The 288358-nt window shown below is 33.4% G+C and overlaps 20 protein-coding genes across 27 annotated transcripts; 9 read left to right on the top strand and 11 right to left on the bottom strand.

Annotated features, from left to right (window-relative positions):
* Positions 1–12661: 12661 nt before the first annotated feature.
* LOC125077338 (SOX domain-containing protein dichaete-like) lies at positions 12662–14337 on the bottom strand. The gene has a single exon (XM_047689259.1). It carries the CDS (start codon positions 14220–14222, stop codon positions 13491–13493), a length of 732 nt encoding a protein of 243 aa, XP_047545215.1. The 5' UTR covers positions 14223–14337; the 3' UTR covers positions 12662–13490.
* A 31777-nt stretch (positions 14338–46114) lies between these two features.
* LOC125076992 (transcription factor sox-2-like) lies at positions 46115–47003 on the bottom strand. Its single transcript, XM_047688760.1, has one exon. The coding sequence runs from the start codon at positions 46809–46811 to the stop codon at positions 46143–46145; it is 669 nt and encodes a 222-aa protein (XP_047544716.1). The 5' UTR covers positions 46812–47003; the 3' UTR covers positions 46115–46142.
* Positions 47004–62614: 15611 nt separating this feature from the next.
* On the top strand, positions 62615–77876 carry LOC125077007 (transcription factor Sox-14-like). The gene is made up of 3 exons (XM_047688778.1): positions 62615–62817; positions 76517–76817; positions 77123–77876. The coding sequence occupies exons 1-3, from the start codon at positions 62615–62617 to the stop codon at positions 77285–77287; spliced, it is 669 nt and encodes a 222-aa protein (XP_047544734.1). The 3' UTR covers positions 77288–77876.
* A 29001-nt stretch (positions 77877–106877) lies between these two features.
* Positions 106878–116417, bottom strand: LOC125077347 (peroxisome biogenesis factor 1). The gene is made up of 13 exons (XM_047689269.1): positions 116172–116417; positions 115788–116006; positions 114507–115614; positions 113370–113610; positions 112885–113038; positions 112151–112319; positions 111787–111932; positions 111012–111199; positions 110589–110648; positions 110207–110393; positions 109831–109989; positions 109516–109634; positions 106878–108867 (listed from the first exon to the last, which is right to left on the bottom strand). Exons 1-13 carry the CDS (start codon positions 116262–116264, stop codon positions 108780–108782), a joined length of 2931 nt encoding a protein of 976 aa, XP_047545225.1. The 5' UTR covers positions 116265–116417; the 3' UTR covers positions 106878–108779.
* A 432-nt stretch (positions 116418–116849) lies between these two features.
* Positions 116850–125114, top strand: LOC125077145 (G2/mitotic-specific cyclin-B3). Of its 2 annotated transcripts, none has more exons than XM_047688971.1 (7): positions 116850–117513; positions 117874–118154; positions 120558–120693; positions 121935–122189; positions 122421–122576; positions 122847–123021; positions 123189–125114. In XM_047688971.1, the coding sequence occupies exons 1-7, from the start codon at positions 117214–117216 to the stop codon at positions 123350–123352; spliced, it is 1467 nt and encodes a 488-aa protein (XP_047544927.1). In that variant the 5' UTR covers positions 116850–117213; the 3' UTR covers positions 123353–125114. The 2 variants fall into 2 exon arrangements, with proteins under 2 accessions (XP_047544927.1, XP_047544926.1); XM_047688970.1 differs by having other exon boundaries at positions 120474–120693.
* A 43-nt stretch (positions 125115–125157) lies between these two features.
* LOC125077146 (P2R1A-PPP2R2A-interacting phosphatase regulator 1) lies at positions 125158–131470 on the bottom strand. Its single transcript, XM_047688972.1, has 4 exons — positions 131119–131470; positions 128276–128387; positions 127794–127978; positions 125158–127388 (listed from the first exon to the last, which is right to left on the bottom strand). Exons 1-4 carry the CDS (start codon positions 131223–131225, stop codon positions 127118–127120), a joined length of 675 nt encoding a protein of 224 aa, XP_047544928.1. The 5' UTR covers positions 131226–131470; the 3' UTR covers positions 125158–127117.
* Positions 131471–131862: 392 nt separating this feature from the next.
* Positions 131863–135734, top strand: LOC125077257. Its single transcript, XM_047689144.1, has 6 exons — positions 131863–131993; positions 132070–132282; positions 132439–132601; positions 132951–133193; positions 133654–133879; positions 134649–135734. The coding sequence occupies exons 1-6, from the start codon at positions 131977–131979 to the stop codon at positions 134831–134833; spliced, it is 1047 nt and encodes a 348-aa protein (XP_047545100.1). The 5' UTR covers positions 131863–131976; the 3' UTR covers positions 134834–135734.
* LOC125077256 (GPI-anchored wall transfer protein 1-like) lies at positions 135458–137498 on the bottom strand. Its single transcript, XM_047689143.1, has one exon. It carries the CDS (start codon positions 137335–137337, stop codon positions 136018–136020), a length of 1320 nt encoding a protein of 439 aa, XP_047545099.1. The 5' UTR covers positions 137338–137498; the 3' UTR covers positions 135458–136017.
* A 621-nt stretch (positions 137499–138119) lies between these two features.
* LOC125077254 lies at positions 138120–145518 on the top strand. The gene is made up of 11 exons (XM_047689142.1): positions 138120–138449; positions 138839–138968; positions 139724–139882; positions 140440–140515; positions 140924–141008; positions 142009–142180; positions 142702–142837; positions 143494–143559; positions 144326–144387; positions 145064–145088; positions 145166–145518. The coding sequence occupies exons 1-11, from the start codon at positions 138252–138254 to the stop codon at positions 145500–145502; spliced, it is 1446 nt and encodes a 481-aa protein (XP_047545098.1). The 5' UTR covers positions 138120–138251; the 3' UTR covers positions 145503–145518.
* Positions 145519–148074: 2556 nt separating this feature from the next.
* LOC125076870 (golgin subfamily A member 6-like protein 22) lies at positions 148075–153765 on the top strand. Its single transcript, XM_047688594.1, has 5 exons — positions 148075–149868; positions 150319–150445; positions 150850–150996; positions 153026–153135; positions 153709–153765. The coding sequence occupies exons 1-5, from the start codon at positions 148075–148077 to the stop codon at positions 153763–153765; spliced, it is 2235 nt and encodes a 744-aa protein (XP_047544550.1).
* A 3000-nt stretch (positions 153766–156765) lies between these two features.
* LOC125077211 (putative uncharacterized protein DDB_G0268364) lies at positions 156766–174256 on the bottom strand. The gene is made up of 6 exons (XM_047689071.1): positions 174141–174256; positions 161868–161982; positions 158170–158385; positions 157809–158036; positions 157500–157703; positions 156766–157099 (listed from the first exon to the last, which is right to left on the bottom strand). Exons 1-6 carry the CDS (start codon positions 174149–174151, stop codon positions 156950–156952), a joined length of 924 nt encoding a protein of 307 aa, XP_047545027.1. The 5' UTR covers positions 174152–174256; the 3' UTR covers positions 156766–156949.
* A 4630-nt stretch (positions 174257–178886) lies between these two features.
* On the bottom strand, positions 178887–179718 carry LOC125077263. Its single transcript, XM_047689150.1, has one exon. The coding sequence runs from the start codon at positions 179697–179699 to the stop codon at positions 178986–178988; it is 714 nt and encodes a 237-aa protein (XP_047545106.1). The 5' UTR covers positions 179700–179718; the 3' UTR covers positions 178887–178985.
* Positions 179719–180891: 1173 nt separating this feature from the next.
* Positions 180892–189923, top strand: LOC125076152 (TBC1 domain family member 20). The gene is made up of 9 exons (XM_047688140.1): positions 180892–181101; positions 181258–181386; positions 181520–181626; positions 181866–182003; positions 183341–183543; positions 183866–184082; positions 184163–184272; positions 184562–184750; positions 189326–189923. Exons 1-9 carry the CDS (start codon positions 180951–180953, stop codon positions 189345–189347), a joined length of 1266 nt encoding a protein of 421 aa, XP_047544096.1. The 5' UTR covers positions 180892–180950; the 3' UTR covers positions 189348–189923.
* A 1216-nt stretch (positions 189924–191139) lies between these two features.
* On the bottom strand, positions 191140–195849 carry LOC125076161 (phospholipase A2 group XV-like). Its single transcript, XM_047688153.1, has 6 exons — positions 195388–195849; positions 194313–194687; positions 193990–194217; positions 192655–192826; positions 191930–192052; positions 191140–191362 (listed from the first exon to the last, which is right to left on the bottom strand). The coding sequence occupies exons 1-6, from the start codon at positions 195470–195472 to the stop codon at positions 191140–191142; spliced, it is 1206 nt and encodes a 401-aa protein (XP_047544109.1). The 5' UTR covers positions 195473–195849.
* Positions 195850–195862: 13 nt separating this feature from the next.
* Positions 195863–199056, top strand: LOC125076169. Of its 2 annotated transcripts, none has more exons than XM_047688175.1 (6): positions 195863–195953; positions 196963–197077; positions 197151–197236; positions 197321–197471; positions 198230–198354; positions 198876–199056. In XM_047688175.1, the coding sequence occupies exons 2-6, from the start codon at positions 197053–197055 to the stop codon at positions 199005–199007; spliced, it is 519 nt and encodes a 172-aa protein (XP_047544131.1). In that variant the 5' UTR covers positions 195863–195953; positions 196963–197052; the 3' UTR covers positions 199008–199056. The 2 variants fall into 2 exon arrangements, with proteins under 2 accessions (XP_047544131.1, XP_047544122.1); XM_047688166.1 differs by lacking the exon at positions 195863–195953 and adding an exon at positions 196717–196892.
* Positions 199057–201501: 2445 nt separating this feature from the next.
* On the bottom strand, positions 201502–210296 carry LOC125076869 (cilia- and flagella-associated protein 43). Its single transcript, XM_047688593.1, has 31 exons — positions 210232–210296; positions 209933–210096; positions 209749–209847; positions 209505–209667; positions 208892–209102; positions 208698–208826; positions 208133–208320; positions 207946–208048; positions 207620–207871; positions 207407–207542; positions 207169–207332; positions 206857–207010; positions 206535–206756; positions 206220–206431; positions 206000–206146; positions 205698–205855; positions 205371–205590; positions 205160–205280; positions 204962–205080; positions 204636–204803; positions 204267–204440; positions 204073–204200; positions 203780–203974; positions 203531–203656; positions 203345–203450; positions 203111–203269; positions 202842–202955; positions 202614–202757; positions 202396–202548; positions 202185–202321; positions 201502–202115 (listed from the first exon to the last, which is right to left on the bottom strand). The coding sequence occupies exons 1-31, from the start codon at positions 210294–210296 to the stop codon at positions 201974–201976; spliced, it is 4773 nt and encodes a 1590-aa protein (XP_047544549.1). The 3' UTR covers positions 201502–201973.
* A 1258-nt stretch (positions 210297–211554) lies between these two features.
* On the top strand, positions 211555–238604 carry LOC125076974 (transmembrane protein KIAA1109 homolog). Of its 3 annotated transcripts, none has more exons than XM_047688736.1 (55): positions 211555–211698; positions 211788–212011; positions 212945–213088; positions 213396–218531; positions 218603–218748; positions 218827–219326; positions 219404–219584; positions 219660–219821; positions 219902–220027; positions 220109–220214; positions 220692–220748; positions 222493–222585; positions 223066–223208; positions 223303–223480; positions 223556–223714; positions 223801–224012; positions 224205–224328; positions 224487–224696; positions 225309–225471; positions 225546–225674; positions 225756–225923; positions 226035–226212; positions 226295–226468; positions 226693–226839; positions 227022–227151; positions 227261–227391; positions 227505–227627; positions 227697–227840; positions 228005–228104; positions 228175–228392; positions 228549–228653; positions 229063–229327; positions 229397–229513; positions 229602–229681; positions 229777–230000; positions 230139–230279; positions 230360–230523; positions 230590–230737; positions 230807–230971; positions 231042–231183; positions 231346–231580; positions 231660–231861; positions 232293–232552; positions 232629–232773; positions 232961–233043; positions 233129–233234; positions 233311–233622; positions 233701–233909; positions 235326–235508; positions 235589–235741; positions 235810–236007; positions 236306–236491; positions 236653–236783; positions 236862–236953; positions 237027–238604. In XM_047688736.1, coding segments are annotated over exons 1-55 (13947 nt in total). In that variant the 5' UTR covers positions 211555–211696; the 3' UTR covers positions 237220–238604. The 3 variants fall into 3 exon arrangements, with proteins under 3 accessions (XP_047544692.1, XP_047544690.1, XP_047544691.1); XM_047688734.1 differs by adding an exon at positions 222684–222710 and having other exon boundaries at positions 225264–225471; positions 236653–236953; XM_047688735.1 differs by having other exon boundaries at positions 236653–236953.
* Positions 238605–240570: 1966 nt separating this feature from the next.
* Positions 240571–244551, bottom strand: LOC125077413 (ubiquitin-like-conjugating enzyme ATG3). Its single transcript, XM_047689350.1, has 7 exons — positions 244351–244551; positions 243812–244000; positions 243415–243528; positions 242612–242761; positions 242041–242190; positions 241422–241549; positions 240571–241173 (listed from the first exon to the last, which is right to left on the bottom strand). Exons 1-7 carry the CDS (start codon positions 244420–244422, stop codon positions 241020–241022), a joined length of 957 nt encoding a protein of 318 aa, XP_047545306.1. The 5' UTR covers positions 244423–244551; the 3' UTR covers positions 240571–241019.
* A 383-nt stretch (positions 244552–244934) lies between these two features.
* On the top strand, positions 244935–247902 carry LOC125077415 (mitochondrial fission 1 protein). Its single transcript, XM_047689351.1, has 5 exons — positions 244935–245130; positions 245208–245321; positions 245509–245679; positions 246994–247130; positions 247657–247902. The coding sequence occupies exons 1-4, from the start codon at positions 245086–245088 to the stop codon at positions 247114–247116; spliced, it is 453 nt and encodes a 150-aa protein (XP_047545307.1). The 5' UTR covers positions 244935–245085; the 3' UTR covers positions 247117–247130; positions 247657–247902.
* Positions 247903–248513: 611 nt separating this feature from the next.
* On the bottom strand, positions 248514–264638 carry LOC125077412 (protein abrupt). Of its 4 annotated transcripts, none has more exons than XM_047689346.1 (14): positions 264484–264638; positions 263431–263658; positions 260389–260546; positions 259658–259773; positions 259429–259570; positions 258906–259078; positions 257570–257708; positions 256969–257128; positions 256851–256895; positions 252888–253029; positions 252636–252773; positions 252333–252526; positions 252048–252233; positions 248514–251966 (listed from the first exon to the last, which is right to left on the bottom strand). In XM_047689346.1, exons 2-14 carry the CDS (start codon positions 263444–263446, stop codon positions 251554–251556), a joined length of 2022 nt encoding a protein of 673 aa, XP_047545302.1. In that variant the 5' UTR covers positions 263447–263658; positions 264484–264638; the 3' UTR covers positions 248514–251553. The 4 variants fall into 4 exon arrangements, with proteins under 4 accessions (XP_047545302.1, XP_047545303.1, XP_047545304.1 ...); XM_047689347.1 differs by having other exon boundaries at positions 257570–257702; XM_047689348.1 differs by having other exon boundaries at positions 248515–251966; positions 260389–260531.
* Positions 264639–288358: the final 23720 nt, after the last annotated feature.

Below are 288358 nucleotides of genomic sequence, written 5' to 3'. Positions count from 1 at the left end.
ATGGTGAGTTCGAACATATCCAATATCTAATTGATCCTGTATTAAACTTATTTATTAATTACGGATTATGGTGACTTAATAAAATGTCAATCATACGATTACAAACATACATTTCAATCGATTTAATAAATAATAATGCATTAAGATCATACAGCGCTACTCAAACAGTATTTAAATCGACATTCAAAACAAACCATAATGAAAGCCATTGTAACCAATACGCTAAACTCATAAAGAAATCACTCGACCAACAAAAAATCTAATACACGAACATTTCTCTCGTACAAATGAAATAATACCGATACTCGAAACACATTTACTTTCGGAGTGTTGAAAAGAAAAACAAAATTAATGGTTGCGAGTAATTCGCAATAAAAATGCCACATGCGAGCAAATATGAGACGGGGGGACAATTATAACAAATTAATAACGCACACTACCCTTAAAACTCGAGTGGAGATTTGCATTCAATGGTATTCTCGCCTTTGTTGGTTATTCATTGCCAGGTCAAGACAAAACCAACCTTATTATGACAGCGCAAATATCAAATCGCCTTATCAATCCATACACCGTGTAATTCATTACACTTCTGAATAGAACATTAAGGGTCATCTGATTGAAACAAAACGTTGTGAACTCTAATGTCTACCCGTAAAGTTCACATTGGCATACCATTTGAATCGAAATCACTTGAATATTAAAAGTCTTGGTAATTATTCAGGAATCCATCCATCATTAATCACCGAGGGTGGATGCAGGGAAACGCTGTAAAAATGATTGTTGAAAAGATAAATTACAAGACGCGACGTGTGACGTGTATTCGCGGTCTGCCCCGCACGTGGTTTTTTTGTGTCGTCAACAAAACACACATATTGTTGGTGAAATTTATTGCGGACATAATCCCGTCATTACGAATAATACTTTCGAATAATTATTATTGCATGCAGAACAGTTCAAGTATCTATTGTAATGGCTTTTGTAACGCGTATAATAGTTACTATTGTATTGAATTAAAGCATTAATCCGAGTTATGCTCATAATGAATCGCTTGAACAAATCGCTAGAACTATTAAACGTATTTTTTTTTTTTAGACAAATTATTCATTAGCAATTTAAGTAATTAAATATTCGACAACATCACATACATTACTCTGATCCCAATGTAAGTAGCTAAAGCACATGTGTTATGGAAAATCAGAAGTAACGACGGTACCATATACACCCAGACCCAAGACAACATAGAAAACTAATGAACTTTTTCTACATCGAATCGACCGGGAATCGAACCCGGGACCTTGGAGTGGCGTACCCATGAAAACCGGCGTACACACTACTCGACCAAGAAGGTCGTCATCCATTACATACTTACTGACAAAGCGAATTATCTACAATTGTAAATTGAAAATCTATAGTGTGCGGCTATACTAACCCTGTCAAAACTGTGCAGTATGTAGCATTACAGTACATTATCACAAACAGTAAATATCCGTTGAACAACCTCAAAACCATTACTGGATGTAGCCATCAGACCTAAGCTTACAATTAAAGCACTCTAATAATAGAAACTAAAACACAATGTTCGCCACTACAAATTAATATATTCATACTTTGTTCGGAGGTCAGCACCCGAAAATTGTTGAAATTACAAACTAAAATCGACTTTATTGTCCTTACAATAACGTTGAACGCACGATCTGTACTATTACTGTGGTAACTTTACAAGAAATATATAAATGTCAACTCTATTGCAGTGTCATAGAGATCACTTTAGAATGTGTTCGTTGTTTTTATAATGCGTTACAATTATTCGAAATGTAATTTTTATAGCTTTGAGCATTACCGAAGATAAAACGATTCGCAACACGCTAATCGCATACAATTCGTTTCTTTGTACGTTTGCATGCAGTAAATTATGTCTTTTTGTGGTGATTTAATTGATATTTTAGGTATACACAATACCCATATTACATATATTAAATAACGCTCTTTTGGAATAGTAGCTAACTTATAATGCTTTTCTAAGATCTCGAGGTCCTGGAATACATCCTCGAGTTGGGTCAAAATTCGCTAAAAAGTGATGAGTTTTTCTGTCAAGACTCAATAGTAGCCGGGATTCAAATTGCCAGTTAAACTCCCGTACTTCAGGCAGCACGTAAAGTCTGAACTCTTTCCTGTCGGATTTGCCATCACATCGGAATATCAGAGTGAGGGAATAAAGAGTACCTACACTTTTGTTTGCGTGCTTATGTATATGCCGTACAGCTAGCTAGTCCTCTCTTGAGAACGGCCGTGGCAGCTGAAATAAGCTGCAAGGATATTATCATAATATATTAAAACTGAACTCTCTGTGTCCTGGTAATCGAAGATTTTCTTTAGAAATAACAATACAGAGCTTATCACTATTCTATACTATACGAGTAAGCATTGTCAATGGCGAAGGTACCAACTTACCATCGGGTGACATAGTTGATTGACTACCTCTGCAAATAAATAAAATAATACAATGTATTCCGCGGTAACGTCTCGGCAAATAATACTGCATTTTCATATTAAATTTCCACCGGGAAAAATGAGGGCCGACTTTAGTTGATACCTGTTATACAGATGTCGAAACTCAAAATAATAAATCTTTGTCCGTCATTTATTCTTTTGTTATTAAAAAACCAAAACTACCATCAATACAAATCACATAATCAATGAAGTATTGTATTATTTAATACATAATAACTAACTATATACTTAAGCGATTTACCACTGACTCATCACGAGATCTCCGAAACTACATATGTCCGATTGACTTGAAATGCGTAGGGAGTTTTGGTAACTTCATTATAAATGTTAACTTTGTATGTATTTTACTAATAGGTACGGGAAACGCGACAAGTACGTCAATATAAGCGGTAGTTAGAACTATTGTACTTATGAGTTCAAACCCAGTACTACTCACTACATGCATTTCTGAAATTCTATCTTCTTTGTTTACGTTTATTATTCGTAAAGTATTGTATTAAAATCGTATATCGATACTACACACGACTACACGACTACACGTATATCGATCAACACGGATTAGAGCAGCGTGGTGTAATGAACTCCAGACGCTATCTTCCTAAAGAGGCCAAAACCTCGTGAGAAAGCATCGCCAAACTGCTTAAAAGGAAAGAACTCCTTTATATGTAAATATGGACTAAGATAGTACCTCAGATCTTACGAGTCATTCTAGTATATAATTTATATCAGGACATATTATAAAAGAAAGCACTCCTTGCATGTCTGTCTGTCTGACTAATTGCGATGAAATCAAAAACTACCGAACGGATTCATTAGGAAGGTGTATAATTCCGTTGATATTGTGTAAATTAGCTGTAATATTACAAATATTATTTAAATTGTAGAATGCGAAAGTAACTCCGTCTGTCTGTTGCTCTTACACGGCCAAACCACTGAACCGTAATTAATGGAATTCGGTTTGAAACCAAGAAAATACATAGATTTATACGCCTAGCACTCGACGACCGATCCCAAAAACGCCACGCGAAACCACAGGCGACAACTAGTTTCTAACATGACACCCCACAAAAACCTAAACGAAACACATATTGTAAACATTTTCTGCTTGAAAATAAACGAGTCCTTAGCGATATAAGCACATACTTATTCTATCAATCAAATACCAAACAACTTACTTATTCGTAACGTGTATTACGCAAGCGAACACACGTAGCATTGAAACGGTGTTACGAAAATCGATGGTATTAAATTCAAAGCACAAGTCGAATCGAAATAAGGGCTTGAATAAGAGAAAATATAAGAGAAAATACACAATATACGTATATTATTTGTGTATGCTTACTGAATAGCTCTTTTTTCGTTTCTTAGTATGCGTGGGGGAGTAATCCATCCGTAGGTCTTCATGTCGAGATTTATTGTTAAATATGAGGATATTAAATATTACGGATTGTTAATATTTCGTTATATTTCAATTTTTTGATATTATAATACGTTTCTGTATGTCTAGTTGCTTTGTAGTACGAGACGGGTTCAGAATTTTATCATTAAACTTGAACTGTTATCAGAATACTGATTTTTATTATTAAACTTTAAGCTTGATAGGTTCAAAGTGAATCGTTATTGAATATGGAAACATGATACTTGTTTACTGATCCTCAATAATCTTTAATACATAAAGCGATCGATGTATAGTAATGGATATATTCATTAATTATACTTTGGCTTTTAACGCGGATATTCTAAATTTTAATGTCTACAGAACATTTTGTAATTACTTGATTTGAAAATAGAATATAAAATATTTTATGTCGCGTTTCTTTTTTCTATATTACTTTAACGTCAAATGTAATGAAATTCGAGAAACGTCGATCTCCGTGATGGTTCATTGGTTAGAACACGTGAAAATTATCCGATTGTTACGAGTTCAAATCCCACTGATTTTTGATGTGCTTTATTTATATTTATTGTTTATTTCATATTCTGAAGTATCTATGAAAACGTTCTAAAAAAACCAACATGTGTTGACATAATTCTATTCACCAAACTAGATCGCAACAGAATTAAATTCCAACCCTTGTCCCAGCAAAAAAGCGTTTGCCCAGCAGTTGAACACTTACAACAGCAGTTAACACTGGTTGATACTTAAATATTGTCTAAATAATTGAAAACCTGTCAATAAAATAACAAAACATAAATATCAAAAATCTTATTCTATTGAATCGACCACCTTCCAAACCACCGCGTCATCTCACTCCGTAGATTCACTTTTTCCTCATTATAACAGATTTTAACAGTCATGGAATCAACAATTTCGTAACACAATACAACCGAACCACGAGACCGCATAAAGCTATCAAAGAAACTTACTATGCAACAGAGCCTTTTGATACAACATAAAGAGCTACTCGTTCTTGCCTAACTAACTATTTAGACAACACTCTGACTTTAATTAATCTTGACAACGGCTTTATATGGGAATATCATTCATCATTTTCAAAACTTCAACCATTGGAGAAATGCCGTTGGACAGAATCTGGTCACTTCCTCGCCCTTTAAAATGAAAGGTCACGATCTTTTAGGTCGATTAAAGATATATTTCTTCTCGCGTTCTCCTTTGATGGTTATTATTAATATTAAATACAAATCAGTGTGTTCAAATCAGTTCCGACGAATGCAGACTTTAGTCCAGCAGTGAGATATTACAGGTTAAGTAAAAAGAAATAGCTTTAAAAATCAAGTCTCTCAACTTAACAAGCCTCTTACACATAATTATAATCTTTAAGATATTTTAAATAGCACGCTTCGTGCAATTATATAGGAATATTTCTTTGCTCGTAGCTTCAACAGGTTTTTTAGACCTCAAACTGTGGCTTCGTGATTTCGTGACTTCTTGATGACGTCATACAGCAATTAAAGCGAGTAATTAATCTTTATTAAGGCTATATTATCAAATGTATAGAAGCATAATACACCGAATGAATGGATGATAATGAAGGTTTACGTTTACGTATAAAAACATGTTATTTTATAGAAGAAAGGAATCTTCGTGTATTGGTTGCTTATTATACTTATAAGTGTGAATCAATAACCGTATATTTTATAATCAAATTGACTTTTAGAAGCACTTCACTACTACTGGTGGTAGGGCTTTGTGCAAGTACGTCTGGGTATGTACCACCCACTCATCAGATTTTCTACTGCCACACAACAGTACCCAGTATTGTTGTGTTTCGGTTTCAAGGTTGAGTGTGCCAGTGTACCTACAGACACAAGGGACATAACATCTTAATTCACAAGGTTGGTAGCGCATTGGCGATGGACGGCGGTGAACACTTACCATCAGATGGCCCATTGGCTCGTCCGGAAACCTATAACATAAAAAAGGCTTTTGAATCATCATGTGTTAGGATTCAATTCTATGTAATACTATGAAGGTTAAGTTAAGACTATGTTTGGAATTTTAATTCTATTCTATTTGAGTTATATTCGAAAATAACTAACGACAAATTCATTAGTTACTACTTTTTTTAATTGAAATAATTATGATAGGTAGGTATATGATTAAATTCATACGTCCCGTGTGAAATCAACGAATACTAATTTCACGCTTTCGTCGTCTATATTATCATTTATATAGTAATATGTGGTTTAGTGTACATTTAGCTGAATACTGATTCAATGCTTGTCGACCTCCGTGGTCGAGTAGTGTGTACACCGGTTTTCATGGGTACGCCTACTCCGAGGTCCCGGGTTCGATTCCCGGCCGAGTCGATGTAGAAAAAGTTCATTAGCTTTCTATGTTGTCTTGGGTCTGGGTGTTTGTGGTACCGTCGTTACTTCTGATATCCATAACACAAGTGCTTTAGCTACTTACATTGGGATCAGAGTAATGTATGTGATGTTGTCCAATATTTATTTATTTATTTATTTAATGCTTTATAAATATAATTAACTATCTAACATTCTCGAATTCATACGTGTAGATTAAATACGCACGCTATTGAAGCTCCCAGTCGGTATCATCTTTCCGACATCATCAACAATCTTCAACAATCATCGTAAAATTTCACCGTCAATTAACACGAAATGGATTAGGCACCATTGATTAAAACTACACGAAAATCCATACGGGAGTCTTTGAGTTTTTTTTTTTTTTCAGACAGACAAATCGACGCGACGGTAGGACTTTTTTTAATAATACGTAAAATATTAAATAGAGTTGATTGTCGAGTCATTTAATCTTAACTAGTTGTCGGCCGCGATTTCGCTCGCTTTTTAGAACTTCGAATTATTTGAGAATTATTATCTATGCATAAAAAAGTACCATATGTGCTTCCTTTGGGTCCAATCTTGCTCCATATCAAATTTCATCAAATTCGCTTCAGTGTAACCGTGAAATAGTAACAAACAAACAGATTAAAGTATAAATTAAAAATAAATATAAACTCAATAAAAGTGAACCATATATTAAAACAACTTACTATCTACAAAAAAAAAAACAATCAATAACATTTACAATAATAAATAATCCGGTGGTTTCGAATGATTCGACGAAATGTTCCCAATAGCGCGATTACCTCGTCTGGCCGAGCCGGAGTCGAACACAAAACGCAATATGTACATCTAAATAAATAACACGGCCTTCGTATTGTAGCCGACTCCATATAGGACATGTTCTTGCTACAATACGCTCGCAGCGGAGATACGTAGTGAGTATCGGGAACGCCTTATTTGTTACCGTTGTATCAAAAACTATATATTTCTTTGTAGAATTGTGAATGTTTCTGTGTTATAAAGATTTTGTTGTAGAGAAAATATTGTAGAAATAGTCCATCAGGGTAACGTTGTAACAGGCTGCCTACCTATTTTAAATTATAATAATATGTATGCTGAGTTTCTTTCGCCGGTTCTTCTCAGGTCAGGGTGTTTTCTTTTTCCGAACCGGTAGTGTTTAATTTGACCATCAATAAGAAAGTGTAATACTTCTATATTGAATAAAGGAATTTGAGTTTGAGTTTGAATAAAATATCGAGTAAGCCAGTATAATTATTAAAAAGTATTGCAGTCATGTATATATGTGTATTGTACTTACTATTATAGAATTTGAATGTGTGGGAGCCAGTAAGTATACATCAATACACTAGCTGCCCGTCTCGACTTCTGCCGTATCAAATAATATTGTTATTTTTTGAAAGCTCTTTTCAAGACAAATACAATACAAACTTATCAAATAAAAAATACTAAGTTACATACAATTATATACAAGATTTATGTAAATATAAAACTCATAAAATGCACAAATGCATATACCTACTATATACACATATTTTATTTCAAGAACCAGGAAAATTTTCTTGTCATACAGGTGAAAATAGTTTTTGCTAATGGAAAGTATACAGGCTGTTTATATTTAGGTTATAGCTAACATGAAGGTTATATTCTAGTATAGTTGCTATCATTAGACGTTACCGATTAAAACTTGAACAAACACTATCTACCGCAAACAATGAAATGAAGTATTTTATACAAATTAAAGGAATTTATTCAATTGTGAACAGACAAACACACTTAACTCAATAAGAACTCAGTTGCTTTGAACGAACTCAGAACAATGACCTGTCGAACTAATGATTAATTCAAAAGTTTCTAAAATCCTTTCAAAGTTGAGCCACGAAATAAGCGATAGTGAACTATGCTTAATTAATGTCATTAAAATTGTTAAAACCTGCTTAAAGAAATTACTGTGTACAGTTTTGTTCCTCTATCCACGTATCTCTTTTATTTCCACACATTCTAATCTTTTGAACTCAATTTTAAAATGTCATATATTAATCCAGCCTACATACCAGTAGGTATAATCTTAACGACATTCATTTAAATCTTTTGATTCCTTATCTAAGCTACTTACTTACGTAATGTTAAACGAGAAACATGTACCAAAATCATATAGCTGACAATTAATTTGTGATCAACATCTATATGTAGAATAGTACATATATTTGTGATAATTTAATAAAGGATAAATTAATATTTTAATCAAAATAATATTAGAAATGTCAGAAATGTAGAAATTAAGATTATAATTTGTAGCTTATTGCGACTAGCTTATACGGAAAATCTTGATGGCCTGAGTCTATTTCAACTCGATCCAATAAAATAGGTATTTCCGCTAAGAAATTCCTTGTAGCAACTTGAAAACTCAGTAGCAGCCTAGCCAGAAACTAACAGACACTTCCATGACTTTGAAGCGGTTGGTTCTGCGGCTAAACTCGCTTCGATTGTATCGGACTGTCACATTAGTACACTATATTATATCCTGCACATTATTTAGTCACCGTTCAGAATGGCCGCCTCCAAAATTAGTCAAGAGGATATTATTGTAAGAGGTGTACTTACCGAAGTTCTAACATATACTTACAAAATCCTCTCCTTCTTTTTCTTTTTTTAACATACTATAAAACTTTAATAACATTAGTATTATTTTTAATAATAATAATAAAACTAACGGCACATATTAAAAATTTTACGAAAACTAACTAACTGGAGAACCAAATAAGTCATTAGAAAGTATGTTTAATACCTTCTATCCTCAGCATTACATCAAAACGTACTAAAAAAGTCTCGTGTAAATTTGTCGCTCGTATTAATTGAAACAAACATTGTGCATGTGTGTCAATATATGGGATAGATTCCAAACACTTTATGAATAAAAAGCGCTTCACTTAAGCGTTACATATTTTGACGTTGCACTCAAATTCGACTTTCAAATTGTTTTTTTTTTACTTCAATGTTCAACATGTACATATATATTAAACATCTAAGTCAATTAACGTAAAAAACGAAAAAACTCTCAATTTTCTTATAAACATATCCAACGCTGTTTTAATGGCTCGATGAAAAGCTAAGAATAGAACGTAATAAAACAATTGATTCGAAAAACCCCCGGAAAAGGGGCGTAATTATTAAATTGAAAACCATGTTCGACGCACAATCCTTGAGGGTGGCGATGGCCGCCAGCAACTCCTCATTCGCTACTAATCGACAACTCCACTCACTTTATACAGTTTTAATAAATGACATTATAACTTTTTACAACCATATTTATGTATGAAAGTCCATCTTGGGGTATCCGTATCAAGGTATCCGTTTCTATACTAAAATTCCGCAGATATTTTTAACTTTGCCGATTCATAAATTCAAATAATTTGTAAAAAAACATTGGTAAAGAAGACATATTATTCAATACAAGATTATATATATTATAAAAAAGCGTAGAGCTAATACTTGTAGTCAACAAGGTAGGCTGTTTTATATACATAGGTAAATAATTGTTTTTAGCTAACATGACCTTGCAATTTTTAATGTTGGAAAAGAGTAACTACTGAGTTTGCCGGTTCTTCTCGGTAGAATCTATATTCCGAACAGGTGCCAGTAGTAGCTTCACTTAATATAGTTTGTTAAATGACGATTCAAAAGTGCTTGGAAAAGACTACTTGAATAAAGTACATTATGATTTTAATTTTGGTTTTATTCTACAAATACAAACAAACGATTAAATAAACTGTTACGATTGTCTACACGATTTTATTTCCACCGTGTTGTTACGTTAAGCCTAACTCTTCGTAGTATTAACCTTAAATAATAGTATGTTTGTGTATTCTTCCTTATTTATATTAGACAGGTAGACTGGCAAATACTACCTTAATATAAGTGATCACCTTATTTCCTGTTCCTTGTGTGATACTTTAACATTACTCAAGTTGATTAAAATATAACTCTCCTTTTATTACGTACAAATAAATCAAGATAGAATGCTTTATTTTATTGTAAATTCAATCTTTTTTTGGCCAGCTCATGGTAAGTGGTCATCACGGCCGATGTTCCAAAAACCTTCGGAACTAAGATCTTATGTCCCTTGTGCTTGTAGTTACTCTGAATCACTCACACTGCAAACCTTAACACAACAATACTAAGTAAGTAGTTGTAGCTGCTGTTTGGCCGTACAATATCTAATCGTAACCGATGATTGCCGGTTCAAGCCCAGGCAAGCACCACTGAATTACCATGTACTTAATTTGTCTTTACAATACAAATCATGCTTGCGGTGCAGGTAAACATCATGAGGAAACCTGTATTTGTTTAATCTCTTTGAAATTATACCACACGTTTTTCCACCAACTTGCATTGGAGCAACGTGACAAAATTTTTTCTCTGCCCAGAAATGGGACATTTTACAGGCTTACTTATGTCCTTTTTACTAAAGATAGTCTTGTCTATATTAACAGTTACTTAAATGTTCATATAAATAATCGGCGACACTTATTTCAAAAAGGATACCCAAGCTCATCTTTTATCAATACAAAATCTGTCCTATTTAATTCACTGTATGACGTCACTACTATTCATTTACTAAAACTTATTTGACCTAATTGAATATTATGCAAAAGGGAACATAAAACTATCCGTCGGCTTAACGTGTTGAAAACAAATGGAACCCTAAAGTAACACGAAGGATACGATATAAAGTGGAAAAACGCTACCCTAAATAAATAATAAAGATCTCTAGGTATATACGTATTGTATCATAATGATCGGCACGTAAATCATATCGATTACATAAATTCAAAATATACAAAAATATTTGCATATCGACAAATTCGTTTTCACGTCTTTCTAAGCAACAATATATAAAGAACCATTATCGAAACTCAAATAAACTTCAGCTTCACATAACACGATATAACTTAACGATTAAACATTGAATACGTTACGTTTTTCTTGCGTAGATACTACATATTCCGCAGTAGATGTAAGTTACGTGTTTTAGTCAATTGATGTCATAAACCACTAGTGGCGCCATCTCTTATTGAAGAGTTTCAATAACTCTTGAAAACGTTCTTTAATTTTTATCTATGAATACTATTTAAATATACGCTTTGTCGTTTTAAAGATGTTGTAACAATTGAAATGCTTAAAAAAGCTTTCATTACTTTTTTAGCCTCAATGAAAATTTCTTCGACTTAATATTATATACCAATTCAACGTTGTATGACACTTGAGCTAGTAGCTGTGTTTATGGTATTTTTTTATCAATTTTAGTATTTGAAAATAGTTAAATAAATAATTTATATTTATTTATGATTTATAATGACTGACCCCAAAGTAGTTAAATGACTAACTAATAAAAGCAACTACTAAAACTATTTCGAAATTAAGTAAGTATTACGAAGCTAAATTTCTTTACGAAAAATAAAAGATGAAGATAAAAAATAACATATTTTATTTAGACTAATCTAAGAACAATATCTACATGAAAATATTCATTAAATTAATATTGTTGTTATCTATTCTTACAAGGTGCATATTGATAAAAAAAATTTATGCGACGATTGACCAAAGCCGTCGGACGCGTCTCAATTCCGACAAAATGTTTAACAACGTGTGATTCTATTTATTTCGTAATACATAGATTAATTATCTGTATAACTTCAAGTATCCGTTTCTTATATTTAATCTGTAACGACTTTTTTGACTAATAATGTATTTTTACACCAATTTTAAAAGAATATACCTATGTGGTACTTACTTTATTTTGTAATTGTGAACGTCTTAAAATGTTACATTTTACACTGTACATTGTTTAACCGTAAATATTATTCAAAAAAATTATAGCTCTTGGTAATTAAGAATATGTAATTGATTTATTTTTATATAAGTAAATTAATACCTAATAAAATCAATTGTGATTAAAGAACAATGTATAAATTAATTGTCATATGTACTTTTAAATAAATATACGTTGGTTATTTTGTTTGAATAAATATGTCTTTTCTTTCAAAACAAGGATAGAAAAATATTCGATATTAATTCTTTAAGCGTTTTCAATAACATTAAATTTCTTTAACGATTTATTGTACTAATTTCAAAGAACTGTTAAATTGAACGAATTATATCGAATGAATGAGTGAGTAATAAGTATTACTTGCTTATTATATGAACTTTATATAAAAGACCATTTCAAATTAACTTAACACATTAATTGAATGTCAAATAAAATATTCAATTTAATTCACTGAGGATCGAAATAAACGCAAAAGGAAACAAAATGCTAAAATAAAAACAATTCATTTATTCATATGGCGTTAACAAATTTCACTTTTTTTTTTTTCAATCTATAATACATCGTTGGTAATGACATCGATTTTGAATTACGAACTAATATTTACAATTGGTATGCACTAGCCGCTTACAATTTAGTCAACTAATTTACAATTACACCGTTAAAACTACACTGGCAATAAATAAATTACAATAACCGAAGAAGAGATTCCTGTGACTAACGATTCACAAACTTAACAGACACTAATACTGGAGAGAAATCAAATAATCTGTATCCCCATCAAGCCTTAACTACAGCTAATTGTGTACATGTAGATACATGCTATAATCTCTTTTTGGTACCGATCTCACTTCACATAACTGACGAAACGAAACAGCGTTACTAAACTTATATATCTGAAGGCGCGTCGAAAACAAAAATCACAGTTCAATAAACTTAAAACCGATACCCAACTAACGGGTCTACGATTACAATACGCGCAGTCTAAGTTGGCTGGTCTGAAGTCAGGCTTTGCGAGAATTCGCGCATGTAAAACAGTAAAAAATAACGATAATCGACTTTTTATGTAATTGTTACGCAATATGCTTGTCAACTTCAGCCTGCTTGAAAACGATTTCTGCTCAACAAATCGTGACTAACTTCAGACCGGCCAACTCAGTTCGCTCGTATTACTTTCAACATATTTACAAGCCACTTGATATGAAACACACTCGATTTACAATTTTCAACTAAGCGTAAATCTAGACAACAATAAATAAGGTCTTTGTAATTTAATCGTCCGTGCTCGAAACACTGAGACCGTTGTCACTGATGCCATACCCTAAAAGATTTGAGTCCTTCAAGGAAGGCAAGTTGGCCTTCAATATATAACGGAAACAGGCCGTCTTAGCTGGTCGTCGTGTGGGCTGTGCTGTGTTGGAGTCTGCGGTGACACTGGTGAGGAAGGTGCTGCCCCGTATTGATGAAACAGCGGTGATGAGAACGGTTTCGGCGGTGCAGGCTGCGTGTACAGAGATGAGTAGAACGATGACACAACAGCAGCAGCCGACGATGCCGTCGGTAACTTTTCAGTCGGCGCCATTAATTTTGAAAACTGTAAATGGTCCAATTGATGCGGGAAGTACGGAGGTACTGCAGGATATGACAGAGCATCCAAATGGCCAACTGACGGTGCTGGGCCAGCAAAGTAAGGAAGTGGGAAGCTTGGGAAAGCGCCAGCACCTGGGGCAGAGCCTGGTGTGGGCGGCTTTGGCTTCCTGCGTGGTCTGTACTTGTAGTCCGGATGTTCCTTCATATGCAATGCACGAAGCCTCTTAGCTTCGTCGATAAACGGTCTCTTCTGCATTTCAGTCAAGAGCTTCCATTCGGCTCCAAGACGTTTTGATATCTCCGAATTATGCATCTTGGGGTTGTCTTTCGCAATCTGACGACGCTGAAGTCTTGACCAAACCATGAATGCGTTCATCGGCCGCTTGATGTGTCCTTCCGATTGAGGCGAGGATGCCGGCAGCGGCTGCGGCGCGCTCGGGTACTCCGGCAGCATGCCAGGGTGCATGGAAAACGCGTACGGGTGATGACTGAGAGTAGACATTTCGTTATAGAATTTGTAAATCAACACAAAGTTCTATTAGAACATTAGCTAAATGTATGGCACAATGGTGAATGGGCACAGACGAGGAGGCGATTGTGTCGCGTCGAAGTCGGGCGGTAGACTGACGGCTCGTCGTGATGCTCGTGTGGGTATCGTAGAGCGCGGGGCGCGGTCTGGGCGGCGTGGCCCGTACCAATGGGGGCAGCGCGAACACAGCCTGCGCCCCTCCTCGCCCGATAGCGTCGTCTCTATTATTTTCTCTACATTTAATGTATGCGTCTCGCTCGCAACAATACCCCATGGCACGCTGCGGAATAGCGTACAGCTGTTTAGAGGCATATCGTGAGCTCTACACGACTTTATGCATGATATAACCGCCGTAATGGAACTCGATCTTACATTTACATTTATGCTTAAGTTTGCTTTCTTTGACAAAAATAATTTACATTGTTTTAAACATAAGTACGTATTGCCTTCAAGGCCTATGTATTTAAAAATTACTATGGAAAGATTTACGTAACTTCTCGGTTTAACTATATTGGTATAAATTAAGTACTTTTAATGTGTAGCTTTTGTAGAATATTATGCCCGTGTTTAAAGTTAATGGGAAGCAGTTGTTACAGATAAATGTAAAAATTATTTGTAGCTCTACTTACATGTATATACAACTCATATTACAAATTATAATTACAAGACAATATCGAAAGAATTAAATATTTATTTAAACAGAAACATAAATAAAAAACTAGGCAACTACTATGACTGATAAATTAAATTAAATCTCTCTAAAAAACGATGTGATGAAATAAATAAAAATGCAGTTTTTTTAAACCGATCAATGAAGACACACTATACAATATGGATTTTATGGCTAAAGACTTGGCACACGAGCGAGGAATACACCGGAGACATAAAATCCTAAGAAACAATGGAGCTAAGACAGTTAAAAGAAGGTTTTATACGAATGAAAATAATTCGAAAAGGTTTTAAAGCGGAACATTAAAATATACTAACAACTTCTATTATTATTGTACTGTTCGCTAAGTTTTATGTCTTTCATTATTAAATACAATAATACTTTTATCAAGATAGCAATATATTTTCAAATAAATATTTTAGTATCTTTGAAGATAACTATAACCATTAAAAATAGCAACAAAGATAATAAAGTTTAAAAAGACAAATAGATTATTAATATAGAAAAGGATCCAATCTTTTGTCGGAGGCGACGAACACGCTTCTTATTGTCTTTTAGACGAGTACAAAAGGCAATAACCACCATAAAAATATTAGAAACTATAATAAAATAATAACCTTCCAAGCTTATAGAATAATCACCAATAATGCTACAAAAATAGAGTACAAAATCCGTTAAATATTTTATAGTACATGTAGTGGAGCGGTTCCTTGAATTTGCTTTATACAGATAATAAAATAATTAGTTAGGTATATCCTAAGAATGGTTCTCTCGTTATATTTTAGTGATCGTTACCAAGAGGGTATTGTAAGACAATTTATTGTGGATAGTATTTTTCTTTAAGCTCACGCCCAATAAACAAAAGCGAAGGATTTATTATTTTTTACAACAATTATTTAATTGGCCTCGGTAAGAATATATAAAATGAAAATTGTGTTATAAATCGATATAAAAAGATTTTATAGTTTTTAAATAGATGATGATTAAATAAATTGATTCGAAATTCGAAATTGAATTAATATTCAGTTGGTGTGTTCGAATTTGAAATATTGTTATATTTAATCTACTTTAGCGATTATTGATTTTTATCTGTGTAATAAAAGTTTTTTTTAGATAAAGTACTTGAGTATCGAATAATAGTAAATACTCTGCCCAGAAAAAAACATTTTGCTTTAACAAAATGCGACATACATAAACATAATTGTCTTATACTCTGTTAACCACATGTTATAATGTTTTTTAACCCGTTAACTACATTATATTATTCACAACAAACAATCTGTAATAATATTGAAGTATTTATTTAAATACTACTAAGAGTATAATTATTATCACTACATAGGTAATTAATTCAAAGTTTTTAGCGTTGACGTTTGTTTATTGTAACTGTTATGTTTATTTCATTTTAAATACTAGTAGCGCCATCTATTATTTCGTACACGAAAAGTAGACCAAGTAGAGATGAACGTACTTAAAAAAAATACCTTCTTTTAAAACAATAGTACAAGCTAAAATTGAATTTATTTTTAATCGTTCCGATTTTAAACGGAAATGCGTCACATACAAATAGACTAAACAAAAAAAAAATATTAAATTTCACTTCTACCGTGTGTGTGAATTGGTCACACAATTTTTTTTATAATATTTAATAAATTTTTTTTATTAAATTTTAAATTTTTATGGGTTGGATACAAAGAATCAATGATCTTATTAATATCCTTTAACCGATAATTTCAATATTTATTCTTTATTCTGCTCAGAAGATTCTATATATTTATACGTCAATTTGTAAAATACGAATCAAGTGTGCTTAAGAACCGAATTGAATCAGGATTTTTTTATACAAAATAGACTGTATAAGTATTATTGGTGCCGATAATTATTGTTTATAATACAGTTCGTTTTAAACTATTCTAAACAAAAGTACAAATTTCAGCTTGAGAACCGTCTCAAGAGATCACAGTACAGTCAATCTCGTTTGAAAATCATGACACGTAGCGCCATCTAGAAATGTCCATTGAAATTAAAAATCGATAGAATTTCAAATTCATTCCATTTAAAAAGCATACTTTTGTTTTAACCGTTTTCTGTTATTTATAATACTGCTATCGCTATTTTAATAAATAACACAATTAAACTCTCATTTTCGATAACGCTATTTATCCATAGATATTTGCCATTAGTGAAACATGTACTTATGTGAATTTTTACCAAAACTATTAACAGGCCGAATGTTATAAGTAAATATGTAATTTAACAGAAATAAATTCTTAGTAGGTATTAGTACAGAACAGATCTATAGGCAACTAGGTAGTTTACCTGCTACAGGAACCTACAATTCTCTCCGAGGCGCGAGTCTGTCAACTGCCGTCTTCCCGATTACGGACTGCCTATGCTTATTCTTAATTAATCCTAGACCAACATTTTTTTATTTTATTTTTATATAAAAATAGATAATACTTATGTTAATCTTATACTAAAACATGTTTAGCTATAGTGTAAAATTTAATATATCTGCGAGTATACTAAGCTATCATAATATATCTTTATACTACTATTATAAATGCGAAAGTAACTCTGAGTGTCTGTTGCTTTTTCACGGCCAGAACACTGTACCAAATTTTATGAGATTAATATGAAGCTTGTACTCTTAGGCAGGTCATGGGCTACTATTTATGACGATCAACCATTAAATCGAGTAAAGTCGCGAGCGAAAACTAGTCTATCATAAAATTTTTAAGGATACCGTTTCCTGTTACTATTTTGATTTTCATCTTAGTATTTGTATCTATCTCTAAGTTTAGCAATAAAATGTATAAGTCGTTTTTAATATAATATACCTTCTATATACTAAAAATCAGCCCTAGAGATCTTAATGCAACGCAATATAATAACATTATAGTATATAAATGAATCTCGCACCTAATTACTTACTCCGCGACCGTCACAATGGAGTCAGGCGTCTCTCGGAGTCACAATAATCCACCATACCACCATCTCTATCGCCACAATAGGGTGTGAGGGAGATGTAAAATAAAAAGCTAGTTAGTTTTTCACTCAGTTCGCATTGAACACAATGACGGGTCGCAACCTTATTCGCCCTATCTTCCTATTTTAATTTACTAAAATTTCCCTTGACACCTCGCTCGACATAACATTGAATATTTTTTTTACGTGCCCGGTTTCAATGGATTTTTTTTTAAACATCCGTTTCAGAACGCGTGTTAGAAAATCTAGGCTTATTAAAATGTTATTATTAACTAGTTTGAGCTTGTTACGTCATTTCAGCTGTCTTAGGATCTGGGACATAGAGATGATTGTGAAAATATAAAATCTAAAAAGTTGCTTAATTAAAACAGTTAGCTTCATTGATTATATTACTTATTTTATTAAACAAATCAATTTATATTGCCTTGCTACGTAGACATTCGATCATTTTTCGAGTTGTCATACACTTAACTATTATTATATTACAAAGATATTCATTTTAATCGATACGTTTATGTGAATACACTGTTCACTTTTGATCTTTACTTTTAAATTAATATAGGAATAAGTTCTTGATTAGCCTGACTAATAGGAAGAATTGTCTACTAGTCTACTTCAGAAATAATTTAATACATCGATAAAGTGACAAAAGAATAAATAACAATAAATTGAATGCCTTGAATTTAATTAAATTAGGAAGGAACGAAATATCACAGAATATAAAAAATATACTTTATACAATGCGCTTAAGTTGTTGTCTTTAAAAAAAAACGAATACGACTATTTTTAGAGACATGTACGATGTGCAATTAATTTTCTTTTTCTTTTGATCAAGTACTTATTTTTAAAGTAAAATCAGGTTTAAATGTTCTAAACTAAACACAAATTGTAAGTATAACAAATGTATTTATTTTTCGCTTTACAGAATAACAAGAAATTTAAATTTAATGTGTTTCTTGTTCGCTCACAACATTCGAAAATTATTTAATTATAATTAACGACCTTATATAATTCAACAACCTTTCCTAATGGTTTACTTTATTTTTTTTTTAAATAATTATATTATGTAATTAAATTCTGTTTAATTGAACTGGATACTTGGTTATAATTTTTATCCGTGTAAAATTTAGAATTAAAAAAAAAAACATGCAAAGGGCGTAAAACAGTATTGCACATCTTAAGTCCAATATATTTGTGTGTGGAAAATTATTTTAAAATAAATAAGTAAAAATAAAATATCATATCACTTGTACACAGATAATAAACCAGAAATGATTAAATAAACGTAAGCCAGGCGGTGTCACCGAGCCTCGCTGCACGGAGGGATCTATTATTTTTCAGCAGAATGCACACAGTTAATGGCCGCCAATGATAATACGTATTGTGGTATCGTCTCGCGGGCAATCAGAATAATGTAGGGTATGCATTGTACACGAAGAGTTATATTTTTAATATTATCCAATTAAGGTAATGCTTGATGGCACGGCAGACTTAAGTTTTTACATCTGAGTGGATGATTGGTATATTATAATTAAATAATTTGTAACTACGTGATAATTAATCACTTTTAAATGTAAAAAGATGGTTAACTCCATCTAAAATACAGTCCATTTATATATACGATAATTGTACAGGTGAAATAACTTATAAATATTAGATCTAGCTATTGGATTCTATGCATTGAAAAAGTGCGCTAGGGTAAATAACCTTCCTTCTCTAGTTATCGAATAATTGATCTACAAATTCCATTATTTTTTTTAAATTAAATTAATGGACGCGAAACGAACAATTAGGCCACCTGGTGTTAAGTGATCGTCTACTCCATTTGACTCTTGCTTTGCATAAAGTAAGATTTACTCCGTACACCGTTAACGATCTCCAACCGTGAAAAGACTAGCTGAGTCTTCTAGCTATTCCATTAATATAAACTCGAAAATTACTTTAAAACACGAACGTGATATGACAGAAAATTGTAACTACCTACAATTATTATACCATTTAAACCCGGTCCCCGGTATCCCTCGTGGTATCACATTTTTAGAATATAGTAAGTTAAATGTCGCTGCTATAAACCTACATAGGACCTATACTACCTATATAACTGTGTTTTTGTGTTTTTTCTGACGCACATAAATAATGAACATCCTAAGATAGATAAACTTAATTGTAATTTATTAAAAGAAATTTCTTATAAGCACGCCGCATGACACATCTCTATCTCTTGTTCCCCTTCTCTTTAATTAAGCGTTTTATAAAAAATGTGTAATAATAATAATAAAGATGTTTTTTTCACCATGCATTAAAACAGTATAAAAAAACACTTGTGAAAAGTGTCTAATAACTGATTTCCAATCAGTACCTATCCAATGCTGCCAACACAACGTATAATTTGCGTTCTTAAACCAAAATATAGATACCAACACATCTCAGAATGTTGCTAAAATCTGAAACGCTACAAAACTTCCTATTTTAAAAACAATAATTATCTATTGCACAATCTCAAAACATGTGACAACATTTAACATAACTGTCAAATTAAATAATTTCACTTTTTTTTTAACTTCTTCCAAATACTGCTATTAGGCAAACAATTGAGACAATAAGTATATTACTGCACTTTAGAAAGGAACAATGAACAACACAAAATATCTATAAAGACACAAAAAAACGTAAATTGTAAATAATTAAACAATAACGTCCTTATAACCGCAATAAATATTTAAAAATAACGGTTTTGCGGGAAGAAAAATACGAAAATGTTCGTTATTTGTAGGCAATTATGTTTCAAATTCGTTAAACAGAAATGACTTTTCTCCTTATTATTGCCGTTATGGAATTGTTTCGTTTCCATACCGACAAAGCATAGTTAGTTTTCTTAGTAATGAAATATAAAAAATGATCCATTTTTAAAAATGAGCCGTCATTTAATCCCTATGCTACCTACAACAAATTCAATGACAAAATTGGTATTATCAGCAGCGACATAAATGTGTGTACCGTTATATCACTGTTCGCGTCCTTACACATACAAAAATGAAATTATGATCTTTAATAAGTGCTTGTTTACATCAACTTATGATATTGCTTAGACCTGGACCGCCTTAATACAGAGTAAAGAGGTTACAAATAATAATGGTCAAGTCTTGAACAACAGGTGAGACGCTCCAGGTGTCTTAAAAATCTTGTGTTTTATGCCAGAACATTGCTTGCATTCGAGCGCTTATTTTGCTTAAGACGGGGACCTAGTTCATGCTTATATTTTTAGACAAAACAACACCTCTATAGATATTCTACCAAATAACAGTATTGCTTTAGCGTCTGTATTTAAGAATTAGAAATATTTAGAAATATCGATGATGAGAATCTTCAACCATTAATAAACTGATGTAAGATTTTAGGTAGGTATAAATATATAAACCGCGATCTTGCTGTCTCCGGTAATATTCTCACACATACATAAGAGGGACTTTCACCAACATAAATTTAAGTGTAAATTTGAGATGTAATAAAGCCTGCGCTCTAAACCATCTCCATAAAAGATGTTGAATTGGACGAGCGATTTGGCATTCATAATCATAGCTGTTGCTGCTATTTTGCAAATCAAATCAAATCAAATCAAATTTTGCCATTCAACATCATTAAATTTAAAGCTAAAGCTTGTGTGAATTCTACCGTGAAGAACTGACATGAAACTCAATAGTTACTATTCTCGGACAACCAATAACATCAATTACTAAATATAACAATTGATTTAATACTTTTCTCGCATGGATATAAACGAGTTATGTCAGAAATACGTTTTAAAATCTAAGAAACATTGGTAAAAGAAATAAATTAAACATGCGCCGACATTTATACAAATAACTTGGAATTTCATGACTGTGACTAATGTCTCAAATCATTTTTGCACCTCGGTCTCAAACCAATTCAGTCTTCTTTTAAGAAAAAAAAGAAACAATCTGTAAAAAGTAAGTTATATTTCTGACAGTACCCAGACACTTATCATGAAGGGGTTAATTTACTCCTCTGCCTATATAAAATAAAATTAAAAAATCGACGCTTAAAGACGATATCCAAGTAAGGGATATTCATTTTCTCTAAAATAAACATTAAAATCAAAGATGCGACAGTACCGGAACCTCGTTAAAGGAAAGCCTTTATTCCCGTCGCGTGATATGTTATAAACTGTTCAGACAATATAATTACCCAGCCAAAGCAGCAATTCTTACCAACTTCACTGGGATTTTTGTCCGAACTTTCTAATTAACCCGCGAGCACAATGAGTGTGAGCCACACATAAACAACACCGAGGGTGACAAGAAGTGTTACTAGTACTTCCTTTAATTATATAAAACTATTTCTTGTCGAGCTATACTAACTCCTATTCCCATCGCATAGAAACCAAACAGTGTTTTCGAAAAATATTCCACGCAGAACTGACGAAACTCCACATATTTTCAAAATGAACTCTAGTCAATGTGTTTTAAGGTTGATATTTCAATATGAGTAGTTTCAAAGTTGCATAGGGTTGTCACAAACAAGTTCATTATGCACTTAGACAATTAGTGTACGCCCGAGGCCGATTCGTCATTGTAGACCCTGGGCCCTTCCGTTGTACCTTCCTAGACCCTACCACCTATTTGATTATGCTCATTAGGGGATGAGAAGCCCTGGGTATGAAAGACGCGTCAGAAATAGGAAGTCTATAGATAGGGCGTGACGCGGCCTTTTTAATTTTAATGTAAGAAAAATAATAACACAAGAGTTTATGGAATTTTTCATGTGAAGAAATAATGTAACTATTTAGTATTGAATGAAAGATCATACAAATATGTTTATATTTTTCTGTAGTTACATATTATATAACAAAGTTTTATATTATTTTATATTATTAAAGTTTAAAATGCATTCAATGCAAAAATTGCATATTTTAGCTTAGCAAATGATTCAAAATTTTTCAACTTTTGAAATTCAAATAAATTATGTAGATTTCTTAGAAAACGTTTGATTCAAGTATTTCAAATGTACTAAATTTTCATTTTAAAGGCAGCTGTAACCAAAATATAGATGCTTAAAATCTAGTGTCAACATTTCCAACAGCGTATCACAAGTTCCAATTTTCTAACCCGTATTAAAATGCACGCTCGGTGCACATCCGTCCTCCGTCGTATCTATCCATGCAAAATCCGGATATAACCGGCCCCGGATCCACCCGAAACCGGTTACAACCGGACAAATCCGGTTAACGGATCAATGCAAATAGCTTCGGACAGGCTGATGTATGCGGTCGTGTCGCAACGTGGAGATGCTGTATATTTCTAACTTAAACTGTTATATTTAACGATAAAACGTACGTGTCAACATTTAGTTCAATTTTTTCTATATATTCTCATACATATTTCTTTATAACGGTATTGTTTTTTAAATACCTACCACTAAATTGTACGATTATTACAAATTATTTTACCTTTATTCGTACAATCGCCTTAGAAACTTAGTATCTTTCTTAAACTGAAATCAAAATTTCGAAAAGAAAAGACCGTTGACTTAAACGCAATCAAAGCATATTCAAACATAAGTAAAACCATACATTACATGGTCTCAGTATATAAATTATATTCCAACATCAAAAAATAAGTAATGAAGCAACAGAACAATTCAAAGTTTTTCATTCAACGTCAAGCGGTCACAAACAAAAGGTTAATAACAGTGTTTAGACCTACGATCTCATCTGGCGTTTCCCACCACCCAAACCCGCCCCCGTGCTAATCACAGTGTAATATGTGACGTATTTATGGCAACAAATCGAACTGCTGTTGACACAATACAGCGTGTTCGCGACAAAATTGCCTGTTTTCACACGCGACACCTCGGATTATGAGGTGACGCGTTTACATTGTTATAAGATACGATAAAACTTGTAATCGACATTGAGAAGTAATGCTACCAATTGTGTCGGGTCATTAGTCTAAATTTATTTGCAAAGACAATTAAAATTAAACTTGCGTACATAGCAAATTGTTAAATATTATATCATACTTAAAACTAGAGTCATTATTTTTTTTTAATATTTTTAGGACGAAGGCAAAAAAATAACGGCCACAAAAACAATCACACTGAGTATACTTATTTATAAATTATATTTATTATATTCAATCATGTACAGTTTTATCAGCACTCTTAAATCAGCCGTTTACAAATGTTTATTGTTTATTAAACCACTGCTTATAATATTCGGATTCACACAATGGACGCGTGTTTAACAAATCGCTATGAAACAAATTGGTGTACATGTGATCGCAGTATTACGAATCATGATTAGCTAATTTATAGTCAACTTCATATGCCTCAGTTACTCTTGCACCTTATCTTTATGATATAACAGATCCTTATTCTAAACTGAAATTACAGATCATTATTTAAAATCCACCAAAAAACCGATACATTTTATGAATTCGGCAAACAAAGTCAATTTGAAATTAAAACATTCGAATGTATGAACAATATGATAAATTCATATTTATTGTATTTAATATATTGTTGTGTTCTCGATAAATAACCTAGTAGCCAAAGATATGTACGAGAAACATATCGGCCTGCGAAGGAACGTATTGGACCGGTTCGGAACAAAACAGTAGCGAACTAATCCCTTATCAACGGCATCTCGGATTAAATACAAAGTTTACAAACAGAGCAGAACAAAAACGAGTCTGTTATCAGATCGCCTTGTTAATAGGAATTGTTAACAAAGGGTTTGAAAAACAATAGCCAAGTCGAGTACAGTTCTCATACCGATGTTAGGGGAAGCCACTCGACTCGAGTGCTCATACTGCCTGTGTAATCGATATTTATTATAATCGATACCTCTAATGATATTAGCGTTACCGATACATTAACATTCCATGTGGGATAAATTGATTGGATTGAATTTTGTCTTAGAATATTGAAAAAATATGGGAAAAAATCTAGATTCATAATAATGTATGTAGCGTAAAATATCTTCGATCTCATATTGTATTATTAAAAAAAATCGATTTCAATTTACATTTTATTGATGAAAATGTTAATAACATTGTTCAATCAAAATCTTAGTGCTATTATTATAAAATGAGTAGAAAATGTATTTAAGTTAGTCAAGATTACTCAATCAACAAAACACATAATTAACAGAAGGTAACAAGTACATACAGAAAAAAATTGAATGACCACGGCAGGTACCAATTCATAATTTCAAATTGTTCGTTTAATAATTAAAGCATTAGTTCAACACAAGGTTATATAATGTCTAAACAAGACGTGAAATAAGCGTGAAGCTAATACTTGTTGACTTTCAGACAGGAAGTCGGTATTATATTATTTAATTATATTTGATTGACATAACTTAAGATTTCAAATGTTGGAAAAGAGTAACTACTGAGTTTCTTGCTATTAAATGAGAAAGTATAATTGTTTAGATTTTAATTGATTTTATTTCACTATGCCTATGTTCATAACGTATCCAACTGTACGTAGTGAAGGAATGTTCCAGAATTAGCTCGAATTTTACAGTTGTAGACATTTTACAGACTGATTCGTTGTATAAAATTATATTAATAAGAACAGCTTCAAGTTACAGCTGGTTTTAAAATTATTCATATTGAATGATCAAATCTTCAACGATTGTCAAAGAGAGACAAACGGCAAAGTTTGAACCAATATTTGATCAAATTTTTTTAGCCTTCTCCAAAAAAGTGCCATGTAATTTCAAAGGACTAATATTGATGGCTGATGATTTTTATATTTAGGTATAGGTATATCAAACTTAAGAAAGAACTTGGACATTGTAAATGAAATAATTTTAAACAAAATGAACATTTAAAAGAACGCATCGGAAGCGACGTGACAGAGAAAATGAAACGTAGGTAATACGAAAACCGGACAGTTTGACATTACGTCCAGATAACAACTCGCCAATTGTATATCCAGTGGCTGAACTGTTGGATGAAAGTCCTTATCTACTCTTTTAATGAAATGTATACTTTTACATCTATAGTATTTTATTATTCTATAGTTTTATTATACATCGAGATGTCATACTGACAGTAGCCACGTCCTTTCATTACTGTCACTCTATGATACCGTTATCTCCTTTCGTTTCCAGTTTCAATTTGCTATACCAATTTTTTGTTAACACCAAAAGCTGCTATCTACCTTCAAGCTTAACTAAATTTATACACTATTAATGAGCAATTATATAGATATTTTCAACCACGAAGGTGCGTTCATTTTACGTTAAATTATTTAACTAGCGTGCATTAGTGTGCGTACAAGATGTCTCAGTGTGTGTGTGTGACAACTAAGAGTACAGACAGCAAAGAAATGCAAATTGGAAGTATGTAGGTATATATAAATTACTGGTACCAGACCGAACCAATGCCACCAAATAAAATGTAAGTCTTGTTTTAATCGATCTAATATTGAAGATGTTATTTTTATTTATTTCTAATTATATTTATATTGATTTCACCGCTACGTCTTGTATGCAAGCAAAATCAGCAAATATGCAAGCCATTTTCTTACCCATTGCCCTGTTTAACCGATAAATTACCGAGAAGACAAATTTTTATAAAATTTATATTGTCATACATATATTAAAATTCTACTAGAAATAGAATGGCCAGAACAAGACTTTCAGGCTAGATACTCTAAGGATGCTATGAGCCAGTATAATAACAATCACAAGACGCGTAACTTTAATCCTTTTTTTCAAAATTTTAGCACAAAATGGACCTTACTCTTATAACCCATATATTTACCGACAATACTTTATTTATATATGTAAATAGATATCTATCTCCCTAACATTGTAATTGGAAACTGATTACCTTCTTGAAAATAAAACAGCAATAAACTCATCACGGTCAACTGACTAAAGGATCGTCACACAGGGTGCAAATCGAATCATCTCGCTTAATTGAGCGCTAATTCGTACTCGGAAAGCCGTCGAAACCGTGGGAGCCAGAAATCGTGGGGGCCAAATTTTCTCTAGAACAAGGACAAATTATTCGACGTCTAAAGAAGTCGCTAATACATGTAGTATTTGATAGACATCTTGCAAGTAAGAATAAATGCATCATATTTTAAATGTATTTCTAAAACGAGACCGCTTTTTACTAAAACTAAAGCTTAAATGAATTGTGATAATTGTAAAATAAATAAATAAATCCAAATATACTTTATTCAAGTAGGCTTTTGCGAGCGTTTTTGAATCATTTTAAATGATTAAATTAAATCTACAGGTTCCAAATGCATATTATACCGAGGAGTGGCAAGAAACTCAGTAGTTACTCTTTTTCGACAATTATTTATTTAATACAAAGAGTGCATGATTACTTACCGTTTTTTATCATCTATATAATCCTTTATCGAGATATATGCCATAATCAAAGTTTTCTTAACATGTGATTGTTATTTATTAATTGGAAAAAATTTAATAACAAATATAAAAGAGAATTATTACATAATTAAATGTATATTTATTATTATTTCGCCTTAGCAAGAATGTGAAATTGTCTTACCTTACCCAAATACATACACACCCCAGTCCAAACGGCTCCCTCTAGCGATTTTACCAAAACATCACCCCATGAGAAACCGCGGGCACTACTCGGTACTTGAAGATGTAATCGCGCCTTTTTTGTTTTCTCTTTTTGAATTTCGATTCCAATTGTTTTTCTATGCAATACCGGCCAGTATTTGTAAAGTTTTTTCTAAAAGGGTCCTCAAGTGATTTTCAAGTGTCGAGGATATTCAACCTCTTTGCTATTAATATTTTTACTTTTGCGGTACAAAACGTAATTACCGATTGTATTAACGAAAGCGTTCTTTAATTTGAAATGTAATGGATTCCATTAATATTTTGAATGGCTTTCTTGAGAACCAAGAGAAAATGAAGTCAGAACTCGAATATAAAATAATAAATGATTGTTAATAAAAATATAAGTATAACATTACATTTATTATTTATATTTTTGTTCACTCATACCAACGCTTGAATTTGAAAATTACAACATGGCGTATTGTTGAGTAATTCTAAAGATTTATTTTTATATATAAGTATGCGTAATTATACCTTAACTCTTTTTGGGTAGCGACAATTTACTGATACCATCAGATAGCCAGTTCGCTTATCTATATTCGTATAAAAAAACAGCTAAATATGAGTAAATATCGAACCGATTTTTTATTCACTTGGTGGTAGGGCTTTGTGCAAGCCCGTCTAGGTACGTATCACTCCTCAGATATATGTCTCAATGCATATGGGCGATGGCGACCACTTACCATAAGATGGCCGATTTGCCCGTACACCTGCATAATTCATTAAAAAAAAATTATGTTGGAGATAAGTTCTATCAAAACCAGGGCCAGGGTATCAACATTATCAGTTAAATTGTATTCTTATTAATATCTTCAATAATTTTCAAAAAACACAAGCTTATATATCACATTTATTACTTTAAAAACTTCATCTTAAACATTTATAATGTATCATCATAATTTAATTTTTCCTCAGTAATGAGATGTTTAATGGTTTTAACATTATATAAACTAACGCCTGTTAAAAATTATAAAGCAATAAGTTGTATAAAATCGCTAAGCTATTATGAATTATACTATTATTTTCTACTCTGAGAATCAATTATGGATAACGAATATTTTAAGGTGCATTAGTGTAATAGAAAACATATGTATTTTATTAAATAAAAAGAGAATGAGATAGGAAATTAGGAATTTAGTAGAGTTATATATAAAGTTCATATATTTTCTAATTATAATATTACAATTGTTTCTTTTCATTATTTAGATACTTAATGCCCGATTTTTTATGCTATATGTAATAATTGTTATAAGTATTGGTACAGCAAGTAAAGAACCAGCCTCTTAATGTCCCACTGTTGTTCCGGGGTCCTCTCCCTTTTGAGGAAAAGGTTTGGTGCTTACTCCAACGCGCTGTTCTAAAGCGGGTTGGTAGTTGACACAGATGGTTTCCTTAAAATGTTTCCTTTATCGTCAAGCACGAGATAAATTATAAACACTAATTAAACACATTAATTCAGTGCTTGAAGTGAATCCTTGCCCGGGTTTTAACTCAGAATCATTGGTTGAGATTCATGTTTTGTAACCACTGGGTCATCACGGCTCTTTTTATATTAGTATCTTCCTAAGTATGATTATGTAACACATAATAAAATTACTAGGCATGTATTAGGTACAAATCTATTATTATTGCAAATAAAAATCAAAAAATAAAACAATGAATCTATTGAACCTAAACAGACTAACCTACACTACACACACAAACCTACACGGGCGTTATACGAATATAACTAATTATTTTGTTGAAGTTGAAGTTATATGTTACCTGTTTAAACGATTCTTAATTTGTATAATAATGTTATTTTTCCTTGTTTTTACCTTGATGTACTTGTTTCCGTTTGTGGAAGAGCGGGGACTCCTAACACAAGTTAATTCCATTACTTAAAAGGAGCTCCCTAGCTGTATCTGTTGTATCTAGGTATAAGTTAAAGAAATAAACAATTTTTAATTTTAATTTTAAAGACTTATTATAGAAACACTGATTCCGATTCTGATTTATGTGATGTCCTCTCGACCGACTTCAGACACGTCAACTCATGAGAGAACAGCCAACAAATCAGGACATTTTATAGTTTACAAGTGTGTTGTACAACACAGTGTGAGGGAAATGAGAAAAATGCAATCACTTTTCATCTTCAGGCTTAAATAAAGAAAAACTAAAAATATGTCGAACAAATAAATAAAGATTTCCTGTAAGAATTTTATAAGAAAAAAAAATATTATTTTTACTCAGTCTTCTGACATCTTTGGTATTTTAATATTTTTTTTATTCATCAAATCTTAAGTTTTTATTTAGACATAACTAGATTATTTGTAATATACGTTTCACTTTTATTCGTTTTAAGGTGATTAATGCTTTTACCAATTACATTGGGTAAAAAAAAACTGTTGCTTTTATTTATCTAATAAAATCATCATCCGGTGATAGAAAACATTTCTAATTTAGTTTTTTTTCATTATTGATTAAAACTATTTTACTTGTTTTTGATATTTATAACAGAAGACGGCTGCCAATGGTTTCATTATAGTAAAATTTGTTTTATTTTTAATTTAGTATTGTAGTGAACTATGTGTATAGCTTCCAACGAGTTATACACAAATTCCTTTGTGCAATTGCATCTGGGTACCTCCCACTCATCATATATTTTACTTCTGAAAAAAAATAATAAGAATTATGAGTTCCAGATTAAAAAGTTGGTGAGCCAGTGTAACTATTGGCATAAAGTACATAACATCTTCATTCCCAAGGTCAGTAGAACATCGGCGTTGTAGGGTTGGTTATTTTTTTACATTGCTAATGTCTATCCGCGGTGGTAGCCACTTGCTATCCTATTTATATATTTCTCTGACTGAAAAACTAAGATAAGCATGTTTTAGTTCAAGGATATTTTTTATTTATTTCCATAATATGATGTTTATGCGAAAGTAAATCAATACGTGCTACCTCATGACTCATTATAGCCTCGGTCTTAAGTTCACTCCAATAAAATATCATTGAGTATATCGGTGCAGACAATAAGATCTACCGAAATCGGTCACTACGAGAAGATTACCTTGAGACTCATATATAAAACGCAACAGGCTCAAGACAACTAAGTAAATGACAAAGAATTTAAAGTTAATGTTGATTAGAATGTAGCAACTAATTCCGTAAATGTTTTTTAAAGGGGTTTTAAAAAAATAAAAATAGAGATAAATATTGACAATGGCGAGGCGCTCCCGGATTTATTTTTCAACAAAACTCAAAAAGACGCTTTATATTCATTCATCCATTATGACATACAAACGTATTAAAATGTTTGATGCGAAATTGAACTTTATAGCGTTTGTATTAAGGTGATGTTGTTTAGGAAACGCGGCAATGTCAACAATGACCGCTTTCAGTGGGCGGATGCAGGTTTTTTGACAAATGACCAGCTACGATTTGTCTCGCGTAGGGCAGATTTGACAAAGATTATAAAACAGACATATATAATATATAATAATATCCAGTAATTAAAACAGTAATATCACCAAAAATACACATTAACCATAAGATGCTTTTTTAGAAAATATATATTTTAAACAAAATATTTCCTACGTTTCAAATAAATATACATAGTCCTTGTTTTGCAGTCGGCTTAAAACCAGGTGCTCCCCACGTCTCCGCCAGATGTTAGCACAGGTGGATAAAAAATAGTTATTTAAAGTAAAGAAAAGTGACCGCCAGTTATCGCAAGGCTGGTCAGAGGATTTTTTCACTTAAAGAGCACTTTTTCTTGTTGATCCCACCACATTTACTGTAGGCATTAGAATATGAATACATATATTATAATGTTATCTTGTACAAACTAATATCTTGCTTCTTTTTATTTGCTTGCTTTTTCTTGTTGTAAAACTTAAATCCCTTGAACAATGTTTGCCCTTGCTAACTTGGTGTCACAATAACATAAACAACAGAAGCATCACTTATTATCACATATTATATATCATTTATGAAAAAAAAATCCCTTTTTTTAAAGTATCACTCCACTCATCAGACATTGTACCGCCAAATAACAGTACTTGTTGTGTTCCGGTTAGAAGGATGAGTGAGCCAGTGTAATCACAGGCACAAGGGATATAACATCTTAGTTCCCAAGGTTGGTGGCGCATGGGTGATGTAAGGAATGGTTAATATTTCTTACAGCGCCTTTGTCTATAGGCTGTTGTGACCACTTACCATCAGGCCCATATGCTCGTCCGCCAACCAATGCCATAAAAAAAATAACTAACTGTACATTAATGGAAAATGAAGCCCTAAATATGCAATCAGACATTTGGCCCTTTTAATTTTTTCTGACTGAACACATCTGAATCACCAATCTTTGCCAAGGGCGGGCCGGTCATAAAGTATGTTATGATATTATATCACTTTCCTGACAAAGCTACGTGTGCGCCACCATTTCCGCCGCCTAATGCTTCCCCAGCATTAATATAATGCTTTGCGGGGATTATTTTCATTTCTGCCCTTTTCGTAGCCCTTTTATGCTTGTATTAAATGTTGAGAAGTTATTTCGGTCTTTTTTTTCGGATATTGTTTTGGATATTAGTCAGTTTTATGAAATGAAATGTGCACGAACATTGGTACACTTTGTTACTTCATTCTCGGATAGAACAACACAATAACACAGAGATCAGGACCAAGAACGTTTTAACGTACTCTTGGAAGCACATAAATGTGCACCAGTATCACTTTAACAACTTCCTCACTTTGGACTATATACATACATCATACCTAGTATTCTTAAAAATGTACTTAAATTAACAATGTAATATAATTTACTATCTGAATAAATTACAATTAATTAAAAATCGACAATATTACTCTTTCCTACAATAGAAGGCACTCAAGAAAAACGTAATAAATTTTCAATACACTAAGTAAAACTTTATAACCCGACAATGAGCCATTTAGCCGCTAACTATGGAATAAAACCTTCATTAATGTGAAACGCTTTAGAACCAATTCCATTCATTCGGTCTCGATCACTTAGCGTTGGTGCGAGTGAATGGAACGAGACAAAGTCGCTAACTTAATCGCGGTAACTCTCCTAAGGACATTGCTGCATTTACTTGATAATAATTTTATTGATGCTTAAAAATATGATTTAATTAGCGAATATTTTTAAATAATAGCTTATTATAAGCTTCAACTTATTACTTACCAATGAAAATAATTGCAAATAGACTAACGACTGAGTCTTTTGCTGGTTCTTCTTAGTGAACTGAGAAGAACCAGCAAAAGTATATTTCGAACCGGTAATAATTCAAAATTAATTAATATCCTAAAATGAAGACCAAAAGTAAGCTAGTGAGAGTATATATTTGATTTTGTTTAATAAAAAAGGAAGAATAATCTTGTCAAGTAACCAAAAACTCGATTAGTACAAATTAGTTTTACTTTGATTTACAGTAAATCTATTTATCCTAATTAGGTGCGGAGTGGGTTCATTTATGAATTATTTTAACGACATTCTTTAATACTGCGTATTGCTCTGTAGATAAATTCTATAATAAGAAACTATAAACTCAACCGGAAAAAGAGCTTGAACTGTCTGAATGTGATATTTAACATTGACTATGATAATGATAATATTTGAAGAATACTCGCATCAAAATCGTGTATCATCGTAATATGGTTGTTAACATTTCACGACTGTGTTATGAAGTAATTTCCTACAAACTTACTTAAGATAAGTAGATTTATAGATACAAGTGGTCAACATCTTGGACCCCGTAGTTGTAGTTATACTGAATATTTGATCTATAGGCAAAACATAGGCCACATGCAATGCAATGGGCTGCTATTTATTAAATCTTAAATGGGATACTATTCTCAAGTAATAAACATACACGACGCAAGGTTTCGTATAAATTAAATATCAAAATGATTATTACCAATGATCAAGACTATTCAATCCTCGCTACAGTTCTTACTAGCAGCTTAAATCCTCGTTTAACGTCTCTATAAATTGACCAAGGAAGGAGCCGGGGAGGATTTGCATTTTCACAAGCGATCTAGTGTTATTTAATACCCTTTGTGCGGACGTTGTTAACTTACAAAGTATGTATATTCTTTTGTAAGATATTATAAGAGTCCGTCAAGTTTTACGAATAAGGTTTAATGCAAATGGGACCGTTATGCTAGCGACCTCATAGCTGACCTTTGCTCTTCATTAAAGTCCGGTTAATATATTGAAAAATAGATCTACGAATAGCAGAAGTGTCCAATTGACGTTTACATTTCTATATTATAAAAATAAAAAATAATAATAAAGCTTTATTTAATTCCACATTCCACATTCTGATAAATAAACTAGTATAAGAAAAATTCTTTTTAACTAATTTCAATTGCATTATGTTCAGATTAAATTAATTAATTTTGGTTATTATTTTGTCATGCCTTATATGATCCTCTTCGGTTAAAAGCCTTCTCATAGACCTTGCTTTATATTACAAAAAAAAAAAAAACTTATTCGTAGCTTTTCCTAAAAGTTTATGAATAACGCCTCGTAGACAATCTTACCAACCGAAACAAAACCAATCGTTTCTTGAAAATGGAAAGCATAAGTTGTTAAACCCAGTAACCTATACCTAAATTTACTTTTATCGAAATTAGTGAACAAAACATATTGGAAATTCGGTTTGAATAAGAACAATAAAATCCAACTGAAGTGAATATTTTATAATGAATCGCTTATTTAGTGACAGTAACCAGATGGCGTATAAGACATAGCTATTTAAAACGAAGACAGTATTTCTAATGAATTTTTCACGGGGAATGTTCCGAGAATTTCACCTTCAGACATCTCGTCGAAATTCCAAGTTTCATCCCCACGACCTAGATGTTCTACCAGCTATCGCCGGTTTTTCCGAACCGATACGACTTGGGAACCTTCAAGAAAAGAGCGCACTCCTACCACACCTCGTTTGCCACCTATCACATAAATACATATATATCTAAATGTGGACTGCAGTGCATCTTATAGAATAGTAAGATCTCATTTCATATAATTGGATACGATATTATGATCCGTGTAACTATTAAATATTATATTACCTTCTAAATTGAAAAACTGCTACGAATCGATGGTATAAACAATGAAGTTTCAAATAGATCATCACTATAACGAAACTGCCTAAGAATGTCAATAAAATATATTTAGCAAATAACATTTAAGAAGTACCATTACCGACAAACATATAAAAGCACTCAGCATTTTAGCAAACATAATAAGATCACTTGCATTTACATAAAACAACCATCAAAGACAATTTGTCACTAATATACGAAATAAAGTTAACATAAATGCGTAAAGAATATTTCCCCTACACAAAAGACACAAAAGGATAAATATCCCACACAAGAAACATACGATAGAGATGAACGAAATTAATTGTGTACGGAAATATATTACCGGCGTGAAATGATTCGGAACTTATGTTCAAGGCGAGTGTCCATATTTGCCTTTGTTTATATTAGTGGAACCAACGATATCGTTTTCCTAGGACATGTACTATGTTCATTTTACATTTTCTATATCAAAGTGAAAGTCAAAAATCTTTCTTCAATATAGAAGTGTTACACTTGCTTATTGATACTCAAAAATCTACCACCGGTTCGGAAATTAACACTTTGGACCTGAGAAAAACTGGCGAAAGTTTCTCAGCGGTATTTTTTTTAATATCATTTTTTACAATTATTGTTATATAACTATAGATATATTTCCGTTATTTGAACTAGCCTGGAGGCAATCATTTCATTCCCAAGGTGTGCAATCAACTAAGAAGTCTTTAGTGTTGTAATATCCTTTGGCAAACAAACCCTCTTTAACGATTCTTTATATTTTGGAAGTCCTGGTTTAATTAAACAAAGAAAAGTGAAACCTGTTTACATCCTTCTTATCTATGAAACGTTTAATTTTTTAACGTCACATAAGACGTTTTATTCGAATTCGATTTAATAATTTACATCAAAATGTATTATTTTGTGTAAATAACATTCTAGCTTAGATATAATTAGGTAATAATTAATAAATAATTAAATTGTGTGAGCCATACAAATGCTTATAATTTAAAATCTTGGACGTGCAAATGGGCCACCTGATGGTAAATAATAATCATTCCTTACATTATACTGGGTCACCCATCCTTTAAACCGGAACACGACAATAATGACGTTAATATATTACACAAATACACATTAAGAAAAGTTATATATATAAATATACATAAATACCACCTAAAACATATTATTATGTATACCATGAATCAGTATTTATTATCCAAAATTAATAAATATTTGCGTATTTCCTCTTAATTTTTATAAAAAAATCTAATAAATCGTTTTCAATCCCCCCCCGGTCTTGATTTTCGACACCAGTTCATGGCAACCCCAATTGAAATGAAGTGCGTGTAACAGAAGTTATGTTTATTATAACCCAGAGGGTCTTGATCACTTAAGTCCACTTTGTTGACCAGATTTATGCGTGTTTATCCTCTAAATGTACTAGATTGACTTTAATTTGATGAGCAGTTTCCGGCATTTCTAGTGATGTGTTCACTTTGACTCATATTTTTCATTATATAGATAAAAACATGTGATCGTTTGTCCCACATTTGTTGCTATACTATTCATCCGATTTAGTTAAAATTTTATACGGTTGTTGTTACCGCTAGTGTAAAGATTATAGCTATCTATTTTTAATACCTACCCTATATTTTATATAAAATAAAATTTTACTCAATTTTGCCCAATTACGCGATGTAATGATATATAAATTAACAGCTTGTTACTGTTCCACTGCTCCGACTTTTCATCGGACAAATTCAAATTTCCTCACAATCTTTTATACTACATCCGAAAAAGAACTAAACACCTACATTAATATATCTTTAAATAAATATATATTCTTAAATATGTCTTTACTTTACTTTAAATTAATATTTATAATTATTTATATAAACTTCGACTCAGCGATATTTACGTCCTTTATGGTCCGCATTCCCATCAATAGAACATTTAAGTTCATGTTATTTTTTATATTAAAAACATAGGCTCACGAGCAAATGGTCGTCCTGATGTAAAGTCATGACCGCTAGTAGACACTTTTGCTATAAAAAATATTAACTGTTCCTTATATCGCCAATGCGTTACCAACCTTCTACTATGATGTTATGTCTCTTGTAGCTAAACTGACTCACTCAACACTCACACGACAATACTAAGTATAGATGTTTGCCAATATCTGATGATACCTACCCATTTGGTTATACCTACCTAATTGGGCTTATGCAAAACTGACACCAAGTAGTTGATACCAGTTAATATAAATAATATATATAATCTTTTATATATGTATATCTATCAATAAATCAAAACAATTCACTTAGTAAAAAAAAAAAAAAGATTTGATTTTTAACACCCCAAATCTTTATCGCGCCAACAAACAAACAATCAAATTAAACCGGCCGACTGGCAGATGTTCAAATATAACGAACTAAGTCAATACTTGAATCGATCAGAGCTCCATTAACAAATGTATTCAATTAGCCCTTTGTTATTCGACGCCGTTTTATTCATTACTCTATGGGAAACACCATAAATGAATGCATTTCATTTCATTAGTATTGTGTAAAACTTTTCGTTTTATTTAATTGTAAGATGAGCAAATGATATCCAGGTGGAAACTTATTTGTACAGCTCATTCAACAATAATACTTTTAGGCTGTAAAACACACTAAACAATTTAAAAAAAAGGCGTCTATCAATAGGACATTACGACGTGATAAAATATTTTGCTAAGACTATAGCTCTAAGAAAAAAAGTCAAGCCGAGGTGGCCCAGTGGTTAGAACGCGTGCATCTTAACTGATGATTTCGGGTTCAAACCCAGGCAGGCACCACTGAATTTTCATGTGCTTAATTTGTGTTTATAATTCATCTCGTGCTCGGCGGTGAAGGAAAACATCGTGAACAAACCTGCATGTGTCTAATTTCAACGAAATTCTGCCACATGTGTATTCCGCCAACCCGCATTGGAGCAGCGTGGTGGAATATGCTCCAAACCTTCTCCTCAAAGGGAGAGGAGGCCTTTAGCCCAGCAGCGGGAAAATTACAGGCTGCAAATGCTAATAATAGCTCTAAGAACTTGAGTTTATTCTAAGTTTAAAGAAGAAAAAAAAACTAAACAAAAATTTCAAAAGACAAATAAGGCCTAAATTAAAAAGAAAAATTACATATGTTTATTCAATTTGGTTTAGAATAGATATCAAGTTTATTTGGATAGTTAATAATTAATGCAATTCTCAGTTTAATATATTTTATTTTATGAAGGCACAGATTATTTCGCCAACGTCACGAAGGATGGAGAAGACACGAAGGAGAATTATTAATAATATTAATCGTCAACCGAGAAAATGTGACGCTTGAAGGATATATTAATTCGATTATGAGCGATATATAATTCCTCGTTAAATTGATATTCCTTACACGAGTTGGTTCTTAAATTTATAAAAAAATATATATATAAAACTACCATTGAGAAACACAGACGTTAGTCTATTTTTTAAGTGTACGTGTGGTATACTTTTAGATATTTTTAATACTCTATGATTGTATTAGATTTTATATTTTCTGGTAGTTATATAGAGACGAGATGGTATAACACGTTGACGTCAATCAGAGTTCTTGGGTCCAGTACAGGACGAGAGTCATAGATTTTTCCTGTGATTAAAATTAAGGATAAAAATCACAGAATCCCTTCCTATAAATAAATAAATAAAATAAAAAAGCACTTTATTTCCTACTCATACATTATTTCAAGTTATATGTTAACTATTTTAATACACTTAGCTATATCTTTAAATAAATTATAATATTTATTTAATATTTGATTAATGATTATTATCAATATTGGACAAGATGAAAAACAAGTAAGGTAACGGTAAATGTAGGTAACGGTAGCTTTTTCACATCCAGGTCTGGTCTGTTTACATAGAAATGGTGGTACAATTTACTCGGTGGTAGGGCTTTGTGCAAGCCGGTCTGGTTTACCACCCACTAGTCAGTTATTTTGTCGCCAAACAGTAAACATGAACAGAAAAATGTCTACTGGGTTTAAGTAGATGAAGTCATTATTAACAAGTTCAACGACTCCTTGTTTAGAATTTACTTTCGATCGAAAAGTTTCCAATTATAACACTACACAAAAATGCTTTTTGTAAGCCTATTGAAGTTTTTATCTGTTACTTTTTATATAACTAGTTCACAAATGAGTTTTATTTCAAGCCTGACGCCACGGTCTTAAATAGAACTAAAAAAAATACAAGCGTTCTTTACTTAAACAATAAAAAAAATCATTTTATAATCGAATCGCGTTAAATCGAAAGAAAGACGCCTGTTTTAGTACTTTAAATAAATTGAAGAAAATGGAATAATTTCTTATGTCCATCTAAATATAGTACAAAATTATATATATTGAATATATATCAACTAACATAATAATATAGACACATACACAAAATAATGATGTGCTGCGTCAAGTTGATATTTACGTCATTCACATAGTTCATACTTTTAGTGAATTTCATGTACAAGTCGAGTTACCGAGTATATCATTAAGAAAAGAAAACAAACTCATTCAAAAACAAACTACCATCATATGCGTATACAGCTGTTTGGTTTCATCCGCATGGATTATATAATTGTATCTGTTTCATTAAATTTGCCATATTAGATTATGTTTATGGTAAGTAACAGTTACTCAATTTAATTCAACTTGAAATTATCTCCATTTTTATAACTTAAATACATCTTCAACTATTGGGGTTTTATAGAAATGGTAGGCCACTACTCGTAGACGTCTACAATACACCAAGAATGGGATCTGAGATGCTATGTCCCTTATGCCTATACACTGGCATACTCACCCTACACACCGGAACACGATAATACTAAGTATTGCTGTTTGGCGGTAGAATATCTCATCAGTGGATGATAACTACTAAGACATGCTTGCACAAAGCCCTGACGATTGATGATTGATGATTCGAACATTTTATTAATATTTTATTTAGACATGTACACTTCTTTTCTTAATATAAAGTTCTAATATATAATATATTTTAATTATTGAGATATCTAAAGTACTTCAGTATTAGCATTAGCAGCCCGTAAATGTACCACTGCTGGGATAAAGGCCTCCTCTCCCTTTGAGGAGAAGGCTTGGAGCATATTCCACCACGCTGCTCCAATGCGGGTTGGTGGAATACACATGTGGCAGAATTTCGTTGAAATTAGACACATGCAGGTTTCCTCACGATGTTTTCCTTCACCGCCGAGCACGAGATGAATTATAAACACAAATTAAGTACATGAAATTTTAGTGGTGCCTGCCTGGGTTTGAACCCGAAATCATCGGTTAAGATGCACGCGTTCTAGCCACTGGGCCATCTCGGCTCATCTTATTAAGTGTTAAGTGTTTGATAATATGACAGTAAAACTATTGGCAATAATTTGAATAGAAATTGTTATCGCGGCAAAATCCCAACAGTCTTTGCTGAGGTGCTTAAATTATAAGTTTGCATATAGGTCATTTATTAATCAAACTTGTTCTAAATTGAATTTTTATTTAGAACATTCTATGTACAAACAGGTCACTACGGTTTTACTATTTCTCATGACACTCATAAAACACAAATACTACGTATTTATCTATTGTATATTTAAATCTTCTCTATTTCATTTTTATTTTATGCTTATGAAAAATACACGCGTGATTTAAAATTTCAAAGTATTTCCACTTGAGTTAAACGTACTATCGTAGAGAATATTTTCATTCTAGACCATTAAAAGTGTTTTTTTTTATCCACGAAACATTTATAAAACTGTCAACAAAGGCCTCCTCGAATAGAACCGTATACGTTTTTCAGCCTTTAAAACGATACGGAGGTAAGTCGTTAAGTCTACAAATGCACAAATATGGCGTGTAACAGGCGAAGTTAGATCTACTCGTGTCCAAATGCCGTGACGTGACGCTTAGGTTTTAACCTAGGTTTTACGCAACTAGATAAGCGATAAGAAATATAAATAATCCAAATAATACAAAAACATCTATTCATAGTCTTTTAAATAAAAAGCTATAAGCTAGACCAGATTGACATATTGGTCAATAGTTGTTTTGTCTTTACAGAAAGTGTTTACAGTTAATGATTTTTACAAATAAAAACGAAGTATTGTTACTAAGCTGTAAGTTACTGGACATTATTCAAACATATTTTTTTGTAATATCTAGATTGTATTTTATACTGTATCAGCTAGTATAAACCAGAAGATTATCCTTGAAACCAGAAGACAATAAAATATTTTTCCAGATATTCGTACGTTTACATTAAGACGCATATTATTTTTTACGTCAGGCATACAAGAGAAATTTCGTGCCCAAGCGAAGATCTTTGAAAACAAATCACTTGAGGTTTTTGGTGGATATACCTGAGTGAGATCATAGAGCTTCAGATCGAGGTCAATCTTCGTCAAGCCCGTTCATCACCGTGATGTTATAAATGCAAAATATAGTATCGAGACAAATTATGCTTCACCTACGTTAATTGAAACAATATTAAAGTAATTTTAATACATGAGTAAACCGTTTTTGCTCAAGTCTTGTTACATTATAAAAAGAAAACAAAATAAATCTTTGAAATGTTCTTGTCTTACTTTTTCATTGGACATTTATATTTCAGAATCTTTCGACGGTAAAAATAAAAAAACTCAAAAGCACTAAACTAAGCACTACAATACTTCCAGTTTATCTTCTATACATCTTCGCACGTCCCATTTTCCGCATACAACTTTCGGCCCATTTGCAACTTGCTTGAACGTACACAGATATCAGGAAGACAACTTTAACATTTACACCGAGAACCCGAAAATCATCGTATCCCTTTGCGATAAGGCTTAAAATCGTCTAAATTAAATATCAGGAGTGAAATCATCATTTGGTTCCACCATACGCAGGAAAAAGCTGGATTCTCTATGCGATTCATCCATCATTCATTCTTCGTGTTCGGTGTGAAAGACGCCGTGACGATTATGACGTTCGCTTAGGTGTGACAACTATTGCTTGCCAACGAGGTCGCTCTTATGCGATTGTGATAAACACTATTTTAGTATGCACAACGGAGTCACTTGATTTGTAGTACTTTAGACACTTTTGTGTGTACACGGAACTGGAAACATAACTTCTAGGGTGCTGTTTTTGTAGAATCGTCTTTTGTTGTTTGTTTTAAGGGTCAAAATCGGATGCATTTTAGTGTAGTAAGGCTATTTTGTAATTCGAAATAAGATGTAACTAAGCCTTGATAATACTCCAGTTATTCGACGGAATTGTATTTGGATGTTCACGCGTTCGCGATATGGCTTAGGTAACTGTTAATACGGTTGATTATCGCTGAGCAGCGCTTTTCAAGGGATGTAGGGTAAACGTAGACAGTTGTGTAGTCTTTGTTCCCCTCGGTGATGATTCAGTACCAGCAATACGTGATAGTGACGCGCTAGAGAACCTGGGATGTGTTTTGACAGCTTTATCTTATAAATCAAAATGAGCAAACCATAATTATGAATCACAAGTTTATTTGTATCATTTATGATCAATATTTAGGGCACTACGATTTGTTAGGATATAATTTGTTTGATTCCTGTTTAAGACAATTTCTGTACAATTTTGTAAGTTTATATAACGTACGTTTAATATCTTGATATTGCTTTAAATCTCAAAGTATGCACTGAAAATATTTTAAAATAAATATTTTCTTCGCAATTAAAATTGTATTATTAATACATAATATAATTTTATATACGTATGTATAAATAGACTTAGGTGGCTGGAATAGTTCATTTTCCCCAGTTTATCAACCATTTTCTTTATTTTTGTGTTGCTTTTATATCAATTAAAAAAAAAGAGTAAAAATGATTTAGGAACATACAAATTCATATAATATGGTTTTCTCAAACTTAAAATAATAGTTATGATCGATTTTCTACTACTGAGTTAACACTGTAATTATACGAAATATATATCTATGTTATTGTTATGTTTAAGTGTAAAAGGTATACGTATACGCAAACACATGAATCAAAACTATTAAATTAATTTCAATTATTGCTTTATGATTGTCAAATACAATACTTATACAAGCACAGGTGTCCATTTAACAAGGAAGTTAAAATGCTTCTCTCATCCCCCTACCCTTATCCCAATTTTACTTGGGATCGGCGCAGCATGTCTTCTTCTTCCATACTTCTCCGTCGGACGTCATCTCACAAGTAACATTATTTCTAACCATATCGTCTTTCACACAATCCATCCATCGTTTCTTTGGTCGTCCCCTCCCTCTATATCCATCCACATCCATTCTCAAAACCTTTCTCACAACTTGGTCCTCATTCCTCAAAATGCTTCTCTATTATTATTATTATAGTATTAATAACTCCCAGAAGTTTTTACTTCATATACTTATAAAACATATTGAATAAAATTTGTCCACTTTTCACTTTGAAATAAACTTTAAATTAACAAAGCAAAGAAAACAAATATTATAGACGGGTTAACTGTTGCTCTAAATGTTTTAATTATTTCTACTGGAGTATGGTTTCATTAATTTATTTAAGATCTCGATACAATACTGGTGGCGAATATAGTGTTGCTATTACCACCTTCAAGCCTTAAATAAACGGACGATATATTATGACGTGCAGCAATATGGTTTTTTAATGAGTTCTTATTTGATATTGTTTTCTTTAAATATCTACTTAATACAAGGCTTTATTACAGGCTTCCTTCAATGCTGAGGATTTCCTTATGAAAAATAGGTTAGCACTAAGATAGGGGATTAAATGGAAAATAAGTAGGTATAATGTTTTTATGGAAATTCGTTATTTTTGATATTTGAAATATAATTTGATAAATCGGTATTAAAGCTTCTGTTAATGAGATCATCACACCTACCTTAGATGTCACAGCGCTTTATAAAATTCTTCCCTTACGAGTGTAAAATTAGTCGACTTGTATCACCAATAAATTCTAATACTTAAGTATTTTATTTCGGTTTCTGAAAATTTTTTCCGACGGGATGTCTCATCGGGTGTATTGCTTGTATATTGATAATATTATATCATTAATTAGATTATATTTCATGTTGTGCTATTCAAAGAATTTGCTATTTGTAACATAAAATAACAACATGAAAGTAATGTCATTTTGGCATAAACCAAACAAATCAGTAGGTATTTCTTTTTCTTACTTACGTAACATTAAGAACATACTATTTTATGACGTAAGATGTAAGAAGGCTTAGTGCATAGAACACGAATTATAAGCGACGACGACAAATTTAAATACTTATTTGATAATTCATACGGTGCTCTGAGAAAATTGCCAAATTTATATCCGCAGTGTGTTGTAATATGCTCCATAACCGAGCAGCAGTAGGTATGGACTGTTATCATATGCTATATTAAATAATATTGTAATGCCAATTATAGGTTAACTAAGTATATAATGATTTAAAAAGAAAAATTGTTATGCAATTTACCAATCGAAATTATATCGAACTTATCTCAACAAACTTATCACTTTGCCTGTTCTTTTGTATATAAATGTAGTGATATAAGTGTAAAAGGTCGTATGTGAATATGAAGTCCTAATTTCTAACTGAAAAGAAAAAACCAATTTCATTTTTCCTTTCAAGTACTCAATACATACGACCTTTTACGACAGAAGCGATGTAGCGTCGGTTTCAATGTAGACATACATTTAACTGGCTTCATTTAATCCATGTTAAATGTTCTTGTTTTACCCATAGTTTCCTGTGCCAAAGCGTAATACAAGGCTATTAAAATCAGAAGCAATTTTTCAAATTTGACAGGTAGATTCAAAAAAACAAACACAAAAGAACGTAGAGTCGTAGTAACAACTCTATGTATAATATCCAAAGACTTAACGATAAGACGGTCTATTAGAAAAACAATTTCGGTTTTCATAAAGAGCTGTAGGTCGAAGGGAAGCGTGACAATTTAATTAAACCCCATTTCTCGCTCACGAATTCGCAAACACGTTTGTGTGAAATCCAATCTTGGTAATTAAAGATTTTCATTCACGTGTCGATTCGTTTGTCGCCTATCGTTATTTATTAACTTGGCAATTAATTATTATTTAATAACAATAATATACGAACTGATTTATTATTCGATATATAATTTTATATTATATATTTAATGATCACGTGTGGATGAATAAAATAGAATAAAATACATATTTTCTGATACGGTATATAAAAGAAAAAATCTTATAATTGACATATATAATAACCACAAATTTATTTCACCAAAATTGGGTCTAATAACGGTTATTTTAAAAATAACAATTTGAAGAATAAGTAATATAATCAAGTGATGTGAAGCCGATAGGAATTACAATAAAATCTCGAATTATAATTATTTCAAATTATAAAGAAAGAGATTGCATTGTTTTATTGCACGTCTTCATTGAAAATAATACCTAAGGTAAGTATAATTGCGTTATATAACATTTTAAAATAAAAATTTAAGCAATCCGCTCCACCGGATCGCAAATATCAAATCGTTGTAGGACATAATTTATTTTGCAATGCTTTTTAATAATTTCAATTATAATAATAGCGTTGTTCATGACAAATAATTAACCATAGAAATGATTATGGAACAGACAAACGTTACTTAAAACAAACAGAACATTAATTATCGTACGAAATCGCATTCTAAAACGATGATCCGATCACAATAACCTTTGAAATCTAAATCCCTAACAGACACCCTTTCTGTAAACATTCAATCAATTACAGTTCTCCATCAATCCCTGTGAAAACGTCCCGTCATCTCGCGCACATTATTCCTACAGCTTCCGACGTGACGTTCTGCCAAATCATTGGTGAGCGATCTTTCTCTGATCTATTGAGGAAGTGACGGAATCCGAGTGGAAAATATTTTGGTCCCCCGAGATTGTTATGCAGCTTGATATATGTATAAGTAGATGATTACTGTAATTATATGTGCACAGTTTTATAAGCCAGTGATAAGACAGCAATCTCCTTCCTCAAATTAAAAGATATATATGTAGTTAATCGATCTGTGTTAAAATCGCATTTAAATTGTAATAGCTATCTCTTTCAGATCGAGATTAAAACTAAGGCCTCTATGGATATATATTTGAAGTTAAAAAAAAGATTTAAGTTATATAATAATAATAAAACGAATAATATTGATTACTTTAATTTATTAATATGTATATTTAGTTTAATTATGGCATCTACAATAGTTTAGTTAAATACTGCTAAGTTTTTATATAGTCTAAACCGTTATGAGCGGTTGATACATTTAAAGAAATAACGATCAATAATTTTTACAACATTTACAATATTTTCTTTCGCAATTTAATAGTACATTAAAGTTTTTTATCAATATATACTTAAGAATGGTTAAATTATTTTAATTGATTAAAGAGCTTCTAAAAAGGTTTTATGGTAACCGAAAAAATATCTAATCTATTGAACACTAAAAGGGTAATGATATGATAATCTTGCAACGTCTTCGGGTACGTAGTGTAAATTTGGGTATGCCTTCACCATCATCTGCTGGTTGACAACCGCAAAGGGCCTGGGTGAAATACTCTCAATTGACGGCAATGGCCTCAAATCTAGACTCGGCAAATTCTCCTCTTTAGGCCTCATTGGTGACATGAAGGAGCCTTGAGATATCGGCACTGTGTAACTAATGACGTTGTTATACATGTACTGAGGATCTGAGTAGTTTACTGGCAACTGGTAATTACTGTCAACTCGAGGCTCAATCTCAACGAAGGTCTCTCGAGTGGAATATAAAGCTGGATTTCCATACGCGGAAGTATCGAGTCGGTTCTTTCGACGTGGTCTGTATTTGTAATCCGGATAATCATTCATGTGTTTCAACCTTAATCTCTTCGCCTCGTCTATGAAAGGCCTCTTCTCGGTTTCATCCAAGCTTTTCCATTCTAAGCCAAGTCGCTTGGATATCTCAGAGTTATGCAGCTTCGGATTCATCATGGATATCTTCTTTCTTTGCAATCTCGACCAGACCATGAATGCGTTCATTGGACGTTTGATGTGATAAGGGTTCGAATTTCTCGACAATTTAGGCAGTGATTTTCCTGGCGAAGTTTCTATCGGATACGCCATTAGTTTAACGTTACGTGTTGTCTATCTAGTGAACATTATTCATTATCATAGTGACAAGTTTAAGACACGAAGATTATGCACGCCACTAGTGACCAAAGGCCTATGTTAACACAACTTTTGTTACAAGCTCACGATAAATGGTTTGATTTCTCCAACAATTGGGATCGCGTAAAGGCTATCAAGTCCGCGACCGGGCCCGCACTGATGACCGGTTCCGAAGCCGACTAAATCTGAACGCTGTCATTAGACCAACAATGGTCACCGCACAATAGGAATGACAATTTTCCATGTATTATTTGCCGTTGAATAAAGAGCGGCGACAATGCATTGATTGCTCACAAATTGTCAAATGATACTGGTGTATGTTTTGTGCGAGGCGCGCCTGCGAGTGATCTATTAAACAATCTCTCTTGTATTCTTGAACGTCCGACTGAATCTTCATTTTGCATTTACCCAAATAGCTATGTTTTCTTCGCGATTTACTACTGATTATAGTGACATTTTCTCAATAAGAATGGTGCTTAACTTTGGATTGAAATAAGCAGCTACAAAAATTTAATAATATTGGTTATATTCAACATACTTATTGACAGTCAAATTTAAAAACTACTCACCCGAGAAGAAGCGGATAAACAAACTCAACCGTTTCGATGACAATTGTTGGAGCTAATTTTTAATTTGAATTTTCATTCCATTAATATATCATAAACGGAAACTACGATATGTCTGGTGACTTTCATTCGAAACAATTGGTTAATTATTGGGAATCAATGGTTAAATTCAAATTAAAAGTATAAAAATGTATTTATTTTCCCCCGATTTCTCTTATATAACAACCATACCTGTATAGGTAGGTGATGGGGTGTATACCCCATCACACAGCTAAATTTAGACTCCCTAACGTAATAGATATACATATAACATTATTAAATCACACAAGTAAGGCATAATAATAACTGTTTCCAATATAATTTCCATATTAACCAGAAAGTCATAAATAACACTACTATAAATGTATTGGTGTTTGTGCAATTCAATAGTAGATTAGTTGAGCATTCAATTACTTGTAGTAGAGCTGAGGTGTGGCTTAATCTTTGCTCATAATGCACTATTGATGCCATGATACGCCATAGATCAGTGATTGTTACGACCTAGGCTTGGCTGTTACGAATAGCTCAGTACCTGACCGCTTTATGCAATGTTGTATCCCATAGCATTTGTACCTGGAAATCGTGTCGAAATTAAACAATAATCGAGTCTATTTACATTGAAAATAACTGATATAGATTTTTTCGTTAAATTCTTAATAATGACTATTTTTTAATGTCAATATAACTTTTAATTTTGTGATGATAATTAAGTAGAATAGAATATGCTTTATTGTACACACCCAAAGAATAAAAGATTTATAAATAATTGTCGTTGAATTAAACAATTATTCATTTTTTTATACGAACTCAGTTAAATTTCTACATTAATAAAACTACCATAATAACTTGTGACCAATAAATATAATTACTTTTTATATGATATTATAATAATAAATTCTAAGTACAAATAAACTTGTCATATAATATTCGAAAGTACACTAGTACTGCCATCTTTATTTTATTTGTATAAATTGCTCCAAGTTGAGACCCGGCGACATAAAAATTTGTAAGTAACGCCATCTATTAAATTCTTTAACAACTACGACGTCCGTGTAGCTTAACCCTCAGTTTAATGTCACTAAATTTTTAGCGCGTGCAACGACATCTATTGCATGAAATGTGACCGAATTCTTGCTAGGCTTTAAAATAGATGGCACTAGTGAAGTAAAAGTTCCTCAAGACCATTTACCAAAGTATTTGATATTGTTCTGTTGGATGTTTTTAATACAAGTTTTTTTAGCCCTCTTAATGATTGGCAAATTTATTCAACGCAGCAGAAATTATGATAACCGAGAAAGAAACAATAACAATAATACGAATTTCCGGCCCGTCATGTCTATACCTTTTTTCCGTTACCTAGCTTTGGAATCAATTTAAGCTAGATTGCATCATTGCATTTAAGATATGGCTCATTTCTTTCTTTATAATATTTTTATGCAAAGCGAATGGTCTTCCTTAAATCTCTAAGACTGAGACAGACGATGAACTATTTAAACGCTTACCTATGTTTTCAATAAGTTACCATTGTTATGATTTAAAAGCGGCTCTACCTTATCTTCGCATAGATAATAATATACATTGCAAATCTAAATAGATTTCCTTACACGACAGAACACATCGTACTCTCTCTTTACTAAAAGTAATCGTTTCAAAATAAATAACAGAAAATATTCCTCTAGAAGGATATCGCTGTCATACTTTTGTTTTCAACTCCTTGTATACGTTCAAGACAAATAATGAATCTATCGAATAACACAAAAAAAACCTACTTAGTTCAAGCTGACAAAGAGTACCTACACATTAAAATTTAAGCCTAAGTAAAAACACTTTTCAATTTATCACAGAACTCGTAAAGTTGTCGCGAATGTAACACGGACCTCTTTGTAAATCACGGCCGACATAAAGGGGGTATTTAAGCCGCCATATTTATGAAAATAAGATCCTATAAAGCTGTAATGTGAAATACAAAACGCGACCGCCCCGAATGTCGTCGGAGGGAAGAAGTCGTACTTACAATTTACGACACGATAATAACTTTTTTAAATCATCAATCGATAGAAATGCTTTCTGAGATAATATTACGAATCTTTTCCCGTTGTTGTGCAAAGGACAAGGAGTCCTATTAAGGAAGAGTTGAACATAATATTTTTCTAATATATCGTTTCTAAAATGCAGTAAATGAATATTACGTTCATTTAATAATTAATATTTATTTTTTAGATTTTTATTCAATAATTAAAAGAAGAAGGAAACGATCATGTTTTTTAATTGCTATACTTCAATTAAATAAAGATATATATATATAAATTGATAATCATATACACAAAAATATAAGGCTTACTTAATGTATTTAAATGTAGTTATCAGGTTGTCTGCCAGAAAAATAGCTTATCTATGTTTTTATGCCGCGTGATATGAAAAATAAAGATGGCGGCGGACATAAAAACTACTGAATATGTACAACATAAATCATTAGGGTTTTATTTACTTAGATGTAGCCCATCAACTTTCAGCAGCTGTTGAGATTTACTAGACACAAAAAAATAGAAATATTTTTTTATTGACTACCTCCGAGTCTTCAGACTTATAATTACTATGAGGCAGATATATTACAGGTAATAAAGTTTAGATGCAAAATCGGAGTGTATAAAGAAGATATAAGCCGTAACTTATTGTTATTGCGGGTTTTAAGCCTCAGTTTTATGTTTTCAAACGGTCCGCCGTGAGTCTCTGCATCTATTTACGTTTATTGAGATTTATTACAGCAATAGGTGCCAAGAAAATTGAGTTCAAATCATTCGTATGTAAAGAAGTAAATAGAGAAGTGAATTTTATCTCAATAATCTTATTTTATAAACACATGTTTAACATTTTCTTGCGAGGCGAGCAGTTGCTAGCCCCTTTGTGTTATGAGAATCACAAATATATTATTCTTATATATACTGGATTGAAAAGGACGGGGCCAAATTTAAAAAAAATGTTAAGGAACGCTTGTTTGCGAAAGGTTACTATCCAGTTAGTGAGCGTGTTTGATAGCACACCTTGGGAATTAAACGATCGCCTCCTGGCTGTTTCTATTCATATACAATTATGTATCTAATTAATTTGACAAAAAAAAAGACCCGCTGAGTTTCTTTCGCTGGTTCTTCTCAGGTCAAGGTGTTCCTTTTTCCGAACCGGTGGTAGTGTTTAATTTGACCATCAATAAGTAAGTGTAATGCTTCTGTGTTGAATAAAGGAATTTTGAGTTAGAGCTTGAGTTTTGGCGCACATAAAGAACAGAAGAGGCGCCGCTGTCAAAAGCATAAGTTTAGCGGAAAATTTAATTTATAAGCCCTTAGCCAATGGCATAGCTATTATTGGGCAAGGCGGTGCAGTGCACTACCAAAGGCAACATTTTGAAAATTAAACAATGACTTATTAATTAAACTAGTTTATACGGCCACGCTTGTTGTATTTATTCAAAGTAATACCAGAAAAAGTGCAAAGTATTTCAAATTTGCAGAGAAACATTTATTTTTTAAATGTATGGATTTACAAATAGCATGTTAATAAATGGGGATATCCAATATTTTCTTAATACACATACGAGGTTTTGCTTCCCTTACTATAAATAACTAATTCTAAAAATGTATTTAAACGATTGCATTTCTTGAAATAAGTGAATTATAATTATATATATTAAACATCGAATTTAGACGGGACTTTTTTGTATTTATACTAAAAACTTATGTTTGTTATAGATCGTGATACGAAGAAACTTATATTTCTACCACACGCGATATGTAACAATTATTATTTCCATTTATATCTTGGATAGGATGACTATACGAGCAATAATTTTAATATTTATTTTCTTGGTAATATTTCTACCGATTTTAACATTATTTAATATATGAGAAATTTTGAGCTATGGATTGATCCAGATTGGTGTTATCTCGTGGAAAATTCGCCACGAACTAAGCTAATTACAATCCGGACGTATTTCGACCGTCCTGTCTACCTAACATCATAGAAGAGTTATCGTAAAAGACGCTGCTTTTTAACACATACTGCTGGGTTAAGACCAACTCTTTTCTAGAGAAGTTTTTTAGCTGATTTAAACACACAGTTCCAATGTGGATTGGGGCATACAAGTGTGGTAGATTTTTACCAAATACATACTGATCTCTTCAATATGATTTCCTTCACCGTCGATTGATTCAAAAGATGTTGTTTCGAAAAAAAAACCTTGAAATACTTACATTTGGATTTATTTCTCCATACTAATATTATACAGAGGTATTCTTTGTTTCTTTGTATGTAGGGGTAATCTCCCGAACTAATAATTGAATTCTAATTTTTTTCAACTTTACTTTATTTTAGTGCTATACGATATACATTATATGTATATCTTATCATTATCTTTGTTAACAAATTGCGCCCGTGCGAAGTCGCGGCGGGCCGCTAGTCTTCTAATATAATTACACTTGTAGTATGATTACTCAAAAATATATATTTTTGATGTAATATTATTTGCTAACTAATATTTATAAATAAAAGACACATAAGATATTTCACAGTATTAAGAAAAAAACACAAATACGATACAGAATAGAGTGAAATGTCGCCCTCGATACGAATAATAAAACGTTCACACAATGCGACACACGAGTCAATCTATCCAAGGATAAATCTCGAGATTTTTAAAAATATTAAAGGAAACGATATAGTATTGGATTTTAAACCAATTAGAGCCGACGTAGCTCAGTGGTTAGTAGACGATCTTAACACATGTCGCGCTTAATATTATTTTCGAGTGCTTAATTTGGGCATATAAACAATTAGTCTCGTGCTTGGTTAAATAATAAACAGAAAATGATGTATCGTAAATTTACAAAATGTACGTGTATATCTACTTCTAAGCCACACAGAGAGTATTTTCCAATTTGTTTGAAATCTGTAGCAGAGTATTACATGAGTGAGCGAAAAGAACTAAGCAATACGATGCAAAACCAGTAATTTGTCGGACATTGTTAAAACAACATCTGACTCTACATGCCCAAAATAGAATCTTAGATTGTTACATTACAAGCAAATGCTCGTAACAAATATAATCGTGAATATAAGATAACAATTAACCTTTATTTATTTTAATTCTAAGTAACAGGTGAAATAATAATTAAATAATCTAAATAGACCTAGACCCTTGTGAAGACTCATCAAACAAGTTTCACAAAAAAATATTGTCAAAATTGTCAGCGAACTAATTAATTTTTTTATATTTGTATGTTATTATTTTACTATTATTGTTAATTCTTGTCATTTTTAACCTTGATTTACTAACAATTAATTATTTGTAAGTTTGTCATCTCCAACTTTATCTTTGCAAGTGGTATTCACCTTAATAGGTAATGCATTTAGTTTTAAGTTTTATTAAAATTGTATACCTTTGTACGTGTTGATGTATTTACCACTGGTGAATCTTAAATAAATAAATAAATAAATATCTCGCGGGATTGAGCTTCAGTCCTAACATTACGTGTGTAGCGATGGCCGCGAGACTTCTTTATGTCGCTATTGATACGATATTTTTATTTCCTTCGTTCAATACAGAAGGCGCTCGCCTCGCTTTGTGCTCCTCGCTTTCTTGTTAACTTTTATATGTATTTAGATATATCATTTTATATTTGTACTTATATCAAAAGAGCTCTGCACGCGTCTTCATTTGAACTTGAATTTTTCTAATAATTACAGCTGTAGTTACGACACTTACTAATATTATATTATATTATATAATAACTATTGGGTTGGTACCACCCACTCGTCAGATAGTCTACCACGAAACAGGAGTACTCAGTATTGTTGTGTTTCGGATTGAAGTGTGAGTGAGCCAGTATAACTACATTTTATATATTATTTTAATTTGAAAAAAAAAATTAAGTGTGGGCCACGTCTTTCAAGAAGACGACAAGCTCGAAGTCCAGCGAAGATCAGCTGATGTACAGCAAAAATATAAAATAACGCCATAATTTATAAAAATAAAATGTGAATAAAGGCACGGGCAACTGTGAGCCCGTGGATGTTGTAAATTAAATTTAAAAAAAAAACTACAGGCACAAGGGACATAACATCTTAGCTCCCAAGGTTTGTGGCGCACTGGTGTGTTGTAAGGAATGGTTATTATTTCTTAAAGTGTCCATGTCTATCGGGCGGTGATGATTACCAATGATCATTGAAGCCGCATAATGCTTGGGTTACCAGTACTTAACATTTGGTTTTACTAAGACACTAACTAGAAGCTATAGAAACAGTTAGAGGCAAGTATGAGCTTAGACAATAATATGATAATTAATATTAGCGTGAAGAGTTGGAGATAAAGAACAGATAACAGATTTACAGAAGAATCCTTGGTCAGGCTCCACTTTCTTCGAGTATTTACTCAGATAATTGTGTTGAGAAATCTTATTTGTAGTAAATAAATTTATTTATACTTAATTGTATACCAAATGATAATAGATATTAGATTTTTTTTTGTTTCTATTATTTTTTACAGTTAATAATAATAATGTTAAATGATGTTTCAAAGGAAATATTTATTTCCAGACAAAGGAGAGAATTACAATAGAATCTGTATAATCATATATGTATGCCAAATAATAATATATAATAAAAAAAAAACATATTGAACTTACTTTTGTTTATCCTCGATGCGTCTCTAAGTAGTTTGTGATGAAAATTAAGTGTAATTAAGGGCGGCTCCTAGTTCAAAGGAATCAAGTTTTTTTCTTCATATGTTTGTCATTCAATATAAACGTTTGATTCTTCCGGACCGAAGACGGACGTGTAGTTAGTGTAAAATAAATATATGTCGTTCATCCGAAAGTGGCTCATTATTCCCAGATTTTGATTTAAGGAAAATATATTTTTATATAAAAAGGGTGTTTTATATAATTTTGAGAGACTTGCAGTACGTGTAGTCTCTAGCTATCGGATGGGAATCATCTTTACCCAAATTCAAGAACAGCAAGAAGTACCGACCAACGCCGTACACGTCATAGACAGTACATACTTGCTACACCGTTTGCCTGTAATCACACTGACCTCAAGGCTGTATAAAAAACCCGCATTCACTGTACGGCGTAACTTTAAGGCTACGGCGTAGCGCTGTGCTACGTTCATGGTAGATATAACTTTATAATGTACTTTTTTATCTAAACTATACAATGTTGTATAACAGCTTTCTATTTTTTTTTGTATAATATTTTATATTGCTTTAGGTCCAGTTTATTAGCTTATAGTGTTTATTTTTTTTTTTTTTAAAACATCAACTTCAATCGATTCCAAATTTTTTCCTCAAATTTAAAATAGAAAAACTGAAAGTACGAGCAAAAATTTTTTTTTTCCTAATCAATGCTAATATAAAATGTCAAATTCTATTGAATTCTGGTGAAAATTACTCTGTCTGTGAATTTGATGATATTTGATATAAAGCAAGCTTGATATATCCTTCCATATAGGCTACTTCTTATGCCTGATGACCAACCCCTAAAACGCTTGTAATAAAATTTTACAACAATTATGTGATCTATCTTCCACCATATACATATATTATTAATCAAATCTTATACTGAAAAGATTTATAGCTAACTATCCTGTAACAATACAAGCTCCCTTTAAGTAGCAAGATAAGAAGAAGAAGTACATATACGTAATCTAATAAAAACAATCATGAACTGTAATGTAATGTAACCATGTTATGAACAGACTATATGAAATAATAATATAAGTACTTAACTTAGAAGTAGTCACTTCGGCGGCAAGACCAATCAGACCCCAGAGACAAGTCACCATTATTTTATATCTCGGTTGACACAATATAGGACTTACTTAAAATAATTTTACACCCACCCTCAATGATAGATTAATACACAACACTTGTAATAAAGGAGTAAATATTCTTCACAAACATGATTCAATGGCCATTAAAATCATAATAATCTATAACGTGCGTAGCCGCGTGTGACCACTAGTCGGTTCATAAATGCTTATGAACCAAAATCAAAATATACTTTTTGACGTTCGTATCGCCTCCAGGCTGTTTCAAACAACTAAAATATACTTATCATTGTACCTACATGGAAAATGGTTAAAAAAAATAAAAAAAATATATCCCGCTGAGTTTCTTTCGCCGGTTCTTCTCAGGTCCGAGGTGCTAAATTCCGAACCGGTGGTAAATTTTTGACAATCAATAAGCAAGTGCAAACACTTCTATATTGAATAAAGATTTTTGACTTTGACTTTGACTTTGACGACCTTCGTGGTCGAGTAGTGTGTACACCGGTTTTCATGGGTACACTACTCCGAAGTCCCGGGTCCGATTCCCGGCCGAGTCGATGTAGAAAAAGTTCATTAGTTTTCTATGTGTCTTGGGTCTGGGTGTTTGTGGTACCGTCGTTACTTCTGATTTTTCATAGCACAAGTGCTTTAGCTACTTAAATTTATATCAGATCTGATCAAATTAGGATCAGAGTAATATGTGATGTTGTCCAATATTTATTTATTTATTCAAGTAGCTTCTACAAGCACTTTTGATTCGTCATTTTTCAAACTAAGTATATTAAGCCACCGGTTCGAAATGAACAATCTACCGAGAAGAACCGACAAGTCGGTAATTACTCTTTTTCAACATTTAAAATACAAAATTATGTTAGTTAAATACAATTATATATGTATATAATATATCCTGCCTGGAAGTCAACAAGTATTATATCCAACTAGTTGTCTATTGTGGAGTACTCAAGTAGCAACTTTAACAAAGAAAACTACAATCGAATTTCTAACCTTCTGTTTAGTCTAAGAATAGTAAGACTCAATAAGTAAAGAAATACTCCTGTACGTATAAAACATTATTTACATCTGTTGTATATATTTCAAACTACCAAATTATGTTTTACTATGGAATTTTAATCGTTATATCAAGAAAGGATGAATTTTAAAAGGTTCTCATATTTCCAGCGCTATCGAAACACGACCTATAACAAGGTTAGCCTCGCTGCGGCCGTCACACGGCGAAATCATCTTTCACACTATCAACATCAACTATCACCTTTTAAACACTCATATATGGTGATATACTAAAAGTAATATATGTATGACGTATGTATAATAAAATACTTTACGTGAAATAAATTACAGATTTGTATTAAACAGCTTCTTTTCCCAGCACACGTATCCATTTTTTTAATCTTTCCAAAGTATTTTGGATACAAATGTATGAGCCTTCATGCCTTTCTAGGCAAAATACATATTAAAATAATCTGCTTAAAGACAAACACAATTTTTGTAATTCTTATTATATCTTATACATTCTACTTCTGTATACAACTCCTACCGATCCATGGATCCATGAGGAAGAGGGATTTATGCTGCGCGGGAATCTACAGTACATATGACTTAAAGTTCATGACCCTGACCGACTACAAGAGCTGCATTCTCACCGCCACTGGTCCATCGCCACCAATTTTGCTTCGGCTCTCAAGGATGTCTCTTGAATAGTTTCTATTATTAATTACGTAATACAACTCGCACGTCATTTGTCCTATATCAGAAAATTTCGTAGGTAATAGAAAAAATGTATATGAGTAGGTACATTACAAGACTTACCGAGTAATAGGCCATTACTTCACAATACTATATAAATACATATTCAATACGTCTACATAATAGACGATGAACTAATCGTCACCTCAAAACGTCAAAACATACATGAAACATCACTGAAAAATAGACTTAATATGAACGGATTAAAACGGGTTTTTCATTGAAAGGGTTTTGTAGTAAAGTGTAATATGAGTTTAAAACGATAGAAGCGCTTGCGGCGAGGCAGCGAAGCGGCAAAACGGTGCATAACACGATATTGTGGCGCTGTACGCTGGAACGAACACGACGGATTGTTTTATGTACAGAAAATATAAGTCACAATATGCTTACTAAACATTTCACTAGCATTTTATTTATATGTAATAAAAATACCTCATTTTTTGTATTGGTAAGTTTTTATTAATTGGAAGTAACTTCATTGATTTTCACCATGCCTAACATCGCCAATGAGCCACAAACCTCGGTAACTAAGATGTCCCTTGTACTTGCAGTTACACTAGTTGACTAACCGGAACACTAGGTATTGCTGTTTGGCGGTAGATTATAAGATGTGTGGGTGGTGCCTACAAATACAATGTTGACAAAGCCAATAATCAAGTAACCAAATATTTTGAAATAAATACGCCTATGTTCACTGATAGAATGAAATCTTGTACGGCAGTTGTTATTATGATTCTACTTACAAATATGACGAATTCATAACTTAACTTTGCCTATTAATGTATTTAAATCGTATCATGTATAATAATATATTAAAAGGCGCGAAGTTCATATGTTATGTGGTTGAATATGAATTTCATTTGAGGAAAGACTTTCTTACCGATCTCAAGCGTCAAAAACGCAACGGTCTACTAGATACCGAGAGGAAAGGCAAAGGTTATATTTTGACTTAGCCTATGGCCGTACTCTTACCACAAGTGTTACGCTTAAGTAAAATTGAGTATTAGTATTTTCTTTAAAAAAAATCGACGTTTCTGAATTAAAATATAAAAAAGACACTGTGAAATGGACTACAATTTCCATATATTTGACTTAATTTTAGTTCATGTGTCGCACAGGTCTAATGCTTCTGAAAAAAACAACATATTAATTTAAATCGTTTTCTGTAAATAATACCGTTAACATTTTGCAATTTAGACCGGTACTTTCGGAGATATTACAAGATAATTAAATTTTTAAACGCTAAGGAAAAACTGCAGGGGCGAGCGGTGAGATGTAGCGCAGAACGGGCGAAGAGATCGCTCGGCTCGACACTGATTGTATCATGACATTGGTTTGTTTTTTTTTTTTTATTGCTAAAAATTGCTTAATATCTGAATCATCATTTACAGCCATCAAACTTATATGTACTTTGACCGGTTTTTAATGCTGTATATAATGTATTCGATTAATAATGCTAATATACAAAAAATACTCATTCGTTACGTTTACGTAATTCTTCGATACGTGTGTATGTTACTGAGCTTCGATTGGATAGATTTACATTTTCGCTTTTGTATATTTTAGTTTATGGATGGATGATTTAGATTGGACTCAGTAGGTGTTTGGTGATTGGGAAGTAAACAAATTTCTTATTTCAACAAGTATTTAATACGGGATATGTACCATGTTTTTTTATTTTTATTAGATAGAGCTCGATATTTCGACATTATGTCTTGTGCACAAGAAAAAATTCAGAAAAGTCTTATTTCACCCAGATGAAGTCGGGACTCTTCCCGGCTCGTTTAATAATAAATATCAACCAGGATCATGGTCCAGCTCAAGCAGTTTCTTACTAAAAACAAGATAACATTATTTCATATATACCTAATAAGCAAATTTCATTTGATTTTTTAATGTAAAAATAATTAATTTAAAAAATATATATTGAACTATTTTTTAATCAATCTTATAGAATAATATAAATAAGAGATGTATTTATTTGTATTAAATCGGAAATTATGAAAATAAGGATTTTTTTTTGTAACACGTGCAAATACAGATGACCGGCTGTGACCACGCTTTTTTACTAACAATCATAGTTGTTTAGTATATCAATATAAATATAAAGTAACAAAGGTGAGTGAACCAGTGTAACAGGAACAACGGATATCTTAGTTCCCAAGGTTGGTGGCGCATTAGCGACGTTAGGTTTAGTTAGTATTGCTTACATTGAGCGTGGTAAACTTACTTACCAAATGGTCGATTAGCAAGTGTACCAACCTAACAAAAAAAATGCATTTTTTCAGTAATGCGACCAGTAACACTTAATTAAATTTACCTCCTTCCGTAACATTTAAACGTAATTACTCTGTTCCCGTATAAAACATGTGTCATATTGACAAATACGTTTATACATAAAGCTAGAACTATAACGTCAAGTCCATTCAGCCCCTTGTACTGAATGTAGTTCCATTAGGGCGCATTGTGAGCTGATTGTTTGTGCCGCAGCCTTTAGTCCTCATGTAAATTCATATTTCAAGAAACCACATACCCAATATAGTATAACAACCACTATAACTATGACATAATAACCCCTCTACGTCAAATCAATTAGGTATTGTGTAAACAACATATATAAACTATTCGGACTATATTTTTTAAATTAAATTATACAGAATGTCTTTTGCCGATCATATTTTATTTTCATTAGGACAACCAACAGTAGATACAATATCACATACAAAATAAAGAAATTACATTTCAAAATTATCAAGGCAAAAGTTCTACTACTTACAGGTAGTCTCACCCTGCATTATCATATTACACAATGTAATTATTGAAAATATGAATTAAACATAAGCATAATAATTAAAAATAAGAAATACAATACATTTTTTAAACTATTATTAATAAATAATAATTAATAAGATAAACCATATGATTAGAATTGAGTACAAATTAAATTCTTTATTTTTGTATTGAATTGAGGTCGACTATCGTGACATATGACTAAATCTTTTACTTTAATACTGATGGTGATGTATAACAATGATAATCTATAAACATATCCGCTATCATAATCATATTAGACAATCAAAAACGAATAAATTACACAAGTATGTTTTGCCCAATTTTAAAAAAGGTTGTATATCATTTTCATGTTTGTAATCACAGAACATCTTTATTCATAAGCCGATTTTCTTTTGTTTGGATGTGTGTCCTTTGGTCCCATTTCAATTTGTAGCAAAACTGTAGACGGTTTTGCTATTTTTTTTGTTTATAATAATAATATTGTTACTTTGAATTTATTTTTTACTTTTTAGTTATGACTGTCTAGGTTTCTGAGTCTATTCATACATCGAGCCCTATCATTTGATTCTGCCATCTCGGATGTTCCATCATATTGGACTTATAATGAAGTCAAGCAGCTTATCGTGTATTGTCATCCAAACATTATATGTATACAAAATTTCAGCCAAATCGGTTAAAGATATCTGCTTCAAAATTGATAAGCAAGATTCCTCCCGCACATACATTTATACATACATTGCAAGTTAAATAAAAGCTTTTAATAAAAACATTACATCTATAATAAATAAGGCTTAGTTTCTAAATATATTTTTTTTAATGACTCGAACCTTGGGTCAGTCTAGTAAACAGTTATTGCATTTTTTATTAGTAGTCCAAAGGTTTATGAACGGAATTTCGGAAAGCATTTATAAAGATTTCAGTATAGAGAGTACGTTACTGCGTAGAGAACTATGGAAGAATTGTCTTCGTTGTCGAAATCGATAAAGAAGAGTACTTACTTAGTGATAGAGCTGTATGCAGGCCTGTCTGGGTATTAACACATTTTACCGTCAAATGTAAATAGTTAATATTGTTGTGGTCCGGTTTAAATGGCGAGTACGCCTGTGTAGTAAAATGAAATTATTTTAGTTATACAAGGGATATCTTAGTTCCCAAGTTTGGTGATTGGCAATGTAAGGAATGGTTAATATTTCTTACAGCGCCATTGTCTACGGGTGATGGTGACCATTTACCAACAGGGCCCCATTTGCCTGGTAGGTACTATAGGTTGGTACTAAATGAGATAAATGTATATAACTTTCATCCGCTTATATGAGAACTTGATAATTATTGGTAAAATTTTGATAAAACTAACCTTAGTTTATTTTCTTGAAAAACTAGACCTTATTTATTATAGATGTAATGTTTTTTTTAAATTTCAGTATGTTAAACGGACACGCTTGGCACGGGAATAATAATGGTATTATGGTAAATATAATGGTTTTATTTACTAATATTCCAGACTCAAACGTCGCATACAGAAACCGTGCAAGTGTGTCAATGTGACAATGACCTGTGTATGTTTTAATTATATAAAAATATAAAAAAATGAATTGAATTTGAGTAGAAAAAAAATCGAATTTCATCTTAGAATTATGATGACAATTACTGATAAATGTATATAACATCATATATTTAAAAAAAAATCACTGTCTAACTGTGGTCATACAAAGAATAGAACGTACATGACAAGAACATTGTCATGTACGTGAATTGTATTTTTCAAGATTATTATTAATCTCAGTTTTTAGAAACATCAACTTAAGAAACTTCTAGAAATACAATACAGTAAGTTACAAAAATATTATTGTAATATGTAAAAATATTGTAGTTATTTATTGAAAACAAGCAAAACAGCTGGCAGACGTCTGCCATGCACATGCACTAAAGTCTTATCGGAAACGCTAAGTTTTATGTACATATATAAATTGTTTTAGCAGTTTTTTCAGTTAAGCAACCCAAAAAAATGTGTCCTTTTTTAGATCCAGACTAATAGATTTGTTTTTTTTATTATTTTTATTTTCACTGCTTGTAAAAAAAAATATCAAAACACAAATAAAAACTAAAAACATACGATAATTAATATTGTTACTATTTTTCAACTTTTTTTATTACTATCATTTTCAGACATTTTAATAATGTGTACTCGCCTTTACTAACTACAATCTCCACACGTGTGCAGTATACTTTATAAGACAGTTTTCCAATTCGCACACACCTCGCATTACAAATCGAATCCATCCAATTACCGGAGCACGCTTCTTTTTCAAACCAAGGTTGCGGTTTAAAAAAGGAATTTAATCTCGCTAATAAACATGCTAACAAGAACACACGATCACCTGTTGCGGCCCGCGAGACGTACAGCGCCTCAGCCAATCTGAAACCAGCGGCCGCCCACGGCGCGCTCTGATTGGCTGCCGTTTCTGAGGGGGGGAATCGCTGAGGGGGAAACCGGTCAGGTCTAAGCGTTAAACATGACACTGTCAAGAAAAGCGCCGCATTGAGCTTTCGGGAGCTTTTCACGGGCGCGCGGGAATTAAACACGATTTCAATCGTCTAAGAATTTCACTCGTATTTAATAGCTAAGTAAAATAAAAAATAATAAAAATCTTTAGTGTTGTTAAATTGTAGAAGTAAAAATTATTTTAATAAAAACCTATTATAAAAATGCTAAGTGACATTGCGGACTAAATTTTAATTGTAAATTGCATTTCAAATTTAAATTTACCAAAAATAAAAATGTCACTCGGAAAGCAACCGTCAGACCACATAAAGAGGCCAATGAACGCGTTCATGGTATGGTCGAGAGGTCAGAGGCGAAAAATGGCACAAGATAATCCTAAAATGCACAATTCAGAAATTTCAAAAAGGCTCGGTGCGGAGTGGAAGCTCCTTACTGAGATGGAGAAGAGGCCGTTCATTGATGAAGCAAAGAGGTTACGGTAAGTTCTTACTTATTTAAAAAGTTAATAATAACAAAAAACATGAAGTATTTTTTATATTAGGTAACTGCTTTTTCTCTGTAAAGTAAGTATTAAAATTATATCTGCAAATTAGGGTAAAGTAAATTAATATCTTTTGTAAATAAAACATAATTATTTAACGATATATCGAATTTAACTAAAACCTAAAGAAACTTAAAAAAAAAACTAAAGATTAAGTAATATGAGTAATTACTTCGATTTAAATTCTTTTATTCGTGTGTGATTCATTATTATTAAGATACAATGAAATAAAAAAATGATTTTGTGTGCAGTGACATTAAATATGGTAAATTCTTATATGAATATGTCTAACTAATATTATTAGTACTAGTCACGTGGTGTTTAAAATACATATTTAAAAGAATATATATTACTAGAACTATTACCAGAAAAGATTACTCAGAGTAAATATAAAAATATATTCATCACATCATCACACACACATGTGTGTAGAAATATATTAATTAATTTAATAACACGACAATTTAAGCCGATCTTGTTGCAAAATGGTGTTTAATTATTTTCACTTCTTTATTAACATCGTATTCTATGCTTTCTTAAAACAGTTTGTATTTATTTTTTTGATGTTGGTAACTTTAAAAATAACCAATAGCACCGTCTTATTGTTGATGATCTTATGAGAAAATGAATGCTTATCGAAATAAAATAGTGCTTGATGAAATTAAATATTTTAAGATGTTAAATGATGAGATAACGCTGATCTTATCTGAAGGTCCTGCTTCAATTCCGTATAAGAATCTAGTGTGAAAATATTTGTATATTTCGCAACGAAACTTCAATAATAACATTTTTTTTTTATGGTGGCGACATTATATATTGTTGAGTTTATTTTTATTTTTACATAAATTATTGATGATTCTTCACAAAAAGGGAACATAACATTTGTTAATGAAATGAAATACTTTCATAATTCATAACTATTGATTTTTGTAACAGATTGCGTTCTTTTCTTTTTGTATCGTCCGTTCCGTTGGGCGTAACTTTTTAAATATTTGGATTTTCTTTATTATTAACGTGACCGCCTGTTTTTATTTACAAGCAGCAACACTAACAATAGCTTGTGTTGTGAAGTAATTTATTCTTTTACTTTTGGTTTTTAATTGTGATAGACGTTACGGACTTAGGAATATAATACTACATAAAGTTAAAGAAATATAAACCATTTGAGTTGAAAAAATGTTTCAGTTTATGGTTATAAATTATTTTCGATAATAATATTTAAAAAAATCTATAGAATTATCCATTTGTATATGTATGTATGTAAAAATAACCTATAGCGTGTATCGTATTGACATACGAGATTCAGGTAACCACGGCTAATTTCTATAAAATTATCGAATTTAAAATAGTAATGGTATTATAACAGTAATAATGTATACAAATAATGATATATAAAATGTTTCTGATATAAAAACACATCCGAATATGATGAAATTAAACAATAATCTTAATAAACCCCAATCTGAAGACCTTAGTCAAAAACTTATCGAGTAAATATTTTCATTATGATTTTCTTATTATTAGAACACTTTCGGCCTCGGAGACCATTGTCCAGGAAAACTGGGCAATGACGTAGAACATGATAGTGCAAATCTGCACGAAAATACAAGTGTTCTATACGTCCGGTACATACTTGGTGGTAGGGCTTTGTGCGAGCCCGTCTGGGTAGGTACCACCCACTCATCAGATATTCTACCGCCAAATAACAGTACTCTGTATTGTTGTGTTGCGGTTGGAAGGATGAGTGAGCCAGTGTAATCACAGGCACAAGGGACATTACATCTTAGGTCCCAAGGTTGGTGGCGCATAGGTGATGTAAGGAATGGTTAATATTTCTTACGGCGCCTTTGTCTATGGGCGGTGGTGACCACTTACCATCAGGTGGCCCATATGCTCGTCCGCCAACCAATGCCATAAAAAAAAAACTATACTGTTTGACACAGGAGTGTGACAAAAGCAAATAAAATATACATATTATAAAGACTGATAATTATTTCCTTGCTCCGAGCTGCTACTGAAATTTTCTTGAGAGATAAACTCGATAATTTTTAATTGTTCAGACCTAGAGTAATAGCCTAGAACCAATAAAGTATAAATACACATTTTTTATTGATAAACAGATTATTGTCACATAAGACACAATTATCTCGTGTTTTATTGAAACGCACACACGGACCGTTAAAATAATTTAATATTCTTTGCATATTACATATTATATAAATAAGTAATATCTGTGTCTATTGTATTGTTATATTAAAATAAAGATTTATATAATGAAAAGGATCAAGATTATTTTTTGTAATATATCTTTTAATTTTTCCAAATCAATATTTACTAAAAACAAAATACACTTAGCATTATGCTATAAAGGGGACTTCACATTAAGTGTAGATACTATGTTTCAATCGATTGAGTTAATAGTTGCGCAAAGGTTTGATATATCGAGATATTTTATCTCCAATTCCTCGAGAATTACAATCTCAAAATGTTTCTGCAACTAAAGAAGCATTTTTATAAACCATAAGAAGATTTTTTTCTACAATAACATACTCAAAACTCGTCGCAGTTTTCGTCTTCATGATCACGAAGTATTACAAGATGATATCGCAAATAATAATAACATTTAAAGGTTACACGTATCGAAACAGCGTGCCACTGTTAACCTTTCATGTTAACAGTGACACACTAGGAGATACGAGGGGAGTTACCAAAACGTTACCAAATTTTACACCATTCAGATAAAGGATAAAACGCAAATGAATTCAATTGAGATGAGAATATTTAGTTAGATGTATGGAGTGTTGAGAATGAATAATAAATACATACAAGTTTTAGAGTAGGATAAGAACAGATTGTAATAATATCAACATTTGAAGCGAGGTTCTCGAAAACATCAATAAATCTGTAATATTAGACGTGAATGAAAGAAATATGATTGGACGATGCAAAAAAGAACATTTTCAAAAAGGTTGTATCGACCAACGATAGATATCGGCAATTGCAACCTCCATACTCTGCAAGAGCACGGCCCGTTTATTAAAACACGAGCTCTTTGCATATCCAAAAACCAATATTTTTACCATGATCGTCAAAATTGTTCAACGGGAGATCTTCTGGTACATGTCACGCGTATTTGGAGTAAGCCTATTGAAAAAAAACAAAACCCTATTCGGTTTTTTTCAAGACATCAAATGTATTTGATAGGGTTGAGTTAAGAATGACAATTACAAGAAGAGTTATCTCCATCTCAAGAATCATGTTTTTTCCATCGTTGAAATCAACGATATCCTGCTGGACCATCAATACGGTTTACGTAAAAACCGTTTAATAAGAAATCTCCTGGATCTCCTGTGTATACTACGAATTTTTGTTACGACTGTATTAAAGAACACGTAGAAAACTTGCCTTCTCTGAGTGAAGGAGATAAACTCGCTGGTCGGACCACAAACGAATGTGAAAAGGGCAAGCGTTCTTATGAAATTAGTAATGTTTAAAAATCGAACGCTCGAAAAGCTAAGGGAAAAAAACTAGCCTAACAGAACCTAACATCGTATTATACAAAATATTATAAACTGGTTGAATCCTTGATTATCACATCTTTAATAATGTCATATGCGTGCAAACAAAACATAGAATTTTAAATTTCAAGCTCAATGACTCCGTCGATAATGCTAATATTTTGGTGCCTCTGTTTAATTAAATATAACCTTCACACGAAAATAAATACCTATTGTTTATCCAGAGTCTCCTTGAAACAACAAAAATGAAACACATCTAATTTTATAATTAAACAATCCACGTAGGTCTCTAAGCAAACTATTTTATCGTGTTATTTTATAAACATTTTTAATTTCTTATCACAAAGTCGACAATACGAGCACCTGCTAGATATCAGCGTGAGACAAAAACTGTTTGAATGTTTTGATATTTGGGATGCTGGAAGAATAAGACGGATTAAATAAACAGGCAAATACAAGGACGGATGTTAACACACTTATCTCTAACTTGTTTTTGTCTGTACGTATAAAAGAAGAAGCTAACTATATGATTGGCCGAACAATATATAGATATATTTATAAGAACATACACATGTATCTGTTGAATTAAAATAAATTATATTCAGGTGCCTTGCAAAAAAGGCATCAGTAACGAGATGAACTCGCAATAGCACCTAGAACATTGTACAAGTCTTGTCAGAAATATTAAATAATCTTGATGTGGAATAATGAAAAGGGAAACAAGAGACATGTTGATATTTTGTTTACAATATCTGAAAAAAATCTGAAAATTCATCAAAAAAAGGGTGGAATTGGAGATGAAAGTTTGTATGAAAGTGCCTCATTAGAAACATGGAATTCCGAGAGGTTCAAATATATAAAACTACACACATATATCTACTCGATAGGTGTACCATAAAAAACTATACCGGAAAAACCGTCTAAAACTAGTACATGATTCTGTCCGTAAATAAAATACGGAATTAGCATTGTGACTCGCCATTTATATATCGTGTCGAAATATTTTCAATTCAATTTTATGCAACTTTATTGTATCAAGTTTTTTATCCATCTTGTTTCCGATTTATAAACATTCAACAAACTTAAATTTTCTCAATGAAATCCTGTTACATGTACTTATTATTTATTCTTAGAATATTACTTTTAAAACTTTATATTATAATTATATAACGATATAAATTTTATTATGACTTTCTATCAATACTATCAAAAACTATTAGACAAGCAAAGGATTTCCTTTAATCAAATTATGTAATGTAATTATGGACAAATAAGAAAATACTAAACAATCTAAATCCAAATATTATCTCATTCAAACAAGCTCATACAAATAATTTTAAGTAAGCATTTATAAAATTAAAATCATTGTAAGGCAATCACCGGGTTGTAATATAAACTCTAGCGAGAAGAACCGGCAAGAATTTCAGTAGCTATTACCCAAATACGAAATACATCTTTAATCAAGCGTAATATTTATACTAGACGTTCGGGTGAAAATATTCTTAAACACATCACATCGCGTAAACTATTGAGAAACTAAATATGATAGCAATAAGCGTAAAGTACTCTTCTGTAAAATCAATTTATTTCTTTCATATTAAAATTAAGTGACTTTATTTTAAGTTGGAAATAATCTATACACACTATTTGCTTATCAATTAATCTAACTATACCAAATGTGCAAACAGTTACTCGAAAAAAAAAATATTATTAAACAAAACGTTGCTTACGTATATATTGTCACCGTCAAATGTTCATTGTATTTTTTCTCGTCTTATATACAAGCCCAACGGCTGATCTAGCGAAAAATAAAGTAACCGACATTATTGTTAAGATATACTTTATTACACTATAGGTAGTTTTACCATATCATTAAAATTTTTATATTTGTATATACAATCCATTTTCCGAGATTCCATTTCAATAAATAAAGTAACTACAGATATTTCCTCAGAATAAAAACGAAAAAACAAAGTAAATACAACCTATATGTTATTAAGTTTGTTTTTAAATTGGGAATTCGATTTTATGTATTGTCAGGGGGTTCACAGGAATATGGACAAGAGCGCAAGTATTGTATAGAAATGTACACTTTAATAACGCATTTCCGTAGTTTCTGCTCCCTTAAAAAATATTACTACTATTTGTAATTACTTTGACCACCGATAGAGAAGCGACCATCTACTTTATTCACTCTATGAATAGGTAATGTTGGTGATAAAGGGATGTACAAATTCATGAAGCATTTTCTACACAAATTGATTTCCACGTGCGCGAAGCCGCTTTTCCGCTATTATTCTATAATACAATCATTTTTTCCTTACTTCGGCTTAAATTTATGTTTAAAATTAATATCCGTTAAAGAAATATTTATAGAGAAACATTAAATTATTTTTATTTACTTTTATACAATTACGTTAGTTTTAAATGTGGGACTGTCGTTTCACAACTGAAGAAGATACATTCATCTGTGGATTAAAAAATGCAATTTTAGCGGATATAAAATTAATTTTAGTTGACAATGTAGCAGACTTTATTTAATCTTTATAAAAAAACATTATTGTTCCTTATTTTTAATATGAAGTTTCTTTAAAAATAATTACGTATTTATATTGATTTCAGTAATATAAGTATAAACAACAGTTGTCATTATGATTAATATTGATAAATAAATGAATTAGTCAAACGTTGTAATAAATATTGAAATAAATAATACTTAAAGCGTAGGTAAACTTCCAAGTGGACGGTCACAAAATAATGTTATCTAGTATGTCGCCAATGGAAATTATACTAAAATTATACTAAGTGTCGTGTAGCAATTATAGTGTCAGTAAATATTTGTATATGCAAATAATAGTATGATTTCATCCTAAACGATTTATGCCAAGGCGGCAAATCTTAAGGCCGACTCTATTTCCTCATTCTTATAATCCGATGGGACGCCAAATCCGACCAGACTAGGTAGAGTTAACCAAATAACTAAACAATAAGAAAGAAATAAGACAGACCAACGGCTTTACGTGCTTTCTGAGGCACGTGAGCGTACACTACTTCCAACTTCCATACTCCGGCTTGTTACTGAGAATTTTTTTTTTCCTGGGTATGAATCTAAGAGCTGTGGCCTTATATTCAGTAAATGAAGTTTAAAGAAAAACCTTGAATCGCTTTAGTGTTTCTTCCTATCCACTAATGATATGATATGTTCTCCTGACCAATTTCGATCGCGGCGGCTTTTCTTAAGATAAACTAATATAGCCAAGCGTACAAGGAAATATTATATAGTTCAGGCGTATGTGCGAAAACGCAGGTGCAGTCAGTCTTTACCACCAGTTTTACATACTTTCCGAGGCAACGAACTGTAAACATTGCCATCTAACCAACTTCAAGTTGCACTTGAAAAATGGTCATGTATAGTATTGATTTAAATGTTCGGAACTTCGGAAAATAGATTTAACCGGAAACATTCTTTAGCATTTTAATTAAAGAGTTCATATGTCAATCGATTAAAAATATATATAATACATTTTATCCTGCCTTGTTGTGAGAGACCAAATACTAAGTCGCTGTTTTATCATTCATATAATCGCGTGTTGAGTAACATGCCTTGTAAATGTTTTTTTTAGAAATAAGATTTTAATATATTGATAGGCTAGGCCAAGTAATTTAAACCATTTAAAGCCAGGTCCTTAGGATCTACAGTATTGACAGGTCCAACCTGTCTGACGAGTAGTCTATAGGGACAAACACTGTTTGTATTAAAACAAAAATATATTTACGCACAACGTTTGATATTACGGTTACGCACAAATAAGTACTACGATATTTTATTGTACTAGCGTGACTGGGTTCGCACGTTTGAATTTTATAAATAAAGAAAAAGAATACATATAAATGCAATTTATTTTATAATATATACCATATAGTGTTCAGGAATAATGTACCAGCGACTTTTTTTTTAATTTGAAACAATTTTAACCTCTTTATGATATTAATATAGATTTCCTTTTAGAACTGCAAACACCTATATTTATATATAACTAATAGTTTCTATTACATTTGTTTTAAGTCGAAAATCAACAAAAATGTTATGTCATAAATTTGTCTTAATGAACATTTAAATGTTTGTATGTATATTCTTTACGGAACTATTATAGCTACTTTTAATGGTTAAAAATATTTAAATACATTTATAAATTTTTTAATATGTTAATTTTACTAGTTATTACAGTAACAGTATAATTATTTTAATATAATAATGAGGCAAGTTTTCTCAAATATGAAAGGGATACTACACTAAGGGATGGACAATGGCTATATAGTATGTTAATACGCTAGATACTTTTTGAGATATAATTTAATATGCTAATATTAAATTATATCTCAAAAAGTATTCAGTTATACAACTGAATTCAAACATAACAGATAAAAAAAAAATTACAAAAAAGGTTTAATTAGATAACCCAACGACAGCATATACATACCTTTTACAGATAACAAATAATAAACTATGATATATTTAAAAAAGCTTTCATATTTTTATTCATATTATATCATATTATAATTCTTATCACAATAAATAACATATTCTTTTTAATTTTTATGTAATATCAATACATATGAAATAGTTATACTTTTTTTTCCAAATAATCATAATTATATCCAAATGGTGTTATATAGTATATGATAATTGATAACCTTTGGTGACTTTTCCCACCACATGTTATGATATGCCTTCATGTTTTTATTTCTAGGCAAGAATACAAACTGTTCAATTTTAAAGCTACGACATCAACTTCTTCATCGATTACTTATAAACACTTTTAGATTAAAAAAATATTTCATGAATTATTTTATCACACTATATCACATACTTATAAAGACATACTTTCAGTCGAACACATTATACAAGTAATAACAATTATACACAACGATGTGTAAATAATTGTGTCTAATTGCACCCAAACTAAATCCTCTATGATAACAAATCAATTCAAAAAGACCCGAAGACAATTATCTGGTCTTATTGTAATAATATCTTGCATTGTTGGGGTGAAGCGTTATCGGGGCGCGCCAGAGCTATAAAAACAAGCTTATGCCTTCAGTCTAGCTCTTTGTAAAAGATACGTATAACGGATATACGCGGTCGGATGCCGTTTGTTTTGACCTTAGAATACGTTGAAATGGTTTAAGTGGTTCTGGTGCTATTGCAACTGTCATTTGTTTTTACGTTAAAGCGACATATTTTACTTTAAAATACATTATTTAATAAATATATGTAGAAAGATGTATTATAAAAAAAATAATACTTGATTTAGTGTTTTGTGTTATTTCAGTTACAATTATTTCATAGTACACCTATATACCTTATGTAACCGATTGATATATATTACATAATCTTATTGATGACATATGTTTTTGAAATTTAGAAATAATTTATAAATAGAATAATTCATTAATTTAATTTGTTAATCTTATAATCTATACATAATACTATATCTATACATAATATTATAAATGGGAAAGTAACTCTGTCTGTCGCTCTTTAAGTACCAAACCAATGAACCGAATTTGACAAAATTTTGTATGAAGCAAACTTGAACTCCAATGAAGGACATAGGCTACTTTATATATATATAAATATCATACGAATTAATTGAACTGATTGCGATTGCAGTAATGTTATAAAAATAGTCTCATATATTATCTTGCAGTAAAGCTACTGTAACATGACGATACAAAGGTGCTTTTATGAGCCTTCTTTAATAAGGAATAAATTGAATTTCATTTTTTAAAATATGTTATCAAAGATAATGCACGTAGTATTGTTTATTATTTTCCTTAGAAAATATCAATAGGTATCAAATACTACCTATTTGATCGTCAGTTTTACAATTTGAGAAGTGTTGTTTAGACATAACCAATGTGTACATGTAAAATGTTATCAAAGCGTCTGCAATTGAATTTAAATTCGGAAAATGTTATAAAATATACATGTATATTGGTAAAAAAAAGTACATAGAAACTGATCCATTTATATCGGATATGGCAACTATATATGTTTAGTTGAAAAAATATATATTGCATAGCTATATCGGTATTGAATACCTTGCCTAATTTCAACGTGCGGTTCGGATTTTTTTTTTAAATAATCTAAAGAATAATGATAATGAAATCAAAACTGAAAATCGATATTATTACTTATTACGTATTTATTTCCAATCGATTTTTGTGGTTAGTTGTAACTTATATTTAAAACAAAATAGTTTTTTAAACATTATAAACTCATACCTAAACATACGTCCCAAAATATGAAAAAAATGTAGGTACTCCATAAATTGAATAGGATGAAAATGATTTATACGCAAGTTGCGGGAAAGTGTAGTGAAAAAATAATAGGTATATTCCGAGTGAGACATTTTCTCGAGTGACACTCGTGTGTATGTACGTGTCACTGGTCTACCCACATAGTAGCTGGGGGCGTCCAGAACTTAATTTCGACCGCACTGTTTGTCCTCCGCTATCGGTCAATACTCATACAATACGCTAAGGCGCGTCCGTATTTACATTTATACTTATTTTTTATCATTTATTTGATCGTTCGATAAAATACCATCACAAACAACGGTCTTCGTTTTATCTACGAAATTTGTGACCGAACAAATGACTAAATGTAATCTTTTGTAACGTTCTCAGGCGAGCATTTGAATGTTTTGATATGAATATTTGTTATTCCAAAATAACTGAACTTTATTTAGGTTATTTCATAACATTTATTGTTTGGTTTTTCATCGTAGTTTTATTTTAGCGTAATAAGAATAAATAAAAAACCAAAAACATGCGTTTTTAGTATACAAAAAGCTTGACTAACCTGAGATTTTTGTATACCATCAGTATTTAGTGCCTCAACATTCGAAATGGCGACGAGAATCGAACCAGCAAGGGCATTGTCCATGAATGTAAGAGGCGTCAGTCAACAGCCTGTTATAAAAATTTTCTCTTTAAATCCAAAACTACGCTGGTAACAAATAAACGAATGATGACGTAATCACGCATAATTGTTAGAACAATATTCATCAGAGACGGGGTTATATTCGTGTGCAGTATTATTCCTCCGGTGTTGTCAAATGTCATAAAAAAGTATATTTATAGAAAACAACAACATTTATATTTAACAAATACCAAAAACTTTTATTTCTATTTTATACATTTCTGGTACAGTCCACGTGTGACGCGGATCACGCTGGAATTAATTTAATGAAAAATTATAGGATTATGATAGCTTATTGTTTAAATTAATACCTGGTGTAGTGTGACCTTTCTTTATAATTTTTGTGAATAATTTGCTTTTTTGCATAAAAAATATGTATACGGATAAAACAAAACCCTACATAAATACTGTGTGAGCCCAAACCTTAGAGCCATTTATAGAGATAGAAATGTTCATTTTATATTATAAAATAATATATTTTAAGTTTAAAAATAGAAAAAAAGTGGTATCTGTATAGAATTTCGACAATATAATTCGAATAAAGAACAAGAACATTCAAAATATATAAAAAAATACTACGTCTTTTATAAAATGATAAAACAGACCGGATACATTGAACACAATACTAACACATAGTCCATTCGCCTTTAAACAGTAACCAAACATTATTCACCTCAAAATCCGACCTCTAATAAAAACCAATATGTAAAGACACTCAATATCAAAAAAATAATACAAATATAAAGCGTCTTTTCATATCGAGAATCGTATCGATGTATCGATGTTTACCGAAGTCGATTAAGTCAGTCGAATATACGCCAAAAAAACGTCCGATAACAAGATAGTTTTTTTTTCTTGTGATATTCTGTTTTCGTTATCGTGTTTATTTAGTAAACAGTAATGAAGGAATTGATAGTGGACGGTCGACGACCCCGACTTTTTTTGTTATTTTCTAAAACGTTTTTTTTTGTGATTATTGATATACTTATGGGATTTTGTGAATGAATATAATAATGATAATATTTTCAGTAGCGATCATTCCTTATGAATAAATAAACACTGGAAACCGCATAATAATTGTTATGTACCTACATATTTTATATAAGTAGTTTGTGTGGACGTTTATATTGTTTAATATATGCGTAAATCTTACACACTAAGAGATTACTGGTGGCGTGTTTATTTAATATGAAGAAATTGTAAAGATAAAATCTAGTTAATTTACGAATAAGAATAACTAGAAAAATAAATACTTTCAAACTTGGAAACTTCAAATTCTCGACTTTTCTCAACTATATTGTACGTGTATTATACATATAACTCTTAAATCAATCTGTTTATTGATGAAAACCGAATGAATGAATGTAAAAAATAACATTGTAGGTAAATCTGTTCATTTGTAAAGAGCAACTATGCGAGTTTCTTGCCGTTTCTTCTCGCTGGAGGCTGCTTTCCGATACGGTAGTATTTAAATATTGACGATTCAAAAACGCTTCATTGTGAATTTTGAATAAAATTGATTTGATTTGATTTAAAATAAATTGTGTAGTTTAAAAGATCTAAGCGTGGAGACGACTGGCGGCGACTTTGTTTTACACTATGTATGATGCGCTGCCAACCTCAGGCTTATGTATTATATGTACTTGAGTCTCATTGCACTGGCTCACTAATTATCTCGAAATACATCAACGCAAATATTTCATTTCAAAAGACATTGTTATATCAAAGCCAATTCATTCTCCTTGAGACAGAGGTTTGCATGTAAAAATACAGTTATGTAAGTTATGTGTTATAAAAAAACATGAAGATCGGTTTCATTGGATTCTAAACAAGATATATAAAGGTATTTGTATATAATATAGTTGACATTGGAAATAAAGTAACTACCGAGTCTCAACGTCGGTTGAATACATTAACGATTGCAAAGTACTAATAAGATAGTTAAATAAAGTATATTTAGATTTGTTTCGAGTTCACGCTAACTTATCCTATAGATATATATATATTTATTTTAATTATTTATAGATATAGTTGCTAGATTATCAGATGTTTCATGTTTAACGGTGCTCGCACCGACGTGATAATCGTCTCCTCACAGTCCAGCAATTTTGTTACAAACAAAACAATTCGTTTTCCAGAATATTTTTTTAATATCTATCAAAAAAAGTTATGATGTATTAAGTATAAGTTACAAGGGTGGTTGACTTTAATTGTTGCTCAATTTATTTTTTATTAATATTTTTAAATAATATTACATAATTATTATACGATTGATCGATTAGAATCTTAAAATATATAAAAGTACATATAAAATAAGGATATTGCAGGAAATAAGATGACACAGAACATTAAATACATAACATACTTATACAATAATGTAGACAAATACGCTTCAATCAAAATCACAACAGTTTCTGATAAGAAATCCGTTTCTTAGTCATCGTGTACAGTTAAAACTTCGCACCAATTTTTTATTCAATAGTAACTTTATAATCGCATTCAAAGCTATAAGTTTAGCAACAAAACGCCACAATGAAACTCCACTGGGCAGAATAACATTATTATTTATGCAATAAAGCGTACAATTGTCGCGAACGCCCGCCACCCTTAAAACAACAATGTCAATTCAACAATACGTGGATTATTGCATTGTCCCCGTCACAATCGACTGTTATTCCATACCCATTACTATGTCGAATAGCAACACGAGCGATATTGAACTCTATATTTTTGTATTAAAGTTTAAATTTCGTCGTAATGATGGCACGTTGCGACGTTTAGTTACGCGAAACAGTCGACACAGCGTCCGATTATGCGAGCTTTGTGATAGAATCGCGATTGTCAGCGAGTCGATTGTAATTATTCGAATGGACCAAGGGCGGATGATAGTTCGTATGCTGAGGTTTTTGAACGCTGTTTGCTGAATATCAGGCTTTCATATCGCTATAGATTTATGTTATATCTAAAATTAAAAATAATTAAAAAATATAATGTAAAAAAAAGTAAACCACGTTTTGATCCATTAACCACTAGATCTAATTTATTATATTAATAAAAAAAAAAAATATAACTCTATTAGTATTATATAATGGTATCGATATTTATATTGACAATTTTTTTTTTTCATCAGAGCCCTGCATATGAAAGAGCACCCTGACTATAAATACAGACCGAGGCGAAAACCAAAGGCACTCGTTAAAAAGGAACCAAAATTCGGCTTCAATATCTCCGGTCTCATGGCACCGGTTCCTCGGCTGGTGGCGCCTTCGATGCCGCAGCCGATGCCGCAGTTGTCATTACCGCACCATCTGCTACCGGACAAGTCGGACCTGGGACGAGCACTTTTTCCCCCAATACCGTACCCGTTCTATCCGTTCGCGAAGATCCCCTCCGACGATGGGAAGCTGGCTGCTGAACTTGCACACTTACAGGTATGTTTCGAACTTCCCCTAAAAAAATATACGTACCTAACACCAAAAAGGTTTTCAAATATTTAGAGAAAGATTATAACGAAAAATTAGAAGCTTGTAAATGAAATGAAAAGGATTTTACGGATTGTGGTTTCAATTACAGTACAAACAATAGCGATTCGATGATTAGATATATATTTTGTAACATACAATGTTATCTTAATGACGAATATAAAATCATAAAAAATCTTGGCAGTATATACAAATATACTTAATAGTTTATCGTAATTGGATAATAAATTTAAAGAACAATTTTGTATTCGCAGGCCCTATACGGAGGTGCTTTATACAGTTCAGCGCTATACAGCAGCGCACTCTCTCCCTGCGGGTGTCCACCACGACGTTCCCCCTCCCCTCCGCCAGACGTCAAACGCCCTGTCGCCTACGTCCTCATGAAGAGCGACGAAGAACCGCCCCAGCACGTTATATGAAGGCCGGTGGCGCTCCCGGCGCGGCCCTACCCGCTATGGGAGCAGCCTTCAACGTCCACTGAAAGAGACAGTACACCTGACAGCATATAAAAATATAGTGCTGGTGATTTCAAAGTGTTTTGTCAGTGATTTCAATGTTACAGACTCTTCAACAATTATGTCATTTTTTAAATTGAATCGGACTCGGTCTAAATGTTTATAATAAGTGCATCATTGTTAAGTGGAATCTTTTTAAACTTAGTATTCATGTGTTAAATTAAACCGTAAATTTAAAAATCGAATCTTGTGACAAAGATCCTGATACGTGCAGCCGACCGACGCGTCGCCTGTAAAAGGAACAATTTAAATGGTGAATTATTTTTCAATATTGTGTACAAGTGCAATACCGTTTTTAAATGATTTTAGGTTATATAAACAGGTACTTGAAGGTGCTGTGATTTATGATGTGAAATACGGATAATCGCGACATTCGGATTTTTTTTAAATGTCATACATCATTATAAGATTCAATTTATAATGTCGTTCGACATAATGAGGCCTAATGGTTAAAATCGAGGACTGAATGGGTCTTGAAAAATTTTAAGGCTGAGAAGCGAAGATCTAGTTTTGGGATATTACTCAAAAATAAGTACAAAAAAAATGTACTTATAGTTTATACAAATCATATTGAAAATATCAATTTTATAACCTAATCATTTTATAATGTAAATAATAACAGATACTATAAGTCTTTAAGAAATTAAAAAAAAAAAAAAGATTTTTGTAAATTAATATCTTAGAATACTTTACGTTCTTAGGAAAAAATACTAAGTATAATTTTATTCACACCTATAGCTCGTCTTCCTTTATGAAATAATAAGTTATGTTTTTGTAAAGGTAAACTTATTTTTCGGGTTATTTTTATAGTTTTTTCTGAACCTTGTACATACAGTACCGTGCAATCCCATTAAATAGTGCAATGTAAATTCATATAACTCGAATAGATAACATATCATAGTTTTATCAAAATGTAATTAGTAAAACCTAGGATTAGTTAGGTGAAAACGTTGTTATGTCAATTTGTAAAAATATTAAAGATCCAACCGTTTTATTTTAATTATAATTTATTTTATTATGACTTTTAATAATTTGTATATATATATATTTTATTTAAGTTTAAAATTCTTTTTGTTAAGTATAACACTTATGGTTTTTAAATATTGTTACGAGAGCAATAATATGACAAATCAAATTGCAAGCGTATTCGTATCATGTTATATTATGTAATACATAAAACATAGAAAGAATTATATTAAATAAATACTTATAATTAAACCAGTACCTTAATTACCGTTGTCGCACATCGTATTTCATTTCATCGATTTATTTATCTCGTCCAACCGCTAATCCCTAAACGCTCAGTATTATAATACTCGTAACTCGTGACTGTCGTAACTCTGGTCTTGACCAGAATTGGATTACATTATTTTTTTAAGTATATATTGTACGAGTTGTCCGTCTCGGCTTCGTGCGGAAAATATCATACTAAGTTCCTATTTCCCCCAACCTCGATGTTTAATTTTTTCAACGAGATTTTTGACAAATTTCATGTAAGTCGTACTTATAGTTTCGGAGATTTCGTGATGACCATGTCAGTGGTATTCCGCTATAAATGACAGTTTACAGTCAATAAAACATCAGGTATTGATTAAAAAAAAAGCCTTACAATAAATGTACAATGTGCGGCTACAATTTATTATAAATTTGTTAGTCGCTAATTTTTTGCTTGTATTCTGTTTCAATATAGTTTAAGATATGTTTTGTTATAATAATAATTATTGTTAATGCATTTTGTTGTTATTTTTAACGTTTTATATTATTATGTAATATTATCTCGTTTTCATATAATGTAATAATTGATGAATTATTTTTAATTTTCTACTTTTTTGTACCAAAGGTTTCAGTTACAATTAAAATAATACACCAATAAATTGACTTTGTTATTTTAATGGAATATCATAATATTTGTTTATATCTTGTTTTTTTAAAAGGTCGTAAGTATATGCCCCATTCCTAGAGGAATATCGTTCCTGTCGAATATTATACGTGTGTCAGAATTTGGAACACATAATTAATTATTGGTGCTTGCACGGATTATAAACCTTTACACGTGAAAGGCATGCGTCCCTGGGCCATGTTGGCTTATTTCAATTAAAATTACACTTATTTTGTATTTATTTCATATTTATACAAACTTTCATTAAACTTCACGCTTAAGAAAAGAAAAAGCAACTTATAACAGGTTTACTTCCCATATTATTTAGGGTCGACATCTAGCCACTGAATTTTATGCAAGTCCTACACAACTGATTAAGTCATTGCAAATTTACCAGACGAATCAAATAAAAAGATGTTCATTCTTAAAGAACTTATTTTCAATAAGTATATTAGCCTACCAGCAATCAATATTCAAACAAATTTAAACGTACTTCATGTTATAATAAACTCTACGTATCCCGTTCACAAGCCCATCCTATTCACGATGAATTAAAAGTGTAACAGAAAACGACATGTGCACTGTAGCTCTACAAGAGATCCTCGAAGCCCTTAAGAGGCCCTCAAGAAGTCAGTCACGCGGACGTCAAACAACGGGGGTCTAATCCGGTAGCACTCGATTATTTCGAATAAACATCGAATAATAGATCCAGATGTTTAGTTTTGGCCAATGAGGAGAGCCGAATGAAATTCAGACTATGATAATCTAATATTAGTGTCACAAAAATAATTCTATGCTGCACAGTTAATAAATGATTATCAAATGCAAATCAATAAATGTTCATTAAATTTGAACTTGCTAATTTGTTATGTGATATATGTTTTTTGAATATAAAAAAAGGTAAGCCGTATGGCGTTAAGAAATAGCTACTTATATCATTTTTTGTTTGTATAATTAGTATAAAATGTTAGGCAAATATAAAAATCTAATAATATATCGCAATATAATATGTATTTAAGAAGGCTTTTTATTAGCTTTTATTGCCGGTTAATCACACATACCGACAAATTCTTGTGGGAAACGCGTTTCAGCAGCGGGGAAAAGTAGGTTCTATTGAAAATAAGATGCCAGTTATTCAGTAGTTACCTTTTGCATCATTCATATATGAACTTGTAATAATCATTAACAAATATATTAATACATCCTTCATGATATACTATATTTATATAGAATTTAAAATACAATAAATATTAACTAGCTAGCTCAAATAACACTAAAGTATATGTATGTCTGTGTTCAATTGTTGAATATAAATATATTTTTATTCTATTTTGTTTGGTACATTTAAAAATATCTACAGGATAAAACACTTATTAATTTATATACCTATTTAATTTATACTTAAATTATATATTAAAATCAAGTATAAAAATTTAATATGATAATATATTCATGGTACAAAATCCCCAGTCTTGCTCTCTAATTCTGAATGGCGATCAATTTTTTTATTGTAGCCGATAAAAAAACAATAATGGCAGTTTATGTCGCTTCGTTTCGGTCCCGTTTAGCGCGATTAGAGGTGATGACGGATGGGGAGCGCCCGCGGGCGTAGCGTCCCCTGAAGGGTGACCATTAGACATACAAATTCAAAACATACAGTAGTTATTTGTAATTTTATCGTTTAGGATGGTAGATTCGCTAAAAATAAATTGTTATGTTAATTCGTCTGTTTATATATAAAAACAATGATTTAAAATGTATAGTTATTCATTTAATTTTAATATATATTTTCTGTCTGATACAGATTGCAATATAATAAATTATCCAATTTTAATATAGTGAATGTATATAATTATTAAAATTTATTTTATTTAATGTTAATAATTAATTTAATTTAATTCAAATATTATTATTGAATTGGCGAGAAATAAAAGACTTCTTTGTTTTATTTTATATCTATTAATTATTATTTTTGTTATTGTAGGTATATTATAATTTTTTGCGTCAAGGATACATCTATTTGTTATAAAAAATATATATTTAATTCGTTGACAAAAACAAATAAGACCGTGCAAAAATCCGAAAGTCCACTAATATCATCAGAAGCAAGATTGTTGAAAAATTTTAGTTCAAACACTTAATTGTACACAACAAGTAAATTGGTTAAAAAGATTTAGGAAATTCGATTCACACATGTAAAGATTAATTCTATACAAACTTGTAAAAACAAATGATTCTAAAAAACACTTTAACGTAGTGTAGACTAATCCTGATCAATCACGATTTCATGGAGTTAGTACCTTACTCCCTTTAAACAAACACCCTTTGGCGACTAATTGTAGAGGTGGCAATAGGTTTCATTATTGTAGACTCTTCGGAGCGTACAAATCATTTATATAAGAGGTGCATCAGATAACAAATAAGTATTTCTAAAGGATAATGAGAATGTGGAGTTACGACGATGGATACTCGTGAGTTCAGAGGTTCACTACAGGTTTTTTATACACCTCTCTTTACATATTCAATTAGGGAGTCAAAAGTGAGGAAACTGCATATGTTGTAATACATCCAAAGGTAGGTAAATCAACTGCCCAGACAAAGGATTACTGTTAAGCTTACTTATTTTTAAGATAACCGATCTTCTTCTTCTAAAAACTCCTACACATTACATTTACTTACCCTCTAGACACAAAGAAATGATTAAAATAAACTTTTTTTTCTTATATTCTTTCACTTTTGAATCGTCGTTTTTCAAACTATATTAAGTGAAGCTACCACCTAGATTAGATTCTACCGAGAAGAACCGAAAAGTAGTTACTATTTTACAACATTTAAAATACAAAGTTATGTTAGTTAAATACATAAATGTATCTATATATAAAATATTCTGCCTGAACAAGTACAATTGCCTGGAAGTCAACAAGTACAATATGTAAGTACATACTTATCTCAGTATAGTAAGTATGTAAAAAGGTTATTGTCCATATAACAGCACGCCATACATAACTAGCAATGATGTTATATAATAAGACAGGTAATCCTTTCTCAACAAATAGGACATCTAATCTTAAAAAAATCGGTAGATCGTTATGAGCATTAACGCAAACAATATCATAACCTTTATCTAGTATGAGCCGAGATGGCCCAGTGGTTAGAACGCGTGCATCTTAACCGATGATTTCAGGTTCAAACCCAGGCAGGCACCACTGAATTTTCATGTGCTTAATTTGTGTTTATAATTCATCTCGTGCTCGGCGGTGAAGTAAAACATCGTGAGGAAACCTGCATGTGTCTAATTTCAACGAAATTCTGCCACATGTGTATTCCACCAACCAGCATTGGAGCAGCATGGTGGAATATGCTCCAAACCTTCTCCTCAAAGGAAGAGGAGGCCTTTAGCCCAGCAGTGGGAAATTTACAGGCTGCTAATGCTAATAATGCTATCTAGTATAGCGAAATTACTGAGAAAATAATTGCAGTACTAACTACTAGTAGGTACACCTTCAAAGGATTCATTGCCATTGACATAAAAAAAAAAAAATTATGTCAAAGGTTCGTGAATTTCAAATAAACTTTCAAAGCAAAATAAACTTTATTCAATAAGATATAACAGCACTTTTTAATCGTCATAAAATAAGATTAATTAAACTTAAAGCTACAATAATTTCGGAATGTATTTTCTATCGAGATCTTTTTTATGTAGGATTATTGTTAATACTGTTTGTATTTTATATTGCGTGCATATATTCATTCATTAATTACAATTTAACTATTTGTATCCTGTATTAAAATCAAGGAATGCTAATTCCATTTCTTGTCTTGGCATGGTTAAACTCATTTTATGACACAATTATTATATTCACTTGGTGGTAGGGCTTTGTGCAAGCCCGTCTGGGTAGGTACCACCCACTCACCAGATATTCTACCGCCAAACAGCAGTACTCAGTATTGTTGTGTTCCGGTTTGAAGGGTGAGTGAGCCAGTGTAACTACAGGCACAAGGGACGTAACATTTTAGTTCCCAAGGTTGGTGGCGCATTGGTGATGTAACCATTCGGTTAATATTTCTTACAATGCCATTGTCTATGGGCGGTGGTGACCACTTACCATCAGGTGGCCCATTTGCTAGTCCGCCTACCGATATCATAAAAAAATAATAATAAATAAATTGACTATCATAAATAATAAAGAAAAAAAAATTAAAGAGTAAGTTTCTTTTTTTTTATTTTCGAATTTATCATTAAGGCAATGTTATATTTTTCAGCATAAAACGCATTGTAGTATAAGGTTTGTTGATATGTAATTATTAAAAAAATATTATGGAGTAAAATCATAATTGTGTCTATCTACAGTGTATAGTATAGTAGAATTTATATTACTCTTTAATCGCACACGATAATACCTCTCCTACGACAGCCCTTTCCATTAGCCTGCGTAATATTTTTTTTGCTAAAGGGAGTCTAGATTGTTCTATGGAATACATGGGTCGTAACCGAATTTAAATCCGGGCAACACTGAATGTTCATATATATCTTGTGTTCAACGACGAAGGAACACTCGGTGAGGAATCTGCTTGAGCAGCGCCTCGGAATAAGCTCCTGGACTACGACTAAACAACAGAAGTGTAACTATAGTATTTTAGTTTTATTTTGAAAATCGAATTTCAACTGCAACAAATAAAAATCTAGATATTGTGCATATTCCACCATTAAAAATAACTGAGCTGAAATTAAAAAAATAAAACAGCAAAAATTGAGTAAATCCGTTAACTCTAATTGAAATGGCCCGCGGTCACAGACGGACAAATTGAAATTTAAACTGTAACAACGTTAATCTATGTTTATAATAATATTTCAGACGTGATATTTCATCGGTCAATTAAGGTAATAATGCTTTGAATGTTCGGACTATTTATTCGACATTACCATTTTAATACATAAACTTTTTTTGTATAAATCAGTGTGGTTTTGCGTGCACATTACACATACAAAAACTAACTAAAAATTTTGTAAATACATAAATATCATTTTGTAAATGAATAATTATGTCTTTTTATATTTTATATTAAATTGTAAGTTTCTAAAAAGATATTGATGTTATTAAAATTAATTTGATATGAAAGCCTAGTGGTTTATACACATGAATCTTAATCGAAAGTAGAGCTTGGTAAGCACTACTGATTATTTTTGTGTTAATTCAGCCCGTGCTCGGAGTTGCAGTAAAACAATACCTATTAAAAGCCTATGCCGAAGCATCTGCTGCTGATGCATCGGGTTAAGAGGACTAATGAATCAGTAACCAGCTTTATTAACATATGCAGACTACTTTTCTTTTGTTTGTAATAGTTTAATAAATTCGACGGTTTTATGTCTTCGTTGTTATATTTATTAACACACGCAAAAAAGTCTGAAGAAATATTAAAATAAATTAATTTGTAAATTAGAAAACAAATAATATCAAAATGATATCGATTATCAACACCACCTGCAAATTGATGGACGTAACCAAAATGAAAGCTGTCTCAATTGAATTAATATCATAAATTCAGTCAAGTTACATTCGCACAGTGCCGTGTACAATCAGTGAAACAATTTCATGTAAATCTAGCCAAGATATACGCGGACAATGACTGTGATTCAGTCCGATCTCAGTAATTTGAGCCGCTTACCTGACCATCGGACATTCGGCGCATATGTATTTAACAGTATGCACGTTTAAACCTGAAAGATTTATTTACAAATGGCGGAATGTTTCGCTGAATCTACGATCTGTGTTTGTTACACATATATGTTGTAATGTAATTGTTGTTATAGAGAGGTATGGAGAAGAGAAACATTTCTATCGTTTCATCTTCTGGATGTGATAAAAATTCAAGGTATGACGAGTATGAAATAAATAGTATACATGTACCTACTTACTCTCCCGGTATGACGTTTTTATTTCAGTTCCTGAGCGAGCGAGCTTTGACCGGCTCTAATATTTTTTTTTTTCAGGACAACGTATTTCTATTTACTCGGACTTTGTGCTAGCCCGTGGGGGTAAGTAGTGTATCATTGGGTGCCACTCACTTACCATCAGGGGCTACCTGAGTTACACTTCCACTACATGCTATGAAAATAATGTCGATAAACTTAAAAAGCATAACATTATCAAAAGACGAAATTTACAAATAAAATAAATTTATGAATGAACTATTATAATATGTAAAATTTAAAAATTAAATATTTCTGAAGGTAAAGAAGCGTAGGTTTCACTTAACTACATTCACTTTTTTAAATAAAAAAAATTATGTTTGGTTGATAGAATTCAATCATAATAAATATTATTGATGATCGTTATATCTACATGATTAATGAAAAAGCGTTATTATCTCATGTTAAAATAAATACATTAACGTGTATCCAAGTAATTACCACACAATAAAAAATCACAAATATAATAATAGTAAAAAGCGTGGTGTAAGTATTGGGTGATTTTGATGAGAGATATAATGTTATTGTATTTAATTAACAGACCTGTGTAATTTAATTTAGCAAGTGGCATTTTAATGATATTTACAATGGATTTTTATAGAGGACTGTCACGAATTACGTTGTGCGCGAATTTTTTTTTTCATAAAATGATTTTATTATTCTAAATTTAAGTTTTAGAACATAAAGGTTGCCTTTGAATTTTAGATCTATATTGATTAGCTTATACGTTCATTCTCAGTCAGTCGCAGAACATTTTGATGTATAACGTCATAACGAAAATCTATTGAATGTCCTCAAATGGTAAGAGAAGGATCAAAATAGTTTCATATAATTCAGATTCCTACTCCATCGCCGTCCGCTTGGGGCACGGGCCGCACAAACAAATAACTCTACAAAGTAACTTCAGAAATCGCTATGATTGAAGGCCGGGTCTTATTACATGACTTGATAGACGATAGATGTAGAAAATCTATCAAACATGTATATATAATTAGGTACATTTTTCTTGGAAAAATATGCAAATTATAAATAATTATTATCAGATTTTGACTATGGCCGAGTAGAGATGAAAATCAGTTTTTTTTCATCTTAACATCCTTTTTAATTTAGCACATTTAGTTGAAGTTGATTATTAATTAAAATAACATCGTAACTATTAATTATATATAATGGACAGATAATTAATTATGAATATTAAACATAGACAAAAATTCGATATTTTTGGCAAACCATTCAGTGGTCGTTCTTTTTTTAAAATAAATGTTTTAATCGTTAATTTATTAAAAAACATCCCTTTTTTATAATACATAAAATCTTATTTAATTATTATGATATAAAAAAAACGAATATAAAAACGTGTTTACAGTGTAATCATTCGTAATCAGAGCCGGCTATCGAATGCCAGTCACGCGCGTCTGTAGCGAGGCACAAAGGACACAAATTTGCACGTCGCGGCCCGTTTACGCGACATCTCGCATTCATAGCATTCAACGCGCTGTATGCGAAAAATTGCCATTATGGCGTCGCCCCGGGCGGCCATGACACCCGCTTTGTTGGAACCGAGTTTTTGTTGTCTATTGTAGAGTGTTTGCGGACTGAGAGTCTTAAATGAAAATGATTGGCAGTTATAACAAATGGTTTTATTATTTAAATCATTAAACGTTTAATAAATTACGTTAATACTGAGTTGGGTGTATTGAGAATATTGTATTTAGGCAAGAATTGTTTGCTTACTTTGTAGTGAAGAACTATGCGTTAACAATTGTATACTACGGTAAGATATAATGAAGCATATGAGCCAATGCTCAACTTAGCAGCTCCAAATATTAATCCTACCTTGGAGAGAATGTACCTACGTATGTTTACCTGTAGAACATTAGTTCACTTTACATAAACTCTTTATGTGATGAACGATTTAAATGATGGAAATCAAAGTGAAAATCTTAGGTTTTCATTTATAAACGTCAATATTTACATAAAGAATAAACAAAATATTGTAAAAACTTTTAATCTTTAAAGCAAGTAATTACAGGGAATTCAGATCATAAATAAAGTCTTAAGAATTAAGATAAACTAAGAAATACATTTATGTATGTAAACATGCGATGCAAACGAAACATGTTATTTAATAAACAAAAATGCTGTACATACAGGTACAATATATTATTATTGAATGTTGTTTTATTGCGAAAGATATTATTAACTAGAAATAACAAAAGTCTGAGGTAACGATAACTTTTATTTGCTCTGACGTCTACAATAATCTTTGGAAAGGAAGCGGTTGACGATCCGATACGATAGTGTCACAAAGAAGCTTATTTCCGCTCCAACTCTGGATATAAAAGACCACATTACATTTTCTATCACAAAAGAAAATTTGACGCGAATATCAACCTTACGGCTTAGGGAATACGATGGTAAATAATGCGAAACTGAAGCACTGTTTGTCTAGGTGTCGTAGTAAAAATAAAAACTGAACAAATATACCGATAACGTTTTTGTAAGGGCGCGAGGTCGAGTCAATAACGAATGTAAGTTGATCTTATAAAATTATTTACATTAAGCATTTTAATGCCTAACATATTGTTGCCTCGATGAGGATCCGAATACAAATAATATATAACTTATCTTAACAATTTCACTATAATTATTATAGTACTTATAATTAGTGATATAATTGTCATTAATAGCTTCAATTAAACTAAACACTTATAAGTTAAATTAATTAAAAAAAGTATATTCAAACTTTGTCAAATATTTCTAGAGAGATAAGACACAAATAAAAAAATTAAACTGAATTAAATTTTGAGAGGCTAATTCGATGGAGGTAATAGGTTAGGTAATGTACTCTTTTTATTTCCAAATAAATATACGTAATCCAAACCAAGACTGGCAATGCTAATTATAATATATAAGTGAATATTCATGCCGAATAACACATCTGTATTACAAATCATTGCAAAACGGAAGAGTGCCAGCAAAAACCGACGTAGGGCGATAACAGCAGACAATGTCAGCTAGTGTACTTGACAATGCTTCGTTTGTGACGATTCTTCGCATAATAGCGGGGTGCAAAACGCTGTAATTTGATAAAGGATCCTTTATTATGAATTGTGGGCGTGTGATTGAGTTACTGCCTATGATTGTTTTGTATGTTCTATTACTTGTTTGCTCTTTGCGTTTGTTGATTCAAATTAGCTTATTGTGGTTTTTGATTTCAATGGAAGTCGTGGACGTTGTATTCGAATAAACCTACTTATAACTTGACGGTTACGAACTAAATTATATAATTCGTTCAATAATATTTAGGTGAATTAGTAAACATAACAACGTCAGCTAAAGTACATTAATTAGTTGTCACCCGCCGCTTCGCTAGCGTTGTATTGGTCGTCAGGAGTTAGGCCTAAAAAAGTTCGCCTATGTCCTACAAGCTTGCTTAATACCAAATTTCATCAGTTTCGGCTCAGTGTTTTGGCCGTGAAAAAACAGCAGACAGACGTAGATGTATATAGATCTTGTAATTTTTTTTCCTAGCTTAAATTTCCATTAAGCAACATAATCAAAAACACCTTTTTTAAATATTATATTGGAATTTTATACTTTACCATATTCATTATATTTTTAGAATCAATTTCCTTTGAAATAATTTAGTTTTGAAGGACACTTTCATAAATTATGTATATTTAAAAAAAATATAATACATTTTGATTGTAATCAGTAAGTAGGTTGAGATCTGTTTTAATCACATATTTACCATAAACGTACCGTTTATTTAACTTAGTGTTTTTTTAACTACAAAACACCAACTCTCCGAATTCTGTAGGGCTTTGTTCAACAAGACTGAGTTGGTATCAACCACAAATTAAAAACGACATCAACTAAGCTATGTACATATATATTTTGAAACCTTTCATAATCAATGAATGTATCAATTTGCAATAGCGTCCGAATATATGGAAGACGAATTGTTTACACAATTATTACTGTAAATCTATAACTTGTTATTATATGTACGATATATTTAGATATTACATTCTATTTAAATACGTGTTACATCAATAAAATAATACAATACGTTGATACAAATGTGTTATTGAAAAAATTTGACATTCTCTTTGAAGGCGGACGGTTCCGCGTGGCTGGGCGCGCCGCGATCAACAAAGCCTACAAAGCTTATAAGCATAGCATCCTAATCGGATGAGCGTATAAAAGTCTCACGTCCATACTCAGTACTTTGTATCTGGTAACTGATACAAAGATATATGAATACATTTTTATTCATATTTATTTAAATGTTTTATTAGAATCGTTGGTAGTAAGAAAATAGATAAACGATCCCGTCTTCGCTTGAATAATGTTAGGTATAACAGTCCAATAAAAAAATTGAAAAGAAAATTATGAAAATTTCAATCGATTTTGGACTGTAAGGATAGTAAATATTTTTCAACGTAATAAAAAGCTCTTTATACACACATAGAGTAATATTTATATACAAATATTGAGAGTATTTTTCTCTTATAAAAGCTTATAATAAAAATAAGTTTTTATTGTAATGTTAATACTTGAGATTTTGTAAATGCTTCAGTTTAAAAATTAACTTAATCTACAATGCTGCGACGTCTTCGTCACGTCACAATTCTTTTAAGCTGTGCAGTACGTGACACTTGTTTTTTTTTTTATTTAGTTGACATATGACGCAAGTAAAACATATTATGGTAAGTTATGGCTTTCCATTGAAATTGGAAGAAATATCTACCATTTCTTTAATCCGACACCTTGGAAGGGTTATGGGGATATAACTACATTACTAAGTGAGCCGTTGAGTTCAACACCCACATCGTCATAGTTTCACCACAGTTGTTGGTTAAATATAATGGAAATATATAATTACACTAGGTTACTTGTCTTCAAGTCCGAACACAGCCATACTTACTGCCAGTTTACTTGTATTTTTACCTCTTGAATTGCAAACACTCCATTGTGCTCGAAAAATTTTGCCCTAAATTAATTTGATACTCAGCTATAATGTATCCAAATAATATACATCCATCATAAAATAAAACAAAAAACATATAATAATTTATTCAACGCAATTTCCAGTATTTCTATTTCCCTGAATCACGCTGAATGGTTCCGTATAAAGTGACCGACACGGTTTGGTGGTTGTGAAAGAGTCCATATCTGAATATAATACCATCTCCCCCAGATTGAAACTCCACTTGGCTTTGAAGTACTACGTGTGGTGAATTTAATAATAGTTAATACAAACATAGAAACAAATTAATATATGAAGAAACATTAGCAAAGATCTGGTAATGTTCAATAATATAAAACGCCAAATTGTATTAAAGTAGAATGTACAAAAATTCACCGGCAAAAGAATAATACCAACCTATTACTGAAATAACAAAAAATACATAGAGGCCGATGAAAGGCACGCAGCATTAAAGTAAAGTAATTATAGCGAATACAAAATCAAAAGGATTTTACGATTTATGGTTCGGTACAACGACGGGTCTTTTTGGCTATAGTTTTATAACATTCATTCTTAATTATTAGCATATTAACTAATGGTTAACCCCTACACTAAGTTAAAGTTCCGTGCGCTCCAAGTGGAGCCAACATATTATGTATTAATGACGTCATATGTAGGTATTCAGGAAATCAAATCATAATCTTATGACTAAAAACTTAAAATTAACAACTACAAATAATCTCGAGAATCAGAAAATCATAAATAAATATATCATATAATAATAAATCTGTCTTAAAAAGTGTGCAAACCAACAGGAAGCAAATTATTATTATGATTATACAATAAAACTTTAAGTAGTTATTATTTATTATAACGTTCATTTATTTATTAGCTTGGGAATGAAATGATCGCCTCCAGGCTGTTTCAAATAACTGAATTATAATTATCATTGTACATGGAAAATGGTTAAAATATATATATATCCCGCTGAGTCTCTTTCGGCGGTTCTTCTCAAGTCCGAGGTGCTAAATTCCGAACCGGTGGAAGTTTTTTTACAATCAATAAGCAAGTGTAAACACTTCTATAATAAAGATATATTCTTGAATAAAGATTTTTGACTTTGACTTTGACTATAAGCATGTCATAAATGAAATATATATATAATAATTTAATTGTGAAACAAAGATCAAAATGTGCCTCGGCTTGTAGAATCAATTTTGGATATGCTTACTGCTGAAGTCAAAATGTTATTGTAATATAGTAGCGTTCACTACTAAAATTATATAATTATACAAACCTTCCTTGTTTATCGCGTTTTCTACTTGTGAAAACCGGATCAAAATCCGTTGAGTGGTTTAGAAGAAGAAGGAGGAGGAAATACATACAAAAACACAAAGCGAATCTGTTTTATATGATTCATGGACGATTCCGAATTCGTAAAAAATATTAAAGGCGTATAAATACATTTATTTTCATACAAGTAAAAAAGCCAAATCTATCTTTGTTATTATGATCAATTATTACGAGTGGATTAATTACCTACTCGTATTACTTGATTACTATTTATTAAATACCAAATTCAAAGTCCCCGAAGCTTTATTTTCTGAATTGTATGAATTTCAAATTGAAGTCTAAACTTCATATATTGAGATGTAAAGATATTAATTGTGATGAGTAAGTTATTATATGTATTTACAGTTTTACAGTTATTAAGGATCATTTTGATTGCATATAATAAGAAAAACAAAAGTTGATGATACATGTGTATTATATGCTTGTGCCAGGAAATCATAAGCTCATTGTTGACAGTGGAAGAGTTCCTTCGTCTAGAGCCTATCCTAAGTGTAAAATTAGATGATGCATATTTTTTTCTTATAATATAGTTAGACGAACTATCAAATAGTACACCTGGTTTGAAGTGATCACCAATTCCCATAGACATAGGCGCTGTAGAGACATTAATCATTCCTTCCATCGCCAATGCGTTTCGAACCTAAGGAATTAACTTGTTATGTATCTTGCGCCTGTGGAAACATTACCTTACTCCAATAATAAAATTTATAATTTGAGCATTTTATTTTTATTTATTTAATTTGCCAATTAAATAAATAAAAATAAAATGCTCAAAGGTAATATTTTATTCAATTGCTCTAAAAAATCTTTGACGTAATAAAACACATCATTTTGTTATACTTATTAATACTAAAGATAAAAAGGTACAACAAAAAATATATATTTTTTATATATATAAACATATAATTAGTAAGAACAAATATATCACAGATATATTTATAAAAAAATAAATGTGCATACCAGATTTTGTTAAAAAGGTCCGCTATTAATATAAAGTCTTACAAAGCGAACAGTGGCCGAAATATTGAAGGTCTGCTTCCCAACGAAGTATGCGAAACATAAATAAAAGCAGTAAATAAGAATAAAATATTGAAAACTGTCATGGCGAGCAGAAAGGCGCGAAACCGAATATCCTCAGGTTTCCGGTCGCCCGCGCGCCAAAATGGCAGAACGGATATTCGTGTACCGCCGGCATAGTGCAACGCACCAACATAGACAATATTACCAAAATAAAACTTGTATTTATATATAAATTTATTCTTATAAATATCATGGCTTATAAAAGAAGTAACAAACACATTTCCTGTGATTTGTATCTAATTTGTATTATGTTCTGTGTACTGCAATATAAGTTAAACTTAGTTACATTTTTTTAATAATAAAACGGGCTTGACACTTTATGTTACACACTTCGATGGCGTTTCAGTGGTTTGTCATAAGGTTTTAGGTATAAAAATACTAAGTATATCCATCGTTGGAATTCAAACTTGCTTCATATCAAATTCGTTTCAGTAGTTTGGTCATGAAAGCGCAACAGACAGACAGACAGACAGACACTTACTGCGTCTGTCTGTGGCACTTATAATATTAGCACAGATAGTAGGTAAATCATCTTTTTTCACAGTCATTCTGTCTAATAAAAGACTCAATATCATATGACATATATACTTTAATAAATATCTACGTAACCTCAACTATTTAAATTTTCTTATCTGATATATTTACCAATGTAATAAGACTTACCTTTACACTGGCAGCTAGATGTAGTGTTTCACCCCTATCAGTTGCGGTCGTATCGATTTCGTTCCCTTTCTTTTTCTGACCGCAGCAAGCAAAACAGCTTTTTATTCTTATTTGTACTCTATTCAAAGCCCGCGGTCTATCCAAATTTCATTCGGACGAAAATCCCATGTGAGGGAGCTTATGCGGTAAGGTTTGATGAGAACGACGAAAATTTAATTAAAAACGCTCTCTAAAAACTTATGAGGAAATCTTGAAATATTATAAATGCTATAAACATAAGTCAAAGCCTATTTTTTAAACATACATTTATTTGTAATAAAAACAAAACCGTATTAGTTATGGCCCGTTGTAGGTGGCCGGAGCGAGGGGAGCGCGGAGATTCGAAATTGGAACCAAATAGGCGTTAAATGGCGGCGTGCGCTGTCATAACGTCATTTGGCGTTCATCAACGGGCGAAACAGCATCGCCGTTTGGTGCACGTTTTATTAGCGTAAGGAATAGCGGGGCACAGTGACTCGGAAATTCGGATTTGCATCAGCGAATATACCGGGCGGTGATTGCATTTTCTTTGCAACTACAGCGTCATTTAATTTGCCTTGAAGGCTGAGACTGCAGCGCTTGGTCTAGCTAAATTGTGCCTTGACTGTCGGCTACGTGGCGAACTATAAATTAAATGGCCTGCCTCATATTGAATTATAAACCTTGTCGAGTTTATATGCATGTTATACATATGCACGTTGCTTTGAAACAAGACGATCTCCATTAAATCATCTAAGGCTTCACAGATACGTTAAATCAGATAAATTATTTAGTACTTACTAATACGTGGAATTATATCTCTCATTTATTTTAAAACGTTCTTTAACTTATATTAATACCGATAGTACCGTATAAATAAAAAAGTTATAAAAAAATAAATTGTCAGATTATCTCTTCACTAAAAGAAAAATATTGGAGATAATAATGTAGAGTATACTTTAAAGATTTTTAAGTATTTATTTTAATAACTTTTTAGTGTTAAAATGTTTTGGATTGCTTTTTATACTATTGACTTAAAACTATTTTTATATTAAAACTTTATTAACGTCTCAAATCGAGTGTTTACATGTAAATATATAAAATGGAGGCGATATTGGGATCATAAAGCAGTTGCGAGCGATCCATCAGCCGGGTCGTTACTCTCGATATTTCCACACATAAACCCCGAGATGACGTTTTCTTCTAAATTTCATTTCGTTTCAATCGTTTCTTTGCTTTCAATCCCCTGTAAATCAACCTTTCGTGAAACGATGCTTTCTTCAATTTAAAATTGTTATCTGAATGGTGGAAATAAATATACATATTTTTTTTAAGGTTTCTAATCATATTTATCACAATATATTCACAGAAATTTAAATACGTACATTTACTTACATTACTTTTTTTCAAATGATTGCTATTAGATTTTAAAGAAAAGCCTAAAACTATAAAAAATCATTTTATTTAACAATGATTTATCTAAATAATTCCGCGGCCAGTATTAAACATCTGTAACAATTAGTACCGACTTCATTTTCCTCGAAAATATTTGACTTTCAAAGTCAAATTAATATCAAATCTTGTCGTTTTCTTCATTATTGAAGGTGTCGCCTCTTTGAAAGTCGTGCTATTGCAAGTCCAATGAAAGCTATTAAATGATCATACCTACGGCTATAACATACAATACAAGATTTCTCATAACGATTTTAATTACAATTCTATTTGTAATTCTTTGAACGAAAAACGACAGAAATATTATCATATTAAATAACACAAATCGACACGTTTCAAGATAATCAAGATAACATTTTAAATTTTAGCAGGAGCGGTTATATAGTAAAAGATATTTCATTTTTAATAAATTAAATTTTCACCAATCTTCCTCCTCGGCAGGAGCCTTCGAGTTAAGAGTTCACTTCATTTCTTCTCATATAATATAGAAGATAGAAGCCGTCGTGTTATTTATTTTTTTATAGTTCATATTAATGGCAATATTTTAAAAGCAATACGGACAAATCTTTTGGGGCTTGTCAATGTTCCACTGGTTGACTTGGGAAATAGTTTACTACGCTACCTAACATAGTATTACACGTAGCAGATTTTTTTACGAAACAGGTTTTCTTACTTTAATTTCCATCATCAAATACGAAGTGAAATATAAACACAAATCATTTAAAGGACTCAAAAACAAGAGCAACCCTGCGATACTGAACCGAATTTTGACTCAGCATTACAGTTTTGTAGAATTTTAAATTTAGTTTATATATAAACGGAAAAATATATATTAATCGTCGGTTAATAATTACACGTTCAATTCTACTTCGCTATAATTAAAAAAAAAATAGTAATGTGTTATAATTTTTAACTTATTTATTAATATTAATCCAGTAAAATGCTTGTATACAATTAATACGTAACAGTGACATCGTAAATTTGTTATAAAAATGATCGGAAATATTTAATGACTTTGTACATAAAACACATTTACAACGATCTAGTTAAAATATTCGCAAGTCTATATTATTTTCTAATAAAAAAAACGTCAATGTTTATATAGCTATCGTAAAGATGTTTTTACGATAAATATTGAATTAGTAATCAAAGCGGTTTTATTAAAGTTAAACGTAGAATTTGAAGATGTAAATACCGATAGAATCGAGATTAATCGAATTAAAAAGTTGATTATCGAATAAATTGAACACAATCTCGACGCTGGCCCTTGGAAGTGTCAACAGGCTCAAAATAAAATAAGAACTCGAATTTGAGTGCTCAGTGAGTCTCATTTAACAGAATGCCCAATGAATTTATTTTTACGCTAAAGACTCGACCATAATTATAAATTAAAAATGAAGATACTAAATCTTTTTATAACACAATGGGTCCAATTTTTTTTGATTCCGAGAGTAACTACTTGGTCTTGGAACTTTAAATTAATTTAGACTTTTTTTAAAGTAGATTTCAGTTATCATAACTATTTATTACTTTTACCGTTATAACATTTCTTTCTAAACGCTTAAACGCGATTGTTTAACTAACATTCAAACAGACCATTTCACCCAATTTTGTATAGCCCTTAAAAGCGAATTAATAACGAAAAATTATGCTATTAATGACCGATGAGTTTAATGACCTTAAATAAATATTTAAAAAATAAATTATTTTCTTTTAACTTTTCATTGTACGAATAAAACATTATTTCGATAAACTTAATTCCTCCAAACCCTAAGTGTTTACAAGAAAATTGTATCAACTCCACCATTAACAACATTCGCTTAACATTAACAACCCCAACGATTATCTCTCCCGCCAAACAAACACGTCACCATCACAGTCAACCCTAACAAAGCGTATAATTTTACGTCTGTTTGTCCGTTGATCTCAGATTAAGTGCGATAAATAAATACTTAACGTTTTAATCCATTTGCGGGATCTAATCTTTTGCTGTAAGGAATTTGTAGAGTATCTTATGTCAGATCATTTTCGATTAACTCATGCCTTTGATATAATATATTTTCTTTAAAAAAGTCACATTAAATGTAATATTTTACCATCATCGTCTTTTTATTTATTCCAATAAAAAAATTGAAATTATTTAAAAAATCTGTAAAGAAATCAAGTGGCGTACAGAGACATTTATTTAGTCACTCAAAATTAAATGTTTTTTATGATAATCCCCAATTCGAATGATATATTTAATTATTTAAAAAAATATATAATTATTTAAAAAAATAGTTGACTATATTTACGAAAATTGTTTTTCAGGAGAAAGGCATTGTCTCAGCATAAATTAATCACGGACACTATTTGTGAGTTAATAATAAGTAAACCAAAAGCAATACATAATCTACAAATGCTATCCAAACTACATTTTCAGTATAAAATGTACGTAACCGCTCTCAAGAATAAGAAGTAATAAGCAGTTTTCTTTCGCGCCAAAATTGTCTTCCATAATAGCTACGGAGGCAAGATACCGCTCCCGCCATAAAAAGAGATAAACGACCGTTCTCTCTATTATTTTTGCTCTTTAACAAAAGCAATGTGTGCATGTACATTTGTCCTTTTCTAACTTGCCAAGCAAACGACTCGCTCTCTCGACCACGAGAGAAAAACAAAAATTTGTCGCGCGCCCCCACCCCTAGCCACTAATGTTCGGGGTGAGGTGAAGGGAAGCGGGCCACCTCCTTTGTAATTTAGTTGAAAAACCTAATATGTGTCAATTAAAATTTTATTAAAATCTCAATTTGATACAGTCGAGTGTATATTAACAGTTTAACATTATTAATATTTTAATAAATCGCTCGTAGTTTATTATGAGGTACTTTAACATGATTTAATTTTGTACAAATGAATAAATAATATACTTAAGATAAGTAATTTTAATAACGCCGTCTGCCAGACAGTGAGGATGGGTATGATGGGAAAGTGTGAACATATAGTATAAAGAATTTATTACTGCTTAGTGTGGAAGCGCCATTGTGTGGGCAGAATGCCTTTGTGCTCTAGTATTCTCTGTCACAAAGGCGCGATGTTTTGGCGGGAGAAAAAGGCGGGCGCGTTATCAGCGGGCGCCATTATGGTGGCTTATCAGAGAGCACTTCCGCGAGACTTCGCCCCTTTTTCTTTAACGGTCACGTCTGGGCGGCTCAGGTGAAGATAGCGGAATACGTGTTTTGTTTCTTCTCGCCAATTCCTCGCCGTAATGTCTTCGTTTGCAAGATTACAAAGAGATTTTTTATCTATAATAATCTCCGTCGGATAAATTGGTAAAGTGCGTTCACTAACTTTTTTTATATGAGTACTTTTATATTTTATTCCACAATATTTCCATCGTTAAATAAGAAGCTGTTGAAAAAAAACAGTGTTTGCATTAAAACAGAGCTCTATCAGAAATGGTTATTTAATAAACCATTGAAGCTATGAAAATGAAATATAAAAGTGCCTTCAATAAACAAGACCGTAGGGTGAGCCTGGGGGCGGGGGCGATGAATGAGCTAATTAAGGCGCCAAGCGAAAGAAAACGCGAAGAAAGCGGAGAAAACTCGGGAAAACAAGAATACTTCATGTGTCGCAGGGTCGTACTCGACAAAATAACAGCCATCTGTCAATTAAAACTTTAAATAATTTCTGCATGTTTTTTATTTTTCCTTATTTATTTTAATTTGAAATAAATTATTTTATATATGAATATCATTTAGAATTCGAATATCTTGTTTTGTAGTAGTAATACTAGTAAACTACATCCCCTGCGATTTTTTTTAAATATTAGATATTTATATTATGAATATATCTGATGAGTAAACGTCATCCATTAGTAACTTAAAAATGCACCGAATAAGGTTATTACGTTTTCCACATTTCGGTTGCAATGCGTTTTTGATGAATTAAATGTTTATTAAAGGTACCTTTAATATTACCAAATCGCATCCGCCCAAGGACATTTCACCTTAAGATAAAAGATAAAAATGAAAATGTGTTAGTAAATCCGCCCCTGCTCGAAGACGTCCGTGTCCTCGTGAATGGTCCGCTAACAAACTCTTTTACAAAAATACAATAATTACTTTAAGTCGAATAAAAACCGCTTTCTTCGTCCGCGCTCCGGACAAGTCGCCTAATTTCACCTTCGCACCCACTCGGGTTTCCCTTTACTTAACAGACAATCTACGTTTTGTTTGAGATAATATATTAAAAGCTAAAAATTGTTCTTAAGTATTTATATATTATTTATGAATATTTCCCAGTTCTTATAACTCGTTTGTTTGTATATTTATAGGTTGCTAGCCATAAGTATAAACCTTGGAGCTTCAGTTTTGGACCTTAAAACTCGACACAACACAAGGTTGAAGTTCCAGGTTAGTCTGATAAATAGTTTTTTTTCGCAAAATCTCAGTAACAGACATAAGTTTGGAAATTGGTTGTGCTTTCACATCCGCGTCGCGAAACTGTACGGTCATTAACATTTACTGTCTACTTAAAAGGAAGGGAAGCCTTAGCCCAGCAGTGGGATACTTACTTAAATAAAAATGAATTTCAAATATAATAAAAGACATGAGAAAAATCCAAAAACAGCCATCTTTAATACAACTCATTTTATACAATCTTTAAATTACAATATTCCCAATAAAATCTTATCAAACAATATAAAAATTGAAGACTTAATAAAAATGTTGTCACCTATCGGTTGAACGCCGCCATTTTGGCTTTCTATTGCTATTTAAAAGTTAAATATAAAATTCAAACGAGGCTTTCAATGCGCTTCATTTAGAGGAAATTTTCATAGCCAAGTAGTCGTTGAAGTTACGCTTGTCATTATAATGTCCAAAGTTTCGTAGCCTTTGCTTTCTGGAAACATTAAAATATATTTACAAATATATATATTTTCACCATTTTAATTTATGCTATTCAGTCCTTTGCTTTAGTTTAACTTCAAGATATTTTTATATTTGACATGCAACTACAATACTTATTATATATTATTATTGTGTACCTTAATGGTGAGACGTCTACAATAGGCTAGTTGACAAAATTTGGAAATTAGTTTAAAACTATAGCTTAGCATCTATTTCACCCCAAAAATATACTATTTTAAGAAAAAAAGGGTTTTTATGTTAGTATTTTGAGTTTTTAGAAATGAACTTGAAATTGACCGCGAAAAAGGCCAAAACTGTCATGGCGTCTTGAATGACGTCACACCTCGCGAAACAGCCGTGTTTGTGTATGACAGTCAATTGTGTTTTTTAATAAATAATGAATTCCTCGTATTATAAATACTGTATGGTGCCCTAATGTGAAAGTACAACGATAAAAACGCCAGACAAATTATTCATATACGTACCAAACAATAAATAAATACGAATTAAGTGGTTAAAAATGGCATGGAGGCAAGATGCTCTTATTTTGTCAACTACTAATTCCACAATTTATTTCTGTGAAGATCATTTCGATGTAAGTATTAAATACAACTTGATATATCTATTTATAAATGTATAGTAAAAGAAATGAATTTAGCAAATATAATATATCACACATAACCTATAAAATGTTAGGACTAGAATAGGATTTTATGATTTGTTTGAGTTAAAATATTATTTTCGTTTTATAAAATGTAATAATTCAAACTCTTCTTATTTTTTTAGTTGCCAAATGATATGACTAATTAAACAGAGTATCATATTATGGGTAAAGACACAGGTGCGCATGAAACCAGGTTGTATACCAACGAAGTTCGAATGCCAAGAAGATATATGTTGAAAAAACAAAGTTTGTCAATAATCGCAGAGTGTTTGAAAGATCCAGAACCAAGTAGTACCCCCAGTTTATCTGCCATAATGATAATTGATAGCAACAACGTAGCGTTCCGCGCTTGTTTCGCGAGGTGTGACGTCACGCAACTCTGATTGGTGTTTAATGTCACGTGATTAAATGCCTCATTTTGTCGATTTTATTTTCCAAAAATATAATTAATCTTTTATTATTTTTGTAGAAAAGTTGTTTTTTTATTTACTAATTATCATGGTTAATCATTAGAAACTCAAAGCCATCCGATTTATTATTAGTGGAAACAAGCCTATTAGGATAGAAATAATTTAAATATTATTCAACTATCATAAAATATAATCAGAAAGTCATACGATCTTTGCTTCCTCTCAATGTTTTTTTTACTTACCATATTTCTTAGTATATATTGTTAGGAAAAAAATGTAATAAAATTCGTTTATAATACAAAGGTTTCATTTATTTAAAGTACGTTGATAAAATTGAGTTTTAAATTTAAAAACGCTAATTATAATTAGATAATTATTAGATCAATTTTAAAATCAAAAATATTGGCACACTAAAACATTGCCTGTTCCTAGGGATTGCAATCCAGCAAATTGGGATTCCGCAATCTGTAGGGATAATTTGATTCCCTGCGGGATTCCGCAAATGGCGTGAGCTTTGTTTGTGGAATCGCGACGCGTATCCGCAAGTTAAATACTTTTCGTATTTCAATTTGTTGCACGACTTATTATTAATTATCCAACTAACAAGTGTTAAGGGAGGACGAACTCTTTCGGCGACTGGCTACATCGGCAACAAAGATATAATTTTTTTTTTTATCTTATTAAATCTGCAAACCGGAATATAACTGTACTACGTATTGCTCTTTGGCGGTAGAATTTGTAATAATTGGGGCCCTACCCAAACGAACTTGCACAAAACCCTACCACCAAGCATATATTCAACTGATGCATCACAACGGCGTGTAAATCGAATATAAATCGTTCGAATTAACATATCGACTTCGTAATTTCTCACACGGAATAGATTAACGTAACTATAAATAATACCATGTAATTTCAATACACATAACACAAGTCGATCGTCTATAACAGTCACTAAAAGCGATCAGTGAGATGATATCGCATTCAATCTCCTGTGAACTCAGACATCAGATAATAATTGGCGGTGTAAGACGATGCGTTACCGGCTTAGTGGTTAAGTTTGCCCATCAACCGTTCAGCGTAATTACTATCGCTCTGTCTACGAAATTAGTTCAATATGTTAACTTTTAATTATATTTCTAATTCAAATAAAGTATTAAGAAAGTATATTTATCTTATAAATTTTAATCAATAAATAGCATTACTTTTGGATTTAACATATACATATATACGTACTTCAACAATCGTTAACAAAGCATTACTTTAAACTATCGTATTAAGATTATCTATATTATATTGTACACAATAATAGAAATTTAATTTGATATTAACTTTAATACACACTTACATGAGTTACTAATATTCCTATTTTTCTATCCAAATAAGCGTAAAGCTTATGCTCGTGGAGCTGGCACAATGAATTCTTGTTGTTGTTTTAGCTACATTTTCTGTTATTTTTTAAAATAAATTAACTACAGTTACTTGAAATTTTTCACGCTGCTTAGAAGAATACCAGTTTCATGAAAAGTTGTTACAAATATATATCTATCACTTATAAGGTACACTAGGTATGTTTTAAATAGGAAAAAATAAACGATAACTTTATACCAGTATTAAAAATTAATTATTAATCTTTAACAATTTAAACCTTATTTAACATAATTATTTTAATTGTTTTATGTAAAGATAAATTAATATGAACACAAAGCAATTTGGAATACCGTATCTCTGTTAGTATAGTGTTATAACCATTGATATACAAAAGGGTTTTTATATATCAATGACCATCACTATCCAATACTTGATGTTTGTGAGGCGAGAAGGCCCAGTGGTTAGAACGCGGGCATCTTAACCGATGATTTCGGGTTCAAACCCAGGCAAGCACCACTCAATATTCATGTGCTTAATTTGTGTTTATAATTCATCTCGTGCTCGGCGCTGAAGTAAAACATCGTGAGGAAACCTGCATGTGTCTAATTTCAACGAAATTCTGCCACATGTGTATTCCACCAACCCGCATTGGAGCAGCGTGGTGGAATATGCTAAATCTTCTCCTCAAAGGACCTTAGCCCAGCAGTGGGAAATTTACAGGCTGCTAATGTTATACAATATTTGAAGAAGGATATTTAAAAGAAAAATGTCCGGGTAAAGTAAGATATATTTTAAGCAAATTACAGACTGATAGATAACATGGAATATCGAGCATCATTGTATAAATTTTGAGACTCTGAAACATATCCTTAACCCTAGAACACTAACCTAATTATACAACGCTTATTACTAACCTTCGTCGTTTCGACTATGCCGTATAAAAGAGAGGCTTCTAAGGGTTTAGGGCAAAAATAATTATATGTATTTTACTTATTTATTACAATAATATTTTGTTAACGTGTTTATAAGTTTTTTATTTACTAAAATCACATTTAAATTACCATGACAGTCTTTTAATTGAGACCAGAGTTTTTATTTTAAGACTCTGAAACATATTCTTAAAGCAACTTAAAGTTTAAATTTTAACGCGTCTCGTGTCATGATATAAATTAAATTTAATAACCGTTTAGTTATTTCTTCGAGATAAACATGTTTTATTGAAAAACTTTGCCCGCGGATGGCTGATTAGGTTAGTTCCCAACTTGTACAATAATTTAGATTGAGCTATGATTCTCGTACGCCGCGTCTTGCTTCGCCGTTGATCGCGTTACAGGGAAAACTTGTTACGAAAATTTATTTGCTGGATATGACAATTAATTTATAAAAAAAAAATAAGATTATCATTATCGCTAACCATATAAAGTTAGATATACTTAAGTTTAGTAATATTAAGTAAATATTAAACTGGATCATTTATAAGTTTTTTTTAAATATCATAGCAACATTTGGTCACAGCTTACATTAATATATAAAATAATTACGTAATTTAATTATTATATTAAACCTATATACTAGGCACATTTAACTTTGTGTATATTGTAGTATAATAAATATTATACTTTATTATAATCAAATACTCTCCATTACAATTCTTAATATACAAATATACCACTGTTTTAAATAAGAACGCACGACACTTTTAAGTGTATAAAAAATTACAACGTTTCGCGTTGAGTTGAAAATATAATAATTTTTTTATTAATGGTAACACATCCAGTGTTCATGATCATTGAAATAAACATCTTGTGAAGTTTGAGCGGGTTAATAGCTTAATACGCGCTTGTAATGAGTTGCTAATGAATTAAGCTGAATTTACTCGCGCTGATTATTTCACCACTCGCACTGAGACGCCCAGATAAGTGAGGAAATTAAATTATAATTTATACATAATATTTAGCGACGCGTCGCGGTTTCACTCGCGATACGACGCAACCTTTTATATTGTGAATAGGTACGAGTATAGCGTCACCTATCGGATCCTACGATAGCTATAAATTATCGTCATATTATTTTTTGCGTTTTAGAGGTTGGTAGTCAGGTGTTAGACATGAATAAAATATAATATATTACTAGCGACCCGCCATATCGCACGGCTGCAATGTCTTACAACGTTCACAGTTTTTCAGTCATTAGGCAATACAAACCACTACGTCCCTGCGTTTTAAATCTGTAATATCTTCGAAAATATTCATATAAATTAAATACTCTAAGTGGCCATATGGATCTATATTAAATTCACAATGTATTCAAGGTATTTAACTGGATAAGGATTAATGCTGTATTGCTTAAAATCGCTTCGAAAATAAGGCATTAGTTCTCGTAAAAAGTAAAGGATATAAAATGAATATTGTGGGCTATCCCTAAGAGATAGACATGTACCATCACGATCTTTTTTTAACACCTTTTTAAGGTGTACAATACTGTATTACATTAATTTGGTCTATTTCGTAGGGTTCAGCCAGCGTTTGCAATAACATAAAAACATAAGCAGCCCGTAAATGTCCCACTGCTGGGATAAAGGCCTCCTCTCCCTTTGAGGAGAAGGTTTGGAGCATATTCCACCACGCTGCTCCAATGCGGGTTGGCGGAATACACATGTGGCTGAATTTCGTTGAAATTAGACACATGCAGGTTTCCTCACGATGTTTTCCTTCACCGCCGAGCACGAGATGAATTATAAACACAAATTAAGCACATGAAATTTCAGTGGTGCCTGCCTGGGTTTGAACCCGAAATCATCGGTTAAGATGCACGCCTTCTAACCACTGGGCCATCTCGGCTCATATTTGGCGTTTGCAATGTAAGCGCAAAAATATGTAATGATTCAACTTGCTTCATACCAAATTTCCGTTCAGTGGTTTGGCCGTGAAAAAACAAAAGATAGACACATTACTTTTGAATTTATATTGTTGGTGTATAATTAAAAAATAACAAATTAATACATTGTTAATTTTACGATTGGGACCTCACTAAAGCCAAAAGGGTAGGACCAAAAAGGATTCGTGCAAAAATAGCGTTTGTAATTTTTGAATTTCAGCGTAGTTGATAGGAATTGAGAACTAAAATTAAAGAGAGTATAATATTTAAATGGAATTGTGTTGTCTAAATGTATTTAATTTAATGAAAATAGTAAATCTCGTAAAACAGTAAATAAAATATTGCTTGATTTTATTAGGAATTCAATAAATTAAATTCAAATAATATTATAGTCTTTAACTTATATTAATGTAACCAAGTTTAAGTTTAATAATAAATTAATTTAATTATAACAATAATTATTTTCTGATAAATATTATAGAAAAGGAAGCGAAATAGTTTTTATTATTATTAAATTATTAATATTATTTTTTATTCGTTTATTTTGCGATAGTTATATTATAAAATATAATGGTATCAATAAACGTAAAAAACTGATAGATTTAAAATAATCATCAATTAGTTTAGGTATGAAACGTTTTATCTCATGTCTCGTAACTTTAACAATTGACTGTCTCGTTTTTCAAAGTCCAGGACTGAGACTTCTAAATAATCATTTTTTAGGTGAAGTGTACGAAACAAACGTTTAAGTAGTGGACAAAATATTACTGAATATTCAAAAAAAAAAAACATTGCGAAGGGTAAAGATCCGGTGACCAATAATTGTTATATATGCCTAAATTATACGTTCCCAATTCTACTACTATCCAACTTCGACTATTACTCAGAAAAATTAATCTCATCTTAATCGTAGCTGGGGACCAATTCTAATTACTTATATTACGATACGATCTCGATTATATTTCGATGCAACTGAACGGGATCAGTTCGTATGTAGAATAGGAAAACGGCTGAACGGCAACGATTATGCATTCGATTAGATTGCGATAAACTATCAACTTGTTAGTAAATTAATTCCCATTTGAAAAACCACTGCTTTATCAGGCTCACATTTGCCACATAAAGTTATACGTGAAAATTTGAATCACTATTTTAGTTTATTGCAATAAAAAATAATCTTCATTTAAAATGAATTGTATATTTTATCGTGTAAATTGTAAATATGTTTTTAAATGAATTAAAGGAGTCAATAAAACAGAAAAATAAATTGAATCCCTTTTTATTAAAACATCATTAAAAAATAGCAACAAAATATACAAATACAGTCAATAACATATAAAAGGAAAGGTAGAATCTTAAATAAAGCAATGATATTAAAATATACTAATAAAAAAAGTTATTATTCAAATACTATGGAAAAAATATATTTACAACCAAAACAATTCACAACAAACATTGCTTACAAATCGAAGGTCATTCTTGTTACGACAGTAATTGCATTTCTTGGGTAGCTTTGAAATAGGTTAATGGATACTGAAGATGAAGAGCCGAGATGGCCCAGTGGTTAGAACGCGTGCATCTTAACCGATGATTTCAGGTTCAAACCCAGGCAGGCACCACTGAATTTCATGTGCTTAATTTGTATTTATAATTCATCTCGTGCTCGGCGGTGAAGGAAAACATCGTGAGGAAACCTGCATGTGGCTAATTTCAACGAAATTCTGCTACATGTGTATTCCACCAAACCGCATTGGAGCAGCGTGGTGGAATATGCTCCTAACCTTCTCCTCAAAGGGAGAGGAGGCCTTAGCTCAGCAGTGGGAAATTTACAGGCTGCTAATGTAAAAATGTAATGGATACTTGTAAATTTTTAGATGCATTTTTTTTTAAATGCAAAAAAAAACGTTTTTAATAATATCTACATATGTATACCTCAGTAGGCAAAGGCAAAACAGTTCAGTACCCGATTGTTAACCATTTTTATTTTCTAAATTTTTACGAGTATTAATATAATCAATAAAAAAATACGAATATTATGTTCTTCCCAAATTATCAATAATGATTATCATTACATATTTCAACACACTACTTAGACTAATAAGGCAATAATGCAAATGGTATCAATCAGTGGTTGTAAATGGTCACCATTTAAATTCTGCTAACTATAGGATACGAATAGTCCATGATACCTACAAAGACAAGCCTGCCTAGCCCTGCCACCATTACAATAGTAAAGCTACTATTATACTTACATATGACACAAATAATAAAATAATAATTATTTTTGGTACAAATTTGCTTACAACTATATATTGGCGAACATATATAGTACATATAGTTATAGTATATATAGTTCAACAGCACCAATATTTATAACTTACCTTCACAATCATATAAATATTACAGAATAAGCTTTGGTTCTAAACTATCGTTCATTGCATTAAAATCTGTACAAAATATTAAAAAAAAAAAATCTTTATTTAATTTGACCTTTTATTTAAATCATATAAATATTTAATTTCAAATGTCAATTTGGAATGTAAGCTTCTATTATATTCATTTTGCTAACAAAATTGAAGCTTATAAGTTTTTTTTTTTTTACTTTAGGAAGATAGGAGATCAAAGCGGCCTTTCTATCACTACAGTAGAAACCACTTCTGATATTGTCAGTAGACCATGACGGGTTCTAAGGTGCGGTACACATCTAACGCGTGTTCCTTATATCTGCAATAAGGAACCTTCACATCGGTATACTGCGGTTTAAAAGATAATTCCATTAGATCAAAGAAAAAAAATGTATTTCTTCTAGATCATAATTTAGACATTGTACAGATTCTAACGGAATTGTTTCTACATACTATATACAAACGATAATTTGTTTATATATTTAATTTGATGTTAAAATTTTTAAACCAACTTTTAATATTTAGAAGATAGCATTCCTGCTAGAAGTAAAGCGGATTCCTTCTAGATGAATGGTGTCTAACAATTTTATAGGCAAATCCAAAATCATTTTGAGAAAATTAATACATATAAATACATTTATTTAACTAAATACAATATATATGACTTTTTCGATACAATTTTATATATGTACAAAGAAAATTTAATTAAAATATATGTATGTTCAAACATCTTATTTAAGCTTATTTTTATATAATTAATATAAATATAACAATACGTAAGTACATAATATGTATGAGGTAAATTATATAATTATTGTTTAAGTTCATTAAGTGCTAATAAAATAAAGGTTTTGATATGAATACGTTTCTGACTCAGTTTATCTTCCGGCAAATATTTTGAGTTTTTCAGTCATTTATTTATTACATCTTTAGAATAACACAATATTAAAACTTTTAAGAAACAAAAATTCAACATTAATTTCATTTTGATCGACCAACATTTCCTTATTATATTTTATCATGTTTGTTCTATTAAGTCATAAGGAATGTTACAAATATATACATATATTTTATTTTCCATATATCTCTATACAATTTCTAACACGCATGTCGTGGAGAGCCATATAAATTGAACAATATTACACTCAAAACAAAACTGTATGAGCCATACATTACTTTGAAAATATTTATATTATATACTAACAACCACAATCACCAAGTATAATAAAACACGCGTCAAATTTAAAGTGATGCAAGAGTTTTTAGTATCTATAGGCAAAGTTGAAACTAGAGAAAAAGTTTAAGTCGTACAGCTAAAGGCATCTGTGTGGGTGTTTTGGCTTGTGTGCGTATCAAGAAACGTGCACGTGTGCATTACGCACGTTACGCTAAAGTAACTCTCTGTTTCTGCATCATCTGTGATATTAACTTCTGTTCCGGCGATAGAGTCTCCCCTCGAAATCTCTTATAGCTGAAATAGTCATAAGAATTTTATACGTACAAACATTATTGAATCTAAAATTTAATAATAATTTGTAAAAATGTTGTGTTACATAGTCGACTAACTTATATTTTTGATATTTAAAATACTGACTTACGGTATATTATCTTTTGGCAAAAGCTTAAGTAAATACTAATTACCGAAAGTTATTAACAAAAAATTGTACTCAAATGTTGAGAACAGCGATACGCGTTTCACTTTATTTTAATTTGGTAATTTTCTAGAGAATTCCAAAGACAAAATAAATGGAAATTATTACATTAACTGCATTATGAAAAATGGAGGAAATAAATGACCAACTTATAATGTAATGTTGTCTTAGATTTTCGCGATTATTACACATTGAAATAAAACTAGTTTTTAACGGATTTAATCGCGTATATTAATTATTTTTAACATCCCGACGTTTCGAGCACTTTGCAGTGTTCGTGTCTGCCCGTGACCACGTCGGGATGTTAAAATAATTAATATACGCGATTAAATCCGTTAAAAACTAGTTTTATTTCAACTTATAATGTTTTGGTGGCAAAAGAATTGCTATTCAAACCCTGACGTTCGAAATCTTTCGAATATAGGCAACTAACTCAATAAAATATAAGTGAACTCGGGGCGACTTACATCGTATCGTAGAACAGACGTTGTTCACTTGAAAGGGAGGGTTTTGTTTCCTCTAACGCACTTTTGATGTCCTCCTTGCACACTGTCACTTCATCAAGGTTTCTGTTCTCACTATTTACCTAAATAACGAAATTAAATTACCTTTACATACTATTATTATATATATATATATATATATATAATTTTACATAAAGATATATATGTTATATACCATTTGTTTTTTATAATACAGCAGATAATAATTCGAAGTTAAAAAAATATAATCTTTTTTATACATGAAATTCTTAAACATTGAATTAATTCAACATTTCTTACCAACTGTCTCTCCAGTCTTCCCAACTGCGCAGTGACGAGCAAAGACTTGAGATCGGCCGGCGAGTACCCCTCGGTCTTCTGCGCCAGGTCTTGAAGATCCACCTCATCGTCAATCGATACACCCTTTGTCAGCGTCTTCAGTATTTCCAAACGATCCGACTACAGAGAGGGTACAGTCAGTAAAGTAGCTACTGCGTTATACAATTAAGTTCAATAGAAATTTTACTGGTATCTTATGTCTGGTGTGTACTAATGTCAATATTTGAATTATCATTACTATTAGTCGTTTTGACACTGTTTGGCAATTCAACTTGTCACTCTATATCATCAAGCAGTACATAAGAGGGGAGGCAGCGAGGGGCAGCGAGGGGCTCACCGGCGCGGGCATGGCGCAGTGGACGTGCCTGGCGAGGCGGCCGGCGCGCAGCAGCGCGGCGTCCACGAGGTCGGGGCGCGCCGTGGCGGCCAGCACGGGCCCGCGCGCGCCGCCCTCCGCGCCGTCCAGCCGCGCCAGCAGCTGGTTCACCACGCGGTCCGTCACGCCCGTCGAGTCGTGCCCGCGCCTGCGCATTCGCTCCCGTCATCCGTCTGTCTGTAGGCGCTCGATATATGAGTTGAATACTATTGTGCTATTGCTATTTGTCTTGCTAGATCGCAGGCTGTCAGTGAGAATTTATCACTTTTTTTAAGTAAACGAGACGATATACAATCGACGTGTTAGGTTAGAAACGTAAGCCCACTTACAATACGGCACTTACTTGGGCGCGAGGCTGTCAAACTCGTCGAAGAACAGGATACATGGACGTTGCATGTCTGCTCTGAAAATAATAATATCAATTTATTTACGTATTGCCCTTAAACACAACACACACACAACAACACTAGCACACTAGGCGATTTTTTTTCTTGGTTTCTCATTTTAACTGTACAGTAATAACATTTGTACTGAATTTTAATAATTCATGTTGTGTACTCTACTAGGCACATACGTGCGCCAGCGCATCATAGAGCCGGCTCTGTCAAAAAACTTTTACTGTATGTAATCTTCGAGGTACAGTCAGAAAAACATAACAAACATTTATACAAAAACAAATTGAAACGATAATCTCAATGTTATCGCTATTGACATAATTAAGAGACAGTCGTTTTTTTACATAATATTAATAATAACTTCCACTTACTTGTCAAATATATCCCTGACAGCCTTCTCACTCTGTCCGATGTACTTGGACAGTAATTCCGGTCCCTTGACTGATATAAGTCGCATATTCGTGAGACGCGCCAGACACGAGCCGATGTGAGACTTGCCAGTGCCAGGCGGGCCGTACAGCAGGATGCCACAGGACTGGCTCGGGAACAGCGCTGGATACTGGACAGAATAAAATAAAATTACACATTCTAACGCCAAAACAGCATGCTTAATATTGTTGTGTTAATGATTTGAGGATGAGTGAGCCAGTGTAACTACAAGCACAAGAGCCGTAATATTTTAATTTTCAAGGTTGGTAGCGTGCTGGCGATGTAAGTGATGGTTGAAATTTTACAGCGATATATGCAGTATTGCGTGGTGATTTGTAGGTGCAACGGTTTCAGTCGATTAACAGCGACAACTCTCGCCGGAATTAAGCAAATGATAATAATATTCTAATTGTTTTTCTCGAAATTCTGTACACTTTTCGTGTACGTGTATCGTTTGTAACCAGGTCCCGCATATTAAGATCTGGTTTTCGGGATATATGTGTTGGCAACCCTAGTCTTGTCACTAAGACAGTGATCTGTTCCAGGTAATCTTAAGGTAGAGGAAAGAAAAAAAAAAAGAAGGGTAGAGGTGTACGACGTATGGCACATACATAAACATATATTAATCCACTGGCTTTCCGAAGCACAGTGTATATAAACTTCTAAACTAGTACTAGGATTTTTTTCAGTTAAAGCCCAGGATAGATACGCGCTTACCATGATGGGCCAGAAGATGCTCTCAGTGAGCTGCTGCTTGACGTCGTGCAGGCCGCCGACGGAGCCCCAGATATCGAAGGCCTGCGTCTGCTCGCTGTCCTGTCTCACGTCACACACCAGTCGCGGCCGATCCGTCGCCTGGGCGTCTGCGCAGACAATAGGAACATATTTGATTAACATGGCGAGCACAAACTCAATCACAATAAAATTAAAATTAATATATCTTAATAAAACTGCTTGGTACGCAAGGTATTACAGGCGCGATTATGCAGTAGATGGTATTGTGTGTTAATATGAGTATAGAATATGACGGCTATAAGGGAAGAAGGTATTATATTTGCAAATATATATTGTAATGACATACTTTTCTTTTTGACAGCCTTGAATATCTTCTTATTGAAGTAATCAACAATCTCTCTAACATTACATCCTCCCGTGTCCATTGCTAATCTTATGACGTCATCGTCTTCGACCAAAAACGACTCGCGAATTTTATCGTTGACCAAATGCTTGAAAAGTTCCATTCGTTCATCCTGAAAAAATATATAAATTAAATTAATAAATGTTATTACTAACTATATATATATATATATATATATATACATATATATACATATATACATACATATATATATATATATATATACATACATACATATATATATATATATATACATATATATATATATATATATATATGTATGTATATTGAAAAAAACTAATAAAAGACTTTTCGTTCGCCATATTTAAATAAAAAGAACTGTCAATATAATATCAAATATTATAAGTTTGCCTCTGAAGTTGCAACAAGATTTATTGCAATATTTGTTTTATATAAACTGGTAAAAAGATACGGAAAATATATATAAGCCAATACAATAAGCATTTGTTCCACATATTGCTGTAATGCTAACTCAAGCTTCTAGATATATTTTTCTATCTTGATATTTAGATATCTATATATTTTTTGTTAAAAAAATGAGATAACATTTAATTTAATTTAATATCTTAATAGACAATTATAATATAAATATCTTCTTATAATTTAAATATCTTAATATATATAATACATCACATAGCAAGTCGATCTCCACTAACTTGATTTAGCTCTGGTATATCAAAGTGCGCAGTGAACAGCGGTTTTCCATTAAACTGTCTCAACGTAGGATGCAAAGACTGCATGTTCACGGCGGTCATAAGGACACACACGCCGGGACACGTTTGTAGCATTTGCTTGATAACTACAGCGAGCCTACGAATAAATACATACTCTATTTTACTATTAGCAGTGAACCGCCTCCCAGCTTCAGACAATTGAAGTGCAAATATCGAGTGCATTTTATTAATAAAAAATAAACAGAAATTTATTTAGCAAGTAAATATTAAGTATGTTACATATTTATTTTTTAAACGTTTTGTTATTGAAAATTGTTATTAAAAATTGTTGTGGAAATTTTATCATGAAAAAGTTCAGAATTTCTAGTGACTTAATTTTACACCCATACAACTGCTCATTTCTCAGTAGTTAATTAATCATACAAAGAAAAATAATTTTAATATAGATACTATATAAATAGACTTACCTTTGATAATATGCAATATCCTGTGGTGAGCCCCCTTCCATATTCGGAGGCACCAACGCGTCCACGTCATCACAGATCAACACAGCCGGGCTGTGCTCTTGACACATAAGAATAGCTTTACTGAGCACCTCAGTGATATCCTTTCGACCCTTAAGAGACCGACAGTGCAAGATATGTGACCATAATGTCAACTCTTTTTGGACTATGTGACATAACGCCGATTTTCCCGCACCATTTTGTCCTAGAATGTAGCATAAAAATAATAAATACATTTTTTATGTCCTTTATTAAAAATAAATTATAAACATTATTACATTTCCCTATAAACTCAAACTCAAATTCCTTTATTCAATATAGAAGCATTATACTTACTTATTGATAGTCAAATTAAACACTACCACCGGTTCGGAAAGGAGTCTTAGCGGTCTTTTTTTTTGTCAATCTAATTAAGTACATATATTGAATATGATTAGAAATAGCTATAGAAAAGAGCCGAGATGGCCCAGTGGTTAGAACGCGTGCATCTTAACCGATGATTTCGGGTTCAAACCCAGGCAGGCACCATTGAATTTTCATGAGCTTAATTTGTGTTTATAATTCATCTCGTGCTCGGCGGTGAAGGAAAACATCGTGAGGAAACCTGCATGTGTCTAATTTAAACGAAATTCTGCCACATGTGTATTCCGCCAACCCGCATTGGAGCAGCGTGGTGGAATATGCTCCAAACCTTCTCTTCAAAGGGGAGGAGGCCTTTAGCCCAGCAGTGGGAAAATTTACAGGCTGCTAATGCTAATGCTAGATAAAATAAATGGATTTTTATTGAGGCTACATGTCCTACATACATAAGGTAAAAACACCATTATAGCATTAGTAAAAATGGTACCAAATACGTAAACCAAATTTAACTGGCCTACATTAAAAAAAATATGTTCAATTTCAAAATAACCACACTTTAGAAATGCCATGGTCTCATTGTAATCACAGAGAATATTCTTTTATATATAAAAAATTCAGTAAATATACAATACATCAAAGACATTCAAATACAGATTCAAGTCCTAATTTACAGAATTCATTTGTTTTATAGTACTTATAACATAAAATGTGTTAAAAGTATAACCTTTTTTTCCAACTCACCAGTTATTAATATGTTGCTCTTTATTTCAGACACACATTTAAAACTTGCCTCTCTTTGTATTTCAAAATTGATGTGAGATATTATCTTCTTGACTAAGTCTTGTGATGATTTTATTGTCCTGCAATAGTGTTTGTAATCATATTCCAGTTTAGACAAAGCTAACTTGGGCATAACTAGATCCGTATCATTCAAGCATTTTGCTGAGACTGTACAATTCCTGAATGATTCCGAATTTAACAATGTATATTTTAAGCTATCAGGCTTCAGTTTAAATCTTAAGAAACCGTTACTTATATGTACATTCTGCTTAACCATTCCATCATTGATCAGAAACTTTTTACCTGAATGTGTGCTTTCAATGACACAATTCTTAAATTTTTCAATCACATCTATTTCAGTCTGAACTTTATCTGAATAAGTAACAATATCAATGTGATCCGGTTGATCAACCTTATCTCCTATCACATTAAAAATTAATTTCATACCATTTTCTATGTTTATTATGATATTGAGCGATCTAGGTATTAGTACTGTGGGTATGTTTCTATTATAAACTTCCCTAGAAAGGCTTCGGAATATGACATTGTCTATAGGCACAATTTCAACACATAGACTATCAATTTGATTATTATTTTCTACTTCATCTTCAGACCCTTCCTTTATCATAGAGGGAATATTATTCACCGTAGCCAGTATTACCATCAAGTCTTTTAATTTACGATCAAGTAAATCTTCATGTATAAAAACAGTGTAAGGATGTATTAAATTCTTCTTGCCATCACTATCAATTGGTAAAGCTCGTAATACTAGCCTCTGTGGTATATTAAGATATGGACCAAGGAGGCCACTGTTTAGTATTCCAATATTATTGAATTTAGTATCAGTTTCCTTTGGAGTATTTGCATATGAATTAGTGAGGCCGCCATGATAGCTATTGAAGGCATCCATTTTAACAATAATTCTACTATGATTAACTAATAAACCAGTCTGTTTTGGTGTGAATACTACTGGCATAGACGTTGATATCCACACAATAGCCTTTTGATTTGCAACCACTAGTCTAAGCTGATCTAAAATTCTTAATTGCAATATTTCTACATTATGTTCCTGAAAAATACAGCATATTATAAATCAATAAATTAATCACTACTTTTATCTTGATAAAATTTATAATAAATGCAAAAATGGTGATAAGATTAAAGTTTAACAAGTAATTATATTCAGATACATGGCTGATCTCTTTATGCATTGTTGAAATTAGTTATATTTTATTCCCATACCAATATTTCTTGATCATCTGGACTATCAGTATCAATGAAAATTTCATCCAATATCTTGACATCAGTATAAGGGGCCAGAAATACCTCCATCCCTTCTTCTAAGCCCAACATTTTACTGTAAATGGGATTACAGGAAATATAGCCCTCTGGTACACTGCTATTGAAAACTGCCCATAATAATATTTGTTTTTCTCTTGATATAACTTGTACACATAAAGACTGAAAAATATTAATAATTTATTTATACGATTATTATTTTATTCACAGTTTCATTGCACTACACAAATTTAAAAAATATTGTGATAATCCAATATCAACAAAGTCATAACCTCAAAAAAGATTTCGGAAAGGAATAATTTAGTTACATATATTTCTTTTGTTTACCTGTTCATTATTTGAGCTATACTTTGGACTAATGTATCCAAAACATGATCTTTCATGTGTAAAAGATACTTTGAGCCTTACACCACCAAACATTGCTATAATAATATGAGCTAAAGAAAATGTATTAATATTGAAACTGTTAAATCTCTCTAAGCTGCTATTTGTTGTATTACTTTGTAAATATCAATTATATAAACTCAATATTAAAGAAGCTAAATCACAAATGTTTTGAGGAAAACTAATATTTTGAGGATAATGACACTAATATTTTGAGGGTTGTTGACTTTTGACAATAATAAATGTCAATTGATAATAACGTTCCTTTCCCTTTTTTTTTTAAATTATGATTATTAATCTTAGAAACATTACCATTTCTAATTAAGTAATAATATAGTTATTATTAGATATTAAATAATTTAAAAAAAGGTATATTGTACAATAGTTTTGATTACTGAATTTCTTTATTTAGGGCTTACTTTAAAAAAAGAATTCACTAAAATATTTATTAAAGTTTTTCCGTTTAAGTATAATATTTTAAGAAAATTAAAAAATTAAAAAAACCTATATGTTATCCATATTAGCGATCGAGGATATCAGTCAATACTTACATGAAATGGAACGAATTTGAAGAGTCTTCGTGATTGGCTAATCTGTTTGCCAATAGAAATTTAAAGCAATATGCAACGGTTTTTGTAGACAACTCTGTTCGGTTGCGAGTTGAAATAACGTTCAATTCAGGCTTAAAGAAACTTTTGAGTATCTAAAATAGATAGTGTGACTTCCAAAATAATTTATGAAACCTCCAAAGCGGCTGCTGCCGTCTGCCGTTGTGAGTACTGTTATATTTGTGCAAAATATTTGTATGACGCTGCTTACATCAGACGTTCAGTTGTTTTGCCTCCATTTTTGATCGTTGAGCATGAGAATTTAAACCGATTGTTTACTTCCTAATTTACTTACAATATTTGACAACGTAATTACTTCTCAACGAATTGATCACGCTATTAGTTAAGTACACGTGACGGAGGCCAAATCCTACATAATGGCGCCAACAAGGTTGGCATCAAAGCCCATCGGCGTCAATGAGAACTTGAACGGCATCATGAGCCATGGGATTACAACGAGGAGTAAGCAATTAGCTACTCTGAAAAGTTACAAAGACAGTTTGAAAGCGCCAAACAAAAGGAAAGCAGACAGCCCTTTGAAAGACATGACTGCAAAAAGAGCGGCGTTTGGAGATATTACCAATGCCTTTAATAAATCCACCGCAAATAATGATAAAGACAAGGTCATGGGGATGAAAAAGGTCACAGTGGAAAGCAAATTGCTCCCAATCTTAAAGGTGAGACTTTTCGAAACTATTTTATAATGTGTTATAGAGGGTAATTGGTTATTTATGACCTTACATTAGTGCAAGAGCATATCATCAAACGCTTATGTAAATTAGCAATTTAACAGACATTAAAATCCAATGTTTTGATAGAATTACCATAGGTCAATGAACTTTCCCTCCAAAATTATATTTTATAAAAATAGTTCAGTTTTTTTTATACATAATATTCACTCGACGAAATTATTAAGATTTCGAAACTCTAAATACATTAAAATATAATACTCAAACTCAACTTTTGTTTATATCAAAATAAAATCATGCTTCAGCATATTAAGTTTTTTTTTAACTGATGTATTGTAATCCTTTTAGAGTGTCAAGCCACAGACAGCAGCAGTGAATGGTAAGGCCTCTAAAACAAAGCAATTGCAGAAAGCAGCAACCAATGCTATAGAATCCGTGCAAAAGCATTTTGCCAAAGACCCACCTAAACTCGTAGCAACCAGGGCACAGAATGGTATTCTCAAAAACATTGATAAGAAGGAAAAATCATTGATTAAGGAAAATCAGAACCAAAGTCAGAGTTCAGCTAAATCGGCTCGAAGTGATGCATCCGGTGAACCATCATTGTACATGACAGCTTTAGAAAATATGTTCGTATACCTTTAAATATTTACAAAATTATTTAAATCATAACCTATTCCAATATTTAAATGGGCTGTATAGCTTTACTCGTGTTTTAGGGGTTGTTCAACAGGTGATAGGTATAAAGTCTTTCCATGGGGTTCAAGCTTGCTTCATACCGAATATCATCACATTTGGTTCAGTGGTTTGGTTGTGAAAGTGAAACAGACAGACATGTTACTTTCCCATTTATAATTTTAGTATAGCCAATATTTTATTAATAAACAGAAATGAAAATATAACCTCATGATAATATTTATTAACTACAACAGTTCAATCAATATATTATCCATGCTAGCAATAGTAGGTGGATTGTTGCTAATCTAAGAATGATTCTGTTATTTTTTTTCATGTTTTTGATTATATTGTCTAGTTTTGTTAATACTTGTGTATTTAAAATAGAGAGATTACTATGGCAGGACATGACAGAATAAACTTGCTTAATACTTAATAATAATTTTGACAAACAAACAGATCTTTTATAGATTATATTGTTCTAGTTATTATTATAACATTGCCAGTTGTTTGATGTGGACAGTAGTGCTATGTGGGTCAATGATTTAAAGTATATCACTTATAATTTATTTATCTGGTCCATGGTCATTATTTATAACAGATCTTTTTTTCATTTTACTGTTTAAAACAACTATAAAATATTATTAGTAATTGACTGATAATATTTTAAAGTTAAAAATGAAACTAACATAACTAACATTAGTATTATTTTTATATTTATTATATTTCAAAGCCTCAATAGCCTATTGGTTTCGAAACTCTTCAGTTTCGATCCCTTGCGTCGTCGTCAGCGTTCCTTAAATACATGTATTTTTTTTTTTTATTACATAAAATATCTTTACTATAATCTTCCTCTTGGTATTCTTTTGGTTAGTATATGTTAGTTAGTTTTGGTAGATAATATAGACAAAACTTTTAATGTATTGTGTGATTATATGTATACTAAATAATGTATCGTATAATCTGCTTGCTATCACAATGGGATTGGAACCTTGTCAAAGGAAATTAAAAATAAAAGTTCTCGAAAGAAGCACTAGCAAGGGAATTACAAGTCTGGCAAAGCCAAAAGGGTGGTTATGATTTTATCACTTAGTCATTGTATATATTTTGTATATATATTCGACTGACTTAATTCTTTTTTTAAATCTCTAACGAAATTATAATTCCTTCGTATTATTATAATCATATAGAAAAAGTCTACTCAAACATGTCCCGACACGTTCTATCGTCTCGCCTCTCGTGAGTTGACGCTACCGTTACTGGACCACACCTGATTCAGGTCCAAAAGTTCGCATATCAATCTGATAGCGCGCATATTATTTAAATATCGTTGGAGATTAAAATTCTAGATGTAAAGTGTTAATATGATATATCTATACACAAGATGTTAATTTTCTTTTCTGATGATCATGACGCGGTTGTTTATTTTTATAATTAGGATTTAGTACTATGTACTTAGATGATAATGACCAACTGCATTGTAAAAGCGTCGACATCAATTTCAAAACAATTTATTATTTCATGAACAAATCTATCTATCACTTTAATAGATAGATTTGTTAAAGTTAACGAACAAATTAGTTTGTAGAGGTGGCTCTCAATATGTTGATGAGAGGAGTTTAAATTAAATGGTCTTTTTTTTTCACGTCTGCCAGCAATAACTGCTAAGGCTAACATTATTTGGACGGTGGCTAAGGCATCATAATTTACAGATAAATAAACAATTAAACTTGTAGATCTTAAATTATTAATTTGTACATAGCCCAAATACGACACAAGTTACGAGCCTCACAAACTAGCGACGCAGTGTACAATATTTTGAAATTGTGTTACTGTTTTTCAGACGCTATTAATTATCGTTACTTATTATCATGTCAATATTTTTTATGCCATTGATGTTTCCGAAGGTAAACTCGCTGATGAAATTGATATTTTTTTTAAATAACAAATGATGTATCTTTAAAACAGACTCGAAACATTTCCCTCGACATGACTCGACGTGGACTAGACTTCCGCGAAATCGTATCATTTCTAATTTATTATATTCATATTCGTATTCATTGCATTGAATAAAATATGCAAAATATTAAAATAATATCATTTATATATTTATGCTGTTGGCGAATCATTTATAATAGATATAAACTCTTATTATTAGTATAATACTAAACTTACTTGTCTAACTAGCAATTTTCTGGGGATTGTTTGTACTAGTATTTACATTTAACATTTAATACATATACAACAATAATTTATCAAATTTAAACTTCTAGGAGTCCAAATGATGCTACAAAAGAAGGATATAAAGTTATAAGTGAGAAACTTGATAAAGTTAATTTAGACGACACTGCTAATAGATCCCTGGACGAGGAAACCGGCACCCCACACGAGGTTCCTGATGGTGTTCCCGACTTTGACAAGGAGAACTGGAATGATCCATTCCAGGTTTCCAATTATGCTATGGATATTTTCAACTACTTGAAGAATAGAGAAGTAAGCTTTGCTATGTTTATTTAGATTATCTGTATATTTTTTTATTCGTACTAATAATATGCGTTTTGCTTTCATTAATTAGTAAACAAAAAGGAAACACGGAAATATCTCACTACTGGCCTAATTTTTCACCACCCTGCTCCAGTGCGGATTGGTGAATAAACAACGGCAGATCAGACGACACGTGCTCATTTCCTTACGATGTTTTTTTTTCACCGCCGAACGCGAGATGATTTTATAAATATTTTAAGTCCATGAAACTTTTATGTAGTTTGTCAGAGTTTTTAATTATTTTTTGACAAGATTGTCGTATTCTAACCAGTATTAGTACCAATGCCGATATTTAAACAATATTTATAATTCAAAATAATTTACAAGTCATTCTCTGAGAACAACAAGCTAATAAAAAGCTATAAGTTCATAAAGCGACTTCGAGAAAAAACTACTATGTACATTTTTTATTTTGTTTATGGTATAGGTTGGCGGACGAACATATGGGCCACCTGATAGTAAGTGGTCACCACGGTCCATGGTCAATGGCGCTGTAAGAAATATTAACCATTCCTTACATAGCCAATGCGCCACCAACCTTGGGAACTAAGATGTTATGTCCGCAGCACAAACTTCAAACCGCAACACAACAATACTGAGTACTGTTGTTTGGCGATAAATTATACGATAAGTGGGTGGTACCCACTCAGACGCGCTTGAACAAAGCGCTACAATCTTTTTAAGTTTGACAAAGTAGAGTTCTTGTCGGAAATTAAAGCTTATGCTTCTTTTCGAAATAAAATAATGAATTCAACATACTTTGATATCTCTTTTCCGATTCTGGTCGCAGTAGCAATTCTCAAAGCAAATGAGGCAATTATAGTGCACAAGTCTATGCAAACAGATACTATTCTTTCACTATCATAATCCAATGGGTCTGCAATCTCACGACACCCGAGAACTCAGTGCAGGAACACCGGATTGATGTGTTTTCCGAGTCAATGCTGCTCACTTTCAAACTTGTCTGAGCTGCTATTTGTTAACTGAAACACCCAATAAGTTTCTTTTACTCTATCTGACTAAAATCTATAACTATACAGTTACCTTACTTAAATAAATTAGGCTGTAACAAAGAATATTATTGATTAATTTTATAACATATATGATATGACGTCTTAGACAGTTTGTTGATTTGAATCGCGGCAAAGAATTTATTTGATTGAAATTCTAAATACCTTTTATATTTTTAGCGACTGTTCCTAATCGATGACTACCTCGTCCGGATGAAAGGTATAACGTCGTGGATGCGGGCGTTGCTCGTTGATTGGATGGTAGAAGTTCAAGAGAGCTTTGAATTAAATCACGAAACTCTATACCTCGCTGTTAAGCTGGTGGACCTTTACCTCACGAGGTCCAGCAAGACTCAGCCCGAAAAGGAACACCTCACAAAAGAAGAATTGCAGCTGCTTGGTGCATCTGCGTTATTTATCGCTTCCAAATTTGATGTGAGGAGTATTTTGTTGAATTTATTATTAATCATTGATTCACATTTTAATTTTGTTGTTGTTTATCGATCTAAAAATAAGTATTAAAGCATTGTGAGTTGGATGGATATTCGACTAGAAAAGCCTTTTGTGCAATTCATTTCTCTAGATCTTGTTTTTAGTGTGCAATGAAGTATTATATTTATTCATTATATGTCATATATCGCACTAATGTATCGACACGATCTCCAGGAGCGCATTCCGCCGCTAGTGGACGATTTCTTGTACATTTGCGACGGTGCGTATACGTTAAGCCAACTGCTCAAGATGGAAATGACTATACTGCGCGTCGTAGACTTCGATCTCGGCATACCGCTCTCTTATAGGTTCCTTAGGAGATATGCCAGGGTGAGTATTTCGAAAACGTAATTGTAATCTCTTCCACCTTTTTTAAACCAGAGATCCATGAATCCCACTTAGTCTCATACATTATTTCAAGTAATATCTTCCATTACAATAGACATAGTAATGATGATTGGTTTCAAATTAACTTGTTAATTTACGATTCTATATACACTTACTTAGTTAGCTTATGTCTTTGTAACTATCATATATTTACCATCCATAATAATTTTGTCAAACATTTTTAATATAGTCGTTCTAAATAAACTTATATAGTGTGCCCGAGTGTCGATGCCGACTCTCACGCTAGCCCGGTTCGTGCTCGAGCAATGCCTGCTGGAGTACGGGCTGCTGAACCATTCGGACAGCAAGATGGCGGCCGCCGCACTCTACATCGCGTTACGGATGAAATCCCTCGGCAGCTGGACACCCACCCTCCAATACTACACAGGTCCCAAGACTTTGAATACTTTAATTAATATTAATAAATATAACTTGCTATCATATATCATAAAGTATCTTGATCAATCTTATATCACTCCAGTGTATATCTGACTTGAGAAAGGACTACAATTACAAAGTTAGTCATAATACTTAAATATTTTATTTTTTTTCCAGGCTACACATTAAAAGACATTCTCCCCATAGCGTTAGAGCAAAACGCGACACTACACAAAAAACCCAAATCAGCGATCAGTACCGTGCGGAATAAGTATTCACACACAATCTTCTTCGAAGTAGCAAAAGTCCCCCTCATCGACGACTCCGTGCTCGGCAGCTGAGGCGCGCCTTGTGGCACTTTGCATACTGTTAAAGCATAAATAAAGGTGGGTCCAAATTCTATAACGTGTGTATTTTTATAAGGCTTAAGATACAATCACAAAATCTCGCTTAAATCATTATTATCTGAAAATCAACAATTCTTTTTGACTTATCAAACAATGGAATAAAGTAACTTAAGCCTTATACAGACTAAATTAATGTTTGTTAATGAGAAGTGACAGGGTGCATGATATAGTTAATCATATTTAAACTGTTAAGTCATAAATAATTTCGTTTGTGACACCCTGGCATTGTTATCATTTTATTTAAGACAGTGTAATGTAATGTGCCACAAAGGCTATTGATTAGAACATTTACTTTAGGTAGGAAATTCAAATTTGCAAAATGTAGAACTATCTAGAATAATTTAAAGTTAGTGCAAGTTGGTTGAAAGGCAATGGCTAAAATTGTATCTCTGCAATACACAAGGGACTTGAATGTTCGAAGCTCAAAGGAATATACTATGTTCTCGTTTATTTTACTTGTAACAGAAAAATTGTTATTAAAATTTAATTGTACTTACTCGTACTTTGACATTAATTGAGTAGTTTATTTTCTATTTTATACTTATGTTGATAAGAAATTAAGAGCGTTTATTGAAACTTTGGTACCATTAAAATTGTCGACATAGTTTACAACTTCGGAATAACGCAAAAAGACTGAAAAATATTGACGTGGTGTCATGTAGGTATAGTTCTTACCTGAGTGTTGATGTGAATGTCGAAACTAGTTGAAAGTGCCATATTCTAATATGGCAAGTGTGTTTAAAACCACCGAAAGACTTGAGGCGTTTATCCTCCAAGTGAGGAGATATGCCCAGTGAAACTAAGTTTCCAAGGAACATATCTCCAGTATTTTTATTTGAATATAAAAATTAACCAAAACCACACCAAATCCTCACTTTGCAAACATCACAACCTCAATAGATTATGTGCATTCCAATATGTAACAACTTATTTATTTAGTAAATAGTGTCTTCCTATAGCAAATTATAGGTTCGTCGACCGTAATATAATTAATTTAAGTTTTATTTTTAATGTTTGTGTTTAGTCCTTTACTTTTAGTTGTGATAATACACACTCATTGTAATAGATCTTATACATACAAATGCCGGCTACAAATAGTATCAATGCTAAAACTTAATTTATTAATCTATAGATATGTTCCGGTAGTTTTTCGAATTTTAACCTATCTGCGAAAACATTTGTTGTCCATAGTAATGAGACTATGTACTACACAATTATATTGTGAATGTCGAAAATGATCGGTGATGAATGCTTAATCTGTAGCTGTACGGAGAATGGTTTTTGTATTTTGAAGATTTTTTGCTGTCATGTTTTTGTTGCCTTGAAATCACAAACGTTTGTGGTTGGTCAACTTGCTTCCGACAGAATAAGTTTTGTATATGATATCTACATGTATTGTATTTGGCAGTTTGCTAGTACAGTTTTAATTATAATTATTATTAATGGATTTTGTAATGTTTTAATTAATTTACATAATATAGTAATTATTGTGAGATTATTCACATCATTGTCGTATGTTTTGTAATTTATCACATTTTAAAGAGTACAAAATATTGGAATGTTATAATATTGTTCACTAATGGTAAGTTTTAGATTAATTACTTTTAAAACTGTTTTTTTCTTAATATCATTTGTCTTAATTATACAAGGTTAATGTAAAACTGATGTGTAAATAAAAGTGATTTTGGTTTGGTAACTTGTTTTTTTTCTAGATTTTAAAATGAAAAATAAGACAGTAGTCATTGTTGTGATTTAATCACTTGAAAACATTATCTCTATATAAGTCTCTATGACTCCAGCTATACTTACAAAAGTTATAAAACAAACCTACTTATAATACATATCATATAGGTACAACAGTCGCCGATAAGCACTTTTTAGGTATTACAAACAGCTTTATGAAATTAAATGATTACAAAAAATATTTTTAACTTTAACTCCCATACTTACTAAAGGTTAAATGCCGTATTAATAACATGTGTCGATGGATTCACTCAGATTGAAAAGTTATATCTATTAATTGGGTATTTATATGATAATGGTGACTTATGAACCAGAACACTTACGATACAGCTACGCCTGGATAGCTCATATCCAGGCGTATTGGGCCAAATATGTTTTTAAAACGGCCCTTTGCAAGGCATATAAGATGAGTTTAAGTATCTGATTATGTTAACTGTCAGCATATTTAAGAGTGAAAAATTGTGGATCAAGATTCCATTGGACCTTGGCGCCTGCCACAAATAATCCAGTACTGAAAAATCTGAGTTCAATAAGTTAAAATTTCATTATGTCTACTAATGGAGACACTAACATTTATATTCAATAATATTTATACCAAGCTGTTGTCATTGACTTTAAGTTCAATGAAAAACACAATGAGTAATCCATCGTAGAATTTAGTTGACATTAATCTTAATTTTATATACAAAATAAAAATGCATACAATAACAGTTCATATACATGTGTATTTGAGGTAAATGATATAACCCAAATTATATGTTTAACAGCATGTATGAGATTAGATGAATTCGTTTGAATTATACTGTTATCAAACTATCACAATAAAACTTTCCATTGAATGTTGTCAATATATAAATATTTATTATTTTTTATTACAATAATTGTTTATATGATATACGGGAAATACTCGAAAAATATTCAATAATTATATTTGTTTCTAGCCATCAATTTTAATACCGATGACAAAAAAACGCATTGATAATAATCGTTAAGTTTTGTATACAACGGTTCTCGTAGCAACCCTACACGCGTTCATTACCCTGTACTAATAAATTGATAAATACATATCAAACTTGGCAAGTAAAATTAAACTTAAAACTAAAATGCCCGCATATTGTAACGAACATTCAATGGACAAAGTTTACCAATATGGTACAATCAAAAGCACAACTTATTCAAAGTGAATAATGAACACAAACAAAATTCTATGAGTAAAATATTACGAAGACCAAAGTTACTCGAGACTTATACAAAAATGATAAATGTAATAATATAATGACAAAATGTTTTATGTTAAGATTTCGGCTTTGAAAAATTAACAATTTATTTGAGAATTATACACTGAATATTTTATTGGACATCATTGAAAATATTTCGAATTCATGTTATTAAAGGATTTTAGAACAGCTGCCATCATGCTGTTATTTCAAATGTTACTCAATTATGTAATAAAAAACTTTGCAGTAGACAAGTGTTATCATTTACTAAGATTTTCGTTTCCAACTTCTATACATTTATCTCCAGAGATCGAAACGATCGGGATGACTAACTAATTACATAAACGAAAGGCGGGATGAAAGGAGAGAACACTTCAACTCCTCAAATGAGCTTATGTAAAGTAATGGCTACGTTCACTTACAAAACTAAACTATATACAATATACGCGCTCGTCATATAAGAACGCACCTAACATAACATATTTACAATAAAGTTTTGGATGCTTTGGCTATTAAAAGGGCACTCGCTTTTAACTTCTACGTTACGATAAGAATAATACGCTACAAGTTCACTATTAGGAACTAACGCCATAGGCTACTTCGAATGCACCCGAGAGTACTTACAACCTCACGTCCGGCCCGAGGTCCGATCGAGACACATCGGGCCCGTTTCGATCGACCTCGCACGGGAGGCGTCGACGAGCGTCACAGAACGATCCCCGCGGGGCCCCCGCGCGCACTAGCTGGGCCGCGGGGGGTCGCCGCGCGGGGACACGGGCCGGAACGTGCACTCCAGCGAGTCGGAGTCGGGCGTGCCGGGCGTGGACGGCGTGAGGCGGCCCGTGCACATGCGCTTGCACAGCGACGCGTCGCCGTCGTCGCAGCGCCGCTTGCCCACCAGCACGTTGGGCCGCACGGGGCTGAACGACGACGCCCGCAGCGCGATGGGCGACAGGCTGCGCCGCGTCGTGTACTTGCGCGTGGGCGACGGCGACACCACGGGCGAGAACCTGCGGCAGCGGTTGCTCATTGCTAGTGCTGAGGTCTAAGCGCGTGTGATAGGTTTTTCTTAGCCTATCTATGTATAGAAAATTATTAGGCCGGGATTAAATCACTATATAGGTAAGCTGATCACGTGCTCGGTGGTGAAGGAAATCATTGTAGAAATTGAAAAAGTATCGGATAAAATTCACAATGGCCAGCAGGTGTAACTGAGCCACTTCTGAGAAGTGTTGGGGATTATATTTTTAACCTTAAAAGGATGGGAAGTTTTGCGCCCCAACAAGACACTTACGGGCATTTATTTCATTAAATTTATTCAGAGTCGTTTTATATAAAGTGTGAACTGACTACAGTGGCCCGAGTGTGCTGCGACCCATCGAGCTCACGGCGAACATGAATCCCGGAAGTGTTACCTGGGCACCCTGGTGGGCGAGTTGGCGGGCCCGCCCAGCAGCGTGAGGTCCTCGTAGGACTGCCCCATCTGCATGGCGGTGTGCACCTCCCGCTCGTGCGCCACCTCCCGCGTGTTGCTCACGTCGGCGCACTCCTCGGCGCGCAGCTGGTTCACGCGCGGGGTGAGGCGCCGGCCGCACGTGCTCTGGGAGGTTATTTATTGTTACTAGTAAAAGCTAATTTAAAAAACCGAAAGGAAATGAAAATTGTCAATCAATCAGAATTTTGAATAATAACATCGATCGATACTTATACGGCATATAAGAATATTATACGGTACTTTCTGCATTATCTGAGTTGCTATATATGTTTATAAAATATTTCCGTCAAACTAAAATTTTTTATTTATAATGTAAATAATTTCTTTCATTTGTGTTCGCTTAGTATATAATCCAAAACAAGGACAAAGTCTTTTTTAAGCAATCAAATTTTTTGTACTTACTTGTATACTCCCAGGTATGTTGACCGCTGCTGACAGAGGACTGCAGCTGATGCTATTACTGCGCGTGCGCGGTAAACTGTTATTCGTGAACATGCTGAAAAACGATGTGCTCCTGAAACAAGAAACATGTAATATATTAATTTAAATAGAACGGAGCTGACAGTTACGTTAATATTAAAATTAATGACATAAAAAAAAACATGAGTTTCACTGTGAAATATGTATGCATGAGTTATTTTACCGTTTGCATTATTATACCGTACAACACATAAATCGTAAAAAAAAACTTGCACCATTTATTTTAACAATACCTAAAGCTATTTATCTTGTGTTGATATGTATGTACTCAATTTTATTTGATTCTTATTTTAAACCAACCTCGAAACAATAAATCAAGAACTAAAAAATAACATCATACATATTTCTTAATATTATTAAACCAAGAATGGCAATAAAAAAATTCAATACAATACCATAAAGTTTACACAACCAATATCAAAAGCAAAACATTATTTCATGTTCTATAGTGTCTGAACATGACAATAATATATTGTGATTCAATGTTTATTCAAATAACATCTTAAGTTTACAAGCCATTATTTGACATTCTATATATTCTTATCTATAAGTATCAATAATTGGAAATCAATTCATAACAACATTAAATTTAAAATACAATGCACTCTGTTTTATTTAATATTCTAGCTTAATAATATTACATAGTCGTTTATTCCTTATCAAGTACATGAAGGAACATGAGCATTTTGAATATAATAGACATTCGCAGCAAAACGATTAGCTAGAATACGATGCCTGTATCTTCACAACAAAAGTTGATAAATATGTTGATGAAAAAATGTAATATTGTTAGTGTAAATATACAAGAAATGATTTCATTTTTATGAAATAGGTATGCGGACAAGCATATAGCCCACTTGATCGCAGTTGGTCACCACTGCCCATATAGATTAGAATCATAAGAAATTTTAACGATTCCTTACATTGCCAATCCGCTGTCAACCTAAGGAACTGGAATGTTATGTCCTTTGTGCCTGTAGTTGCACTGGTTTACTCAAATTAAAATTCAAACTAGAACACAACAATATTGCTGCTTGGCGGTGGAACATATGATTGAATATTTTAAGAAACTTGAACAAAGCCCTACCACCTAGGATTGTGAGAAGAGAATATGTATTTAGTTACTCTTAATTTAAACTTAAACTTAACATATAATTTTAGTTATATCATCATACAGCTTTTATGTAAATATCAAATGTGTTTGTATTTATCTAGTTTAATTTATTTATTTTAATGAAATTTAATCAAAAATCCTCTCATAGTGAACACTCACTATATACCATCTAGACACCTATGTTCAGAAAGGAGTAACTATGCTAAATTTCAAGTCAATCACACCAATATATAAATATATATATTATTATAATATATTTCGAATTTGAATGGTACTTTTATTTATAAATACATATGGCCAATTTCATTGATTAAATTTCAATAATATATATTTTAACTCAATGAAACCTAATCATATCTCTGTCATCTGAATCTTATCCTCAGATATTTTAGTATCAATGAATATTGTTAAAAAACTCGCTAAAAGATAAACATTACTGATCCAAACCACAATAATGTTTTATACATTGAAAATAAAATTTATTATGCATGTTAAATTTTAAATTGGATGGAAATTAACTGAGATATAAGACATTCTATAAATTATAAGATTTCTATAATTGATACATATTATGCTGCATACATTCTTGTAACCATTCCACAGAGTCATGACTTGTAAAGGAACTATTTTTAATTTTGATTTGTATATACATATTTATACATCCTCAACATAATTAATTTTTACAAATGTATACTAAATTAAAAAGGCTTGCTCGATACAATTAAAAATGACTAACAACAATGGACAATGTTTATTAGAAATATAGAAAGGTATTCATGACATTTAGCCATAACAATGTTTAAGTTAGAAATACATTTTTATGTATTTGAATATGTGCATAATTTTTCTATAGGATTTTATTTTAAATAAATATGCCATAAAGCTAAAAGACATATGAAATGCATATCCATTTCAAGAATTCTATTACACAAAGAGACACAGATGTCGAACATATAAGGTTTTTTATATTAATAAAATATCAAATTCTTTCATCTTTCACTCAGATAAAACAATGGTATCTTTAAAATGTAAACTTAGATATTTGCACACTTTATTCTTACAATATGTGTATATTTTATCATTTAAAAATACTTATCACACGTCCAAATGCAGACTGAATGATTTTCCACATTTGCTTCAACCATTATGCTAATGCAATAAATTAATATGTAAATATTTAAAATTGAAATAGATAGCAATGATTTTAAAACATTAAGATGATCAATGACATACTTTATCTACTCTGCAAATAATTTTTGGGTTTATATATACCAGGCAAAATATCTTAAGGCATATGTTGATAATGTTCAATTTTTGTAAGCTAAAATCATTACAAACCTTTTGTAAACAGTGTGATTAGTATGGTAAACTTCTGTTATCAATATTGATGTTATTCTTTAATAAATATTAAAGTTCTCCTCACTTCACTGATATTATATTTTGTTGTTTTTTGCTACAAAAACTAAATTAGTTTGTTTGGAACATAATAAATTGTATCATGCATCATGTAATCTGAAATTAAATGGAATAAAGTGCTAAATATGTGCACGGAACCCACTGGCGACCTCAGCAGCTGTCAAAAATAGGCAGGTAACATAGCGACAGCCGATTCGGGGCCCGTGGGAGGCGTGTCGATAGATCTAGGCTTTACCTGGGCGCTGTATTGGTTGTAGGCGAAGTTGCCGCTGTAGACGCCGCTTCATTGATAAGAGGTGCACTACTGCACCTTTTTAATATGTTAGGAGTATCCACATCCATTATCTTTCAGCCAACATTCATCAACTGACGTATCGTGTAGTTATATGCATAAGAATTGCCGATACGATTAGCGCTCTACACTAATGTTTATGTAACACTGTAAGTGCACATAGGTACGAACTAATACATGAGTTATACTACTTTAATAACTACATAAATTTTACTTTTAACGCGAAAATGAAAAGATAAGGTAAAATAAAATGAAAATACGCTACTCGGAAAGCTAAAAAGAGGCTCGAGGCTGACCTGTCAAACCGCCGCAATAGTAACGTTCAAAAAAGTGTAAATAACCATAGAAAATGAAGCGTTCAATATTATGAAATTGGCATTCAAAAATATATTATGTATTCATAATAAAATTAATACCAGAAAACTAAAAATAATTTTATTACAAATGCTTAAAACAAACTTGAGAAATTCCTATTTGTTTTAAAATATTGTAAAAAATTATGAAAAAATAAGCTCTGAGAACGTAAAGTTCCAACTTCAATGACTGTAATAATATTATCAATACGATAATTGATTACGATGTGTTTGATAATGGTACGTCTCAAAACATATATTATACTTTTATACGAAATATTATAGTCCATGTGAGGTCTTTATACTTAGTTTTTATGAAGTCTGTAGTGATTGACAATTTATAAACAGAAACCTGGTCGTATTGTTTTGAATGTTTTATTTATATTTAAAATAAAATCTTTAAAAAGACTTTAATATTGAGATTTATTGGAATGTTATCAAGACACTCATGTATCTAAGAAGAAGGTTCATTTAATTTTGATATATGATCAATCATATTTGTATGTACAACCACAAAATAACTCTTAAATTCTGTTTTTAGTACAACTTTAAAATACCTAATAGGAATCCCACTGGCCGTTGCTTTCTATTGTGAATGGTTTGTGTTTGTGATTCAACCACTATTTTGGCAAAAAATAGAATGCGAACACAATTTAAAATGTACCAAGATCCTCTTTATAGCGGATCCACAAATACAAGGGGATTTAGCCGTTCCTTCGCCTTTGAATGTACTCTTCAATTGGGACAGTGATAGGTAATTTTAATTATTTTTGTGTGGATATCAAATGAATTTTGCTTTTTACGTTTTTCATCATATATTCTAGTTTAAAGTAATTAGTTATCATAGTTGATCTAATACACATGTATTTTTGTGTAGGTTTAATCTCTTTATAAAATATCTCGTTTTCAGGTACTTGAGATCAACTTTTTCAGTAGTAATAAAACATTTTAAGCCAGATGTATTAGTATATTTGGGAGACTTAATGGATGAAGGTTCAATTTCCAGTCAAGTTGAATTTCATAGCTATGTGAAAAGACTATCTAATATATTTGATGTATATTATCCTATAGTGGTAAGAATACCAAAATTATTACTATTAATAATTATAAACACAAATAGACAAGACTTTGTTAATGTTATTTTAATAAGATTCACTACTTTCTACAAATTGAAATTTGTATGATCCCATAAATGCTAAATATAATGTTATTTAAGTGTAAAAACATTATGGTCCTTGTGGAAAAACAATCAGCATGAAATTACACATGCATACTACCTTTCTTTAAAAAAAAAACATTATAGTTTTATTTTTTAATTATTTTTTTTTGTATTCCCATATTTGCCCCTGGAACCTATGTTCTATGATTTTAAGAATAAGCCATTGGAATGATCTTTCTTAAATTTCTAATTCATATTTACAGCAAGTATGGCTACCAGGTGACAACGACATAGGTGGTGAAAATGAGCCAATAAAACATGACAAAGTTATTGAGTTCAATAAAGTTTTCAATCAACCATCAGTAATTAGCTTCAGAAATATAACTTTTTACAAAGTTAATTCTATAATGTACAAAGTACCACAGGGCCCCGATGATGCTGATCTAAATGTGAAAATTGCTGTGGCACATTATCCGGTTTTATCTAAAGGTGTTTATGGACGGCAGGTGAAGTATAATAAAATATTTAATTATACAATAATATATTACCTCACTAGTAACATGGCCCCAATAACGGCCACATAAGATTGGTAGTGTTTATGGAAAACCTAAAAAGAAAACATATTTACAATGCATGGGAAAAACCACAGCATGTGATTGGAGTATTCTGTGATTTGTCTAAAGCATTTGATTGTATACAAAACGAGACACTTCTTTATAAGCTCAAATATTACGGTATTAAAGGTAAAGCTGTTGATCTCATTGCTTCATACTTAAGTCAGAGTCCTACAAGTTTTAATTATTGAAATAAAGTTATAGCCTAGTATCAATTGCTTCTGTATCTCATGTAATTTTTCTATTAAAAGGCTCTATGAAAGAGATAATGTATTTTCTACTATTACTCTAACAAAATATTTAAATATGTCGTTTTATAAGATAAGTATTTGCTAATTTCATAAGGTTTCAGGTTAATAAGGCAATACGACCAGAGATATATTTCTGTGCTCATGAGCACATGTCGAAGTATTTTAAGCAGACTAAGAATTTTGAATATAAAGAAACACATCTGCTTCAAATGAATGATCCCGTATTGGATGTTGCATTTGATGATGAGTGGTTGTACGAAATATTCGTACCAACGTGTTCCTACAGAATGGGAACAGATAAAATGGGATATGGGGCTGCAATTATAGGTATAGTATTATAGCTGTATGAGTGAAACAACCATTTGCTTCACATTTCATTTTTAAACATGAATGACTTTCATTTTATATTCAGTCAGTCTTTTAATAGAAACATATTTTTTCGAATTGGTTTTGTAATAAATAACAGTACTCTGTATTGTTGTGTTCCGGTTAGAAGGGTGAGTGAGCCAGTGTAATCACAGGCAGAAGGGACATAACATCTTAGTTCCCAAGGTTGGTGGCGCATAGGTGATGTAAGGAATGGTTAATATTTTTACAGCGCCTTTGTCTATGGGCGGTGGTGACCACTTAACATTAGGTAGTCAAAATGCTCGTCCGCCAACCAATGCCATAAAAAAAAAATCTAGTTTATAGAGAGTTCAATCCAAGATGACAAGCACTGCTGTTTCGCTCCATCGCTAGAATATATTACACACAAGTGTAAGTAGATTATGTGACCTCAAGTATCTTTAATATGCACGCACATGTCCACAAATTTTAATATCGGTTTTTTTTCTAAACCAGTGTAATGGTATGCTGAGAATAAGTCTAGTTCATTTAATGCGATATAAAAAAAACATCCTTCCCGATGACTCAATATCCATGCCAACGTGAATTAAATTAGCCATGTACACCGAGACATGGTCGGCTCTAGAGTTGAGACTCGAGACTCCCGCTTGGGTCGATATATGTCACAATATTATCTTGTATATAATTACAGATACAGACAACATTTAAGGGAACATATTTCATATACAAATATTTCTTTTTGTTTCAGAAAACAATCATATGAAATACACAGTATTCTGGTCGCCGAAACGGTTCCCGCATTTGTTTGTTTATTTGTTTATATTAATAATAATTTTCATCTATGGATGTTGCTTTTGTTGTGTGCGAATGATCTCGCGACAAACCAAACTTATTAGGAATGAAGACATCCTACCCTTATTACATCGAACATAATATAAAAATAATAATTTTATAGATATTTTATATAGTACTTTGGCAGTATTAACACCATTGATTTATACGTATACTACCAGACGCGCTATCTTGCGCACTAAGTTACGGTCAATTGACCACAACTTATTTAGTCGCGTACTTTTTACTAGATTTACCTTAGAGGGAGCGATACAATCGATATGCCAAAAGCGGAAAAGATAAAACATTTTTTTTAACAAATATTATTAAAAACTACAATTACTATTCAAGTAATTTCACTATAATACTCTCAGAGACAAACAGGAAAAGATAAAAACCAATGTGTCTCACTGAACTAAAACCACCTCTCCTGCTTTTTCTCCTTTTTCTGTTGCTGAGACAATTTTAATTTTGAACAGCTTGTCTAGTAGTCCACATAAGTCAATGGTTTCCATCCGTTCGAACTGTCTATTTTAACAAGAAGAACCGACAAGTATATTATCTTAAATATTAATAGGTGCTAAATGTAACCGTTTCATTGTTTAATTTATTTTAGGAAAAAGGTGACAATAAATACAAAATAATTTATCAAATTACATTTAATACACAAATTATAATCAGAACATAATCAAAGTATTAATAAAAGTTTTTGTTGAATTGTCAAAGTAATTAGGAAGTCCCAATAAACTAACTCTAAAACTAAAAGTTGCAGGTATCAAATTCAAACCTTGCGTTTGTAATTCATCTGATCGGTGAAAACATTGTAAAGGCAAGTGGAGTTTTTATGGGCTATGGGTTGTTATAACAAAAGTATTGTTTGGAAATGAAAGTGGCCTAAAACACTTGTATTATTGTCAATGTGAAGACTGTTTTTATTAGCATTTTACAGTATTATTACCTAAATTTTGTATGTATAACTTATAGTTATAGATTACAGGGACCACTCATTTGTATTAAATAGTACTATTTAGTTCTGTTTATTGTTAAATGAAATAATTCAAAATATATTATTTACTTTTATTATAAATTTTACAATAATATTTATATTATTTATTTTACTTTATATTTACAGTATGATTAAATAAATTCTCTGTACATGACAAAAACTAGTCGATACACTGCCATTAGATTTTTATTAAAAAAGCATTAGATAATAATTGACATTATTTATGTTATTATTAGTTTCAATAAAACATTACAAAACAAAAGGATGTTTTCATTATTTTTTATAATTTAATTCCTTTTTTATTCAAATATATTGTTAAATAAATTGTAAATATCATATAACAATTCAATATAACAAATGTGGTAAGTGATGACACCAGGAATGTTTGTAGAGATAAATTTATGATACCTGTACTTAAATTTGCCATTAAAAAATACAAAAGTCCATTATTATTGATAGCTGCTAATATAAGAGGTACTTCAAATCTAGTTTTTTTATTACCTTGAAATATTACTTCTATAAAATAAATAATTGTTACTCCAAATGCTAGTACTGTAGATATATAGAAACAGTAGCCAGCATTAGCCAAGGTTCTTGATATAGGCCTGATTCTGTTAATAGCAATTGATATAATAAGAAGAATAACAGAACTAGATAGAAGGTTTCGAAGAATACAATACCGGTTATGGGATGTTTTCATTAGTTCCTTTTTTAAATAAGCTGCAAATAAATATAAAGCCACATAACCAGGGCTAGAAGATATACCTTCTCTGTTGGCATCTATAAAACTAATTCTTTCTGTGTCACTAAAAACCCAATCCTGCAGACCGTTATATAAAAATAATTCATGTGAAATTATAACAACAATACATAATACTAATACACGAGAAGATAAAATCAACAAAATAGTTGAAAAAAATTTACATATAGCAAGAGTAAAAAAGAAATTCCAATGCACTCCATATTCTGATACATGTACTTGATAATCTAGTTTTTTTACAGATAAATATCTTGCGATTCCTAGTAACAAAAGTATTAATACAAATTTAGTGTTACTCTTTAATACAGTATGATAATTGTTCTTATTGACATCTTTGTGTACAAGACCACTTATGAGAACAAAAAGGCCAACTCCAGTGTCCATTAAACTATAACCATATTTTTCAGTTTTAGCCAAATGCCGTGGGAAATCCCTAAAGTCTACAGCCAATATACAAAGCCCAGTTATCAGATATGTCAACCCTCTTAGACATGTTATTAAATGTATTTTATTATTTAAATATACATTACCACTTGTCAAAGTTTTGTGAACATCTAAGTTATTATAGTTTTTAGCTATTTCATATATTAGTAAAATAAAAACTGCAATGTTTAGTTCATAAATATAATCAGATAAAACTGTGTGAGCTAATATCATAGGAAGGATAATTATTAAATATTCACTCATATATCTTTTTGTATTATTTCTTATTTGTTTAATTGCACACAACAAGGCACATTGTAAGGTAAAATATATACACAAACAGGTATGCACCGCAGTCGATCCATTGTTGTTAAGCATGAATGACTCATGGTATTCTTTGTATGCAGTATTATTCATTATAACAAATTGTACAAATCAAAATAAACTTGTAGCTAATAATAATTTTAACTATCCTATTTTAGTAAACATTGCGCTGCTGTTTGTTCATAAAGACAAGGAGACTAAGGAGTATACAAAAGTCAAACACTATAGTACGTTTTTGGTACGTTTTGCTCTACTTCGTGGATATTGGATACTTGTCAAATGTCATTTGTCAATTGCCATATGTTTAATTTAATGATTGTCTATGATCAAAAAACATAATGACTATAAATAAATAAGTTCTTTTTTTATCAACTCTAAGGTTTGTAAAATATTTTTCTTTCGTAATTTTAATTAAGAAAATTTAGGTATGTCACAAAAGTTAAATTGATTAATATTTTTAATAGCAGCATTCTTTAGGAAATTTTAATTATTATTATCTCTCTCTATTAGTGGTCTTTGGACGCAATTTGAGTCCCTTCTTCGTATTTTTGCATATTTTGTGTTTGAGTATTGAGATTGATTGGGGCCGAGGGGCTTAATCGGAGTAGGTCAGTACTAATATTTATCATAATTCGACAAATGAGGTATCGTTAGTGTTGGGTATAAAATGAAGGTGCTTACAACATCAACAAATATATTTATTTCTAGCTCTAGTTCGCCTCTTTGCTTGCTTATAAAATTGCGAGATCGCGATTTTTATGTTGCCTTGTTTTAGTTTTTAAATATTTAAGCGTTTACGCAGAAAAGCTTTCTACGCATTCAATATATACAATTCAATGACAACTGTCAGCAAAAATTCCAAAAAATCCCCTGTACAAGTTTATACATGAAATACTTAACTTTATATTAAAAATAAACACTGGAGTTTCCCAACAAAATACTTATAGGTTCTTTGAGTAGTTAGTAAAAATAATGTAGATACCATTAAAGATATCAAAAAAGCATTCATGAAGAAAACGGAGGAAAAATCAAAAGCAAAGCCAATTTCAACAAAGTATCTAAAGGAAGCGGAATGGTTTAAAGCAAAATATGAGAGAGAAATAAAAAAGAGTTTAACTAGAAAAGAAACCAGTTTAACCGATTTTCAAGAATATTTCAGACGCCGACAAAAACCTAGGTCTCGTTCATACAGAGAATATAAAGAGGTAAAATATTTTGGTCTGTATATAATAATAAGAGCTTTCGATCTGGTCGCTAACTTTATCTAAACAATACGTTTTCTACACATGAGAAGGGTTCAAAAAATAAGTACGTACAATAACAAAAAAGCGTGTTTGTAATGATTGTGACACACTGTTTTAGAAGTGGCAACTGTAGATTTTTTTAATAACTGATGGTTGCCGCTATGCTAATGATTCATGTCACATTTTAAAATATAATATTTACTATTAGGTACACGTGTTTCTGTAGTTAAGGAATTTAAAACACTTGGGAACAATTTTGGGACAGTAGACGTCTTAAGTCATAATAATTACTAAGGTGTTGCGTTTAGTGTACGGTCACTCAAACTGTTACATTGGTTTTACCATTTTAGAGGGCTCGGCCTGATAACATACCCGATGTGGTATGGCGAGGACCACTAATGAAAAAATGTACTTGTGCTCCTGGAAGAGATTGTGAATGTCGAGGGCACATTGTATCACCTGCTACATTTATCCCTTTTGGTAATCTCAAATATTCCCATTACTGTATTGTTACAATTGTTTCTTTTTTATGATATCGGTGGGCGGAGGAGCAAATGAAAATTTACCATTCCTTCATCACCATTGCGCCACCAACCTTAGGAACTAAAATGCTATGTCCCTTGTGCCTGTAGTTACCGGAACACAACAATACTGAGTACGGCTGTTTGGCGGTAGAATATCTGATGAGTGGGTGGTATCTATCCAGACGGGCTTGCAAATAGCCCTACCACCAAGTAAAGACTTGAATAATAATTTAAGTTCTTTTTACTTATTGTTATGATCCAATAACTAAAAGCAATATCATTGAAAAGCTGAATTTATATTTCTATAATCCGCGTGCGGTCAGAATGGTATCCGACTTTTTGGTCGGGTCCGCCGGTAGTGGTAGTGTCGGCCGTCCAAGAAATTGCGGCAATGATTCGCGAACCTAATTATTAGTGAGAGTTTTGCTCTTCTGCAATCTGCAAATGGGTTATTTTAAAGATATATAGTTGTTAGTGATAGTATTATTATTATATTATCATAATAAGTAGAATGAAAGTTACAATTTTGAAAAGTCATAATCTAATACATAAAACTTGCTAAGATCTTGCCTTTGGGCTTTGCCAGAGTTTTCTAATATTTTTTTAGAAGAAAAGGTCCCGCTCTTTTTATAGCAGAATATACTAATAAATCATAAATTTTGGTCACAATATAAATGAATTTCTAACTTAATTTTTGATTTTATTTACAAGAAATACGTTATACATGGCAGCCGATGTACTACCTACGTGCATTGACTTTATTTAAGAAATGGCAACCTGAAGAGCCAGAAAGGAATTTCGCACAGCGATTTTTCCAGTCGGTTTATATTGAAAAACTCGTCTACAAAAAACTTAAGGAAATGGATGCCCGTTAGTATCTTATATATGTGTTTATTGACATGACATGACATGACATGACATGACATGACATTGACATGAACATTTGTTAATCTGCCAATAGATTATGAATATTCGTAACAGGGCAGATATGTCAATAGTTGAAAAATACTCTTAATCAAGTAACTCCATTTCTTCCATTCCATTCCTAGCCATTCTATAGCCTAAATTATGAAGCTTCAGATCTCGTGGTCCAGATTTTTTATTCTTGGTCAGGCTAGTGAAAAGTTGTCAGAAGGCAATAATATATCAGAAGGTGCGACTGTATTACTACACCTTCGAGCAAGAGAACGTCCAAGAAACCACTGGGTCTTTCACCTGGTCTTTTTCAGATGTAAACTATTTTTAAAAACTTTATTTATTCGTAAAAATTACGATACGTCCCTGATTCTGTCGAATCGAATAGAGACACTCACTGGTCACTGTCTACACAGACACTAACACACTATTATCTCCTGTGTTAACCTATCCATAGCTTAGTAGTCTCTGTTACTTGATTAGACTTTCAAAATAATTTGTTTTAATTATAGTGGAAGCCCGTGGACCTGAACTCTGCTTTAACAGATGCTTACACCACTACATACCAGAAGCAGAGTCACGAAATTTGTTAGTTAATTTTATATTATAGTACATTTGTTAATTTTGTTATTGTTCACCACAAACATAAAATACAGAAATCTTAGGACTAAAAAAGAAATAATACTAAATTTAAAATCAAAAATATACTCGTATAAAAATATTTGATGTGTTGTACAACGGGCATGCTTATGGCTAACTAGCCGTCTCTTTCAGACAACTCAATTTGAGAGACATTTTTAAGAGCATATCTGGGTGTGCGGTGCTGTCATAAACTTAAATACAAATATTTACACACTGATACTTATACTTACTACATAAATAAATATTTTTAGATAAGAAAATGTTACAATACAAGGAAATTAAGTCGTCTAAATTGGGAAAAAAAATCTCGTTAAGTATATATACTTTTTATATTATATTATTATCTTATTATAGATACGTGAATTTGAAAAAAGAATTAAGATATTTATCCAAGGGTGTTTTTGAGCCGGAAAAAGAAGAACAGGTTGTGACTGAAGAGGTATGCAAATCAATTTGAAAAGCGTGAAAAAAATGAAGTTCTTTTAATAATAATCAACGTCTAAGCTTTCATTCAGTTTGAAGTAAATACAATCATGCTAATACTAAGTTGGCCGCCACTAAGACTTATGTACGTTGGCTGGTCTGAAGTTGGTTCGTTTCATACACTCGCCTTATATGTATTTTTTTAATATACTCTTCTGACTGAAACTGCATTGATTATCAGGCAGCGACCATCGGACTTGAAGAACTCCGAATTCCTATTAATAATGACATTTCACTATTTACGTATATTCTTACGTAAACAACATTTGACAACAAACTGACGCGATATCATTGGTCGAGAGCTTGATTAATCTATGATATTCACTATGGAATTACGAAAAAGTAGCGTTTTGAACGTCGACGAAACTGTTATCGGAATTTGAAAGTAAAACTAAAGTAGAAATAAGTAGGTAGTATTTGTAATAGTATAGTATTATATATAGTGATATATTAATCATAAACTCTTAGTAATGCACAACATAGCTGAGTTATTAGCAAATCGCATGAAATTTGTAAATCTAGGGCGCGTTTATCTTTTTTCCTACTTCCATTGGAATAGGCTATAGTTTGTTCATTTCTAGACGAAGAATACACAAAAATTCCCGCACTGTTGTTCCTAAATGAGGGGGTCAATTCTACTAACTTGATAACTTCAATCTTACGACCTACTAATTATACGTTTTCGATTCTATTTGTTAGGATAATTGGAATTCATGATTTCAGTGCAGCAGCTGTTGACTTGTTTGCGTATTGTATGTTTATTAATTTATGGAATTGACTGGTTGTATTTTTTTATTATAATTATGAAAATTATATAATGTTTTTTACCATACAAATATGAAAAAAATAATTTGTTTGCATACATATTAAAATTGAATATGTGCTTGAAATAAATTAAAGATCTTTCTTAAATTAATTATATAATTATATTAAAATACCTTTTCTTATTACTTTAGAACGAATCTCCGGAAGAGGTACAGGATACAGACGATCTTGACGAGGAAGATGCAATCATTGATGAATCTTATAGCACTGAGGATCTTGAACAGGCAGATAAAATCGATTTATTACAGAGTGATGATAATCTTGGACTGGCGAATACAATCATTGACGGATATTATAGGACTGGTAATTTTTTTTCTGGTAATTAAAGATAAGGCGAAACGGAAACATGTTAGAATACATTACATAGAAATAGGAATTGTACATAATCTGTGCATACTCGGCACAACATTTATTTCTTACATACATACATACATACGAGTATGTATGGAGCCGAGGTGGCCCAGTGGTTAGAACGCGGGCATCTCAACCGATGATTTCGGATTCAAACCCAGGCAAGCACCACTAAATTTTCATGTGCTTAATTTGTGTTCATAAATCATCTCGTGCTCGGCGGTGAAGGAAAACATTGTGAAGAAACCTGCATTTGTCTAATTTCAACGAAATTCTGCCACATGTGTATCCCAGCAACCCGCATTGGAGCAGCGTGGTGGAATATGCGCCAAACCTTCTCCTCAAAGGGAGAGAGGAGCCCTGCAGTGGCAAATTTACAGGCTGCTAATGTAAAAAATACTAGTATGTGTGCGTGCATCCGTGTATGTATGTTCGTGTACCTGTATAAATCATTATTCATTTTTACATTATAGTTGCAACGCAAGCGACGACTGATCCAAACGGTGAATTTATAATAAAAAATATTTCACATATTCTTTTCGGAAGTATCAAAGCGTATAATATATGTGACATAGATGGCAAAAAAGTAAATGTCTTCTGTTTCGAAGAGTACGTATTTAATATTTAAAGTAAAACTAGTAATTTACCACCACAATCACCGGAATATGATTACGATAATACATGCATTGTCTCTGCTATTACTTGGTAAAGGCATGGACCATCTCGTCTGCTTAGGTACTCCGTTAGTACTCAGACGGGGTAGGGGTAGAATATGTGTTGAATGGGTAGTATTACTATCGCTTAACAACAATACCTTAGTATTGCTGTGTTCTGGTTTGATCGGAGTAAGGGGTGAAACAGCGTAACTAAAGGCAAGGAACATACTCGTAATATCTAATATCTCGTAATATCTTGGGCATGCATTGGGGTACTGAAGAATGGTTGATATTGATTACAGCGCCAATGTTTAGGGACATTGGTGAACTACCCGTCAGTTTACAGGACTAACAGGTATCCATTTAAGAGTATATTTAAAGATTTTTATAAAAAATATGTTGCACAGGTGTATAATAATTTTTGTCACGTGATTTCACCCTTTTCCATTCTGGACAGCTATACAATCGTGAATATTTATTATTCATGACAAGTTAACCTATATACTATAAGACTACTGACTTGGAGGTAACGGCTTAGCAACTTAAAGAATTACACAGATAATAAAAGTTAATATACCTATAAAATATTTTTTGTAATACTTTTTTCAGACCTGACATTGGAGAAGATTTACCAACTATCACCAGTAAATTGGAGAACTTATTTAGTTTCAAAGGGTAATAAGAGTTATCATAGATATTCTTAAATATAGGTGTTTTTTTGTTTAGATATGTGATTCTACTCAATGTGGACATAACCTAAGGTTAAATAAATTAAAATCTATACTAATATTAGAAAAGCGAAAGTAACTTTGTCTGTTTGTCAATCCGTCTGTGTTTGTTGTTCTTTCACGGCCAAAGCACTTTTATTATTAAGCAAGCTTGATCTCCAAGGATAGACGTTTTTTTATGCACATCCATAATAACAATAATGAATTAGTATTTAGATTTGAATACTGCACATACTTCACTAAACATTATAAAACAACAATTCTGTCTGTCAATACCTCTGAACGCGATAAACTGAAAAAATCTGAACGGATTTTCATAGACAACGAAAAAACGCCGAATCATAATAGATTGCGCCGCGTAAGCCGATAGAGTTACATATAATATATTACATATTGTATATATCTATACAAAACAAGTAGTAGCACATAAATATAACAAGTACCTACCACATGACGCAATGTTTTTGGATACTAGTTGCACGGTATTTTTAGTTTCTTTTGTGCTGTATCTGTTGCTTGACAAGACACATTTAGAAACATATCTGTAATCTTGTCAAAATAAAAGTTTTATAACAATAAGAAACTGACTTTTTTTGACTGACTGAAGTTACGCCTATAACCGTATACATGCATGCCTTCTGGCTCTTGAGTAGAAACATATTATAATAATATATCCATTCATAGTTATAATCGTTTCCGTCTCAACTTTGCAGGATTACAAATCGAATATCAAAATTTACAAACAAATTATATTCATCTATTATTGAGATTAAAGGTTTGTACACTTGAAACTTACTTATATCTTTTTAGAAGTGATTTTATTTGTTCCTTCTTCAAAAACTCGAATGGCTAACTGTTGTAATCACAGATATATTGATATAGAAACCGAGAGTTTATATAGACAACACTGTCTTATAAAGACCACGTCCGGCTTCGTAGAAACACGTTAAGACGAAATTACTCGTTGTCCTAATAAAATGTAAAACTAGTTATGTGTAGAGTAAATGGCTGTGGGATTTAAGTTATTACAATTTATCGGCAAAGAGTTTACAAAATTGAAATTATTGAGTAATTTTTTTTTTCCAGCAATTTACAATTTCTGTTTGTTAATTATATATCATTGTAATCTGGTATAAAAGTTAACCGCATTAAATTTGTTCTATAGTAGTATATACATCTGTGGTCACAATCAAAATAAAGTAATAGCAAAAAAATCACTTGTAAATTTCCCACAGCTGGGCTAAGGCTTCACTTATCACAAACAATCAAAGAAGATTCACCAGTTCTGTATTACAGTCATAGTAGAAAAGATTAATACCAAGCGGTTTTGGGCCGTATCTAGTAGATTCTATTTAAAATGTGTAATAAAGTAATATAACCGTAGTTATTCTTTAATTAAGTACAAAAAGTATAAAACTCAATAATACTATATTTATTATTTTATTTTCAAGATACGGGTATTCCAGTAAATACTCAGTAAGTTTATTATTTTTTTGTTTTGTATATTAATTAAAAGGTCTGTAAACCTTACTCGAGTTATGTGTTCTTTGCAGAGCTACGCAAGATCCACCACTTGATGATTACTATCAATCAATAATAGAAAGTTCACCAAAAGATCTTTATTCAGAAAGTCATGCGGAATCATGCCTATGTTGCAAATATTATAAAAAATATTCACATACTTTTGAAGAAATTAGAGACGAAAATGAATTTCAAACTAAAGGAAGTGATTCTTTTCCTCATTTATCTTTAAGCACATCCGAGAAAAAAGACAATGAAGTTAAAGATGAGAAACTAATAGAAGATATAACAGCTCAAAAGTTTGATGATTCCTCCATATTATTACCACAAAGAGATATTCCAGAAGATAATATTGCTCTAACAAAATAATTTGATAAAAATGAGATTGGAAGAATAGAATCTTGCAAGTTTATTCAAGAAAATAAGAATACAAACGAATTGCCTAGACTGTCACAAGTTACAGACAATAAAAATGAAGTTGTTGAAATGTTGAAATCTAGAGATGAGAAAGAAAAAGAAACCAATGAATGTTTTAAAACATGCACATCCATAAACCAAGATAAACTTAATTCAAATTATAAGATCCCTGAAAAACAAATGGCACAGATTTCAAAGATAAATCTGGAAAAAGTAATCGAAGAAGATGCTGTTATCTCAGAAAACAAAGAAGCTGAAATGTTTACTAAGAAACCTACGAGTAATTTACTGGATAATACTGAAATTACACTAGAGAAAAAAAAACAATCAAATGAGTCTCTCAGAAAACCGTCTTCTGTAAATCAAGATAACGCACACAAAAACCCTGCTACAGTCTCCAGTAAAATTGACGTTCGTATGCTTTTAGATAACGAAACTCAATTGAAATTTAAATTCACGCAAAAGCCTTCTGTGAAAAGATATTTTAATGAGAATTCGCAGAGCGTCACTTCGTGGAGAAGAATAAGAAATGTGTTTAGCTATGAAAATATCAAACTACACGTCAAAAAATCTTTTCAAACTACTTCAAGTGCCTTTTCAACATTTTTTAAATGTGTCAATTTTACATCAGCTTTTAACATAAGACGTTCCAAAGGAGAAAAAGGAGAAAAGCCAGCAAACATTGATACTTGTGGCAATTCAATTAAGGAATTAGACAGTTCAGATAGACGCAACTTTGAAATCAGCGAGGAAGAAATGTTTTCATTGCAATACACCAGTGATCTGATGAATATAGCAAACAGTTCCGATGCAAACACAAATTAATTATATAACCTAAATTTTCTTGGAAACTATAAGTAAAAACTAAAGTCGTCTCTGGAAATTCCATTTAATAAAATTGTTTAACATATATTTTTAAGCTCCACATTCAACTAAGAAAGAGAAAATTTTGGTAGTTTTTTTTTACATAATCGTAGCTATTTTCTGTACTATAATAAAAACAGTATTTTTATTTTTTATTTTGTTTGCATACATTTTGTAACATTCTGTATAAAATAATCCCATCAAAAATATGAAATATAAGAAACTGCCTCACAACGATTTATTTGCGCCGGAAAAGTGCAGGAGATCTCAGGTCATTTATGTTATTTACTTCAGCACTTTCAATAACTTCGACATAAAGTGTTTACTAATTACATACTTGCTACGAACACGATAGGGACCGTATCAATAGATTAGAAATAATAAATAAGCTAGCAACCCGCCCTGGCTACGCACGGGTGTCTTATTAATAAAGGAATGCGCTAAGCAAGAAAATAATGAATACTTTGTTGAGTATCAAATTATATCACAAAAACTTTAATATTTTCTGCACATACGTAACCTTACAGAGTTTATTATTATTGAGAATCTATAGTTAATATCTTGATTTCTTTGAAAAAAGGTCAGCCTCTTTTTATTACTGAAAACCGCATAAAAATACAGCAATTGGTTAAGTAGAAGCACAGCACAACAGAAATTGGAGTTTAAATTATAGGTAGATTTATTATAAATATAATCAAATCAAAATATTCTTTATTCAAGTAGGCACATGAAAGCACCTTTGAGTTGTCATGTTACAGTGTTGAATTAAATACTAGTACCACCGGCTCGGGAAGTAGATTTTACCGAGAAGGAAGTGTCTACTCTTTTCCACTACTTTAATTACAGAGTATGTCAGTAAAGTACAGTAACATTTTTACAAATCCTGACTAGAAATAAATGAATACTAAGTCCACTGTTTATTATCTTTAATGTAATTTTGTATTGTATAATTTATCAATTATTTTTACGTGAGCTTTAAACTTTTTAATAGGTCAAATTAAAAATAATTGTGAATCTAATTATAGCGTTTCTACCATACTGTGCCCCAGGAAGGATGTATTCACTTTGCAAAGTTGAAAAGTAGTAGTTATTAGTTTACCATTCCTGCTCGTGTATATACAATGATTGCCACCGTTTTATGTGAATGGAAATAATATGGTTATAAAATTATTGTGAAGTAACTGTAAGTACACCCACTTTATTAACAACATCGAACACCGAAGATATTCACAACCTCCACGATTACAAATAATTCAGACAGTTATTTTTTGTCTAAATCAGTTTCAATATCACTAGCGTTACGCTGAGCTAAAAAAAAACATATTATTTATAAAAATAAATTAATTAAGGCGCTGAAAGTGTTAAAAGTTATTTTACGATATTTATAAATATTTTAGTAGTAGTTTGTTGTTGTTTGTTTGTATGTTTTATTTGTCATACTTAAGTTTGACTTAAATCTTCTTTCAAAATTTTCCGTAAGTTAACTTTATATGTTAACTGTACTATTCGGTTAAAGATCTTTGACATTGACAAAAAATGTCAAATTAAAATAGTCGAGTGACAATTTCGGACCTTAAAAACGCGAAAAAAGAATAATTAAATCAGATTATATTAACTATGTAACCCACCACATAGGTCAACTTTATATGTACGTCTCAGAATGAATCAAAAAGATAAGAATATTGAAAATAATATTTATGTTAATAAAATAGAAGTAAATACAAGTGAAGATAAAAATGAACAAGAAGGCAATACTTTAAAAGACAGTAAAAATGTACAAGAAGATCAAAGGCTACAAGATGATCAAAATGTAAAAGAAGATAAAAAGGCACAAGAAGATAAAAAGCTACAAGATGATCGAAAGGTACAAGAAGATCAAAAGATACAAGATGATCAAAAGGTACAAGAAGATGAAAAGGCACAAGAAGATCAAAAAATACAGGAAGATCAAACGGTAGAGGATGATCCAAAGATACAAGAAGATAAAAAGCTACAAGATGATCGAAAAGTACAAGAAGATCGAAAGGCGCAGGAAGATCAAACGATACAAGAAATTCAAAAGGTACAAGAAGATCTAAAAGTACAAGAAGATCAAAAGATACAGGAAGATCAAACGGTACAGGAAGATATAAAGGCACAAGAAGTTCAAAAAGTACATAAAGATCAAAAGATACAAGAAGATCAAAAAGTACAAGAAGGTCGAAAGATACAGGAAGATCAAAAGATTCAAGATGATCAAAAGGTACAAGAAGATCAAAAGATACAGGAAGATCAAACGGTACAGGAAGATCAAATGGTACAGGAAGATATAAATACACAAGAAGTTCAAAAGGTACAGGAAGATCAAAAGATACAAGAAGATCAAAAGATACAGGAAGATCAAACGGTACAGGAAGATCAAATGGTACAGGAAGATATAAATACACAAGAAGTTCAAAAGGTACAGGAAGATCAAAAGATACAAGAAGATCAAAAGGTACAAGAAGATCGAAAGGTACAAGAAGATCAAAAGGTACTTGTAGATCAGAAGATACAAGAAGATCAAAAGGTACAAGAAGATCGAAAGGTACAAGAAGATCAAAAGATACAAGAAGATCGAAAGTTACAAGAAGATCAAAAGATACAAGATGATCAAAAGGTAAAAGAAGAACAAAAGGTACAAGAAGAACAAAAGGTACAAGAAAAACAAAAGGTAAAAGATGATCAAAAGGTAAAAGAAGAACAAAAGGTACAAGAAGAACAAAAGGTACAAGAAAAACAAAAGGTAAAAGATGATCAAAAGGTAAAAGATGATCAAAAGCTACAAGATGATCAAAAGGTAAAAGAAGAACAAAAGGTACAAGAAGAACAAAAGGTACAAGAAAAACAAAAGGTAAAAGATGATCAAAAGGTAAAAGAAGAACAAAAGGTACAAGAAGAACAAAAGGTACAAGAAAAACAAAAGGTAAAAGATGATCAAAAGGTAAAAGATGATCAAAAGCTACAAGATGATCAAAAAGTAAAAGAAGATCAAATGGTACAGGAAGATCAAAAAGGACAAGAAGATCAAAAGTTACAAGAAGATCAAAAGCTACAAGAAGATCAAAAGGTACAAGAAGATCAAAAGCTACTAGAAGATCAAAAGCTACTAGAAGATAAAATAGTACAAGAAGATCAAAGGGAACAAGCAATAGATAAGAGTGAAGAGGTTATTGTTCCTGAAAGTAAAAAGGCCAAAACCAATACATGTTTAAAGCTATTAAACAAAATTCTAATGCCATTTAAAGGATGTTTGATGAGACGAAAGAAACTAAGAGAAGAAATAAAGTTACAAATGGAAGATCTTAAAACTATACCAAAAAATTTGCAGCAGTCACAGATAAAAAAGAAAACATCCGAGGATCAAGAATGGTTCATGAAGGAATACGAAAAACACATTGGCAAGATTGTTAGGGATGAACCGAACCCAGCATATGTATTCAGATATTTCAGATTGAAAGCATGTTCTCGATACGTACCCGAAGCAAAGATGCTACGGTTCAAATCAGTAATTAAGTATACTTATTTTTATCTATTTAGTATTTGATACTTACCTTGTGTTACGGGTTACAATCTCATCTTAAGATTTCACTATTAAGGTTTAAATTTTAAATACTTTTCAACATAATCACCCTCAGCGATATATATTCTACCTACTTAGCAGGAGAAAAGACTTATTGTATAGTTCAGTTTTATCAGTACAATTTTATAAAATTAAAGAGTTTGTTTGTTTGTTTGATTCGCGTCATATTAGGGATCTGCTAGTACGATTTGAAACACGTTTTTTGTGTAGTATATTTTTTGAGGTTCAACGTTGGCTATTCGAAGTAGTTAGCTAGTACAAAATAATATGAATTAGAATTAGCAGTAATTTTCCCTTTATAAGGTACCTAAGCCTACAGATTCATTATTTTTGACTTGGAACGGGCCACCTCTAAAGCACTGTTTTTGTCCTTATGAAGAATGTTTTTGTAGAGCAGACTCAGTTCTCAAGCCGGGTAAAATTCCATGGAGTGAGTATGAATTCAACAATTATAATAATATAAAACAGTTTTAGTTTCAGGCGGTAAAATTTCAAAAATATTTAAGACAGTAAACTTTAAATTCCTACGGTTTTTTTTAAAGTTTCAGTCAGATTATAATCCGTGCCAATAAGACCTTATAAAAACCTGCTTTATTCATAATCACAAGATACGGCACTTAGAAATAAATCTATCATAAACATAAACCATTTCGAATATAAGTATATATACATCGTTTAATTTTAAATTCAATAAAAAAAGCGATAAATAATCTCAGTAAATATTAAATATTCAGCAATTTATTTTTTAACTGATCTCAATTCCTGCATTATAATTGTGTTTTTACTGGTTCCCATTATACGGCCATCTTTTCATTTTTACACATATTATTTCAGAATTGCGTTGTGAATGGAACAATATGTACTTTTGTCAAATGTTCTGTGGTTATCCAAAAAGTAAACCACATTCAGACTCAAAAGAGTACCTTAATAAACTGAAAGCAAGGTCAACTAAAGAAGAAAATCGATATAACAAAATGGCTTGTGAGTATGTTCTTACATGAAATGCCTTCTAGTAAGTAAGTAATTATATTTTGTTTATTACCGCCCAAATTGACATACTGTGCGAAGCGTTCACTAAAGGAAGACTGCGTGCTACAGTCACACATAAACATAGTATTTTCTACGTAAACTGCCTCTCGTTAATAGGTTTTGATTTGAAGTATTTATGTATTTATTTTTATTTTTTACTAGTAATAAATGTACAGAAAATTGTTTTCAAAATATTATAGTTATTTTAGCAATTTATTATGATTTGTATGTTATTTTCTATACAACTGTAAATAAAATCAATAGAAAATATATGCGGAATAAATAACGTAATAGCATCACGATGCTTTATATCGATTGGCTCGACTACATTAGTTGTGCTTATACACGCATACGCAATTACACGCAACAAGCATAACAGAAACTGAGAAGCGTCAATTTAAATTAAGCGCTTTCAATACTGTCAGTACACAGTACACACACGAATAAAAGGCACAAAAAAGTTGCCAGTACAGTCGCTCACTCTGTTAAATTAAATAAAAAATAGCAATAAAAATATTTTTGAAGGACCAAGTAATTTACGTTATTTTTTTAAATTTGTTCTATTATTTTGTTAGATGAGTTATTGAATTGAGTATTTTTAAAATTACGAATTTGGCGATGTTTTAAATTGCTACTCAGGGCGTTAGTCCCGTTGCGTGCGAAAGGTTTTGCTATTATCAGAGCCTCGGTGAGTATCACTCTCGTATCTTGTTGTAAATTTTAGAGGCGTAGCAATACCTGCTTCTGGAACCATTATCAGTAGTTGGATTAAATCAGTTCTCTAAGACTCGAGTATAGAGGGTACTCCTGGCAGTACCAGAAATGCAGTTTCTTTTTTTAATTAGTTTCAAAGCGTACCAATTGATGATATCTTAAGCCGGTTTACTTAATACAGGGAAAGTACTCACCATTTTTATCGTAGAGAAGTTTTAGATACGAATTCTAGAATTGATGGTAATATATTAACTCGAATGTTTGAACCTTATTAACAATTATTTATTTAATTTATATAAATTCAATTATTCTACACCCAATGTTGTCATTGTTAATAATGTGATTTTTGTTTAATTTTGTTTTCTCTTTTTTATTAATTTATATATATTTTTAATTTTAATAAATATATGTTGTATATATGGATTCAAAATATTTCATTTTAATTCAAAGAATGAGGCAATCAATTGACGGTATACTATAAGGCAGAAAAACAACAAAATCGATCAAGCTGCACAATAGTTATATTTATATACTGTTATGCTATTCGGTCATCCAGTTTGATTTAAATTTACAGCTAAGGGAACGGTTCCAGGGATATGTTTGTTACGATGTAACCATCTGTTAAGGCCTGGCGATAGTAGGAATATTAGGTTAGTACTGTTAAGTTGTTTCATTGTAAATTATAGCTATCAGACTAGTCATAAAGACACTACTATAATATTTTTGCAAAGGGTAAGGGTTTTGAAATTCCTTATTGACAACAATACAATTAAATACTGGTGAAACTGTGGATCACAGCTAGCAAAACCTAACCCAACCTAACCAAACATTACAAAATTAGCTATATCGCATTCAACGACTATGCTAAATGACGTTCAGTCAAGTCGTTATACCTTACATTAAATAACTTGACGAGTTGTCCTTTAGTCATACAATTAAATGTCATCATTCAATGAACGCGCTAGTCATACAATCAAATAGTAGATTCAACCAGACGACTGCGATATATATACTAGCGACCCGAAACCGCTTCGAAAGAAACTGATATGACATAGACTATAGACATGAGTGCTTTACACTCAGACAGGTCTATAATATAAGGTTTATAACAGTGAAAATAAAATTAAAATTAGATCATTAGTTCCAGAGATTACTCCTTAGATACAAATAAACAAATTTTACCTATTTATAATATTAGTAAAGAATAATACCATCTTTATTAGATATTTACCAATTGAAAATAAAATTAAAAGCAAAATTCCGGAAGATGATGAGATTTCCGATATAGTTGAAGAAGAAAAGCCTAAAGAAGAACCCGTGCCCCAAGTTGTAGTTGAAAAGCCTAAAGAAGAACCTTTGATCCAAGAGCCAATAAAGGTGTTTAAAAACACGTACATAATTAAAATTACAATATATTTAATTGGTTTAATTGTTTTTTGTTCTATCATCATATATTTTTTTTTTGTAATATATATAGACGGACGGGCAAATAGGTCTAATGGTAAGTGATCTCTGATGGTGAGTGAACTCTTAGAAATTGACGCCGTAAGAAGTATTTTTTACATTGTCGATGATCTGCCAACCTTAAGAAATAAGATATTATTTCCCTTGTGCTTGTGGTTTACTAATTTTTTCAACTGCAACATAACAATACTAAGTGTTGATGATCGGATCTACCCAGACAAAGCCCTACCACCAAGTAGACTTAACAATATATTCAGAGGTAAAACATCTAGTAAAAAGTAACTGTCTGTACACGTCCTAATGCTGGCCTAAGGTCTCCTCTCCATTTGGAACATCTAGGTTTCTGATAACAAGTGATTTAGAAATCAAACAAGTTGTGCGTTTGAAATTTATATTGAATGAACATTTTATACTAAAAAAATATTTTTTACTATAATGATTCATTGATTACATTATTAATTTAATTTTATTATTATTATTAAACAGGAGGAAGACGACATTCCCATTTGCAACTCTTACAATTGCACTGGTAAGGACTTATGATGAATTAATTGATAATTTGGTGTAAATATATGTGACCGTTACGAATATGGAATGATGAATAATGCTGACCTGGGTACCAATTCTACTTCCAAATGGTCATTTTATCGTAATTGAATATTACGATAAAATGACCTTAGAGTTCAGCCTATTCCACTAATACAACAGTCCAGTTGCAGTTCGGTCGAAGTTGGATCGATATTCGTATCTTATTTTTAAGCCAACATACGACATATTGCTATTTAAAAAATGATAATTTATTTGGACCAAAACTGCATACGCTTATTGCAATCGGTATTTGACGTGGATTATGTTATATAAAATGACGAAAATGTGTTTATTTTTTCAATTCTGATTACCATAAGTAAGGGCTATTGATACTGGCCCTTGAGCATTAAGCCACAGATATTACACATGTGTGTGATATTAATCTTCGGCAGCGGGGGGGGGACCCCTTTAACCGCGAGGCTTCAAGTCGTGGCTGACGTCAAGCACGCTTAACCGTTTCGCGAGTTGAGTACAAGTTCGCGACTTTCTTATTTATTTATAGTTATATTTGATTTTGATTGATGACTCCTTATACATCAATTGTGATATCTTGCTATAAATGAATATTTTTACAGTATCAACACAAACAAGAATAGGACCGGATGGAAATTTTGATATCGGAAAGATCTCTCATGTAATCTATTCTGAGATCATAGAAACTGTCTTACCAGATATAGACGGGCAGAAACTTCAGATATGTCCGTTTGAAATGTGAGTTTGAGTCTGATTGCTCGATGATTTAACTAGAAACCTTAACGATCTATTTAGTAACTGCTGAGTTCCTTGCCGGTTCTTCTCGGAAGAATCTACTTTCCGAACCGCTGGAGCTTTACATTTAATTCAACATTGTAACTAAAGTATTGATGTTTCAAATGTGCCAACTTGAATAAAAAAAATTATGATTCTCATTTTTTTTATCTCTGTCTATGCAAAATGCATTTTATTACTTTATTTTGTCACCTTATCACTAAAATACTGAGCCGATAATAATGAGATTTGACATTGGGATAGCCTGGGATCTGGATAATAAGGCTTATACGTAAAATATATTAAACATGTATAAGAATATTGTAATATGTTTCTAAATTCATCATTGGTGTGCTTCTCGTAAATAATTATATTTTACAGAGAATATCCTGCTTATGATAACAAAGTATACGTCGGGAATATGCAAAAGCTATTAAATATAAAAGAGTGAGTAGTTTCAATGACTGTAGTTCTGTGTGTTTATTGATATTTTTAATGCACATATTAACATTTTTGTTTTCTATATTCACAGATTTCGGAGTCGTTTAAAAAAAATGATTTCTTCTATAATTGAAATTAGAGGTATTTGTTTATTACGTATATTTCTTGTTGTTTAGTATGATTTATTTTGTGTTGATATTTATGTGCTTTTATTTAAACAGATCCCGGAGTTCCCGTTGCTACTAGGTAAAGTATACTTTTAAGAATCTTAAAATGTTTCTATATTTGTATGTTAATGCGTTAATATTATTTGATTTTGTAGATTTACGCAAATACCATCTTGTGATAGAATTTGTGATGATTATAAAGCTGTCAAATATAAAAGGTTAGACTTAAACAATAATATTTGTTCACGATTATGTACTATTTAATTTATTAGCTTAGAATTAAGATTTCCGAGTAATATTGTCGACTATGCTACAAACTGTGGCGCTTAAGCTAAGGTATTTTCATGTAATCGTGATAACTAATAAAGCCTGTGCGCTGTGAATTTTGTACATAAATATAGCTTATCTTAGCTCAATAATATTATAATTATAATACATCAAAAAATAACATTGTTTTTTAATTATCATACTCATCGCACGATATAGTTAAAACTTAGTACCAGTAAGAATATTTTTAATGACACTTACCAGGAGGCCCCTGGCATTATGACATCGCAAGTTTCAACACATGTCGAGTATTATTTAGTAACTAAATTTTAACTTTAGCTATATTTACAACGTCACTAATATACGTCAATATCTCATCAATATAGACAAACACCTCATTATCTGTTATGAAGGGTAAGGAAACATTTTCAACTACCCCTCCGTCTGCTGGTTTAAATGAGTTTCTCCACAATTTATCCTTTCATATTCTAAACTGACAGGCATACGAGAATGTAAATCGGCGTGGAATTAGGTTCTTTATTTTTGAATCGATGCAAAATCATTCATGTCATTAATTTACCTTTTTGTACAGATATAGTTCCGCATCGGGACCACCATGTGTAGTAAAATATAATGAATCATTCATGGAAGGAATTAATCATTTTATTAATATTGATAATCAATCATCCTGCGTGTGTTGCAAAACTTATAAAGAGTCTCTCAATAATAATGTTGATAGCAATTTGAATGAACGACGTAAAGAATTTATAAAGCAGTCAAGCTTAAAAGTAATTAAGTAAATAAAGACCCACTTGCTAATGAAGAAAAATAAGAAACCAAAGAGTTAAAGGAACAAAATTCGTATAAAACATAGAAGAATTAAATAATAAACTTCATTAGGAAGTTTTGATACCTCCTTGTGAAAATTAAAAAAGATACATATACTTATGATGTCGAAGACATTCCAATGGGCAGCATAATTTTATTTGATTAGAAGAAAAAAAGAAGGATTAACAAATGTGTGATTCCAAAAAATTGCAAATTGCAGACAACATGTTTAAAAATAATTCTCAAAAATCTCGTAGTCGTTAGAAAAAGAAAATTCAACGCTATTGAATTGTGTACTAAGATTATATTTAATATCTAATTTCGCAGTCGGATATTTTGCCGTAGTTAAAGTGTATAGGTATTTAAAATATTCGTTATAAATAAAAGCTCAGTTTATTTTAACTTTTTTATTTACTTAATTTATTTTAACACAAGGACTAGCTTAAAACTAATTTGTAACTTATTACAAGTTATTTATTGTACAGTATAAATAAATTCTTTGACATTACATCTAAATGAATGATGGTGAATTATCGGATTCTAACTTTATTGAAATTAATTGAAATAAAATTGTGATTATAGAAATGGTTGACAAGAGTACATTACTAATGACAATAATTATTTCGCAAATTACAAAGCTAAGTTAGAATACTGTACTCAAACGAGTATTTAAATATTAATTTAAATACTTAATTGTCGAAATCATAAGGACGCTGAGGACGCCTCTGAACTAAAGGAATGTTAACTTCTTCAGCTGATCTGAAGACTTGGGGCTGGTACTGAAGTCTGGCTGCTGGTCTCTGCTGCTGAGGAGCTGGAGCACGACGGGGTTCCTCTTCCTTTAGATTGAAATAAATATTTAAAGCCTCAAAATACAAAAGTAATACTTTTAAAAATACAAAACAATTTGACAAACTACCTAAAAAGTAGTAATTTCTATCGGTCGAATTATAATAATGGATTCAGAAGTATTTATATTATTTGACGGTAGGACAGAAGGTATGTACGAGTATAAGTAGGGTATGCTGGATACTTTTACAATAATTAAAAGGATTAAGAGATATACAAGATTTAACGAATTAAATCGATAATAATTTAACGTAATCTTAACATTACCAATTTTTTGGTAGATTTTTATTAGTTGCAACCAAAATGTCTTACACCACTAATGCGCAGCAAACTTTTATATTTTGATTAGAGTAATAATTTAGAACAAATGAAACTCATATCGTCACTTGCCTCTTCATCTTCGTCTTGTTCGAAACGGTCATCCCTGTATACCTCAGAGGGATAATACCGGTCGGAGTACTTGAGTGATACGTTGGGCTTCCTTTGTACTTCTTCCTCATTAATAGGTCTGTACAGGTAATCGTTGACAAAGTGGTACTTGGCGGATTTCTGGCAAATGCTGTCGTGTGTGGGCGGCATACAGATTAAATGAACCTGAAATAGATTAGTTTGTACAAATATTCGATCCAAAATATATGAACCAAGAATTATCATGAAGTTATTGATATTATATAATGGAAAATAATTTATAAAACGTACTTGATGGAATGTGAAACCATCAGGACAGATCCAGGAATGCTTGGCGTTGTCCTGGCAGTAGTGGAAGACTTCACAGTTGAGCTCTTGATCCGCATAGTATCCGGTATTCTTATTAACACAATCGAATTTGGACTGCTGCAACAGTTGCGAAAGACGATCGGGCTCTTCCTTCTCTTCTTCCTCTTCTTCTTCAATCAACTGCTGTTTTGTTGGACGATGTTCTTGAGGCTATTAAACAAAATAAGATAATTTTTTTTTTTCTTCAGGCTATTGGTTGACGTTCTCTGATGTTCAACATAGTATTCATTGATGTTAATTCATAAATTTAAGATTATCCTAACTGTACCGAAAAAATTATTACCCTTCTTTGTGGTTGTCTAACTTGTTGTCTCTGCTCTTCAACGTAAACTTGAGGTCTTGTAGGGACGATGTATTCCTGTTGCTGTTGTTGTTGTTCCTGTTGAGGACGCTGATAGCCGGCCAGCTCAGCGAGAGATGGCGTGGGGCGGAAACCACTAGGAAGAGTATTGGAGTACGCAGCCTGTGTATAAGCACGCGGTCTGAGATTACGTGTTTCCTGAAAAATAACAAAAAATATATGTTGATAAAATGTATTCACTTACATTTATTAATAATTACTACCATAAATTATCATACAATTGCTTTACTACTTGTAAAAGATGGGAATTCGAATTTCCTCTGATCATAATATTATCACATTGCCGAAGATATCCCAAAACAAAATATAATTTCAGCCAAAAAAAGGGGCGATATATCATCAAAAACGTATCGTTTATTATTTTTATTATTTTTAGTATCGTATGTATGTAGTTTTTTTAGCAAATGGCACTCAGTTTTAATTATAAACATTATACGTAACTGATCTTAATTAAAGGCATACGTCAGTGCATTGACGAAAGGCTGATTTAAAATCATGTAATGAGTTAAACCTATTTAAGTTACAAAAGGCGTGACCGTTGCGTCGGTTTGATAGTTGCATCATGAATCTTATTTACGATTGTGCCAGTACTTAGATAAACGCTGAAACTTTTAAGGTTACGCTATCAATTGATTTATATGTACTATTTATAGACAGTATGACTTGAAATAAGTTGAAAACGTTACAAAACATTGTGGGCGACCATTGTTTGCATTTACAGACCCACATCCCACGTGTGTGTGTTACTAAAGGATTATAAATTATTGCGTACAAGTTGAAGAATATCATTAACGCTTCAGTTTAGTGATCTGTTATCTCACGGTAATACTACAAAACAGCAAAAAAAAATATAAGGTTTTTAAAGGTTGTTTTTAAAAAGGATAATATATTTTATTTAATACTGTCGAAAAACAACTGTCAAAACTCTAAAACTGTTTTAATAGGTGTCAAATAAATTAACATAAGTAGTATTTCAAATTTATTTTAGTTCTTTTTTTTTGAGGTTTCGGATCCTTGCATGCTTGAGGCGTTATAAAAGTCTTATTTATGATTTTAATTTTATTTTAGTTATTTTATTTTAAGGTCTCGGGTCGATAACGCTTTTGGTGTAAAATTAAAAAGATAATTTGGAATTCAAATTTATTTTAGCAGTTTTTTGACGTTTCGGGCCGATGGTGATGTTTAAATGATAGATTTAAATATGATTTAATATAGTAGTTTAAATATGTTATTTTAGGTCATTTACAAATATATTAAGTACAAACAATTTAGAAATCGACGTTGCGTGGTCTCTTTCAAAAATTAAATGTTTAGATAAAATTTAATGGATTAAGAAAGCTCCATCGTGACACTCATTTCTCATCATAAAATAAATTCAACATGAAATCAATATAAACATTAGTACTATTTCTGCTTTTAAAGAATGTAGCAATTATTACGACATGTAATGGTTATCAATTGAATAATAGGTTTCATTATTGTCATTATTCCATAACACGCGACACAATGGTGAGTTCGTGTTCTGGGAAAAAATAGTCGGATAAATCATTCGTGCGTTACGACGCGCGTCGTTTGTAAATTGAAACGTAACGTAAATACTGTTATCCGCATAATTTTGTCATTTTATGTCTGATTTGATGAAGATATTGATAGTAAAGTGATCAACTAGTAGTAAATTGTTAAGAATATTAACATTTGTTTCACGTTTAGTAGTAAACGCGAGCCGTGAGTAAATTTACATGTACCTTTACCTACCTACCAAGGAAATTGACAGTGTAATTATACAATGCAGCATAAATCATCGTGGTAAGACGATTTTCTTTCACCATCATAATGCCTTTATCTATCATTTCGTTAACAAACAAACCCTCAAAAGTAATAATATTCTTCTTTTTGTATTATTTCCCCTTCGTCCATCGACTCTGGCACTCGACTATAAACTAGGACTCGTTTATACTTCTTCACTATGATGTTATGTCCCATTGTGCCTTTTATAACACTGGCTTACTAATCCTTTAAATTGAAACACAAAACATGTAATAATATTGATATTAGGTTAATTCAAATTTAAAGTAATAAAAATCTGATTTCACCTAAGCGGTATTGTGTATGCTACATGTAACAATATTTAATGTAATAACATCATTGGCATAACAAGAGAAAAAAAGCGTCTATAGTATACTCTCACGCATAATAACGTAAATTTTAAAAAAAACCTCTTCTAACTGCTCGAGTCTAAACGGATAATCTATACTAATATTATTATAAATACCTAGTGGCGTGTGGCAAAATTTAGTTGTAATTAGACGCATGTAGGTTTCCTCACAATGTTTTCCTTCACCGCTGAGCACGAGATGAATTATAAACACAAATTAAGCACATGAAAATTCAGTAGTGCTTGTCTGGGTTTGAACGCGAAGTCATCGTTTAAGATGCACGCGTTCTACCCAATGGGCCATCTCGGTTCTCGGTTCACAAAAAATAAGAGGCTGAGAAAAGCACGCTAAGCATTAAATAGTTTTAAATACAAACCGATCAATTACTTATTTTCTACTTTCACTAAAAATATTGTACTCTTGCAATAAAATAAAAAAATATGGCGAAGATTGATAATGTTGCATATAACATAAACAATCTATTCGCTCGTGGAGAAATCTATCGTTATTTAGATTTCTCTATAATTCTAAGTGGTTAGTATTTTTTTTATTATGATATAAAAATCGTAACAGTGGTTTTACAAGATACGTTATAAAAACATGTTATAATACTTAGTTATATTTTAACAAGACTAGCGAAAGTCTAGAGAGAAAACCAATTAAAAATTTAAAAAAAAAAACAAAGGCTACAATATTAAACATAAAACTTATTAATTTATGGGTTCTGATATGGATGAAAAATGAACCAACCTTTTTTTTATCTGAGAAGGCAATATGTTTTAAGTTATTATTAATTCCTACCTGTCCAGACAAGGCGACCTCACTAATATAACCTCTTACGTATGTATCAATGTAGATGTGTGTGTAGGTAATTATCATCTTATATCAATCGATTTGTTCAACGATATCTATAAATAGGCTATAAGTATTCAATAGACTGTTCCGCTATACCTTACATCAGCAGATAATCGTCGAGTACATGCCGAATGAAAGTAAAACGTGTTGTCGGCGTGCCGCAGCTCTCGGAAACATAACAAATGCTTATGATATAATCCAATCTATAATAATACTTAAGATAATATATCTTTTACGAATTTTCCTAATTAGATAGATATGTTTATAGACTCTCAATAATTATTCAATACGTAGTGAATATTGATTTCGGTTTTTCTCAAAAGTCAAAATAACCGGTCGTGCGTTATTTTAAAGTGGATGATGAAACTTTTTTTTTTTTAGTTTATCTTAGTAAGTTTTAGATATATATTTATTTATATTAATATTATAAAGGGGAAAGTAACTCTGTCTACCTGTTCGTCTGTCTGAACCGAATTTGATGAAATATGATATGAAGCAAACTTGAATCCCAAGAAAGGACATAAGATATCATTTTTATAAATAAAACGTACGAAGCCGCTGCCCGCGGTCGAATATTTATGTCTTATAATAATTAAAGAGGTAGCTAACCTCTTCATCCAGAGCTAGTTCATCGTCCTCTTCGACTCCCGCGTCAGGTACATCATCTTCTTCTTCAGAAGCGAAAGCTACTCCTAGAAGCAGCAGCGCTATGAGGAAACTCCACCTGTAACAATTTAAAGTTTAAAATTATATCCATTCGTTTGGAATAAAAATAAAAACAAATGGCTCTATTCTCTATGATTTATACAAAACAAATTATATAAAACATAGCAAAATATTTTAATGCAATATGCATTAAAATATTTAAGTTTTAATTATATTTTTTCTTATAATTTTTAATTTACGTTTAACTAGTAAAAGTTTCCACAAATAATTATAAATGATAATAACTAACGCTATTTCGCTATTCAAGTAATAATAAAAATAATTAATATTATAAAATAAAGTTCATAAAGTGATTCTTCAAATATTTTGATGTATTTATGTAATTAAACTGAAACATACTCTTACATACGTAATAAGGCACAGAATGTACTCATTTTGTTATAATCGTTTCATCGCATCTTCTGGTTTTATAATTACCGTGGTATTTAGAAAGTGCAAGGCGAGTTTATTGAATAACAGGAAAACCTAACGCGCTATATCTAGCCGAAGGTCTGAAGAATTATCAAATATTGACTCCAAAGTGGCGTCCTTCCAAATACGGCGATACTTCTATTACGTGTTTAGAATTAACTTTCTAATGTTTAGGATATAAAATATTGATGTGACGACGTAAATTAATGCAAAGTGAATTTTGTCCACGAGTTATGTAGGTGAATACAATGATAGAGTAACATTTAAATTAAATACGGTATTCTATCATGTGCAGGTCAGTCAACCATTTGGCTCATCGTTTAGATTCGCCTCGATGTTTGGTCTCCTGTCCTGATGTGAGAGACTAAGTTAATTTAAAAAAAAAAAAATTTTAAAGAAAGTTGATAACTTAAGTTAAAACTTAAAAACTTCGCAAACTTCGCGTTTTTAACTTATAAACTTCGCAAACTTCTATAAGATAAAGATCGTTTTGATTTCGGTTGAAAGAAAATACAAACTACACCAACGTGTCGTGTCCACATTAGTCAATGATATAATTTTCTTCACCTTCACTATTAAATACAACTAAATCTCTCTCTCAACACTATATAAAATACATAAAAATCTTTGGATTTGTTTTATAATTGTTCAGTTATTAGTCTTGTTTTTATATTGAAATGGTAACCCTATTAAAGTAGAGTATTATAATGGTATTATTAGCTTTCCTATAATTTCACTTTCAATACATTCATTGATATATTGTATGACGTGTTTTGTTTATTAATAATAATCGTATCCAGATTAAGGATTAATTAATGCTTAATCCTACGATATTTAGTTCATGAGATTATGTTTAATAAGTTTGAACTACGTTTGATTTTACACTCCAAGAAGAATTAAATATTATTCTTTCTTCACCAACTAGCATTGGAGCAACGTGGAAGAGTTAGTCCTAAATCTTTTTCTTAAAAAGGAGAGGAGACTTTGGCCGAGCAGTGGATCATTAACAGGCTGTTATTTTACTATATTTATTTCTATAGAAACATGTATTTCAGTTCAGTACTCATTAACAGAAAGCAGTTTAAATCTCAAGCGCCATTGATTGGCAACCGTAGCGTAACCAGCAACCACAGGCAATAATGCGTTGCAGTGGTAGCGCAGGCGCAATGCTCTGCTATTATTTCCTGAGATGTTTCTTAATAACGACCAACTACGACACTCGAGCCCTTTTACGAAAATTTTGCCATCCGTATTTCAAAAGTATCTGGTTAAAACTTAAATTACATATTTAGATCTCTACATTTTCGATAATAGTAAAGTAGGTATTATTAGCGATGTAGGAACAATTACAAAGATAGTTTGAAGTATGACTTCTTAGTCATACTTCAAATTAAAATTCAATTACTTCAATTCTGTTTATTTTTATTTTAATATAGTCTTCTATATTAAAATAAAAATAAACAGAATTTTAATGAATGAATGTGTAACTGATATATTTATAAATTGTGACCAAACTGGATATATAAGTAGGTTACTAGCTTAACAGCATAATCGACACTTAACACAATGGGAAAGAAAGATCTCAATATTTTATTATATAATATTTACATAAAATTACTAGAAAGTGGTTTGTTGAGGGCTGGATTAAGTTGGGGCTCCACCGCCACAAGATATCAAACCAGGTCATTCTAAATCTTGTAGTTTACTATATCTATATATGACGATGTCTTTACGTACTCATGTAGGTATATGTAACTCGATCCGCATTAAATTATTGAAACACCCAACTCAAAAAACTAAAAAATAATTACGAGCCTCGGGTCCATATTCACTTGTTGCCCCAGATCCTGCAGACCTCTAAAGTTGGGTTTGTTTATGGTATGCATAAAAATACGATCAATAATGATCAAAATGATTGGTGAGCGAGTAAAGGTCAGTACAGATTCTTATTTTAAATAATTTACTCAAAAATTTAAGCCTTTATTTAATCTGTGTATTAAACGACAATCCAGTAAAGTTTAGTAATGGACTTTGTGTCAAAGCATTTAGACGATATTATTGATAAAATCATGTTGACCGTCGGCCGAAATTTTCTTGACGCAAGATGTATAAATACTCGAAGTACATTAGACAATATGTTACTAAAAACATTTAGCAATAATCAAAACATATATATAAATGTAAATGAAATCGTAGTGGTACTTAATCACGTACTGGTAACAGATCCAAGCAAATAAACAATAATAAATACAAATATGTTACCTTACAGCTTTTACCATTATAAAAGGAAAATTAAGTTTAACAAATGTAGGTTACACTGTCTAACCGTATACACTTAATGTAATGCAACGCAAGTATGAGTGGTGTAGCATGGGTGTGCCCGAATGGTATTTACTTATGATGATAGAGTCTTGCTGTAATTAGGTTTGAAGAAAGCTGTTACATGACTTTTAAAAATTAATGTAACGCAGCTTCGGGGCACTGACGATGTTTTATTTATGGCGATGACTATTACGCAACGTTCTTTAAAATTGTTTTTATACGCATTCAAAGGAAGCGAAAGACGCGTGTTACGTGAACGTTCAGACGTATATATTGCGTTGATAATTAATTATTATAATTAATATGTTTTGCATATTACGCTTTAACTGGTTGCAGATACGCCTTTAATACAACATCTACAATCTGTAGCCCTTACATAACTTTCGTAATATATTTTAATTAAAAGCAATTTTTAGTATTTTTTTAGTACTCAGATCAGATGTACATGTGAGCTATTTCTTACACGGCGGTAGCTACAACTACGCTAGAGATATATTTCATAATTGTGCGAGCAAACTAGATACATTCTATTCGCGATTTCAAAGTCGTCGTCGAAAACAATAAGAAAATATAATATGGCTATAGCCTTTCAGAACCTAGGACCTCAGGGTCTGCATTCTTATAAACTAGCCAATAAAATAACGAGTCAGAAACTAAATGTTAAACACCATAATTATGACCACTATGACATTTAATATAATTTCCTTATAAGCTTAAATCATCTAACTTCCTGATCACTAAAGTTATAAAACGACTTTAAAATGTCAAAATATTTTTCTGTCACAACTTATTACGTTAAGTTGTAATAAAATAACTATTGTCGTGTTACGTTACCAAGGTTCGTATATTTATGTAATACTTTAAAATATATTTATACAAAATATAAATAGAATTTATTTTATAATAAAAGTACGTTCTTTCTGTATTAAATTCATCGAATCGTGAAATAATCTTGCGTATTCTATCCCAATGGTTACTTGTCCACTAGACAACTGTTCTCGGCAACAAAGCCTAAACTAGGCTATCTGGTCCGTGACGAGATTTCCTCTCATTGCTTATTATATTCAGTTGGATAAACTAATTTTTAGTAACTCTAATAATAGTCCGTATTTCTTGAACTAAATTGTTATTTTAAGCAAATTTTTTTCTACATAGTTTCATACTATTCTTGATAAGGGTAGTTAGTGGCACAATACGTGTTTTCACAGAAGACACGCCACTGAGATATTTGTGTTTATAATTAATCTCGTATTTAACAATACGGAAAACATCGCAAGGAAATCTGCTTGTGTCAAATTACACTGTAATTCCACCAATGATCCACCTACCCACATTGGGGCGGTAGCGTGGTGGCTTATAATATATTACATGTACATTTATTTATATAGGAATTATTTACATTGAAGATCATCATTATTATCTACTAACAACAAAAACCTACTGCACCCATACACAGATAGTCGATAATAACAATAACTGTAACATATTAATCGTTGTGACTTGGAATTTATTGAGGAATCGCGTTAAAATCAAATGAAGCTATTACTTTTAGACGATGATTATGGAAACAGGAATCATCTAGCCAAACCCTACCCGACTATTGAAAAATAATTAAATATGACAAAATGTATGCTTAGTATATGAAGCTATTATTGAATTAAGGAATATCTGATAATGAGTAGGTACACAGATTCCTCACATTTCGTAATCGTCCGTCTATAAATATATAAGCGAATATTCTTAGTAATAATTCAATTTCTTGTTTCGAAGATATTTGTCCCAAATAACTTTGTAGATACTTCGCAGATAGTACTAAAACCTATAGTTCTACCGATGCAATTATACGGGTTTACGACATCGGACAACGCTATGAATCAACCTATTAAATTCTTTGTCTGCAAGAATTTCTTTCTACGGAGTTTTATTTGAGAAAGTTAAAGGAAAACTATATAGGTTATTTAAATTAAAAATAATTTAGTATAATTATATAAGACTATCTATGTATGGGTGCAGTAGGTTTTTGTAGTTAGTAGGTAATAATGATGGTCTTCAGTATAAATAATGCCGATATAAATAAATGTACATGTAATATATTAAAAAAAATCTATAGCTGAATATAACCCAAATCATGTCAACATACCTCATAGTGAGTCCTAATACAGAAGTGCAGGTACTAGAATTACAGTTTTACTAAATAAAGTAACCTTTAAGATTATAAACGCTTACAATACAATGAAACTAAAATTATACAGAAAGTAAAATAAATTATGAATAATTCTTTGCAAACTGAAATAAAAAGAACTTACGACATTTTCAATTAATTTTTTTCTTAAAAAGGTTATTTTCAAAACGTTAATAAACGAATTAGATCCAGTACGTTGCTCAAACATTAATTAAAGAGATTTGACCTCGTCTTATTCATTTGACAATAAGACTACGAAATGTGCCTATCGTTAACAAATCTAAACATTAATCATGCAGGCGAATTTAAATCGGTGGTAAATTATTTTGTAACTACAAGCTCACGACGGTAAACGTGAAGGCAGCCGACTGCCCTTAGGTCAGTCATTGGTAGGACACCTGAAAATTTATAGATACGGAAAAAACCAGCAGTCAGTGGATCCAGCTAAACTGATAATAATTTATAATTATAATAGTTATAAAATTATCAAAATGAGAAAAAAAATATTAAAATAACTAAAACTAAATTATTTATTTCCAAAAATCTATATTGTTAGAAACATGATTAAATTTAAAAATTTAATTAATGTCAATTGCATAGTTTTGTATGTAGGTATGCGTGCAGTAACATTTTATAGTTTGCACCAATCCATGATTATGGCAATTATTAAAACATTTTAAAATGTAACAGAATGAGTCCGTTCTTCTTGACATTTAATCCAATAATAGACAATTATATATTACCTAATTCTAGCGGTAATAGAACGTGTAAATAAAATAAGATTTATTGCCAGTTTTAATTGGTAATAAAAAAGAATTAAGTGTCATATGATAAGTTTATTAAGTTTATCCTCAATTAAACGTATTAATTACAATAAAGTTACGCATAAAAATCCTTTTCTTTTTTAATTAAGTAATACTAATATGTATAAAATGACAAGCAATTTAATAATGTTTGATACTTATATTTATATACTACGCGTTTATGCTTGTGTTAATCCATTTTCAAAGATTTCATTTCAAACCTGCACATCACTGCAATACGATTAATGATAATGGCAAAGCTAATTAAACCTCTTTTGAATTGCAAATAATTGGTTTTATGTAAGAGAGATCTAAAGTTTAATTACTTTTTAACAATCAATAAACACAATGTAAATGATTGCTAATTTTCTGAGTTATATTCGAATATAGCTTACGATAAATCAGTGACATAATGACGGACACCATGTGCTGAGTCACTTGCCTCCGTTATGTTCTTGTTTTGAGACTACTGCGCCTGCGCAAGTCTCGCGTGCTGATGTGACATTATCTTCCGATTTCACTTTCCACTGTTACATAATGCGTCCCGTGCATAGTTCGGGTAAATAATTTGTTTAACGGAATGTAAATTAAATTATATTCTTAAATAGGGGAAACATTATTTACATTAATAAACTTCTTGAGATTCCTGTATCTTGCAAATTATTAGGTACAAAGTTTTTATTTTTTTATTTGTAGACACGAAACGATTTGACAAGTATAAATATGTAACGGGCGCAGTAATTAAATTATCGATCATCGTTAACTCGTTCGTCTTTGTTGCATTATAGTTCAATTTCTTTCATTGTGTCGTAAAAGAAAATGTTAGACCAAGGTCTTGTTAGTGTATCAATTAACATTACCGTATCGAATTAGGTAATGCGAGACATTGACACCATTCAGCATCCAGTTTGACAGGTCTCACAAAAACAAAGCTATTGTCTCATCTGGACATGAGTGTGTCAATCAGCATCTTGCACAACTTAATACTACTACCAACTTAAGCCTACTTGAATAATTAAGAGCATTTTTTTGTTCTTTTTTTTTAAGTTTAAACTGAAATAGGAACATGCTTTATTATGACATATGACAATATTCTAAGAAATGTTATTGATCGTGAAATATGTTCGTCATATCTTTGATGCTCACAATTAATGTTATTTATTTTGATTGGAAACAATATTGTGCTAAAAGCAAATCGGACTGACTTAGACATTTTTGAATATAAATGTTGTGCGGACTTTTTTTAGGTACTTCTAATGCTTATTTACTTGAAGTACTACACTACCTACTCATCATATAATCTACCGCTAAACAGCAATACTTAGTATTTTTGTATTGCAGCTTAGAGAGTGAATGAACCAGTGTAACTACAGATACAAGGAACATAACATCTTACTTCCCAAATATATATATTTGGGAATACATATATATATATAAAACTTACAAAGGTGTAGCTATTACCAGCATTCGTCATAAAAGCGACCGGATTTCCTGCAATGGAGTCGCTATAATTAATGACGAATATATTTCAAATGCCATAAAAGCCATTTTCTATGACATTTGAAACTTTATTATCTGTGTTCAGACTTTAATCTTATGTGCGAGCGTGTCAATCTGATTGGTCACAGCGTGTATTTAGCTCAATAAACAAAATATAACATATGTAACCACTTTACGATATAATTATGACCGAGAAATCTTATTTCGTTTTCATCTCCAATTTTGGTGTTCTTCCGCTGTAATTTTGATCGATACTATTTATAAGGGTGTATAACTAGTTGGAATAAATAGGTTTAGGTTATCAAGTTCGTCATAGCTGTTTAAACAAGGCGAACCCTTTGCCATTGATGACCCTGGACTTAATTCGATGTCTCTTTAGACTAATGCCTTTTTGTCATGGATACGATTTGTTTGGTTCAAGATCTATTGAGTAACAAATCTCAAGATTCAATTGACTAATTGTTAATTTGATTCACATGTATTTGTCAATGTGTTTATTTGAATAAGTTACGTGTACCATATGGATACATAGACGTATGTACAGTGTACATGATGTTAAATAAAATTATAACTTAATTTATTTGAGTTTATCACTGAAAAAACTAGTCAAGTCCAACGTCCGAAGTCCAACGAGAGGTTTGATATGTTTTAAACTATATTATGACTACATAAATATTAATGACTTCATTAAATTACATTAATACGTCGAAAACTTTAGCTGCTGTACAAATTATGGACACGTAGCATTAGCATTAGCATTAGCAGCCCGTAAATGTCCCACTGCTGGGATAAAGGCCTCCTCTCCCTTTGAGGAGAAGGTTTGGAGCATATTCCACCACGCTGTTCCAATGCGGGTTGGCGGAATACACATGTGGCAGAATTTCGTTGAAATTAGACACATGCAGGTTTCCTCACGATGTTTTCCTTCACCGCCGAGCACGAGATGAATTATAAACACAAATTAAGCACATGAAATTTCAGTGGTGCCTGCCTGGGTTTGAACCCGAAATCATCGGTTAAGATGCACGCGTTCTAGCCACTGGGCCATCTCGGCTCATGGACACGTAGAATGGTGGCTTATTAAAAAAATAGCTATATACTGTACTAAAAATTAATATCTTGGAATATATAGAAAAATTTTAGAAGCGTTTTCTAAATAAATTCAATCGAAACTAAGTTATCTAAAATTAAACACCACAGTCGTTTTCACATCATTAGCGCCAGGAAACAAATTAGCCAATATCCTGAATCGATGCAAAAATTTTACTCGATCACTTTCTTATTCGATTATTAAAACATCACGCCGATTAATTATCCGGCAACGTTGTTGATTTATTACGATTCGAAATTATTTAATGCGTTATGCGTTCCTCTGTAATATTCGTATTTACTATATTTAAACACCGGTTAATTAGTTCCTACACGCGATGCCTGCGATACTAAATTTTTACACGTAAATCCGTTTTTACTATCGAGTTAAATGGTTATAATACTAATTGGATTCGATATTCTGCTAAATTGTTTCCTTCCCGAATAATCAAGGATTTGAAAGCACGTCTTTATCATAATTAAATGATTATTTTGAATATTAATAGCAAATAACCGATTGAGGAGTAACGAAAACAAACATTTGATAATAAATACCGTAATAATTAAATTTTAACGAAAAACACTAAATTATAGTTAATATATAGGATCTTTAATTAAATCCAATACTGTTTTTAGTATTTATGAATTGCGAAGGAAACAGATGCAATTTAGATATTTATTTCATATGAAGTAAGGGCTAAAATCGCATAAAGTATTATATAAAGTGTGTTGGCTTCTCGCAACGTTAATCGAGCTGTGTACTTGATACGAATGTTTCGCAATGACCACCTGTGGCTGCGGTTCGTGTGAAAACTTAGCAGGTTTGATCCCGTTCATAAGCTTTTGCGGTTTCTTGAACAAATAGGCATATCTCATATCTTAATGTTTGATTTAAAATTTATACCTACTATTAATAATGTTCAATGTATATCACATTTCTAGACGTTAGGAAACTTTCCCCACGAGAATGCTTTTCACCTGGTTTTATTTTACAAATATTAAATTTAAGCGCCTTAAAGTAAAGAACAAAATAGGTTAAACAAATAGCTACAAAAACCCCTGTAAGATTATCGCTAATAGCTTTTGAATTCCATTAAAATTATATATCTAGGTACTCGTACACACGCTAAATTAATCGAATGTTTCATGCGAGTTTTAATATTGTTAAGTATTATATTTATATGGATATGTAACGCTATGTTTGGGTGTAATTGTACGAAATAATGTATCCCTAATATTGTATATATTATTCATTTAACTTGTAGTGGTAGTACTTGTTCAGTTGTTAATTTATTTTATTTTATTCATTTATATTGTCAATTTTCCCATTGTTATTTTTTTTTTATGAAACATTTTCCCGACTTTATTTCCCATCCCAATTTTATCTAATAATAGATCGATAATTACGGTTTAAGCAATTTATCGAACAGAATAAATTTCATAAAAGTTTCAATGTGTCCTTAGTAGCTTGGTAGAACGTAGTGTTTATGTACTCTGTGGGTTGGTCCTTAACCTTATGTTCTTAATGGTATCAATTTGTCCTTTAATAAATTCATGCACCCATGTCTAACCCTCGTCATGTAATATTGAGCCAAAAATATTTTTCTCAAAAAAGAATTTTGAGTCAAACCTCGTTTCATAATCTTAATTATTCCCGCCAACAATTCAGAGAACCATATTTAACCCGAATTAATGACAAGAGTGCAAGAATACTACTTATATAAAAAAAAAGATACACAGATTAACATAAAAATGCAGGTTTCGTTTTGATACCTAAGTACCTACTTATCTTAAATTTTTTTTAGTTTTACTATGCTCTAACTTTTATTAAGTAATGTTTTATCAAAATTAATGACAGCTATAATTTAAGTAAAAATATTTTAATCTATGTTTACAATTCTTATATAAATAAATATTTATATCCACTTTTGATAATAAATAATTGCCAATAATTTTCTATGAAATATTAAATTTATTTGACGTTTTATTACTGTGTACTTCAATACATTTGCTCATACTATTTATAAGTTATATTATTAAAAAATACAAAAATATATATTTTATAAGTGTTTTTTCATTGACGATTGCTAGGCATTTGAAACGCAGATATTAGTCCTTCTATTTCAAAATAAGAACTGTAAAAAAAACTAGATACGCATTATATTTTTTTTATGTTTATTATGCGACAGGCATTTGATCCGCGCGTTGGTTGAAATGTTTTACTTCTGCGGCTGTTTGAATGATTCTTGTGAAAGTAAATTCGAAAACTTGTCTTATTTTATTTTATTGTTTATAAGATAAGACAATTACATTCACTCTTGTAAATAGAGTTCAGTCGATCCTAAGTTTATTGTAGCCAACTAATTGGCTGTCTATTATTATTGGTATTTAAAGAACAAATATATTTCTAAATTTTTCCCTTTAACTTTAAATGATGATACCCGGGGTTTAAATTAAAATTGGATTTTTTTTAGATTTCATTTTTATATAAGTATTAATCTATCAAGAATTTATATAGTAATTAGTGAGGGCGGAAATACAAGGGATAAATTTTATTTAACATTTTCCGTAACATTCTATTATACATATAATCAATTAATATTACGAGTAAATTATTTTGTAATAAAATTAAACTTTAAAATGATAAATTCCTAAAAGAATGACAAACATGTGACTACCTGTAGTGCATATGTATATTAGATATAATATATATAAACATATATGTATATATTGTATATTCATATTGGAATGGTATGATGTATTAAACTGAGAATTCTTCTTAAAGAGGGCATTGACCAGCTGTAGGACAGTTGCGGCTGTTACGAGTACGTTGAAATAATTAATATACTTACTTAAATATATCTTATCTCCGTGTTATAAATATCTTTATTAAAGATATAAAACAAATATAATACTTTCACTTGAGTCAAACAAACGAAGCATAAGAAATTAAATTGGAACTACTTTCATTTCGGTGTGATTTTATCAAAAGTGTTCAAGTTTAGATTTTTTTTATTACAAAATCGGATACCGTGAACGATTTGAAATCAGAAAAAAAGTCGTTAAAACCTAGTTTCTTCTAATGATGTTGTCTTATTTATAAATACATTTTTAGTTAAAATAATATTTTTTTAAATAAGTATATCTTTATAAAAAAGCTTTATAAGGTTGATAATCGTACAAATCGTAATAACCTTTATCAATATGTTTATCTAGCTATATTATTGTCATTATTTATTCCAGTAGCATTAAATCAATCAACGAGTTAAAAAATATATATTATACCGAGACGTATTCAAATTAAAATATTAAATGTTAAAATTTGATCTTCATATTTATTAATTCATAACTAAAAACGAAAGGTCAAAGTCAAGTCTAGATCAAAAGGTGCTCGACCTTTTACAGATTAATAAAAAATAATAAAAACCTCATACAATGTATAACAGCTCCCGCGCCTGCAATTTTGTAGAAATTGTTTTGAACGATGCGACGTAGACTAAGTATGTGTGCAGAGAAAGTTATTGATTTCACATGTTTATTAGAAATTAAACAGGACAGAACACATGGTACATTTTAGAAACTTGTTAAAAATGTACATTATTCCACACACATATGTATATAATATATAATAACGAAATTAATATGGCTAGGTAACTAATCAAGAGGAATAATTTTCTTTGTATTTTATTAAATAAAACATACTATGAATTAATTTGTAACTATTGCGATTATAACCAAATATGGAAACGATCATAAAACAAAACTCCAACCATCTCGATTTCCATCCTTACATGATCATTACATAAAAACATTAAAATCACTAACCGAAGAAAAAAAGATTATAATTACCTCATATTCATTATAATGCACAAAAATATCCGTATAGTAGCAACACTGTAATTAAATGTCAAAAACCGCAACAAGGAACAGTGACGCGGGAACGAGCGTGCGATACAAGACTGCGCGGCTACGTGCTTTCACCATGATATATAAGCATCGCCACTGAACCGCCGGGGGCCGAAGAAATGCAACCGTTTGGCAATAATACGCGAATCGAACCAATTTGAAAAAAAATATCGCTCAGGTAAAGTGGAAATGCCAAATTAATTTGTGTCGGGTATCAATTGTATCTTTTTTCTCGGCTTATTAAAATAGATTAGTTTTGGCATTACAATTTGAAAGTCTAATTTAAAATGATAACATAATTAGAAGGTATTATTCCATAAAAATATTATATAATAATTGCTATTCAAAGTGAAATGTAGTAACTTTTAATTATTATTTGAGTGTGACAATTGGAGTACTTAACGCTTTGCAGGGGAATTATAAGATTTCTTTAGCTGTATAATTTATTCGTCGCTTCGTAAATAAATTTGACACTGCAATAAATTTTACGCACATCTTTATAACTATAGCCTTAATTAAAAATGTTACACGTCTGCATTCTAGTTAAAAATACTTTCCCTATGTATATTAGATGAGATGTAACTGGACTGTTTTTAAATCTGTAAAATGTACTTTGAAAATTATTCTATTTAGTAAAATAGGAATTCATAAAAAAATATTTTTTTAAAAAAAAAAGTTGTAATACGATCACACTAAGCAACTCTACAGTTAATTTCTTGAAATTACAAACTAATGTTTGTCCGTAACCTCTTCTCAACGTAACGTATCTTATTAATGTAATCAATATTTATAAAATGAAAAAAGAAACAAAAGTGTATTAGATGTAATTGCGAGCCGAGATGACACGACAGTCTTAATCAAAGATCTTAAGATTTACTACCAGCACTGAGTTTTCCCGTGGTTAATCTGTGATTAGAATTCTCTCTTATTGTATATTCTCGTGTGGTTACGAAAATTGCAATAAGATCTTTATGAATCGGATAAAATTAGGCCTCGATGTGTATATCCACTAACCTACGCATAGTAGGACTCTTTAATTGCCTTTGACCAAATATTTGTATTCAATGAACTAGAATTATTTTTTGGGAAAAAAACCGTATGCCTGATTATTTTATTTTTATATAAGGTTACACAGATAAGTCCATAAAAATATATTACATAACTTTCGTCTAGATATATATTATATTTAATTGAATTATTACACATCTTTTTTTTTCTTTCCTAAATTGCCTTGAGTTATAATTGACACAAATAAATGCTTACGACACAGTTCTTTCCACTTTACTTACCTACACCATCAAGAAATAAAAAACTCATAAAATGGTTGACATTATAAAGATTCATTTTGAGGCTCCGCAGTTTCGTTCTGAATCATGTAGACTTGATTTAAATTATACCTAAATATTATGCAAATAAAACCAGTTAATATGACAATACAACGAAATAAAATGGCAAAATATTTTTATTTTGCACTGAAAACGTCTGCTTATACTGTTGTTATGTTATATTAAAAATTTATATATTTTTTTCTTTATTAGCAGAATGATTATGCTTACGATAAAATAAAATAGAAACATGATACTTCTGCCGCCTTGATCGTCTATTCGATAGCTGACTCTTCTACGACGCTGAAGATCCCGGGTCAAGCCCGGAGTCGGATGAACAATCACTATATAATCAATCACTACATAAACAAAGTTGCCTCCCGCTGTCTGTTTGTGTATGCTTAAATTCTGTAATGTTTTTTTTTAATATATAGAGTGATTCAAGAGAAAGGTTTTTATACAGGGTTATTGGTAATTCGACGTATTCCCGTTAGGAGGTGATAGGGGTGACTATTTGCGATAATTTTAACCGCAAAAGTTAACCATTTTTGAGTTATCATTTTTTTTTAGTTTTTTTTTCAAAATAAGTCAAAAATTCAACTTCGAAAATTTATTTAAAAAAAGTATCAATTAAAATCTATTTTTTTCTATAATGTTGTCTTAGATTTTCGCGATTATTACACATTGAAATAAAACTAGTTTTTTAACGGATTTAATCGCGTATATTAATTATTACACTACACTGCAAAGTGCTCGAAACGTCGGGATGTTAAAAATAATTAATATACGCGATTAAATCCGTTAAAAAACTAGTTCTATTTTTTTCTTCTGATTTATAAAAACGATTAAACACTGGGTATTTGTCAATATTCATATAGTAATTATCCGTCCAAATTTAAAAATGCGAGACGGAAAAAGATATTATTTCAATATTTTTTTGATTTTTTTTCCACAAAAATACCTTAAAAACTAAAACAATCGTTATAAAATTTGTCCTGCAGATTATTTTAAAAACATAACCGTTTCCTTAGCTTTCCAAAAATGTTTAAAAACTAGGAACTTATTTCAAAGCAATCGAAATAAAATGACCACAAAGGACGCTGGTGGAAATTCGTATTCGACTTGAATGAATTCGGACTAGAGGTCGCCCTGTAAAATTCACACAAAACCAATTAAAAACAATAAGTACTCAATGTAAATGAAACTAAAATGCAAATTAAACATCAAATTTAGACTTTCAATAGCTAAGTTATAAGTAAGGCATTTTGTAATTTAGCCTAATTAAAGTTCTTGCACGAAGTGACTTCACCTACGGGGGCACGCACATAAAAAAAAATCAAAATATACTTTATTCAAGTAGGCTTTTACACGCATATAGTAGAAAAACAACGATAATTTTAGAGATTTCTAATGTGATGTCGTAAATAAACAAATTTTTTGCGCTTACATTACAAACACTGGCTGAACCCTAAGAGATAGATCAAAATAATGTACTATAATATTGTACACCTTAAAGAGTCATATGGATAACAAACAATAATCAATTTTTATCTTTTACTTTTTACGAAAAATAATGGCCTATTTAAGAAGCGATTTTAAACAATACAGCATTAATCCTTATCCAATTAAGTACCTTAAATAAATTGTGCATATATCAATATGGCCCTTTACATCATATAATATTTAAAATATGAATATTTTTGAAGATAATACAAATTTAAAATGTTTAATAACAAAAAACTGTGAACGATGTGTGTAAAGACTTGAGTTTCTGTAGTATATTTAGTATTAGCATTGCACCCGTGCGAAGCCGGGCCGGTACGCTAGTAGATTATAAGTGGAGTTTCTATTATACTATTGGAATTTTTAGGGCGAGTAAATCATAGAGAACTCTTATTTAGGAAATCACTCTTACATGATAATCTGCGTTGACAGCTGTTTGACTTTGACCAGCGAGCCTAAAATTCAGTCGGAACATTATTATTATTGAATGTAGACGATATTATAATATCAGAAGTGGATTCCGAACTTAAAGAAGATTTCATGGACAAAATATATACATATATTTCACTTTTATGACTTCTTATCACGAACAAAATAAATAGGAATTTAAGACAGTTCAACTCGATATATACATGATCGTCTTTTTTGAGTCGTTGAGATTGTTTCGCATTTAAGAATGAAAATTGTTTAACCACTTGAAATATCATGGTATTAACCTTAAGGTAATTATGATAAATATGAGGATGACCATGTTTATGTTGCCTTCCATTAATTATGAGAATATAGCTAGTAGCCAACTAAAATAAGGGGTCCTTATTATAGTTGGCTACTAGCTATACTGTGTATGAATTTCAAAATAGGCTAATATAACTATCAGGCATATCAATAGCGATTTGAATAATCATATCGAACCCCGAGTTGTGATGTCGGCGCTGTTATAATCATATGCGTCACTAGGCGTATAAAGGTCCTACGCCTACACTGTTATTTGTAAGAACTCGTTCCGTCTGGTCCTCTAGTCTTCTTTGGGATTGACCAAAGTATACAAATATCGATTGGAGGACTAGAATAATTCGCCAATAATAGATAGATAGATGATAAATGCAAAGATTATTATTTGTAATAATAGTAATTTAGTTAGTATAAACTATATTAGGGTTTTTCAAGGTGTGGGTCGCGACCCCCTAAAAGGGGTTAAGGGTTTGCGCTAATTAGATAAGGCAACTACTCCCACTACTATATTTTTTCTAGATGATATGATATGCAACTGGAATGGAAAAGAGATAATTACGTAAAGATCCTTTCGAGAAATCTAGATTTATTTACTAAAAAATTATTCGTTCTTTAGATTCTGATCAGTAGATTAGAGATACTGGAAAGTTTTGGCGATTAAGCTTACATGCAATAAATTGTGGTTTATCATATATCGCTGAAAGCATATTTTTAAATATAGGTACATAGTCTATTTGTCTTCATCTTAGGTACTTCCAGATGTCGAATCAATCGTGGAAAGTTCTAATGATCTCTTCGATTTTAGATCAAGTAAAAACGTGTAGACTTCCTCTTATGACAGTTAGTAATTGAATTATTGTTTATCAATCGTCGTATTTTGATGGATGCTTAGCCCGGAATACCCTGAACTTATATTAAAATAAAAGTAAAGAAAAAATAGTGTAAGGATACGTATTAAATACAAAGTAACTGAATACAGGGGTCGCCAAGGATATTTGAAATATTTTTTGGGCCGAAACAAAATTGTACCGAAAATTTGCCCTCAACTGGTAAAAATATTTCTTCATAAGAAATAAAATAGAAATGACAGATGTATTCATAGCAATCAAAAACAGGCTTAAAACAACAATATAATATTATAATGTCATTGAAATTAGAGTTTTCATATACTTTATCTACAAAGAGACGCCAACTAATATTTTCCTTCAAAAGTTTGTAGAGAACGTAGTTACTTATCTTGCATTTCCAATTTATAAAGGCAAGTGCAGCAAGGACAAAAGTATAGACGTAAAAATCTTGCGAATTTGGACTTAGTAGTAATATCAGAATCGCTGCCACTAAATTTAGGTGAAATGTCACCATCTTGATATATATTTTTCGTAATAATTCTTTTTTTATGCATATCTGATGTATTCGAAACAGCTTGAGTTATTTGTTTTTTTGTATTTTGGCAGCATGCAGTAGAACCTCTTGCGTGTTCCCATGAAGTCAATGGTAATAAATATTCTTCAATATCAAGACTATGCTTAGACGCACGTTGCGACTGTAACATAAGTGTCGCTAAATTAACCATAGACGAGCTGTGGGGTTGGTGAAGACCATCTCCCAAAGCCACATTATCCATTTTATCATTAATATCATTAGCACATAGCTTCATTCTTAATACAGTGATATCAGAATCGCTGGGCCACGATATCACGTCGGACGTTTCTTTTTGGTACTTTTGTCGTGATCTATCTTTTTTCTTGAGTTGTTCTGACTTAACTATTGACAGACCAGTTTCTAAGCTTTTCCCTAAATTCGCTGAAATGCTACTATTTGTTTCGGAAGGTAGCTTAAACGCAACTTGTCGGGCATTAATATTACCGTTTGCTTTTTGAATATCTATAATATCTTCAATTTTTCTTATGATTTTATCTTGCGTATCAAGTTCAATATCCATTATATATTTTTTAATTGAATTTAATAAAATGAATACACGTTATTAATTTTTTATTAAATATTTTTCACCCTGATCGGGTTGGTTTTTTGACAATGACATTAATTATATTATTTATTAATAAAAATGACATTATAAAGTCCTGATTATACCTAGACAAATAAGTCAATGTAGTTCCAGACAAGCACAAATTGTAGTTATAAAAACAAAAATTAAAATTAATATTCCGTTCAAAACAGACAAAAAATTAGTGGTAAACTTATAATTATTCATTTATTTTAGTTTAAAATTGCAAATTATAAATGAGATATCAAATATCAACACTACAGTATTAAAAATATTTCAAGGTCCAAGGTCAAAAGCATTGTTTTTAAAATTTTACTCGAAAATGGTAAGTGCTACCATAAATAAAGTTGAACAACGAGTGTAGATCATGGAATTACTATCTACAAAAAAAAATTATATACTTTTCTTCCTAAAAACCACCATTCCCTAGACCACATTTTAAGTAAGTATGGAAAATAATAAAAAAACACGCCTACTCCTGATGATATGGTACCTATTATATGCAGGATGACCGGTAAAGAATGGATAACATTACATGTAGTTCTCGGATGGTGCCCCAGCTGCTCAAAATTAAAATAAGAAAAAATCTTTCAAACAATTAGTGTGGAAGATAATTTACTTTAAAAAAAAGTTTCCAATTTCACATTACTGTTAGCATAAACTGAAAAAAGATCAATTAATTTTACAAATTGAAGATATTCGATATTTCAATAGTGCACCTAAGATTTGTACCAATTTTCATTTATAAATAATTGACTACACAGGATTGACGCGTTATTGCCTAGAAGTAACAAGCGCCGAAATAAAAGTGAAAAAATATATATTTTTAAAACATTTGTTTTAAGTATAAGTACTATTATAAAAATGATAATAAAAGAGAGCAAACAAAGTTAAACTATATATTAATTGCGTATAACGAAACGTTAAATACGTTCGAAAATCTTTTTAAGTAATGTATTGATTTTTTTCTTGGTTTAAAACATGAACCTTATTTCATCTCTTATTTTATAGCTTTATTTAAATAATTAAAAAAAAGGCTAATAGGTTTTCATACTTTATAATTATTAATTTATCACTATCTTAAATATAATATTTGACACTTAAGGTTTGAGAAATAAGAAATGTCATCACATTCTCAAGAGAAGGATGGTGTAATGTTTTCGGTTGGTTAAATTTACTTTTCTTACGATGGAATCAATTAGTCCCGATGGTGATAGTGGTGATAAATACACCATTAATGGAGACTGTTCACCGACTTCAAATAAAGACTCCAACAGCTTAAATCATGCAAAAAATATCGATGACATCTCTACGCCTTCTGAATTGAAATTCGATGAAGGTATTGTAAACAATTATTATGACTTATAATTTTTCCATTAAACTCTAAGCGTATCAAGCAATTAACGATAGTGATAAGAAAGTATTATTTTTTTGTGTTCAATAACAGGCTAAAAGTTGAAGATCAATTCCTGTCACTTCCTTTTTGTTTATTTAGACTTTGAGTTCGAGGACCCCGATGTCACCAAGAAGCGAAAAGAATTAGAAAAATGTCTATCAAATCCAGATGTAGTAAACTTGGAACAATGGGTAAACTTTGCTAAAAGTAAAGCTGGTTTGATTTCTGGTAAGTTTAAATTTTGGTAAATTATGCACAATGTTACTTCACATCGCCTTTCACTTTGAATGGGCAAGATGTTAGTCAAAACCAACTATAACAGTTTTGTTGTACTTTTAATAAAATTTGGTCACTTTTGTAGATGAATATAGAAGAAAAATATGGCCTCTACTAGTTGGTGTTACACAGGAAGAGATGACGGAACCGCCATCACTTGATGAACTGTCCACACACCCTGAATATAATCAGGTAAATTTTTGTATAAACTCATACATGAGTTAGTGACCAAGTTACCAAGACCAAGTTAGTAAGCTATTTAACAAGCCGACTGATGTATCAGTTGGCTTGTTAAATAGCACCATTTATGTTGTAAAACTTTTACTTTTATGAATCAAAATGTTTACACACATTTCATAGGAGTGGTTATATAATAGAAAAATGTTGTATAATAGAAAAATATAGAAAAATAATGTTCTTTTATGTTCTAGGTGGTGTTAGATGTGAACAGATCTTTAAAGCGTTTCCCCCCTGGCATTCCATATGAACAGAGAGTGGCTCTCCAAGATCAGCTGACAGTGCTCATTTTACGAGTTATCATGAAATATCCGCATTTGAAATATTATCAGGTTAGTATATCATAATTGTTTTAATAACAATTATGAAAAGGAATTTGTTCAGGCTTCATTATTTTCATTTCAAAGTATATATTATTAAATCAAACATTAATAAGTGAACTGATACACTATCAATGTCATTTTATATTGATAAATACTATTTAATAGAAATAAGCTCTCTTTTGATTCATTGTTATTTGTTCATTATAAGAAAATCAAACATTGTACTAGTGTGGTTTTTGTGGTTGGTTGATGTGAATTATTTATCTAAATAAAATATATAGTCAATTATGTATCATACACTTATTAACAATATAGTACATATTATGTTTTGATTGTTATAATATTTTACTATAACTTTTGGAAAAAATTGTATTTTTTATTTCAATAAGGAAGAATGACAGAAGTTTTGATTTTTTTATAACATTTAACTTCCTGATTAAATTAAAGCTATAAATGTGCAAACTAACAAAACTATGTGATATATGCAATTGTAGTTTTGACTTTCAATAAAATATAATATTTGTTGTTATGTTAACACATAAGCTTTATGTGTAAACATTTATTTAAAAAATATATATATATATTGTTTTTACACACTACTGATCTAATTATATTTATATGTTTATGAGATCTATTAATTCATTACTTTCAATTGTATTTAATTAATAATAAAAATATTAAAATCAACCATTTTACTACAAGTAAAGCCACATAAGACCATCTGAGACAGCTTGAACAAAGATATTTTAACAACACTTAACCATAAGGAAAATTCTGTTTTGACCTTTGCATAATTGTTATAACTTAGGATTATTTTACCACAAAGAATTAAATAAATTATCATTCTGTTTAATGAAACATGACTGTGATTGACAAAATCATCGAAATAGCTCTAGTGATTATCAAAACCATACAGACAAGGTAATACTAACCATAAATAATTACTACTACTAGAAAATGGGAAGAAGAATTTGTAGTGTTTTGTTCGAGTTTGAAGTGTGAGTAAGGCAGGGTTACTACAGGCACAAGGGACCTAACATCTTTGTTCTCATGGTTAGCAGCGCCTTGATGATTTATGGAATGGTTAATACTTATTATGGGTACAATGTCTATAGGTGGTGCTAGCCACGGACCACTTGCTTATACACCTTTCAATTGACCTTGAATTCTATAGGTTAACATTTTCATAAGTATGTAATTATGCATTGTTTGTATTTGTGATTTAATGATTGATACTTAAATGGAATGAATTTGATTGATAAGGAAATCTACGGATACAATGCAAATGTTGAAAAAATACCAGGTTTGTTTGCTGACTTTTGTTAATGTTTATTTTAATATTCTAGGGTTACCATGATGTAGCAATTACATTACTTCTGGTGTGTGGTGACAAAGCTTCCTTTCCCTTGCTGTGTCGACTGTCATACGGGCCGAGTGCTCCGCTAGCACCGTTCATGCAGACTACGATGCAGCCCACACAGCACCTGCTCAACTACATGCTGCCTGTGATACGCAGAGCTGATGAAAGGCTGGCAGACTGCTTAGAAAAGTAAGATATGTTCATTTTAATTAAAGCCTTAATATTAATAATCTTTGTCGTGTAATTAGAATTTTGAAATCTATTCACAAAAAACGTAGAGGTGTTATATTTATTTCTTCTAACTTATCTCTTTCCATGCATAGTGCATAAAGAGATGATAAGTTAAAATCAAAGCTTTATTATATGTATAATGGTTAGAGTTGTTTATTGATTACCAATATTTAACTACACATTAATTGCACACTAATCACGCAAACGTTCATATCTCATCGACTGACCGATTAGAAATGAGACATGCAACTTTATCCGTGGATACTTCGGCTGCGGGCAGGTCGGGCGTGGGCACGATGTTCGCGCTGCCGTGGTACCTGACGTGGTTCGGGCACAGCCTCAACCGCTACGCGGACGTGGTGCGGCTGTACGACTACTTCCTGTGCGCGGCGCCGCTGTTCCCCGTCTACGTCACGGCGGCGCTCGTGCTGCACCGCGCGCCCGACGTGCTGCTCTGCGACTGCGACATGGCCATGATGCACTGCCTGCTGTCCCGGGTCGGTGCCGCCTCTACTCTCCTCCGCGCGTCTCGTTACACTCGACGGTCCCGGTTACGCCCCTCTCGCTTCTGTTGCAGTTACCGGATGACTTGCCGTTTGAAGACATTTTGGTGACAGCGAAAAAATTATACGACGAAAACGACCCGACCGACTTGGAGCCCGAGGTCGCGGCGCTAGAGAAAAGAGAGTAAGTGATTTATATTTCTTATGTCGTATGACCTGTGTCGACCAATACGATGGTGCATGTTTTCAGCTTAAAGTGCAAATCATACCCATTTGAAATTGATTTGATTATGGTAGTAACAACTTTGAAGACTTTTTCATTGATTCCATCTTATTTAAGTTTTTCTAAAAGAAAATAAATAAAATACCGTCTTAAACAATCGAAAGCCTATGAGAAATCATAAGGTATTCCCATAGTAATAAATACCCGCAAAATTGAAGAAGTAAGCGTCATGAGTCGCGTGGGCCGGCAGGGAGCAGCAGCGGCGCGCGGACGAGGAGCGCATGCGGCGGCGCGCGGCGGAGCGCGCGGGGCGCGGGCGCGCGGGCGGCTGGCGCGCGCTGCCGGCGGCGCTGCGGCGGCCGGGCCCGCGCCGCGCCGCGCTGGCGCTGGCGGCCGCGCTGCTCGCCGTCTACGTGTACTACCGCCCCGACCTCTTCAGGTAGCGCCACGCCTATCGGTTCGTCCTGTTCCGCTTCTAGGCGCGCCGCGGCCCGCGAGACCGCCGCCCGTCCGCTTCTACGTTTCTGTTTCGCGGAGTGGTTTCGTCTGCGTCTCGCGGCTGCCCGGCCCGGACGAGCCGATCGCCGGTCTCACCGGTGCGGACGTAGGGGGACGTTCGATTGGCACGGGGTGGGTGAGGAGTTCGATGTAAGTTTTTAATAGGAGTGCACGTGCGTGTAGTTGGAGCGAATGTATTTGCGCTATACTAAAGGAGTGGCTTGAATAATTTCGCAATTAAAGGTAAGGTCCATAGACTGCCGTATGAGTGCAGACGTGTAGGAGTAGAGTTCGAGGCGCAGACCTTAGGAAAACGATTAAAAATTTACTTAATAACTAAACTGCCTTTGCTAGCGACAAGCTTTATTAAAGGAATGATGATGTATTTTATATGTGTATTACAGAAGTAAATGCAATTGAAAGTCGTTATGTTTAAGTTAAAAATGTTAATCTTCCTACCTACATTTCAAAGGAAATTATTCTAACTTTTTTCTATTTTTTAACTCAAAGATAAAATAGTGCTAAAAATGTTTTTTTTTTAAACATTTCTACAATTTTTTACGTATCTTAAAATGTAATTACTAAGAAGAAAACAAAAAACATATTATTCTATGTTATTTATTAATGTTTTAAATTATTGTCATTTTTCTCTTGAGTACTAAATTAATTTAACATAACGTAATGCAATTTATTTGATTGAAACCCTCGTTGTATGTCCTTATGATCTCTATAATACAGATTAAAAAAAATTAAAAAAAAAAAAACATCAAATTAAATTAACTTTAATTTATTTTAAACAAAGTAATTATCAATGATTAAGCATGAGAACAATAATAATACGAGTAGGGAATGGATATTGTTTGTGCGTCCATAAAGCCGCGTTCGTAACTACGCAATTACTGGAACTGGGCTGGGCTTTTTTTTTTTGTTAAACAAACGACAGGAGGTATCTATTGAGGTAACCTTGAACGCACCTTGTGTGAGATTTTTCAGTTGTACTCGTATTATTTAATCTGTGGTTCAACTATACTTTGGATTTATATTATCACTTTAGGCATTTCGTTGTAAATTATTTATGTTTTTGTGTAAGTAATGTGTTTATTCAATTGTGATATTATTTATTTTAAGCTCGTTAGATCATTCGTTCATTCATTCCTCATTAGTTATGATTAGATCATTGGCGATATATGTTTTTGTAAAGACTTCATTAAAGTCGTTTCTGTACTGTTCTCGTTGACAGTCATTATATAGTCGAGTCTCCACAAATGGACAATTTTGTGTTATCAATGTATAGTTAAATTGTTTACTTAATAATTGTAAACAAAATGTAGAGAATCTTGACTTCGTTTTAGGCGGTAAACATCAAAAGATATTTGTGTGTTGCTAGAATTCAACTGGTCAAATAAAAATTAAATATATAAATACAGTCAATTATTCTTTATCACTTATTTGTATTCGATGTAAACAAAATGGAAACAAAAGTTCTCTTCCCTAGTCTTTTAAAAAAACGGAAAATCAATTTCTAAATATTTGTATTTATATAACATTTTTTTACTTATAGCATTACTAAAAATATAAGTGCTTTAATATATCTACTGATATTAATAAGTGTTCACAATTAGTCTGATTCTGTTCTATACAATTTCACAAAATTACAAAGCCTGCTATCCTTTTAACACATTCGTTAAAGTAATGTTTTTATTTCTGTCATATTTTAAGAGAAGGTGAATTTTCAATTTTTAAAATTACTTTTTTTTCTAAACTTCTAACAAAACCTTTTGTAAGCTATATAATTGTGTAAATGTAAAGAGAATCGATATTCACAAATAGGAACTAAACAGTTAGTATTTAGACAAAAACACAAACTATAAAAGTAATAAGTCGATTTCAAATGAACTATATTTATATGATTTCTGATACTTGAACTTAGTTTATATTAATGTTATTATTAATAAGCATTATCTTATTGTTACAAATAAGTGCATATTTACAATATGTTAATAAATGTATGCTATCCAAACAATATCTAAGTTATTTAATTCCTAATATTTGTTAGTTCTTAGAATATATATCCTGCATGTCCCAGATATGAAGATGCACCCCCACAAATGGGTAATTGACAACTTAATTTCGAGATTTCCAACAAATTGTTGAGTTGCCAACAAAATTTTAATGAAATTGTTGACGACTTTCTGTGTCAACAGCAAATACAGGAGTTGACAATCATTTCAGTGGGAATGCACCTTAATACACATGAAATGTATAGAGGAATATTTATATGTAAATTTAGAGAGTATTAGCATTTATTAATTTATGTCAATTTAATAATTTTAATTACATTAACTGATTAATTTTTGTGTGAAGAGTGAGTTCTGTAATGGTAGTAGTTTAATAAGTAGTGGTGTGTGTATTCATAATAAAGTAACAGCCTGTATATCCTTTTGAGGAGAATATTTGGAACTTATTTCAACACCTGCACTAATGCGTGTTTAGTGGGTTCACACGTGCCAGATTTTTATCCGGTACATGTTTCCTTAACATCAAGCAAGAGATGTATTACATACATATTCACAAACTACACACGATGATATTAATATTTTTGTGTGTTGTTTGAATTGAATGTCAAAATATTCCAGTTTTACATACGTTAATTATCGAGTAAATTCGTCATGTTTGACGTCGCCACTGATTATGACGCACGCTGTGTATTTTCTATAACATAAGAAAACAATCAAATATGAGAAAATCATCGATATCAAAGTACAAGATTGCACGGCACTAGTAATAAGAATAAAATGTTCACGGGCACAATAATTGTTTGTTTTATTCATCCATGTCATTATTTTATTACATTTGGTTTCTATTTAGTGCTATTTTCAATTGTAAATACATGAATGAGTTATTTTAAAGCTATTATTTTTGTATGGTTTCAAGTATTTTATGGTGAAATATTATTGTGATTATAAGATCTAAATAATGGGATTACACTTTGTTTAATGTGAAAATGTCAAGTTAGGGTTATAATAATTGTTGTAATAAAACAAATCATTAATTCCAATGTTTTTTTAGTTTATTTAAGTTCTTGGAAAGCGAAATATATTAAAACATTTTTTATAATATTTAACCAAAACAATTATTCTAGTTTACTAGACCTAACTTTTATTGTACTAAGCTATGAAAGATTAAAAAAAAAAACGAAAGATCATGTTATTTGTTTTCTGTGTCTTATTTGTTACGTTGAATAACATATGTATTTAAAAACGTAAGAATAATTAAAAATAATGTATCTGAATTGTTGAAAAACTATTTAAATTATCTCTAATGCATATTTTATACATTATATGTGGTTTAATGATTATAACAATTCGTAGAAATTTTATTAAATATTATCATTGAAATAAACACCTTACATGAAGTATTTGCTGTGCCAATTTTGCGCCCGATTATTTATTTATTTCTTAAAATATTATCTGTTCCAAATGCTGCTACTATAGGATCTTTTGTGATTGCGTAATATGGTATCGATATTTGTAGTGTCAGAATAAAAAGGATTTTTATTTTTTTATTTTGTCAGTAAATACACATCTCATTTTAGAAGTAATGGTGAATATAACATAAAAATAAATGTCGTGATTGCGTTTCTATCGGTACTTTATTCAAGAAGGTCTCATCCTATCTGCATTTAGAACGGAAAATATTTTTTATTATTTTCTGTTTTTCTGACACAAAATGCATTGCAGTCAAAACATCATTATCGAATTCAAAACAATTTAAATCTTTAAATTTGGGTTAAAATATATAATTATTTTAATATCTATTTTATCTAAGCGATAATCGTACATTTATTACATTGATATAGTTTGTACCAATAACACAGATATAGTTATTTTTATGTTTATTTTAAGTCCTGATATTCGCGTTCATATCTTTGTAAATTCATATTTTATTTTACTTTAATCCTGTTATGGCTGGAATTGACTAGATAAAACCAATACAACTCAAGAAAATGTATATTTGAGTATGTATGCACTTAAAGAGTTATTGTATAATTGTTACTATGTTAAGACTATTGTATACAACGCTGGTGACGGGTAGGGTGACCGTGAGACTAGGACTTTCGCATAAAGGTCACTATATCGTTTTTTATTTTTACTTACTCACTGTAAATCAATTTTGGTTACATAATTTGATCGGTGATTGGTTTTGTTGCGCCAACATTCAAAGCTAAGATGGTATGTCCCTTGCGCCTGTAATTACACTGTATCACTAATACTTCTGGAACGCGACGATTTGCGACTGTTTGGTGGTAGTATGCGATGAGTGGGTGGTAATCCCCCCCTACGGTCTCGCACGGCCTTTCATATGCTAATTAAACCAATTAATCCTAGTGTTAAATGTTTTAATATAATGTAATAGCGATATGAATATCTCGAGTATTCTCTATTACATGTTTATTATGAAATCGTGTTTTATTTTCTAAGTTAATTTTAATAATGTCTGTTTTTGTACTTCGCAGGGAGCGCGAGGATGACTTGTGATGTAGGGTGACAATAAAACATGGTGTTACGTTCCTTATTTTCTTTTTTTAATTTATTTTGAATGTAAAACTAAAACACATTTTTTTTATCGATAAACATGTAATTATACGTATATTTATTTTAAAGACAGAAAATATATAATTTATATATTATATTGTATCACGAAAAAAGGACTCGTCATTCTTGATTTTCCTATTGCTAAATAGAACAGCTAATTTGATTAATGAGTTCTCAATTTATTATATCACAGCCATATAAGCTAAGGTAAACAGTTGAAGGTTATAAGGTTACATATAGTATATTGCCATGCGTTATTAGCTACTTATATCATTTGTAATTGATATTATTACACTACCAAAAGGAGTAAGTAGATTGGACATATTATATATGTGAGTGAGTTTATAAAAGATGTATTAACTTCTTGAGCAGAATAATGAGTATTTTATTCCATAAATAAACCATGCCTATGGACCATAAAACCAGGGTCGAAAGGTTTCATAATGAAGTAAAAACTAACAAAATTTCAAAATATTACAGAGAGCTGGAGATCAACAGTTTATTTTATTTATAATTAGATTGTACATTAAAAAAATATTCCGATTTCTTCATATTCAAAAATTTACAATACAAAGAATATATTCCAATGAAAGAATATTAAAAATCATAACCATGAATGATATATATATATATATTATTTTTTATATTTAAAATAATATTACACAAAAAACATTTTAAATTTTTATTGACTTTTGCTTATAAAAAAAAAAAAATTGCACCATGTCTGATTAATTCTACAATAAATTAATATTCAGAAGTAGAGAGCTGAAATTATGTTAAATTACTAAGATTAAAAATATATTCTTGGCAAGTTTAAACAGAACCAACCCCTTACTGAAAAACGTTGTATAGAAACAATGCTTCGCTTTCAAATGTCAAATAACTGGGGACCGAGAGAGACAAATTCAAAGTTTAAATATTCACACACTATACAACGTTAATAAGTAAGACAGTGTTGAGTAATGTCAGACCACTTACAGTGTCGTTCCTGGCAGGCCGATAACTTTAAAATAGGATTTTTTTTTTTAATTAAAAATTCCTTTATTCTAACTACTGAATAATACTATCATTTAACAATCATTATGTCAACTTACAATTAATTACATAATTTTGCACATAATGCAATTTAATTTTTTTTTTTTTTAGTGTTTTGGAGACAAAGAACCATTATCTAAGGGGCGACTTCAATTATAATAAAATTCTAGAAAACTTAACATATTTAAATATTTTAATCACATTGTAAATACTATCACTTTTAAGATATCTAATCGCATTGAACATTATTTAAAATTGCATCGTATGGAATTTAAAGTTCTTTAGGTCTACGACAGAGCGGATTATTAATGAGATATTTAGAATTGGAATTTTATTATTACACTTATATTTCAATATTTAAGAGAGCTGGAGGCTGTTCGTTGCTTATTCAATGTTCATTAAAAAAAACCTTTAAGGCATAATCGCGACTAGCCCTACATTATTCTAAGTAATTATAATTAAATTTATTAAGAAATACCCTTACAACGCATCGCTGAAGTAAAAATATTAAATATTTGGCGATAGGATTTTCCTAACTTCGTTTTTTGGTAAACCTTATTTTAAAATAATTTCAGATACCAACTAACCGACCACCGAACCGTGTCGCGAATGCAACCTACATTTGCATACACTATACGAGATTTGTGTAAAAAAAAAACTTCATTCTACAGTACGAGCACTCGATTAGCTAGCGACGGTATCACGGGCGCAGCACGGTGGTGAGGTAGGCGACGACGCGCGGGTCGTGCAGGATGCGCAGGTGCTCGGCGCCGCTGAGCGCGAGGCTCTTGAGCGGGTGCGCGCGCCGCGCGGCGCGCCAGCGCTCGCACGCGCTGAGCGAGCGCAGGTTGACGGTGCCGTCGCCGTCGCCGCGCGCCAGCGTGGGCGAGCCGTCCAGCCACGAGCCCGCCTTGTACACCAGCCTGCAACACGGGACGTCGTTACGCACCGCGCCCGCCCGCGACTCCGGATGAGATCGAAATCGATTGGACGCTCCCGAAATTAATCAGGCGTCCCTCGATAGATAACGTGTGTGGAACCTGGGCGATTAATGATATCACGGACACTCGTGGCCCAGTTAGTAGTCTCTTCGATTCCATGTGATAAATAATTAATTGTTGAAGGAATTATATTACGAAGTCAAATGTCAAAACCAACATCACAAGTTCAGATAAGTAGTGAGATTAAATGTCACCACATTGTCGCTAATTGTTTTGTTTCAATAAATACATTAACTTCACGAATGAGACGTTCACAGATCGGTGTTTTATTTTTTATTATTTTTAATATTGCAATACTGTAAGAAATATAAACCAATTCTTACGTTGCTATTTTGTTGCTAAACAGGAACACAACAATGTAAAGTACACCAAGGGATGTCTTAGGTCAACTGGACACTATTAATTGTTATTTATTCCTAACTTCTCCCTTCCGGGGGCCCTGGGCACGTGCGCGAGTTCGCTAGGCAGTGCGCAGTCACGGGTACGAACCTCTCGACGGTGGACACGTTGTACCCGTACAGGCAGTGCAGCTCGACGCCGGGCGCGCTGAAGTCCCGCGAGAACTCCTCCGTGTCGCGCCGCATCTCCCACGCGTTCGGCAGCTCCATGTCGCTGTGACAATATCGGCCGCTAACTAACCACTCTCCAAACTTAAGATTTATTCATTATTTATTAGTTTTCACTATTTAAAAGAACAAAATTTATGATATAATTTTTATAATAAAAGCATTATTGTAGTAAAACATCATGGTTTTAAACTATGAAGTGACTGCCTAGTAAAGACTCGGTCCGTCTCGGTCCTGAAACTCGACATGGACGGCGCTCAACAGACTTAAACGAACGACCCAAACCCGCCCATAGTAAAACCTCGACAGTCGACATACAACCCCGTGCACCCAAGCGAGTTTTATCGGTTGTATATTTTAAAGGTATTTCCATACATATCTTAAGAAATGCACATACATATTATATTATATAGAATACGTACAAATGCTTAAACGAACCAATTTCAAGTGTTATACCATTTGTATATTCGTGTTAGTTACGCGTCCTACTTAATTGGACTATTCATGTAAAACACGTATACTCGTACTTGTAGTTCTAAATAAAAAATAGAAATATTTAATTGTACAATAGCTATCTTTAAATTTTTTCTAATTTCCTTATATAACAGTTTGTTTTAGTTTTATAAAATAATAATAATAAATACTCACGTAAACAATTTTTGAAGGTCATTAATGGTATAGTTGAATTTATCGGTTTGCACGAGCACCTCAGAGGGTTTCCAAAAATTGGGAGAGGGCAGCAGCCATGCGAGGGAGGGACAAGTGATCTGTTCTGTCCGCAATGTACTCTCGCTCAACATTAACGAGCCGAGATCATCGCCTGGAAAAAAGACATTAAATCAAGTTTAATGAACATAAGAATTGAATACAAACAAAAGTATAAATATAAAGACGAGTCAAATAGAATTTTAAGAATCATTAGTTTTTCATAACTCTTACCCAATGTCCAATATCTAAAAAAATGTAAACATGAGTATACCCTATTCCAATCGCAGGAGTAGATACAAACAAATCTCAGCATATTCCATGTGATTTGCTAATACTTATTACGTTTTAGATTGTGCATTGTGTACTAAAAACAGTTCTTGATTAATATATCTTTATTTACAATACAACGCTATTCCACTTAACTACTTATATCCACTTTAATTTTATTTTCAAAGTTTCGATAAGAACTTCGAAACGGGCGTTACATTCGAAATGTCGGTGAATCACATCGCTTCAATTCAATCATCAAGGTCAAAGTTGTTTATTTGTCTTTACTCCCCTAGCGGTTGGAATAGGCTATATACTTTATAGGTACATAATACACAATGGTCAGTATGTTTTTTCCTGTTAATTTGTTTTGTTCAATAAGTCAATCAACATTTCTTTAAGTATTGCCTAGTCATTGATGTAGGAGGTAAAGGTTTATTGATAGGGATTTAGTTTTCCTTTAATAGTTACTCATAATGCATAGTCATGCTTGCATGCATATATTATTACAATATTTTATTTATATTCTCATAAAAATGTTCACTATACACAAATAAAATTATTTCACCAAACAGGTGGTGTCTAAGGAGAGGCCTCGTGAACCCAAAACATACTTGTATATCAAACCTAAAAGCGACTATATATTCAGTTAGTGGGAGAGTAATTGCTTGTTCATTAGGTTTAAAGATAAGCAATAATAACAAGCCAGAAAATTTAATTTAATAACTTATTATCTGTTTAGTTTATTGGCAATTAACTATATTTTTATTTTATTTTTTTAATTAATTGTAACATTATTTTATATCATTTACATTAATGTTATTTATTGCAATTAAGTTAAGGTATAATCAAAATTTAGTATTATATTCTTTTAATATCAAATTTTGTTAATTTAATATTTATTATTATAATTCACATTTTATTACTGTCAGTATAATGCAAATTGAGTCAAAGTTAAAAAAAAGGTTTATTTAAAAAATATCCCAGTATATAATATTTATAGTTTACCTATTGCAAAAACTTTCAGTGCCTTCATAGCACCTCCCCAGGGTGTGGAAAGAGATATCATCCGTCGAATGTACTGATCTTTCCAGGACTGTTTTTGCAATCTTAAGAAATGTAGACCCATGGATCCACCCATGCTGTGCACTATAAATGTCACTGCTGAATTATTATTCATCGCATAAGTTTCCTCAACGAGAGATTTTAACTTTATAAAGAACTCTCCATTTTCATCTGGAAATATAATATTAAATTTATTTTTAAACAGATCTTTTAAATTAAAATTATCATACAAAGAAAATGCAATACTAAAATTGATAAATACTTACTCGGTGCTCTTCTAAAATCATATGGAGCACCTCTCAAGGAAACATTTCTAACATATCCTATTTTCACTAGAGAATCTGCAATAGTGTTAAAATACGACCCAGCTGAGTCGTGTGATGGATCCAACCACTCTACAGGCTCTGGGTTACCCCAGCCTGGGACTCTGATATCAACACCTTGTGGATTACGTGTTGTTCGGGTAACATTATCATATTCTAAGCGCAGATTGTCAACCCAGCAGTCAATAACGAATGGAACAAGCAGTTCTAGATTGAGCCATATGTTGAAGTAATCCTCTGAGGTCTTTGCACAAATATAGTGAACTACATTTGTTTTATTCAACTTGGCTTCTAATTGGCTTCCCCCATCCCCTGGTACTGGTAAATTAATATAAATAATTGTTAGTTTATCAAATAGAATATTGTTTTATTACATATTTATTTATTTTAATTAATAAAAGTGTTGGAAGGAAAATATTGTGAAGAAACCTGCATGAGCCCTATCCATTAACCCGAATCAAAGCAGTCTGAATAAAAACAACTAAACCTTTCTTTCCAGAAAGAGAACTTAGCCCAGCAGTGGAATTTTTACAGATTGTAACAATTTATTTATTAATTTATTATTATTAATTAATTTTTACTCATATGAAATAAGTGCTAAATACCAATAAAGGGATTATAGATATATTTATTACAACAATGATAACAATATTAATTGGGTATTCCATAGAAAAAATATAATATATATAATAGAAAAAAAGTTTGTAATCCCATGACAGATTAATTGTAGTTATGACTTTATATAATCATACTACATAACAGTTTTGTATTATTATATTATTTTCTGACTTTCATACTATCCATTCCAAAATTATAATTATTTAAATTCTATTGTAAGTATTTAAATGAATCAATTCATTATTAAAAATCAAAAAATAAATACACAATGTGGAAATAAAAATAATACATTATTAAAATGTTATCTCATTCAACAATATATTTTAAATTGATATTAAACATTCTAGAAAAACCTGGGTTAAATATAAACGGCAATGTAATGTAATTAGTAGGTACTTACTAAAAATAACCGGCGATAATCCCAACGAATTTTTAGTCACTAAAAGTGCAACTATTATTAAAAAGTAACACTTATAATTTGACATATTTTTTAATATTGAATTAAATAAACAATAGTGGAACGTGTCCGTCGTTCGTTATGTATAAACTTTATTTATAATTTCCGCTTTTTTACGCAATATTTAATACAACCGAAGCAGCTATGAACGATCTGCAATGACGTTACTCGTTACATCGTACGATGAACACAAAACTCGTACAGCGTACTAAATACAAATAGAAATGAGATTGATAATTATTGTGGTTGTTATCAACACACGTTGACGTCTACAGACGTTGAGACAATCAGCTGGAAACTCTGTTTACAAATTACAATAACAAGATTAATTTATTTTTATTTAATATTATTACAGTAAGATTAAAACGTAGTGGGTTATAAACATAATGAGTTGTGTTTATTGATACTGATAGAGCGTCAGCGATATTGGACAAAATATTAGTATTGTATTAAGTATATATACGTTCCTTTACATTTGTGATTGTTTCAGATAAGTTAATACTGTATAGGTACGTAAAAATAAAGTATTTAATATAACGAAATAATGCTTAGAAAAAATATGCTACGTGATTAACACGGAAAGTTTATTTATATACTTAAAACTTTTAAAACACAGCAAACTTAATGGCTATACGTAGAATGGAATCATAGCGTACAATAAATATTTACAATACAATCATTACGTTTTTGTTCATTTCTAGATAACTTGTACAAAAGGCTAACTAAATCTAACATAAAAATAGAGAAAACATATTATGCTAGTAATTAGACATCACTTAGGTATTGCTTTAAGCAGTTTTAAGCACTCTTTATATCGCAAATGCGCCAACAATCGTAAGAACTAATATGTGTCCCATGGGCCTGTATTTACATTGATCCAAACTGAAACAAACAGTATACAGTTATTGTTGCTTGCCGGTATAATATATGATGAATAGTTAGTAACGTACTCAGACGGGTTCACTAAAAGCCTTACAACCAAGCAACTTGGTGATATTTTAGCGGCTAAAATTTAGCCCTAATATACAATTTAAAACAATAATGAGCCATGACTACATTTTCTGTTTCATGAATTGCTTTACACTTAAAATTGTTTATTCATAAATACGACGTGATTAAAAAATATGATATATTTTTAAGCCTGAAAGGATAATTAAAAAAAAAGTAAATTATCATGACACTTATTTTTTTATTTGTTGTACAAAATTTTAAGCTAACAACACTGGTTTTTGGGTAGATTGCGCAGGCGCGAATCACGATAGTTTCAAAATAAAAGTCACAAAAATGAAAGGATAGCTTCATATTTTTTTTTAAGTTTACCATATTTTTATTAGATTTAGATAGAACGTTCCTAAGATAAAAAAGTAAAATGTTAGGCGATAAATTTAATAGGGGATCAAAAAGAGGCGTTATTCGCCTTCTTGGTAATAATTGAAATGTTTCTGCAGGTTAGTAAAATTTAAATGCAAAATCAATATTTTACTAAGTATGAAAATAATTTATGAAATATGTTTGCAGGGTCGCATTATAATTGTTTGGTTATCTTGGCTTATTGGAGGAATTTGCGGTGTTGTTATTCTGTTAATTATTGTATGTTACTGCCGCCTAATGCCGCGACACCAGAAATCTTTCGGTAAGTTTTATGTAGATTTTTTTTTTAAATTGTTATTTTATACTGCTTTTTTATGATTAAAATATTATTTTAGATGAACAATATCTAAAAGAACATTACACCATTAAAGAAGGACATGGATATACAAGTCAGGAAAACTATAGGATTAAACACACTGAGGTAAATTTATGCAGTATATTTCGGTTTATTTTCATAAACACAACCCAATTAAAACACTCGTAACATAAATTTATTTGCTTATAGGTACAAGTTCAGAGGCATGTACGGCCTGCAAGCTATGCAGGGGATGCAGAGTGCAGACGGCAGAGGGAGCCCACACGAGCACCTACACACTGCTATGTGAATCGGGTACCAGATACACGGGATAATGCTGTACAATATGCTTCTAGTGGCAGTAAGTGTGATAGAATATTGGCACAAAAAGCATAATAATTTATTTGATTTAATATATTATTAAATTTAAACATCGGTAGATTTAAGGAAATTTTCAATTTCCTGAAATCAAATAATTTCACAGTTTATTGTCAATTGAAATAATTGGTACAAAATACCATGTATTGTATATTAACTATACAAGCGAGAATCATTTACTACTACTCGAAAGTAAATCAATTAAATTTTTAAGCTAAAAATAACGTAGTAATTTATATCTCATTATAAATAATCAATTTTTAATATTTTGTCAAGGATTAATTTTGAGTTATTTCTATTTAAGTTTGTTGTTGTTTGCATGTTTGTTGCATTATTTCTGTTATAACTCTTTTATAACTATCTGTTCTGTTTTAACTAATATATGGGTGAAACTGTTATAATAATTAACATTTATTAAATAGATAATAAAAAAGCATGGAGCTAATACTTGTTGACTTACGGGCAAAAAATATACAAATTAAATTTTATTTAACTGACATAACTATGTTTTTCAAATGCCAGAACAGAGTAGCTACTGAGTATTCTGACAGTTCTTCTTGGGAGAAATGACATTCTGAACTAACTGTAGCTTTAAGTTTAACACATTTCTGTAAAATGAAGATTGAAAAGCCTACTAGAATAAAGTATATTTTGATTTTGATAACATACAATAAAACTAAATACACTTAAATACAATTTATGAAGTTGCACCTTCTTAATAGTACTTCTTAATATTTGTAGTGTTAGATGAGATGGAAGGCGCTGCAAGCATTGATGCTCTGAAAACACGTTCGCTGCCTGCTTTCTTGCGCCCCAAGCCACGTCCACTCTCCACCGAAGATGATTTGCACCAGCTGTATGCTAAGGTTAGTATAAATGTGGCATATTTTTGGAAAATCATAGAACACTCACTGTGATAAAACTATTGATAAATATAGGACCTTGTGGCACAATCGAAGTTAAATTCTATTGTATTCAATATGTATATGTAATATTTTCTAGGAATTATTAGGTTTTTAATATCAACAATAAAATAAATATTTCAAACAGCTCTTAAACTGTTTTTTTCCCGTTTTGTAATGAAAATCAAATCAATATAATGTAGCCTCAATGGACATCATATAGATTTCTTAGTGATGTAATAGTTTATACAGCTCTTATTCCAATATCTGCCAATATCTTGGGCCATTGACGTTCACAGGCAGTCCTGGCAATAAGCTTATTGTGTATTTGGAGGTGAAATCAGTAAATGCCTCAAAATGTTATATTAAGCAGAATATTTATAATTTATTCCATGGTGCTGTTCCAGTGTGCATATGTAATTGCTTTTTAATAAGTCCTGAGAGCAACGAAATGACTTAATAAGTAATGAATGTAATCCGTGTAGGTAAATTTAAGCAAGAAGTACAAGAACCGCATGCGCAACGAGCACGCCGCCATCATCGCCCTCAGCAAGTCGCACAGCCAGTTCTTCGACGCCGACGCCGTCATCGTCTACGACCAGAGAACTGCGCTCTAACCTCGTTCCTTTTGTTTCTCATTACATTTTGAGGACTCTCACGCGCACAGACACACGTGTGTAATGTCCTTTCGCTATCTGAGATATTGATATTATTTCATTTGTTCGAAGTAATTCAGTAAAGACTTCCAAATTAAGAGTAAATAAGATTTGTTATAAAATAAAAGAGGTGATGAAAATCAAAGAATTTAAAAATTACAGAGGACCAAATTTGAGAGTTGAAAAAGACTTCAAGTTAAAGGTACTTCTTGTTAATCGACTTAATTAGAATGATTAGTTCGAACTGAGAAGGTAGTACATACATATATGTATTGCATAAGTCAGGAGTTAGAAACTTTTTGAACTTTTGACGACATTCTTAAAATAGACGCGCTATCGCTTTATGTCCGGACAATACTTCAAAGAATTGAAATTAGGATAGAATAAAGTTAGTGGAATATCCTTCCAGCTCCACTCACGTACTTGTTCTCTTGTCTACTTCATTCATTTATAAATTGTAGATATTTCTGTAATTAGTATTCCCTACATCTACATATCAGTTAAGATATACAATAAATTGTATTCAAAAAAATATATAATATATAAAAACGCACGCACACATAGACGTATTACCGTTATAATCTTAGAACAGAGAATTATATAGAAGTGACATAATTAAAATGGCATAAATACAATTTAATGCCGATTGGAAATAGAGTAAACGTTTTTAACGTCTGGATAAATAAATAGACAATATGCTCAAGTCGCTCATGTCACTTCTGACGCACACTCTGTTCCGAGGTCACATTTATTATTATTAAAGCTAATAAGACAATCAGTGTGTAAAGTTTTGCGAAAATTTAAAAAATTGGCAAAAATGTGATTGTTAATCATGTGATATAATTTAATAACGAAATTGTGGCCTAATTCGAATGTTTTATAAGAAATTCACGTATAATCGCGTACAATCGTGTTACCGTTATTGTAAAACTGACAATAACATATTATACCACCGGATATTTAGGACCTTTATTTTAACTATTTAACTATGAAAATTATCGATTCCATCTCATTCAGAATCCTAAACTATTTTAATTCAATACTATTTTATATCCTTAGTGCAATTAACAACTACCAATATAGGTATCTATGTTGTCTATTCAAAGTTACCTTAGAATACTTACACCGTATTTATGCTCAGATGATAAATATATGTTGAGGGTATTTTTATAGTTTTCACGGGCCTAAATAAAAAATACCATGCGGTCTTTTTTATATTTTAAAGGATCCCGATTATCAGGTGGTCTAATAAGACACGCTACGAAATTTTATCGCTGTTAAGTTATTCAGCGAATGATTACCGAATCTTGTAATTTTATAATATCGATTTCTAGCTTTGTATGTAACAAAACTAAAAGTCGATTTTAACATTCCTTGTAATAATAGATGTAAACCGTAGGTAGATGAATTTGTAAGCTGATTTTATGAAGGTTTTGAGTACTCTGATCTTGGTCAGTGTTGCTAGTGTCGAATTTTGAATATATAATAATTATTAGTGCTTAGTTAAATATTAAATGTTGCCATGTTGAAATAGTCTGTACGCGATTGTACTTCTATATGCGTCCCTTTTAAATTAGTATTATTATAGGGCTAATAATTAGTAGATTACATTTTTACGTGCAGTCATTTAATATATACATTCTTGTATAGATTTTTATAACATAGTTTATAATCGTTGATGTCTTTTAATGGAACTTTTATAATTGTGTGAGCTTACGGCGAAGCACCCGTTGAACGCTCGCGCTAAGATAACTTCCATCGATGTTACTTCAGTCGTCTTCTTATGCAGACGATGTTCTTCACACAGCCTAATGTAAGTAGGTAAGGATCTCACCGTCGAAATAATTCATATTAAAAACTCTACATGAAATATAACTGTTCATTATTCCGGTTTTAATTATGTTCTAATTATAATTTTAAATGTAGCCGCATAAACAATGGGGAATGACTGAATAATTGTATTTAGTATACATTAAACTACCGAAAACTGCAAATAAAATAAGTTTGCGCGCGCACCTTGAGCGCCGTTGGTAATGGACGGCTCATTGTGTTCCTGAGATTTATTTCCTTTGTTTACTTACTATCATTGTCGATAAAACGTGTAATCTTGGCGTGTTTAGCGTATGTGAACAAAATTTAATTGTGTGTGCTCAATGCAACAGCCAGAAGGAATCTTTAAAGCTCAAATTATTTAATAGTTTTGGTTAGCAATTAGTCGTGCGCGACCGCATGAATTTTCTCTATATACTTGTTTTTTTTTTTTTTGTAATTGAAAATAAAGATTTATGAATTCAAAGTCGTTTTTGTTGTACCTACAGTATTTATTTTATAGTAACCTAAAATACCTTTGACGTCAAAAATAAGTCCATTTAATTGATAAACTATTATATTACACATTTTAAAGTGTACCTTAAAATATATTATGTGAAAAAAAATAAAATAGAAGGTAAAAGAAAATAAAATTGTTGATGCGACGATTTCCTATCAATCTTGTACGTCATAATTAAAATGATCTACTCTATAAGGGTGTAAGTAATGTGTGGCGATTTTCACTTCCCCCAAAAAATATTTTTAGGAGATCTGGGGTTCCACACAGATGGTCCAAGACATGACCCGTATCGGCGAGGTTGTCTGCAGCCTGGATTAAGATGGTCCTGTCTAGTTTTTAAAACGAATACATAATTCATTTCGAGCTTGGAAACCTTCACCGGGTCACGGAATGTGTATATGGTTATTTATATATACAGCGGAATGGCTATAACAAAAGCTATTTCTGGTTCATTTTTGTTATACTCAACGAAAAATTGACACAAATAAAAGAAAGCCGTGAGGGATCGTAAGTGTTGGAAGTGTCTTTCACCACGCTAACTTCGCTGGATATCTGGGGCCCACTCCCTAAAGAAATTATTTCTATATGAGACTAAGTTCTAATTAATTGTACGGAAGCTAGCGAGTGTGGGGTATGTCTTCAGTCGCAGCAACTCGAGTTCCGTCTGCAGCAGTACAATGCGCGTATGGTTCGTCTGTACTTCGCGGACCAGCTTGCTGCGCATCACCAGCGTCTCCAAGCTGTCGCAAAAACATATCTAAATAAATATACTATTCTACAAAATTAATATTAGTAGTAGTATTACTTACCGTTTTTTGAAAATACGTCGAATCCGAATTGGCTCTAATGGATCCTCATTCAGTTTCTTCTCTGAAACTTTCACATTTAGCGAAACTATTGATTTCTCCAAATGCTGAGCCTGAGCATCCAGTGCATTGATTTTCACCTACATAAAAATTGATTCCAGGAGATAAAACGATTAAGATTTAAAGTAATTTATTAACGGAATACGCTCGTTACCTCAATTTCTTCAACTTTACGTATTTGCTCATTGATTATCTTATTGACAGACGTTTTTGATGCTTCGATTTCTTTTTCCATACGCACGTAGTCCTGTTCGTCTGTGTAACCTAACTCTAGGTTTTTTAAATAATTTTGAAGTTCTTTCGGTACCTAAGAAATTCAAAGAATGACGAATTTATTTAGTTTTAATAAGTAATTTCCCGATGCTATCTTACCTTTAGTCTTCGATAAGATTGAAGTTCCTGCTCCATATGGCGCAATTTCATTTTCATTTGTGCGTGTTCCCATTCCTTCGACAAAATCCCTTTACGAAATTCTATCTGCTTTCTCATCATTTTCAATTTCCAGTCTCCTACTTTCTAAGTATTATAATAAAAATACTGTGATGATGATAGATTACTACTTTAAGTATAATTTGCATATCTTAAGATATATTCAGTTACCAGAATAACATCGTTGACCTTCTCGATCTCATCTCGAGGTATAAGAGTAGCATCCTCGAAATCCTCAATGTGACCCGTTGTGATTATTTCTACTTGTCCCGCCGGTAATACCAGCTGTAATTGTAAAATTCATAAAAACATCGGAGACATATATTTCGATATCGAGGTTAAGCGAGTCAGCGAATATGTCTCGACACGTATCAAACAAGTTTTATCATCGGGTGAATAGTCGTGATCAGATCGCATAGGAGTCATCCGAGGCGCTTCACCTGCATGGTGTAGTTCCTGGCCGCCAGCTCGGCCGCGTGGCGGTGCTGCGCCGTGTCGTCGGCGACGCGCGCGAGGCGCAGGCGCCGCGCCGCCACCGCCGCGCGCCACGCCGCCGCCGCCGCCTCGACGCACGACATCTCCTGCGCAACCGCGCGCATCTAGACCGCACAGCGCCAATACTTTGTATTGATATACAATTATGAAGACTATTTATTATTGATATGTTTACGTACACGTATTTCGTTCTCGATTTTAGTTCGCCGGAGTTTGCACATAGTCGCCCAGAGACCTTCGTCCATTACCGGCGGCATGTTGCTTATCTGGTCCAACTGCTCAACGCTAGTTATACATGATAACGTTAGAACGAAAGAGTAATCTTAATAATAAATATATTTTTTGTTATATATTTTTTTACTAACCCCTTAAAGAATTCGACGCAATCTACGTGTAGAAGTGGAGGACGGATTCCAGTTAATACAGCGTTTGCTAAGTCGTAAAGTACAACAGATATCATCGTTGCGCGTTGATGCCATTTTGGCCTCTTTCTATAAAATATAGGTACAAATTTAATATAATTAACAATTTTTAATCATATTGACTATTTTTAAATGTTAGGCTATCGTTTTTAAGTTATAATTTATTTAAATATAATTTTAATTAAGCCTTACTTAAAAAACTTGTAGCACTGGTCAATTATAATAGGTGAGAGATCAGAAAAGTGATTCTTAAAGGTGCGATCTAGGTATTTGTCCTTCTGCGTGAGAGCGTCGTATGCAGCCTGACACTCTTCGCTTTGTTCTTGGATCAAATGCATATCCCGCTGAAGTACTTCTACTTCTCCCTCATATTTTCTAATGTCGCTTCTAAAATTTTATTAATGAAACATTTATTAAATTATCTAGTGATTAATGTAGCCATACTGATTTTCTAATTAAGGTATAACTATACTATATATAATTACCTCATTTCTTCTAATTTTTCAGCCATCTCAACGCGATCCAAATTAGTTCTGCGTAATCTCATAAGATTTAAGTTTTCTTGCCCAATAACCGAGTCAACTCTTAACTTTGTTAACCAAGTTTCCTTTACCTATAAATGTTACTTTAAATAGCGATCGAGTTACAACAATAGTGAAAGATTATTTATTTTGCTTACCCTTTGATTGAACTTCACAATTCCTTCATTAAGTATTTGTGATAATTTGGCATATTCCGCGTGAAGCATTTTCCTGTATTTATCTCGTTCCTCGTTTCTAAATTTAACTTTTGCTTCGTAATCGAAAACTAGTCGCAAGTCATCCTCATTAAAATGTTCCGGATCTTTCTCCAACTATATACATATAATAATAAGATTATATAATTATGATTGTTTAATAATATTACCAACCTTCATCAGCTAGTAGTTTTTTTATCCGTATAAATCTTTAATACTATCATCAGCCTTGTAGATAAGTAGATTTTACTCCAGAATCATGTTTTTCAGTACAAAATATAAAATTGATGCATATTTTTGAAAGTCACTGACCATGCAGAGCGGCATAGGAATGGGCTTCTTGATCTCCTCGTGCCAGAGTTTTTCGAGTACACCGTCCATCATATACATGAGAGCTCGTTCGCGAAAATCGTCTGGAGGTCGCGGTTCCGGCGGCGGAATCACCACCTGGCTTGGACTTACGTACGGCTCGATACTGCACTAAAACGAGACCGATTATCTTGACTTTAGAGTACTAACCACTTCCAACAGTGACATTATTCGAAAGCTAACAGAAACGTTAATGGCTGTATGTTTTCTTTAAAGAATAGTTAAAACCATGAATTATTTAGAATGATTTGATAATTAAATGACCGTACTTCCTCGGGATCCACTTTAATAAGTCGGTGTGGTTGTTCTTCCTGTTGCCACTCGGGATCACGAATTTGTATAGTCAAATGATGAAAACTTCCACGTAAGTCAGATAGTTTATTTAGTTCTGTTAACGAAAAGTAATATTATTAACTGAATTTGAATTTAAATTATATTCTAGTATTATAGGAGTTTGGAAAGTTCACCATCAATTATAAAACGAAGACGAGCATTCCTTTCATCTACAAGACCAATCTCACGCTTCTTTTGATTCATTAACTCGTCGAATTCTTTGTTGAACCACAGTCGCATATTCTGAACGTTTAACTGATAAAGAGAGTATATCATCATCAAGATAAGCAATATAAAGCAATCCCAGAAACTTTACAAGCAAATAAATACTTATTGAATAAATACTTTAACAATATGCTGCAACCAGTTCATTTGTAGGAAGCTGTAGGCCATTGTTTGCGGGATCATAAATGTTGGTATCTGGATAAACCGGTGTGCGTTAGAACCAGAGAGAACATAGGGTTCGCCCTCCAGCGACTCGTCTGGTTCTACAGTCTCTGCAATGAGCTGGCTCTCAGTACTTTTACGAGCTTCTTTCACCGATAACATTGATTGAGGACCCATCCTGATTTGGACAATAGAAAATTAAGTTACGGCGTTCGACGAAATAATGGTCAAATAGTAAAATTTAATTAGATTTATTAGTGATCATAAAAAAAAACAATCAGTTACTGTGCTTGATTTTCTTCTATGCTTAATCCCTCAATGTGTTCTTCCCATGGTCGAAACAAGTTAGCATCACATTCCATCTCAATGCTACGTAATGCTTCGACCTGTTGTAACTCAGGCCATTTATCTCGTTGCGTCGGAAGAACTGCATAGTTCTCTACCTGTGATTAATCGAATTTAACAGACGTAGCATACAAATTTAACTCATATAAATTGTGAATATTTTTGGATTTTAAGTTAAGTATAGACACTGTTCGTGAAGCTTGGAATGAGTTATTTAATTATAATAAGAAAAGGATATATACTTGATAATGACTGAATATGGCGAATAGTTTGACTCTCGGAGTTAACATGGTATCCCAACATTGCGACTTGATCCATGCTGTCACTTTATCCTGTGCACGGATACGTGCTTCTGTCACAAGACGAATTTGTTCACGCTCTTTTTCTGCCTGTAATTTCACATTTTTAAATTTGGCCTAATCAAACATTTACTAGGAAACTTGTTCTTGTCGTTAATTTAACCTGTTTTATGCGCTCTTTCTTGTGTTCAAGATGTAAGTTAAACTCAGACAATGATAGTTGGTGCAAAGGACGTTCTGCCAGATTCTCTTCGAGGAGTTCTACAAGCCGCGACTGTACCGTCTCTAGTGACCGAACCACATCTTCACGTTGCTTTTTGTAATCCATAGCTTCTTCTTTTACTTTCTTATCCTCCTGCAGATCCAAGTAGTTTTCTAGAATTTGTGATGATTTATTGATTTTATTTTTAATAATTTAATAATTTTATTTTATTTTATTTTATTTCTTTCGATATAATTAATAAAACTAAAAACTCACTATCACTTTCGTCGATGATAGTAATAGTATTTGTGCTTTCGTCAAAAAGATTTACGTCAGGTGGAGTATGCTGTAGTTCACGCCTTTCTGATTTGCTCTTGCGAAGGAAATGTACCGCAAAAGTTTTGTTATTGGCGAGGGAAACGATGAAGCTATTCTCTGCATCTATAACAGCTTGTTCGACACTAGACTCATACCGATGAGTTACTATTAGTTGCAATGCTGTCATAGGAAAACATATATGCGTTATGTACAAACTGAAAGTATCGATGCCATGAAAGTAGTTACTTCAATTAAGTTAAAGAAAAATAAAAAAAAATACCATATTCCTCAAAAACGTTTGGCAGCCGAAGTATAACAGTTCCATCAGCGCCATAAGTAAGAAGAGCGCCATTGTTGAAAAAAGCATGAAAATGTTTTAAATGATGTCCGGTTTCGACCACTGGACCCATTTTCACAGATACCGTTATACCTTTCTGTTAGAAGATAGAATTCAATGTACTAACTGACCTTATTAAATAAATATTCAAGCAAACACAAAATGAATATAAACGATAATATTATCATCATATCAAATTTAAAGTGCATAATAAAACTATAACACACGACTAAGATTTTTGAATGGTTTACTCACGTCCCCAGAGAGTCGTAACACGTGCATCTGCGAAGACATGTGAGGAACTGCAAGAGCTGTATCCCGCGTGTGAAGAGGCACTAGCTGCGCATAAGGACCTGCCATCTTGCCCGCAAACTTATTATCCTTGCCCGTCACCGCATTTATGCATATTATACGCTCACCTTTTGTAAAAACAAAAATTCTATAAAAACGTAATTTTTTCTTACAAATTTGATGATAGGCTGCTTGATCATACCTATTGCGTATTTATCTGAGAATAGAACGAGGCTGAACACTCGGATTGTTTCTCCTACCTTCATAAGATAACAGTCAGCAAGCCCTCGACCCAACTCTGTATATCGAATTAGGGTAAGCTTGTAATCTTCTGTTAACTGTTAAACAAAATTGATTTATATAAATAAATATGTAATTATTTTGTTATAAACTTTAATTATTTAGATATGTTTACCTTTAGAATAAATATATGACCCGCGGACATAGCAGCGGCGACTAATTCTCTTCCCGTCCTTGAAAATACAACTCGTGAAACGATCTGGTGTGTTAAGCACATACTGCCGACATTTTGTAGGCCCTCTTCTGGGTTATATGTAAAGAGAGCCATCCCGTAATTATGGCCAACTTCACCATAAATTATCAACAGTGGATCAACTGGACTGGTTTCAAAAGATACATCATCTCCCTTTACGTATTTGACAAGTACCTTAAATTGATTAAAATTAGGCTTTTACGCATAAAAATAATTTAGTCAAAATGAAATTAATTCGTAAAACTTACTAATTTTGCAGTCGCCACTTCGTATAGGCAAAGAACGCCTACATTATTCATTGTTGCGACGTGAGTATAACTTGGAGCGATCAACTGGATTTTCTTAATATTTCTGCAATATAATTAAAACAATTTATTGAGCACCTACAAATTAGAACAATGACAAATTATCAAAAAGTACCTTTATTGTAAATACCTTTGCTTAAAAGTAAAAAGTTTAACTTCGATCTTCTCCTCTGATTCGCCAATAATTTTATAAACAAAACCTTTCATCGTCCACATAATAGCGACGTCTGAGGAAGAGTTGGACACCAGACGTACCACTTCATCGTCAGTAATGTACTTCCAAGCAACTTGCCATTTATGTTCAACTTTTTTAAGAGACTTTGTAAAGCATAACAACTTGTTAGTAAAAATAAAATTTATATTAATAATATTTATGAGATGTCTGTGTGATATATATATTAAATATTACTACAACCTACTGCCCACGGATTCGCTCTCTAATAGTGATAGAGATTGCAATAATTGTTTATAAATACATAGTTAGCTTTCTAAGAAACTATGTTAGATAATAATAAGAATATACGGGCTAAGAAGACTATACGAGATACGGATACATATCTGAACTTTTTTACTATACTAAAGTTTATTTTAAATGCAAAATCGAAAAATCTGGGTATAATGGGCTGGCGGTTGATGAGTCAGTCAGTCAATGAGTTAAGACTTTTCTTATGTATTTGTGAATTAACAAACCGTACCCGGATGCATGAATCTGGACCGTAGATCAAAATGCCATTGCTAAATGAACACATACAAGGCTTATGAGTGCCTTTTAGGTTTTCTGACCATTCCAAGTTTGTGATCATACCTATTCCATCAGACAGCAACTAAAAAAAAATCATGATATTAAATCGCCATTGATCATATTATTATTATTTTATTTTATACCTACACTATAGAGATTGGCTTCGTCATCAATGGCATACAATTGTCCTTCATTACTCCAGCACACATTGACGAGTTTAGGGTCAGGAACGTCCCACCCTGTCACTTCTCCCTTATTACGTTTAAGCATCAAGCAACGCTTATAACATTGTGCCACCTCCCAAACGGTGAGACCTTCGCCCCAGCATTGACATATCAGCATATGTGTACGGCTGGCCCTAAAAAATGACTATGCGATTATATTTATTTATTCGTCAAGAAAATCTTTGTATGGAACAATATGATTTCACAGGGATATGATATCAAGATCTTAAGACATTCTCATTTTTTTAATTTATAAATAATTGCAGCTGGGCTTTTTTCTTTCTACCAGGCCTATTATTTAGTTTTTTGCTTTCAAATTTCTAACTCAAATTAATTTAGTATTTTTAGAGAAAGTTATATAGTTTCTCCCATGTACATAAATATGTTACATAAAAAAATAAAAATATATATATAATAAAAATATATGTATAAGTCATCGGTATATTTAAAGTTTCGAGGCTTTTTAAATTGACATTGTAATGATTATTTTTTTGTATATATCTGCAATATTTTTTTTTAAAAACGGCATAGCTCACATGTAAATCTGACTTCGTCGCACTACCCCGGTAGGAATCGAAACCAGTCGCTGAAGAGTTCGCCAACTCCACACTGATATTAGATAGTTGGGAAAACCGCTGAAGGCCGCGATCAAGTCAGACTCCATCATGCAGAGGCCTTTGTATCGATTTACGTCGCTGTCTAATTTTAGAAACACACATTATAAATAGGGAACTATTTAATTATAACTATAAATTTAAATATTTAACATACAGACTTTACCTTTCAATTCTGCTAATATATGAAAAACTGGGTAGTTTACAACAAAAATTCGAGGATTTTTCGTTTTTTCAGCAAACGCAAAAAGATGTGACCTGTGACCTAAATTTAAATTATAGATACATTTAGATTTAGATTATTTGTTTGTCGATGTCAAATACAAATAATATTTTTAAGCTTTACCTACCTGTTACAACATCGACGCCATCTCCCTTATTCTTTTCATTCGCAACATATACTAATTCAGTATTTGTTTTTAAATTAAAGAAAATTATGTAAATATCGTGAGCTACTGCGATGACATCTCTTCCAACAAAAGTCATACTATTCAGCTTCTGCGGTATCGCCCATCTACATTTAAAAATTATATATTTTTATATTATATAAAAGTAATATTATTATCAGTTTTACTATGCTAAATATTTTATTATATTTAAAATTGTGGGCTTTAATAGTTCGGTAAGTATAAAGGATTATTTTACATACCTCACATTGGGTTTATAAGTTTCATCTTGTAGTGCATCGCCATCACTTTCAAAAGTTCCGACCATAATTATCTTAATATAAGTTGTTATTTATTCTAAATCTAGTCGTCAATTTGTATTTACTCTTTGTATGGAGTGGCTAAGTAAAAATTATGATGATATGTATCTATGACGCCATTATAAATAAAGAGATCTAGTTGCATAGCAACATCAAAAGAAAGATATTAAAAACATTTTTATATCTGTTATGAGTCTGATATTAATATTTATATTATATGTTCATATATTGCAATAAAATACTTTTGTGGAAACGTTACATAGAGTTAGTTAAAAAAAAATTGTTCACCGTTTGTCAAATCACAAAACTTTACCAAATACAAGTCTTTTCAAGTAGTGAAGTAATAGTAGGTGCATCCTGCTCTTAGCTCGCTAAAAGGGTATTGCATTTGGAAAATGTATAAATAAAATATTTTTAATTCCTTAGATAGGGCAACTTGGCTAAGGAAGACTCATATTATTTACTTTAAATTCCACGGATTTTAGCCGGCCCGGCCCGGCGAAACCATACCCGGGTTTTAGCTTTATCAACTAAAGACTTTAAGTCATGCAAGCAAAGCCCTTTAAAATGAGGATTTTTTAGCAAGTGAATATTTTTATATTACAATGAATCTCCAACTGCAAACATTGTTATTCAGTACTGTGGCGGCTCTTTCGGTCAAATAAGTAATGTGTACATTTTGAATGTACAAAATGTTTGATTTAAATGCTGTCTAAATTTAAAACATGCAATAAAAATAAGGTTTATTCAATCTACAGATAACATAGATAATAAAAACCCGAACACCAATTCTGTTAAAATATGGAATTTATATGAAAGGTCGGACTCGTAGAAGAAAATTCTGAAGCGAAACGGCGCAAATATTTATTCATATTATTACGCAGTTAAAACGCATGGTGTAAAGGTGCAATAATATTGATGACAGACGACTGGGTCATAAGGGATTAGGGGTGAATTTTTAATCATAGAATCGGAATTGTCATTCAATGAGATTTCATATCATTCTTGCCACCATTCCACGCGGTTTGATTTGTGTGATAACATTTAATTTATATTTGTACATATCTATTTAATTCCTTTAATAATAATAAATAAACTTATGCTATGTTTTTAAACTTTATAATTTATAAATATCTATCTTGATAAAACAAGAACATTATGTACTAATGATCATTTTTCAAATTGTCAATTAACAGCTGCTTGAAACTCATATGAATGTGTCATGCGTAAAATGAAACGTACGTAGTGTAAGGGAGATCTATAGATCTGTCAAAACGGAGTAATTAAGTGAATGCAAATAATATGATAAAGAAACAATAACTGGAAATGTTAACCGTGTACAAATTATTAGAGAATTCAATACTTTATAAACGATGTGAAATATCCTAGTAAACAAATTCTCTTAACAATGTGAGTCTATAGTATTGCGTATGCCATTGATGTTTATTATATTAACTATGATGACACATAAAGAGTTTATTATTGTGGTTCATGTTTAGGAATTACACCGGATCGCTCGATCCGGTGGCGAAGGGATGGAACTTCTCGTCGACGGACTTCGCCGAGATCACCATGGATCGGAATTTTGCGCTGCTGCTCGTATCGCTAATATCAGCGATACTGTGGATAGTTTATATAACGTACTACAATAGTCGTGTTCTCGGCTACATACTAACAAGATTGATTAATAAATTCTACTTTCAAGATGAGAATTTTAAAATTGGTAAGTTAGTGGTAACATATTTTTAAGAAAAACAATCTATGTTTGAAGTCGAGCTTATAAGCGCTCTGAGTAGTACTATCTGCAATATAAATTAAAATCATTTGTAGCTTACAGTCATATAATATAATCTAAGCAAATAATATTTGTTATCAGACTGTTAGTGAAACAAATACATTAAGAACATTCAAATGAATCAATTAATAGGTTTTAATAAATACAAATTCCAATATTCCGATACTCTAATAAGACATAATTATGTCTATTTAGTAAGTTTATTTTATGAAATCCTTAAACAAGAATATGTTTTCATTTCAATATTATTTTTATAATTTAATTAAAACTCAAGAACATAGCATAATATATAATATATATGTATTATAGAATTTATGAAAAATGAAGAGATTAATAAAATTTCGGCACAAATATAGAATACAAATATTTCACACTTAATTTGATTATCACTTGTTTTTATTTTTAATATGTGAATTTTACAAGAATATGCCTACTGTGTGTTCATGAAACAATAATAAAGCCTTTACTTATTAAAGCTTATTACTACATTTTGTTTTCTTCTTGGTCTTCTCATTCCAAGTGAGGCTAATAGCTTGTCCATAGGACAGGTGTGTTTATAGGAGTATGTAGTCCATAGGAAACCCATACCACTTTAGTCAAATTACTCAGCTGCCTAAACTTCACCCTTAGTCCTTGACCTATGGACTGTGTTTATGTCATTTAGTATCCAAGTATAAATTTTTCTTATGTTTTGTAATAATTTAACCTAGTTTCTTCAATACTCCATACCATGGAGTGATTATTAATTTTGCCATATGTGTAAAAAGGAACAATCAGACACTTGATTAATGTTAACTTAATATAAATTTAAAATTCATTATAATGAATACTTTAAAAATAATTGAAAATGTTTTATTACAGGTTCATTTACTCTTAATGCTCTCTCTGGCAAAATCATGTTTCGTGATATTGTTTACATAAATTATGATTACACACTTCGCATTCAAGATGGTTACCTGATATTTAGATGGTGGCGTTCCTATGTTCCAAAAGATGTTGCTGAAGGTATTCAATATATAATAAGTTCGATATAAAAAGATAATTATTGATTTATTTTATTCATTATATCTCTACTGTGCAATAATGTTAATAGCATGCTTGTTTTGAACTGATTTGGAACTGAAATTAACATGCTACTCTGTTTGAAGATATACATTAATGTGTTTCTTGCATGACACATTCAGATTTAGTCACTATGTTTTCTTTTTATAAACACTGTACAATGAATTTCAGTGGCATATAGGGACTCTTCATTTCAGTAAATTCATTACTATAAAGTTAATATGAATTAAGTTAGTTGTTATTTTTCCAGATTTATCACATTCGGATACTCGTCTCTCTATTATGTTAAATGGCTTTGAATTACATTTTTACAACCGATGTGATCTGTACGCTGAACTCGAAAAAACCTTTGGGCTTGATCCATACATTAAGCAACAACACGACGACGACGATTCGGCCGATCGGGACAAGGCCATGAACGATGCAAACGAAAAACGAAGACGAGCTCAAGATACTGTACGATCCGAAGCGGCTATGGCCCGAACATGGCGCGATCTTATACCTGTTATTAAAATTGATATTTGTTCTGGACGTGTTGTTTTTGGAAATCGATTGGTACCAACAACATTATCAATCAGTATAGAAGAGGCTCACTTGATGTACAGTACAAAACCACCAGCATCGAGCTTAGACCATCTAATGCACTTTGTAAAGGCTAAAGCTGAAAATTGCAAAGTTATGTTGGCACCAAGTCCAAATTATACTGCTATGGTAGATGAACCACCCAGATATATGGGTGAAGGATTTGTCATTATGAGCTCTAACTACATGGAAGTTTATTTCTATATGGATGAACCTGGATTAGTGCCAGAACAACCTGTGTTACTCCAGTTAGCAAATGGTGACATAGTTGAATCGGCGCCACCTATTTGGGGTGTGGATATTAAGTGCGGTAAAGGAACTGATTTCAGTTATGGTCCTTGGGCAGACAGGCAAAGAGATCATTTATTTAAATTCTTTTTTCCTCCTAATTACAAGAATTTGGAAGTAACTCCACAGCCAAAACCTGGTGATAGAAGACAGATGCAGTCTTTCGATATTCGATTATCGACTTTAAATGAGGCCACAATAGACATATTGTTTACAAAAAATAAAGAAACCAATGCTGTTCATATAAATATTGGAGCAGGGTCTTACCTTGAAGTTACTTTACCATGGATTGTACTGCAAGATGGATATACAACAAAAATTACTGGACAGCTGCTACATTTGGAAGCGACCACTAGTCTTCAATATAGGAGCTTAGCTGAAAGTGAGACTCTAGAATATACAGTCAAATGTCATTATCCACTTGTATGGAATCATCACCAATGTTGGCAGCTTTCTTTGACCGGATGTAAAGCTACTGCACACTTTGTTTACACTCATATTGATTTCTTTCAAGATCTAACTAATGACTGGGCCAGCAAAGCTCGGCCAGATATATTACACTTTGTCCCTTACACATGGAAAATATCTTTGCTTTTGAAAGAATGTGAAGTGGTCACAGTAAGTAATCAATACAACTGGATAGATTGCAGTTCAACTAATCAAGAAAATAATCATGTTGCTTTTTGTGGTGACTTACTGGATTTGTCTTTCGACTTACCCTTTACGGATTTCTTGCCAGATGTCATTCCTCTAAAGATATGGGTACAAGGTGAAGCTGTTGATATGAGTCTTTATTTGCCAGAAGTCAACACATCAAGATTATTGCTCCTATCTATTGATAAAAACATGAAGCTCATTCCATGTAGATTAAAATCATCGAAGTGGCGTAGGAAATGTGTTAAAAGTCAAGGTTGGGTAGACTGTTGGTCTGTTCCAATAGTTGCACTAAGTGTTCGATACAATTACCATCCTATACCACCTCTGGGACCAGAGCCACAAGCGGATATTACAACACCGGAAAAGGAAGAAATACTTTTATCACCTATGAGAATACCTCGAATGAGAAAGCAACCTCAAATAAATTGGGCTTTAGATGGGAACAACTTTGATCGTACAACTCTTACCCCAGATAAAGTGAGTGTTGAACTTGAGGTAGGGCCGTCTATCTTACTTGCTTATGGCACTATAATCACAAGTTTCATGAACTTACTGGAAAATATTTTTGGAGAAGACCAATCATTTACAGACATGCAAAAAACACCTAATATGGAAACATATTATTGGTCCAGTGAAAACCCTACGAAGTTAAATGATAGAAGTAGTATAAATCAACATGAGATATCAATTGATGACTCGAGTGATTCCAGCAAGGGCCCTTTCGATCCACGCCGTTGTCGCCCATTAGACGTTACCGTGTCAATTATAATTCATGATATACAAGCACACTTGGTTAAAAATTGTAGTGAAAATGAGCCACCCTGTCCTGTGATATTAATTGAAAGATTCGGTTTTGAAATGGATAAAAGTTTTCGTGAGACTAAACTCCAGCTCTTGTTAAGTCCATCGATATTGGTTTCCTCAAACAACCCTTCACGATCTAATTCGAATGGGATTAATAGTTCGAACGCTCTTCAACAAGGACATCTCATGCTTTCATCGTTCCAGCTGAGGGGAAATGGTTTTTTTAGTGACACTAATAGATCCGTCGAAGAAGAAACAATTGAGTATGCTTGGATGATGGAACTGCAATTGGGTCAATTGACTGGGCGACTGACATTACCACAGCTTTATCAAATTATTTCATCACTTGAAACATTTTTACTTCTTATTAGTGATAACGAAAATGAGCTGACGCCTCCTAACACCGCTAAACAATGCCACCATGGACTCAATAATGTTTTATGTCCAGAAACAGACCTAGCACTTAAATATCGCTGTCCCACTCCGAATGAAATAAAATATAGGATGATTCGGGTCGCTATTGATCTCATCGATATTTACGTCGCCGACACAAATACAACTCTTCAAACGTGGATATCACCGATTAGATTATCATTTTGTAATTTACATGGGTCTGGATTTGGAACCGGCATCACTGGACTATTGCCAAATATTAAACTTGCACTTTATACACAGACCAACATGCAAGCTAACACTCATCACCACTCCAGTGGAAGCAACGGAAGTCAAGCAAACAAAGTACCAGAAAATGAAAATTGGGTTGGAGTGGGCTCGATGTCTTTGGGTCCTTTACTCATAGAAGCTGCTTCATCATTACCACAGAGTCCAAAAAATTTACACCTTGTCCAGCAAAAGTTTTTAAAATTACACGACGAAAAGTTTAAAAGATTGTGGTTCCTGTGGCCAAGTGAAGGTAAAGGTACCCAGTGCGGATGTATTGGAGGTTGTAAATTTTTCGGTTCCAATAGAAATGGTGCTAACTTTTTAAAGCCAAGTTCTTCGGACTTACTCGAAGGAATAAACATAGCTGTATTTAACGTAATTGAAACGTCTCCTGGAGAATACGGTTACGGTCAAAGCTTACTTCATCCCGGACAGTTGGTTTTCCATACACCACCATATAATAACTTAAATGTCTGTTTGCAACCGACAAATGTATCAACTTTGATCCCATCACCTTTGCCGCAAAATCTTAGCAAGTCACCGCAAAGCATAGACAGAAGAAGCCTCACTCGAAGGTTTTCTTATACGAGCATGAGTAAAGGCAGCAATAATGTTTTAGTATCAAGTACAAAAAGTGATGTTCCATACGCCCGTCTAGTAGATTCTACAGTTCCCCTGGGTAGTTCAAAAATTGACAGCGACTCTAAACTTAATAAAACAGTTTTAAATGTACCCCAGATGGAAAGCAGCGTTTCTGATTCGAAACTAGCTCTTAGCTGTGGTTTGAAGGAATGTTCAAATATTAATGTTAAAAGACCTGTTCAACCCGATAATGATCAATTTGTAGTACCCAGAGTACCACCAAGAAGTGTAGCAGTATCCGACTCTCATTACTCGCTAAATTCACAACCTCCGCAAGAAGATGCTATGGTACCGGAAGTCCAGCGAACCATATCGATTACAAGCGAAAATCATTCAGAAGCATTTTTTTCAGCAGATGAAGATATGTTCCCTAGTCGTTCATCAAGCTTAAAACATTCTTTCGGTAGTCGACGGAGTAATCCCAAAGAACACACTTCGTATGGAATCGGAGATGGCAATAGTGAAAAATGGTTAAACATCGGACACAGGTCAGAAATAATCGATGGTCACGACACAATAAGCAATTTAAGTGCAGGCGTTCAACCTGACTCAGAGAGTGGATCGGTGTCATCAACTTCATTCATATCTGCTATATCTTCTCAAGAAGATATGACACTAGTCAATCTTCATATGCAAACCAACAAGCCCATTGTAGATTCTCCTTTACTTATGTCGAGCTATATAAACAATTTGCCGCAGTATAGGTGTTGTAATTGGTCAACCTGTTCCTTGCCAAGTGGCAGTGACGTATTCACATTGCCGCTATTTAAGAGAGCTGAAGATGGCTCCTTGGTATACGTTGGCCAAAAGTATCTTCCAACTTTTGAACACGTGGGTAAAGTGCAGTCATTGAAATTAATATCTAAGAAAGACGTTCATACTAGTCAAAATCAACATGGTCCTTATTCCAATTTACCGTCACATTTTAACTCTCAAATTAAATCACATCCCTACCCACAAGCGTGGTGGGATTTACAACAGAACGTACAAGATAATCAAGAAAATACAACGGATAAAAGTAGTACATCTACAATAACAACAACGAGTGATAGCAAAAACGGTCTATTCGTGAAATTGCGCGGTGAGGTCGACGTAATGCTAACACCGCTAGTCTTAGAAAGCACTCAAAAGTTTGTTGAATCTTTGACGCCAGTATTAGCAAATATCCACCCTATAACTGTTATAAACCATTTGCGTTTACTTTGTATTTCATCAGTGGAATCGTCGAACGTATTAAAACAAAAACAGTATGTACTAAACTGGTTACCTCAAATGCAAGCTACTAATGGGTCTAGTATAGTAATGGAGAAGGATGACAAATGCAAACTTGCGACGATACCGCATTCTAATATATACGAAGAGACGGTGTGCGACCAACTCCAAGCCACGGTCACAGTGCCTAAAGTTAATATCATTTTCATTCAGTCTTCTGTCGTCGAAGACATGATATCATTTTCTGCACTTGATAACATACAAGATTTGACGTGTGTTTCGCTATTTGGTGTATCTGTTGAAAATATAGTAGCCAAATATATCAGCACAAAGAAAACTCTAGAATCAGTACAACTGTACTATAGACCGACCCTTCGAGCCCTAGGAAGTAAGAAGTCATTTGGCATTATGAAAGGACCACGCGCGCTGATCTCAACACAATCCTCAGGAAGAAAACGAGGGCCGGAAAAGGGAGAACCGGTCTTTATAGAGACGTCGCAACAACAGTGCGAGGATACGACAATTAAATTAAACATTGGTATGTATGACTTTTAATTTGGAATGGAATTTTGTGAGAAATCATTAGGTATAGTTAATTATGTTTTACAGGAAAAGTCCACGGGCAGTTGCGTCGTATTCGTAATGAGTCATCACAATTAAAAGATGCCACTATTACCGGTATTCCTTGTCAACATTCAAAAGTCTCATTTAAATTTATCAGAGGAGACTCGTGTGGAAAAGGATGTGATAATATGGTAAGGATTCGCGACAAAGTTTTATGTAAGATTTTAATAACGAATTATTACTGTTAAAAAAAAATGCTGTCATTACAGGGTTGTCAAAATGGAGCAACGGAGGGTCAAAAAGAGAACTCCATCGGATACATTATGTTCGAATGTGGTATTGAAGGTGTTTCTATTAAGGTATCGAAACATTCACAGTCTCATAAACCGAACGAAGACAAAAAACAACAACGAACCGATAGCGAAAGCTGTCGCGAATCCGTCAAATCCGCAGAGGAATCGAAACCCGACAAGGAGAAGTCGAAAGGATTACGCAATTCAGGAATCGAGGAGCTATTTCGAAAAAGAGAATCCAACTCCAAGCCCAGCACTCCCAACCTGAGCAGCGCCCAGCCGCCGCCCGTGCCGCCCGTCGCGCCCGAGCCCACCACGCCCGCGCCCGACGACCCCACCAACGACAGCACCACCACCGTCGTGCCCGTCAAGGACGGCGGCAACACGTCGTCGTGCTCGATAGACTTCAAAGTGGTCTGGTTTAACTTCGCCGCACCGCCGAGGACCCCCATCACGAAGAAGATCGATTACACGAGGTAATAACCGCAACGATACGCCGGCGCCGCGGTTCACAATGGAAATCTCGATAAAACGTCATTATTTCGAACGCCAGGCTGGACTGGAACCTGCTGAGCACCGCTTCGCCCGCCATCAACGCGTGGATGAACCCGTGCAACCGGCTCGGCATCCGCGTGGTGGCGCTGTACCGCGCGCGCGCGCGCCGCCTCGCCGCCACGGCCGCCAGCCTCATGGCGTCGGCGCTGGACCGCGCGCCCGACCACACGCCGCCCAAGGTGAGTCGCCGCCGCCTCCACCGCCGCCGCCCCGCGCCCTCCTAGCCGCCCGCGCTGACCGGCCGCTGTCCGCAGAGCCGCTACGGGCGCCACACGCCGATGGCCAAGCAGCTGCGCGAGGAGCCGTCGCTGCAGCTGTGCGCCGTGCTGCTGCGGTACGCGCTGCAGGCGGACGCGGCCGCCGTGCAGGCCGACCTGGCCGAGCGACACCTGCCCTCGCTGTCCACGCTGCGCCAGGTGACGACGTTTGTTTGTGGTAATGGGCTGGCTGAGTGCCTTCGATTAATAAATATCTTATTGTATTGATCTGATTCCAGGGAGTCATAGTTCTCACCAGACAGTGGAAAAATATTCTGTATACTCCGCTTCTTTTGGAGCACAATTACAAGAGCAAAGTTATGAGACCACTCAACGTTACTTTCGCTTTGCCTGATTTGCTCGAGGTATGGTACCAAAAAATGTTGTCATAAATTATAAGTCATAAAGAAGTGTAATCATAATTTCTGAAAAATATACTCGTTCAGGATTCTGTAGAGGGTTGGCAAGAGTATCAGTTCGACAACGAGGCTCTTGACGAGAACTGCCTCTTGTTGAACATGGACGTGGACAAACTTACCAATCAAATTCCTGGTGAGTTATTTTTTTCCAGTAATACCTGCAATTATAGTTGACTTTCAGAGTGTGATATTACGTATAATAAAATAGCCAACGCACAGATTATGCACGAACAAGCTATTAGTACCTGTAAATGAGTTAAGAAAAAAATGCATTTGGATACAGCGTGTGCGTGGGCGGCTGAAGCTGAGGCTTATATATTGAAATATACCGAAGTCGTCTGAATACTTTATAAAGTATACATAAAGCTATAGATAAGTTTAGTATTTAAATGTGTTGGTTCCACGGAGCGACGTGTATATTTGTATTGATAAAATATCAGGTAGATTAATAATAATAGATAATCAGGGCTTTACATTTGTACAGACGATACTATAAGATAACAATAAGGTTATTGTCAATATGTATAATATGCCAGTATAGTATAGTAAATAAATGCATATAAACAAAAATCGTTTCTTAAACATACTAATACAATATTGGTCTGTGAAGCGAGCGCGCCGACGCCCACCGCTCGCCCGCACTCGTACCCGTCCACGCCTCCGTCCGGTTCGTACGCTTTGTTCATCCTGTGCATTATGGTTTATATGTTGAGTGTTGTTTTGCTATGACGATACGCTTAGGACCTGTATCCACCGAATTGGATAGCCGGAGAAGACGGGAGAAAGCAGACTACAGATGCTGTGGAGAGATGGATAAATAACTGTAAATACTATATTCCAATGTAATAAACAGGAAATATAAATAACACATACTTTTAAATATAATATAGTACAGCTCTGCTATATTATACACTAGTTGATTAATATATCTCTATTTATACTACATAACTATTGAACTTAAGTACTAACGTTACCTTAACACATTCGATAATAACTTTGCCAAGATCAAAATTTTTCCATAATATAACATAGATCCGATCTCGAAATCTTATGTCAATTCAAAGTCAAATTTTATATTTACCTTACTCCCCCTACTATTGAAATGGGCTATACGTAACCCTGCACAAATCTTCGTCGGAATCCGCTTTGGTGGATACAGGCCTCTAAACTTGCACGTTTTGCGAGTAAACTTTTATAAACGATGTTTTTCGTTTTGTCTGTGAAACCTTGTATCCTTATACCTTCTATATTTGGTTACATACTAAGTCATAATCGATTTATTTTAATTGAATTTTGTTAATGAAAAAAATAGCATTAATAATGTTTTGTTACTTTATTAATTGTAACGTCTTTTTTTTAACCTTATTCGTTCATTATTATTATTACGTATTAACTAATCTGGAATAACTTTCGTCATTTATTGAGCTATGGGATTTTGTTACGTCCATTCAATCAAGCCGTATTCTTCTCGAAACATATCGAGCATAGCTCTGTAAATGACGAAAAATTTATATGAATATAGAAATTTTACTATAGGAAATTTGCGGTCCTTTTTTTCTTCTCTACCTTAAGATTGTCTGAAAGAGATCGCTGTCTTAGCGATAAGGCAACCTCTTCTACGTGTTCCTTGTCTGTATAGATCTGTTCACTCCAAGGCGCGTCCACTCCATGTTAAATACGTTCGGTATGCATTATCAAATATAATGTAATTTTTATTTTTCTGCTGTCTTCATTCTTACTTTTACATCAGTAATCTCACGCTCATTAAGATATCTAGTAACCCCGAGTGTCTAATGTCTCATACTAATGCGTGCCAATGAATTAGCCTGGAGCGGTGCGTCTTCGATAAAGAATAGATTTATTGTCTATGTCTACGTTTAATTTGTTTTCCAGTCCAGATTCGTTAATGTTAATCATTTTAAATATATCTTTTCAACGTTGTATGTCCTCATTATATTTTCATCGATATATTTTCAAACTTTTTGGTTTCTTTACTTTCGCAAGTTTTATGTTTATTCTATATAAACCCATTTGAGAAAGTAAATGCACGTTATGGATATTTTTAATTCTTAAATTTATATAAATTATATTGATAATTTTTGTAATCCGCTTTGTTGTAGATTTTAGTCTCTGTCAAATTAATGCATTGAAATATTGCACTTTTTATACACCAACATTAAAATATTTTTCATTTTAACAATTTTTAACATTTTTTTTAGTAATATCTGTCATGCATAGCAAATTCATCAAATCACTTGACTCGTTTTTTTGACAAGTTTTATCGTAAATAATATGTTACTGGTCTCTTTAACAAATTTTCCTATTTTAATTTCAAAAAAGCAAATGGCAATACAAAGTTCCTTATTACAAATTCTTTTATTGGAAGTTATATGAAACGAAATAATCAACAGTGCGAGCGGCACAAAGCAGTCGTGCGAGCCTAGTTTTTCCATCGCTACCTTTCTCCACGAGGAAAACGCCATTCCAAGACGACGCCATTGCCAGTGAGTATATTATGAAAATTATAAAAAGTAATCAAATATTTAGTAATATAATAAATGTAACTTTATCTATAATGGGAAACTTTTTCATGGATAACAAGAAAGCAGATCAGATGAGCACTTTGACGGTAAGTGGTCACATACTATCTAAGAACCATGAACTGACTGGTCCTTGTCATCGCCATCAGCATGTCAGTGCACTAATATTCAAGTTTGCGTGCGTGCGTGCGTGCAATTACACTGATTAACATAAGCTTTAAACAGAATAGAAAAATGAGCGCATTGTTGTTTTGCGGTAGATTATATTGTGGATGATATACCTTTAGAATAGAAACCTTCCAAAGTTCGGTCTCTATTTTCTTAAAAACGGCTGCCTAATGAGAGTTCATGTTTTCTAGTTGTCTATAACAAATGTCCATTTTACGAGTTAATTACTCGTAAAATGGACGTTCGTTATCTTAAATGGTTTTATTCCAATAATAGATTACGGAACGTTGAAAGAGGATCTGCCGACAGTGGGCTCGAACCCGTCGCTGTACTCCCAGGGCAGCCACGACAACATCGCCAACGACCGCGCCCGCGAGGATCTCTACCAGTGGATGGCCAAGCAGGAGCCCATCAAAGTGGTGAGAGCGCGATACTTCCCCTCACGACGCGAGCTTTTAATGTCAGTTTCATTTTATCCGATACTCGATTCGATCCGGGACGATTCCCCGCCAGGAACCGAAGAGCAAGAAGCATATGATGCCGCCGAAGATGCCCGGTCGCGCCGTGTCGGCCGCCATGCCCAACTGCAGCCTGTACCCGCTGCAGGGCTCGCTCATGCTGCTGGACGCGCACCTGGTGTTCCAGCCCTTCCTGTCCGCGCTGGGCGTGTCTCCGCACCAGGTGGCGCACGGTACGAACCTAACTGTGCTCTCATTCCACCCTTACGTATTATCCGATCACTTCATTCGCAACACTGTGGTTACAGGTGAATCGAAAGTTAAAGGCGTCGGTGCCGAGGCCGGTTCGGGTCTAGATTCCCTTGGCTCGAAACTGTCTCTCCTAGCATGGGTGGACATGTTCCGCATCGATATCGTGGTGGGAGAGTTAGCCCGCGATCGAAGACATCAGAATAGCAAAGGCAAGGGTACGGCGTATTGTATACGAGATTCATTTTATTGTTGACCGAGATAGCAACAGATGTTAAACTAATGCTTTTTTATTTTTATTCAGCGAATCATCCGCATGTGGACATACCTTCGGAAACTCCTGCATTCCTTTGCGAGAAGATATCGATCGACGTGGACTTGAAAAAAGTAGCGGACATGGCGGTGGACGACCTCATCCAGCGGCAGAACGTGCTGTACATATCGCGCGGGCAACTCAAGAAACACATCAGCACCATGCTCAATTTCAACATCAGTATTCGCTTTATATCGCAACAGGTGGGTCTCGCACGGCAAAATATAGAAGGCTTATCTGATGATATGTGGTCTCCATCGCCGTGGATATCCAAACAGAAAGCATTACTTAAAAAACATATGTATCGAATACAATTCTGTTTTTGAATTCAGTACCTACAATAAATAATTTTGTATCTTTCATAGTATTTTTTTATCTTGTATGTTTTCGTGCAGGTGAACATGCCACTGCTGCGGCTGCTGCATCAGATCAGCAACATGTACCAGAACGTAAAGGACACGCAGAGCGAGCTTCGCACGCAGACCAACTCTTCGCGCCGGCACGACAAACATCCTTCTGGTATAGTTCTTTACTGTTATATTAATATGTTTTTTTATTCTCATTAATACAGATAATAAATAATTAAGTGAATATAAATAGATACAATTACATAGTATTTATTGCACGTGATAATAAAACTTATTTTAGCGAAAAATACCACTACTGTGTCTCCTCAGTGTCCGACTTCCCGGAAAACGTCGTGAGCATGTCGTCCCTGGACAAGGACAGCCAGTACGCCACGCTGGAGCCCAAGTGGGAGCTGTCGGTGGCGCCCGAGCCGCCCGCGCCGGGCTCCGACAAGGGCACGCCCCCCCCGCCCAGGCCGCGCCCGCAGTCCTTCGCGCAGAAGCTGCGCTCCACCGGCAAGACCGTTAAAGGAAAACTCGGTCAGTATGTCTATAGGTAGCTACTAAATAACCCGAATACAAATATTTAAAACATGTAAATTTTTTTTTTTTTAAATACTGGTAAGAGAACTTTATTTCTACTAAAGTTTTGCTGCAGTTATAAATCTTTATTATGTCTTCTTATCGAACTATTAAAACATGCAGCGCTAGGTCGCTTATAGAGAATACATATCTTGTAAGCGCCAGGAATTTCATGGCGCTTTTGTTTTTCGTTCATCTTATTGTAAACATCTATCGTCTTTATCAGATTCGTCACTCTTTAATTTTATTTTAATTTTTATTTACTGTGGTACTATGATTATTATCCAGGTATTTAATCACTTGAACAACTAGTCATTTTACGTACTTGACTACTGAATCGTTATTTAAGTTCATACTATGTTATCGATTTTTGAATTATAAGCCGCTCTGAACGTGCCCACCCTGAGTAAACGGAAAAATCACACTAGTGTCAGGTGAACAATCTGCAACTCAGTTCAGTCAAAGTGGGAAATACATGTGTATATATGGAGGAGTTAACAATCGACGTTTCGATGAATCCTACAGTTAAGATCCCAGAGAGTAACGCTGGTGCCCGTGGGCGGTCCACAGGCTACAGCTCGCTGAGCGAGGGCGCGCACACGCCCATGTTCGCGGCCAGCGCGCCCGAGCCGCCGCCGCCCCGCGGACAGCTGGCGCCGCGCTGCTGGCGCACCGTGTACCTGCTGCTCGACCTGTACGCCAACATGCCCGACGCCGACACCATCACGCACAGGTACGGCCGCCGCCCCGCACCGCCCCGCCCGCCGCCGCCCGCTCCCCTTGTGACGCCCTGCTCGCCGGTTGCAGGTTCTCCGTGTCGACGGAGCTGCCGGAGGCGTACCGCGGTCGGGCGCGGCCGAGCTCGCGCGAGCAGAACGCCAGCAACTCCTCGTCCAGCGCCACCGGCATGGGTATCGTCGTGGTCGGCGTCGCCAGGTACGTATCTCGTTTGTTACCCGGAACATTCGACCGAATTCAAATGATATCAGAACTTTCATAAAAGTGTAATATGCTCAGAATCCACCGCACGCGCCTGTTGGCCTCCTTGTCGGGGTTGAAGCTCGAGGCGGAGATCACGTCGCTCCAGGCGTCGCTGTCGGCGTCTCGTGCCCGCCAGTGGTCGCTGAACGGAAATCTTGGCCGCACTGCCATCGTGCTGCTCGAGGGAACGGCACCCAATCATCAGTTTGTATTATTCCTACAATATTTTACACTAATTAGACCGATAGTGGGTCCTTACATACACTTACACTAATGAAATCGAATAGACATTGACCCCGGAGTTCGTCTTCCCAGGACGGTGGTGCGAGTGAGCGTGGGCAAGTCGCAGGCGCTGTACGCGTGGGAGGGAGGGCGCCTGGGTGCCACGGCGCTGGCAGCCATCGGCGGCGTGCGCGTGGACCTCCCGCAGCACCCCGTGGCGCTGCACGGCGTCATGACGCGCTCCAGCAAACAGCTGTCGTCCACGCTGCAAGTGGGTGAAACTACTCCGCGGAAACTACTCCGTTCCACGCGTATGAAGTACACATAAAAATGAGCGATCTCTGCGTGCGCAGGAGCTGGGCGTGACGCGCACGTCGTCGCGCATGTCGCGCGGCGCGGCGGGCGCGACGGGCGACGAGGACGACGACGGCAGCCCGCCGCCCGCGCCGCGCCCGCCGCCCGCCGCCACGCTGCGCCCCGACCCGCTGCTGCAGCCGCTGCAGCTGCAGTTCTCGCTCGTGCTGCAGGTACACGTCCGTCCACATGCCCCCGCTGTATTCGAGGACTGCATATATATGTATTCGTTTCTCGCCGAAATTTAGTTCTAGTATGCCTATGTTCTCATCCGGACATCGAGGTACCTCGATGTATTCGTCGTTACGATCGATTCAGTGCTTCAATCGGGATGGGGTACTAAACGGGCGGAGCCCTTTGGCACTAACAATACGAGTCCGGTCGACCCGTGCCGCAGAGCCTGAGCGTGACGGCGGCGCTGCTGCCGTCGCTGCAGGCGCAGTACAAGATGGAGCGCGTGCAGAGCGCGGGCGTGACGGCGGGCCGCGCGCACTTCACGGTGGAGCTGCCGCACCACTCGCTCAGCTTCGTCACCAAGCTGCAGGTCAGCGTGTTTCGATCGTTGTTATTTCCTTCGGAAAGATTGTGCCGGCTCGACTTGCTTACTGTTTAATATCCTCAAACGACCGCCGCCGAATTGATTGCCGTATTTTTTGAATGTCGCCTCAGCCTACCGACTAAATGGGCACATTTTGAGACACCGAAAGTTCATCCGTCTCCCGACAGGTGACGGAGGCCAACATCCCCGCGGCGGCATCCGTGGCGCTGCCCGCCGTGTCCTGTCGGGCGCGCGTGCTGGACTGCGACCCGCAGGAGCGCAGCGACGCAGACTCCGCCGACACGGCCGACGCCAGGGGTGACTTTGCGGCCTAATCTATATCTAAACTTGTTCCACTAACTTTATTAAAAATGATCCCCGACGAGTGGTCGTGGTGGTTTCTGAGGTTCGTTTCCGATGCCCCCAGCGGCGCCGGAGGGCGTGGTGCTGCGCGCGGGGCGCTACTTGTCGGCGACGGCGGACATCGGCCTCTTCGAGCACACGCTCTCCACGGACCTGTTGAATCATCTGGTTTTCGTACAAAAAGTTTTTATGAAGGTGCTAATATATTTTAATAATTGTTCTATGATTATTTCTTGTTAGATATTGATATCGATAATACTAATTATGTTTATGCCTGTTATCCGAATATCATATAATCACAATCTCAGGAAGTCAATGAAGTGGTACAAAAAGTGTACGGCGGGGAAAAACCGGTGCCGCTGTGGAACGAGGAAGAAGTATCTTCGTCTGCCTTTAACAGGATGCTGTTCTCCCTTCTGATCAGAATAAAGGTAAACATCACCATTGACATCGGTAGTACTCAGAACTCTCTGTTTAACGACTGTGCCCCCCCCCCCCAGCGCATCCAGCTGACGGCGACGACGCCCAGCAACTCTGCCGTGCGGCTGGAGACGGGCGCCGTGGAGCTGGAGCTGTCCAACCGCGTGCAGAACGTGCCGCAGCCCGCCGGCCCGCACGGCCTGCGCCTGTTCGCGCGCGCGCAGGTCTGCCTGACATTCGATTCCTTGTTTCGGTTCGATTGCCGGTATCACTGACTCCCTCCCTTATTTCATTCCTCCGCTGTGGTATCGAACGATCTGTTCCTTTTCTTATTTTTCACTGAGTTTTGTATTTATTATTCAGTGCAATATGATAAATTGTTTCACAGGTCGACGTGAACCTCAGTCTAGGACAACTTATAAGGAACGCTATGTTCGAGGAAGCCGAGCCAGAATTCCAGCAGTATGCTTTCTTCAACACCAGAATAGGTAATTGCGCGACGATACACTCTCGATACCCTAAAAGTATAGGTAAATAACTTTATTTAAATGTTTTCAGCGATGCGTAACGCTTTCCAAGACGAAATAGTTTGCGAGGAGGATAAGGAAGTAGTCCTGATTACGTTAAAGCGGCCGCTCATATACATACAGCCAGTGGCCGTGGACAAGGCGATCCTCGTCTGGCTAAATTATAAAAACGCGTACGAGTACTGGAACGAGAAACGAATGAGCCTGAATAAGGAAGTGCTCACGGCTACGCAGCAGGTGTTCGAAAAGGTACCGATGTGCAAATTAACAAATTTATCGAATTTTAAGCTGTTAACTTTTAAACACAATATAAATAAAACAATATCAATTTAAATATAATTCGTATATAAATTAAAACAATAATATTAATACACTCAAAATTGAATTCTCATTTCTCTCCACAAGGTACAATTGAGTTCGAACATTTCGCCACCGCATCTCAGCACTCTATTCTTACAACTCAATGTAGACGAGATCGGCATCTGTCTGCCTCTCAACCAACTGCCACTGGTAAGATACAAGTTGTAAATAATTTTATCTGTGCCTATTACTGTTTTTTTTTTAGGAATTATTACGGTTTTAAGTTTTGCTACGAGTGTTTATGATATGAGGTTAAAAAATGAAATTAATTATTATTAATAATGACCGAAGTTATTAATACAGACTAATTTCCAAAATCAATTCGTAACTTATCATCATATTCGTTAAAGGACACTTTGAACATAGGCAACATCAATGAAATATAATAAAAAACCTTCATATATCTAAAATACTCAAAATTCTAAATCAATATACTCTTAAGTAGGCTTATAAAAGCATCGTTACAATGTTGAATTCAGTCGCAAAGTAGATTCTACTTAGAAGAACCGCAAGAAACTCAATAGTTACTCTTTTCCAAAATTTTGTGGTATCGACTTAGTCGTCGTGGGGCCGCGGCTGCTACGAGGCGGAGTCTCGCGGCGCAGTGGTGGTGACCCTGGAGAGCACCAGCATCTCTGCCTGCAGCTCGGGCTCGCTCGTCAGCAAGGGCCGCTTCGTAGGCCTCTGTCTGCGTTTCGCAGACGACTTCGAGGCCTCGCTCGACGACTGGAAGCCCGATCCCGGCGAGGCCTGCATCAACGTGTGCTGCGTATCCGAGGGCACCTACGAGGTCTGCAGCAGGACGACGGCGGCCAAGCACAACGGTGGGCTCCTCGTTCTATGTGTATCGAATAGAAATGAGGAAAGGATTTTTCAAAGATTTACTCTTTCAGAAAACGCAAAATGGTTCCTGAACGTATCGTGGCAAATGGAAGGCGTGGATATACACTTGGACGTGAATGTTGGCAAGCAGTTGTCGGCACTCGGACACACTCTGACTATGTTGACTGGTAATTTAATGATGTTCATGGCTCTTATATGTATTTGCAATGAGAAGTGCGTTGAATAAATTAGAATGCTAATATCATCACATTATAGGTTTCGAGGAGGAAGATCCTCTGAAAATGGATTACGAAAGTGACTTGGACGATGAAGCGGATAACAGCAAAGACTCTCAGGTATATTATTAGGACTTATAATAAAAAGTCTTTTTCTATTAAAGCTCGCTCAATAAGACCGATCAATCAACTAAAAAAAATATAATTTCGAACAGGAAAGCATCGTGTTCCGTCGCAAATATACGGATCACCTTCCGTCGTTCGTGTTCGACCCAAGCATCGACGCCAAGAAGCGGTCCAAGCTAATCGAGAAGGAGATGACGGAGCAGGCCAAGATCATCAACGACCTGCGCGCACTGGGCGCCAGCCACAGCACGGTGGAGTACGAGCTGAGGCGCCTGCACGACCTGGAGGCGCTCGTGTTTAAGGATTTCCGGAGGTGATTACGAATTTTCATGTTGAATTTAATCTGCATCAGCTCTTTGAGTACTCTTTGTATAATCTAATAATACAACGTGACGATATTTCGCTAAGTGTTGAAAATACACTTCTCACACCATAAAACAATTCGTTCCAGGGACATGATACAAAAACTGCGTCGTCAGAGCGTACGCGCGAGCTCCATCACGAAGGGCAAGCTGGGCCTCGGCTCCAACCGCAGCCGCTCCTTCGTGTCCGCGCCCGCCCCGCCCGCCGAGCCCAACATAGACTTCGATCAGTCAGTGCACACTCGCGGCTCCTAGGATCCGCCACCCGTCCCTTCGGTACGGGTGTCTCCAAATCTACAATCTCTAAAAGATGTTTCAATTCATACAGCGCGTCCGAGCCGCTGGGGTCGCTGGGCATGTCGAGCGCGGTGGGCGAGTCCGGCGAGACGCTGCTGCTGGCCGACGACGACACGCGGCTCGCGGACATCATCGAGGGCGCCTCCTGGAGCTCCGCCGACAGCGACCCGCTCGCCGGTAAGCGCGCGGCCGAGGCGCGCCCACGCGAGCCCCGCGGCCGGCTCTGACGCGATCTTTGCGCAGGCGCGGGCCCGTCGCGCTCGGCGTCGCTGCGCGCGGCGCGCGGGGAGCCGCGGCCCGGCGCGCGCGTCACCTTCTCGGGCGGCGTGCAGCGCCAGAGCAGCCTGCCGGCGCCCTGGCCGCCGCACGAGTGCGACCCGCCCCCGCAGACGTGCGTATCGAGGACGTCGCGCCGCTCGCGGTCCCGCTCCGCCGGATTTCATACGTCGCTCGTTCGCAGGACGCCCCCGGACGCTCCGGGCCCGAGCCAGCCCGAGAGCAAGCAGACCAAGGCCAAGACCGCCGAGCCCAACATAGACTTCGAGCTCGACGTCAAGGTGCACATCAACAGCGGCAAGTGCGTGCTGCACACCAAGGACATCTCCCGGGAGGACGAGATGAAAATGTCAGTAGGCCAGGGAGGCCCGTGAGGTGGCCGGTGGGAGGCTCGCGACTAACGTTCCTCGTGTCCGCAGCGGCGGCAGCGGCGGCAGCAGCCACAGCGGCAGCCGGTCGCGCGTGGGGCGCTCGGCGTCGGGCGGGCTGGACGCGCGGCGCGCCCGCCTGCCGCCGCCGCCCGACCTCACCGTGTTCCAGGTGCCCGGCCTGCAGCTCAAGGTCAGTGCGCGCCCTCGTACCGTTTTAGGTCAAAAGTACTAATCGAAGCATATTGAACATTTTAGATTAAGTTTTTAACATTTATGTTAAAAAATATACTCATTATCTTAATCAATAAATTTACGAAGCAAATTAAATAAAAATCGTCATAACTGTGAGCAGGTGCACTACGAATCGAAGACCCTCCCAGAGGAGTCCGTCTCTCCGCAAACGATACCCACGATGCCGCTGAACCCGAACGTGCGGAAAGTGGGGACGAAGAAGGCGGCCCTGTTCGCCTGGATCACGCTGCAGAGCATACCCGAAGAGACCATCATCAGCCCGCACATCCTGGAGTTCCTCGAGCAGACCCTCGAGCCGATTCCGACGAAAGCATCGTTCACCCCTCCCATGCCAGGTGAGTTGGACACCGGCTCGTGGCAGTAGCGCGGCGGTGACGGGCGGTCGGCCGGAGAGTGTAAGTGTCGTTGTGGCAGCGCGCGGCGCGGCGGAGGGCGAGGCGGAGGGCGGCACGTACGGCCAGTACGTGTACGCGTCGTTCCCCGTGGACGTCATCGTGCACTTCCACACGCGCCCGTCCGCCTTCCGCTTCAGCTGCCTGCCCGCCTCGCGCGTCGAGTGCCTGCTGCAGCTGCCCAGCCTGCAGATCGTCTTCAGCTCCAAACGCGCCGGCGATGAGTGAGTGTGATATTTAAATATGCTAATATTTTTTTTACTAACATTCCATACATATAATGTATTCAGAGTTTTCTCTCGGCGTAACCTTATTTCTTCATATCTAGATAAATCTGGCCGATATATTTGTATTGTCAGTCTAGACAACAATCGTCTCAAAAGAATTCTTTATTATATTAGACAATTATAAACTTTTAAATTAACATGGTTATTTTTATTACTAACAGTATTTAAAACGGGATATTTACCATGTTTTTTATTTTTATTTGTTGGAGCTCGATATTTCGACTTTATCTACGAATCTCGTGAACAAGACATTCGTAGATAATAAAGTTGAAATATCGAGCTCCAACAAATAAAAATAAAAAACATGGTAAACATCCCGTTTTAAATACTGTTAATTATAAACTTAGACTAATGGTGGAAAATTGCAGAGAGACAGCCGAACCAGCGATCGCGATGGGCGGGCTGAGTGTGACGGGCTGCCTGGCCGACTTCTCGGTATACATTTTCCACCCCTACGGCGGCAAGAAGTCCAGCCTCAAGGAGGCGCAGTGGTCGCCGCTGGCCGACACCGAGCGCAAAGACTCGCTGTCCGTTAACGTCGAGTTCGTCAAGTTCCACCTCTCGCGCTTCAGGAAACTCGACTTCCAGACGGATCACGACCAGTCCAAGGCCACTGTCAGGTTTTCGAGTAAGTTTAATTAGTTTTGTTTTTTTTTTTTAAATTTATTATATTTCTGAATACATGGAAAATATTTGCGTTGCAGCCATCGTAGACGTGGGGTCGGCGTGGTTCAAGTACGACATGCGGCGGCTGAGCGAAATTCTGGCTTTCCCCAAGGCGTGGTACCGCCGCAGCATTGTGCGCAGACTGTTCCTGGGGGACGTCAGCTTACAGCGACCACAGTCGGGGTACGTACGGATCGTTCGGTGTTGCCTTCACAAATCTGTCATTTATTTTCGACGTGTTTAAAATACAGTCATGTAAGCATGACTCTCTGGTAACGTCGTATCGTACATAACGTAAGCTAAAATTAACAATTAGTAGTAGTTAATGATTTAAGCTATATATGTACAAATTATTGTTTTTTCAAATCAGAACGTCAAGTAACAACGCGCCCCTGTCACCGGTGCTGCCCCAACGTGAAAAAACTAAAACGAACGATTCTCAGAAACCTAAGGGTAAGGAAAATAAAGAGTCACGGCGCCTCTCGGACTTAAATGTTTCTTATGGTATGGTAATTAATCTCACGCCTGCGTTCAGCAGAGAGCAAGGCCGAGGTCGCTGCGTGGGAGACGCTGGTCCTGTTCGCGGTGAACTTCGAGCGCCTCAACGTGCACATGAACATGGGGAACGTCATGGGCAACGTCAGGTGAGTCGCGCGGCGGCGGCGGCGCCTCCCCCGCCGCCGCCGCCGCTGACGCGCGTGTGCCTGTGTGCGTGTGCAGCTGGCAGTCGCGCTCGCTGGGCGCGCGCGGCCGCCTCAGCATCGGCAGCGCGCGGCGCCGCTCCGTGGCCGGGCGCCTGGCGCTGGGCGGCGCGGCGCTCGAGGCGCGCGGCGGCATCGTGGGCGGCTCCTTCGCGCTGTCGGGCGCGCGCCTGCACGCGCTGCTGCAGCAGGAGCCGCCCGCGCACGTGGCCGCGCTGCGCCTGGCCGCGCTCGAGCTGCGCCTCGACTACATGGGCGCGCCGGCGCTGCTCGCGCGCCTCAGCCGCCCGCAGGCCGCGCTGCGCGACCGCTGGCGCCACGCGCCGCCCGGGTGAGTGCCTCGCCGGTGCCGTACCGCTGCGCGCTCGCGGGCCCTTTCGCTGACCCTCCTGCGCGATTCCTCCTCCAGTCGTCCGGCGACGATCATCGCGCACGGCACGCTGACCTGGCAGCAGCTGCAGATCCTGATGAGCCGCAGCACGACGCCGGAGCTGCTGAAGATGCAGCTGAAGCTCGAGGAGTTTTTCACGCAGCAGTTCAAGTCCGGGAAACGCGTGTTCTCGTCGCTGCACTCGGCGCATGCGCCCGGGGCGCGACCCTCGCGCGACAGGAAAGACCGTGAGTGTTTCTTATGTGTCCCCTATACTTTTATCATTATCTCTCCGTAAATAAATTTTCATATTTTTTGTTAATTTAAAAAGACTATTTGCGATCCAGTAATGATGATTATTTAAAGTTTGGTGAATTACTTCAATAAGTACCTATTCGTTTCCAAGTTTTGTTGCGTCGTCGTCGTTATCGTCTGTTCTAGAAAAGTCTCAAATATAGAAAGTGGAGACGACGTCATCACATTAAATGAAACGAGGATTAATGCTGATAAAATAATCGAATAAAAAAATAGACGAAAAGTAAATAAAAAAATCTAAGAAATTAATTCACACAGAACTCAAAACATAGTAAAACATCATTTGATAAGTTCACTAACCTATGAAAATAGCAACGCCGCGCGGCGTTGTCAATCAAGCGGCGGATTATTTACCCCTAGTCGGAGCTAACCAGCACAATAGTATAAACACCTTACCAAAAACATAGTATCCCCTTTACCTACTCACTTTATCAATTAAGATCATTTATTTACATTACAACATAATAAACATACATTTATTTCTATAACGATTCTTTAACTCACGCAACGTAGTACTGATGATGTTTTTGTGGTTTAAATTTCCAAATTAAAGTTTAAAAAAAACCTTTAAAATTTACTCATGCAATAAATTAGATTTATTACATAAGTAAGAAAATAATCTACATAATACTTAGTTTTCGGTAAAAAGACATACTTACATATTTACTTTAAAGTAAAGTATTTAAATAACCGGCAAATGTTCATTTTTGTGTCATACATGACACATACATACGCACAAAGCCTTAAATAGTACCGGGAATCACTGTGTGGAGCGAGCGCTGGACGTACCCGTTCACTTGCTTACCGAACAGTCCCCTTTAACATCAGCCGGCATTAGTTTAGGTTAATAATTTATGAATTAATGGTTCGAATCGGCAACGTTTCATCTATGTCGGTCGTAAGTTATCGACCCGCTAATATTTATGTAGCAATATCTCCGATTCTGGTACAGGATATTGTTAATTAATTAAATGAAAATATCCTGTGGCTGAGTTGATGAATGTATTTGATTTTTTGTGTTTGGTTTTATAATGCTATATATTGTCAGGGGTATCGTTTAATGCTTTGACGACACTGACACATTGTATAACAATTATATATTTTTAAATGTGTCTATTGACCTAATAATTGCTGTGGCCCACGCATTCTTACTACGGATAAGGTCAGGTCTAGCAATGGAAACTTAATACAATATAGTGATGAAAAAGTCTTGCGATAAATAAAAGAATAAAACTTAAAATATAAGGGCTGAATAATTAATTACATTGAGTATAACATATTTTATATAAAATATAAAGAAAAACAGATATTCGCATTTCTTAGGTTTCAATGAATAGTATATTATACAGAAGCGGGTGCAGCTGCAGGCGCAGGTGCGGGTGCGGGTGCCGGCACGGGTACAGGTACAGGCGCAGGCGCAGGTACAGGCGCAGGCGCAGGTACTAGCACAGGCACAGGCACAGGCGAGCTACGACACCACCGGCACTGGCAGCGAGTGCTGCGCCTAGTGTCGGCGGCCCCCAACACGCACGGTCAGTACTAGACAATATGCGTGATTTTTTATACACTGAACTACGCCGTACAAACCGTAAACCTCGCCTCAACGTTCCAGTCCTGGGCGGAACTCTGGAGCTGCAAGGTTCGAACATCTCGCTGGCGTGCTTCCACGGCAACAGCCTGAAAGCGAAGTCGTGGGCGCTCTTCAGCCTCAAGGATCCCTGCATCAGCTTCGCCACCGAGGCGCAGCAGATCGAGAACGAGGAGGGTGAGTCGCACGGAGCGCACGTGAGGGTGAGTGGCGCCGAGGGCGATGCTAACGCGGCGGGTGCGCAGCGGGGCGCGGCGCGCGCACGCGGGCGGTGCAGTCGCTCACGGCCAGCCTGGGCGCGGGCGGCGCGGGCGCGGGCGGCGCGGGCGGCCACCAGTCGCTGGCCACCGTGTGCCGCATCTCGCGCACCGTGCTGTTCCCGCCGCAGTTCAAGACGCTGCACGAGTGGTTCCACTACGCCTTCGCCGACAGCGAGATCGACGGTCAGTACTCGCTCACGCCCCCGACGTTTAGTCTGCTTTCGGAGCTTCCCCCTCCACTGTCGAACTAGTAGCGACTATTATCCGACGCTTGTAGGTTTTGTCGCGATGTTTTCTCTACGACCGACCATGAGATAAATTAAGAACACAAAATAGCATACAAAAGTCACTGCTCGTTCCATTCTAATAAGGCCCCGATCGACGATCGAGGCCTAGAAGGAGTCGTAAAATTTATATTATAAGTAATAATGGCCTCGCTACGTGGTCACATGTGACACTAAATATGCGATCGGGCTCGCAGCCATCGACCAGTTCCCGTCGCTGGAGCGGGAGAACACGGGCACGACGGGCAGCACCGGCAGCGCCGGCGCCACCGCCAGCAAGCCGCCCGAACGCCACGCGCGGGAGGTCATCTTCGCGCTGCCGGCGCTGCAGATGCACCTGCGCACCAGCCACCTGCAGGATGCGCAGCCGCCCACCGAGCGCGGTAAACGGAACGAAAACAAAATATTTGGAATCACTGCTAATACTTTCATTTTATTTTTTATCGAATTTAAATATAAAGTAAATTTAAGTAACCCGGGTGTTTTATAAAATTAACAATGAAAATAATCTTTTCTTTACAATTCTTTACAAACACATCCTCAGACGAAAAACCGATAGTGGAGTGTAGTTTCATCACGGAGTTCGAGGACCACATCTTCGTGTCGGTGGACGCGGAGGCCTTCCTCTTTCTGCACGATCTCATCTCCTCGTATATCAAGGAGAAGGAGCGATTCGTAAGTGGATGGGGTGGGGACCCGTGCGATACGCGCCGCCACCCGACTGCACGAGCTGAGCCGGTGCGATGCCCGCAGATGCCGGGCCGAGCGGGCGCGGCCGACGCGCAGCCGCCGCAGGACTACCGCGACTACCGCTGCCTCACGTGGCACCTCGAGCCCACCGTGCGGTACGAACGCTCAGCCGCCGCGCGACTCCTCCGCCGCCGCGATCGGGCGTACTGACCCTCGGCCGCCTTTCAGGCTGCTGTCGTGGGCCGGCAAGTCCATCGAGCCGTACGGCGTGGACTACATCCTGCAGAAGCTGGGCTTCAGCCACGCGCGCACCACGATCCCGAAGTGGCTGCAGCGCGGCGCGCTGGACCCCGCCGACCGCCTGCTGGCGCTCGTGCTGCGCCGCCTCGTGGCGCTCGTGCCGCACCGGCCCGCCGCCTAGCGCGCTCGGGACTATATATCAGTAGCCGAGCGTTAATAACTCGAACGTAATCAAAACTATTTTTGTTGCAATTAAATTATATTATGAATGCTAATTCAACTGTAGGTACTCGTAAGTTTTTTTAGATCGAATCAGACAGAAATAAACATAAATGATCCCCGCTTGCATCACTATAATATTTAGTTTAAATACAGATTATACTACAATATTTGATATGAAATCTTAAATATTACAATCAAGTCTTAGCGAAATTTAAAGTACTTCCTTCCATACGTTTTGCTTAATCAATAAATGTTATTTAAGGGTGACTAGTTAAACAATGCCGTGCCTTCTTCTTTCGAATATAAAATGAGTAATGTTAGAAAGAGATAACTATGTGTAACTAAGCACCCTCTAAACAATGCTTACGAGGTGTAGTCGATATTATTTAATGTTTATTTTTTTCCCTATTTGATTTCAGCACTTATTAACATACCGCCGATTCTTACACATTCGAAGACTTTCTTTCATTTAGAGTGATTTAATTTAAGAAGTATTTATTGTAAGTATTGCGAATAGCGTCGCATGTTTTTTTTTTAATATTTTATTTAAGTACAAAGTGCGTGTTATTCGATTATGTAATTATTATTTTGAATGTACAGTCAGCCGTGAATATGCACATATCAATTCGGATTAATTTAATACAACTTACAATGAACATAATATTATAATATTGAATTTTTTCCATGCATATAAATGCCGCTGACTGTACTTCATAGATTTAAAAGTATAATTTCGTAGAAGTGTTTTCATTGTGATCACTATTGACTGTTAGTTTAGTAGTTATTGTATTGGGTTTAGGAATAGATGGATAGTGGACGAGGCCTACATAGAACTTATTCCATTATAAATAAGGGCCACTTTGCGACGTCAGGTAGCGCGGTAGGTGTTGTTAATATAGTAGCGCGATTTTCGAATTATAAATATCTTAAATATTAAATAATCATATATTTAAATGTAATTTATTCAATAATGATAATTTAATAATGAGGCGGGTAAAGGAAACAAAACTGTTATCAAAAAAGACCAAAAATTTGATTACATTGATACTTATTACTGTATATTAGAATTTCATTATCAAGATTTAAAAAAATAAATCATTATTTAATTAATACACACAATATGATAAAAGTTTTATAATAATTTTACAATATTTGAATTTTATTATATATAATTTTTTTAATAACTGATCGACATTGAACTCTTCGTCCTCCGTTACAATGAGCAGCTTCGTAGTTGGATATTTTATCTCGATGTGGGAATAAAGGAACGTCTGTAACGCCAGACCTATATTATGTATTTGATATATTTTATTACGGAACGTGATTTGTAAATAATGAATGTGATACGAATAAAAGTATATTAACTATATTTCTTGTATTATTTTAACAAAAAACATTTAAAACAAACGTTTTTTTGGTATGCTTTACTTATTTGGTGCTAAATGGGGTAAAGTAGATTTTTGAATAATGATTTTCCAAATATATATGTCGAAGATGAACGAACGAAGATGACTGACAATTACGTTGATGCTGAAAATACTTTATATATTTTTTTATAGTAGGATGGTAAGTGGTCACCGCCGTCTATAGACAAAGGAGCTGTAAGAAATATTAAACTTCCCATAGATCGCCTATGCGCCACCAACTTTGTGAAGATGTTATGTCCCTTGAACCTGTATTTACACTGGCTCACTCACCCTTCAATACTATCCGTCAATCTATATCATTAATCAGTTCAGAATGTTAGTGTCATTATTGGGAGTCAAAACTGATTTACTTGGCGGTAGCGCTTTGTGCAAGCCCGTCGGGGTAGGTACCACCCACTCATCAGATATTCTACCGCCAAACAGCAGTACTCAGTATTGTTGTGTTTCGGTGTGAACGGTTATTAATAATAATGTCATAAAAAAAAACACCAACAGTAGCAGCAAAATAATTTATTTAAAAAAAAACTAACAACGACGCGCATTCTCGCGCTTTACCTATCGCTAACTTCAATTCATATAATATTAAGCAAATATGAATTTGTAACCTATTTACATAACTATAAAGAATATTTTAATATCAACATAATATGCTCGACAACTTACGCTAGCAACATTAAGAATGGCAAAATATTGGTTGTTAATTTTTTTTTTTAATCCTCTTTTCAATTTCACCAATTTTCGACATCTTTATATAAAACCAACTATTGTGTAACAAAATATATATATTTACATATTTAAAATGGATTATTATTTAAACGTTAGCCTCGAAAAGCCCGTTTTTGCATCAATATTTAAAATATAGAAAATTTCACATGCTTTATTAAGATTATACAGGAAACGTTCGTGTAATCGTAATGTTAAAATGTAGTTTAAAATATATCCTTAAAATTATAATCGGTGATTTTTAATATCCAAAAACGGAACGCAATGTTGTCAGGGTTCATGTATGCGAGTTTATTTATTCAAAAATAACCTAGTAGCTATCGTTATATTATTGAAGAAATTACTATGTGTCGGCAGTATGGAATTTTTGTTTTTGCAAGTTGTGTTTATATAATCATACTACTATTTGCCCTCGTAAGGATAATATTATTGTGATTGCTGATATCATAGAAACAGTATTTCTATCAAATTTATACATCCCAACTTTAGTATTTTTATGTCGTACATAAAGCTGTCGTAAATCCTATAAATTAAAGTTAAATTTAGATAATTTGCACTGTTGTATGAATTAGCTTCTAATCACCAACATTACAATCGAATCAGCCGAATATTCCACTGTATTATTGCTTGATTTCTAAATTTCAAATTACTCGCTGAGCAATAAATTGAAGTTTAGAAATTACATTACAAGCAATTATTCCACTCCCAACTAGTCGTCAATGGCACGTTTCAACGACCTCTAGTGAGCGTTCGAAACCAAGCACCACACTAAGCACACCACTTAAGTCATATAAAATTAACGCTTAATTGAATTATTGAAACAATTATTCTCTTTAACAAATTGCTGGGAGATTAAACGACTATAGAGGTCACAAAAATTACTTAGCATTGTGTGAAGAGTAATTCTAATTATTGTGCTGTTCGTAGATAAAACGACGACGACAAAATAGGCGAAGTGATGGCACACGTGAAGCTATCATTATAATTTCATATGATCTAAATAACTAGAATTCATTGCAGATAAACGAAAAAATACAACAATGTTTCGATACAAATGTAAAAAAGTTGGTTCTTAATTACGTTAAATACGAATACATTCTTACAAAATAAAGATAACAATGCCCGTAAATTAATTAAATGTATACAAAAAATGCATGTTCTATAGTAAATCGTATTCAAGCTTTATTCCGACTTGTTTTTTTAAACATGTAAAATTTATCCGTCGAATTGAATATAACACTTCCATTTTTAAATAACAAAATAAATAGTATCGGTGTAAAATTATCATTACTGTTTGTGAATTGTAACTGCAGGTTGTACTGATATTTTGAGCATGAAGATTTTGTTCGATGATCAATAGCATATTGTTTTGTAACGGCCGCACTTATAAAGGCAGGTACAATCCCATCGATTTGACCGTCGAACGACAGCATCGCGTAACCTGCCACCCCATGAACACCGTTTACAGGTAAAGCCGTAAATGTTTAAAATATATATAATGAATATACAGTAAAGGACATCGGAAACGTCGCGGTGGACGAACTAAGCTCACATTTATTTGCTATTGAATACGATCCGACACGGTGGGGGTGGGGGGAGGGGGCGTGGCCTAGTTGATGTTGACGTTCTGCGTGAAGTCGTACTCGACGGTGGGGATGACGGTCTGCACGAACTTGAGGAACACGATGAGGTAGGCGTGCACGCCCAGCTCGCCGCCGCTCTCCGTCACCGTCTCGATGATCTTCTTCATCACCTCTGCGTGTCTGGCGCAGTCACAACATGTATGTTACGTTTACTATACAAAACGACACTTTCGTCGCAATTATTTACACTGGCTTGCATAGGAGCAAAGCGATACAAAGCATCGAAGTTTGGTAGTGGAACAACTGATAAGTACTGTAGATCTAATATTTTACTCGACGTCTCGACAGAGTTGCAGTTGTAACCCGGATAAAATGTATTGCTCTACGACCATACCCGTTAATGCATGATATAATGCCGGCTGGGGTACCTGCAAGGGTGCACGGAGGCCATGCTGGGGCCCGACACGTGCGGGTGCGACTCCATGGTGACGGTCTTCTTGGCGTGGTCCTGCGACACGTCCTCGTACATCGCCTCCACGCTCAGCAGCCGCCGCTCCTGGAGTACGACGTACGGGCTTACGTTACTATGTTTTATGTATATTGTGCCTTTTTCCTGACGCGGGTAATAAGTCACTCTATACAGAATTAATGGCTGTGATTATGAAATTGCGACTTGTTTAGAATTAATAACAATAACTTCAGCATATTTTTTTATTTTAATTCATTTTATTTCAACTTTATTTTAACACTTTAGGAAACGTGTAAAATTTTAAATAGAGATTTGCACTCGATATAATGGTTAATATTTCTTACAACGCCATTGTCTATGGTGGTGACCACATATCATCGGGTGGCCCATTTGCTCGTCAGCCTACCGATATCATAAAAAAAAACAGCTTATATAGATCGATTGGTCTTTCGGTTGAAGAGTTGAATAGAGCGGACGGCGCACGAAGCGTCGCAACTGGCTAATTTACCCGATCACAGGTATCGGGCTGTATATCACAGGCTGTACGGAATTTTAGTAGATTGATATCATGGTCTGACCTCATCATACCCGATGAGCCACAGGCGCGGAGTCTGGTAGTACTTGTCGTAAGTGATATGGAGGTCGTAGGTTCGAGTCTTGATGATCTCATCGCCGTCAGATTTCTGCTTCTTCTCCTTCGGTTCCTTGCGAGTCGTTAACGCTGTTGACTGTTGGTTTTATCATTATTTTATTGAATCTGTGTAAATTTTGTAAATTTCTTAAGTCATTTCTTAGGATAACAATATTATAAAATCTATAAAAAAAAATCGTATTCATTCTCGTTCTCATTCATTCATTCTGTATTCATTCGAATTAGATTATTTTATTAAGGTATTTATATCCCATATTAAAGTTTTTGTAAGTAAATTGCTCGGTTTCTTGTAGAAATATATATGAAACGAAAAAATTGAAATAATCTGTCATATTGTTAGAGGTATGTTTTTATTTATATTTATAAATAGAATAAAACGAAGTGGCTTTCTGCTTCTGCCTGTCTGCTAACTTCTAAGCTACTCAAGGGATTTGATACGGTTTCCACCGAGACACCGAGAAATAACTAGCATCGTCTCTCGCAATGGCGCCGCTCACCGGGTCCACCTCGTCGAGCAGGCCGGACTCCTGGAAGCGCTCCATGTCCTCGGCCTCGTCGTCGTCGTCGGCGTCGTCGTCGTCGCGCTCGCCGCCCGCCGAGCCGTCGCTGTCGCCCGTCTCCGCCGCCTCCAGCGTCATCTCGCACACCTGCGGCAATGGCATGGCATTGGACTATGACTATATCATGAGGAGATTTATCGAATGCTGCGATTGAGTTTTAAATCGATTCCAAAATCTCATTTTGATCATTAAGCTGTCATTTTCAATTGAAGTTTTTCAAACCTATTCTTGCATTGATGATACAATCTATTATTATTATATATATATACAGATAGCCGTAACTATTGATCAATGCATCGTCCAATGCATTAGTGACTACCAAAGCAGGTCGGCTTTTTCCCAACTTCCTAAAATATATTATTCCATCAAAATGCAAATTTATTCATAACTATGAGGTTTTTTTATTACGAAAGTATGCCATGCCACCCTAATCAAATTAGACAAACATTTGGCTTCAATATTTTTTAAAACCTTATTTCTGTATTTTTAACCTACCTAAGGTCCCAGGCCTATTTAGGCGAGGCCCCTTACCGAGTCACCTACATTGTATAGTGGAAAATATGGTGCAGCAATTGGAGTAGTGTCGTGGTTTATACCACACCATTTCAAACATGCTGAAAGGGAGTTAATCTTTGCCCATATTGTGACATTTACAGCTATTTTTTTACTTTTTAAACATATTTATTGTAACACTTTCCAGTTTCATAAGAAAATATTACCAGGTTAAATGATAGTGTTACCTTCTCTTCAACGGCGGGTAAGCCGGAGGACTCGTAGTGATGTGTGTCCACCCAACCACCATCCTCATCATGTTCGTCTTCTATGACCTTCTCATTGTCTTCACAGTATTCTATCTGAAATAAAGTATATGTTTTTTTTTTTATTTTAAAATTTCGCAACTCTTATAAAAAATGCAATTATGTAATTAAATTAAATAAAAAAAAAAAAATTACATATTTATGTAAAAAACATTATCATTATATCTAGATCTCAGTAAAATGTACATTCCACACCAGTGTAAACTTTAACTTTAAATTACACTTGTTAAATGACAATTCAAAAGTGCTTGTGAGAACCTATAACAATGTAGATTATAGAGAGCAGACCTATAACATGTAATGTACAGTATGTTCTTACTTGTTTGCAACGTCTATAGCATGGTACATTCCTGGTAATGAGGAACTGCTTATCTGGTGGTAAGTATGATCGGATCTTGGACTCCTCACCCTTGGCCCACTGCCATGTGGGGCAGTGATGAACCAAGTGATCACCTGCTGCTACGAATTCTTCTGGAGTCAATACACCAGTCTCTTGAAACTTGGATTCCTAGTAAGTAATACTTTTTCAAATAAATAAATTTTTTATTTGGTTTCTCAGACTCGCTTATATGTTATATTACTAGACAAACTTACAAATATTTTATTTTATCATCATATGACATTACTTTTACGTTGTACAATTTATTTTTTTAATAATTACGGTACAGTTTCTAACTTAAAAAATAATTGTATAAATTAAATATTTAGTGATCGTTAATTAAAACTGCGTTGACAACTTTAAACGACTTTTTATTTTGTTCTGATTATACTATACACATTTGACCTTACACAAAGTGATTATATTACAATAACAAATTCTGATAATACAGTTATTTACAAAGAGAGGCTGCACAATACCTTGAGAACAGGCGTCAAATATCCCGCAACACCCAGGGCGGTTCCTTTTACAGTGTTTATTACACTCTGCATTATAAGACGTTATGCGTGAAAGCTATTTTCCGACACCGAAACTGCCTTGTTTATAATTATTGTAATAACAATGATTTTACACAAAAGCCGGACAAAGCAAATTGGAATAAACTACCGTCTTCTCGGCACAATAACTGTCATTTGTCAATATGATCATCAATTCGTCAGACGTCATATCAGCAATAAGTATGTCATTTGTCAAATTGAGTTTTTGACAAATAATACTTATATTGGGCTACATGAGCTGTTTTGCAGTATTAAATTTCTAAAACTAGCATCCCGTCCCGTTTTTACAGGGGCGCAATAAGGGATATAAAATTTTAGATTGAAATATAAAAAGAAAATTATAAATTTTAAAAATACGAGTGTTAAGTAATGAAATAACTTTTTAGTATAATAAACATTATTCTACCATTTTATTCCCTAGTTAAAAGTAGGAATATCATAACTTGCTTATTAACAGTCTGTCAGTTGTCACTTTGTCAAACATCATTTTGTTAAATCACAAATGTCAATTTCAATTTCAATATAATCACTGAGTGATTTTACTTACAGTAGCACCGTCAATTTTACAATTAACTCGAAATTTTAGATAAAACGTAAAATAATGAAATTTCGTTTCACATTGGAGTTGAAGTAACATATTTAAATAATTTCATCATCATGGAAGACGTGTTAGACGAAGTAGTTTCTTCGGAAGATTTACAAGTAAGTTTTTGTGACCATTATACATGACTCATAATGATGTACGTGATATTTAATTTCGTATTACTTTTATTATACAGAAATTCGAAAAGATTTTTCATGAACAATTACATCAAGGTAATATAACGCCCAAAGCTCAATTCGAATACGCGTGGTGCTTGGTACGAAGCAAATATCCGACCGATATTAGAAAGGTACGTTATCTTTAGATGTCTTATGATTTAGACACAAAAGAACCATTGTGAGTTGTAAAATAATAACTTTTATGAACTGATATTATCATTACCTTTTAAAAAAAAAAAAAAATCATTGTAAAATTCTTTGATATACTTTATCATAACTTTAGTTTTATATATTATAAATATTTTTTATTTCTTACAGGGCATATTACTTCTGAAAGAATTATTTAACTCTCATTCAGAAGGCAAGCGTGACTACCTTTTCTACCTTGCTATTGGCAACGCCAGAATTAAGGAGTATAATAAGGCACTGCATTATGTTAAGTCATTCCTTGAAATTGAACCTGCTAACCAGCAGGTGTTGGCTCTTGAGGTAGGATTTGTTATTAATATGATATATTTTTTTCTGCTCTATAAACAACCTAATTAGTCATTTTAGTTATAAATTTAAACAAATTAATAAGTGTTAGATACTTTATGGATAAAAGATTTTTTTTCTTATCATTATTTTGTTCAAATAGGCCTAATACCTATATTAGTAATAATAATATGTGGTATACATATGATAAATATGTTGGTTTATTATTAAAAGAGCTTACACAAAATTATTATTGTTTGTTATTGCTTATCATAATTTTATCAGCAAGTAGAATTGAATGCAGCGTGCAATAACCTTAAGTTGTGCATTTTATTTATAAAAGAAAACAATTTGTTTTCTTATTGTTTATTAAAGATTTATAAATATATAACAATCATGGCATAGCAGCCACCCAGAAAATATCTTTTAAAATATGACAGATCAGTGTTGTGTTTTTGAGTCATTGGTTAATTATGTGTATATTTAAAAATAGTTTGTGAAACATTGTCTGAAATATAAAAAATAATTTAAATCTTTTAAATTAAATGTTGAAATAGCCTGGTTCTTTAACTAATCTTTGAGTAAATATGAAGACAAATGTATACTCTATGATGGCCCTACTAATTTAGTTTGTGCTTCTTATATCTACTTACTTCTCTGTAGTGTGAGCCATGATAAATATTTTCATAGATGATACGAAAAATGTTTGTAACAAAAGTTATACTTTTGGTGTTGTGCATAGTCAAAAGTTAAGTAAAAATATTTATTCAATATCTTCTATTGATGACTTACTTATTGATTGTCAAGAAAAAAAATACATATCCCACTAGACTGTTTGAATAAACTATTTTAAAATGAGATATTAAAGATTGAAAGTCAGATAAATAATCCAATTAGATAGAAGATAAAAGCATTTTTAATGAGTAATTAAAGTAATTGCATCAATGTTTTAAACTCTTCCTAATGAGGGAGCACACTGCTCAGCGTTTGTTTAAAATCTCAATTGGATAATTGAAATTTAGCAATCCACTTTTATAAAGTAGGCTAGTAGAAATAGTAGTATATACTATACCAATTATATAATATCCTACTTCTGTTCTAGTACATATAATTTGACTAATTACAACAGAACTATTTTAAACTGATTGCAAAATTTTAAATAAGATAGATATTTTTATTCAATAAACACCCTTAAATTAAGGCATATAAAGGTTATGGATAATGAAAAAAGTACATATGTGAATCTTGAAAATTTTTAAAAATGCTTATTACATACAATACATATTGCAATATATTCATTAGAATTATAAAGCAGCCTTTATATTCCAGCACCAAATTAACAAGCGTATGGAGAAGGAGGGTCTGATGGGTATGGCGGTGGCGGGCGGCGCAGTTCTCGCTATAGGCGGTCTCGTCGGCCTCGGCATAGCTCTCGCCTCTAGAAAAAAATAGCAATTGGCCTTCATGTGAGTATTGATTATAAAGCTTAATTATATGTATTTCTGCGCTAACAAAACTTAAAAATCTCGTAGGAAGTACAAATTTTATTGACATTGATTAATTCTTGGAAAACTCTTTAGGTTTTGGTTGATATATATATATATATATATATATATATATATATATATATATATATATATATATTTTGTTATAGTATATAATGTATATGGCTGATATATGTATATATATTTTTTTATATAATATAATCAATGGATAATGCATTTGGTACTTGTATATATTTAGTAGAAAGCATTCTAATATAATGGGTTCTGTTTTACAATTTTATTTTTTTATAGTTATGGCAAATGTAAAAATTTCAGTTTGTTGCTGACGTTCCTTATGTAGAAAAACACTCCAGAGCATTGTGCTGTATATATTACTGTTTCTTCCAATTCTGCAAAATTAAATAAACTTTAAAGCTATTTTAATTACAATATTATACTCTTATATTTAATATTGTAAAAGTTAAATTCCATCATCGTTTGGTTACAGAATGAATGCTCTAGTTGGTGTTCATTATCTTCTGACGAAGAAGAAGAATTTAAAAGAGGATTAGTGGGATTTTCCATTTTCACAAGTTTAAGAATTTTCACTCTGTACGCTAGATTATCCAAAGTGTATGAAAAAGAGTAAATACTTTTTACTCTAAAAAAAAGCTATTTAGGTTATAATGTCTTATTTAAAAATTGTAGTGTATTTATTTTATAAGAATGAATATAGTTGATATATGTCATCCAATGTTTATAATTTATTCTAATAGCTCTAGGCTTATTTGTAGTTAAGAACAAGTGATTAAATATTTTGCACATGTAATTCCATTAAATAAATGTGGTTATTTTACATGGTTTATATCTTTTAAGAAATTTCATCAATTCAATACACATAAGCTTCAAGTATTTAATAATAAAAAAATCACTTAAAAATATTTATACCTTTGAACTAGTATGTGTATCTGTGAATACATTGATATTATTTATGTGTTGATTTTTTTAATAAATTAATAGAAAAAATAAATCAATTGTTAACCTTCGACATAAACCAAAATGGCCCACGAATTAAGAACAGACGATTATAATTTATCAAATGCTTAGAGTCTATAAGGCGGTAGGTATACGTGAATTGACTTTATTTGAGTTGAGTTGATTGAAGAAGTCTATCTTTTATTTAACTGGCAATGATTGTTTACGTCATATCTTACAAACTGAGAACTACTCCAAAAGCGTAGACATTAAATTTTGTACATAAAAACTAGCTTTTTTCATGAGTTTAACTGGTTTTTAGTATTATTAAGTTTATGGGATCATGCGTTGAGTAAAAAAAAAACAGAATATTTCAAAACAATTATTTTTATTATCTTGTTTATAATAATGTAGTGAAGCAGCATACATCTAGTACACTAATGTACAATGGCAGAGGCGTGGCATTGATTTAAAATTAAAAAAATATTTCTTACTTTTTTATACTATCAACAACTGAGATATCTTTTTTAAATAGTAGTTTTGAATTTTTAATAGTGGCAAGAGTATTCTATCGTATATAGTGGGGCCACTGAATTAATTTCAAAGTTGGAAGATAAATAAGAATTATTCTTACAATATAAATAATATTTTCTTTTTTAAACGACAGCAAAATATATTTTTTTGCAAAGTTGAAAAACTAAATGTGCATATAAAATTAAACTTATGCCGAGATGGAATAAATCTATGGTATAATAACAACCTGCATTTGTCATGTGCGATGGAAACATTTGTAATTTATCTAACAACTAGTGATTGTATACAATTTAATTTCAAGGAATATTTAATGTTTTGTGCTCTCTAGTAAAATATATTTCTTTACTCATATCTTGTTAAGACCTATTGGAAATTGTAATATAACTAACGGAACCATAATATTGAAAAACAAGTAAATGACTTACTATGGTTTGTTCAATATTAAAATTATTGCTTCTCATGTATTCAAGTAATTGCTAAAATATTGAAAAGGACTTAACAATAAAACTTTACTAGTTATTCATTTCAGCAAACAAATTATGAGTCTTATGCGACTAATGAGGTATAGTCGGGTGACTAAAAATAAAGAACTGCTAATATCGAACTTTCAAAGTTCAAAAGGTAACTAAACATACTTTTTACACAATAAGAGCATAATGATCGACTTAAAGTCCTAATTATCATAATTTCTTCACTGGTATATAATTATAAGTATAATCAACAACGTCGAGATGTTGTTTGAAGTTACATCGAATAGTGTTGAGCTTACAACGACAACAGAATTTTCCAGCGACAGGCTCAAAACGTTTTACTATGTATATGTTTATAATTTACTCATAAAATAGCCTCATTTTATAAAAACATTACATCTTCGATGTAACTTCAGTACTGTCTCTTATATTTAAACTGTGGTATGCAAAATTGTGTTCTGAAAAAATATATATTTCTTAATCACAATCTGGTAACTGACTATTGTAAAGTGTACCGTGCTTCAACATCTATTTATCTGCGTATCATCTAAATAAAGAAGTCAATCTTCTATAACGTAATGAGAAAAATAAGCACACTTCTCTCTAAACAATCAAAACTTATTTACAGTCAAAAATAATAATTACTTACTATGGCAACACCGTTAACTGTCAACAAGGTTATTGTTTATTCAAACCAAACTGACGATACCCGTCAAATCTCACTAACACACTAAAAATAATATTCAATCAACCCGTACTCTTAAACTTACGAATTATTCGCAGTCCGCCCACTGACACGTGACAACCACGGCGCAGTGTTGCGACACGAAGAACTCAAAAACGTCCATATTTATCTCACATTAAAAAAAAAGATTAAATGCTTCACCTATCGCTCTAAATTCTTAAATAAAGTGAATTCTAATGTATCGGGAAGTAAATATTTTTGTGACTCGCTTACATATAATCTTACAATATACTAAATAACTATAACATTGTACTCTAAAAAATATGTATAATTATCGAAGGCTAATTATGAGATTGTAATCACAGTAATTGTTATCCAAGTAACGAGCCCTCATCATTACTACAGAATAAAACTTTCCACCGTTTCGTCGGTCGGTCGGTCGGTCGGTCTGCCCGCGACCCAACACAATCCGTAACTATCACTTACACATATATACACGTACTCGAAGGCAACATCAAGGTATACTTTATTTATTGCTTTTGTTACTATTTGTTTATCATTATGTACTTTACATATCACCACATGTTTATATACAATGCATCGTTTTTTTAAGGTCGAATTTGAACATTTAATTTACGAATCGAGAATCGCAATCGGAATATACTTACCCTTTGAAATTATACTCAGTCTCGAGGCAGTAGATGTTAGAATTTAAAAATTCTCGTAATGTTTTAAACAATAACATTATCGTCCTTTCAATACGATATAAAAATCGGCGATTCTTTTTACGCACATCGATAAATATTTATTAAGTTTTTAAGCTCTGTTATTTTTGTTCGTATACAAAGATATTTTGTTTTTTTTTTTTAATTTTCCTAAATATAGGTGCATTTTTTCATATAAGGTAACATACAACTCGCTACGGTCGTGACAGTCTAATTTTCCTCTAGTGAGTGCGTCTTCTATAAAAATAAAATGGTACAGATATAACCTACGGGCAGCGCTAACAACCACCTAATGACTTGCTTTATATTTTACCTACGATATACTCTATATAGTATATATAAATGCAATCTGCAAAATGCATAAAACAACAGTTATTATATCTATAAATTGTATAAAATATTAAATAAAATCTATTGAAGTGAGGTAGATGGATGGAATTTCACAATTTGTGTGGATATTTTTTTTTTATTTATAACGTCGCCTTATTGGCCCGAATGTTGAGGTAGTTGGATGGAATTACTATGTAAGAGGCCCTCGGCGAAGGGACCTTACACATAAGTTAAAACTTACTACTCACTAGTTATTTACTACTAAACAATCTCACAAGTGACGAGTCGACGGTATAGTAATCTAATGTGTACGCGGGTCTCGCTAGTCGGTGACGGCTCTGTGGCACAGTTCGGGCGAACCTCCTAATCTCTAACATCTTGTAACTACCGGCCGTCGACGCGAACCGTCGATCGGTCGTGTCCATTACTTTAAATGCCAAATATTTTTTACTCTTTCCGGTTAACCTAGTTGCGACCGATACTGGTCGACCCGACCCTTAAAGTTAAATTTACATACATCGGTCAATGGCACCAACGATATTCCACGGGTCAACGATAAAACGTTTAAAATGAATCAGCTAACGACGTAACATAACACTCAAGCACCTTTTCGTAAACCATCAACAAAACACTGTCGGAACAGTTTCACTCGCATGCTAGTTCGACAACCCGACGTGGACATCATTTCATGAGGACGCGATCTTGTTGTGTTCGTCCTCGGAGTAGTCCCCGTCGTCGTGACCACTGGTCTCGTGGTCCGCCTCCGAGCTGTTGACTCGGTTCCTGTCGTCGTCGTTGTAGCCCTTGTAGTAATCCTTGTTCATATCCTTGTCCATATCCTGCTTGTCGATATCCGCTTCGCTGATGCTGTCGTTCCTCTGTCGCTCTTTGCCCAGGTCTAAGGGTTCGTCGGTGTCGCGCATGATGTCCGGCTTGCCCATGTTCTCGGTGTATTGCCGCTGCATCTGTTTCAGGAAACGCTGGTGGGCCAGTGTCGTCGGAGGAGGCGGAAGTGATCCCATTTGAGGGGAGGGCTCGTCGTAAGTTTTCCTGTCCATGTGCATAGCGTTCATTTGGGCTAATTTAGCGGCGTTCATACCTGAAAGTGACCATGCCTCAGTCAGTAAGCATCCAAAATTTCGTATAATTCTTCTCCAAAAGGAAGCGAAAGCTCACTCACCAAAAACGTTCTCCCCAATGTACTGGAGATAGGTGTCCAATATCGCCGAACCACCCCCGAACCCCGGCGGGTAGTCGTCATGTTTCATCCCCGAGAGGCCGTGGGGTAGGTTCTCCACCGCCTTCGCCGTCACCGCTCGCACCGCCGGCACTTTTGTTATAGTCGTATTCGTCAGGTTGTTTATATCTGAAAAAGGGAAGCCCCAATCAGCTATCGATTACGAAAGACGGGACGATCCGGGAGCAAGAGAGCCGGGCAGTAAAGGGTGGAGAGAGGGGCACTCACGCGGCGGAGAGACGGGCAGCGAGTCCTGGTACTTGGACTGGCTGAGGTCGTCGTCGTTGTCGCCGCACAGCGAGCTGGTCTCGGAGGCGGCGGACTTGGCGTCCAGCTTCATGTCGGCGCGGCGCGGGCCCGTGGGCGACGCGCGCGCGCGCAGCTGCTCCGCCGACACCTTCACGCCCGCCTTGGCCAGCAGCCTGCGGACACGCGCTGCTCAGGACTTGCGAACCATTTGACTCGAGGTCGAGCCTCGGTTCGTACGAGCACGAGACGGAGTTTGCCATCGATTCCGACGATCATACTCACTGGCTCGCGAGTTCCGGGTCGAAGCGTGTGGGCATCTGCAGCACCGGAAGGTCTTTGGTGGAGATGCCGCGGTGCTGTCGCGACATGTGCGAGTGCAGCGAGTTGCGGGACTTGGCCACCGTCCCGCACAGCACGCAGCTGGGGAGGCATACGGCGTGTTAGATAAACTTTAAAGAGATGGTGAACCGGAAAAACGACCTATTGAAATTTCGAGAACGAATTAAATTGTATTATGACGATAAATGTACTTACCGGTAACCGGGACACACTGTATGCTTATCTTCGAGGTGAGTTCTCAGGGTGTGCGCCGATCGATAGATCTTCCCACATTTCGGACAAGGCCTCGGGTCGGTGGCTCTCACGCGCAGCAGGTCCTGAGTTCGACGGCAACCTCCTGATGATATAGAGAAGAGATACTACTGACTGTAAATAGTTATTCAAATGCTTTGGCTTCGGATGATATCATCTTACCTGATTATTAACTAATAAAATAAATTAGGAGTTAGTAATTTTTATAAAGCCGATCCCGTGTCCCTTGTTCTTATAGCCAAAATTTAAATAAAAATGCACTAATTCTACTTCGTAGTTTTATTGTTTATGTTTCATATAAGCAGACAATATTTCTTCGGGTAAAAATTAAATTATTACGTATATATCGTATCACTAAGACAATCGCAACTAGAATCGTTTACTCACATTGAACATTTGGTTATTGAAATGACTAATTACATTGTTGTACGCTTAGAAATATTTTATAATATAAAGATATACGACATTGCCTCACAGGCGTCAGGAACAATTTTAACTACTCGCTAAATTTTACCAATATTATTTTAATCGTCTTGGAGATCTATGTTCGAGTTCCTATCGCATATATTTTGTAGGCGTACGGTGGGCGACACACGCGGCCCTAGCATTCGACCGTTGTATACACTAGCAGTCTTTACACAGTACATTATTGCATATATATTTTATTTGTCCGTTACATTTAATTTCATGTATATATCAACTATATATCTATGAAAATGAAAAATAAATATAAATCATAGATATATGTGTTATAAAAAAACGATATGATGTATAATTATGGATTGCAAAAAAGACAAAACCAAAAGTATTGTCACTTACTTATTTCAGAATTATTAAATGATGTCGGAATCTAAAAAATGTAATCGTAACAAAATAATACGTTATTTATTACAATAGTAACAATTACCGATGGAAATGAATTTTTTATTATTTGTGTGCGTTTGACTTTGACATAGACTATACATTAAATATTTTTACGCCAACTTAGGCCTGGTACTCTAGCTAAATTTTATATTGTAAAAATATATATATTAAATTTTATTGTTTGGTGTATTTTCTTTATAGCATTTTTGTATGAAAATATATGCGAACGGAATATGAATTTTATATACAATTACAATAAATCCCTCGTGTTATTTATTTCTCATACGTTCTACTATGACTAGATATGTTTTTGATTGTGCTCTGTGCCTACAGGGCTCTAAACGAACATCTTTTAAAAAATAAAGCCTATCACTTGTGAACATATTAACTATTGCGTTTAAAGGCATTCGATTTCATTAAAATCTATTTCGTATTGTCTTATCTATGGTCGAAAATATACATAGAGCGAAGCACGGTACAGATACTTCAGTTTTTTCTAGGCACTTCGTAAACCTGCAACCACTAAAAAACTATAATCATATTTATAAAATGATTAATATCAGTGACAATTATTAGCCAAAATTAATCTCCATTGTAATAAAATTCTAGTACTAATTTAGAAGTTTCTGTACCGAACTCTGCTATGAACCGAAGATGGGTTCGAAAGGTCCTGATTGTTACATAAAAAATATCTAAAATGTCAGTTAAACATCAAATAAATACCGAACATATTGTGCGTTCATATTGAACAAATATAATAATATATCTATGAAATACTTTAAATCAATAAAAGAGTCTCGCAGTAACATCAGGACATAACTAGGAACTTAACGACAGATAAAACACAAACCTACAAGAAATAATAGCAACAATGGAAGTTAGACACATTCGAGAAAGATACGGAATGGTCGTCTCACTCAGTTGCATTTCGTAATCTATCAATGGCACCAATCATCACAAGTCATAATGCGCTTTACAAAACTAACGCTCAGAACATCTGTAGCTAAATGCTCTCGATGCAAAAAAATCGAATGACTTTTCTGTAACATACCAGCCGTATATATGGCCCTAACTTAACGACATCGTTCGCAGATCGCTACAGCATCTCCCGAGATATACATATACTTAAATAATATCAGTCTATAACTACTACAAAAATAATTTTCAGTCGATTTACCCTACCGGTTTATACATCGTTTACGTACGAACATATTTAATGCTGAATATGAAAATGCATCGTGGAGATCATCGTTTTCTGGGTTCCTCAGTAACATATAAAAAGCCCCACTCGTAGTTCCGATTCACAGCCGTTTTAGCAAGTTTTGCCGAATAACGAACAAGTCCCCCTTCCCCTGCCGCTCGCGTCACGGACGTTAGTTCGCCCAGCCGCAGCTCCATTTCAACGTTTTCATCTTCTCCCACTGGCGGCGATGCTTAATCCTCATGTGGTTGCGGACCGAGTTAGGATGCGCGAAGTATCTCGCACAGGACGCCACGGGGCACACGGGGCTGTCCCGCGGGTAGTGCGCCTCCAGGTGCCGCCGCGCCAGCGCCAGCGACTCCAGGCTCACGAAGCACAGCGGACACTGCAGCCGCGAGCTCTTGCAGTCGCCCCCCTCCAGGTACTTTAGCAACTCGCTCCCCGCCCCCCTCCCCTCGCCGTATTCGCCTATCGCCGGCTTTGCCAACGCGTCCCGCGCCGCGGCATCTGCAATGCCCACAGCACCAAATTACTCAACGTCGAGAACGGTTGGCAAATCCGACGATCGGCCCTACTACGCGACGACGTTCACGATAAACGGTCTAAAAATATTACGTTATATCAAATATAGTATATCGGTAAAGTTCGGTCCGCGGTCCCTACGGCGGGTCATTGGCACGAGACGGGCCCTCGCTACCACCAGACGGCGGACGGGGGCCCGGGGGGCGGGGCCCCTAGGGGCACAGGCCCCGGAGGCGCGGGGGGCGCGCGCCGACTCTAGGAGTTCTGTCGCTGGCGGATGCCGTGCGCTTGCAGCTGGTGGTTGATGAGGTAATGCTTCGTTTTGCACTTCTTGCCGCAGTGCTGGCAGGGGAACCACTGGTCGCGGTCGGTCTGCGAGTGCACATTGAGCATATGCTGGCGCAGGTTGGAGGTGGAGGAGTAGACGCGGCCGCAGAGCGGACACTGCGGCCGGTAGCCCATCGCCGCCCCGCCCGCGAGAGCCGCCCCTGTAACACAGAGGCGGCGGTTAGAACAGTCCGCGTGCGGTCGCTTAAGCGCTACTGTGAGTGTATCGGTCGGGCTCCGCGGACGGGGCGGGCTCGCGCCTCCTCTGCTTGACGCCGTGTATGGAGTTCATGTGTATCTGCATGTACTGGCGCGTCTTGAAGCCCTTGCCGCAGACGGGGCACGAGTGCGAGAGGTCGCGCGCCGCGTGCACGTTGAGGATGTGCTGCTTGAGGTTGCTGTTGTTGCTGTACAGCTTGCCGCACTCGGGGCACGCGGGCTTGCCGGGCTCACCGTTAGCGAGGCCGGCGCCGAAGAAGCGCTCGTCCTTGGCGCCCGCCGCCTCGCCCGCCCAGCTCGCTCCTGGGGCAGACGACTCCCGTCAGTTCCGAGCTCCGATACGTCCGCGGTGCGATACGATACGATACGGCACGGCGGGACACCTTACGGGACCTCACGGGACCTCACGGGACCTCACGGGACCTTACGGGACCATGCGGGGCGACGCGGGTCGCCGATAGACTTCCACTGTTGCTATCTTTTATCGATTCTCGATTTTGGAACTATTGGTGCCCGACGATTCGGTTTAGTGATAGAGATCGATCGGTCGCATTTGGTCATTCGGTTGTTAGTGTTATTGAAAACGTGCGATACGTGACTCGGTAATGAACGATTAATGACGCCGATAGTTTTTGAATTACAAATCATTAACGTTATTGGGTTTCGAATTATTTCTTTTGTCGAATCTAATTGCAATTATATCGATCGGTAAACAGTTAATGTCGCTACTGAGTCACGTAATGAGAATGTTAGTGCATAAAACACGTACTCACCGAAATTATCTGGTATTCCTGAGGGTCCTGGGAGTCCCGGAAATCCTGTAATATTAAATATAACCTTTAACCTGTGTCGATCATTCGAGCAAAGCTACTATGCGGCGGCCTTACGGACCTGGTAAATTTAGAAGTCCGGGGAAGTTATGAGGGAGCGCTCCGTTAGTGTTGGCCATGGTCGCCGGGTCGTCGTAGTCCACTGGTTCTTGCTTGGCTCTGTTTTCTCCTTCCGTATCGCTCGCGCCGGCGTCTGAAGACGACTCTTCGCCATCTCCTGACTATAAAACACACACAAATTAAGTATTTCCTTTCCATTTAATCTTAGCTAGTAAGTTCAGTATGACACGAAACGCATTTTATTTGCCTTTACCTAATAATTAATTATTTAATTCTTATCATATAATAACTAATAGAACAAAATAATGAAGTTAAAATAAATTTAGAGCAAAATTTGGAGAATGTATGTTTGTATCTACTATCTACCCATTACCATAGTGTACCGCGAGGGACGCACCAATTATTTTGATTTAATTAAACTATTGAACTAACTTTGAGAAATTGTAACATATTAGGAAACACTCAAATGACGCTTTAACGACAATATCAATTAGCTCCATGTTTTAATGGGTTTATTTGAACAAATATAAAAAAAAAATGTCATTAAATTTGTCTCTAGAAAATGTATTGAATGTTTAAGTTGACCTGAGCCTCAATCCTACCAAATTGTTGGAGACTCCGGAGAGGTGCGGGTTCTGTACGGTTTCCAAGGCTTGGCTGAAGAGGGCCAGTTCGTGTCCGTTGGTGCCGAGCCGCTCGGGACTCGCGCCCTGCGCCGCCAGCAGCTGCTCCGTCCTACACCAGTAAAGGAAATCTCTTATAAGCATCGCTCACTATGAACTACCAACTCCGAATTGCTTCACCTCTAGCTTTAACTGAGTTAAGGAGCCGTGAACGTTGACCGCTCAAGCAATGGTTATCACTTGACTAGTTTTCTTAATAGATAATTCCATAATAAAATAAAAATTGGTCTAAAAGCCACTAGAACTAACGACAGGATAAAATAACTTATTAGCCTTTTAAATCCTACGGAAGAAAGAGAAACCTATATTTTTATTTTATCTATTCTGTAAGAACTAACTTTTTATTTTACTCCGGAAATGTTGAAAATCGACATGCTATCGAATCGACATCCTATATAGATATAGATATATGCTATGTAGATTATCCTTTAGGTTTTATAATTTATAGTCAATGTTGCATATCAGATACAACTTTACGAAATCGACTTATATATACAGTTAGAGGACGTACTAATGTTTGCCTAGTTCACTTCTAAAATTGTTACTATTTATTGAGATTCAGAAATATAAAGGCAATATGTTTTACAATTTAATTTAAACGATGATCTCATTCACGAGTCCGGAATAGGAAACATTTTATTATTACCTCTCTATTAAAGGAAATTTACTTCTCCGAAGTTCATCGTCAATAGGAAAGACTATTCATAATATTAATAATGATTCTTTTACCTTAAGCTCTATAACATTATCACATATTTTGGTTCATTACCGATTAGTGAATCAGCGAGACAATTCTCACGTCAGCCATTTATAGGCCATGCCTAAATTCAGAAAATCGGTCTTTAATGACAAAATTTGGAAATGGCAATTTAAATTCGCATTTCTATTCTCTACATGGTCTCCTGCAATTACCGTACCGGTTCGATGACGGCATTTCTGTACAAACAATTAGAATTTACATATTTTTTTGTGGTCATACATTTTTTTAAACATTTCTAAGATTTTATACTACTCGGATCTCCTCTATGGCTAACCGCTCACTACATCGCGTGCTCGTTTTTTACTAGTCACCCTATTTTTTTTTTAATAGACGACTAAGTGCCGTAAATATAAATCACCGCCCACATTTACAAAACGACGCCACATTTCAATAACTTCCGAAGGCAGCTCGACATCGTCACCGACGACGAGTCGGCGGTAAGACGGAGATGGCAGGGGAGGAATGCTGGGAGGGTAGTAATGCAGTGGTAGCAACCTGGTCTTCATCTGCGCCTGGTAGAGGTCGGAGGAGCGCGCGCGCTTGGGCGGCGGCGTGCAGGGCGCGTCGTCGGCGCGGCGCGCGCGGCGGCCCTCGCGCGCCGGCGCCTCGCGCGCCTCGCGGCCCTCGCGCGAGCCGCCGCTGCCCGTCTCCGTCCACGACGACGCGGACTGCGGGCACGGGCGGCACGTGAGCGCGCGTCGATAGACATTTTGCATACTTTGGATCGGATACTTATTGGAGTTCGATTTCAAAGTTTTCTAATGATGGCGGTTGCTGACGTTTAAAATAGTGCCACATTGCTATCCGATACTATTTTTAATGATGCTATATTGAATATTATTTTCGTTAATATACACATTAATTATATTCGAAATGTTTGCGATGCTATGTCGTAATTTGAGGAAAAATGTGTCTCAGTGATCTCGTCTGGCGAGTGATTTTTTTTACTTAATTAAGTAGATTGTTTATGAGTGCTGCGAACGAAGACGACTTTGTTATGATCGGCTCGTATCCTTACCGGAGATGCCTTTTGATCGAGTGTAGCTAACGGCGCCGGAGGAGGAACGTCGGTCAACCCTCGGACTTGTAAAAGTTGAGCGGCTCTTAGGAACTCTTTTAATTGCTCTTGTCCAATATGAACTTCACCCTGATACATGAACCTGTAATGCATGGAATTGTGTAATTTATGTTATATTTAAAAGCCTGATATACTTAATTGTTTTATGTTCTACAAATCTCAACTCTACCTTAATAAACTCTCCATATCTTTGTCGTGTACATCTCGTAGTATAACTATCGGATGCTGACACGGGTTAGCCTTAAGTAATCTTCGGAAGTACGGACTGCAGGCTGATAGCACCACCTAGGCAAAACAAGATCTCTGTGATAACGAACATCTATGTTATAGGAGTTGAGTGTGATACATCTTAGTTTAAGCTATGTTTGTCCATTGATGCTTATTTATAGATGTGTACACGTTTCTGGACTTGCCAACAAGGCGCAAACATAATATTGTTAACATATATTCTACATTTTTATGTCCGCCCGTAATCGTTACAGTCATTTGGGAGTAGTTATATTTAAAAAGATTGGCTTGAAAGTGACTCAGTAGGTAAAGACGGATTTATTCGTATTAAAGGGAGAAAATCAGTGTTGGACTTAGATATAATCGAATTTCGGAAACTTCGAATGAAAAGGATTTTGTTATTGTAAGAAAACCCATAATTGTTAAATATGAGATAAAAAAAAACCCCGCCGAGTATCTTTCGACGGTTCTCCTTAGATACAAAGTTATTCTTTTCGAACCGGCGCGGTGATAGATTTTTTACAGTCAATAAGCAAGTGTATGTAACACTTCTATATTTAATAAAGATTTTAACTTTTAGACGATATGATTCACTTAAGTATTCATTTAAGCAGAAACATATACAGAAAAGATTAGTAAAGCTTCCTTCAGTATCATGGGTTGTAACAATACCTTATGTGCGGTAAACGTAGCTCCGGCGCAGGCCAGCGTGACGTCAACGAAATCCTCCTCATCCCGGAGCCGTCGGAAGGACGACACCATGGCCGAGTGGAAGTCGTTCCACCGCAGTGAATACTGCTGCTCGCCCGCGGCGCCTGCGTGCAACCGAGCTGTTAGACGCCCGTGTTAATGTATAGACATCGATAAGTATTATACGATTACATTTAGGTATTTGGTAAAAATATATTATACATTATACAAAATATAATTTTTTATAAGCAGAGCTACTATGTAGGTATGTGACTCTTTTTTCTATGTTTTAAGGATCGCCTATAGTTATTTAAAATTGCAAAAACGTTGTATTTATTTCATGAGTAGAGTTAGGTATAAGGTAGATATCATATATTTATTTGGTTAAATATTACGGTTACTAAAATATAAGCAAACACTAAAATATAGGTACCCAATTACCTTTTGACTCAATAATAATTATTATAGCAAAATGACATCAAAATTAAAAATAAATTCAGTTTTAACATTGTACGTACAATCTATCTACGAGTTGCAATACACTACTGATACATATTAAGTTATTTTTGATAGTTTGTAAGTTTTTAATAAAAACCTCACTAAAAATTAAACGAATTCAAAACGAAATAATAAAAAAACAAATGAATAGTTTTTAAATATGCAAATAAAAACTAAGTATATAATGATACCTTAATTTAATTATTTCAACATTCACTGTAAATATGTTTGGTTTATCAGTCGCTTGAAAAATGTCGCGGAAAAATTATGAATATAATTTATTTGATCTGTTGTAGTTCAATGTGACCTTTACATTTACACCGTTGTTCTTCGTTGACCTTTCAAAGAGTTTAAATCAAGAGATCATGCGAAATTTAAAAAAAAAAACGGGACAGTTTTGAAATTGAAATAGAGTCAAATATAAATTATTTATACGCAGCTTGAATTATTTTACTGATATTTACGGATTGGTTGGTTAAAATTGTTAAAATCATAATAGTAGGGAGGTACTTACTGAAACGAGTTTATATTATTTTAGGTAAGTATGTGCGTGTTTTTTGTTTTTTTACTTTAAGGCAGACTGTTACTCCACCTTACAAATTAACGCAGGCTTTAAATTAATTGAAACTATGACAAAGGCTAGTTAATTAAATGGAAAATCAAATTAGTTTTAGGTACATTTATATTTTATCTATTAGAAAGTTACTTTAAAGAAAACCAAGCAATGCGTCCATATTTCTATGATTTTTTTTATACAAATTAAAAACCTTAATATTAAATATCTTATTTTAGTAAACGGAAATTGATAGTTAACCTACCTTACTATAAAGTATATGTACAACTAAGTCTATATTTTATCTAATCCTTATTTATCGTACCTAATAAAACTCACATAACAGTAAAATTAACAGTACGCCACATGTTTTCATACGGTCCCTAATATTTCTTTCAATAGCAGAAGTTATCACTTCCATTTTTAGCAATGATAAAGTATAGCTATCAAGATATTAGCTTTTTATAATTATCTTTTTTATTTAAAAAACAGGCATTAAATACGAACGTTCTCATTACCTAGAGTTCTTATAAAAAATATGTTACCACATATGTATACCTATGTTTACACTGTGAATATATTTTAAATAATTTATTTTGCGAGTCAATCTTAACTTTGTTCCCCTTGTTTCTGTTATACATAAAAAAAGTAAAAGCCTTTATTAGAACTCTTTAATTGTACAAACATTGAAGTGTGAATGCGCTCAAGTCTGCCTCCCTCGACCCCAAACGAGTCAGTCGAATTGTGACCTCTTCGCTACTCATTGACCCCTCGCAATAGAATATTTATATCCAGATTATTAAATAAAAAATATATATAATATACATTAGTAATTTAAAAAATTCAAGCAACCTACAAAGAAACGATTGTTTACAAAATTTTCACACAATAGTAGATAGCATTGTAGTTATACTAACTAATTATCTTATGGGGAGTTTATGTTATAAATTTTTTTGAGCGTCATTTCATACAAAACAATTCTATAGGTAATAGATTTACTTGTATGAAAAATAAAATCGATTACCATTCGATTGTAATCGAATAAATCTTCGATTCGAATTCGGAAGCGGAAAAGAAACGATAAAGAGAATACGTTTAAAGAATAAAAAAAGAATATCACAATTCGAAATCTTGAAATAAAAGCGTTGTCATTAAACGACTGCCTCCCTCGTCCTGGGGGATCATCCCAGGATCTCAGGGGGGTGTTGAGTGGGGGTGGGGGTTGAATATCAACGAACTCATGTACCGTACGAGTGACTGGACGCTTACGATCCTCATATAGATTCTGTTGGTAAACAATTGCGTATCGCGTACAAATATTGTATGGTATTTACGTTTTCATTCTGACAAATTGCTTTTAATTGTTACAAGTATATGTAAGCTCATATGGCTAGACATTTTTAATTTGTATTCATTTTAACAATAAGCGTATGTAATAATGAAGACTGTGTTTTATTTTCGATATAAAATTTAATTAAGTATGACGCGATTCAAGAAAGTAGGTACCTACGTATTTTTTAGCAAACAATTTTTGAAAATGTATTCGATTTGTGGTCGCTTAGAAAGCATAATATGTTGTAACTTCGTAATAATATTTTGTAATGAGTATCTTATTCCGGCCATTGTTGATTTTTATAAATAGCTAAGTAAGTAGCCTATACCTATCATTTTCTATAACAAAGTATGTTATGTATGCTTACATTCATAAATTTAAAACGCAGCCGCTGATTTTTATTAGGAATATTTTGGATTTGTTATGGAAAAATTCAATTTAAATTATTTGAAGAAGTATTAATTCTTTTTATTTTTACTAATACCATTTTTACAGGCTTTTTGTGAAAACCCATATATATACACACACTTAAAAAATACGGTTTCATAACAATGCAACATCATCGTCTGCGTATTTATTGTTTATGAAATATTTATTGTAGAAGTAAACACATTGATTAATGACGTGGGACGATACTCACCGGTCTCGGTCGCCATGGCCGGCTGTTCGGAGGGCGGCACGGTGTCGGGGCGTGCGCGCGCGCTAAACAGATCTCCCGCGCATTCCAAACGACTTCCTAGCGCCGCCACTTTAGCGATTGTCACTTCTGCCGATTTTTATTCTATGCCCGTATGCGTGTGTGCGTTCGCAAGGCTCACCCTTGTTTGTATTTTATTGTAAAGCTTTGAGTATTGTTTGTTTTGGATTCCTGAAAATAATTTCTGGTTTTAACTTTTTTATTCTTGAGGAACTTTAATATGACTTTCTTGCAGTGCGGGGTGAGAAGCGGCGGTTTTGTTTTTTTATTTTTTAATTTTTATTTCTGACGATGGCTAATATATGCACTTGGATAATCGATTTTATGTAATTATTTTATAACTTCTTGAACGGAGAAACAAAACACAACGAATGAAGTCACGTTGTATCCTAATATTTAATAGAAACAATATGGAAAACAATTGTTATAATTAAATTAAAACAAATGCACTCAATTGCATAACGCATCGAAATTTTAACAATAAAAGCAAGCTGCACGTACTGCGTGAGTGTCTAATTGTAGATTAATTTGGGTAATCGCTGAGTTTTATAGTCAATTAATAAATAATTATGTCATATTAATTGCTATTGAAGATCGTTCGCGTTCCGAAAAATCCAAATAACACGAACGTCCGAGTACGTCGACGTCCACGTGACGGAGACGAAAATGAAAACTCGATTAACACATAACACGCACTCGAACACTTCAGCGCAAAAATCGAGGTATGGGGCAATTACGACCGCGTTGATCACGAGGGGTGTTAATTTAGGGACCGGTGCAACGATCGATGGCGCGCCCTGCATCGCCACAATAAGGGAGGAGCGGGCAGATAGAAATCAATACGATGTCCATCATCGCTTGCACCCTCCCCTCGGTCCGTACCGCCTGCGCCTTGCACCCGGGAAATGCATTTTCCGCGATACCACCGCTTTTCACCCCGCACGCGTTCCGGTTATAATTTACGTCGGAGCGATCGGACGTATTAAAAATTCGTACAATTTTTCTTCCGGCGACGTCCGATAATGAATGCACCTCGCTGTTTATGTTTGCGAGTTAAGAACGCGCGTGCTATCCGTTGCGCGTCACGCGGGCGACTGTCGCCCCGCCACTCGGCCGAGAATAAACAGCGGGGGTGAGCGTGCGGGGGTCGCGGGGGGCGGGGCGGTGCAGCCTGCACGCCCACAGGCCGGCCCGCGAGTGCGGCCGCGCCGGGCAGCGGGCAGCGGGTAGCGGATGGCGTCACGACGGGCAGCGATACTTGCATGAAAAGCGCGACGCGGCAGCCGAGTGTTGAATGTGTCAGCACTGAGACGCACTGACGCGTAGATGAAAAGCGTTCAGCGTTACAGCTTATGAGAGCTTTTTTAGTATGCGTTAAGATAAGAGCGCTGCGTTTCGACACATTCTTTATTCTTATACAATCTTATTATTTTTTGCTCATTTATGCACTTTCAAATGTTTTATATCTTATTTTGGCAATGTACGCTATGACATTTTATAAAGATCAAAAGTTAGAGATCAAGTTTGAAGAACTCTGTTTAAGTTTGTTGTTGTTATTATCACATTCGTGAAAATATTTTACGATTAATCTCAAAATGGTAATCCTTTTTCACACATATGAAATAAATTAGTAGGTTTATTAGAGTTTTATTGACGATATTTGACAATTAATTGAGCACTCTATACCTATAGGTACGCTTTGAATAAACAATCCAAGAAATCAACAGAGGAGACGTCGTACCTATTTTTTCGATAGAACATCAGTTCAGATCAGACAAAATCTTCCAATTTTTAAATTATATTCAAGTATATGTAATGTATTTATTCGTATATATTTTGACTCTGTATTTCCCAGACCTAAATTAGTCGAACAAAACTCGTAATCCAATCCTATTTACAATCGAAACATTCGAAAACAAAACAGAAATGATCTCTGTAAATTCAGCGGCAACCGACCGGCCAATCATTCGTCAAACGGGCCGCGCGGCCGTAAATCTTACGAGTGGGGTGGGGTGGGGTGTTACGGGTGGGGTGTTACGTAACATCAGGAAGTGCGGATTAGGAATCAATAGTGGTCGTAATGATAGTTGTAGCGTAATAGATGGTACTGCGCCGTTTGTGGTGCGCGTTACATTGATACCTGGTTGGTGAGATTTATTTTTTTATTTGATATCTAAGGGAATGATATGGTTTATGATCTTTAAGAGTTGCAAAATACTATAGAAGTGTTAGGTTTATGGTTATACCGTTTCGATAATATATATTGAAATTAATATTAAATAGATAAGATACTTGGTCAATTTATAGATTTTATATTTTAAATAAAAACTCTTTTCTTTTTCAATTCTAATTCTTAACTTATTTCACTATTATTTTTACAACATTACGTAACATGTAGTCTAACACACATTCTCAGATAGAATAAAATAAGATTGATACGGAGCCAAAAGTAATTGATTGTAAATCACGCCTTAATTATCAATATCTTATTTTTATTACCTAAACGAGTTGGTCTAGTAAAAAAAAAACGTGGATCTTGATAAATAATAAGGGTTCAAATCCGGGTCAGCAAAACTAAACTTCAAATCGTCGATAGCACAATTATTCGTCTCATTCGAAACTTTGTAACGAAACAACACCTCAAATCTTTTTTTCGTACTTTATATTATATTCCTTTGCATGTACAGACTGAAAAAATAATATGTAAAAAATCTAGTCAGTCATTCGAAAGTCAATATAATCATTTGGAAAAAAACTACCTGAAGTGATTGTGCGAACAGGAGGTGGTTAGAACTCTGTAATGACTTCTAGTAAATCCCTCGAGGTTCAATTTATTTGGACGAATCTGTTTATTCTGTATTCACAAAAGAGGAAGATAATTGTGCAAGATTTAGTTCCTTGTTTAAATGTTTCCGTATTACTTACAACATAGCCTTAACAAACTCTATTTGTAATTATATTCTTTGCTTTGTTTTTTTTGTTTTGTTACACTTTAAATTACTAAAAAAAACTAATTTTATAGAGTTTGATTATCTATGAATTATTATTTAATTGTCGTAATAGATTTACTCCATGTTTTTAAGTAACAGTGGAAGTGAACTTTGGTGACTTACGTAAGACTTATTTTGGTGTCAAATGTTTGTGTGTTACACTATCCTGTATGTTTCCCGAAAATATAATAAAATAAATAAATAGACATAGAACATGTTCTATCATATTTTACTCGTGATAGGGCTTTGTGCTAACCCATCTGGGTAGGTCCAACCACTCATCACATATTCTACTATTAAAAAGCAACTAGTGGGACTCCCGCGAAGCTACGCGTTTATTCAAAAGATTTTTTAACAATTGGGAAATTCATGATACCTATAATTATTTTGATTACATTTCATTTGGCGTCAGAATTATGAAACCCTATTTAAATGAAAATTTTAATATCAAATAGAATAATACATTAGTTCAGTTGGAACTGGAGTTTATCGAAAAAAACTTATGTTAATTTTTGTAACGTTTTTCATTTTTTCTCTTGTACAGCCGTAGTACCTACCGCTCTCTAAGCAAACAGTAACTTTTTTCCGCTCTCTAAAATTAATTATTTGTTAAATTGTAACAATTTAGTAAATTGCAATCAAGAATCCTCTTTAATTTTCTACACATCTACGGCTGCAGCTCTTCAAAATGGTCTCATTTTTATTTTATAGCCGATTTTTTATATGCAGCCATCGTTCTATAATCACTGGGACAACGTTTAGCTTACGGTATTAATATAAAGATACTATATGAATACCTACTCATATTTTTGTGTATCGGTTTGAAGGGTGACTGAGGCACGAGGGACATATTAATATATTAATGCCAAGGTTGGTGGCGCTTTGGTAAGAGATGGGTTTATTATGGCGCCAATGTCTTTTTTTATGATATCGGTAGGCGGACGAGCAAATGGGCCGCCTATGGTAAGTGATCACCACCACCCATAGACAATGGCGTTGTAAGAAATCTTAACCATTCCTTACATCACCAATGCGCCACTAACCTTGGGAACTACGATGTTACGTCCCTTGTGCCTGTAGTTACACTGGCTCTCTCACCCTTCAAACCGGAACACAAAAATACTGAGTACTGCTGTTTGGCGGTAGATGGGCTTGCACAAAGCCCTACCACCAAGTATAAGTCTATAGGTGATTTTGACAACTTACCATCAGATAGCTAAAATGCTGGTCCGCCCTATTTCATAAAGAAACCTAAAGGTAGGTATTATTCAGAAGCGAGAGGATATATTTGTTAATACAACACGAAGATAGGCACAGGTTCTTGATAGGTCAGAATTATATAATTATAGCACAGGTTAGTTGCTTTATTTCTGTATTAATCGACTATTTCCTAATCTATATTCGATTCGTAGTCCAGATTTTTCTAATATTCAAAGGGATGATATATTAATGATTAATGTTAGTGTAACGTAGACTTCCTAGCGACTTATATACGTAATTCACCTGCAAATGTAAGTATGGACAATAATTAATCTGTGCGCCGCCCTGACCTCGCTGCGCCCCCTGTCATCGCCCGCGGTCATCTTTCACCGTGGGGTAAACACCCCTACGCGTAAGTTTAGTAGAATCGTTGTAACGTGCACACCATCGTATATTTTATCGTTTTCTAGAATTTTTTTTATCGGTTTTGCTAAGTAATTCTTATAGTCCATTAGGTAGGTATTTTACGTGATTAGAAATTGAATATGGCTGACAATATTGACTTTCAAATTAAATAGATACTAATATATATACATACATACACTATACATATATATATTGTTACATGTGTAGTATAGAACTACTTGTGTGTGACCTTTATACATTATAGCCTCAATAGCTCACGACTATGTCGTCTAGCGTTGCAAAAGTCACATGTTCCTTGTCTGAATACTTGGACTATTGTAGTAACCATTCGTAGAGGCTTGATGCTTATTCGGAGAGTAAAATAGGAATACTACTAATTACATGAAAACATGATCTCTACTATTATTTTCTTTTTTATTTTAAATAATAACCTAAACCCTATTAAATACAGGAAATAAATATTGGATTCCTATCACAAGTAAGAATTTTCTATTTATTTTTTCGCTAAGGATATAGACGTAAGCGTTATTTTAAGTATTTATAGCAAACATACAGTGTATTCAAAATAACTTATGAACTATTTAAACCTATCAGTAAGATCAATGACTTATTTATTAAGAACGCAAGGGGAGTCATAACTAATTATCTAGTATGCACAAAAAGTTAAACATTATCCACCCCATCCCAGAGGGTGATTCGTCACGAAGGCCGGTGTCGCTGACAACCCCCGCGTGTCATTAAACTTATTTTAAAATTCAGATTTTTGCCACCCCTATAAACGATTTTTCTTAGGTAATGAGTTTTCTCACGAATAATCGTTAACTATTGAATTGCATTCATTAAAATATGTTAATTTAAAATTAGTTTTATTATAAAGTCGAAGGAATTTTTCTTAAGACTTAAATTACAAATTAGTGACTATGTTCTTAATATTTGATATAATTTATACAAATTACTATATTGAAAATGAAATGAAAATGTAAAGAAAATGCTTAATTTAATCGCAAGATTTGTCATACATATTAGTAGATAATAATGTATAAAATTAAAAAAAAACCGACTTGTTTCTTCTTATTTAAGCGGGAATACTTATATACTTTCCAAACCAAAAAAAGAAGTTTTTCTCCAATCCGATTCATAAATGTGTTCCGAGTTAACAACCATTAAAAAAAAAATTGTAAAACCGAATATATAACCTCCTTTCTTAGGAGTCAGTTGATAAAACATTGTAATTAAAAGAAACGAGAATAAAAAATATTTTTTTTTTTTTTTTACGTTTCCATTAAGTATTAAATTATAATTATAAAATCTATCCAGTGTAAATCTATTTTAATATTCTATTAATTTGTTTTGATGATGTATTTATGTTACAACACACTTTCTTATAGAATCTACTGAAATGTTCAATAATCGCATTTTATTGTATACACGAGTCTTACTATTGTAAAAGTACTCTGCGGAAGGCTTTTGTCGGTGAATCGATGTATCCGTTTGATTCTCAGTAGCTGTGAGTGCAGGGAGAGAGGAGTGGGGGCTTCGGGAGGGCAGAAGGGGGCAGTGTTGTATTGTATCTAACTACTAACGTTATTGATGTGATGATAAGATGAAAATGTATTTTTCGTTGTTCTGGTTATAAGATATATAATTTTGCTTATTTTTTTGCTTGCATCTTGGTACTTGTTGCATTTTATCAATAACAAATTGTAACCACAATTGTGTTGTTGGTCCAAAGGATAACACGTGATATTATCCGAAGTTTGTTAGGTTTAAATCTAGACACGATTTCAAATTTAGAACATACATATATTTCATATACGTCGTGAGTAAACATCCATGTTGTTAATGTAACTCTACGTCCTGTGTATTCCAACTAGCACTGGCACAAAAAAAAAACGCTTTTGTCTAGCAATGTTTTACCTAATTGTCGTAACTTCAACCTCATCAAACCACTCCTTATACTTCATATAATAATTTAAATTGTTCTTTAATGAGCTAATCGTTTAAAGTACGTTCATACACCTGATATATAATATAATTTTTTTATAAGATTATAATGAATAAAACATAAATAAATCCGATATAAAATGAAATTAAATTAATAAATGAGTGTTTATGGTATCGAGATTTATTGAATAAAATCTTAGTTCCCAATGTCGGGGGCGCATTGGCGATGGAAGGAATGATTATTTTCTTACGGCGCCAGTGTTGTAGGTAGAACTGATCACTTGCCATCAGGTGGCCCATGTTGCAGTCCGCCTATCTATACCATTAAAAAGGGCATTAAAAATATTACACAATTAATATGGACCAAAAAAAATAGTGTCTAGTAACACGAACAGCACTTACTGTAATCCACAAGTATGTAAGTATATACAGTTATTTCTTATGTAGTGCAGAGCGAGATTGATCTCGAGCAATTGTTTCTTTCCTATACTCTATTATTGATTCGAACTTGTTTGCCACTGAATAAACTGTCAATTAATATTCAAAGTTCGGTTTCTTAAAACATGATATCATTTCGCACTATAGATCTATTTACCTACTCATGAAGGCGCGCCCTTCTTCGTTAAATCGGCGTTTTCATAAAATAAACTTAACAAAGAAAGAAAAATTATCATTTATATTTGTCTTGGCATTAGTCGTTATGTCCGGATACTATATATAAGAAAGGATTCGTTTTGTTTACTTGTAGTAGAATTGTTTACAAACCGTAACTCAGAATAATTACTCGGCTACTTACTGGTCTAAGGTTACCAATATCGGACAAAAGGCTAAGCGTATTATACGAAGAAGATACTAGTATCTAGTCTGTCTAGTGTTACAAAAATAATAATTGGAAAGGTCAATGAGCGAATTTTCGATCAGTAAGCAAAAGAAATAGTTTTTTGAATATAGCATCCGAGCATGTAATATTCTAAATTTATTTAATACATTAGAATTGTATTAAAGGTCGAAGTAGGTGTGTGTTAGGAAGTTATCATTATTATCATCATCAGCCCGGATTCGTCCACTGCTGGACATAGGCCTCTCCAAATGCACGCCACTGTGGTCTTTCTTCGGCAACTCGCATCCAACTCTAGGGAGTTATAACAATCAATAATTAATGAATTATGGGTAGTCCACCCATAGACGTTGGCGCTGTAAGAAATAGTACCCATATCACACATCGCCAATGCGCCACCAACCTTGGGAGCTCAGATTTTACGTCCCTCGTGCTAGTAGTCATATTGGGCTATTTGCCCTTGGAACTGAGGGCTTTGTGTAAACCTGGTACCGCCAAGTAAAAGTGTTTGCGCTAATTTGTAACGCCAATCGTACAATATCATTGGTTTAAGCGCAGAATATCGTGAATCATTGCGTATTTACCTTCGTATAAATGATGATTCATCGCACTGTCTTGTATTATTAAATTACGGGGTTTTTCAAACAGATTTTTTATGTCCTACTTCGATTATAAATTTCGATATTTGCAGCCGTAAAGTATTTTTCCCATTATAAAGCTTACTAGAATGGGAAAGTTTAATTCAATTAATTTTTATATGTATCTATATTTTCTTTACGTAACTGTAACTAAATTCCTCCTAAATGGTTGAATTGATTCGATGATTTTTTTTGTGTGTTTTAGTGGATTTGGTTTTTACCCGGTTAATAGCTTTGCGATTGTTACATAAATAAAATTCTCATTTCAACCGGATGAACTCCGGACGGGTAGCCAATATTTTAATATAACATGTCACAATCGTATTTTAAATCATAATTAAAATTAACATCCCGTTACAGTTTGCCGATTCTTCTAATAAAAATACCGCATAGGTTACTTTATCACCGACGAAACGACATTAAGAAAATTAAAAATGATTTTGAAATTGTAATCGATATAAAAAATACATGTTTTGATAAATGTACAAGATTTCTTAAGACATCCTCTGAATATTTTTTATGTATAATGTGATGTTATTCAAGCGCCGCCGGCGACGCCGCCGCCGCGGTGACCGCGTAAACAGTATAATTAATCGTGTATTTCAAACAATACGTAAAATAACACTTTAATATATTTGTTATTGACATTTAATATGCCAATGCCAAATAAGAAATGCCAAATTATTTTACATGGAATAGGAATTGTCAATTTTTTAATAATAGACGGTTCTCAGGAAAATTAAATCAAATTATAAAAATGTTTAATTGAAAATGAAAACAATTTAGCTTTGAAATATTCGTTATCATTTAAATTCAAATTGGTGCGGAAGCGTGGAGTTAGTGTTCGTAGAGTTTATGTAGGAAATATTTTTTACTTTTTAGAGTCGAGTGCTGTAGCACACATTAATCTTTACCAGGGTTGTGGGTTCTAACCCGGGAAAGTATCGGTGAATTTTCTTTTTAAGTCCATCTCGTACTCAGAGGTGAAGGAACAAATTGTGAGTAAGCCTGCACATAACCAACATGCATTGAAGCAAATCTCCTCTCGAGGAGGAGGAAGGAAAGGGCTTTGTCCAGCAAAGTGACAAGTACATTGTAGAGACACTTACTTACTATTTAAATATACTTAACTCACTTATTGAAATGAAATGTAAGGATTGGTGATAAGAATGCTAGGTGCAATTCAGTCACCAGAGGACATTGGAGTTATAGTGGAAAAGTATTCATCTCCTTAATTAAGTTACTCTATTTGAATAGTTTTGACTTCATCGCGATTGATATAGAGTCATAGGTTGTCAACTCCTGTTGTTGTCTCCACTCCTATCAAAAACTTTAAAACTTAATTGGAGGGGTAAATAATATTAGTAACTCCTTAAAATAGGGCAATGATACTATTCTTTCATAAAAAAAAAAGTAATTAAAATATACTGAAAACTCGATAAGGACATACACATAACATACATACATATACATATGTAGTGTTATTTTTGTTACAAATGGTTTTACAAGTAATAGATAGTTTAGTAGAGAATACAAGTTTTTCTTACAAGGGATTACTTGCCAATCGTTACAGAGTAAATAAATATAAATTTCTAGTTTTTTCATTGTCTTTGTCATTCACTCAAATAAAATTTTAGCTAAACTTTTAACAAATTAGATCTTTTCGAAAAATTGAACATTAACCATTGTAGTGGGCAAACATCAACCCAGACGCATCCGATTCGCACATCGCCTCACTTCCGACGTAACCCCTTCTCCTTTCTAAATATAGCCGGGGTGGACAGCGCCCCATCCCCGTGACGAGGCCCGAATTTGTTTGTTCTTGTGACAGTTGGGTCGAATGCGTAGCTTTGCTGTAAATTTACGTGAAAGATATTTTGATGTTAAAACCTTTGATAGTTTCGTATAAATGTAATGAAACTTTTTTTTGTTAGTAGAGATAAATACAAAAAAACCATTATATTCTCAGTTAGATACCAAAAATACAATTATAAGAAAAAATATATACTACACCTCGTGTATCTGTTTTTTAGGTTTCAGTTGATATACCTACTGAAAAATGCAATATAGTAAAGGTTTATGCGTTTTTTTTTAATTAATAGTTTTCTAATTTTTTTAGTCCTCTCATTTGTATGATATCTCTCAGTGGGTCGCAGGTGTTAGGTATATAAAGTACCTAAGGTGTTATTCCAGACTATAAGCTATTTTGTGCCAAATTTAATTCACATCTGTTCAGCCGTTCTGGCGCGATAGAGTAACTCAACCATCCAACGTCCATCCATCCAAACTTTTGCATTAATAATATTTGTAAGATGATAATCTTCTGTTGGTTGGCCCACGATATCATCGCCACCTCAAACTTTATTAAATATTTGTAGGATATTTTATTCAGAGATGATGATGATTATATCCTCTTGGGGGAGATTAGAAAGTTGCACAAGTCATGCACAGTGCATAGGTGTGTGCGTAAATATAAGAGCACTCTATTCCCTCACTCTCTAACACACAAACTAAACAAATTCAACACATCTGGATAGAGTTAAAGCGGTTTTACATGTACATTAGTATATAATTTTTCGACAGAAGAACTCTATATTTGATTCGTCTTTAGTTTGACTCTAAGACCTCAGGACATTAGGCCATATAGAACACTACTCCGAAGCAACTTATTAACATCTGAATTCTTTTAGATTATATTAGCAGCCCGTAAATGTCCCACTGCTGGGATAAAGGCCTCCTCTCCCTTTGAGGAGAAGGTTTGGAGCATATTCCACCACGCTGCTCCAATGCGGGTTGGCGGAATACACATGTGGCAGAATTTCGTTGAAATTAGACACATGCAGGTTTCCTCACGATGTTTTCCTTCACCGCCGAGCACGAGATGAATTATAAACACAAATTAAGCACATGAAATTTCAGTGGTGCCTGCCTGGGTTTGAACCCAAAATCATCGGTTAAGATGCACGCGTTCTAGCCACTGGGCCATCTCGGCTCGGCTTTTAGATTATTTAATTATAATTCTTTTTATTTTTAATAAATAATTTGATCCTCGATTGAATTTTTAAATTGGATAGTTATCACGGCGGAATCTTCGACGGAAATTAACAACAACTGTACACACAAGTTTCAACTGAATCGAATGAACAAAAAAGGAAAGTAAATATATATTTAAACTTATATTTGTAGATACGATTTAGTGCACGATGTGCTCCAAAATCTCATAAATCAATTACTACTTAAATTATGTTGCGGGCTAGAATCGTCTTAATAACGCAAAGGGCAAAAATTATATTGCTTGATTTGTACACTTAAAAGTATTCAAATAGTAAAACTACAACAGTACAAGGAATGGGAAGTGCATATGAGAAAAAAACTTAAAGAATCCATGGTTTCTTATTCATGAAAGCCGCTTCTCATTTCGAGAGATAAAAGTATTCTAAATGTGATATACTATCGAATAGCTTCCGCTTGATAGGGACCGACAGAGGTGCAACAATTTCAAAATTTGTTTTTATGTCTCTGTATTGATAAATATTCTTGAAAACGAGATAAAACTCAAAAATATTTAATGTCCTGATATCAATTTATTTAAATTATATATAATGTTGATACTACATTTATATGTACGTCTTGTTCACTTGTTATATCCATTTTATTGAAATAACATAATGTTGGTTTCGAATTTAATTTTACATATTTAAATTTAACTGTTTTTAGATTCTGATGTAAAAGTATAAGCGATAACATACCCGATTAGTTCTAATTTCAGAGGATACGATTGCTCGCGTTCAATACAAAGTTAATTCGAGTTTTAATGAGACCAAATACAAATTGTATTTTAGTTCCATGGTTGCGGTAATTGCGAACAAGGCACGGGGTCACGCAGTGAGTAATTACACAATTTAAGGGCCAATAATGTAAGCCTTAGCGTGCCCTTACGAAGGCATGGGGTTTGGGTTCTGTAGGAATGTCTGGTAACCTCAGATTCTAAAGTACCCAGGAATAAGAGTTTGAATTATTCGTCTTCAGACCACTCCAATAAATAGAGGTTCTGTTTTTTGTTTGTTAATAATCTACAAACAGTTTTCAAGCTAAAATTAAACTGGTTTAATGATTTCATGCATTCATTTTATAAAATGAAAAATAAACTAACATATTAAATATAGATATACATATAAGTTGGAAAACACCGCTTCGGGTGATGAGCGCACGTGTTTTCGCTCCATTGGTCGAGTTAGAAAATTACCCTCATCTAATAACTGATATAGTTATTCTAGTTCGCTCCTTAAAGACTCGAAGGTTATGTGGTCAGCTTTATGCGGAAAACTAGTGACCTGTCACATATTGGTCGGAAAAGAGATGTTTAAAAAATTCAGTAGCAAAACATATTACTTTTTCTTCGCCAACATACAGTTTTATATATGTGTGATTATAAATCATTTAGATAAATTGAATAATCATAAAGTATATTGAATAAATAAAGTATCAGAGTAACTTTGATCTCACTCGCGAATTGTTGCAAACCGATTTACAATTATATGCTATTCTGACACGTGTGTCTAGATGGCCTAGTAGTTAGAATGGGTGTATCTTAAGCGATGATTGCGGGTTCAAACCTAGGCAAGTAATACTGAATATCCACGTGCTTAATTAACGTCTATAATTCATCTGGTGTTAGGTGGAGCACGAAGTAGCTAGGTGGAATAATCTCCAAACTTTCTCCTCGAAGGAGAGGAGGCCTAAGGCCAGCGATGGAGTAGGTATTTACTTGCTGTTAATTTACCATAATTATTAATCTAAATTAAAATAAACTTTAATCAAGTATGCTCTTTCAAGCACTAATGAATAGGCATTAAACATGTATACGTGTAATAATCGCATACAATTAAATATATTTATATATCCTGTATGAATATCAAAGAAACTCAACGGTTTTCAGTAATCTTTAAATGTTATGATTATCAAACCCAATGTCGCATATAACTTTTTTGACATTTCTAGATTTCTAGGTATTCTGCGTTTAGTTTCGAAGTAGTTTTTAATAAGTCTGCGGAAATGTTGTCTTAGATTTTCGCGATTATTACACATTGAAATAAAACTAGTTTTTAACGGATTTAATCGCGTATATTAATTTATTATTATTTAATATTTTAACATCCCGACGTTAAAAACTAGTTTTATTCAAGTCTGCGGAACCCTTATAAAATAATGGTGTAATACGTCCCGTTTCCAGGTCGCGTGCCGCGCGGCGCGTTACGCGCCTGCGATTGCTCCGACATGACTTCTATTTGCTTCCGCCACTAAATTGCCCCTCGATTGCCTTTGCCTGTATGGTAAATAGTTCGCGTTAACCCCCATTGCTGCAACATTTAATGGATTTGATTTTGTGTTAAAATTGAAAATTAAACTTTGTCTCATAAATATTCCAATTAATTATTAAGCTTCTTACCTTATTGAGTTATTTTATTTACCTATCAATACGCTAAAAATACAGGCATTAACGAGACCACACGAGTTATTTTCTAAATAACGTTATATCGATTGTTAATTGTATGTTTATTTTATGAAATGGCAGTAAAACTAAGTAGTTTGGGTTAATTTGTAATGAAGCTTGATTACATTAAAAATGTAGGCACTCAACTAAATATATAAAATATAGATTCTGATTTGATGTCTTTTCTTTTTGACAAAGACTGAATTTTATTCCTTTATTATTACAGTTTAATAAATCTTCAAATTGAGTTATTCAGCTCGAATTAATAAACTATCGTAAATTATGTAAATCCAATTATTATTTAGAGGATTATATAAATGCAAAAATAATAATTAAACTTTCTCTGACGGCTCCGTAACTGATAAAGTTGAAGAATTATTATGCCATCAATAAGGTCGAAGAAAACTAGGCGGAATGATTGAAGACCTCATCCCCTTATTTCGATATACTTGATATCAAAGTAGGGGTCATCGTAATCATATTTGCACAGATTAAATCTATAGTTCAAAACAGTTGGACCTGTCGCCGTTCAGTTGTGTTTGTGTACGCGACCGTACACCCCCCCTAAGGTACACACGCGCAATAAAGCGTACAATTATTCTAGGTGTCCACGGGATGAGCCCTGATTAGTGACGGTCAGGTGGGTGCGGTCGATACCCCATCCCCCCCTCCAACTACTCCCTGCAATAAACAGGGGGACGATCGCCTGAACTTAAGTATTGATTCGCGCGAAACGTGATTTGTACGCACTCATCGAGAGTTAGCGCGAGTTTGATGTATTGTTGCCCATGTTTTCCATCGCTGCACGCTTCCGCATCGAAGATGAGTCTGTCTCAATCAGCTGGAAATGGATATCGTACAATACGATAGTTGTATTGTTTTACTTGTATGTGTGAAGATTTTTGGTGGTGTTTACGAGTGAACCGCGGTCAATAGGCCTGAGCCGCACCTCGTTGTCTTCGCAGCGTAACGCGCGTCCGTCACGACATCTAGCGAGTTATCGGCCAGAGCTCGCTGCCTTCCCGCTGTTTTATTTACTAAGTGCTCGGCTGTGCTGGGCGCTGCCTTAATTGACATCGTGATATTATTCAAATGGCGACCGTTATTAGTGGTTTATTGAGGAACTGATTTATGTATTACTAATTTTTTTACTTCTATCGTGATATGCGTACTCATAGATTAGAATATTTATTGGAATCCATTCTTCATTATGCTCTATTTATTATATTTTAAGATAGCAAACTATTAGCTTTGTGGTCTATCTACTCCTAGTGACCTCTATCATTGTCAAAAGTATCTGAAAGTTACTCTGGTACTGTCAGAACTAAATTATTGTTATTATATTATAAATTGCCGTAATAACATAAATAATAATAATAATTCGAAATATGAAGACTTTTTTTTTTTGTCTATATATAATATATAAATACTTAGGTAAAATACTCGTAATAGTTTAAATAATTTGATAGCGTATGATTCACGGAGGGTTATTAAATATATTATTTATGATATCGCATTTGTAACTTAAATTTAATTAAATAAACGATTAATTATGTAATCAAAATTAATGAGGTAATCAAAAAACCGGTTTTACAGAACACTTGGTACAGGACAACATGACACGCGTGCTCCAGTGAGTATTATTTTATTGCACATCAGTGTGCGAAAACGTACAGGTCCTCTGACAGACTTGTGATGACGAGCGAATATAAAATGTACGCCACGCATATACTAAAGTATGTAGAGACTACATAATTTGTAAATGAAAGTAAATATATAATTTACGTAAAGAAAAAATAACCTGTAAATGTTCTACGTCTTGGCAAAGAATTCCTCTCCCTTCTAGGAAAAAGTTGCTAAAAAACAATTGAAAATTTAGTGGCGATTTCCCGCCTTAGAATTCGCAAAATTATTGCGTTCTAGTCACTTGGCAATCATGGTTCCAATTATATACATAGAATCGTTACAATTTTTTTTTTTAATTTTTTCTTTATGATAATTTAACTAATAATTTACACTGGTAACATTTTGAGATAAGCCATCTATGTTGTAAAAATTAAACATTAGTTGAGTACAGAAAAAGTTGAAATCATGTCTTTCCTAATACGATGTCATCTCCATACTTTGAGTAACATAACGGGCAAATTTCGTGACGATAACATCTATAATTATAATCCGTATAACAAGAACTATAACGCGCAAATAGAACATGGCGTCTAAATGTTTAAATTCATTAAAAGTATATCACAACCAGTTATTTTATTAAGTATGGAAATAAACCTCAAAATATAATTACATCGTTAATGTTGTCGCGCTAATGAGATGTTCGAAAACATCTTAGGGTTTGTTCATACTGTAGATTTATTATTAAGGCTCTTTATGGAATCTGTCTAGACGAGATCTATGAAATTTTGAAACCTGTGAGTTAATTACATTGGTGTTTTTCTGATGAACCGGTATTGCATAGTTGTGTATTCTGTAAACGAGAGCGATAGGAAACTTCACTGAGTTTCAGTATTGATTAGCGGATGTACGTCTCAGTCTTTTCGGGCATATTATCAAAGTTAGTATGATATGGTGTTAGTCTTCGGAAAACTTAGTTCTGCTGGTTTGTATATGAGTCTTCAGCCTTCGATTATGGTTATTTTTATTAGTAGGAAAAATATTGAAATCTCATTCTATGTGGTACTTAAGTCCAAGGACACTAGTAGATTATTCTAAGAATATTAAATATTTCTAAACTTTATCTAAGAGGTGGCTGTGTTTATTCTGGCTTACTCATCTGTAGAGGTAGAATAACTGAGGAGTGGATTCACATATTAGTGGCTGGACAGTACACTTTTACATTTATAGTTGGGCTTACAAAGAGCTACTTTTGTTAGTTATGTTCATACCGTACATTTTGCCACCATCTGAATACATATTATTAAGTATACCTATATGTATCAGTACTAATATTATCGAACAAATTAAAACAATATATCTAAAAATAGAATATAAAATATAACTGATAGTACATGCAGTTAATTTATTTAGCTTATGATGTGTCTGACATATTCCTGGCCAAGTGTGACCGCGCCCTCTAAATAGTTGCCGATTTGATAATTTTTTTTTTGTGAAAGGCAGACTGACTGGCATCTGCTCGCCATTCTAGTTCGAGTACAGGAATGTGATCATGTCAAAATATTTACATTCGCTTGATGGAATTTTTTGATTAGGAATGAGAGATTTTAATAAAATCTAATAAAATTAAACCACTTAAAGAAACCACGTACAATATTAAAGAGATAAGTTTTAACTCTACATTTAACAAAACTGTTTAATTTGTTATATACAGGTATCAGAGAAATAATTCGGCACGACTAAAGAAACGATGGATGGATTGTGTGAAAGACGATATGGTTAGAAATAAATGTTACTTGTGATGACGTCCGACAGAGAAGTATGGAAGAAGAAGGCAGACTGCGCCGACCCCAATGCAAAATTGGGATAAGGGCAGGAGGATGATGATATATAGGTATCATGGACAAAATATTTTGCTCTGAGAGCTCACGCTATTTTGGTTTCTAAGATCCGATAGTGGAATGCAGTTTTTTACCAATGGAACGTAATATATCTATAACAAATTAAAATATTGTGGTGTGGTGTTGGAGACAAATATGAAAAAAATACTTTATAATTACTTTATAATATATGATAAGGTGTCCGATGCTGTAGAGCCCACGTAGTAGATGATAGAATATGTTAACTAAAAATCTAAGGTCAGTAATAATAATTTTACTTGTGTAGAAAGGTTATTTTACGACTGGTGAATTTATGGTTGATAGCAAGACTTGGGAATGAAACGATCACCTCCTGCTTATTTCTTTGTTATATTGAATACTAGCGACCCGCCGCGGCTTCGCATGGATGCAATGCTGATGATAAATATACTAGAGAATATCCGTATATACAACGTTCACAGCTTTTTTGTCGTTATACAATACATACCGTTATGTCCCTACATTCGAAAATATTCATTTAAATTACATGCTGTGAAGGGCCATATTGATGTATATTCAATGCAAAATATATTTAAGGTACTTAATTAAATAAGGATTAATACTGTATTGCGTAGAATCGCTTCGTATATAATCCATTATTTGTCGTAAAAAGTAAAGGATAAGAAAAGGTTATTGTGGGTTATCCCTAAGAGATAGAAATATATAATCTTGGAATTTTTTGTAGACCTTTTTAAGGTGTACAATACTGTAGTCCATTATTTTGGTATATCTAGTAGGGTTTAGCAAGCGTTTGCATTTGTGTTTATTTACTACATCACATTAGAAACTTCTAAAGTTATCAGTGTTTTCTACTTTATTATGCATGTATTATACATATAAACCTGTCTCTTAAAAACCGCATCAAAATCCTTTGCGTAGTTTTAAAGATCTAAGTATACATAATGATAGACAAGAAGCAAATTTGTTTTATACTATCTAGTGATCTATACTCGCTTAGTTTCTTTCGCCGGTTCTTTCCAGGTTTAGTATATATAAACTATATATATATATATATATATATATATATTTAAATGAATAGCAACAATGCCCTATTATAAGGTATTACTAATACCTATTTCTATTTACGCCTCGAATTTGGTCTAAATCTAACCAGATACTTTTTTTTATTTGACTGATCAATACCACCCATACCCACGGCAATGCAAGAAATATTTACAATTTGTCAATGCACTAAGTCATGGGAAGTAATGTTCTATTTCTGTATTAGATTTTTTTTTAATTATAGGTGGCAAACGAGCAGGGAGTTCACTTGATGGAACGTGGTTACCACCGCCCATGGACATTGCAATACCAGGGGGCTTGCAGGTGCGTTGCCGGCCTTTAAGGAATGAGTACGCTCCTTTTGTGAAGGTTCCCAAGTCGTATCGGTTCGGAAAAACCGCCGACGAAAGTTGGTTCCGCAGAGTGGTTGTGCGAGACAGAAAATGTCTTAAAACACGCGCCGTTGTCTGATTTTCGGACATCTAGGTGGTACCGGTGATACAGTTCCGTATTGCCTTAACATCACCCTATAACAAGCCTACAGAAAATCTATACAGGAATAGTGATGAATAAGTAGCTCACGAAAGAACTAAACAAAGCCCGGCCTAGTGAATATCCTTGCTGAAATAGTGCTCAGAATGGTCATATATCTCGTGTGAAACATTTCTCCATTAATGAATAAATTTCTAAAAAAAACCTAACAAAGCAAATTAAAATTGAACTCGTTTCCAATCACTAATATCAGTAGTGACCGTGTTATAATAAAACTATAAAATTACAATATCTAATTCTTAGAATATAACGTTTAATAATCAATATTGAACAATTAAATAACAGTTTCTCTAGACGCGGTCAGAGTCTACTTTCGTTACATTCATATGGTACCGGAAACATTATGATCGTTTTAATGATGTCTAATTGGATAAATTTTCGTATCGATTGTACAACTTTATGTTAATTTCGGAATTTCTGTCACATAACGGTATGCCTATTCTGTGATAGACTGTACTCGTTCCGATCGAATTGCTACGGGTTTTGTGGAGCCAGTTTTAATTTGTTTGCGTTTTCTTGTCGAACGTCTAAAGATGTTGTCGTAGGGGTCAAAGTATTGTTGCGTAAAATTAGCGTATGGAAATGTTAATTTGATGGTCTCGTATCGTAATGACACCGTGATAAGATCACAATTTTCAAGCTATTATAGTTTAATGACGGGTCAAAAATTTTAATTAAAATTATTTAGTAGAAAAAAGCATATTATGTATGTGTGTATGTATGATGGTGAACGTTACACTAAATTTGAAAGGTATTCTTATCGATGGTGCAAAGAGTATTGTAAAAAAAAAATAAGTTTATGACCAAAAAGTTAAGAATTGTCACAGTACAAAAATATTCCACGATAGGGCGAAGACCTCTCCTTTTAAGGAGAGGGTTTGAACCAAATATCATCACGCTGTTGTATGCGGGTCGCGTACATACGTGACAGAATATTATTTACATCATACCGTAAAGTAGTTTCCTCACCACATTTTGCTTTACCGACATGTAGTTTTTTTAATGTCGTCGGTATACGGTACAATGGACCACCTGATGGTAAGTAGTCACCACGGTTTGTAGACAATTTCTTACATAATCAATACGCCAGAAATCTTGGTAACTGCATCTCAGTTATTTCCCTTGTGCCTGTAGTTACAATGGCAGGTATAAAATAAATTAAATACTAAAGAAGCACATACATACTTAGTTTTTATTCCTGGATTTAGCTGTTCACTTAGTATCCAATAGATAATGTCGGCTCTCTCGATAGTAACGAAAAATACATTATACGATTTGAAGTCAGGAAACTTCCTTTTTTATATATACATAATAATAGTCGCCCGCGGCTTCGCTTGCGCTTTAGGGATCGTTCGACAGGTTTGAGGCAAAAAGAAACAGCTAATAAGCAAGGTACAGTTAAGTAGTAAGGCCATGTCTGAATAGACTAATAATATCAACAAACACACGTAAGTTGCCTTAATAAAAACATATAGATTTTCTTTTTTTTTTATATATACGAATGGGAAAAAATGTATCCATAACTGATGTACAATTTTTCTTCTCTAATCTTGAAGGGAGATAACATATAGTACAATAGGGCAGTCGTGACGGGTGAAACGGAAAAAGAAGTGTTGGAACAGTTGTTAACGATTCATCTTATTCCTGTTTTGAATTTTTAGCTTCAGTGAGTTGCACGAATTTGACAAGATACGTGACTTTTGTCTGTAACTTGAAAAATATTACTCCAACGAAAACAAAAATTACGGGCACAATTTCGATATAAAAAAAGCTTTGTTAAAGTATTTATGAATCTAAATTTTAGATAATTATATTATGTTTTAGGTTACAACTGGTTAGGAATTTAGATTCTACCGTGAAAAATCGGTAAGAAACTCAGCTTTTTTAACCAATTTAATTTACCTATCCTAGGTATACCAATTATATAGCTATACAAATCTACAAATAATAACTTATAATGTCGCTCTGAGGTATATTTATTTGTATCATTATATTTTAGCGCTTATATATAATTTTATTCCAAGTTAAAACCAGCCTTATTAATACTAGCTGCTCGTCCCGACTCCGCTCTGCTATTTTACAAATTCTTTCCGAAACATGTGTAAAACATGATTTTTTCCAAAACTTTAACCCTCTACGCAGTGCACGTAACGAAAGCTCTTGTCATTTCCCCCGTTTTTGCAACACTTCATTGATACTTCCTCCTAATGGTCATAGCGTGATGGTACCTATAGCCTCAGGGCTATCTACCACTAAAATAGTTTTTCAAATCGGACTAATAGTACCTGAGATTTGCGCGTTCAACCAAACAAACAAACTTCTTAGCTTCGTAATATTAGTATGGATACACATTGCGAATCTAATGATCCGTAATTAATTCATTCTTTATTACAGTACTTAGTACCAAATTATACAATTCGTATTAAAATAAACCACCATGTGTATCTTTACGGAATCCTAAATTTGTTATCAAATGATGAGCTCAAATTAATAGTGGCCAGTACGACGGCGCTATAAAACGACAGTGAATAAATTATAAGAATTCTAGTGATTGCGGAATATAATATCGTAAAACGTCTAGTAGTTCGGTAATTAAATTATGTCGAGACATTTGAAATGTGTTCGGGCGATATGACGATAGGGAATGGTAATGTGGAGATCGTGAATGTTTGGAGGATATGTTGGTTGTTGGGTAATTTATTGTTGGTTATTATTTTGAACAAGATTTTGTTCTGAACCAACATTGTGACTGATGGAGGATGTTTGGATATATGTATGTTGGTTATTATTTTGAATTAAATAGCAAAGAATATAAATTTAATCTAATTTTCTTTCACAGCGGAACTGTTCTATATATAATTGTAATATCGTTATTAATAACTTACATAACTAACAAGCAATAAAAAATCTTGCGTTACTTATCTTTAATAATAAATGAGGTACAAAAGATTTTTTTATAGTTTTATTTTGTCCTTTCAATCGATTTAAATATTTTTAATTGCAAATTATAATATTAATAATTACAACTTTTCGTTGTTTATGTTCGACGAGGTTAATATATAGTCGTAAAAAAGATAAGACGGAATAAAAAAAGATAGATATATAGACACTATGAAGTCATAAAAATATATATAGGCATATTTAAGATACTAATGCGATTTTTTATTAATCGTTTAAATTGATTTTCTTGTTCATTAAAGTTCACTCAACTGACCACAATGATATAGTTTTTTTTTTTTATATTAAAGAGCAGATAAAGAAATGTTGTCCTTATCAGTGGTCAATGGTTCTAACTAGATATTGCTTTCATTGAGGCCTGCAATTAGAGACTTTTCAAGAGACTGTGTTGTCAAAGTCAGTACGTAAATAAATCTAGAACGTAGGATGTTCACTCGGTGGTCGAGCTTTGTTCAAGTCTGTTTGTAAATAATTATTACAGTGGCAATATCTACGGACGGTGGTGACCACTGTAGCACTACTTTTAATATTGTTAATTAATTGTTAATTAACAAACACAGTTCAACATTTTATTTTATTATAGTATTTTTTTAACACTTAAAAAAATTAATAGAAATTTGTTTAATACAAAGCATCTAGTATTTACATATATGCATTTTCCTGTTTTCCCATTTGGACATCTTTCATGCAAATGTGGAACATGTATGCACTTTGAATATTAATATCATAATAACTAGACACACACAGAGGGCAGTTTATATTAATCTAACAACCACACACAAATATATAGCTACCTATATAGTAAAAAAGTAACAGACTCTGAATATCATGCCCCACCGCCCACCACGCTGCTGCAATGGGGGTTGGTGGATGAACACGTGGCAGAATTTCATGCAAATACCAATTTAGGTTTCCACTTTCGCGACCAAATATGTGATAAATCATAAACGTAAATTAAACACACGAAAATTCAGTGGTGCTTATCTCGGTTAAAGGCCATATGTAAAGGTATATCCTATTTAAATTCTACGAATACAATCCTTGCTCTATATATATTATGTAGTATTGAATATTAGCCCGTCTGGTTTCATGCAGGGCCGTCTGGACAGGTACGACCGGCTAATCATTGTCCTATCGTCAAACATAGACTTAAATCTTTGTATTATTGCGTTCCGTTTTGAAGGGTGAGTGAGCTAGTGTAATTACCCTCTCCACGAAGGGTAACGTAAAGATTAAGAGATTATATTAGTAGATTTCCATACAGGATGTGTTTCATTTTAATTGTACATCTGGGATTTATGGATACACACACATGCTGGAAAAATTGTCAAATATAAATATGTAAAAAAATGATATTTTTTCTTTTGTCATATTTCTCTTTAATTTTGATATTTTATAAAAGGACGACTTTTAACAAACTTAGTATCTTTTCGAGTATGTCTCAGTTATTTTAACTGTTTCCATCAGTTTTATACGAATTGTTTGTTTGTGTTGAGGAATATTCTCTTTTATTACTAATTTTAAGAATTTCCTAATCAAGTGTAGAATAAGATGTATTTTTTAATTTTTTATTTATTTAAAAAATAATAGGATCAACGCCCCATTTTAAGGAGTTATTATTTCTCTTATTTATCTCTCAAATTAAGCTAAAATCTTGTGCTAAAGGGGTCAGGATCGATCTTGCGACTTTTTACATCGCTAGGCAGCCTATAAACAATTGCTTTTTTAAGTAGTATGTAAAGGTTTAACTATAAATTTGTACCAATTATTTTCGACGTATTTGACGAATAATAACAAAATTCAACTTAATTATCGTAATGAGCTAACAAATTTGCCTCGTTTCTGAGTTAGAAATTCGTTATCGACAAAAGATAGATAGTATAATAGGTTATCCAATGGCTCAGTTATATCTCGACACGCACTGCCCTCCCGAAAGCAAGGAGGGTAAATGAGAAATGGCGCCATTAGCCGCGGAGACAGTGAAAAACAAGTGCACTCAATCTAAATGTGCCGGTTCGACGCGGGAAATTCGATCCAATCACGTCAATTTTTATTGAAAACGACATCTTTGGAAATATTTCACTAATCGTTTGACTTTTTTTTTAATTAGGTTTTTTAGGAAGGGTAAAGGGACAGCAGATTGCAATTGTTCACCTTCGCCAAGAGACAGTGGAAGCCACTGTCATCGGAATACATTATTACGCCTATAATTTATCTCGAGTTCGGCGGTGGTACAAAATATTACGAGAAGAAATGCACGTTTCCGACGAAAATCCTTCACATCCACTTGGAGCATTGGTTATAAACTCCAAACAGGAAAGAAGGACTTAGTCCAAAAATGAGACATTTACGCGCTGTTAGCTACTTTTTTTAATGTAGACTAAAATATTGTTAGTATTTATGGACGGAGACCTTATTTAAATAAATAAAAAGAGTTATTAAAGTAAAAAGATGAAATATCATGGAAAGTTTTACACATACAATAACAATTCAGGTAGATTTCGTGTCTATGGACATCGATATTTTGTGCATGATCGCACTTTTGATACAACCGATATGTTCTAGGGACTAATAACTACATATTGGAAACATCACACGTTTAACAATCTCGTCATACATTTGCACGGTTTTGTTAATCGAATTATATTTTATGAATTCTTCTTCAATGTATGAAATTAAATAAATAAATAATAATAAATAAATAAATAAATATTGGACAACATCACATACATTACTCTGATCCCAATGTAAGTAGCTAAAGCACTTGTGTTATGGAAATCAGAAGTAACGACGGTACCACAGACACCCAGACCCAAGACAACATAGAAAACTAATGAACTTTTTCTACATCGACTCGGCCGGGAATCGAACCCGGGACCTCAGAGTGGCGTACCCATGAAAACTGGTGTACACACTACTCGACCACGGAGGTCGTCAATAATAAATAATATGAAATTAATTTACATATTCTTACAATTAATGGTCAATATACATTTTTAGAAGCGTTTTGATTCGTAGAATAATCAGTACGGTACTATTTTATATTAAAAAATAGTTGGAACAAAATAAGAGATAATATATTAATAATTTTAATTATACAATCACTCATTCATATGCTTAGGCTTACAAACTTTGAAGTAAGTTGTTTTGTTAGGCAAAGCTTATTTGCCATCTTTCACTACACAAATGTACACCCTATCTCGTTGTAATTAGGTCCTTATTCAAATCCCAACAGTTATCTCTATGTTCTACATGTTTACGTTCCGTGGAAGAGAACTTCGATATCA

Source organism: Vanessa atalanta, chromosome 3, assembly GCF_905147765.1.
Source record: "Vanessa atalanta chromosome 3, ilVanAtal1.2, whole genome shotgun sequence".
NCBI classification, from domain to species: Eukaryota; Metazoa; Arthropoda; class Insecta; order Lepidoptera; family Nymphalidae; genus Vanessa; species Vanessa atalanta.
This window is presented reverse-complemented; position numbering and strand designations above follow the sequence as displayed.

What these genes read in the sequence shown, in the direction of transcription:
- LOC125076152 (XM_047688140.1), top strand. Translation starts at nt 180,951, where the DNA reads ATGGAATCAATTAGTCCCGATGGTGATAGTGGTGATAAATACACCATT. An exon ending in TGAATTGAAATTCGATGAAG is followed by an intron (nt 181,102 to 181,257) that starts GTATTGTAAACA and finishes TTGTTTATTTAG; the next exon opens with ACTTTGAGTTCGAGGACCCC. An exon ending in GCGGCGCTAGAGAAAAGAGA is followed by an intron (nt 184,273 to 184,561) that starts GTAAGTGATTTA and finishes GTGGGCCGGCAG; the next exon opens with GGAGCAGCAGCGGCGCGCGG.
- LOC125077146 (XM_047688972.1), bottom strand. Translation starts at nt 131,225, where the DNA reads ATGGATGTGGATACTCCTAACATATTAAAAAGGTGCAGTAGTGCACCT. An exon ending in ACAACCAATACAGCGCCCAG is followed by an intron (nt 128,388 to 131,118) that starts GTAAAGCCTAGA and finishes TTCTTGTTTCAG; the next exon opens with GAGCACATCGTTTTTCAGCA. An exon ending in TCGCCCACCAGGGTGCCCAG is followed by an intron (nt 127,389 to 127,793) that starts GTAACACTTCCG and finishes CCGCTGCCGCAG; the next exon opens with GTTCTCGCCCGTGGTGTCGC.
- LOC125077338 (XM_047689259.1), bottom strand. Translation starts at nt 14,222, where the DNA reads ATGTCTACTCTCAGTCATCACCCGTACGCGTTTTCCATGCACCCTGGC.
- LOC125076161 (XM_047688153.1), bottom strand. Translation starts at nt 195,472, where the DNA reads ATGTCAAATTATAAGTGTTACTTTTTAATAATAGTTGCACTTTTAGTG. An exon ending in TGATTTTAGAAGAGCACCGA is followed by an intron (nt 194,218 to 194,312) that starts GTAAGTATTTAT and finishes TTATATTTCCAG; the next exon opens with ATGAAAATGGAGAGTTCTTT. An exon ending in ACTGAAAGTTTTTGCAATAG is followed by an intron (nt 192,827 to 193,989) that starts GTAAACTATAAA and finishes TCTTTTTTCCAG; the next exon opens with GCGATGATCTCGGCTCGTTA.
- LOC125077256 (XM_047689143.1), bottom strand. Translation starts at nt 137,337, where the DNA reads ATGAATAATACTGCATACAAAGAATACCATGAGTCATTCATGCTTAAC.
- LOC125077415 (XM_047689351.1), top strand. Translation starts at nt 245,086, where the DNA reads ATGGAAGACGTGTTAGACGAAGTAGTTTCTTCGGAAGATTTACAA. An exon ending in TTTCTTCGGAAGATTTACAA is followed by an intron (nt 245,131 to 245,207) that starts GTAAGTTTTTGT and finishes TTTATTATACAG; the next exon opens with AAATTCGAAAAGATTTTTCA. An exon ending in ATCCGACCGATATTAGAAAG is followed by an intron (nt 245,322 to 245,508) that starts GTACGTTATCTT and finishes TATTTCTTACAG; the next exon opens with GGCATATTACTTCTGAAAGA.
- LOC125077211 (XM_047689071.1), bottom strand. An exon ending in TTAGACAACCACAAAGAAGG is followed by an intron (nt 158,037 to 158,169) that starts GTAATAATTTTT and finishes TTTGTTTAATAG; the next exon opens with CCTCAAGAACATCGTCCAAC. An exon ending in ATGGTTTCACATTCCATCAA is followed by an intron (nt 157,704 to 157,808) that starts GTACGTTTTATA and finishes AATCTATTTCAG; the next exon opens with GTTCATTTAATCTGTATGCC.
- LOC125076169 (XM_047688166.1), top strand. An exon ending in ATAGGATTAAACACACTGAG is followed by an intron (nt 197,237 to 197,320) that starts GTAAATTTATGC and finishes ATTTGCTTATAG; the next exon opens with GTACAAGTTCAGAGGCATGT. An exon ending in ACAATATGCTTCTAGTGGCA is followed by an intron (nt 197,472 to 198,229) that starts GTAAGTGTGATA and finishes TAATATTTGTAG; the next exon opens with TGTTAGATGAGATGGAAGGC.
- LOC125077007 (XM_047688778.1), top strand. Translation starts at nt 62,615, where the DNA reads ATGTCACTCGGAAAGCAACCGTCAGACCACATAAAGAGGCCAATGAAC. An exon ending in GATGAAGCAAAGAGGTTACG is followed by an intron (nt 62,818 to 76,516) that starts GTAAGTTCTTAC and finishes TTTTTTCATCAG; the next exon opens with AGCCCTGCATATGAAAGAGC. An exon ending in CTGAACTTGCACACTTACAG is followed by an intron (nt 76,818 to 77,122) that starts GTATGTTTCGAA and finishes TTGTATTCGCAG; the next exon opens with GCCCTATACGGAGGTGCTTT.
- LOC125077347 (XM_047689269.1), bottom strand. Translation starts at nt 116,264, where the DNA reads ATGTTTGGTGGTGTAAGGCTCAAAGTATCTTTTACACATGAAAGATCA. An exon ending in ATATACCAGAGCTAAATCAA is followed by an intron (nt 112,320 to 112,884) that starts GTTAGTGGAGAT and finishes ATATTTTTTCAG; the next exon opens with GATGAACGAATGGAACTTTT. An exon ending in CGTCTGTTCTACGATACGAT is followed by an intron (nt 108,868 to 109,515) that starts GTAAGTCGCCCC and finishes TGACTATTTCAG; the next exon opens with CTATAAGAGATTTCGAGGGG.
- LOC125077254 (XM_047689142.1), top strand. Translation starts at nt 138,252, where the DNA reads ATGAAGAAAACGGAGGAAAAATCAAAAGCAAAGCCAATTTCAACAAAG. An exon ending in CATACAGAGAATATAAAGAG is followed by an intron (nt 138,450 to 138,838) that starts GTAAAATATTTT and finishes TTACCATTTTAG; the next exon opens with AGGGCTCGGCCTGATAACAT. An exon ending in ATCTATTATTGAGATTAAAG is followed by an intron (nt 144,388 to 145,063) that starts GTTTGTACACTT and finishes TTTATTTTCAAG; the next exon opens with ATACGGGTATTCCAGTAAAT.
- LOC125076870 (XM_047688594.1), top strand. Translation starts at nt 148,075, where the DNA reads ATGAATCAAAAAGATAAGAATATTGAAAATAATATTTATGTTAATAAA. An exon ending in GCCGGGTAAAATTCCATGGA is followed by an intron (nt 150,446 to 150,849) that starts GTGAGTATGAAT and finishes ATATTATTTCAG; the next exon opens with AATTGCGTTGTGAATGGAAC. An exon ending in TCGATATAACAAAATGGCTT is followed by an intron (nt 150,997 to 153,025) that starts GTGAGTATGTTC and finishes AAATTCCGGAAG; the next exon opens with ATGATGAGATTTCCGATATA.
- LOC125077412 (XM_047689346.1), bottom strand. An exon ending in TCGATCAAAAGGCATCTCCG is followed by an intron (nt 259,079 to 259,428) that starts GTAAGGATACGA and finishes CCGTGCCCGCAG; the next exon opens with TCCGCGTCGTCGTGGACGGA. An exon ending in CAGGCGCAGATGAAGACCAG is followed by an intron (nt 257,709 to 258,905) that starts GTTGCTACCACT and finishes TTTCCTTTACTG; the next exon opens with GTGTAGGACGGAGCAGCTGC.
- LOC125076974 (XM_047688734.1), top strand. An exon ending in GACCGTTAAAGGAAAACTCG is followed by an intron (nt 224,697 to 225,263) that starts GTCAGTATGTCT and finishes TGAATCCTACAG; the next exon opens with TTAAGATCCCAGAGAGTAAC. An exon ending in CCCAACATAGACTTCGATCA is followed by an intron (nt 230,280 to 230,359) that starts GTCAGTGCACAC and finishes AATCTCTAAAAG; the next exon opens with ATGTTTCAATTCATACAGCG.
- LOC125077145 (XM_047688970.1), top strand. Translation starts at nt 117,214, where the DNA reads ATGGCGCCAACAAGGTTGGCATCAAAGCCCATCGGCGTCAATGAGAAC. An exon ending in TCCTTAGGAGATATGCCAGG is followed by an intron (nt 122,577 to 122,846) that starts GTGAGTATTTCG and finishes AAACTTATATAG; the next exon opens with TGTGCCCGAGTGTCGATGCC. An exon ending in CACCCTCCAATACTACACAG is followed by an intron (nt 123,022 to 123,188) that starts GTCCCAAGACTT and finishes TTTTTTTTCCAG; the next exon opens with GCTACACATTAAAAGACATT.
- LOC125077257 (XM_047689144.1), top strand. An exon ending in ATGTATATTATCCTATAGTG is followed by an intron (nt 132,602 to 132,950) that starts GTAAGAATACCA and finishes TCATATTTACAG; the next exon opens with CAAGTATGGCTACCAGGTGA. An exon ending in ATATGGGGCTGCAATTATAG is followed by an intron (nt 133,880 to 134,648) that starts GTATAGTATTAT and finishes TTTTTGTTTCAG; the next exon opens with AAAACAATCATATGAAATAC.
- LOC125076869 (XM_047688593.1), bottom strand. Translation starts at nt 210,296, where the DNA reads ATGGTCGGAACTTTTGAAAGTGATGGCGATGCACTACAAGATGAAACT. An exon ending in CTCAGATAAATACGCAATAG is followed by an intron (nt 207,333 to 207,406) that starts GTATGATCAAGC and finishes TTTTTACAAAAG; the next exon opens with GTGAGCGTATAATATGCATA. An exon ending in TTAAAGTGGATCCCGAGGAA is followed by an intron (nt 204,804 to 204,961) that starts GTACGGTCATTT and finishes GTCTCGTTTTAG; the next exon opens with TGCAGTATCGAGCCGTACGT.
- LOC125077413 (XM_047689350.1), bottom strand. Translation starts at nt 244,422, where the DNA reads ATGCAGAGTGTAATAAACACTGTAAAAGGAACCGCCCTGGGTGTTGCG. An exon ending in TACCCGCCGTTGAAGAGAAG is followed by an intron (nt 242,762 to 243,414) that starts GTAACACTATCA and finishes CCATTGCCGCAG; the next exon opens with GTGTGCGAGATGACGCTGGA. An exon ending in GGCTCATCGGGTATGATGAG is followed by an intron (nt 241,550 to 242,040) that starts GTCAGACCATGA and finishes GTCGTACTCCAG; the next exon opens with GAGCGGCGGCTGCTGAGCGT.
- LOC125077263 (XM_047689150.1), bottom strand. Translation starts at nt 179,699, where the DNA reads ATGGATATTGAACTTGATACGCAAGATAAAATCATAAGAAAAATTGAA.
- LOC125076992 (XM_047688760.1), bottom strand. Translation starts at nt 46,811, where the DNA reads ATGGCGTATCCGATAGAAACTTCGCCAGGAAAATCACTGCCTAAATTG.